The sequence below is a fragment of the Tachypleus tridentatus genome, chromosome 12, assembly GCF_004210375.1.
Source record: "Tachypleus tridentatus isolate NWPU-2018 chromosome 12, ASM421037v1, whole genome shotgun sequence".
Classification (NCBI taxonomy): Eukaryota; Metazoa; Arthropoda; class Merostomata; order Xiphosura; family Limulidae; genus Tachypleus; species Tachypleus tridentatus.
The window spans coordinates 66,750,142-67,038,499 of record NC_134836.1 but is presented as its reverse complement, the minus strand read 5'-3'; the positions used below and the strand labels follow the sequence as shown (position 1 = coordinate 67,038,499).

At 33.5% G+C, this 288,358-nt stretch overlaps 1 pseudogene across 1 annotated transcript; it reads left to right on the top strand.

Moving 5' to 3' along the window:
* Window positions 1-55,554: 55,554 nt before the first annotated feature.
* LOC143233461 (uncharacterized) lies at window positions 55,555-226,277 on the top strand (annotated as a pseudogene). The gene is made up of 10 exons (XR_013018180.1): window positions 55,555-55,768; window positions 55,885-55,930; window positions 187,469-187,699; window positions 197,470-197,679; window positions 198,672-198,788; window positions 199,250-199,616; window positions 200,901-201,642; window positions 202,307-202,417; window positions 218,664-220,550; window positions 222,767-226,277. The product of XR_013018180.1 is annotated as an uncharacterized LOC143233461 (transcript).
* Window positions 226,278-288,358: the final 62,081 nt, after the last annotated feature.

The following is a 288,358-nucleotide window of genomic DNA, read 5'->3' as shown; positions in this document are numbered from 1 at the left end:
GGCAAAAAAATCATTGACCAGCAAATTAAACTAAACCCGATTTTACTATGATTAATTCGATATATTTAATGTGTTTTTTTTTGTTTGGGAATTTTGCGCAAAGCTACTCGAGGGCTATCTGCGCTAGCCGTCCCTAATTTAACACTGTAAGACCAGAGAGAAGGTAGCTAGTCATCACCAGCGCATAGTGGGATTGACTGTCACATTGTAACGCCCCCACGGCTGAAAGAGCGAGCATGTTTGGTGCGACGGTGATTCGAACCCGCGACCCTCAGATTACGAGTCGAACGCCTTAGCCCACCTGGCCATGCTGGGCAATATTTAATGGAAGCATTAGTTTATCTTTATTGTACATTTTCAACACTTAACTATCTCAGAGTGTGTATTTTATTATAGCAAAGCCACATCGGGCTATCTGCTGAGTCCATCGAGTGAAATCGAACTCTTGATTTTAGCGTTGTAAATCCATTGGCGTACCGCTGTACCAGCGGAGGACTATCTCAGAGTATTCAAGCCAATCTGAAAATAAACGTATTGAATGTGAAACAGTATTATTTCGTTTCACGAACAACAAATTATATATTACACGTGACTAACACACAGAGAATGAACAGACTGAGATAATTTATTAGTCAACAATATTGAAAGTAGGCAAAAGTTTTTAAATTATAGATAATGCAAAATTATGTGAAAATGTATGGTTAAGGGTAAATAGACTGTATAATATGATATATACTATGATTTACTTACACATATTCTACAAACAAAAATATTCAGAAAACATGTTATGTAATATATATATAATAGAGATAGCTTTAAATACTTAATAATAAAAAACGTTTTAGGAAACTAACAGGTACCACAGCTGATATTTTGGTGTGTATTCGATGTTCCATTGATACATTTCACAATGAGACATTAATGATTGTAAAAGTAATAAAACGTTTAAAGGTTTTATAAATGCCAGGAAAATTCTCGAAATAATATTTATTGAATTGAAAAGAAAAAAAACATACGACAACCTTCAACTCTTCTTCTGAGTATGAAATTCCAAATGGTTTGAAGAAAATAACTGATAGAAAACTGACCATACCTCAAGTGTGAATATAGAATATATATTTTAAATTGAAAAAAAAACGGCAGTACGTATGGTGGTAACGTTCAGAGACAATTTTAATATTTCACTGCATATAAATGTTAAATTGTCAGAAACTATATTGAACGACTAACACCAGTTATCACAAGCATACATATCCCCATTTGGTGTGAAGTATTTCTAAAATCTTTCATACAGCTAAGAAATGAACGTGAAATTATGCTAGAAAAAACATATACTACTATTTGACGGGACCTAAGAAAAAATTGTTGCGAAGTCGACTTCTGTGTACTGATAGAAAGATTTGTTCTCATATATGGAGTTACTGTGACACTTTTCATTGATAAAAATACGTATTGGTTAATGAAATAACCAGATGTTTGAGTTTCAAGTCATAAGTACTCTAAGGATTGTTTTAGCTTTTGGTAATGTACAGAATGTTATTTTTTAATTTTGAATTTCGCTCAAAGCTACGCTAAGTCTATCTGCGCTAGCCGTCCCTAATTCAGCAGTGTAAGGCAACTATTTATCACCACCCACTTTTACCAACAAATAGTGGCCGTCATATTATAAAGTCCCCAAGGCTGAAAGGGCGAGGATGTTCGGTGCAACTGCGATTCGAACCAGCGATCCTCAGATTACGAGTCGAACTCCCTAACCCACCTGGCCATGCTGGGCCGTGGTAATGTACAGAAACACAAGATACTTAAATCATTTGTAAAAACTTATTAGCTTATTATGACTTTTATTTAAGCTTGGGTTTAGGTTAAGAAAGATTGTAAAGAAACGAGTAACTATTTTAATATCTGAAGTAATAATAATATCGTAGTAATAATATCAAATAAAGATAATCTAGCAGCTCTTTCTCATCACAAATATTTTTAGGTTTTACTTGGTGGTGAAGGGCATTAAAAACATCAAGCTTATTTTATAAACCACTACAGCAATAGAATATTTCCATTTTTGACCTTTTCGTAACAGATATGGATTTGCTTAATTAAAATCGATTTCATTCTCGACCCCAGTGGCACAGCCGTATGTCTGCGAACTTATACTACCAGAAACCGGATTTCAATGTCCGTGGTGGGCATTACTTATGATATATATATGACATTGAATGTAACATACACTGACTCTTAAGTTTTTTATCACAAAATACATAAAATTAGAAAAAAATAGAAACAACACTTGGTTTAGTTTTAATAAATTGATTTTTAACGAAAACTATAAAATAGTAAAATTTAACAAAATTAACAATAAGAAGTCAACAAGTGATATTCTGAAATATCATATTATTTATTCTTATTATTAACAGTTTTGGTGTTGTTGAGTTGTGGCATACCCAGACTGTGAATCCAAGTGTTCAACGTTCCACACAATTTTGAATGCTGCAACGTACGAGTCCTCTATATTTTTTACATATTTTGAAAAAGGGGTAAAATATTTTATTTAAATATTCGTAGTAGACCTCTGAATAGTAGCTATGTGGTTGTGAAACTTTTGATAATAGAAAACGATAATTATAGGAATTGTTATAGCACCTTGGTTAACTATTAATCATTTATGATAGTTTTACTAAGACAGTGATAACTTTAACCTCGTGTTCCATAAATTTTATGAACTGTGTTTAAACTATTAGTATGAACTCTTGGTTTGATTAATGAAATTATCTGGTGGCTTAGAGCAGTTTCTCAACGTCCATTCCGTGAGATTTTACGAAAATAAACAAACGAAGAAAAAATGACACAATTATTAATGTTTTTTTTTGTTATGCTCTCATTTTATTTTTCCACAACAGCTTAGTGAGGTAGCGAGCCTGTTTCTAGTATCGAAAACGTTAATAAATGCTGGGTTAAAGCATACATATCTTCTGGAATACCACTGAAATTTAAAGAAAAACATCTCTTTGTGTGTTAACTAGCTAAACTGTGGCTAACACATTAACTTACGTTTCGTTTGCAAACAAACACATATATTCATTTTGAATATTCCCATATTTATTAATCTTATTCTAACGCCCTTGACTATTTCTTGTGTTAAAGCTTGTTCCACCTTTTATTATTTTTATAAGCTTCGTTTGATGGAAGATACTTTTTTGGGTTAGTAAAGTCTAAATTGAAGTATTCCTTGTTGAAAAAGATTCAAAAGATAATTTTCTAGAGAGGGAATAAAAAATCATTAGAAAATGGTGCATAATACCTAAAGCAGCTGTTATATTTCTATTATAATTCATCTTCACATTTCTCATCTTAAAAGTAAAATAAACAAATCTCAGCTCAGTAGTTTTAATGTTGCAAATATAGGTTTTCAGACTATCTCTTTAGAAGTTGTTTCCATCGAACAACAATCGGACAAGAAACATGTTCGTTACTTCCCAAAATAGGAGAAAAATATAAACAAACACGTTATGGTATCGTATCACTTCCCCAGCGTCAAAATTCAGTGTAAAAATATTTATGTAATGCTGAAGTAGCAATTAGGTATTGAGAACACACGATGACATGATTCTACGTTAAATGTCAAATATCATTTATCCCACGAAGTAAAAACTATGGTTACAAACATTTCTTTTTTTCGGCATTTCGCGGAAAAGTTTTAAAAAAACACAATCTGCGCATGACAGTCTCTAATGTTGATGTGATAGATAGAAGAAAATCAGCTGTTCAACAACAAACACAGTTAATTTTTAGGTTACCCTTTTTTCATCGAGTACTGAGATCTGACTATCAATTTTATAATGCATCTGCGACAGAACAGAACACATTTTTTTCGGTAGCAGAATGGAAACCATGAGCTATCGCATTCATATTTCGTGTATACTGTAAACCAGACCATATTTATTTCAGACATTAACTTCAAGGCGAGCAGTTAATTTCAATACATGTGTTGAATTATCAAGTTTGAAAATGTGTTTATAGCTCGCGTGTTCTTATATATATACTTTGAAAGCATATATAAAAAATTCAGTATGTATTATTTTCCTCTGTAAAACAATCATGTTTCAAAATAAAAAAAATATCGTGCAAAATATGATAATTACACGAAATTCAATTTTTCTACAAAGTGTGTTTGATTCCTTTATATGAACTAATAAACATTTGGTTCAGGAATCTGCATTTCAGTAGTTTGATCAAAACGCGGTCACATAAGTAGCGCAAACTTTTGAAAATATTATTTTTATGATTACTTTCGAAACTATACATTAGAAACTAATGAACACTAAGTTTGGTAATACTTACTTGCATATGATTGCTTATTTTATTTTAAAAGTGAATCAGATGCACCTGCTATACCAATAGGCGCTGTACACAAATAAAATGAGGGTCATTACAGGTCAGAAGCTCCAAACAAGTGACATAGTAGACTCTACACTGAAGATTTTCTAAATAACTATGTAATATTAACTGCTGATAAAAGCGAGCTTTTTACCTACATAGGTAAGGACTAAAATTATATACCTAGTAATGAGCACAGATAATTAGATATGATATTCAAACCGTATTTTTCTATGAAAATGCTGGTCGGCATGGCCAGGTAGCTAAAGCTCTCGACTCTTAATCTAAGGGTCGCGGGTTTGAATCTCCGTCACATCAATTATGCTCGCTCTTTCAGCCGTGGGGCTTTATAAGGTCGCTGTCAATCCCAGTATGTGTTGGTGAAAGAGTGGCCCAAGAGTTGGCGGTGGGTGGTGATGACTAGTTGCCTTCCCTCTAGTCTTACACTGCTAAACAAGGAACGGCTAGCACAGATAGCCCTCATGCATATAATTTTGCGCGAAATTCAAAAACAAACAAACAAAATGTAAAAATGGCCTATTATGTATGCGTTAACATCCATCATCTACAGTTGGCTGGTTCAATTACCATAATGCTTTGCATAGAAACTGAAAAATGTCCAACTATGTACAAAGGCTATTTTTCTGTAAGTGTTTGCCAGAGAAAAGTGATAGGGAAGACCCTGAAGTAGGGCATATTTTACTTTTCTATAGACTGTTGTTTTTTGTCGTCCACGGCTAGCTGGCTTGATTACCGTTATTTTTGTATGGTAACTGGAAACTGTCCAATGCTGTAGAAGGCAATCTTGATTTAGAACTCTTGCTTGAGAATAAAAGAAAAGAAAATACCTTGAAATAGTACACATTTATTAAAAAATTGACTTTGAATTTAGAGACAGAAATATTTAATTATCTAACTAGACGAATAGTTATTATATTCTAGAAAACAGGGTATGACGTTAACAACCAATGAGGTAATTAGGGATTTAATAACAAAAGAAAGAAGAAAATAGAGCATTGTGTAACATTATCCTTTATACAAATTTGCTTCATTAACGCGCACCTTCAGCTTGTTACACGTAATGGTGAAAATACATTGTTTTGTCAGCTGGTACCCTGGCTAATACTGATATTTTTTACCGTAAATGGAATAATATCTACCGCTATTCAGCCAGCCCACGTTAGTCCATAATTCATATACTAATCTATACAGAGTGAGTATATCAAAATGGTAAACAAAATTAAAGGAGTTATATTAATTATTGTAACCAACGCTGTGTGTCTGCACTGTTGGAAAAGTGTTACTTGTTGAAGCTAATGTCATAAGTAAGAACAATTGTGTCTTGGTAAAAAATTATATTTGGTTCGACTAGTTTAGGAGATTTAGGTTGCTTTTAAATTTGTTGTTGTTTTTTTTTTACTTAAGCACAAAAGTACACATTACGCTATCAGAACTCTGTCCCAAGGGTATAAAGACCCAATATTTAGCGTGGCAAATCTGCAGATTTATTGATGTGACACAAGGGGGAATTTCTTAATACATAAGCCCCCTCAGTGGCTCAACGGTATGTCTGCGGACTTACAACGCTAAAAACCGGGTTTCGATACAACAACTTCTTAATACATAAACTAAGCTAGCACTATGGAATAACTTTTATAACAAGAATAATTAAAATTAGTTATAATAAACACAATAACCAACATTGATAAGGAAAGTAACCTTAAGGAAAGAATAAGATAAAGTAACTTGCTGTTTTTGTTAGTAAATACACAATAATACTCCCTAAGAAGATTAAGATAACTGCCCACTTCTAGAACAACGCCTACATTTAGAGAAAACGTACAAAACTCATGTCTATGTTGGTCACTCGATTATAAAATAAGCTAGAGAAGTTACACCTTTCAGGCATCTTCTACTCTACTAGTTGTAAACATTTTGCTATCCTTTTCTGACTGGTAAATTACATGTAACACTAATGTGGAATGATCCATAACAAGAGTAAACAAGAGTGAAAGGAACTTAGTCAATTTTTTTAAACAATCTACCATTGTTAAAACCAAACAAACGACAGGAACCATGCATACACTGAAATTTTGACAATTTCAAAAGAAATTGTAACTCTTCACTACACTGGATAACTATTAGGTAAGAAATATTGTGTTTACACTTACATACTATATACCAGAAGATTCATGGAAGCTTGCGTTAACAATAAGATAATAAAATTTAGAGAAGGAGGTAACAAAAGGATGACTAGGTCAAAGCGATATGACTTAAGTAATGACGTAATATCATAGTACACACTATAACAAGAACGTAAAAGGAAAGGAAGGTAAAACTAATGTCTGTCGTGAGCATTTATTGCTTTAAATAATTAGTTAAACATTAATGCAGAGAAATGATAGTCTTAATGAGGTTATAATAATCAATAACATCATGAATATTAAATGTTGCATCAAAGTGTTTTGGATTATTTGTACTCGGAAATAGAAAATTTGTAGCTTCAAAATTAAAAGTTCGTGTTTTGCTCAAACATAGAATTTAAATGTTTGATTGACAGTGTTTATATTCAACCCCAGTAGACTCTTTTACTTTGTAATGCATGACGAGGTGGTTAGAGCGCTTGAGGCACACTATCAGAGTCGCATGTTTGAATCCCTCTTACACCAAATGTGGGATGTTCTAATGTGACTGTCAATCCCCCTATTTGTTGGTAAAAGAGTAATTCAATAGTTCGTAGTAGATGGTGATGATTAACCACCTTCCTACTGCTTCCCTCTAGTCTTCCAAAACTGCGAAGTTTGGAACAGTATAAACCAGTGTTATAAAACATGCTTTAATCAAAGTAACCACCACTTGTTCAGCACACTTTTTCCAACGTGTAACGATTGCTGTTTGTGCACCTGCTGTAGAAATCTGAGTTTCTTTGGCTAATGAGCTCCCTGCAAGCTTCTTTTGTGGCTGCCTGGTTTTAAAAGCGTTCATTGTTTAAGAAGTTGTCAAAGTGCTTGAAAAAATGGAAATCTGTAGGGGAAAAGTCTAGGAAATAAAACGGGTGAGGCACAAACAATTCGTTCAATTTTTGGATCGTCATCCTTGACAGGTCTCATGACGCCGATTTTGTTGATCTTTAGTCAGCTCATGCGAAACCCACTTAATCAATTTTTTCGTCTTTACAATCGTACTCAGATGATTGGTAATGCTTGATTTGTTTGTGCCTTGCTTTTCTGCAAGCTCATGTACTGTTGTGCGAGTTTCTGTCTCAACTGTTTCCCTCAATGTGTTTTTATGTAAGGATGCCTTCCTTCTACGATCTTTGTGGTCTCCAAGACTTTCAATTCCATGTCAAAACCTTTGGAACCCACGCTGAACTGTACGTTCAGTAACAGATTCACGGCCGAATTTCTGGTTAATGTTCCGTGTAGTTTCAGTTGCTTTTCGTTCAAATTTGAAGTCGTAGAGGAAAATCGAACGAAAGTCTTTCTTGTCCATTTTTTTAGTGGTTGCGAAACTTACTCTGAGTAAAGCTGAGACAGCAGACAATTAAGACACCTTGTAAGCGACAAACGTTGGATTAAACCAATCAAGCAATGATACGTTACTCGGTATTCAGCTTCTAAATGTCATCGTGACAATTTCTGGACAACTCAATATTAAAAAAATGTATATCACTTGTATTGTTAAATGCATATTGCGAAATTTCCGCCTATTCTCTAAATTTGTAGAAGGTTCTCGAGTGTAAGATTCAACAATATATGTTTTACGAAAACACCAGTTTTGTTGCCAACTGAAATTTCGAGAATCTAGCCTAAGATTTATAAATCGACGTTCAGAGAGACGATTTTATATCGTTGGTTTGTTACAGTTAGTGCACTATGAACCTTGGAAGTTATAATTGTGATAAACGCTTATCAATCGGAGAACTATAATATTTGACCAGGAATGTTTATAGAGTTTGAATAATATAAACTGTTCAAATTCAGTGAATCAACTTCAAACTTTAGTATTTCTACGAGAACATTACATATATTGGTTGGTGAAATACCAGCTTGTATCAAAATGGCGTAAGACCAGTAAAGAATAGAGAGCTAGCTATCCGATAAGTGAAGTGAACTGATATCAATTCGAAACCAATTCGTTTATCGTAAATCATCGATAAAATGCTCAGTTATAGACCAGATAGAAGACTCAGTATAGTTTTTAAGTTTGTAATACTTTTGTATATAAATCATTTTTTCTGACAACCATTATTATAAATTGTAATGCTGTTTGTATATTGAAATATATTTGTGTTAAAAATAAAACTGTTTGTTTCAATCTTGTTGGCAAATATCATAAATATGATACATATCGACATTCAATTAATTTAGAAATCAAAATTAAAATGTCATGCTTTTTGAAATTTTAATAATAAATTAGAGGCTCGTTCAAGATAAATTATAATGCGTAACATAGCGCAGAGAAGCCTTGAGTAGCTTTGTCCGCAATTCAAACCCAAACTATAACAAATGATATTCATATCCAATTCTAGTTGATGCCTTTATGTCACACTGGTTCTAAACGAATGTAGTCGAAGAACCAATAGACCAGGGATCTAAAACCGGTACATAGTGGTTTTTACTATGTAAGAACCGCAAATAAGTGAAGTAGGAATCCTTATTTTCAGACACTAAAGAAACGGCAAAGAAACAATAAGCAAGTGAGGAGAGGAATTTTATATTGTTCAGGGGCTTTAAACACGAAAAGTAAAATCCCTTGCTGAACATGTGTTCTCAGTTAGGCTAATGGTTAAAAATGGACGTGGTTGTTTATTTTGTGTTGGGCTAGTTTGTGCACAGCGGCTAAAATGAAAGAATTAAACAAACTAACTCATGCTGGTTGTCTCTTGAATTAAATATTTCTATCTCATGTTCATGAAAATTATAAATTGCCGTTACAAGAAACAAAGGAAACAAATTTGTGATCAAATTTATAATATCTAATATTCAATAAGCTAATACGTTTTAGGAAAGATATTAGTTTAAAAGAAAGTATAAAGTTAAAATTTAATTAAACATTTCTTATGAGAACGACAACGAAATGTGATAAACAGATATACTCATTAGATTGAGCCCGGCATGACCTGGTGGTTAGGGCGTTCGCCTCGTAATTCAAGGGTCACGGGGTTGAATCCCTGTCACGCCAAACATGCTCGCCCTTTTAGCCGTGGGGCGTTATAATGTGACATTCAGTCCCACTATTCATTGGTAAAAGAGTAGACGGTTGGTGGTGATGACTAGCCTTCCCTCTAGTCTTAAACTACTAAAATAGAAATGGTTGGAGCAGATAGCCCTCGTGTAGCTTTGGGCGAAAATTCAAAACAAACAAACCTATCCAGTGTTAATAAATTTAACTACTCACTTGTCTTTTAAACAGACGAAGAAGAAAACATTCAGATTCAGAGTGCGAGTTTACAATTTTTTTTTCCTACCCAGGAAATTTAGCATTCAGCTTGATCGCCAAAGTTTTTTGATCGCTGCGATTGTACAGCACTTATAGCATAATGTGAAACTGTTGCTTTAGAGTAAAATAATAAAACTTATATAAACTTTTAAATAAGATCAAAGAAAGACAATTAAGGAAACCATACATGTTACAGAATGTATACATTCTAAATATAATAGGCACGTGCATCATCTATTCTTGTTGCAAAGAAAATTCACAATTTATAGCTATATCGTGTGGATGATGTAACTATCCTTTGATTATAGTGGTAAAATTTCTTACATTGACTGTTTTTAGGACTCATTCGTTACTTGAGTAAGAAGTATATTTTCGTAATGCAATACGTTAGATAACAATGATTTAAAGGAATAACTAAGAGATATATTTTTTGGGTAACATGATAGATGTTTGTTTTCTCCAGGTATGATCTGTTATTATTTTTACTAAATCCATGTATTTTCTTTGGCACAACATTAAATATTGTGGCAAATAAATATAGCTGGCAAATCAAAACCATCAAATATATTTTTATATGTTTTTCTTTAAAGTATTTTCGTAATCAGTTGTTGCTTTGAATTAAGCACAAAGCTACACAATGGGCTATCTGTGCTCTGCCCACTACGAATATTGAAACCCGGTTTTTAGCGTTGTAAGTCCGCAGACATACCGCTGAGCCACTGAGGGGCGTCGTAATCACTGATGTACTTTTTAAATAAATACTTCTGATGACAAAAAATTTACTTCATCCGTCGGACTCATTTCAATTTCAGAAAAAGCAAAAAGTTTTAAATTAATGCAATTTTTGTATTCTATATTTCTTCAAAATGCATTAAAATGTAAATTATATAAGCATCAAATCCTAAGTACGTAACTGCAGGTATAGACAAGCATTGTTAAATAAACTATAAAGAAATAAAATCCTTTTATCTAATCTTGTCAATTTGAGCAGAATAATCACATCATTATACGATGGTGCTGAACAGACTGTAACGACAATGGTATTATTGTGCTCCAGTAAAACACTGAAATATTAAGCAGAGTCTATTTACGATGATGTGTTGCACAACTAAAGATGTAATAATACTCCAGCAGAAATAATCAAAGTGGTGTACTGGTTTAGCAATGGTAAAATGTTGATTAAAATACATACGTCATAATGACTTGGTGCTCTGCTCTAGTAACAGTCAAATGTTGAGCAGAATTTAATATACCTTCAGAACTTGTACAGCCATAGTAATAATGTCACATTGTCCAAAATAAACACATCATAGCAACGTATAGATCAAGAGTAGTTAGTTTGAAAGAAAACAAACAAAAACGCTGTTACTGAATACTAGTGAATCTAGTAAAGATGGAATATTGTGCAGAAAATATGTGATGTTAACGTGTTACTTCAGAAATAGTACATTTATAAATAGAAAACTAATGCCGTGATAACGTGCTGTTCCAGTAGTTATCAAAACTGAGGAAACCTATTTGTTACATTTAGTGTACGATATTTTGGAAGCAAGTTTCCGTTTTTTAACTTAATAAGTATTACTATTTAAATTGCCATTTCAAACATTTAACTTTCATTTTTGTACAAAATAAATCATTCTCTGTCATACTTCTAAATATATACGTAATACAGATATGTTAGATACAAGAAGTAGGCAGAAGACCGTTTTTAGGTAAAATCATTACACCTAAAAATTAAGGCTGACTGAAATTTATATAAAGGTCTAGAACTAAAGTGTAGTTTGTTCAAAAAAACAACTGAAGAATATTGTAATGTAACCTGTAGTTTGTATGAGGCAATTATCTGAATTATTTAGAACAAGTGTGAGAAGCCACAAACTAAACCTAAATGTTCGTATATTAAAACTACAAATTTAAATTTAAATTCAAACAATAAACAAATTGTATGGTGAAATATATTGTGTATGTTTATGTGTAATCTAAAGAGAGGTAATCGCATTTGATACAAATGATTTGTACACAGTTACGTAGTTGACATGGTTTGCACCTACATTTCTCACTCACGGTGAATTATGTCACGGATTTCCTGACAGTTGGAAGAATATGACGCAGCGTTTTCAAGGAAATATATTCGTTTAAAGAAATGTTTAAATGACGTAAAACAAGGGATATCAACATTCTTCAGGGAAGGGAGGACATTTACATAACAGAACATTTACATAACATTTACACAACAGAACATTTACATAACATAACATTTACACAACAGAACATTTACATAACATAACAGAACATTTACATAACATTTACGCAACAGAACATTTACATAACATAACAGAACATTTACATAACATTTACACAACAGAACATTTACATAACATAACATTTACACAACAGAACATTTACATAACAGAACATTTACATAACATAACATAACGTTTACACAACAGAACATTTACATAACATAATAGAACATTTAGGATATCAAAGATTTTTAAAACCTCATCCTTTTTTCACATGTTCTTCAGAGTGAAGCTTATGGTACAAAAGAGAATACTATAACTCATAATACCATTGTGATAAAGCTAACTAGACATACTACAGGTATCGTTAACAAACACTCGCAAGTCAAACGTTTACAAGATTTCTGCCACACCTCAAAGATGGAGATGTTTGTCTGAAGAAGGTGGCTGAATAAATTAAATTACACAGTAACACTATCAAATCACGTGCCAGTGCCGTTTGTGAATATTTTATCACGATTTTCTTATCCTCAACATTAACTTCACTGTTCTCGGCAAAAGTCTGTTGCAATGGAAATTGTAGTAACGGCCCATACTGGATAATTATGACCATTAGATTAATTACGATTGAAGCTGGAGAAATTAATTACAAGATGTAACTGGAACATCTTTGTTTCTAAGCTGAATTAAACTTTGTATGTGCTATATTATACGGTATAAATAGGTTTCTATAGTCTGTATGTTGTTTAAAATAGTCTGAAATACACCTACTCATATATGTATATGTGTAGTTATTATAGTAAATAGTATGAATCTGTGTACTGTAGTACATGCACTATCTGGACTTGTACATTATGTGTGATCTGTCAGTCATCCGAAGTCTTACTATAAGCTACAATCTGTATCAATTTCCACTATAGAATATTTATGTTTAAAATGTAGAATCCGTCAGATTTTCAACATGGTTAATAAATGACCATAAAGTTTTTCTACAACAGAATATTTGACGAATTTATAGTAATGTATTATTGATCAATTAATATTCTAAAAGTACTGAAACTCTTGTTCGAAAGAAAGAGAGAGAAGATTCTGAAAAATAAATTGATCATTTCTGAAGAGTAAGAAACTTCATTCAAGCCTGAGAACCCTATGAGGGCTGGAATACGTCTTCAGGACACTAAATCACAAGGAGATTATAACACTATTACAAATCACAACCTCTGAAGTTCTGCCATTATATTACAAGTAAATATACCGTTTTAAAAGGCAAAGCCGTGACCAGGCAACTTTATATTCATGACAAGCCATTATGATTTCCACCCCTTACCCTCTTTCACCACTTTGTGCTCAAGACGGCCTCTACGATAATCCCTCTACGTAATCTAGTTACGACTCTGTTCAAAAGATTCTTAAAAAATTTTTTAACATTTTGTTTCTTTCAGTATACATAAACTACGACCAGCTATTGAATTGCCTGATGTGCTAAGTTTCTAAACTTTAACTAATGTTTTGAAATGTTATGTATGCATTCCTTTTTCTATTCTAAATCTCTGAATTATCATTTAAAATTTCCTTAAGCAACCTCAAAATAATTTATACTGTATATCTAAGCAAGATATTACTTGTATTGGCATGAATACAAGAAATATAAGACTTTTCAAAATTTTGTAAGATATAGCATAATTTGAAGAATAATCATTCCTTCATTTCACAAACCACCATGTAGTTTGTTATATTGTGAAAGTGATCTTGCAAAAGAAAAAGAGAAAAGAAAGAGAGAATCTTGAGTTCATATCACTAGTTTAATTAATTTGAACCTACAAGCTATAATAATCGAAAGGCAAAAAACAGAGTTTTATCCTGATTTTAATACACAGTTGTTTCTACCTTGAGATGAGAAAATGTAATGTAAATTACATTTAAAATTCCGTAAGCCTAAGTGTACGCTTGTAATTTTTAGTTACATAAGACACGAATATAAATAATTACTGTTCTATTACCTGATTAATATTAAAGTTTACATTAATGGATGTATTTTTTTTAATGAACTAGGGCTCTTTGTTTTTCATGGGAACACACTGATGAAATAGAAGTCTCTATAGTTATGGAACTCGAAACAAGTGGAGCAGAAATCGCTATTGGATTGAAGCTCTAAATAAGTGTAAGTAGAAACCCTGCTGAGTTTTGGTTCTAAAATGAATTATTAGCCACTATTGGCTAAGCGTCGAGGTGCTTACTGATAAAAGGCTTTAAACAAGTAACGTTGGGGCTCCTACTAAATACGTACTGGATAAGCAAAATAAGGGTCTTTACTACAGAGAGGCTCTAAACAAGAAAACTAGGAAGACTGTAGTTGGTTTAGTGTGTTGTTCAAAGCGGCCCAAAGGAATGAATTCCCAATTTAACATGTAGTCACTTCCATTTAAAAACATGCTAACATGAAAATAAGAATTGTTAGTGGCAAAACGGAGTAAAAGGTTCAAGTTTCTAGCTTAAGTATTCAATGTATATAATAAAGAGTTATGTTAAAACAAAATAAAAGTAAAAAGCGATCCTGAGTATTAGTAAATAAACGTTATGGAGCACTTTACAAATTATTAATGGTTATTTTATTGTGTAGCTTTCAGTGATGTCGAGAGATCCACTTGTTGAGAAATTTATATGCAAAAACGGCTCGTTTGGGTTGAGAAAAATATTTTCTCAACCCAAACGAGCCGTTTTTGCATATAAATTGTGTAGCTTTGTGCTTAATAATAGACAAACAAACGTTTTCTGGCCTAATAGTGCACTTTGACTCATAATCATACATAGATTCAAAATGCAGGACGCTTCTTATAGGGATTCACAGTTCGTGTCTGCTAACCACTTAACGCCACAACTTACACTATGAAAGTAGTAAAATAATATATTTTATTAAGTTGGTAAACCTTTTTACTTTACAGTGAATAAAAAATTAAACATAAACAATCTGTACAATATGATTTGTAAGCATATTTTCAAGGAATGTCATGTAATCACTCGATGTGTCAGCTTTAACTTTAAGGACTTGCAACCTAAAATTTGGGGCTTGATCCACGCAGTAGACAGAGTGCAGATAGTCCATTATGTAATTATGCGCTAAAACAATAAATGCAGGTATATGTTTATTTGAAATAATACTTTCATAATTAAAACACACTTCGGAAGTGGGCATCAAACATAAAACTCAAGTCACTTGTCAGACGCTTTATGGTGCCAAGAAACTATGGTATCTGCGCCAAACAACCGGTAAAAAATAAAATTATTAAAATTCGTAAAAATTTATCATGTTGAAACAATACAAAGTTCAATTTTTGAATTAAGAAGTTAAATAGCGACAGAAAGGCCAATGACTTTTAAAAAACTAAAAACATTTGTAAGATGGACAGTGTCACCATCGTCAATGACACTGTCCGGCGTCAGGGGTAAACCATGACAAAACATGTTTAAAATGGTGCTGTTGCACAACAGCAAAATGTGAACTATTGGAACTTGAGTCTCACACAGATCACACACTGGTGCGTCAGACCCGGATAAAAGAAAACGATGATAAAAACTGTGACTAATGCATAGTCTAGTTAGAACAGCCAAAGTCCAACAGAGGGTTTTATCTGGAAAAGTCTGTTATCACATTGCTCACTCCAAGTCGACTGCCAAATGACGCGGAGCCGAGCCTTGAATACAGGACCATAGTCCATGTATGGAACAGGCACGGCAGTGACAGCACCAGAGCAGACAGGCTTAGCTGCGGTGTCAGCGAGCTCGTTCCCGCGAATACCAACGTGACCTGGTATCTAGAAGAACTGGATAGAAGAAGATGTTAATGATAAATGGGCCAGTTGGTTTTGAATATCGGCGAGAACATTGTGTGAACTAACGTGAAGCTATTCCAGGGCCTGTAGAGAGCTAAGCAAGTCGATAAATATAGTAAAATTTGAATACTGCTTAGCTTCTATGTGATATATGGCAAGAGAAATGGCGTACAGCTCTGCAGTGAACATAGAAACTGTAGAGAGGATTCTGCGAACAACCGTTGAACCTCAAAAAAAAAAAACATGGCAGAGCCCACAGAGTCATCTGATTTCGAACGATCCATATAAATGGGAATGGAAAGATGGTTGGGAAAATGTTCGGCAAATAGAAGACGGTACTTCCAATCGGGAGTATCTGCCTTTGTCATATGATTAAAAGAAAAGTCACACTTGGGAATGGTAATACGCCATGGTGGGATGGCTGACCAGCGAATACAGCAATGTTATCCTGGATACGAAGGCCAAAAGGAATGATGGCAGTCCATCTGTTCTGAAAATGCATGGCCTACTGAGGAAGGAAAACACCATCCCAGGTTGGATTCTGTGGCAAGGATCGAAGTTGTGAAACATACTATAAAGACAGGTGTAAGTAACGAAAATGTAACACTCTCTATACGAACTCTGGAAGTCCAGAGAGCCAGAGTCCTTGATAATGAACGGGGACCAGCATCTTCAAGGTGAATGTCTTGGTAGAACCATAGACCAAAGACCTATAATCCAGTTTCGATTGAAGGAGAGCATGATAGACCTTTAGCACAAAACACTGACCCACTTTCCAAGAAGTGAAAGATAAGACACAGAGGATGTTCAGTGCTCTTGTAAATTTGACTCATAGCTGCTTAATGTGTGGTATAAAGGTCAGTTTATGGTTAAAGATAAGCTACAAGAGCTTTGTCTCAGGAACCACATGAAGTACAATTTCACTGACACGGAGTTGAGGATTGGTGTCAATACCCTGTTGGCAGCAAAAGTGCATGCAAACGGTTTTAGAGAAAGAAAATATAAAACCGTTTGTTGTGGTCCACTTCAATAAATGACTCAAGGCAGTCTGTAGCTGCTGCACAACAAACATTACGTTCGACCACTAACACGAGATGCAAAAGTTATCAACATAGAGTCCATTTGCAACAGTCGGAGGGAGTTAGTTGTCCAGTGATGGCATTAATCTTTAAACTGAAAAGTGCGAACTCAAGACACAGCCCTGAGGGACTTCAAATTCCTGTAGGAAAGAACGGGAAAGTATCGAGCCTACGTGAACTTGGAATCGCCTGCTCATTAAAAAAATTAATAAAATTGAGTAAATGGCCACACAACCCATATGAGTGGACGTCTCACAAAATGATATACCTCAATGTAGTATCGTAAGCCTCATCATGGTCAAAGAATACTAATACAAGATATTGTTGCTTGAGAAAGCTTAAAGAAAGGTAGGACAATAGCCTGGTGTCACGCATCAGGAAAACATTCTCTTGCCAGATCCAGTTAACAACAACTAAAGAAATAGCAGGAGAAGTAGGAGAGAGATGGCGCAGCTTCTCGTAGTGTGTGGGTCCGACCAATGTATTGCTAGACTGATGAAGAGCCAGCATCAGTTCCACCAGTGTAAAGATTCGATTATTGTCATAGAAGTGATCAACTTAAAAGGAAAAAAAAACGATCGTTCTGCTTGAGTCTCGATGGCTAAGATAGTGAAGGATGAAGCAGAAGTGCTAGATGCCTGGCAGAACCCTTCACCAATAATATTGGCGATGCTCTGGGTATCAGAAACTTCCTGACCATCAAAAAGCAAGATGGAATTGGAGAACAGAAGAATACTGCCCACTAACCTTTCAAATCTTGTCCGATATGACTTTGGTACTGGTGGTAGAAAAGATGCTGGTTGTGAATTTAATTCAAAATTCCTGTTGACTTTGACATCTTACCTGCTGAGCATGTGCATGGGCTCGCTGAAAAGCGATGCAGTTCGAAAGTGTGCGATATCTACAAAAGGTATCCTCAACCTGTTATTGAGTCATCTGTGCCATGTGGCCGGTAGGATTCTACCACAGACGAGGATCATGTGGAAAACGTGTCAAGGTTTTAGGTATAGACAATACAGTCAGTTACTCCTGCCACACAGTATTCTAGTGATGGCCTAAAGATGATGTCAGGATTAAGTTTCGAGAGAGTAGAGAGAAAGGGCCAGTTGGCTTGGTCCAGCTTCTACCGAAACACGCGGGTTGGGTGGCATCGAACATCGCCAGTCTCTCTCAAAATGATAGGAGAATGATCACTGCCCCGTGTGTTACTGTGAACTTTTCATGAAAAGTGAGAAAAAGTGAAGGGGAGCAGACCGAGCAATTAATAGCAGTAAAAACTAAGTGCATTAAAATAACTATAAACACCAGTGTTAAAGAGAGAAAGATTGTGATCCAAGAGCACATGCTCTACTGAGAGACCTCTTTCATCAATATCAACACCTCCCCAGAGAAGGTTATATCCTTTAAAGTTCCTCAGGATTAAAAAGGGGTAATTCAAACTGTTCGACAGGTGAAAGAGAAAATAGTGATGGTATGACCCAAGGAAACATGGATGGCTATGGTCTCCAAGGATGTGTCAAATGGCAAAGATAGGGCGGACACATGCTGGTCGACCAACAATACCTCCCCTCCATGCACTCGTCCATCACACAACTTGTTATTTCTGTGCAAAGAAAACTGCCGAAAGGTGACTGTATTGGCAGGTTTCAGAAACGTTTCCTGTAAGGAAAGACACATAGAATGGTAAGAATAAATCAGTACTTTGATATCATCATGACTAGAGCATAAACCTCAACAGTTCCACCGTATCAAATTGGCCATTGTTACTTATGTATAAAAGAATTTGGTGGAAAGCTCTTCTGTTTTAGACCACGTCTTTTTTCTTTATTCTATTTATTAGAAGGAAGTCTATTGATCTTCATGGATCCTGCCATCTGTGTTTCTGTCATTGGAAAAAGATTCCACAGACTGAGAGTGTAAGCAAATGATCATTCTGCATTGCGAAGCGGGAGAAGAAAGTAGACCCGAAGAAATGCCAGAACCCAGAGCCAAAGGAAGTGGATTCAGAGAACCACTGGAAGAAATGGTGGGGACAGAAATGGGTGTAGACGATGACTCATCTACTCTCATAATCATGGAGGGCAAAAGACTATTGAAGTGATTTGAAAATGATTCTGTTGGAAGCATGGAAAGATCAAGCTGCACTCCCACTGTTACAATGGAAGAGAGTGCAGCAGCATATGTCCGAGATTGAGTGAGGAAAATTAATTTCTGAGCCCCTGGATAAGAAATATTTATGGTCTTTAAATATTGTTCCTCTTTCTCTTACACCACCTTAGGGCAAGAACGAAAGTACGAGGAGTATGAACCACTAAAACTGACAGAGTGTGGTTCAACTTCGCATTCGTAGGTGTCGTATCTTTGCCACTACAACGACCCCACGTTAAAGATTCACGACAAGAGATCTTTGAATATCTGAATCTCTGACACTGAAAATATGAGACAGGGTTTTAAATATATGCCCTGACCTTATAATTTATATATCCTGCTTTGTAGTGGCAATGTGAAAGTCGAAGTAATTACATTTGTATGTATTATACTTCCGTCTTTATGAGTGGAGCTTTGGTGCTGGAGAAACCTGTGAGGATTTCCGACTCGTGTATGTTCTTAAGTACTTCTCAACCATAACTCCTCTGAAAGAATTTAAAGTTGCATGGGGAGTAACCTCAATGTTCCTCGAATTCATGGATTTTAGATATAAGAGTTTCATTTCTGTTTAGGTGACAGTCAGTACTGCTGGCTGACATGCTGCATTCTCTGTTGTTAGTAGCTTTAAATTAAGGATTGTTATGTCTGAATGTTTAGGTTTTTAGAAGTTAACGTTTAGCCCACTGTAACAGGCTACAAATTATAGAATATATGTGTATTTCAAGTGGAAAATTAAGAATGTTATTTAATTTGTACGGGTAAATTAGATTTAATCGTATATGTATTGGTAAAAGTAGAATATAATGAGAAACTTTAATGGAAAACCATAATTAGCAATCTGACGAGTCACTTAATGGACTGCTTGATTGATAATGAAGGATAGAAAATATTTTACCCTTGTAGTGATTGATAAGGAGGGACGTAGATTTGATCACTTGTAGAAGAGTTTTATAGAGTTGTGGACATGACAGAATTTATGTGTCTTTTATCTGTGCATAATTTCATGCACTTCTAATGGCATATCATCAGAAAGGTTTAATGAAAACGACAGAGCATAACCTCTAGTTTGGAAAATGTAGAAACCACAGCTGGGTATGAATTATCTGATCTACTAACATTGTTAAACATAATATATAGTTATACGATAAGCACAACAAATTTGAGAAGTGTTGTTCTTTGATAGTAAACAATATAATACAGGAATGAGAATTTTGCTCAATGCAGCATTCGAGTGTGTTTTATAGCAAATCCACATCGGGCTATCTGCTGTGTCCACAGAGAGAAAGTGAACCTTTTATGTGTATATATTTATATATATATATATTAGTGAAATCAAATAAATATATTTGAATTCAGTTAAATAAATAAATAAAATCATGAGGAAGGATTGCGTTAGAAACAGCAAATCCCAACCTAAATCTGGGTCCTACTTCTGCAGTCACCTCCAAAAACATTGGATACACTTTATAATCCCACATTGTAGCTTGTATCCTAGGGTCTTTTTAAAAAATAAGACAGCGTATTTTGTTTAAGTTTTTATGTTAATGTGTTTTGTTTTGGCTTTTAAAATTATGCTAATAATATATATATATATATATATATATATATATATATATATATATATATATATATATATACTCACACTTACGTATAGAACATACAGACAATACGAATGTTATATGTGATAAAACATGTGGAAAGTCGAAACATGATTTTTCAGAACTAAGTATTTTAGTTCACCTTTACTAGAAGTTAAACTAATGTTTAATATATAAGGAAGCTGTGAAGTTAAATTGAAAAACAAATTCACAAACCACGGTATTGATTTGTAACAGGATTTGACAGGAATTTCAAAACAATTCTAACATACGATACAAACAAAAATCATCTTCAAAAGGAGACTTGTTTTTCAACCATGAGTTAAGACCTATCTCAATGGATAAGGCTGCTGAAATATTGATAATAATAAAAAGTTGGTTTTCCAATTATAACATAATAATTAAAATTCAGCCATTATTATTCATTTTATTATTATCATTGTCTCACAAGCCTCGAGAAAAAAACGATTATAAATATTTTATTCAAACATAGAAACCTACTAAAAATTCCTAAAAAGACTCTTTCTTTTGTTGATTCTAAAGATGAAGGAGAGTTTTTATCATTGAGATTTTTCCTTGTTCCTGGCAAGGTTTCTTTTCAAAACCATTCAAGCACCAAAGCTTACAGGAAAAAGAACTAGGTATACTGCGCCGAAATATATGCAAAGATGCTAAACAAACTGTTGTGAAGGTTGTAGGACTGTTTCGAAGTTGATTTCTAAAAGTCAAGATTTCCATCATTTAAAATGTTTTAAGAGTTTCTTCACTACGAAAATAAGCTCTTCAAAGCCATTTAAGCATCACAGAAATGTGGAAGCCATTTTGTCAACGTTATACTAGTAGGAAATGTTCAGTTTCATACTAGTCAGAAATGTTTCGTTTTATTAGAGTGATTACTGTGTATGTTAATAACAGTGTTTTCAGACTTATTATTATTTATTATAGTTTTATAAGCCGCTAAATAAAGTTACGAATATTTTAGGGAAACCTATACAGTACTAATGAACGCAGTATTAAATATGTCATAGGAAACCTATACAATACTAATGAACGCAGTATTAAATATGTCATAAGAAACCTATACAATACTAATGAACGCAGTATTAAATATGTCATAAGAAACCTATACAATACTAATAAACGCAGTATTAAATATGTCATAGGAAACCTATACAATACTAATGAATGCAGTATTAAATATGTCATAGGAAACCTATACAATACTAATGAATGCAGTATTAAATATGTCATAAGAAACCTATACAATACTAATGAACGCAGTATTAAATATGTCATAGGAAACCTATACAATACTAATGAACGCAGTATTAAATATGTCATAAGAAACCTATACAATACTAATGAACGCAGTATTAAATATGTCATAAGAAACCTATACAATACTAATAAACGCAGTATTAAATATGTCATAGGAAACCTATACAATACTAATGAATGCAGTATTAAATGTCATAAGAAACCTATACAATACTAATGAACGCAGTATTAAATATGTCATAGGAAACCTATACAATACTAATGAACGCAGTATTAAATATGTCATAAGAAACCTATACAATACTAATGAATGCAGTATTAAATATGTCATAAGAAACCTATACAATACTAATGAACGCAGTATTAAATATGTCATAGGAAACCTATACAATACCAATGAACGCAGTATTAAATATGTCATAAGAAACCTATACAATACTAATGAATGCAGTATTAAATATGTCATACGGTAGTTTAAAAATTAATTCAAGCACTCTTATTTTCTCACCCTTCACTCTCTGCTATTGAAAAATCAGGTGTTTCACTAATGCGAATTAATTGGAAAATAATTTGTGAAATTATAGCGCATTTATTGGAAATTGCTACGTTGAGGATTAATTATCTCGAATTCGATGTTCTTTATCATCACGAGTTCTCTGTTGTGCTTTATCTCTAAGTGGTTTTCTGCGACCACCTAAGTAGGTTTTCTAACATTAAACGAGAACTATAGTAGATTTCTCTAGTCTTGTGAGTAGTGATTTATTTCAGTGATTTTTGTATTTCGTTTGTTAAACACGTGTTTACATGAATCCCCAGGCATAGAACCACCTGGCCCGGCATGGCCAGGTGTGTTAAGGCGTTCGACTCGTAATCTGAGGGTCGCGGGTTCGAATCCCCGTCGCACCAAACATGCTCGCCCTTTCAGACGTGTGTGTGTTATAATGTGAAGTCAATTCCACTATTCGTTGGTAAAAGTGTAGCCCAAGAGTGAGTTGGCGGTGGGTGGTGATGACTAGCTGCCTTCTCTCTAATCTTACACTTCTAAATTAGGGACGGCTAGCGCAGATAGCTCTGGAGTAGCTTTGTGCGAAATTCCAAAAACAAACTAAAGAAATACGATATAAAGAAGATCTCCAAAAAGTGTTATCTAATAAGTGGAAAGATCCTTACTAACAACGATCTATGAAGAGGATCTAAAGAGCTTTATGTCTTGAATGCCCTCCATAAGAGGCACTGGAAGTACCTTACTTATTTATCAACCGAGTTCTAAAGCACCGGAAAGAAAAAGGAGAAAAGGCCAACTCTAAGTGATCCAAACAAGGACATTCTTTAGGGAATGAGAATCAAGTAAAGAATTGACATAAGACACTGAAAAGTGAAAATGTTTGGTGTTTTCGTCGTGTATGCCACATGACAATAATAGAGGATTATTCCGATTTATTAACTTTGAAAAACGTATATGAGTGATTCTGTTGTGTATAGATCCTGTACAATTTCCTAGTTGTACATCGTTACGTTTTTTCTTCTAGGAATAAATAAAATACTTTATTTTGTTGTATATCCAAAGAATCTGAAATATTTGAGATATAGAACCACCAAAGACAGCACAATTGCTGCGGAACATAATCTACAACCTCAGTGAAAAAGTTATACTGTGTTCTAATATCAGTGGTTCACATTGCGACTAAGGGTAAGGTCAAAACTTAGAAAAAATATGGTAATGCCCTCTAGTGGCTTAGCAGTATGTCTGCGGACGTACAATGCTAGAAACCGAGCACCGATACCCGTGGTGTGCTTAACTACAAACAAGCAAGATGCGTGATTTTTGTATCACCCTGTATATTAATGCACATAACACATGGAAACAAAAGCAATTACAGACCAAAATATATGAAATGGGTTGAATTAATGTAAGGATAATAGAAAATAGATGATTTGATAACATTGTATGGTTGAATATAACTATTTCACAAACTCTCAGAAGAGAAGTTAAAAATGTTAACATTTAGTTTCCCTATAGTGTACACGATATAAGGTTGAAGACATCTTTTAATAAAAAAAACGATTGGCATTTACATTGATTTTATTTCGTAATATCTCTTATATTTTATTTAAAGATTTTTGTGAAAATATTTTGTAATGTTTAGATGTTACTGGCAAAGATCAGACGAATGTATTGTGACGGGTGCCGTACCCAATGTGCCACAGAATCTGCTCATCTATTAAAGTTAAATAACTGACGGGTGTATGAAGCAAAGCTTCATGACATGATGAGACACAGTCACATTGGATGATGTCATTAATATTTCATGACTCTTTATTAATTTCTCAATGATACACAGTCATAAAATATTTTGTACTTGATGAGATGTTTCAAAAGTTTTTATCTGTTTAGTTTGCAGTCATACTCTAAAAACGCAGTCCAGAAAATCAGTGAGATTACCTTTACTAGTTATACTGTATTATCTCTATAGTAGTAACATCTGTTCTGCCCAAGAATCTACAGTGTTGAAAAGACTTGTGCTATAATACCTTTTTCTGTCAGAGATGACGCAATCCCGAAGGTAAGTTGATCATTGATCTTCACTGGATAGAGAATCAACTTGATCTGTTGAATTCAGACATGCCTTTTTGACCAGTTCTACTAGAATATCATTAAATACAAACTTACTTCAATATCATTGTATTTAGTTAAATTCACTTCAATATTAAGAGAAGGAAAGTGCTAAATGCACTCTTATTGAAACAGTTGTGTGTTTATGTACGTATTCTGAATTCCTTTATAAAGATTGTTTTTGTTTCAACCATTTGTCCAACTTCATTATTTTACACACTATAGAAAAAATCAAATGATTTATCAGATTTTGAATTATTCTCCTTATTTTATGAATGATTGTATTATTATTGGCTGGTCCATATATCATAAACTTGTCAGGAAATTGGTTTTTAATGAAAGTCCCACATACTGATAGGAGGGAGAAAGAAAGAAACATTTTGATGCCACAATAAACTTATTCCACAGTTTCTAGAGTGATAACGTGTGTTAGCGGTTAACTAATTTTCTGAGTTTACGTTTGAAGGGATGCTTCCAACCAAAAGAGTTACGTTTTCTGGGTATCGTTTTTTTGGACACACTACCTAAATTGAATGTTTCCCAGTAGAAATATATATAGAGAGAGATGGTTGTATAGAAGAGATGTCAAGTCTAGTATAAGTGTCTCTTCTACAAATAAGACTTCTACCAGCATTGCAAAATGATATGACTTTATTTAGTCTGGCTGCAACTACTGATTCTGGGAGACCCATACCACTCTAGCAAATGGTACCTCTGAGGATAAATCTTGGAGAAAGAAGAGTGTGGGCAACTGAGAGTTACCAGAATACAAAGGCACTTGACAACTTTGAAATTGTATGGTAAGATCTCTACCAAATTTCTATTCTAGGTTCTTGTCAATTATAGCACAACAGGCATAGCTATGGTAAAGAAGCTGGATATGCTGGTGGAAAACAAATTCTGTCAGTCAGAGTCGTTTCTCCAGCAGATAATGCAAATGACACCCATAGGTAAAGAACGTGACATTTAGTGTGAGATACCTTTAAAGACTAAAGAACTCCCGATAACATTTGTAGCAGCTCTTAATACTTGGTGTTATGCAGGTCTGTACAATAAGTCATAATAGATCAGGTACCAACAACCCTTTGATGTGCCTGAGTGGTTTTTACCAACCCTTGAGGAAATCATTGGTATATTTCATTCCCATCCATTGAAATTATAAGAAAGTTTTCTGTGAGACGTGACAACAGATCACTTTCCCAATATTTGACTCTTTCTTTTCAGGTTGGGTAGACTTCATCGACTTTTAACCACTAAGTAATCATATCAGGAAGCATAATATAATATTTAATATGATGCATGTATTTTCAAGAAATCTTGCAAGCTGTCAGTAAACATTACAAATATTGTTTACACAAAAGGGAAGGCAGCTAGTCATCACCATCCGCCACTTACTATTTTACCAACGAATAGTGGAATTGATCGTGACCTTATAATGCTCCCACGGGCAGATTTTTATATTAGGGTTAAAATACTTTTCTTCGTCTGAAAGTTTTACGTAACCTCTTAAAACTCTTCAATAAATATCATATATTTTATTGGTAATATATTGTATTTTATTTCATCTGTTACTCTCTCTTCCCTCGCTCTAATATGAACTCGTTTGATTCATCGTTATTGTAACTATCGTAACAAAATAGAAAATACATTTATGTTACTTTTTGTTTTAGAATGATTGCAGATCGTAACAAAAAACTACAACTGTTATCCTAAATAGCTTAAATATAGCAACAGTCGACATCTTTCTACATAATTTTATTGTTTTATTACTCTGTGAATCTGTCTAACTAATTATTCCACCATAAAAGTTATAAATTATTCAGCAAATGCATTGCTCATATTACATATTCAATACCATAATTGCGAGCGTACCTTAAAGGAATTATTATTATATTTTTCACTATCTTACCAAATCTAATAAGTTTCTAATTTCCACATTCCAGCTATTTTATAAATAAAACACATACATAAAAAGCACGAAGTATACTACTTATGTTTAAATTGTGTTATTTTTACTATCAGTTGCCAATGGCATTTAAGCCTACTTTTTATAATGATAGTTATGGTATATTAAAAATTTCTATTTATTTAAGTAATGGACCTAAGAACACAGAATAATAACATGTGCAAAGCAAATTATGTTTTATAAATATTATAATTTAACTGGATTTCCAGCTAATGTAAAATCGCTTAAAATAATTCGTTTATCTACTTGATTTAAATTCTATAAGATAAACTTTGAAACTGAGATATAATTGACAATTTCTGTAATGATAATTATAAATGGTATAATAGATTAAAACTATGCCATACAATTGGTTATACGTGATATAATATGAAACGTTTGGGAGATAATTATAAGTAATTTGAGAAAGATAAAAGGTGACAAGTGGGTATAACGATTATGCTAATAATCTAGACCATGTGGAGTGAAAGTGGCTCAATAAAGCATTGAAATGTAATAGATACTGTGGTACAGTCATATAGCCTTTGGAACATTGTTCGTCATCGTCAGTACGGACAATCAGGAAAAAGGAAAGTATGCTAACCTTTTGTATGGATTTTTCGGTGCGTTAACATAATTTATGTAATGCTTTTCCATTACCTTAGATAGATAGCAATTAAAACTTTGGATCTGACAGCTGAATACTGTTGAGACAAGATGACGATAAATGCTTTTAGCATGAGAAATGGTTTGCAAGAATTTAAAATCATGTCATTTGGTTTCCCTAATGTAATACACCTGATACTTTTGAATAGCTGATGAAGCTGAAACTCATTGGGCTTCAATGGAAATAAGATATTGTGTATGTTTATAATGTGTTGGTGTTTGGCTGAACTTTAGAGTTTGTGACCGAGAATCTGAAGATGATATTCCAGTACATGCAAGAGACAGGCCTGATCTGAAACCAGGGAGTAGGTGGAGTTTCTTGGTCACATTGAGGGTACATTTAGAGTCTCAACAGGCTTAGCTGAAGTAGCTGCGTTGAAAGAAATTTTCCAGTTTACGTTTTTAGCCTAGTTTATGCCTAACTTGTATAACAACAACACTGTTGGCTCTTACTAAAGTAAAAGTGCATTTTGGATGACGCACAAAACGTGAGTAGGCATTCCAATCCTTAAAGCTTGCTTTAATGGATTTTTCAATGGATGTTCTCCCAACGAAACTGAACATTGACTTCAATGACAGTGGAGTCAGAGCACTGTTATCATAGTTGCAGGATAGAGTATGATAGGTAATCATGTTCACTTCTACACTTACAACTTCCGGATGCACATATTTTATATGAAGAAAGTGTTAGAGGCTAGTATTCATGAAACACTATTGTCACCATCTGTATAGTAGGAATTTCATCATCAGGTAGAGCAATGGATAACGATGCTGTAAGAATATGATTTTGTCATCATTCATCTCCTGAGTTATTTTACTGCACTCGAGAATCTGATGATTGGTAACAACTTGAATATTTTGAATTTCAAGCAATCATGTGATGCAAACTGTAATAAATGTGCTACATTTTGCGATTTACACCTGGTATTAAAAGATAGGATTGTCAGATAATTAAAAAAATCCTGATTGAAAGGGCATCACAATTCACAATTTATATAATGTATTGATACTATAGATCATGTGAGAGTTGAAGCCATAATAAAATTTGGTCATGAAGTAGATGACTTCAATGAAGAACAAGTGGTGAAGTTAATCTTTTGGGATGATCAATTTAAAGACCCTGACATCCCGACCTAGTGTGCATGCTCTTTACCGTCCAGCAAGGTCAAGTCCAAATAGCATTAACAGAGGAGTACATCGTTAATACATGTAACCTGTACAGTGTGTGAAACCAAGAGAATACTCGAACAGTCTCGTCTATAGAGGTTGGCAATAAATATTGTATTTCAGTCTCTGATACTGTACGAGGATATTGCTACAAACTTGTAACGGTGACTACTCCACAAAATGAGCCTAAGCTTTACCACTGATTTACATGATAGCCCAGATCGTCATGTATATGTCAGCCATGACCTGGATAGCATGTTTGCAATCACTTGAAGAAATACATAATGGTCATGAAATTAATTTCGAGGGGCAAATCTTTGTTGACAATTGAAATGATAGATGTGGCGAAGATTCGCATTTCACCAGATTGGATAATACAAACTATTCCTGAAAGAATAACGTGAGGCAAATAATTGTCATATGTAATATCGACATATAGAACAGGAATGAACAAGTTTTTTACCAAACCTACTTTTGTTTGGTTGTAGATGTGATGGATGGCTCTCCAACTAATATTAATAACAACCGAAACATATAAGTTTGTCTGATAACAACTAGATAAAGCAGTCCTACAACAGAAGTGATATAAGCAGATAATTGAAATAATGGATGTTCCATGGTGTTGACTGAACATAGTTGTGGTACATGTCAGCTGCATGAAAACAGCTTGGATCTATCTGGATTGGTTTATACATGAAACCCTGAGAAGATGGCCCTCTAATATACAAATTTTAGTAAGCATTAATGTAAGAAAATATTTGGAATACACAAACAAACTGTATTTATACATTACAGATGAGCATTTGTTGAACTAATTTAACCAAAAGTCTTGAAAATAAATCAATGAGTGAAAGAGCGTCATCTTCAGTGCCAAAAGTTTTAATCTGTTTCTCTAAATGTATTTTCGTCATTTTAAACCCTGCAATAATCTCCATTTATGATTAGCAGTTGCTTTTATTGTTGTAACGTGTTCGTTGCATAATAATTTATTTTAGTATGGTCATTTATTTCAATGCTTTAAAGGTATTTTTGATAATGTACTATTTTTGAAGTCATTGTAGAAGTTTAAATTTAAAACCGTTCATTCTTAAAGGTTTTTTTTTCAGATTTTTAGAGTTGTATATACGAAGTTTAAGAGAGATAACTTTTCTTTCAATAACGTAAGTTTATTACATTTAATTTTAACTATAATCAAAAGATTGAAGTTACAGGATTTTATCATTTTATCATGTATGTATCTTTTCAATTAAAGCTAAATGTATTTCTGTTTAATTATTTCGTTTCTTTTGTAGTAAGTATTATTTTATTTTAAATCTGTGTTAAAAGGTTTTATGAATTTGAAGTTTATGATAAAGGGCTTACGACGTCTGTGTAACATGCATATGTTCTTAGGAATGAACAGTATCTTAGTTAAATAGTTTTTTTATCTTCTTACGATTATAAACTTTATTGGTTTTAAAGCTAAATTTAATTATAGGCTTCAGAACAAGACTGAAAGAGAAAAAGAGAGGGAACATTTGATGTGTAGAAATATGTTTTTTAACTGCTTTATGTATAAAATGATTTAAAAATTGCTTAATTTATTTGCTTTGTTTTTAGCTTTACCATAAATGTGTCGTCAATAAACATGTTGTTTGTCAACTTCAAGTTGTCTCCATTTTTATTTTCTATAGTAGGTAACGGATATTCTGCCTGAGAAGATATTACAGTAACATGTAGCTCCTGAATTGAAAAGATTACCATTGTAATAACCTTCGATAACCGAACTATCGTTCTCTGAACAATACAGCCAATAAATATTTGAGAAACCAAATGTCAGAAAGTAATGTTTTTGAATAGATAATGAAACTGAGTTTACCCATGGAATCCATTTGTGCTTTCTTGGCTCAGTTCAACTAGGTGTTTTCGAGTATAGACTTACATCAAGACCGTTCTGTAAGTCTTGATAGAAGGAAAGGTATGGAGTTAAACATACCGTAGTAGAAGTGATTATCGTGTCACGTACCCAAGTAGGTATGCTGTATTTTCTTTTTGTTTGTTGAATAGTAAAGAGTGTCTTTACTTCTACCACCACCTTTTCCAGTTTTGTTATTGGGAAAAAAACGTTAAATTACAAGATTGGTAATCAGTCTCCTTATTTCCTGAGTAAATATGATGCTGTTAGAGGGCCAAACTATTTGATAATTGCTGATAATTAAATTTCTACTTGTTGAAAAGTTCAACCATATATTACTGGTTGGCTATCATACCAGACTGTAGATCTAATGTTCCATGGTTTGCATTATATTACCCAGAAAAGGAAATTTCACTCTGTACTTTAGAACTATGGTTGTATTTAAAATTGATTGTCAAATTCAATTACACGAATAGCCCAAGAATTAATGGTAGTGGCTGGTGTTGGCTGCTTTTGCTCTAGTTTATCACTATAAAACTAGGGATGATTACTGCAGTTATCCCTCAAGTAGCTATGCACTGAATTCAACAATGTTTCATTTGTTATTCCCTCATACAGTGTTTGATGATGTAATTACTAATACTTCATAGTTACTTAAATCTAAGTTATTAATACCGTCTCACAACAGATAACTTCCAGACATATCTCGCTATTAATTTCATTGAATAGAAAGCACTTCGTCAATTAAGATCAAGTTCAAACATATTTTAGGCGTTAACTTTTTCCAGTCCAGTGAATTTCAAGTTGTTTATTCATGAGCTAAATATTATACTTTTAAAACGTTATTGCTTTCTTTCTGCTGAAACCATGATGAAAATAAAAAAATAGTGAAAATATCACGATTTCAAAGTTTATTAAACATAAAATATACTATGAAAGTTATTGAAAATAAAAGACTAAATTATTAAACCTCTAATTATAACTCAGATTTTTTCAACTCAAAATAAAACTTCTAAATCCAGATAATTTATTGGACAGTTTCTCTTTAATCATTTCGTTTATACATAAATTGTCTTTGTTTAGTATACAAGAAAACTCTTTCTCAGCTGGTATCTCTAACGAAGCTAGCATTATGACCGACAACAGGCACTAAGTAGTGCAGTGCCAGCTACTATTGTCAAACAGTATAGCTACATAGCAATCTAAACCTACTTGCAGTGACTTTTATTTCTTGTTGTAACGACAAAATGTCTTTAACAACATGGCAAAATGCTAACTGGTTATCATCTTTTAGAGGAAAAACAATTGTGTATCAAATAAGATAAATCGTACAGATACCCGAGTTTTTAAGGGAAGTATGGAGTTATCAATCCATTTTCTAATTCTATATTAAAAGGTTTAGTAGCTTACTATTACATGTCGTTACACTTCATAAAAAGATATTCCCTACTGAATGGTTTTGAACATAAAATATATCATCCTTCTGCACAGTCGGAGAGGATTGGCTTAAAACTGAAGCAAAGCATTACGCTTTGTTATGGTTGCCCATCTTTTCTTTTGTTGTCAGTTCAATAATTGGTGTTCTATTCCATTCTAGTTCTGTAATGGGTTTACATTATCAACACTCTGAAGTTGATCATGAGTCCAGTTGAAAGTACACTACTGAGTTAGGATTGTAAAAACTGCTTCTGTTCGTAATAAGGTTCCACTATTTTCTCTGCTTGAATGATGTTGACACAGCAGCTGGTGTGATTGTAAAGTTAAGAGTTAAAATTATGGGTTACTTTCATAGTTTTCATTAATTACATTAACTGTCCACTAATTTTGTTAACAAGATGTTTGGAATTTAACATTGTCTAAGTTAAGGCTTGTAGTCCTTCATGATATGGTGAACAATTTAATGATACAATCACAGATGGGATATTGATAGTTAACTGTTCTTAAAGAATACTATAAGTTAAGCTCAAATAAAGAGGTGTCAAACAATTGAACTTCAAGGTGCTGTTCATCAGTGTTATATTGAAGGGAAAAACTGTATTTATGCTAACTCTATTTAAGAAAAATTGCCCTTGGTGATATAGAGCATTGTATAAATGTTCAACCATCTTAAATTAAAGAATTCTACTAACATTTTAAGCTAGCTGAGAGTCAAATCTTTCTTGTATCCAATAAAATGTCTTTAACAAAACACAGAACAGAAAAGGATGTCTAGAACTTCAAGTGCAATCTTATATACTGTCACACTTTTTTTCCTGCTAACATGTCATATATTTATTCTACTCCAATCATCAATAGTTTACCTCCATGTTCTAAAGAAACATAGCTACGGAACTCAATTTTTTGAATAGTATTCCAAGAAAGTTCATGGTTTCTTTGATGTCTTCTGACATCAAACATAGAATTCCAAGTAAGTTCATGGTCTCATTGATGTCTTTTGACATCAAACATAGAATTCCAAGTAAGTTCATGGTCTCATTGATGTCTTCTGACATCAAACACAGATCATTTACCCACAGCACTACATAGATGAATAACTTCTTCTAAAGTGGACTAAATGGTAGCTTTATATGTAAGTCCTTACTATAATTTCTTCTCAGGCACATTGTGCTACTACATTAAGAGTAAAAAGAGTGAAAGAAATAAAAACAGCATATTTTTGGCAAAATGAAAAATAAAATATTAATTAGATATTTCAGACAACTAGTTTTGGTAACATAGTTACTATCATCAAGGAAGGGCAGGCTGAAGTCTTCTGCTTGAATTAAAAGAAAAAAAAATCTTTCGATCTCTGAACGAATTCTCCGGTCCGTGAGTAACATCAATCTCTGTAAAACCCAAAGTACATAAAGCCTATGTCCAATGGTTTATGTAATTTTGGAGTGACCCACGTCCTTTCATTTTAGTCTATATAATTCTCACAAGGTTCCTTTGAACATGTGTCAGTGCATATGCAATACATAGGAACTAACAGTTCACTATCGATGCAATACTTTAAGACAGAATTTGACATCTTGGAAATTGTGCCATGTGATATGATAACAGTGAATATCAAATATTTCGGGTTACATCAGTAATGATATGCAGAAGTGAAGTCATAATATATGATTTCGTTCATTGTCTTATAGTTCATTATAGTGTTTGATAGCGTTAGTAAAAATATTGGAAAACTTCCATATGGCCTACATCAATAGTGACACCTTCAACAAAAGGCTCTACACCATGGATTGTTTGTGAAGGAGCGAAAGCGCCATGAAGTTACTAATTTCAGCAATGGAACTGTAGATACATGCATAAATATATGTGGCTCTTTAATATAACAATGAAAAGCCAACATTGCTGCTTACAATAACAAATGGTAGCTGCAAATTATAGGCTTTCACATTATGGGCCATAAAGGTGGCTTTCACATTAAGTTTGCAAACTTGCTCTAAATATGATACTTCCTGTTTGAACTTATTAAAAAGAACAGTGACAAAATTTCTCGTTGATGTAAAACATTTTTCATGTGGTAGACAATAATTACAAATGTTATTAACGTTATTTAACATATATGAAACATTGTGTGTCATGTCAAGTAGGCGTTTCCAAATGTTTCATCCATCATCTAAGATCGATGGAACGTTCAAAGTGATACAAAACAAAAGTATATAAGATGTTCCTGAAGAGACTACTTTGATAATTGTTGATAACAGCAGTGAAATAGATCAAGGACGTAAACCTGGAAAGTTTTACAGTAAAGTTTGTGATATCGAAAAGAGTGGAAGAGTTGTAGGTTTGTTTTAATATTTTCCCACAGTCTGTACAGTGCTTGAATAAGTCACGCATATGTGTAGCTATTTTTCTCTTCAGATGGTAATCATAACAGCTTTGTACCTGAAGAGAGGTGATGACAGTCTGTTCAGAGAATTAAAAGTGCAGCCAGAAATTTGAAGACATTTATGGAAGAAAGCACAGAAATAATGAGCGAGTAGTGACAGAACATTTGTCCTGGGGAGGAAGAACCTAAGAAAATAGTATTATCAAAGTTGAGATACATTTGAAAGATAATGATTAGCGAAAGGTTAGGTGTAAATACCGTTTGGGATTTCTAGTACTCGTTCTGGTCTGGTAAAATACCAATATCTTAGTGTAACTTGTAGACAAAGAACGTGTTTTGTGTGTGCGTGTTTTTCACGATATAACCATTACAAATCTTTTGACAAGTATGGGGTTCTATTTAAGGACAAATTCAGCATGGATAATAGCATGAAATAGGTAGAAAACGTATTTATTATTAATTGTAATGTTTCTTTTTCAAGATCGTTTCCAGATTTAAATATTTGACACAAGAAAGTCCACTACTTAATGCATTATATCAATATCCAACCTTTTCTGTAACAAACAAATTTATTTTAATGTAGTTCGAGGGCTATTTTCACTATCCGTCTCTAGTTTACAAGTGACATAATAAAGGAAAGATAGCAGCTAATCAACACCATCCATACACAACTCCTGGACTATTCTTTACTAACGACTAGTAAAAAGTCGGGCTTGTTTTATGACAGGATGCAAGACTGCAATGCAGCTATCTCGTTTATGACGTCAGTGATGTTTAAATTTTGAGATTTGGGAAAAGTTTGTTATGTAGACACAGAGTGAGAAACTGTCGTGTTTCCAGACTTTGTCAAGCGAATCGTTCTCACACTTTAGTGGTGAATTATTTTCGTCAGTGGCAGTAATTAAATGTGTATGTCGGATGACACTCTTATTACCATTATAAAACGATACACAAAATTCAGTTAGAAAGAGATGTTACGGAATTACGAAAGATGTATTTCGTGCTACAAACAAAATTCTGAGATTTAATTTAATCTTTAATATCAATGAACATTTTCCGAAGGTTTAAATACGTTTGTTTTTTCGTTAAAGTCATCGGCTCTGTTCTAACTTTCATTTAACAAAACTACTGGTCAGCCGGACATTCCAATAAATATTACATTTCATTCTCTGTTTTATTTAAGGCCTGGCATGGCCAAGCGCGTAAGGCGTGCGACTCGTAATCTGAGGGTCGCGTGTTCGAATCCCGGTCGCGCCAAACATGCTCGCATTTTCAGCCCTGAAGACGTCATAATGTGGCGTTCAATCCCACTATTCGTTGGTAAAAGAGTAGCCCAAGAGTTGGCGGTGGGTGGTGATGACTAACTGCCTTCCTTCTAGTCTTACATTGCTAAATTAGGGGCGGCTAGCGCAGATAGCTCTCGTGTAGCTTTGTGCGAAATTCAAAAGAAACAAATAATTCTAACGTGATTCAAATTATTCATCAGTAAAAATGTAACTTAACGTGTAACTGAACAATATTTAGGAAAGGATTCACTAAACATTTTACAAACAAAATGTTTAGTGTGATTAATAATGATATTTGGGGATTGCTTTATGACATTAAATATACATTTGCTTAACTACAGAATTCAACGTTTTAATTATCCATGCACATTTTCAAAAGAAATTCATATACTTTAAAAAGTTATATGGTTTATGAACTCATCTTTCGACAACTAGATGAAAATCCTAGATACTACATTAAAGTAAGTAAGAAGCCCACCAACAGAACCAGTCTCACGTTGGGTTACAATTACTAATCTGAGTACTGAAATCCAATGAGCTGTGCAGGCCTTTTGTAAGTAACTGAGCGTAACCCAAGACCGTATTAAACTTTACATATTCGCTTATTCGTATAACGGAATAGTTGAATAAATAGCAAGCTATTATTTTTGTTCAGAATCAGATCCTAGGAGATAACAGATATTGTCAGTCGTCAGTCATAAATACTGCAGATCCAGTGAAGTCGATATATCTTTACAGATTTTTGTTTACGCTCATTCAAAAGTTCTTAGAAATGACAAAGTTTTTACAAAAACACCTTCTCTCCTCCCACTTATGATGAGAAAAAACACAAAATACGATTCAGAAAGTCTAAATTTTGTGTATGAATGGCTACATGTTACTCAGCTTAGACATAAGTCATTATGCACAAAAACAAAGTAGAACAATCATGAATTACAACACAGATTTACGATAGGGTAGGAAAAAAAATCAAGTGGTTTATTAGCCTCAACTGTTTGCCACATTAACTGTGTGTATAGGAAGTTAATAACTTTTTCGATTTGTACTGTATGCTCCTCAGTGGTACATCTGTACGTCAGTGGACTAGTAAAGCTACAAATCGGGTTTTGATACCCGTGGTGGGCAGAGCACTAAACGGCCCTCATTCAGCTTTTTTCTGAACTACAAACAAATAAACAAACCGAACTGTATAACAGCAGAATTACAAGATATGTATGTGTAACTAAGGTAACAAATAAGAAATACATTATCCAACTGGACAAGTGTATTTTGCAAAATAATACGAATAAGTTAATTTACATCAGTATCAATTAGACTATGGTTTGAATTTTTTTATTCGCTTAAAATTATTCCAAAAATAAGTTGTGAACATTTATTTGTCTCTTTTACAACTGTTTAGAACTGTTTTGCATTTATAAAACTTAATAATGCTTTAATCCATTCGAATTCAAAAAATACCTTATATTATAGCACAATTTGTAACGAAACCAAGAAAGTACAAATTTACCTCTGATAAAATTAACTGTTGCACGAATACACATTATGGTAACTGTATAAACGAATTGCATACAACAATTAACACACTACTAATTCGTTACTTACTCATTTTGAAGGTTTATTCTTGTTTTTGAGCTTTGATCTCAACATGAACAATCAATTATTTTAATAAACTGCTATACTGTTTAAGATCTTGATTTTTGGCTTTTAAACTCAAAATCCATTATCCATAAGCCTATATACTCTAGTGGAATTATTTTCATGATGTATACGTCACATTGACGTCTATTGCACATTTTTATCAGAATATAACTTTTTAAGCCATATGGGTAACTGAAATTTCAACTAAATCTGATATTATGAAAAACTCTTCAAGTATGATGATTTGCATAAAAGTAACTAAGTGTATATATACAGTCATGTGAAAAAGTTAGGATACCCTATGAAAACCTGTGTAATTTTATAACATTTTTGGACATGTAGATACGTAATCTCAATTTCAACAATACTGAGAGATTATAGGAATATAACTAAACAATTAAAACTGAAGTAAAGACTTTTCAAGATCTGCTGTGAATGTAATTCTACAAAAATGCATATTCTAACTGAGAAAAAAGTTAGGACACCCTACCCCCTAATAGCTAGTGTTACCCCCTTTGGCTGAAATAACTGCAGTGAGACGCTTCTTGTAGCCATCTACCAGTCTCTGACATCGGTCTGAAGAAAGTTTTCCCCACCTCCTCAATGCAGAATTCTTTCAGCTGTGAGATGTTTGAAGGGTTTCTTGCATGTACAGCCCGTTTCAAGTCACCCCACAACATCTCAATGGTATCAAGATTTGGGCTTTGACTCGGCCATTCCAGCATTCACCATTTCTTAGTTTTCAGCCAGTCCTTGGTGGATTTACTGGTATGTTTTGGGTCATTGTCGTGTTGCAGGGTCCAGTTACGCTTCAGCTTTAACTTTCTTACAGATGGACGCACAAGTTCCTCAAGCACCCTTTGTTACACAGTAGAATTCATGGTGGATTATACGATTGTGAGCTGTCAAGGTCCTGCTGCAGCAAAGCAGCTGCAATCCATGACACTTCCACTTTCATACTTTACAGTTGGTACTAGGTTCTTTTCCTGGAATGCTGTATTTGGTTTACGCCAAACATGTCCTCTGTTCTGGTGCCTAAATAATTCAATTTTGAATTCATCTGTTTAAAGAACATTATTCCAGAAGTTCTGATCTTTGTCTACATTCTCTCTGGCAAACTTCAGTCTGGCCTTGATGTTTCTCTTAGAGAGCAAATGTTTCCTCCTTGCACACCTCCCATGCAAGTTAAACTTGTGCAGTCTCTTTCTGATTGTAGAGGCTTTTATATATTAACCAACAGTAGCCAGAGCCTGCTCTAGGTCCCGTTATGAAATTTTAAGGTGTTTGGAGACCTCTTTAAGCATCTTGCGGTCTACTTTCGGATTAAACTTGCTTGGACGACCAGAGCTGGGTATGTTGGCAGTTGTTTTGAAAGCCCTCCACTTGTTGACTGTTTTCCGGACTGTGGAATGGCTGATTTCAAAATCTTTTGGGATCTTTTTAAATACCTTACCAGACTAATAAGCTGCTAGAATTTTCTTTCTGAAGGCCTTAGACAACTCTTTTGCTCTCACTATGGTGCTCACTCTCACTTCAACAGTCAGGAGCACACCAAACTAAATGTCTGAGGTTTAAATGGGACAAGCCTCATTCAAAATGCTGAGTAACGATCTCCTAATCATGTGTACCTGGTGTGATACACCTGTGTGTGTGTGAGTTGAGCCATTTTAAGTGGGAATAAATGTGGGGGTGTCCTAACTTTTTCCTCAGTTATAATATGCATTTTTGTAGAATCACATTTACAGAAGACCTTGAAAAGTCTTTTCTTCAGTTTTAATTGTTTAGTTATATTTCTATAATCTCTCAGTATTGTTACAATTGAGATTAAATATCTATATATCCAAAAATGTTACAGAAATAGACAGGCTTTCATAGGGTGTCCTAACATTTTCACATGACTGTATATAAACACACAAACAGACACTTATATATAGTTTCTACAAAAGATCGGACAGTTTCAAACTAAGATTTTAGAGACTTGTTATGCTTTTTTGATAGATTGTTTAGGCAGAGTATTCATGTTGAAACTTGGTAGAATGGACGGCAACTGACTGTTGTGGAGACACAAGTGTAGAAGACGACGTTTCGAAAGTCTTCCGCTTTTCGTCTTCAGGTAAGTATGTTTGTACGTGTAGGTGTTGTCGGTCTTTTATAGTGTCCTCGTAGATTGTGGAGAACGTGTTATGACTGGTTAGATTATCACAGTTTCTAATATAAAAAGATCACCAATGATTCTACAAAAAAGACAGAGGGACTCATCAATAAAACGCTAATCAAACTAAAGAACAAGGGTTAATCAACGAAAAACTAGCCAAAGACTTAAGATCCAAGGAAAATTTCTTTCCTCAGCTCTACGGACTACCTAATGTACACAAAATTAATATACCTCTATGGCCTGACATCAGTGCTCAAAACTCGCCTTGCCATCAACTGGCTACTTTTCTAGTATCTATCTTATCTTCACTACGGGAAGCAATGAACATCACATTCAAAACCCAACAAATTTCATAGGACAATCAGAAAGCTACACATCAAATTCCAAGATATTATGGTCAGTTTTGACGTCACAGAGCTATTTGCCAATGTTCCAACCTCAGAAACCCTTCACATCATCAGACAACGACTGCTGAATGACAACTCTCTATCACAAAGAACAGATACGAAAATAGACGCCATAATGGAACTAACAAGCATTTGCCTACAATCAACCTATTTCTAATACAACGAGTAATTCTACAAACAAACAGATGGTCTAGCCATGAGATCACCATTTTCTCCAATCCTAACAGACATTTTCATGGAAGACTTTGAATAAAGAGCCATTTCGTTCACACCTATAAAATATAAAGCAAAGTTTCTACAAACGTTATATTGATGAGACATTTGTTATTTGGCCCCACGGACATGAAAACTTACCAGCCTTCTTAGAGCATTTCAATTCCGTAGATAAAAGAATCCACTTCACTATGTAAATAGAGGAACAAAACAGCCTATCGTTTCTTGACATACTCATCAGCAAACAAGCAAGACAAATAACCACAACTGTATACAGAAAACACACCCACATGGACAGATACCTAAACTTCTAGTCCTATCATCCAACCTTGATAAAACGTGGTATAATCCAATGCCTAAACAAGAGAGCAGAAAACATTTGCGATAAGACATCCATCGAAGCAGAACACCAAAAGATCGTAGAGAGTTTTAAACAGAATGGTTACACCTCCTCCTTCATCAAAAACTCCTTGAAGAGGACCATGACAGAAAGAAAAGATCAGAAAGTCACCACCACTACCACCACTTACCTACCATACCTACAGCGTTTCAGTGAAAAACTCAAACGCATAGCCAAGAAATTCAACATAGAAGTCCGGTGGAAATCTTACAATAAAAACAAACAGCGACCTACCAAAGAGAATCTCAAGAACGTCATCTATGGAATTCCGTGTTCTTACAACGATACATACATTGAAGAAACGGGAAGAAAGCTCACGACAGGAATAAAAAAACATAAAGATACGACAAGTCTCTTTGAAAACACAAAATTCAGCCATTGCAGAGCACGTCACGTCAACTGGACACAGAATAAATTGCATAAAACTAGAATAATCGACACAGATAAATTCTGGAAGACAAGAAAAATCAAATAAACGTTTTATATTAACACTATTAAATCTTCACTAAACAGAGATTCCGGATTAGAGGTGAGTAACCTGTGGTTGCCATTGGTTGAATCTACAGGAAGTCCCTCCTCCAATCAGAAACAGTGATAATCCAACAAATCATAACACGCCCTCCACAATCCACTAGGACACTATGAAAAACCTACAACACCAACACACACACTGATCTTAAAACGAAAGGCGGAAAACTTTCGAAACGTCGTCCTCTACTCTTGTGTCTTCACAACAGGCAGTTGCCTTCCATTCAACAAAGTTTCACTTTTGTTATGCTTCTATTTTTTTATTTTGTTTTTTGTTTTTTGAAAAAATAATCGTTAATGATTATTCAATACTTTCAACTAAAAAAAAATTCAAAGAGAAATTATCTTTTCTTGAAGTTCCTTTATCAAAACTCACACAAAGCTATATACCATCTGAGTTATATGGTTAAAAATTATTTAAAAGTAAAATCAAACTACCCAACTAACCTTACACAATTTAAAGCATTACGCAAATAAATAAATAAAAACCTTCAAATGGTTTTGAAGATGAGTCTATACTGTCATCATTCGTTTTACATTTTCAGTTTCTAGCCTACACTAAGCTGAAAATGGTGTTTCTTACCATAAGGTAGTTTCAAGGTAATAATCATCTTTATATTAACGGAATACTCGCTTCAGGTGTTACTTCTCCCAGTTCATTATGGTCGATATTATAACGTCACAGCGTTAATAGTAAATCGAGATGCTACTGCATAGAACGCAAAATATCTTGATTTTAATTGTGTTTTTTTCTCGTGAAACTTTATTCCTTGATAACCAATGCTTGAAGTAACGGTTAATCACAGTAACAAAACAAAAAAAGGGTTTGCTCATTACTTATTACATACAACCATTAAGTTACAAGAGAAAATTACTGTACGTATAAACAGTAACGTGTTTAGCAACTTGTTTGTTTTTATTTGTTTCCAGCTGTTCAAAATATTCTTTTGAGTTGTTGTGTTTTCCAAAAATCTTACAACGTTACACAGAAACCTATAAATAATTCCTATTCCGCGATGTGCTACTGAATAGGTTAAAACTTTAATTGTGGCGCGTTATAAAAGAAACAGTCAATTGTTATGTAGTTAAGAGTTGCCGAAAGAGGGATGGTGATTACAGGTTTTATTGACTTTTCTAAATTAGGAATAATTGTGCCTGAGCCCCCCTAGTACACCGGTCAATCTACGGATTTACAACGCTACAATCAGGGGTTCGTTTCCCCTCGGTGGGTTCAGCAGATAGCCTGATGTGGCTTTGCTATCAGAAAAACACACACAGACTGTGCCTGAACCTTGGTGTACAAGGTGAGCATCAGATGCTGTGTAAATTGAAAATATCGTATGTAATAAATTAAAACTTCCGTTACATTATTTTTGCAAAAGTCATTTATTTTATGGTTATGATTTTCTAAGAATATTATACGCTTTATTAACTTTCGATGCTTTTAAAATATATTGGCAAAATATGCAATAATTGTAAATATGAAACAGATTTTTTTGTTATTATCGAAAACTAATTTTCTTTAAATATAGATTTGTTTATTTCTAGTGAAAAAAATCTGAACATTGCAAGAAACAAAATAATTCCGGGCAAAAAGATTGACATACAGAAAATATTACGGATAAAACTTCTTCAAATACGTATAGTGTTCAATCGTATCGTTCATTAAGCTTGTGTATCAAGATTACCAAGTAATGTATTATCACTTCAAAACTTTTATAAATACTAAGGTTTATGACTGGAATTACTTAAAACGAAGAGAAAACATTAAAAAGAATTAAAGATGGTTTCCCCTCAGTTTTTATTACAAAGAAAATGCTTGTTTGGCTGTAAAGTGGTCATAGTAACCCTATAAAGTTGAATTTGCAATTAGAATGCTCTTTGGTCTCATGTATTCTCTTCAAAACAAGAAACGCAAAAGGGATATTTTTTTATTTTAAAAAGAAATATATGTAATAACGTTACAAGCTCAGAGTATGTGATGTTACACGTGTTAAGGCACTGATTGTCAGACCAAAATGACAATAAAAGTTGTGCACTTTGAAAACGGAGGAAAACATCGGATTTTTCGCCAAAACGCATGCGTGTCCAATAAATTTGTTTGAGAGATCTGCATGTTCTGCAAGTGCAACATGTGCAAAATCCCTATAAAAGTGACGGGTTCTCTGTTTCCATAACTCAGTGTTAAGCCACCGACACGCAATACAGTTACGCCAAGACTGACTGAAGCACAACAAAACAATGCCATTGCTTGCTTGGAAGCAGGCGAATCTCGATCAGATGTTGCCAGAGCTGTGGATGTCCACCCAAGCACCATCACAAGGAAATGGAATAATCACCAACAACATGAATCAACTCGTGACCGTCCACAATCTGGCAGACCTCGTGTGACCACGCCCGCACAAGATCGTTACATCCGGTTACGTCACGTTCGAGATAGGACCACCACTACGACGTCTACTGCCTCAACCATACTAGGGTTGCGTAGGATTTCCGATCAGACCGTACGCAACCGTCTATGAGATGCAGGAATCCGACCTCGACATCCAGTCAAAGGCGTCATCCTCACCCAGCAACATCGTCAAGCACGGCTGCAGTGGACTCGAGCACATCGGATATGGCCTCATTGATGATGGAGGCATGTTTGGTTCAGCGATGAATCACATTTTATGCTTCGTAGGCAGGATGGAAGGACCCGTGTTTACCGTCGCCGAGGTGAACGTTTTGCAGCAAACTGTGTGCAGGAAGTTGACAGATTTGGTGGTGGCAGCGTCATGATGTGGGCTGCCATCGCCTGCAATGCCAGAACAGACCTTTTGCACATTCGAGGGAATTTACGGCTCAACAATACGTCGACAAGATTCTTAGGCCCCATGTGCAACACATCATGGTGAACGTCAACGACGTTTTTCAACATGACAACTCCCGTCCTCACACAGCCCAACTCACCACTGTCTTCTTGAGACACCACAACATCAACGTTCTTCCCTGGCCCTCCAGATCACCAGATTTAAACCCCATCTAACATCTTTGGGACGAGTTGGACCGACGTCTGCGACGGCGACAACCTCAACCGCAGACTTTACCTCAGCTTGCAGCAGCTTTGCAGGCTGAGTAGACAGCCATTCCACAGGATGTGATTCTTCATCTCATCGCTTCCATGGGCAGGAGATTAGCCAAGCAGTTATTGATGCTCACGGGAGGCATACTCGTTATTGACGTTGAGTGATATTAAACTTCAACTAGTGAGCGTGGACTTCGCCTTTGCAGACTTTGGATGCTCAGCAGTGAATGTGCAAAGTTTCACACATGTCATACAGAACTACCCGGAATAAACTTGTTAACAATTTGCCTCATATTTTGCTTTTTACGTTTCTTTTTTTGAAGAGTTTATGTTTGATGTGATCCAGTCTCCATATCATTGAAATAGAGTTAAAGTTTGTGGATATACCTTTTTAAAAGAGGAAAATGCTTGTTTATTTGTTTTTTGAATCTTGCATAAAGGTACTCGAGGGCTGTCTGTGTTAGCCGTTCCTAATTTAGCAGTTAAGACTACAGGGAAGGCAACTAGTCATCACCACCCACCGCCAACTCTTGGGCTACTTTGTTACCAACGAATAGTGGGATTTACCGTTACATTATAACGCCTCCACGACTGAAAGGGCGAGCATGTTTGGCGCGATGGGGATGCGAACCCGCGACTCCCAAATTACGAGTCGCACGCCTTAACATGCTGGGCCATGCCAGGCCAGTAAAATGCTAGAAGGATGAAACTTTTGTTCGGTAACTATTTTGGAAAAATTTCAAACTTAGAGAAAGCTAGTTTCAGAAAACTGAATTTAAGTCTCTTATTATTCTTTTACATGTGAAACACATTTTGACTGTGGAAAAAGTGTCTGAAATTAAACTTCTGTAATGTTATAATCACAACTTGACATTTTATATAAAGAGAATAAATAGTGTTAGAAGTAGAGCGATATGATGAAATTGTAATTTATAAGCACAACACAGATCATACAAATTACTGTTTATACATTAAATTAATATAAAACAAAACATTAGAGTGGAAAAATCCAATTTTAATGGTTTCGAGACATTTTACGACCAGAACATCTCTTGAAGATCCGGCACTTCAGAGAGGAAAAACAAAAGAAAGAGACACGGGTAACTTGGTCAATATTGCTATATACGTGGTAGAATTCAGCAAACATGGGTTAAAGGAAACAACAGCAAAATGTAACATTCGTCACACATACAAATCAACCAATGTGATGAGAAACTAGTTTTTATCAGTTTTCTACCATCTGTTCATGTCCATCTGTTCATGTTGCAGGTAAGAGTATGTTGTACATTCAGCTGCCAGCAACTTACCTCACATGACTAATGCTGGAAAGCAGAACTATTTCATCTTGGTCTCAGAAAATAACTGGAAGGTGAAAAATAATCTAATGAGTTGTCAAACGGTCAAATAGAGATGCTAAGTTGTGAGAAAACGATAAAAATACCACATCAGATGCTTCTGGGACTATTTAGACTTTTAATGAAACAAATACAGTGCATTAAATACAACTACAAGGGAGTAAGTGTTTTTAGAAGATACAGGCACTCATTAAAGTTTGGTAGTTTTGCCGTATTTGAGATATTATCAAATAAGACATTGCTCAGGCCAGTAACTATTTCTTTTATTCTGGTGAATATAAATAAAATGTATGTGAGAAAAGCAGTTCGATTGCATAACACCAGCATAATATCTTTAGCAGTAGAGAAATAGTTGTGGTTGATTTTGGTTGTAGCATAAGAATGCATCTACTATAAAAAAAGATGTGTTAAAAGTAATTCGATGGTTGTATCACTGAAAGGTAAGTAAAACAAGGGAATAATAAAACAACAGTGTGTGAAAAAATGTAAAAAGAAGAATATTTCTCCTAATACACAATTTTTTTTTTGAGAGAAAATTAATTCAACTTTAGTGAAAGTACGTTTTTAGGTTTTAAGTATGGCATGGGCTTTACTTTCAACAATACAAAACAGCGCACAGTCAGTCCACTTGTTTTAAAATAATATATTAAAACAAGTCAAACATATATACAAATATTCTTTACACAATAATTAGCACAGTTGAATTCAGATATTTAAGTAGTCGTCTCTTTTGTGAAAAGTCTTTAGAGTCTAGTTCAGTTACTTTGGAACACAATTGACAAGGTAACTTATTCTTCCCTACTTTGTTGTTACAATACAATCTACAATAATTTCATTTAAGAAAGTGCTACTTTTTGCTCTTTATGGCTAAACTCATAGGCAAACAATCGGAATCTACTTGACTATATCTCTCTCTAACTTTGTTTATCTTGCACTATATTTTGGATGTATATTTATAAACAGCATAATTGAAGCCTAGAACTTTTCACACACTCAGAGATATGGTGTAGTAATACACTAGAATAAAACAACAATCGCCAGTTTACTACAGTTGAACTACACAAAGAACCATTCTCACAGTTACGTAAATAAACCTGCGATAAACTATCGCTTCTAAAAATAATTAATTTAACACTCGCCCTATAGTTACGATATAACATTTGTGTATATCTAACACACTTGAACACAAAATTATGAAATATATGAAATAAACATTTAATGTACAGCCACCAAAGCCGCACTCGTAGGAAGATAATATCTCTTAAAATCAAATGTTTTGCATTTATGGGTTGTACTCATAAAAATATTAGAGTACACTAAAACTACAATTTGGCTTAGCATTGGGCAAATATGTAAGTAAAAAATAGTTAAAGTTCGAAAAATAAATAGCAAAATAACATCATAATAGCACATCCAAAACTTAAAACATAATTTTCAGAAAGGTTGAGGTGACTAATAAATAATTGTTTTGACAGAAACTGACATAAGTTACAGAGTATATCAATACACTTGTATGACTCAATGATGGGCAGCTGACGGATAAAAACTTGATACCACGTAGACACTGGCAATGAGTTAGCTACTTGTCAAACAAAGAAATTCACAGAACTGATATATAATTCATATTGAAATAGTTTTATACAATCATCAGAGTTCACGGTCGTCACCAGGAGTGTTGTGTAAAGAGAAAAAAAATAATCCTAAACATCTGTTTGGACTTCAGAAGGATGAAAACAGTAATACACGTTAATGCTTTCGTGCTCTTTCTGGATACTTTAGAGCAAAAGTTTCTGACTAATGATTCGTGGCCCAAAATTAGGTCATCACAAACATATAGATAATAACTTACTTATTTAGTAAGTGAGGTATTTTTGAACTAAAGCTGCTACGTACCAAGTCTTAAAAAGCCATTGATGTCTACTTATGGTTGGATGTTTTGTGTTATGAGACACGTTTTGAAAAAGATCATTAATAATTCGTCCTTTCGTCTTAGAATTTATTTTTGTAATTGTTGACGAGAAAATTCCATTACACGCATGCACACACACACACACATATAGTTGATTGGTTGGACCTGAGTGCTTTATTATCAGCATATTTATTTTTATATTTTATTCTACTAATTACATAGCTATTTCTTTCGGCTATAAATCACTCACTGGTAACTTTTAAAAACGGTGACAGATCAGACGATGTAAAATTATTTTTCCTAGTAGTGTTTTTGGTACAGATAAACTTATATCTAAGAAATATAATCTATTTTCCATAAACAGTAAGTTCGTTTATTTACGGCTAGGCAAAACCAGATAGTTAGGGTGCTCGACTCGTAATCCGAGGGTTGCGTGTTCGAATCCCCTTCACACCAAACATGCTCGCCTTTTCAGCTGTGAGGGTGTTATAAAGTGACAGTCAATCCCACTTTTCGTTGGTAAAAGAGTAGTCAAAGAGTTGGCATTGGGTGGTGATGACTAGCTGCCTTCAAAACAAGCAAACAAATTCTTATTTAAGTTGTGCGTTGTATGAATATGTCAAATCTATATAATTATATGCTTTTTCGTGTGTTTGTTATAGTAATGATGGATGCATACATTTGTATTCAGATAGTAAGGTGCACTCGCATTATTATGAGGTAAAAACTATGAAGTATAACTATTGTTATAATAGACTAACAGAAATCCGTAAGATATTTGTATTCAAATTAGTTTGCATGTCTTTGCTAGTTGACAATAATATTCAATAAATAACGATTTGAGTGATTATAATATTTTGTTGTCACTAAACTAAACCTAAGTAAACTTACTCCATGTATTGTAATAAAACAAAGTATTGGTAACTTCCAATCAATTATAAAATAAGGAAATATTTTTAGGAATGTAAATAACTTCCTATTAGATTCAACTCTTTTTTTTTTCTTTGCAAGGGTAAATGTTGTCATATTTGCTCTAACCTATGGTATTTACACTTTACCTGTAGCTGTTATCAAAAGTGAACTTCATTATTAGTTATTTAGAGTATTTGATGTGATAAAAAAGGATTACAACAATAGACTGTGGAAATAAAACCAACGAAAAAAAGGAAAATCATATGAAAAATAAAGTAAACAAAGTTAGAATTATTGTTTTCACTTCGTCGCTTAAACTTAATATACAGGTGTGCACTGAACACCTAAAAGGTGCTCACCAGTCAGGATAGAGTTAAAGCAAGATTTTATCAATGCACAACTGTTGACTTCTTACAAATCAGATTGTCCATTTACAATGGTTGAAGATACCAGTCACCACTAAAAGATAACTTTATTATCATAAGTGCAAGATGGTACACAGAAAAAACAATAGCATAAGAGAACCGTAAGCTAACTTTTCCGGAAAATAAAAGTTGCAAAACAAAGAAAAAACAACGAGCAGTTGTAATATTGTTAAACATTATTAAACACTTGCAATGTGAATTTACCATAATAAAATACCATGTATCACTGAAGTGATGAGACTGATGATTTATAAAGAATGGGATGAAATATTTGTGCCAGAAAACAACCTTACAGAAGTATACCCTTGTTATACAATATTGTCTAATAATGCTAACAGGCGTTTTTGCAATACAGTAAAACTGTAGCTGTGTGCAGGATGCTTCGATATATATTGTAAAGCTGTAAATAAGGTGAAAGCTATTCCCTGTGGTATAAATCTCGATAGTCAGAAGAGAAACGTAATTAATGACTAAAAATGCAACTGATAAACAGTTTTTGGGAGAAACAGTTAAAAGTCTGAACTAGCGCAGGTGCTGATTAATGTGTAACAGGTAATGTCATGACCAACACAACACAGCAGATGTATATGGGCAATTAACACGGAGGTAGTGATTTATTGATGTTAGGTGTAACTCACTGAAACAAAATATTCTATCTCGCTCAATATGAGTATTAGAGAGTGTCCAAGAGCGTTGCATACTATATCAACTTATAGAAACAGAGTTGGTGGATATTACAGTACAGATGTTGTAGATATTTTGTTACACAATTATTAAGACAAAAAAGGCTATGGACGTAGCTGCACCAATTCATGAAACAGAAAACAACAACGAGATGGTCATGCTATATTAGTGTACAAAATGGATCCAAACACATCCACTCAGGACACCTCATCAGAATCAGTGAATGATAAATTTACTGAGAAATGGATAACTAACTTTCTTTGAAGCAGTGAAAGAGATGCGTACGTGTTTTGGAGTAAATTTTAATAGTCCCCGTTTGTACATTAATGTATGGAACGTAGGTGTGGAATGTTAATACTTTAACATCATCATGTGTCCTGTCTAATGGTTATATTCAAACTGTGAAGGGAATTCTTATAAAGTTTGTAAGCTCTGTATAAACTGACTGGGACATGTAACTGTCTTATCTCTTTGAGACGTATGTATCACATAATCACTGTCAACTGGGTGATCCTCAAACTTGTTAATGTACTTTAGACAACTTGCATTTCCTTAAGAATTATTATAACGTAAACTAACAAATTTACAGCATGTATAATGGATGTAAAGCTTACTTTTGCTACCGGTGACATTGCAATACATCAAATGGAATAATTAGGTATGTGACAGAAATTAAGTTCTGGTTAAACTGTAAAAGCAAAATAGTTTAAAACTGGGTTTGTTGTGACATAATCTAACATTTTTGCAACCTCTAAAGTTTTATTGGACTGTGTCATAATTTGTGTTGGGACAGTTTAATATATCAAATTATTAGCTACAATGGTAACAAGTTGAAGTAATATGTCTCTTATGCCCTTCCCATTAATTGGCTAGACCAAGACATAGATGACTCCCTTCTAGTCCCTCAGTGTTTAAACACTCAGGTGTGTTATGAGAAAAAAATACATTAACATACATATGAAATAGAGATGAATTAAGTCGGCTAGAGGTTAGTTGTTAGATAATAAAGATAACTTGAAGGTCAAAGCTTAAAATAGAGATTAAGTTCAATGAAAATTGAAAAATATTTCAAAGCTGACTGAATGAAAAGCTTAAGGTGGATAACACAACAACAGCAGCTTACTACAACCTGATAATACTGATCAACAGTTTACTACAACCTGATAATACTGATCAACAGTTTACTACAACCTGATAATACTGATCAACAGTTTACTACAACCTGATAATACTGATTAACAGTTTACTACAATCTGATAATACTGATTAACAGTTTACTACAATCTGATAATACTGATTAACAGTTTACTACAACCTGATAATACTGATCAACAGTTTACTACAACCTGATAATACTGATCAACAGTTTACTACAATCTGATAATACTGATTAACAGTTTACTACAACCTGATAATACTGATTAACAGTTTACTACAACCTGATAATACTGATCAACAGTTTACTACAACCTGATAATACTGATCAACAGTTTACTACAACCTGATAATACTGATTAACAGTTTACTACAATCTGATAATACTGATTAACAGTTTACTACAACCTGATAATACTGATTAACAGTTTACTACAACCTGATAATACTGATCAACAGTTTACTACAACCTGATAATACTGATCAACAGTTTACTACAACCTGATAATACTGATTAACAGTTTACTACAACCTGATAATACTGATCAACAGTTTACTACAACCTGATAATACTGATCAACAGTTTACTACAACCTGATAATACTGATCAACAATTTCATAAAGTTAGGTCAATCTCAAACTGGAGACATGATCTAACGCAGTGTCAATGAAGTGCTCAGCTATGATGCTCAGCTAAATGTTATCATTATACAACATTTTTAAATAGTTACTAAAGGTAGAGAAATAGTGCTAACGGGTTAGAAAGTTACCAAGGTTATAACATACCATGTGCCTGATAAAAGTTACTTAATTTAGTAATTATGATGGCATTATTATTTTGAAATTATAAATTATAACATAATAATTCATAATGTTACAGTTGTATCATGTAACAATAGAGGTAGTAGTTATTTACTAAATAACTATTGGATTGTTAACTGAATATTAGAAAACGAGTGTTTACTGTGTACAAAAATGTGACAGAAATATATGCTGTATATATCCAAGAAAAAAATGAAACTAAAAAATGAAAATAACGAAAAAGAAGAGAAGAGGTAAAAGTGAACTGCCTCTTACGTACAACACTATAAATTAGTTTGCATGGAAAAACTTTGATGGTAGATTTAGGACTTTTGGCTTGTTTCTCGTTTGTTACGATACACGAAACTTTGCTCTAACAACAGATAGCGAGTACGATAACCTCAACTAATAGCAGCTGTTTATGTGTTCAATTTACTTCAGTTTAAAAACATTAGAAAATACTATAAAAAAAGTCATAAGATTGTTTCGGCTTTTAAGCTATATATAGTTAGGTTTAGAGTAGTACAGGACAGAACTGAGAACAATTCTTTTCCTGCACCATTTTACGACCCTGGTAATTGATTGTCTCAAGTTTCTGTGAGTGGGCTAGTAGTTTCTTTATACCTCCAATGGTTCTACAAACTCAGAAAGTGTTTGTTGGAGAGTTATGTTGTCAACAGGTCAGAAAACCGAAATTTTATGATGTTTCAGCTCATCAGAAGTTATGGGTTGACAATATATTGTGATACGTGAAGGAGCGCATTCTGCCATATGTGGTGGAATAGATCGTTGTCCTAAGGTCTTATCAGAGTTTTACTATTTGCAGACGAATATGATCCTTTTGAGATACTAGTGAGCTATTTCTTTGTTACTTGTGTAGTGGAGAGGCAATTATTTGCACTTTAGTTTCTTTTTACCTTTAGTTCAGAAAAGCAATTTCAAGTTTTAGAAAGCTATTCCGTTTCATCACAGATTGTACATTACGTTAATCCATGTTTAAAATTGGCCTCTAAGTTTCTATATGAAGAAATTTGTACATCTATCACTTCTCTTCCTCAAACGACTGAATGTAAAGTTTATTAGAAGAATTTGATTTTTGCACAATATCTTACTTATCTGTTTTTCTCTCCCTTACACTGCAAGCAAGTAAAAGTGGAAAATTTAGGTGCTTGTAAAATAAAAAAAAAAAACCACTAAGATCCTAAGGATGATAAGAGTGAGTAGCAAAATTTACCCTCATGGAGCTCTAATCACAACTTGGAAGTTAATAGTGATGGTTTATCATTGCTACCATTAACTACTCGTATTTAATCAGAAGCTTCTACAGTTAACATCATCTGAAAGAACCAGCCCTTGATGGCATTGATATCAACAACCCGGTTACCATATACTGATGAACTCACATCAGAGACCAAGAAGATCAATGAGGCCAACCTGGAATTTACCACCCACCAAATTAGGCACAAGTGGAGCCGACTACTGCTGAACTATTAGATAAAGATTATGTGAAAATACGCTATGCTTATCTTCTGGTTGGATGTGATGGCAAGAACAAGTAAAGCCAGAAGGTATTGATGGTAGTATTGAAACTCTGGCTACCATGTTGAATATATGTATGCAAAAATTTACAATTGAGTTAAACAAAATATTTTCAGAAACACAAATAAAACATAAAAGTAACTACACCCTTGTTAAATGTGTAGCTGTGATTATGAGAACTACTGATAAATTCTTTGGTGCTCCCTGGGCGCCATTAGCTTCAAAATTCGCCAGAAATAATTTTGAAACAGTAAATTCCACAAATTACAGGTTTTCATGGCAGTCATGGCTTAAAACGTCATAATATCAGACGAGTATGATAATTGCCAGGAAAAGTAAGTGACATAGCAACCATGCAGTATAAAAGTACCTTCATCTTAAACAGTTTCTTTTCAGCCCCCTTTAAAGGTTTATGAACAGTGATACAATGTGGGAAGTTATCTGAGTCACTTGTATTATTAAATTAAGAGTAACAAATATTTATATTTTATATACCATACTGTGTGGTAACATACACAATACATAATTTTTCTCATGATTCATGACATGCTTGCGTATTGCTGACGTCAAAACAGCACAAATTGTAACGTTAGATCGTCTCTTACCTGTCACCATTTTCGTGTCTACTGACTATCTGACTAACTCACAGACAACCCACTACTGTGCTGTAATGTGAGAGGTTAAAACAGATTACCCTTCCAGGTGGTCTTCAGCACGCTTTCCGGAAAAATAACCTCTTTTAACACTCCTACGAAAAGTGGGACCTAATAGGCCCCAGAGCAACTTGAAAGGTTATTAATATTAGGCTAATAATTTTGTATTTAAATGAAATTGCCATTTAAATCCATTAATGAATGGATTAACGAGATTCCCACTGTCCCTATCTACTATCTAGCGAAACCACAGCCAGGAGAACGGGCTTGGAGAAATCAGGACTAGAAACGTCTTGTCGTAGGAGTGTTAAGCATTTAGCCAGGAAACAGAATCATTTTAATTGTTACCAGCAATACATGTACTTTATCCCTACATTCTTTAATGACATCTACTGTCGTTCCATGATAAAAAGTGTTCATTGTTATCAAGTTGTGTCCTCAATTTTCTTCAGTTCTGTACTTTTCACAGAATACTTGATGTTACGTTTTGTTGTAGGTTGCGAACTACAATAAGTGCTTAGTGGTTTAATTATCTATTGATTAGACACTAAAATTACCGAATACCCGCTTTTGAAACTGCTTCCCTTTTCATCAGTCATGGTCACGTGATGGCCATAATTACTATTGCTAGCACCACAATTTCCATTTTAATAAGATCAATTTTACATCATACAGTTTTCACAAACTTGCCACAGTACCTTCACAGTGTCTAGATGCCAGTTTCTAAGATCAAGTTTCAACAAACGAAAATCACAGAAATACGTTGACTTGGTATTAGGGGTCTTAGTTGTGACAAACATGAACAGGGTTTTATTTTTCATGACTTGCAGAAATGCTTTTGTAAACTTAGAGGTGTTACTAAATATGTGCTCGTCACGTATTGCAGTAAGTTCATCTTGCATAATTACTGTTAATGTATTTCCCCGATAGTAACTAGAGTTCACCTTTGCTTTACTAAGTATTTTGTAAAGTTTAAATTTCTCATTATGTTTGAAACTTTTATCAATCATAAAACTACATTATGCTTGGGGAATCTTATCTGCTACTGACCCGCAACAAATCGTTTCTTATATCATTCATGTAATTAGCGTGCCCCCTGGCTGGTTAAACTGTCAGTCTGAGGGCTTATAACGGCGAAAATGAGGTTTTCATACTCACGGTGGGGATAACGCCGATAGTCCATTCTGCAGCTCCGAACGCAATAGCAAACAAAGGAATTTATCCATTATTAAAACTAACTTTATAGCATTAAGGTAGTTTTTTATTCAGTTTTTCTGCGGCATTCTCTCTCTCTCTTAGTAGTGCACACTCGTTGCGCATGTTTCTTTGCAAGAACGTCATTTTTGCGAACAATTTTGAGTACTGCTAGTGAGGATACGCGAAACTTTTTTGAAACAGTTACCTTTCGAATAAAAGTATGGACCTTAGAACTTTGAAGTTTAACCGTAATAACACCAGTCCTGCGATACTGTTTTCTTATGTTCATATGGACGTGGTAATTTTCTCTTGTCGATGTTTATCCCTATATTAGAGGAAGTAGCTTTTGATATTCCGTTTTACAAATATTTGTCCTTAGAAAAGGTTGTGGAATCCTCAACATATACGTTTTTTATTTTCTGTGACGATGTTGTACTCTCAACTGATTTGAAATTCTTCAGGAACTAAATATTCATAATTTAATTAGGCATGTTTGGCTGAGCGTGCTCTAGTAACGTGCATACCAGAGTGCAGATTTGAGGGTCAATAGTTAGCGTTCAGCTGCTAAGAAAAATACATTTTATATTTTATGGCTGTAGTTGCATTAAAAGTGTCAAATCCTAGTCAGATAAGAGCTGGTAGCGAGAGTTGTTCATTAGCAGCCTTCTTTTTTATTCCCTCTAGCCTTTTAGTTAAAGATTAAGAATGACCAATAGAGATAGCTTCTCAGTTTTGTGTGTTCCTCGTGACGAAACATTCACGCGCCCAGCAACATACCCGTCCTTTATCATAAGCGAAACGTTTTCATAAGGAGCAATTAAGCACGTATAAAGACTGTAATACAACGTTTTATAGTCATATATCTTGTTTGATTATTGTTGTTAGACGTCTGTCTGTATTACTGATATATGATTCTGTGTCACATATGGACGATGTAATAGCATTTTCCACGTGAACAAAAGCGAGTAGTCGATTGTCTTTGATATTGAAAAAAATGATGAGAAAATTAGAATAAGAAAGTTAACACATTCATAACGATATAACTGTTTAGAGAATTCTCATAACACAAGGTGGCGTTGAAGTAGCAGAAGGCAACTAAAAACTGTTTTGACAGCGTCGTTCTTAGAAGCGAAGAGACGATTCAGTGCGGTTATAGTGAGTGCTTACACAAGTTGTGTGGAGAGAACGCTATCGTTGGATCCTATCTTTATAAAGAAAGACAGTATCTCGTTGCAATCAAGTAAATCATGCCAGTTTTTCTCTAGAGTGGTTAATTGTGAATCTTGTCGAAGTAGAACATGGCCGATCCAAAGACAATAATTGAAGGATCTATCAAGTACCGAGATGGGAAAAAGGTAATTTGGGAAAACTATATTTTGCGCCGATAATTTGTTAGCATTCAACTTTTCATTCATTTTGATGGGACGCTAAAATACCAAGGTCCAATAAAAGTTTTTGTGTTTTGTTGCAGTGGAAACCCCGTTGGTGTGTTGTCAGTAAGTTATCCCCTGTCGCGGGTAAGTAGTTTGTTTGTCCTGTATTTAATTTTACCAATTATTGTTTAGGTACTTATCAAACTAGATTCGTTTTATTTTTCTACAATAAAACTTGGTGTACGCCAAAGATTTTGTTTGTCTCAGAAATATACATTGTTTATGTAGAAAAATAATATATTTAATTGTTTAGTTATTTCGGTAAGTCACTATCTTGCAGTTTTCTGTACAATAAGGAAGTTATTTATCAATTTGACTTTTTTTTTTTTTTGCTTTTGCATTTTCTTTGCATTATCGTATCACAAGTTATTCAGATTTGTTTTCAGAAACCTGAGACATGAGAAATGTATAATAAATCGTTCTTAAGGAAACAACCATTGTTGTTTTTTGTGTGTAGTGCGTACAAAATCGTGTATATTCCAAGAATTAATGTGCCAAGATTCCTATAATACTATCACGAGTGAAGTGTGTTTACGTGACTGAATTAGTGGAAGAAGAAAGAGGAAAATACGTTAATTAATTTTCAATTTATTACATAATTAGTTCAAATATCTATATATTTAAATGGTATTTCAAGTTTAATAAGTAACTCCTATCAACGGTCAATTGAACCACACACTTTCGGATGTGAAACATAAGTACAACGTCAAATTGGGGTTCTGTTTCGTTTTTAGCAAGTTTACAATTGATTGAGAGTTCGACTACTACAGCTAGCAATTGATGAATGAACACTTACGTAAGCAGCTTTCTTGCAAGGTATTGGTTAGTCAACGTGCATAATAACATGCGATTTGTTTAAAACCAAATTATGGATGAAACATTTAGACAAAGTAAGTATCTTTAGGACAATTTCTTTCAAGCAATGTATGAATAAAACTTATAAAAATTTATATTCGTTTTACCAGTTTATATTTTATTTAAATTTATATATTATAAAGAGAAAAGATATTATAATGTCCATATTTAACTTGTTTGTGGATCCATTTTACCGAGTATATTCAACAAAATATCGTTGAGAGATGAAAGACCTGAAGAACTGTCAAGTGGTAATAAGATATGAACAATCAATGTTATAACAAATAAGAGGAGAAATATTTCAATCGAAAAGAGATAAGATACCATGAAAAGTGGTTCAATTTTATCCCAAAATGCTAAATACACAGATTAAAATGTTATTTGAGTTTTTAAAATTTCGGAAATGTTTGTGAAGCTTGTAAGTCAGTATTCACAAGAACTAAAGCACCTCACATAGTTGTTTTAAATTCTGATTTTTTGTTTTTTAATTTCGCGCAAACTTATAGGAGAGCTATTTACGCTAACCGTCCCTAATGTTGCAGTGTAAGACTAGAGAGAAGGCAGCTAGTCATTACCACCCACCGCCAACTCTTAGGCTACTCTTTTACCAACGAAAGTGGGAATGATCCTTACATTACAGCTCCCCCACGGCTAAAAGGGGCGCACATCTTTGTTGCGATGGGGATTCGAACTCGCGCCCCTCAGATCACGAGGCGAGTGTCCTAACCACCTGGCCACACCGAGCCTTATCATTTTCTTCTATTAATTTAAGTTTCATTGTGTCACCATGCAACTTCTTTTAACATATTTTATAAATAAATATAAACAAGGAAATCTATTCACAAGTTTCGAGTATCTAAATATGTTAGAGACATTGTTTATTTTTCCCTCAGTATAGAAAGGCCTTCACAGATTTAGAACTTGTGCTGTTTCAGCCAATTTCTCTGGACAGCAAAAGTTTCTTGACGCAGATTACGAGTCGAGTGCCTTACCACTTGGCTATGCCGGTCCTTCTGAATTTTTAAGCGTTATGTTAATATGCCCTCTTCAATGACCCCTACATCTAACATGAAATCAACATCTTCTAGGCTTTGAGAGAAACGGTAAGCTTTATATAATTTAACTCTACATGCCATTTGTATACTAATTTATGAACAATGGACTTCAAAACTTAATTAACATTGTGAACATTTGCCAGCTATAAACTGTTACTTTGTTACTAGTATCTTAGCAGGAGATGAAGGTACGTTCTACATCACAGCTGACTTCGATATATTGAAATCCTTTTTAAAAGTGTAATTTAAGATCCATTTGTTAAAACTCAAGTGACGTAATAAAGAGACACACATGTAACTTCCGCTTTGGACTATTCATTCCGGAAGTGCATAATAAAGAGTGCAGCACAGTTTGTGATAGCGCTTAAGTTTATACTATTTTAACTTAACGGTAGTTTAGTTTGAAGGAAGAGAGGGTACAAGAATCGAGGCTTTTTCCAACTGAGGTGTTGACGAACATCCTTCGCCACGTGCGTGTATCTGATTTTTAATTACAATGAAAGAACTAAGAGAGAGTGAGTTTCATTTCGTTAGATCGCAGATTTAGCTTTGGTTGGACGTTGATGAAAGGAAAGCATAAAAGAAGGCCGGTGAAAGCCCATAATTCATAATATTTAGATGTATTCGTTGTTGTCTGGCGACGTGATTGTATGATTTCTTTTCTTATATCTTCTGCGGTGGAAGAGATCTTAAGCACATGACCAAGCATCCAATCCAATGTATACTCTTCACCCTGGTTTATTAGTCAATAAGTTTTTAAGAGATAAATTAATTAGGAATGGTGTGGCAAATCTGATCGGGTAGTTTGAATGGACTTAAAGAAATAGATAGAGTAACAGCGAGTTAAACGACCACAGCAGCAGGAGTTTTTTAAACTGACTTTGGCCCCAAGTATGGTAAAACTTTTCCTCTCGAAAATAATGAAGTGACACGCGTTAACTTTGACATTGATTTACAATGTGATAATAACAAATTTTCCATTAAATAATCATCATATATATATATATACAAATACATAGAGTTTTGTTCGTTCTGGCTGACCACTTATTCACTTTAATTATCTTGAGTACTAAGAAAACTTTGATGCAGCTTGTTTAATTCACTGTCAGAAAAACAAACAAACAAACATTGTTATGAGACTCGTGATGACGAAAATTCCAGTTAAAGTAACAATGTATCTCAGGACTGGGTATTAACACGTTTACTGGGTAACCTGAAGATGACCAAAGAAGGTCGAAACGTTGTTCTCTGCTTTATCAGTAAAAGTCTTAATACCTATACCAGTCGGCATGAGATACATTTTCATGAAACTGTTTTCATAAAATCCTGTAAAATAACTTTGCTTAAAATCACATTTTCATATTGTTTCTGTGCATGATTTAATGTAATTAAACCATCTGTGCTCCATTCTATTTGTTTGTTACAAGGCTAAGTAGATTTCGAGCGAATATCTTAAGCACCCTCGGAGATTGTTGCTTTCCAGATCCCAGCCATAGCGACAATATACATTTCGTGAAATAATTTTCTAGTATGCGAATTCAGTTAATTTTTAGTAGTGGTTGTATTACCGCGCTTTGAAAAAATATATCTGGTGCCGAATGTGATAATTAATAATCTGTTTAAAAGTCCAAATAATGGAGGTATGGATAGAGATATGATGTGATAAAGCTTGAGATAAATCATTCTTTTGTTGCGATACCAATATTTAAGTTGATAAATATATACATACATCAGCATTACTTTATTGTGCCTTGTATTAGTAAACTTTGCATTGTAATATTATTAAGCCTTTTTGGATACTTCTTTAATAATACTTATTCTTACAGAAGGGGAAATCACTTTGAACACATCACCGGATATAAATAGATACACCAAGTACAATAGTAATAACACTAATGTGTTTTATTAATTTATTCTACTGGTCTGCTTAAATTACACTATGTAACACAAATTTTGTTCCTGGATAGTATGCATTATTTCTTAATTGCTTATATTGTAAAAGTACAGAAAATGACCATTATTCCCTTCAAACTTTACTTTTGTGACCTGGATAATGAAATTTAGAAATTAACCTATTTTCTATGTAAAAACGAGCAAATTTGCATATTTTTATTTACATAAGGTCTGAATCAATATTTATATGTATTTATGCTAAAATTATACAAAAATGTTTAGAAGTAAGTAGTTTATCGAGATTTGCGACTGTAATGTAAATCACTTTCACGTATCAACCCCCAAATATAGTCTCCCATCATGTTTTCGTTATATGCTCCCAGGTCACAAATGCAAAGTTTGAAGATAAAAATAGGTCTTTTTCATGTACTTTAGGCATACGCAATTGGGAAATAACACTTTTTGTCCAGGAACAAGAAAAAGTAAAATTTTGTTGCATAGTGTTATATGTGAACAATTTCTTGAAAGCAACGATCGCTTCATCCATTAACCATCTGCTGGACACAAACAAAGAACATAATTCAACATTTTTCTTTAATGAAATAAACGGTTGCAGTGTTTAATTAATATTTAGGAAAATAACATAAAAACCCTTTTCTTTCTTTCTATTTTTAATGTAGAGATCAAGCCTGTAATTCATTCGTTACGTCGCATGTGGTCTTAACTCCCACTTGCGTCGACTAACCTTTATTCTGTACAGAACAATAGTTTTGTCACTGATGATAGATGTATAAGACTAAATTATCTTGTCATTCCGGTTTAAGGCTCACAAACATATTTATACACAACATGACTACATTTAATATAATAGTTAACCAACGATGCGTCGCGTGCATTCTGCGTGGATCATGTTTATATATGTTTGATTTTATATATGTGTAAATCTCCTATGTGTATATATTTCAATCTGTTCTGTTTTTCTTCTTCACTGCCTCTCTATTTACATTAGAGTAAACTATTTAACAGTCTTAGAAAATATTAATGGTTCTAGCAAACCCGTTTCATGAATTAATATTAGATACACCTAATGTTTTAACGTCACCTCTCCACGCATAATATGAAAGCATACAATACATGAAGAATTATAGTTTATTTTGAAGTATGTCAAAAATATATAGTGAGGCATATTCATTCACTATTGAAATAATCATGAGAAAACGTAACAAGAAGTGCATACTTTCAGACACAAATTGATATTTTCTCAGACAACAGCCTCAAAATTGAAGGCATTTGCAATACTTGAGATTTCAGATTCATGTTGACATCTAAAACTATAACGTTTTGATGTCACATTGTATCAGTTATCAAATCACGTATTGTTTGTCTTATTCATGAAGTGTGGAAAGAAATACAGTAATCTGAACAATAATATTTTTCAGCGCTTTGCAAAAGAGAAAAAGACAAACAGGAAGATATTTTAGATTAATAATATGATGATAACTCTAAAAATAATGAATAAGCTAACCCTGGTTTAATGGAGGCGTGGGTCTCTTGTCTTCGGAAGAAAAACGTAGACGGATTAGGCCCAAAAGAAAATTCCGTTTTTGACCCTTTGACCATTTACGATAAATCGAAACTGTCTGACAGCGTGGGAAAAAAAAGAGAGAGTAAATTACATTAAGTAGAAGACAGGCGGAAAACTAGGGGATCTGTTTGTTGAGCATAGGCGAGAATCAGAGTAAAATGTACTGCAATTGTTTGTAATTTCGTCGTCATAACGACATAATCTCAATCGATATTTGTCTTGAAGATAATGAAAAGGTGTTAACGGACAGTTATTTTAAAGATAACACAAATTCTGTCACAGGCTTATGCATCCTGTGTCTATGTTATGCTTATTTTCGAAAAATAGCTAATACACAAAACTATGTGTCAGTACTAACAGTAAATAAAACACATAGTATTACAATTGTTAAAAATATATACAAATACAGACTGTCTTTGACACTACAAGATCTAAAATAGAAGATGGAAGGTTTATAACACTAAAACTCGAATGTCGATACCAGTTATGGGCACAGCACAGATAGTATATTGTGTAGCTTTGTGTTTAATATCAACAAATTCGAAATAAATGCATTAATATTCAGGAAAATCTGTTACTGTGAAAACTTAAACGGTTCTTCATTTATCTCTGCTTTATGTACGCGGGTGATTTATACACATGGATACAGATTTATATTGGAGTTTTACAATAATGAGAATATACTCGTTAGTTTTAAAATAATTTAAAGTCTTTTGTTTGCTTTTAAGCAAATTACCGAATGTTGTTCCACATGATAGATATAAAATGTGTATTCTCTAACGACTGATTGAAGTAACACTAATAGAGGTCAACAAGGATATCTATATATATATTATTAAGAATAATTAAATTCTAGGACTTAAAAGTTTCAATACACTAAATCTCCTGTACGTAATAATAGTACATTGGAAAATGAAATGAATATGAATCACCTTTGGGTGTTAATTGTAACAGACTTACCGTCATACGATTATTTTGATACCTACGCCTGTTTCAGTATACTTTTCTTTTTTGCCTGTGACGTATATCTAGGCTGAGTACTGCTCAAGCCCCGCCTGTTTTCTAAATTTGTGAAAAATCTTTGAGAGTAAGAATCAACAATATTTGTTTAACGGAACATTGTTGAAACTTTATGAAACTCGTGCAATTCGTATGCAAGCAGCTGGGCGAGAGACAGGAGAATATTGTTGTTCTTCGCTATGGTCAGTGTTCTGTAGATCTCGAAATATATAATTGTAATTAACGCCTATTAATCGGGAAACAACAGAACTGGACCAGGAAGGTTTATAGATTCCGAACATTACGAACCTTTTAAGTTCAGAGAATTACTTTGGACATTATCATTTCTAAGAGGACATTAAATATATTCCCCGGGAAAAGTTAGCTCGTAAGGCCAAGCAAAAACAGAACTATTTATTATTCCCATCAAGTGAAGTATATCTGTGTATCAACATAAAAGTAATTTGCGCCTCGTGCACCTGGATAGTAGGTAAAATATTAAGTTCCAAACTAGATATAAGACCCGGTATTGTCTGTAAGTTTGTAAAACTCTTGTGTATGAGCCATTATTTGTAATAGCTGTTATTATAAAATGTATTATTATTTGTATATTAAGTGACTATTTGGGTTAAGAAAGCAAATTGTGTATATCAATGTTGTTGACAAATATCATAAATTTGATACGTTTTAACATTTAATTAACTTCTAAATTAAAATTAAAATTCCGGTTATTTGAAAAAGTAGCCGGTAACGTACGTAACTCTAGTACCATGCAGAAAAAAAAGACTTGCAACAAATCGTACCCAAATCATTATGAATAAAGTATGGAAAGTTGTAACACCCGAGTGTTGTAACATATGAGAGTTGTAACACCCGAGTGTTGTAACATATGAGAGTTGTAACACCCGGGTGTTGGAACATATGAGAGTTGTAACATCCGAGTGTTGCAACATATGAGAGTTGTAACACCCGAGTGTTGTAACATATGAGAGTTGTAACATCCGAGTGTTGCAATATATGAGAGTTGTAACACCCGAGTGTTGTAACATATGAGAGCTGTAACACCCGAGTGTTGTAACCTATGAAAGTTGTAACACCGAAGTGTTGTAACATATGAGAGCTGTATCACCCGAGTGTTGTAACATATGAGAGCTGTAACACCCGAGTGTTGTAACATATGAGAGCTGTAACACCCGAGTGTTGTAACATATGAGAGTTGTAACATCCGAGTGTTGCAACATATGAGAGTTGTAACACCCGAGTGTTGTAACATATGAGAGCTGTAACACCCGAGTGTTGTAACCTATGAAAGTTGTAACACCGAAGTGTTGTAACAAATGAGAGCCCACAAACGCGGATATCAGTGACAAAAGCGTCATTGTGCTCCAGGCAACAGTACGCAACATAATGAAGAAGGATCTGTATGAAAATACGGTATACAAAATGTCTATACAAGTACTTCTCCGACATGTTCATTGAAATACTGCTAACCTCACGCAGTTGGAGAATGAAACGAGTATTCATGCAATTCCATACGAAGACGTAACTGTTAAGTCGAAGGATGTAGCATCTATGAATTTCTTTATGATTGAATTGTTGACACGAGCACTGGGAAACCGTATTTATTGTATGCTAGAAAGATCATGGAAGGCAAATATGGAGGTATATAGAGCTTTGTTCATGACATTGTTCTGATCGTTAAATATGGCGTAAATGAATGTGGTGATATGGACCGTAACAAAGTGGTGGCTCAACAAACTCTTTTTAATATAACATACGCAGGCAAGTGTTTTTAAATAACCAGATTATATACGCATCAGTACAACGTTCTTTACGATAGTTGGTAAGTACAAGATCTAAATATACCATTACTCTATTCGTTGGTAAAAGAGTAGCCCAAGAGTTGGTGGTGGGTGGTGATGACTAGCTGCCTTCCCTCTAGTTTTACACTGCTAAATTAGGGATGGCTAGCACAGATAGCCCTCGAGTAGCTTTGTGCGAAATTCAAACAAACAATATAATTATTATGTTATCTTTATTATCACTAACTTCTGTACTTACATATATCAGTACTAAAGTATAACTGCAGTAATTACTGCAGCTTATTTATTATATCATTCTAATGGCATGTTTGTAAAGCAATAGAACAAAGCCTTATTAATACCTTGTTCTGGCTAGAAGTTGTCTTCGAATTGTCTTTTAAGCATTAAGATCTTTTTTTTTCAGTGATTGTTCGGAATACTTATTGTTGTTTCCTTTGTTGTCTCTTATTGTTGTTGCTGGAACAGCGGTATCTCTACATATTTACAACGCTAAAAGTAGAAGTTCGATTCATCTCTGTAGACACAGCAGATAGCCCGAAGTGGCTCTGCTATAGGGAAAAGAAAATCGCTAAAAGACTTTCTACGCTTCTTATCAAATCGTGTTACGATTTCAGAGGTTGAGGCTATTAGAAAATTTATTTGTTATTTTGAATTTCGCGCAAAGCTACTCGAGGGCTATCTGCGCTAGCCGTCCCTAATTCAGCAGTGTAAGACTAGAGGGAAGGCAGCTAGCTAGTCATCACCATCCACCGCCAACTCTTGAGCTACTCTTTTACCAACGAATAATGTAATTGGCTGTCACATTATTTAGCTCCCACGACTGAAAGGGCTATCATGTTAAGTGCGACCGGGATTTGAACCCGCGACCCTCGAATTACGAGTCGAACACCTTAACCCACCTGGCCATGCCGAGCCTGCTGTTAGAAAAATAAATTGTTCTATCCTAAGCCCAACCAATACTTCTAGTAGTGCTTGTCTAGATCATTTTATTGTGGTATTATTATTTGACTAAAAGTCATACAAACGATTTGTTCTTAGGTTTTGTTTTTATCTTTTTTTACCACATTTCCCTTATAGCCTGAAAATATGTTATGTAGTTAGAAAAAAATCATTTATGATATCAATTTATTTGCTCTTCAATAAATGCTTGTACTTTTAAAAGACATGGATACGTTTCTGGAATATTTTTAGTTTCTTCGGGTGTTTTACAAGTAATAATAGAAGAAAAACGTTATGTTGCTACTCTTGATAACGTTGCCATTAGAAGTGAGTCGAGGCATTCGGAACATAAAAATATGATAACATAGAAGAGAGTTTATTGTGAAACACACAGATTATAGCAGTTGATGAATAGCTAGCAAACTTGTCATGATACCGGAAGCTCTCTTACCCTTCTAATACACACACATTATGCATATATATACCTATAACCCTCAGTTCAAGGGATTAAAACTTATGATAGACGAAACAGGAGCTTTAAAGACCATGATTGATGTATCCATCGGAAGAGATATTTGTGTTTGATACTACTAATAGGCAGAAATGTTTATAACTAAAATATATTTGGCATATTTGACTCTCTTCTGTAAATTTATTCTGATTGTTCTTCACATTACATGTAAACCTTGATTTTGTTTTTTTACTTCATTCTGGCTTATATCTGTTATGCTAAGGTTTCATGATCGTAAGTATAAGTAATTATCAAGACATAAGTGTATAAATTAGGCTCGGATAATGCTTGAAATAACAAAGGGTTCGCGAACATGTAGTTTAGTTTAAGTTAATCAAAATGGTAGATTTATATGTGTTCGAATTCATAATTAGTTAATATGATTGTGATATATTTATATTTTAATTATACTTTCGCAAAATTTGGACGTAACTTTATATATATGTATTCAAATTCATATTATTATTTCCTGCTGTTACAGCATTCTGTGTCTGGTTCTAATTAAAACAGACATGTCCATCTTTCACTTTCTAGAAAATCCCAGGGTTTGTCTCTTTGTGTTGGATGTCACTCTCAGGAATTTTGTCATTTACTGGTCTGTTGGTTCTTATGACCACTAAGTTGACCCTGTGAAGTTAACGACCCGACATGTGGGAGAAAAGCTTCAGAAACTCTGCGTGTCCCTATTTATAAAATCCGCTGTTGCTTTTAGGGTCAAGACAGTAACTCTGATGAATTATTCAATAAAGAAAGCCTTATCTATATAGAGATCCTTTTGTGTATGGATATGATTTGTGAGATTGTTTATTTCAATCTAGGGTCATGGAGCGGTGAAATTATGAGCTTTGTAAAAGTACCTCTTGATCTCAAGCATAAATTGATACATGATAACGTAACATTAATAAAAGAGGAAACGTAAAACTAAAATAACACATAGTTTGATTCAAGATTACATCAAAAAAGTGCGCACTCATTCATCGTCTATACGAAAACATACATATATTGATTGTGTTTTTAATTTATTTATTGTATTTTATTCTCCATAAATAAAATATTTTTCTTGTTAATTAAAAACACCTGACGGTTAATCTCACTATTCTATGGTAAAAGGGTAGCCCAAGAACTGGCGGTGGGTGGCGATGATTAAATACTTTCCCTCTGGTCTTAACGCTGCTTAATTAAGGACGACTGGTGTAAATAGCCCTCGTGTAGCTTTGCGCGGAATTCAAAGTACCCTGCTGGGACAGCGGTAAGTCTAAGGATTTGCAACGCTAAAATGAGGGGTTCGATTCCACTCGGTGGATACAGCAGATTGCCAGATGTGTCCTTGCTATAAGAAACACACACACCACACCAAGTGGCCAGCTGCGTACAAAGCTATAGTTTGCTTTCCCTGTTCGTCAGATGTAGTTATTAAGGGCTATATAGTTTATTTGGAATAACGTTATAGTACATTTTTAACCAAACCATATAACATAAAGTATGTGCACAGTAAGTATCTACAATCTTAACGGGTTTTCAAATACCCACAACGATGAAGAAACAAAGACCTTATGAAATGTAATAAGATTTTGACTTGTTTTCATGTGGCTTTGGTAATAATCACACGCTTTGTTTCTCCTGTGGAAGGTAGAAGAGATAGAGCCTCAGTTTTCATATGATTATTGTATTTTTTTTAACGCAAAGCTATAAAATGAACTTTCTTTTTGATCTAAGCGTTTAAGTCTGTAGACTTACCGTGCCCCAGAAAGTGTTGCTCTTTAACGTTTTTTCTGACTATAAGAATACATCAGGTGGTTTTATATCTTAACTGTGATTATGACTACTGACACAAAGCAAGTAGGCTATCTGCGTACTGTGACTGTGAAAACACTCCAAAGTGGATATATATGAACATTTGTTGAGGCAAAAGAGAATACACATATATGAATAAACAAACAATTAACTTATTTAAACTGTTAAATAATTTTTGTTTTAAACACTAGTCGATAAGGTAGACAATTATTTATTAAAATTACAATTCACATGTTGGGCTCCTTTGATTATGTTGGACTAGTTTTTTTTTGGTGGTTTATTAAATTAATTATATTAACTTCTGAGTAAAACAGAAAATCACAGATATATTCAATGAGTGTTGTTATAAAAAATTAATAATACTACGTAACAAAATGTTTACTTTTTCTTGTTCCTGGGCAGAAAATGTTATTTCCCAATTGCTTATGCATAAAGCAAATGAAAAAGGCCTATTTTTATCTTCAAACTTTACATTTGTGATTTGGGAGCGTATAACGAAAGCATGATGGGAGATTATAGTTCGGGGTTGATAGGTAAAAGTGATTTATATTACAGTTGGAAATCTCGGAAAACTAGTCACTTCTAAACATTTTTGTATAGCTTCAGTATAAATACATGTAAATCTTGATTCATATGTTGTTTTATTCAGACCTTATGTAAATAAAAATGTGCAAATTTGCCTTTTTTACATAGAAAATAAGTTAATTTCTAAATTTCATTATTCAGGTCACAAAAGCAAAGTTTGAAGAGAATAATGACCATTTTCTGTACTTTTACAACATAATCAATTAAGAAATAACACATACTATCCAGGAACAAAATTTGTGTTACATAATGTAATCAAAAGATTTCATACTTTCTTTGCTCTACGATCATATGCTGGAAATATATAACTGATTCTGATCTTTTAACGCCTTCTTAAACTTTTACTGATAAAACCGATTCAAAGCCACGCCAGCAACATATTAGCAACACTCTAGGCGTATATATAACCTGATCCAAACCAGCTGCAGTGAATGTGAAGTGTAAAACACTTTAAAATACGACACTTAAAGGTGGCGGCAAAGGGTGATGGAAGAGTACGTGAAAATAAGAGCCATATTCTCTTTTACAAAGCGACATTGAGCTTGTATATCGTGCACCGACAGATGCTTCGAGGTTTTAGTTCCTCAATGACTTCCTGGCCTCAGCAGAGAAGGTCAACAAGGACATTAATCACCACCACCTTTAAAATACGAAGAAAATCTGAAGAAAATAATGTAAATTTATTCCCCTTTGTTCTCAGTTTTATTATATATATTTGACCTTTGTATGTATGTATATAATACACTACAGGATAATTATTTCGATAACAAGGCTGTACTTTATATTATTAACACTTTCCTTTCTTGGTCTCAACAACACATCAACACAACCGTCCCCTAATCTATTTATATTATTAACACTTTCCTTTCAACAACACATCAACACAACCGTCCCCTAATCTATTTATATTATTAACACTTTCCTTTCAACAACACATCAACACAACCGTCACCTAATCTATTTATATTATTAACACTTTCCTTTCAACAACACATCAACACAACCGTCCCCTAATCTATTTATATTATTAACACTTTCCTTTCAACAACACATCAACACAACCGTCCCCTAATCTATTTATATTATTAACACTTTCCTTTCATCAACACAACCGTCCCCTAATCTATTTATATTATTAACACTTTCCTTTCAACAACACATCAACACAAACAACACATCAACACAACCGTCCCCTAATCTATTTATATTATTAACACTTTCCTTTCAACAACACATCAACACAACCGTCCCCTAATCTCTACATTCTTACAAGTTTATTACATGATAATTTCACATTGGACTGTTCTAAGTAAATGGTTTTATTTTATATATTCACGTTTTATTCACTAGTCAGTGATGAACTCTCCCAGTGATGACAGAAGAATCGATACGAGAATAAATAAGTCTGACTAAAAATCAGATTTTTTTGTATACTACGCTAATAAAAGTGTTATCTTGCACATCAGTATATAAAAATAGCTGTAGAGAATAATATAATTTAAGAAGTTTATAGAATAAAACTGTTTGACCAAGTTAATTGACAGAAGGTCGAAGATGTTTCGTTAAGAAGAAAATATCACAATATAACATTTTCAAATCTAAAAATAACTAAAATAAATGTTGTAAAATAACAAAATATATTTTGTGGCTTATAACGATAAAATAGTATTAGTGTAAATATCGTAACTTTCATGTGATATATCGTATCTCTACGATAATGTTGTTGTTTTATTTCCAGTTGATAATAATGTTTTTGTTATTACTTTTAAGTAATTAAACTCAGTCATTATTCAGCCAGAATATTTAATCATACTTGAACCACATGTCAATTATTTCGTTTAGACATGGATATCGAGTTAAGCATACAAAATCACACATTTAAAAGTTTACTATTAAGGAACATTTTTATGCCTTTTAATGTTCGATTTGCATTATGTTCTGAACTGTTTAAGCCAGAAACATAGTAGCTGGATTTTATTTCTTATTTCCATTCTTAAATCTACACCATGTAAGTTAGCCACCTATTACGACAAACCTTGGTTACGTGTTATTTTACGAGTCCATTCATTTCATAAAAATTAATTTCAATGCACACATTTTGTTATCAGCGGCTGCTTTTGTGTCATAATGATTCTACTCATTATGAAAAGAAATCGATAACTTATTTTATCTATGCTCATAATTAAACTTGAATCAAAAACTCGCGTGGACTACGAACGTTGAGTAGCAATATAGCTCCTCTGATGGGAAGTCACAAACCTAAATTTAGTAATGTTTTCTTCTGACCAATAACATATATCTGGGTGAGCTCAGCACGTATATTCAATTAAGTGTTTCTTCTTCCTTCGTTCACATAGAAGTATTATTACTTTACTAAGAAGTTGACAGGCCTTTGAGAGTTAAAAAAAAGAGCTGGAAGGAGGGTTTGTAAGTTGGGTGATATGCCAACTACGTCAATTGTTGTCCCATTTTCCCTCGGGCATTGTGTTACCCCCGGGTATTGAGAAACTGTCTTATAGCTATATGTATTATTACAATAGTGAGTACGTAGTTGTTAACCATGCGTACACCTAACGGTTGGGAAACAGAAATGTTCGAGTTTTCTGATGGGATTTGATAAAAATGACTGAATACGTCACAAATATCAGTGCACGTGTTTTTGGACCTACTCTCTTTAAGACCATGAAATATATCAACATTGCTAACCATGTTATAAATATATTTAATTTTATCTTTCTTTCTTTGAACATGGTGCAAAGTTGTTTGAAACCTACGATGGCCGTCCTTAATTTTGAAGTGATGGAATGGAAGGAAAGGCAGATCGTCAAGATCACTTACCGCCTACTCTTGGGCAACAAACAAATAGTGGAATTGGCAGCCGCATAACTCCCTCACAGCTTTAAGGCTGCAAATTGTGAGTCGATAGCTCTTATGAGCATGAGACCATCCCAGGACATTTAATTTCTTAAACTTACCACTTAACTCCAGATAAAGGCTCTGAGAAAACACAATCTGGTATCAACAAATAACGTTCTGAATGTATATCACTTTTATTTTAACTCTTAAAACTTTGTGTGAGAGCAACAGTAGGCTGTTGTATTGTGCAAACAGAAAAGTTACAAAACAATATGATCCTCACTTATTTCAGCGACAAATAAAATGCGTCGTCTAAGAATAATAAAATCGCTTTCTACCAACAGGTGAGAAGCGGACGTATTACATTAATTGACTAATTACAGTATCATACAAACTAATTACCTTATCATATTGACTGTTTATTGTTTTCTTCTTAGTCTTCGTATTCAGAGAGTTTTGTTAAAAACTATCATACCTATCACATTCCTCGAGAATTGTGGGAAAAACTTATATAATAAAAGAAAACACATTTAGGACAAAAATTTCCCAGCAGACAAAATGATAAAGTAACAACGATTTATTTAATACATTGTTGCTTACAGTGGAATAAACATGCTTCAAATGGACCCATATTGAAAGCCAAATAAGCTTTCTATTTTTCCACAGTCCTTTCATATCTTATTGTTTTATTTTTCTCTGTGTTTTTCGAGGTTTTAAATATCAGCAATGAAAAGCAGCGCGTATACCATTGTAGAAAGTCCCTATTAACCCTCGGTAATAGAAGCCTGCAAGATAGCCTTAGAACTCTATATCTGAGACCTTAACCCATCTATAGACATTCCCAGCAACCAATTAGCAACCCTCATAGAATTCACCACCATGAAGACAAACTTCATGTTCAACAACCACAACTCTATACAAACAAATGGCCTAAGCATGGGCAACCCAGTATCACCAGTTTTAGCCAATATTTTTATGACACAAGTTGAAACACAAGCAATTAACACAGCATTATATCCACCACTATACTGGTACAGATATGTAGATGTCACGGTTGCGGGATTCAAATCTACAGAACACATACTTAATTTTTTCAATCACATTAACTCTATACATCCCAACATTAACTTCACATGTGAACTGGAAGAAAGTAATCAAATATCTTTTCTTAACCTCAAAATTACAAGAACCAACACACAATTCAAAACAGAAGTCCACCGAAAAATCACCCATACTGGACTATACATTCCTTGGGACTCAGCACATGAAACAAAACAAAAACTCAACATACTAAGAAACCAAATAAACACAGCCATAAAACTATGCTCACCAGATAAAATTAACGATGAATTAGACAAAATAAAACAATACTTCATCAACATCAATAAGTTTTCTCCACAAACCGTAGAAAACATTATACGCACACACCTAGACAGAAAGCGAAATCAACCAACAAAAGTAAATATATCTCATGAATCAAAAAATCACGAAACCATATACTGCTGCATACCATATATTCCTGACATCAGCAGACAAATAACCAACATTTGGCAAAAACTAGTAACAAAATATGGCATTCCAGTTAATACCAAATTTATTCAAAAACCAGGCACAAAACCGAGGTCTATGCGATGTAAAACCTACACTGACAAACACCACACCAACATTATTTATAAAGTACAATGTAATAACTGCCACGACTTCTATATTGGAGAAACAAATAGAAAAATGGAAACCAGATTCAAGGAACATAAAAAGTCATCTTCACACGTTTTCGAACACTGCAAGTCAAATAAACACAACATAACCATAGAAAACACTCAAATACTAAATAAAGAAACAAACATAAACAAACGTAAAATTAAAGAAGCCTTACTTATACACCAACTCAAACCCAAAATAAACCAATATAAAGGAACACCTTTATACCTATATTAATATAATAAAATAAATAAAATTATATATTCAAACATCTAACATCACCCTCTACATTCCGACACTCAGTTACACAACCCCTTCCAAACATGTGGTTAGCTTCCGGTCAGTTACCTCTTTCTTTGTGAACCTGACGATGACCGAAGAAAGTCGAAACGTTCTTCGCTCTTCTATGTAAAATATTTTCTCAACCCAAACGAGCCGTTTTTGCATATATAGTTTATTTGTTTATTATACCACTTATATGTTAAATGTTCCTCAGTTATTTAATTTAAAACGGCTTCTTCGCGTCTCTATAAATTTTGTCTTCTTTACTTTTGTGTAAAATTCATGACTGCCCATAAATAGTATTCAAATAGAGATAAATTAGAATTTTTTCTTTTGAAGCCTAACTACACTCAGTCGGAGAGCTTTGCAAACTGAGACAGAATAGGAATTTCCTCCCGTCCCTCGACGAGTATTTGCCCGAAGGGGGCGCTGATTATTGAGCGTGGGAACATTATTTGGACATGGTGTTGTGTTTGGTTTGGATAACGAAAATCTCGTTTGTTTGCGCGATACCGGAAAACAGGTCAGATGAGGATTGGTGACACATATGGGTTCAGCATTTTCCTTTATTTGTGAATATAAATAAATTGTTCGTGTTAATGAGGATACAGTTTAAATAATTTATGTGGTTAATAATTTGAATTAATAATCATATAACTCTTAGTTATTTCTCTTTAGATGAACTCTTTGTGTCCCTGAAATTTTTATATTAAAAATTCATAGCGACCCGAAATAATATTCGTGTAGATAGAAACGAAGTTTTTCCGACAGAAGCTAAGCTGTGACAATCGACATCTACATCTGATTATATATGCCTGTGTGTGTGTGTGTGTCTTTTGTTTTTAGGAACGGATAAAATCAGCATTTTACATTCCAAAACACCATCTGTTATCGAGAAATTACTGACTTTTTAAAATTTTCATTTAAAAATTCAGCTTTTAGACAATACAAATTCTTGTTCAATATCTTTAATAATATTTTTTCATGAATCAACCGTCAACCGTTAGTGGATAGTGGTGGTGTGTTTTTCGTATATTTGATTCTGTCAGCCCGTGATCTTTGTTCTGTTATCAACATAATAGCAACCTGCGAAGGGTGAGAGCAACACACAGATTTACTGACAATTTTCAGACGTGTATGTACATTCCCCTTAGCACTGTATTAATGCACTTTCTAGTCTTGTTAACTCGAAATTTCATCATTCAAAGCTTGTAGTGTATGTATCCTTCACGTGTTAAACAGAAACTTTCTGCTCGTTTTCTATGATTATGTTGCTTTAAGGCTGCAAGAAAGAAAAAAAGATTTTGTTCGCCGATGATAATGATGGTAAACGATTGAGTGTGCTCTTTGTTTTCAGTTGAGGTATTTTCTTTAGAACAAAAAAATTCTATAGTCACTCGTTATAAAGATCACGACGTTAATTTAGAAAATCAGAAATATGTGTTTAATTTATGAGTTTCATAGTGCGTATTAAATGTGCTTTAAGAATGTTCATTTTTGTCTCATATATTACTGTTTTTTTTAAGTTAAACAAAAATCTTTATGTTTCACAGATTTGATTTTCCATGTGAAATTACTGCAAAAATGTCATTGTTTTTATCGACGAAAGCATCTGCACTAGAGCATAGATAAATGTTGATAATTTACACTGTGGTTAATAATAAACCACACTACAGTATAGATAAATGTTGATAATTTACACTGTGGTTAATAATAAACCACACTACAGTATAGATAAGTGTTGATAGTTTACACTGTGGCTAACAATAAACCACACTACAGGATAGATAAGTGTTGATAGTTTACACTGTGGCTAACAATAAACCACACTACAGTATAGATAAGTGTTGATAGTTTACACTGTGGCTAACAATAAACCACACTACAGTATAGATAAATGTTGATAGTTTACACTGTGGCTAACAATAAACCACACTACAGTATAGATAAGTGTTGATAGATTACACTGTGGTTAACAATAAACCACACTACAGTATAGATAAGTGTTGATAGTTTACACTGTGATTAACAATAAACCACACTACAGTATAGATAAATGTTGATAGTTTACACTCTGGTAACAATAAACCACACTACAGTATAGATAAGTGTTGATAGTTTACACTGTGGCTAACAATAAACCACACTACAGTATAGATAAATGTTGATAGTTTACACTGTGGCTAACAATAAACCACACTACAGTATAGATAAGTGTTGATAGATTACACTGTGGTTAACAATAAACCACACTACAGTATAGATAAGTGTTGATAGTTTACACTGTGGCTAACAATAAACCACACTACAGTATAGATAAATGTTGATAGTTTACACTGTGGCTAACAATAAACCACACTACAGTATAGATAAATGTTGATAGTTTACACTGTGGCTAACAATAAACCACACTACAGTATAGATAAGTGTTGATAGTTTACACTGTGGTTAACAATAAACCACACTACAGTATAGATAAGTGTTGATAGTTTACACTGTGGTTAACAATAAACCACACTACAGTATAGATAAATGTTGATAGTTTACACTCTGGTAACAATAAACCACACTACAGTATAGATAAGTGTTGATAGTTTACACTGTGATTAACAATAAACCACACTACAGTATAGATAAGTGTTGATAGTTTACACTGTGGCTAACAATAAACCACACTACAGGATAGATAAGTGTTGATAGTTTACACTGTGGCTAACAATAAACCACACTACAGTATAGATAAGTGTTGATAGTTTACACTGTGGCTAACAATAAACCACACTACAGTATAGATAAGTGTTGATAGTTTACACTGTGGCTAACAATAAACCACACTACAGGATAGATAAGTGTTGATAGTTTACACTGTGGCTAACAATAAACCACACTACAGTATAGATAAGTGTTGATAGTTTACACTGTGGTTAACAATAAACCACACTACAGTATAGATAAATGTTGATAGTTTACACTGTGGTTAACAATAAACCACACTACAGTATAGATAAGTGTTGATAGTTTACACTGTGGTTAACAATAAACCACACTACAGTATAGATAAATGTTGATAGTTTACACTGTGATTAACAATAAACCACACTACAGTATAGATAAGTGTTGATAGTTTACACTGTGATTAACAATAAACCGCACTACAGTATAGATAAGTGTTGATAGTTTACACTGTGGCTAACAATAAACCACACTACAGTATAGATAAGTGTTGATAGTTTACACTGTGGCTAACAATAAACCACACTACAGTATAGATAAGTGTTGATAGTTTACACTCTGGTTAACAATAAACCAATAATAAAGTGTCACTTAGCTATAAAACCCATAAAAGTACAATCAATGATACTATGCCCATCGGTAGTAGTGTTTTTTATTCAGATTTTACAAACTTGTAAAAATTAAAGTTTTGATTGCTTAAAGATATTCATATGCGAAGAAGTTTGGTAGGATTCCATGTTTCAATAGAAGCTATACGCAAGATTATTTTGAGGGTATATATATCTGATTAAATTAGTATTGTAAAATATCTCCATTAACGTAAATCTTATAGCAAGTCATTCTACTTTTGACAACAATAATTTCCATAACTATTTTTATTTCTCCGTGACTGAATATACGTCATTGCAAATAAATCAAGCGACGTTGTTGTTGTTTTTGAATTAAGCACAAAGCTACACAATGGGCTATCTGTGCTCTGCTCACCACGGGTATCGAAACCCAATTTTTAGCATTGTAAGTCTGCAAACATACCGCTGAGCTACTTGAGGGCATCAAGCGACGTATGACCAGATGAAATGCATCGAAGGACTAAATAATAATATACATACGATTTCATGAGTTTGAGTTCCATATGACTGTTCACGTCTTATAATGCGACTTTGGTTAGCTTTCGAGCTATTCGTAAACATCCGTACAAGTGCCGTATTCACAACAGTTATTTTCCCCCGCTGTGACAGCGGTAAGTCTTTGGATTTACAACGCTAAAGTCAGCGGTTCGATTCCTCTCGGTGGACACAGCAGATAGCCTGAGCCCGATGTGGCTTTGCAATAAAAAAAAACACACAACAGTTATTACAAAAATACTAATTGTACTATTTATATCCATTTAAACATTGTAAAACATGAATCATGTCATAGTTTTCAACAGTGTCCACATATTTCAACACGTTGTCACGAGCTCGCTGGTCTGTTGTTTCAGATTGGGGACGTGAATGGGTATCGGAGTAATAAACAATTGTGCAAAATATCCAATGTTTAGTGAAATATTCAAATTTTGTTAACAGATTAATCACAAGTCTGAAGAAACAACTTAAAGATCAGTGTAGGAAATTCCATTATATAAAGAATTTCAACTGTAACGTGTGCTGCAGATTGGGCAAACCGTCATTTTACAATGAGTGTTTAAAGCGGATATCGTAAATAATAATTCACTTTTGTGCAAATCACTTCAGTTGTAGAATATAATACAAAATTTTATGCACGGTTCTCAAGATTTATGACTTTACTTTCATAGAATTATGTATTATTAAAAAAAATCCAGTGCAGCTTACTATAATTTTACTGTTCATAAATCATACGACCATACTTTAACTGTGTTTTCGTTGCACACAGCTAATCAAATTACATAAAGAAGAAAAAAGACCGTAAATCTTCTCTGAAGGCAGTTTAATTGCACAGTGACATACAGTATAACAATCACCAAATCATGTACATTGTTGTGCTGGCCATGCTAATTATCCTATCAAAGCCTACTTTCTTGGGTGTTGATTTATAACTGTACCCTTAGTGACTGAACAGACTTAGTCGGACTGCAAGTCGCATATTTAACGAATACAGGCTGAAAAACTTATAGTTTTAGTTTTAAATAATCTATAGGAATTCCTTTAAAGAAAATAATGTTATCATTTATAATTATAACATATTTCAATGCTCGTTATTTTAAAGTCTATACCAATTATATTAGTGTGACAGGTTTTGGTTTTGGTATATTTGAATGAGGAGATAGATTGATCTAAACCTCTCACTGGAATAAGTTAATTGGTGTTTTAAAAGCAGAAATACCTGGCTAAAGCCTTTTCTTCCAGGATATCTGTAATGTAACTAAGTTGATGGTTACGAAATAGAACGAAGAAGCTCGTAGCTGTATATGAACATTCAGTACGACGGCCGGCATGATCAGGTGGGTTAAGTAAGGCGTTCGACTCGTAATCTGAGAGTCGCGGGCTCGAATCCCCGTCGCATTAAACATGTTCGACCTTTTAACCGTGGGGGCGTTATAAAGCGACGGTCAATCCCACTATTTATTAGTAAAAGAGTAGCCCAAGAGTTGGCGGTGGGTGGTAATGACTGCCTTCCCTCTAGTCTTACACTGCTAAATTAGGGACGGCTAGCGCAGATAGCCCTCGAGTAGCTTTGTGCGAAATTCAGAAAAAACTATTAACTACGATATTAAAATGAACTTTCTTTCTCAAGGTGTGTCTGGATTTTTTATTGTTATTCTATTGGTAACTATTTTATCTCCATATTAATGTTATTTAATAACTACTATTTTATGCTGTAATATATATATATATATATATTTCTTATTGGGTTTAATTTCTTTCATCTTATATAAAAATTCTACTCCTCCATTTCTTTTATCATTAAATACTAATTGTTCTGGATTCCACTGCTTGAACAATCACACATTTTTGTAAGCTGTTCTTATTTCAAAACTAACTTTTCTATTTAGTTTTCATCTCTCATACAACACACACGCAATTTTATTCGACAGTTTGGATCATATTCTTAGAATCATGTGACGGTATATTGTGCACATAACTGATCAAGATGATTACAGTGTTAGTGCCAGTGCTTTCTGATGGTGAAAAGTTCATTTTATGAAAACTCTTGGGCTAAAGCTAATTTGATATACTGTTATTATTTGCATTGACTGCAATGCATTGTTTCTTTTCGCTTTATGGCCCGGCATGGCCAAGCGTGTTAAGGCGTGCGACTCGTAATCTTAGAGTTGCGGGTTCGAATCCCCGTCGCACCAAACATGCTCGCCCTTTCAGCCGTGGGAGCGTTATAATGTGACGGTCAATCCCACTATTCGTTGGTAAAAGAGTAGCCCAAGAGTTGGCGGTGGGTGGTGATGACTAGCTGCCTTCCCTCTAGTCTTACACTGCAAAATTAGGGACGACTAGCACAGATAGCCCTCGAGTAGCTTTGTGCGAAATTCAAAAAACAAACAAACAAACTTATAATGAAAAATCTTCTAAGATTTGGCCAGTTTATGAGATTTAGGTTACTTCTAAATTCGTTTAATAAGCTAACAGTGCAAATTGATCTTCGTCATAAAAATGAATATAATATAAAAATGGAAAATAGTAAGGTAAATATATTATATATTTAACACAAATGCGTAAATACCATCAATAGTTTGCTTTTTTTTTTTCTAATATTATTAAGGATTACATTTGCAAAGTGGAATACGATCAGCCTATGGTGGCTATCGACAGATCGTACGATCAATCTGTTATGACTATCAACATATCATATTGTAACTAGCATCGTAATGTATAATAAAGCTAATAATGTACACAAGAATTTCCTACTTATGATTTTTGAACAGTACATCCATTATCCAATGTCTTCTACTCGTCTTTTCTCTTGAGACAACTTACACTGTCACACAGTGGCAGACTGGCCCCCTTTAGCGACACTGGCAAAGGCTTATCAGAGGCACTCCATTTATGGCCTAATAAGTCATAGAAGTAAAAATTGTATTGTTGTATTGTATATTATATATTATCAGACTACGAGTGAGGAATCCATACGTTACAAAGAAGCAATAAAACTCTTGCCAGAAGACAGCTCCTAACTCTTAATTTAAAATAATAAAATCTTATGATGTTGGCATGATCAGCGGTATACGAAACTGATGTGCGAAAGTACAACTTCTTACAGAGGTGAGGATTAAAAGAAAATGAAAATGCGTGCATACTTTATATATATATTAGTATGTTCCCATTCTGTACGTGTATAGCACATATAATATGATAATACATGCAATATTTGTGTGAATTAATAACATCTGAAAATTTGGATTCAATGCACCAACAACCGTTTGAGTTTATCAGGTTATTTTAAGATCAGCTTTTTGATCTTATTGCTTGATATATCAGCTAAAGTGTTAGATTTAGCGCCTGTGAACATAAGCACTTCGAGATGATCAGTTGTCAACATAATCTCCGTCTAGTTTTTATCATCAGCTTCGAAAATATTGAATGATTGAAAGTGATACAACTTAATGTAAATTGTATGTAGAGTGTAGTACTCCAACAACTGAAATGCACATATTAAACACCATTACCATCTCTGGATAGTTTAACACGAAGTAATGTCCTTGTATTCTTTTCTGTGGTCAGTTTCAGATGCATCAGCGATGTCACCTTTATCAACCAATAACTCTTTTTAAGCAATGTGTAACCTTGCTGTGCAACCTTCTGCAGATCTTGTTTTTACATATTTAGTTACAACCCTGCATGGCCAAGCGTGTTAAGGCGTGCGACTCGTAATCTGAGGGTTGCGGGTTCGCATCCCCGTTGCGCCAAACATGTTCGCCCTTTCAGCCGTGGGGGCGTTATAATGTTACGGTAAATCCCACTATTCGTTGGTAAAAAAGAGTAGCCCAAGAGTTGGCGGTGGGTGGTGATGACTAGTTGCCTTCCCTCTAGTCTTACATTATTAAATTAGGGATGGCTAGCACAGATAGCCCTGGAGTAGCTTTGCGCGAAATTAAAAAACATACAAACATATTTAGTTTTTCATTTCCTTTTTTTGGACAGACAGTTGACACATTGACTTCATCTATTTTCTCAAAATTTAACGAATCTGACCAATCAATGTTGAACAAAATGTTGTTTACACTTTTGACAAGTACGTCTGCATTGCCTACAGTGCTTTACATGCCGTCTCTCAGTGCTCTAACTTGAGCTTATATTTGCCTCCAAAACTGGACTAAATAAAGTCCACTTGTTTGATATGATGACAAATGGACATGAATGTGTGAGCAGTCAAAACTGTTTGGTATCTCAGAAGGACCTCCAGCATTCTTCTAACCTCTGTTTTTGTGGCGCTGTCATGTAACATTAAATTGTGTAATATAACTAGACACTCGATCAGATCTTGGAACACAGCCAATGACGGACTTGATTTTTATAACCAGCTTGTTTCACTTTTCATTTAATTATCTTCAATTTTTCTGTTCATAACTTGCTTTCAGTTTCTTTTTTCCAAATGTTTATTTACTTGTAGAAACATCTGAAGAAATGTGCGACTTTCTGCATCAAACTGAATAACAGTATTGTTGGAACCTTTGCTGATCTTATCACACATAGATAGTAGCACCTGAACGTTTGTATACGTGGCAGAAGATAGCTTGCCTTAATGAAAGCTAATGTTCTGTCTATGGCAAGCCGCTGCTCCAACTGCGTTTTTTGAAATACGCTTGTCGATATCTATGTTGTAACCTGCAAATACGTTTTTAGTAGGTCGGAAAGTGCTCGTCCGCTATCAATGTAAACGTGGAGTGAGTTGGTTGACTGATGGTTTATGGCCCAAAGGAACAAGTCAATTTGCGCTGAACAAGTTGTAAAAATTAGTAAAATATTATATAAGATAAATTAAATTCAAAACAGACACGGTAACCTTTCCTTTACTTTCTTACCGAGCACATATCAGACTTCTACAACACACTGGTCACTTGTAGTGATGTCTTATGTGGAATCAATGTGGGCTGACAACATACAAATATTTCTAATTTCGTCTTATATGAAGTTGTGGTCCATTATCTTCATTATAACAATATCATGTTGACTATTGTTTCACTGGTTGAAATAGCTGAAGAAACTCTTGCAGGAGCGCCAGAACCTTTGTGTTCCTTGGAGTTAATAATTGCTTTGTTAATATTCTTTGAGAGATGTTTGTGCATGTGGATCAGAGGTTTTATCAGTTCCGAAAAATACCGTAATTTATTTCATTTTTTTACAACAAATGTACAGCTTCACCTCTAAATGGAGGACTAAACTTTCCAATAACCGTTATAACAGGAATACTTCTGTCAACAATTTAAAGATTATCTTGAACGACAAGTTTTCCATTATTAGGCCAGCATGCGATGTATAGAGAACAAGGTGTTTCCATCTTTGATATTCGTCACTTGGACTTCACGATATCACATGTAATTAACATGGCGCTAGTCACTTTATCCATGCACAGATGGAGACCTTGTATTACTTCTTGAAAAGTATTGGCAAACAGTACAGAAACGATTCTGTTGCTCATTTTAAAATGAGAAACATTCTCTTTCAATTTTTTTTTTATGATCAACTGCTCTTCAGTAGTACGCAGCCTGGTCGAATGGAATATTTTCAATTGTTTTAGCCAGTAAAAGAAATTGATGTGCTTTCGGTGACTTGTCGGTTTAGGAAATATGTTCACTCCATCAGAGGTTCTACTTTCGTGAGAGTCGTCGTCTACTCTTGCTTCTGTATGATATTTTTCACTGGTGTGTAGAGTCTCCTTGTCTGTTTCTCTTAGATCATCATAATTTTTGGGTGAGTGGACAGGTCAAGGGTTTCTTCATGGCCAGTTTGTTGTGAAATATCTTAATTATATTGAAATGTTTAATGTGGGAAGTTATTTTGTAGTTTTCTCTATCAAATAAATGAATAGATATGATAGTGTCCTTTAATCTGGTAAATATCAAGTTTATGACATTATCATGTGGATATAATTTATAAATGACTCTTTTAGCAGTAATTCAGCTTGTTGTACTTAGAACATTTCGCTTAATATCGCTAATCATGAAACTTTGCCGATGTTAAACAGAATTAACCATTTCCATGTTGGTAAAATATACTCTGACAGTGTCATTATCAACCAGGTAATATACTAACCAGCTAGGCTGGTTATCAACTCTTTGTAGCAATTGGTATGGGGTTAGTGGTATTTTTAGAGCAATTGAAGTTATTTCAAGTGCTGAAAATATACGTCACTGTACACAATACATTTACATATATGAAGTATTAATAACGAAAAATACATTCTACAAACATAATACTTAGTTTTGTTATTGTTAATTTCCTCCTGAAAAGGTTTGAAAATTTCAAATTTTATGATTGCTGAACTACAGACCCTATAACAAGCATGAAGATGTTTATATAGTCTCTTAAGCATTTTACTTGCCAACTTACGAGAAAAATTATTATTTATATGCAAATATGCAAACTGTTGATAATTTAATAATCTTGCAAATCAAATTTAAAACTATGGTTATGCTGTTCAGTTCTTTTATAACCAAACTAAACTTTAATATAGTCATTTACTCGCAGACCAACCTCCCGAATATTGTTCTGTATTATCCAATTGAACACTATGAATGGCAAATACTGGTTATGGTGCTCAACTCGCAATCTGAGGGTCGCAGGTTCAAATCCCCTTTACACCACACATGCTCGTCCTTTTAGCTGTGGGGCGTTATTACGTGACGGTCAATCCCATTATTCGTTAATAAAAGAGTAACCCAAGAGTTGGCGATGGGTGGTGATGAGTTGCTGCCTTGCCTCTAGTCTTACATTATTAAAGTAGGGACGACTAACGCAGATAACCCTCGTGTAGCTTTGCGCGAACTTCGAAAATAAAAAAACAACAACACAATTTTTTGTGATTCTCTCAATAAAAGTATTCTGTGATTTTTTGACAGAAGTTCCTTAAAAGAGTGTGTCACTTAGGTAATGACAAAGTTATTATCTTTATTTGGGGGATTTGAAAGATGAACCTATAAACTGCGTGGGAGGACCTGATCTCTGGAAATTATTCTTATCTCTGGTGGCTTCATCTGAAATTTTTATCAAGCTTTCTTAATCTTATCTATCTGTAATTATTGTAACACAATCGCCTTGTATGAAAGCTCGCATTCCAAATGTAATTACGTGAGAAACAAGATGTCTAAATACTCTTCTCGGTCTTATAAATATGTATATACCAATTGCTTATGTAAAATAACGTTCATTATACATACAGTAATACTAGATAATGCAAATCTAGAAAATAAAGTCATATTTGACTTTTAATGATTGTAGTATTTTTGGTGAAACAAGTAATAAATAAATACATCTACTCTTTAAACAAAATTCAGTTTTTTGACGTCATACTTTTTTATGTGGTAAAATTGAAAACAATACCTTATTACAATACTATACATTAATTAATTTCCGAATTATGTATGACTTTTATGTGCAATGGGAAAAATCAATAATAAATATATAATATAATTTGTTTTCCTGAACTGTACGCTTAAATAGAAGCTTCAGAAGCGTATGTTACAGAAATAGGGGTAGGCTGGTATAACCTTTAATAAACAAAGACTGTAGTATATGGTGCTTGTTTAGGCTGGAGGATAAACTTGAGTGTGCGACCTTTCACATGCTATTTTCAAAATGGCCATATAAATTTGACCAGAACGTTTACATTACATTTCAGAGAAAAGTTACTTCAATGCATCTAAGAAAAGATTTGGTTTTGCTTTTCTTTAATTTTGCGCAAAGATACACTAGAGCTATTTGCACTAGCCATTCCTAATTTAGCAGTGTAAGACTAGAGAGAAGGCAGCTAGTCATCACCATCCACCGCCAACTCTAGGGCTACTCTTTTACTAACGAATAGTGTATTGAGGGTCACATTATAACGCACCCACGGCTTAAAGGGCGAGCATGTTTGGTGTGACGGGGATTCGAACCGGTGACCCTCACATTTCAAGTCGAGTGCCTTAACCACCTGGTCTTGCCGGACCCTTAAGTAAAGATATATTTTTTCTGGTTATGTAAGGATAAAATGCAGTAGTTATTCTAGCTCCGCTAATTTTGTTGATTCTGAAAATGTGTATTTTATACACATTTAAAATGTATTTTTTCAAGTTTGTCTGTTGGTAATTGCTACAAATTGTTAAGGTTGTCGAAAATAATTTAGCAACACCTTTCAAAGCTTAAATGTATGATCTTTCCCTTGAGGTTCACAATAAAAAAATAATGTGTTTTCCTCATTATTTTCTCTCGAAATAAATTACAAACACTGCTGATGTAACAAGCACTTGCTCGAAATAAAGTTCAATTAGCGCCTGCTGATTCAACTTAGTCCTGAATTACGATAGAGGTGGTACTCCAGAAACTTTCGCTATCCAGAGAAATTGGCTGAAACAGCACAAGTTCTAAACCTGTGAAGGCCGTTCTATACTGAGGGAAAAAAATAAACAATGTCTCTAACATATTTAGATACTCAAACTTGTGAATAGATTTCCTTGTTTATATTTATTTATAAAATATGTCAAAAGAAGTTGCATGGTGACACAATGAAACTTAAATTAATACAAGAAAATGATAAGGCTCGGTGTGGCCAGGTGATTAAGGCGCTCACTTCGTAATCTGAGGTTCGTGGGGTCGAATCCCCGCCACAGCAAACATGCTCACCTTTTTTAGTCGTGGGGGCGTTATATTTGAGGGTCAATCCCACTATTTGTCGGTAAAAAAAGTAGCCCAAAAGTTGGCGGTGGGTGATGATGGCTAGCTGCCTTCCTTCTAGTCTTACATTGCTGAATTAGGGACAGCTAGCGCAGATAACCCTCGTGTAGCTTTGCGCGAAGTTGAGAAACAAACAAGAAATAATTAAATAGTATTTTGTTTCAAGAATTATATTTATGCGCACGAAGAATATAATAATAAGAAAAGTGTGAAGATTCTTTAAAGTAAGATCCAGTGTTGATGAAACGTTGTGCCTCTGCTGTAATCACCAACGGGAATCTGATACCTGATTGTAAATCCGAAGACTTACCGGTGTTCTAGCGAGGATAAAATTTTATGTCAGAAATAGTTTATAAAATATATTTAAATAATTCGAACACTAATGGACAGAACTTGATGATAAGACTTTTGGATACACAAAGGGTATGCAAATACATAGATATATTTCAACAGCTCCAAATACTTTTTTCAAAACACGTGAAAGGGTGTATATAATGTATCACAACATTATAATCTTGTGACATAAAAGCAAAAAGAGTTTAAATAAAACCAAAAAAACAAAAATTTTGGAAACAAAAGGCCACGTGGTAACTAAAAGATGTAAAAGGTCAAAACTAAATAAAACGTATAGCAACAGTTTTTTTCTCAATTGAACACCACTGGGACAGCGGTAAGTCTATGGATTTACAACACTAAAATAAGATAGTTTGATGTGACTTAACTATAAGAAAAAAACATTCAAACACAAAACACATTTGTTCTCAGTTATTGAGAAGCTTCAATAAAAAATAAACACTTTGTTCAGAGATTGCAAATAATTATTTTACTAGCAAGACGTAATGTTACTGATAACTGCGTTTGAAATATTAAATAAGTGGCTATGTTATTATAGATAGCAACCTTTGCAAAAACAAGAGAAAAACGATTTTATGAATATTTTAAATGATGTTTGTCAGAGATGTCTATTGGGAATGATATGTCTTAAGGTAAGTTATCTTCAGTACGATTGTTTACTAAGATTTATTAACGTATTTATTGACAATAACTTATTAAAATAATAGCTAAACCTTTGAAACTCCAATTCTAAGAAAAATTACCGTCAGTTACCAACAAATGGTTGAGATTGAACGTTTCTTTACAAAAAAAATCAAAACAGTTTTTGTGGTTCTAGCTTTTTTTCGTCTTTGAGTCAAAATCATGTTATAGACTTTATTCTTTGACGTTCATGCTATGAATTACAAATGCATAATTTACTTTCCTTCGAAAAGACTGTTTTCAAGAAGATCGTGATTGTCTAGTTGTTGTTAACGGCTGAATGTGTGCTTTAACACATGAAGAATAAAACGTTCTATCTGTGACGTCAGTTGACCAATAATTGTTGAACCTCAAATGGGCGTGGCAGAAGGAAATGTTCTTGGTGAAAAGTAAAAAATGCAATCATGTCGATAAAGGAATTCAGTCGAAAATATTTTAAAAGTGTAGATTCTAGAAAACTATGCAGCGCAGTGCTTCTTTACAACATTATACAAAGTTATATCTAATCAAAACTAAATATTACAGTTAATTATCATAAAGGTACGTTAGGAAAACACGCAGGTTCAAGAATTCTTGATAGAAATGAATAAAAACCTAATAACCCGAGCGGTTTCGAAAGGTGGACGTCTCATTTTCAGGAACATGTTGTAATCGTTCAGTTTGACGCTGAAGAAGAAAGGTCCACCTTTGGAAAGCGCTCAGGTTATTGTATTTTATTCATTTGTATCTGTAGGTACATATTTCATCGAAAATTATCTAATTATAATACGAATAATTTCATTCAAATAAATTATTACATTTGATAAAAGTGTGTAAGACACAGTAGTTTTAAACTACTCAGAATACATATAAAACTTTTACATTTGCTATTGTTTAAACCTGTTGCTAAAATAGTAAGATGTTAAGCATTGGCGATTTTTTTACAATGCTTTAACTTTTATTAAAGGGTTCTTGTGTCTGTCTAGATTTATATAAATACTCCTGGTAACATATTGTGTCTGTTTAAATTTATATAAATACCCCTGGTAAAATATTGTGTCTGTCTAAATTTATATAAATACTCCTGGTAAAATATTGTGTCTGTCTAGATTTATATACGTACTCGTGTAAAATATTGTGATTGTCTAAATTTATATAAATACTCCTGGTAAAATATTGTGTCTGTTTAAATTTATATAAATACTCCTGGTAAAATATTGTGTCTGTCTAAATTTATATAAATACTCCTGGTAAAATATTGTGTCTGTCTAGATTTATATAAATACTCCTGGTAAAATATTGTGTCTGTCTAAATTTATATAAATACCCTTGGTAAAATATTGTGTCTGTCTACATTTATATAAATACTCCTGGTAAAATATTGTGTCTGTCTTGATTTACATAAATACTCTTGGTAAAATATTGTGTCTGTCTACATTTATATAAATACTCCTGGTAACATATTGTGTCTGTTTAAATTTATATAAATACTCCTGGTAAAATATGAGCTTAAACTCGAAATCGGATGTCATTGCAGTTTATAAGAAAAAGTCGCCATAGGGAATTTTTTAGTCCCCAGTATATTCACCATGAAGTTGTAGTTTATCTACGAAATCCGATATGATCAACGATCATGAAAGAAGAATGCCTCCAGGTATACTGAAGCTGTGTAACTTTTAGACTTAACACAATGTTCCACTTTATCTATGAAATCCAATATCATCAGGAGAACGTTGGTATGGATTCGTTTGATATATAAAATTATGTGTGTAATAAACTCAACCAATTATTATTTCACTCTATCTTTAAAGTTGGATTAATTGTTTGTTTGTTTTTAATTTCGCACAAAGCTACACGAGGGATATCTGGCGCTAACTGTTCCTAATTTAGCAGTGTAAGACTAGAGGGAAGGCAACTTGTCATCACCACCCACCGCCAACTCTTGGGCGGCTACTCTTTTACCGAAAAATAGTGGGATTGACCGTAACGTTATTAAGTTCCCGCGCCTGAAAAAGTTAACATGTTTGGTGTGACGAGGATTCGAATCCACAACCCTCGGATTACGATTCGAGCACCTTACCCATCTGGCCATGTTGGTCCATTCGGGTTAATAATCAAGAATATTGGCGTTATAATTACGTATTTTTCTGCTCGAATCAATAACGTTTTCAAAAAACTTAAATTATTTTGTCATTTATCACAGAGTTCTTTATTTGAATTGCTATGTAACTCATCTCGCCATTTATCGTAAGATCCTTTAATAGAATTATATCTTTATGGTGTACTCCTATCCAGATATTATGAGCGAATGTTAGTTAATTAAAACATCTTTTTACATGTACTGTTACATAGTTAAATCCTCAAGATCATTTCTTTTATCAAATCTGTGAAATAAATACTATGTATTTACAAATACTGTTGCATAAGTTAAAGTTTGAAGGTCATTTTTACGAGACTAGGGAAATTAATACTTTGCCTATTGTTTCTCATTACCGAGAAGCATAGTATTACGTATTACGTGGAGATCACGGTAAGATGTTATATTAGGAGAAATAAACATTCAACGATGTAATTGTCTTTCTAAGCCTACAAAATATATATTAATATTTAAGAAACGTGTAAAAGTTGAAAATCACTAGCAAAGCTAGATAGACAACAAGCTAAAGAGTGACATTTTCAACACATATATTTTATTGTTTTCTTTGTTGGATGAGGTAATAAACAGTACAGTGATACATTACAGCTGAACAGTGGATAATATTGTACGAAGTAGTAAAATAAAAGTTGCTGGGTAATAACTACTTATGACATTAAGGTTACACATTGCTTCTCATAAGCTAAAATTGTAAAGAAGCCAACATAATGTATAAATAGCTAATCCAATACACACAAAATACTTACACTTTTAGGAATCATACACAAAAACATAGTTAATATTACGTTTTATGTTCTACCAAAACTACCTGTCTTAGTTTAGTTTATCGACACAAAAACTAATAAACATTTCACACAATATTTTATTATAAATGGTTAATACAATAATAAATTAGTTCTAATTTGAAATTACCCGTCTTTATTTGATATAACACACGTTGAAACTCAGAAATAAAAATGGCATGTGTGACGACCTCAGAAGATACAATTAAAACATACAATCAAGAGAAATAGTGCGTCATAAATGGAAAATAGCGGTAGAAGAAATTAACTTCACATTCCAAAAGTAAATTATACAAAGAGTAAGTAAAGTTAATTATTTAATATTGTGGTAAAGTATTCTGTAAGTAATGTATAAAAAACATGTTTTAATGCAAAAGAAACAATAATATTTGCAAAATTTAAATCGAGAAAGGGAACATACTAAATCTAAAAATGACATAAAAACCACATGTGATGTCCTCAATACATACGAAGTTTTACTTCTAAAATAGCAAAAAGTTATTGTAAGGAAGCTTTCTATTTTATATGTCATCATCCTATTTCCTGTGGGTCTTTCGTTTTTTTTCTACTTCTTCTCGACATGACTTTTGTATCTCACGATTTTACTTCTTAAAATCATCTGTAAATATTAAAATCAGGGTCTTGAACTTGTTAGATAAGAGACTTGGTTATCTAACAGTCTGTCAAGCTATGAAGAACAAAGTGTAAAGTTTAATGTCTCTTCATACATCACTCAGGCAACGTGTACTAAGCCATACTTTATCATCATATCACCAAGTCAAACTTTATTTCATACCACCAGGGTATCCAGTTCAATCTAATAAGTGTCATTCTGTTGTTGGTCGTCTCTTTGTCCATAATTAAGAAGTTGTGTTACATTCTCATTATAAGCTCAATTTAGCCCAGCTCCAACATATGTTTCCTCCTGTTGGCTGCAGTTTCTTGATTCACGGTAAAGAGAGTTATAAATTGCTGTAGTGAAACTAAAAAAAACAAGTATATAAACAAGAGATGACAGAAGTACTGATAAGAATTTTATTGTTTTTTGTTTGTTTTTGAATTTCGCGCAAAGCTACTCGAGGGCTATCTGCGCTAGCCATCCTTAATTTAGCAGTGTAAAACTAGAGGAAAGGCAGCTAATCATCATCACCCACCGCCAACTCTTGGACTACTTTTCTACCAACGAATAGTGGGATTGACCTTCACATTATAATGCACCCACGGCTGAAAGGGCGAGCATGTTTGGTGTGACCGGGATGCGAACCAGCGACTCTCAGATTACGAGTAGCACGCCTTAACCCACCTGGCCATGCCGGGCCAAGAATTTTATCTTCTCTCTCGACTGGACTAATAACAAACCTTTGGTAAATTATGTTCACACCATCAGGTAATATTTGTTTTACTACTATAATCTAAATTATTACCTGACAGGTAGTTAAATCCATGCAATCCTTAAAGGTTCTTAAACAATGGTGAAATATATCAGGTAGCAAAATTAAATTCACAAGCTGAAAAATTATATAAAACACAATTTACTTGTTAGGATAAGAGCAAAATCTATCGAATAGAATAATTTTCGGAACTGCCGAACCTTCTACTTCTCTATATCCTTATAATGACTAAATATAAGACAAACATCAAAATGTTAAAGGCACGAACGTGTGCCACTTAGGAAATATTGGGATTTCATTTACTTACCCCTTGCAATAAAATTGTATCTCTGAAAGAGCTTTTAGCAAGTCCGTTACAGATGTACTGGTTCCCACAACTAAATCTGTAACTATCACAGACACCTCGGCAACTGTCCCACCCAAAATGCTAGGAACAATATCTCACCGGAACGTTTGTATGCACTGATCACGAATTCGAAAATCGTTTTCTTACTGGGTATTATTGCAGAGAAATCTGTCTGAAATCGAAAAATTTAATTAAATATACGGGAAAAATCTTCACCTTTCTTAGCGGAAAAATTGATATTTTATTATCTTTGAATTCGACCTCTGTCAAATTACATTTTTACGGATTTAATTTTGGTAAAACTCCATCCAAATTTTTGACAATGCTTGAAAAAATATATTTTAAATAAATATATACATATATAAAACATTAATTTTAGGAAAACAAACATTTCCAGGTAAGAGTATTACATTTAGTATTCACATAACTTCTTTATTTTTAAAACTATATTTCATTTATCTTGTCACATCTAAGAACGGTTTTAAAGCAATGTGTTTTACTACATAAGATATGTCATGATAAATAGATAGATAAAAGCTGTACAGTATTGAGGTGAGAATGATACGTGGGGAGTACATGAGCCTTTAAACCTTGAAGACAAATAGAACACCTTAGTTAATACAATAAGGAAGGAATTTAGTTTTCGATTGAACTCCTATGATTGTACTAAAGCGAGTGACGAAAGTACGCCCGCCGTTCCTATCGATCACAGCGAAGGCTACATCTCAAGCTTCCATCAGCAGTCTTGACAGAAGACTCCGAACTGACTGATTCGTCCGTCTCGACGACAGCCTTCTGATTAAGCACTGCCTGCTAGCGACAACCGTAATGCCGCATCTACAGCGTCATTGTGTTATGCTTCTTTAGACTAAAAGTCGTTACTTAGACCTTCTCACACCTATTAATCTCTCCAATGATTATGTATCATCATTACACTGAGGGCTGACTAAAGAAAGCAAAGGTTTTCGCGGTAATACTGATAATAATAATTTGATCACCTATTTGTAGCGTAAAGAAATGATTATAATTTGAAAACGCAAAGAATTGCAAAAAACAAAAACAACACACCAATTATTTTAATTCTTATATTTGATCAGAAGAAATAATTTTCTTTTCTATAGTATATACGATCACGTATAAGTCCTAGGATCCTACTTGCCCAACATGTGTATTGTTTGTTTTTGAATTTCGCGCAAAGCTACACGAGAGCTATCTGCGCTAGCCGTCCCTAATTTAGCAGTGTAAGACTAGAGGGAAGGCAGCTAGTCATCACCACCCACCGTCAACTCTTGGGTTATTCTTTTACCAACGTATAGTGGGATTGACCCAAACCTAATAACGCCCCCACGGCTGAAAGGGCGAACATGTTTGATGTGACGGGGATTCGAACCCGCGACCTTCAGATTACAAGTCGAACGCCTTAACCCACCTGGCCATGCCGGGCCACATGTGTATTCACAAATATATAACTAATACGCCATAACTTGTTTGGTTAATGTTAATATTGTTCCTTTTCTGTTTCATATTGACGTAGTATTTAAACAGAATTAGCAAGTGTTAAGAGATGATTTCCCTTACTCTGGAGAATTTTATGGATATCTGCTATAGTATAATGAGTGAAAGCTTTTAATGTGTTATATATGTATATATCATTTTTCACACAAGTTCCTACCCTTCAGGCGGTAATAATTACTGCTGAAATTATATTACATCAACATAGTACTTAACCAGGGTTAACATTTAGTGCGGTATATTTATTTATCTATGTAAAGATATATACAATACTTATGTTAACATTAACATAAAAAACAACATCAAACTAGTTCAGGGTCATAATAAAACTAAATGTTCTACAATATAATTCACCATTTCTCTTCTTTAATTTGTAGTTTTGTTTTCTGCTCTATTTTTGCTATACTGGTTTGAATATCATATAGCGTTTCAGTATAAGGGATTTGCTGTTTCAATATAATAGATGAGAAAACATTACCTTTTTATGAAAACAGATTATTGTAATAGGTTTCATTAATTTTTACTTTCTACTTTATTTTTTAAAACTCAGGAAGATGGTAAACTTTTGGGGAAGGGGCACACATAAAAGTTTTGAGGATTTCAAAGCTACATTTGTTACAACTAAAGCATAAAAATTTGCTATTACTGTCTTACAACTTACATTTTAGTAAAATACTTCAATGGTCCAAATATTTATTAGAAGAGGAAATGGGTGCTTTTTCCTTGTTGAAGGGTGCTGAGAGGAAAAAAGGTTGTGAAAAAAAATGGTCCAGTGTATTTTGATGTGTATATGAAAATAAACTTAAGTAATATGTTTTAAAATGATTTAACATTTCTCACTGTTTTCATCTGTACTACTTTTGGTTGGAATCTTCTCCCATAACGTGTCTACCTCATATTTTGTAAAAAGCTTATTTCTTTCTCTAAAAAAAACAGAATCAATATTTAGCTAAATATATTATTATTTACTTACTGATGTAGTACTAAGTTACTACTGTTTCTAAGAAATATAATAATTTGTATAATGAAGGTAAAGGCGTTTCGTTTTATTTATTCATGATCATTAAAATTTCATTTAATATGTAGATATCAACTTGACACCAGTCTCTCAAAGTAGTGGGATTTTCTCAAAGGATATTAAATAGCAACTGTTGATCAATGTAAGAAGCACATATAGCGAATGTGTAAAAAAAACGCCACTGTCACGCTATCAAGTCAATTGTACACATTAAGACTTCGAAAGGTTTTACTGTGCCTTTTAACATACGTGGTCTTAGTTTCTAATTGACTATAATATAAATCACAAGTAAATTAAGTCCATGCAGTACGTTTACTAAAGCAAAGTGTATTAGTAAATAAATAACGAAATTTCTTAATCTGCGAATTTTTAAAACTATTTACGCCGTGTAATTTATAAGTTATAAGAACACACACACATGTACTCCTTGCACTGCTTTTAAAACACTGGTATTGATAGTATCCCGCTCATTTTGTACGTTTTATTTCAAGAATTTCCTATTGTTAAAAATATGAACAAATTAAGTTCTAAGTTGAATCTCAACTTCGAAGTTCTTTGTACGTTTTTATTTGTTTATCATTTTCTCGCTTTTGATCTCGCATATTACAAATTCAAGAACGTGCAATTAAAATAATTACGTATTCAAATGTACGAATGAAGAGTATAACCACCTAACTTTTCAAAAATAATATTAGTTATCTTCTCTACTTTTACAGTTTACAAAGTTTCAATATATTACCACATTGTTACAGTTCATGTTGCCACATATCATAATACTGTATTTGAAGGCCGTGTATCTTGACAACACCCGCACAATGAAGTTTTTATAGCAAAGGACTTCATCGTAAAGTTGTTATGGTCAAAATAAATTCATCCTTCCTAAATGCTGTTCATGATCCATCTAGTGTATGCGAGTGAGATTTTCACGATACCAGTCTCAACAATTTGATTATACACAAACCCTTAGGTAACTTGACGACGTGTCTACCTATAGAATAGCATTAATATACGTTTAATTCTCAAGCTGCTTGATGTATGCGCCAGATGAAATTTTAGGTTATGGAATCAGCTTCTGTACACGTCTGTAACTTTCTGTATAGAATTAGAGACACTTCTTTATTATGCTGTGCACTGTTTTCTTGAGATGGTGAACGGCTTTTACCACTGATTTTTGTGTTTGTTGATTTTTATCTGTTACAAAACGTCTTACTTTGCTTGCAACTACTAGGGTGTGACTTATTCCACATCTTTTATAAGGAGGTCGGGTATACCCCAAACTGATTCATATTCAATTTTTTTTCTCCAGTGTACTATTAAGTGTAAGAAATATTCAATCTTAGAAGTCCTAAGTTCTCAATTTTAACATTTATTCTTTATAATCTGAATGTATGAATACTTGTGTTAGAACGAGCTGATACTAGCTTTATCAAAAGCGACGATTTTTAGATGATGTCACACTACCTAAGAAAGACCTTGTTATGTCAAAATGTGGCTCTGATAGATTTCATCCCAGTGCTTCTTTGTATCAGCTGTAGATATCACGTGACTTGTTGATGTTTCATATTCAAACTCTTCAATATAAGTTACTCAACCTTCTTGTGGATGATTAAAACACTGATTTTGATATGTCGTCTTTCTTACTTAATTCTCTACTTAGGCAGTGAAGCTGCTTTTACAGATCACACAAACGTAACGTGTTAAGATGTAACGGTATATGTTTTTTACAGTAACTAACTTGTACAACAGAACAAACATTAATCATTTAAATTATTTAAAAGATAAGTGACTTATCTAGTTAGTCAGTACTTTCTTACAATACTTTACTAGTATTTTGTAAAAAATAAGCCACGCAACATATAACAAAGTAGCACAATTATGTAAAGAACCAAAGCCTCTCTCCAGTATGCGAAGAACCAATAATTTCATGCATTGCATGTGTTTAAAAAATATTAGAAATTTGCTTTCTTATTAACTGTGGGTAACAAAGATACGATTTATTTTGGTTTTTTCACAAATTCTTCCTTCCATGACGTATGTTCATGCCCCAGCTAATACAGCGGTAACTCTACGGATTTACAACGCTAAAATATCATCCGTATTACAAATAATTTTTTTTTTTAATTTCGCGCAAAGCTACACGAGGGCTATCTGCGCTAGCCGTCCCTAATTTAGTAGTGTAAGACTAGAGGGAAGGCAGCTAGTCATCATCACCCACCGCCAACTTGTGGGCTACTCTTTCACTAATGAATAGTGGGATTGACCTTACGTTATAACACCCCAAGGCTGAAAAGGCAAGCATGTTTGGTGCGACCCGGATTTGAATCTGCGACTCTCGGATTAGGAGTCGAGTGCTTTAACCACCTGGCTATGCCGGACCGTTATAAAGAAAAGCTTTCAAACTTTTATAGCAGACTCTTACCGCTGTCGTGGCCTGCCAACATAGAAAACTCCAGCTAAAGAGTTTTATTTGGATAAAATATTTCGTGTTTTCGGAAAAATTCTTTTCTTATACCCGCGGATAAACATGTCGTACTCTATGAATTAAAATACGTTTATGATGTTCACGCACATAATAATCAAATCGCCTTTCATCTTTCTTCAGTAAACAATTTTATGATTAGTATTAAAGTTATTGATTTTGTCTCTATTACTTTAATTCCCACAAATGTGAGGTTAGTTGGTGTATGTATAAGTCAAGAATCTTTACACCCATTGGCTGGCGCAGTCGATAATCATACAAGACGAGTATGTTTATTGAAGAAAATTCGAACTCGGTACCTTTAGATTGTGAGTTGAGCAGCCCAACCATAAATTTGAATATTATTACTAACAGCATCAAATACAGCTTTCATACTTTGTGGTTCTTATAGTCTTAATTATCTTTATCAGAAATATCGTTAATAATAGCACAAACTACTCCTTACTTTGTCTATTCTGTATCAAACATGCTTGCCCTTTTAGCCGTTGGGGCGTTATAATGTGACACTTAATCCCACTATTCGTTGGTAAAAGAGTAGCCCATGAGTTGGCGGTGGGTGTTGATGACTAGATGCCTTCTCTCTAGCCTTACACTGCTAAACCAGTGTAGCTTTGCGCGAAATTCAAAACAAACCAAACTATTCTGTATCGTTTTCTTATTAGTTATCTATATCAAAATAAATCACTGAATTTATTTACCTATCACCAAGCCAACAGGTTATTCCATGTTCTATATTTTTGATGCAAAAATTAAAGTTTCAAAAGCATGCAACATGCTGTCTAAAACGAGAATGTTAATATTTGATATGGTGCACTAATGCTGTATGCAGTTTCTGTGTAAGAGGTTATTTCCTTTTCCTTTTATCAGTCTAAGGATTTTGAAGAATTTTATGTGTCAAATACACATGTATAAACGTATTTTGATCTTCTGATCTGAATTGTTAGTTTCAAGCTAATCGATATATCACATACTGCTGTATAAAAGACTTTATTCAAAAATTCTATCTGCTTAATCTTTATATAATTAACCACAAAATTGATTGTTTGATTGTTTTGAATTTCGCGCAAAGCTACTCGAGGGCTATCTGCGCTAGCCGTTCCTAATTTAGCAGTGTAAGACTAGAGGGAAGGCAGCTAGTCATCACCATCCACCGCCAACTCTTGGGCTACTCTTTTATCAATGAATAATGGAATTGACCGTCACATTATAACGCCCCATGGCTAAAAAGGCGGCATGTTTGGTGCGACAGGGATGCAAACTCGCGACCCTCAAATTACGAATCGAACGCCTTAACGCACCTGGCCATGCCAATCCCCACCAAATTACTGTGACATTTATAAACTCTGCTTGAATTTATATCATGGTCCACGCTACGTCAAAAATAATCTTACACTAATTATTAAGCTATCAGTTTTCAATAGCTTGCGTAAAATGTGGAATCTCTTCTTAATAAAAACATTCTCAGTTTTTTTAAAATACTCTTTATTGTACATTCCTCAAAGCTTCTTAAATTTACTGTTGCAATGGTTTAAAACAATGTTTCGCATTTTTAATCTTATCTGGCACTTAAACTAATCGGTCAAGTCATAGAGTCCCAGATTCAATTGATAAGGCTTAATTTATAAACGCTGACCAAAGGGAAAGCAACCACAATAAACGTAAATAAAAAACAATCATTATTGAATGAAAAAGAAGTAATAAACTTCATAATTTTGAGAGTAATATTTAGAAATCTGACTCTTTCCATTACGTACAATGTAGCTATCTTTTGCGAATTTACCAAAACATTTACTGAGCCATAGGAAGCATCTGCATGTGTGCTAACAAACGCTTTTCTGTGCTGAATAAGCTCCCAAGTACTTTCTGAGAAAAACATATACAAACCATCAGAACAAACAATCACGAGTTTACTGCTTTGTAACATGCGTCCCCTGTTGTGTCATATTAGCAACTTTCTTATAAAGCACGCGAAACAGTCCTTATGTAGGAAACAAAATACATCCACGTAAATTAGATATCGTACTAAACACAGTGTGTATTTTTGTTATTATTGTTCAACTTCTACATAAAGGAATGTTTTTAAAATAAAATGATGATCCTAAAATATTTCTTTTCTCTAGCTTATTGCAATGGGAAGGTTTTGACTTGCAAAGTGAAACAAAAGCATAAACAACGTCAAACGTTCCCTTGAAGGCCAATCCAATATTGTACAAATAGATAATACGATAATTACTTTATTGGTTGACTGAAACACGAGTCCTAGGGAAAAAGACCTGTGGTGATTTGCTCATATTCCTTCACAAAATGGCTTGGCATGGCCTAGTGTGTTAAGACGTTCGACTCGTGATCCGTGGGGTGTTATAATGTGACGGTCAATTTCACTATTCGTTGATAAAAGAGTAGCCCAAAAGTTGACGGTGGGTGGTGATGACTAGCTACCTTCCCTCTAGTCTTACACTGCTAAATTAGGAACGGCGAGCACAGATAACCCTCGAGTAGCTTTGTGCGAAATTCAAAACAAACAAACCTTCACAAAAATAATTTTATTCAATATGTTTATTCATATTTGGTTCCACAGCTGTACTATCCAGGACGTACAATTCTTGTGTTTTTGGCGGCATTTCACCTTAATAAACTTATTTTTTAACTACATTTTCAATTGAAATGTTTCTTGCTTTTCTTTTATGAACTATTAACACAACTAATTTAAATTAAATATTTCAAAAATGTTTTATCAGTGATCCTGAGAGAGTTAATTAATTAACAAGAAATATATATAATTTTTATTATTGTCTATAACTATCAACAACCTCATTACTTTCACTTCTAATCATCAACATTACTACCATAATAATGACATATCGTAACTCACTGAGTTAGTTAGTGGTAGATTTTGTAGAGAATGACGTGTGCTTGAACATTTTGACAAATTAGTTAAACATTACAAATAATTAATCACGTGTGAAAGGAAAAACATATTTAGAGCAGTAGCACAAAACAATATATAATATTGTCATTAGTTTGTGACCTAAGTTTCCGAAAGTAATTCCTTGGAATGTGATCCAAAATAACTGAAATAAATATTGATATAATAACATTTATTTTAAAGCTGGTATTTTATAGCAGTTAGCTACCACGTCAGGGTTGCTATTTCTCTTATAATCGCCAATGTGATGTCCGTCTTTCGAATTTGAATTTGTATATAAGAATCAGAGTTTAGAATTCTTTCCGTTTGTTTCTATAGAAAAGCTATCTTAACTAATTTAGAAGCTGTCTTTGAATACTTCTTTTTATCTCACGTCTGTTTTAGAATACACCGAAACTCAGTTGTAAAATTGTGAGGAGAGAATTATAAGTTCAGACAAAGAATTCAGTACCCCAGAGAACTCGATAATTTAGTCGTGTTTCTTTACAAATACCTCTAGGAACAGGTGTGCATTGTTAACGCCTCTCTCTCGTTTTTTAAGTGAAACGTTCAAGATTTATTTACATTGTTGGTTAAGGCAGACAAAGAAGAAGGTACGTTTTTCGGCACATAACTTCACGCTTAGCTTTATCCTTTTGATATTGAAAATCCAACTTTCGTTAGTAATCTTCACTACTCTGAATACTATCATCTATAACAACGTTCACAAAGAATCCGAGAATCTTGCTACTTGAGTGACTATCTTCCATTCTAAACAACAAATATTTACTGGTTGTACTTGAAGAAACCAATAAAAAGAGGATTTCGTTGCACTAATTACAACTTTAAGCCTACAGTTGAGTACATAAATAAACGTTGATCCTCAAATGTTCGCAGTGCATCTAAACATTGGAGTAGTTCAATGGTTGTGTAATTACACTAAGTGAAACCTAAAATGTTCAGAACATCCGTAATTGTTCGTTGTATTCTAACTTATTTTTCTGCAAATAGCTTTGAATTTCTAGTTTTTCTAACCAAAATGAAACTCCCATTGTGTAAGTTATAACGTATTTAGAATAGCGAATATTACGATTACAGCGTGTGCAAATAAAGACAGGAAAGTGATGAATATTAGTAGATCTGATGAATAGTATGTGAGATATTTTTGCAAAAGTCAATCACTAGATCAAATGTATATTTATTTTCCTGCCTTATATGACTGAGCTAATTTATTCAGTAGCTTAGCAAACAAAGTAATAAATAATAACTTAAAATTTAAATAAATCTGAAACAATGCTTAAACAGAATAAAGTACACTGAATTTGCTAATATTAAGCACGGTAAACTAGGAGTTAGATACATAATTTAAATAAATTAATGATAGAATTACTGCTTTTTGAAATTTTGAAATAAACTATGTTAATGGCCTAAAGCTGATTGTGTTTAAAATGATCGATATTTCAGGTCCGCGTTGTCTATGGTATTACTTTCCCTCTTCGTGGATCGTACTCATTTTAATGCTATTATTACGCATTACTGCCCTACATCGCTATTATTACAGGCTTCTGCGGAGGGAGACAAGATGTAAGCCACAAATCTTGACAAACGTTTTGTATCCCTCCACTATACGTGAATGTCAATTTCAAAAGTATTGTTTGAGCAGAACAAAAATTTATCGAGGTTCTTGACAGATATTTGGTCAAATTATATTGCTAGCTTGTAATTTTTTCTTTATGAGCTTTCAACAACTTTAAATCCATATTTATCATCTTTCTTAACGTTACTAGGATACGTGAATCACAAACGCTTTCATTTAGTTGTAACCGTAGAATTAGCTTTACAGTTGTTTATTCGTAACCGTAGAGTTAACTTTACAGATGAAAACCTTGCTCTGGAATGGTTATAAGGAAGTGGTTTTGAAGCCTGTTTCTGTTGGACATTCTGCCGAGTGAGGTTTTCTGCTCTCACGGAAAATATCCAAACCACTCTGTTTTTAACACGTTGTATTGCTTAGCCCTACATCGTATAACAAGTTTGCCATACGAATGTTTTCCTCGGAAAAAGCTATGACATATACAATCCTACTGACATATGATTCGAGGCTTATTTTTAACCAAGTGTACATATCTAAATAGAACTACTACTCGCATCTGCATTCAATCCTATGAAATGTGATTACCTCTTTAAATAAGGCTTATTTCTGTGTAATGCAGGTTTATTTCTGTAATCCGCTCTAATTGTTTGTAAAAATGTTTGCATTATTCTTCACTCGAATTTCTAGAATTAACTACATGGAACTGTCATATCTGATAGACAATATGAGCAGAGCATTCATTTTGGTTTACAACACAAATCCAAACAAAACCGACTTGTAATGCAACTTTGTCTCAAAACGAGCACGTGTTTTTCATAGAAGATAATTTCTTTTGTTCACAAAATGTCAGGAAATAAAGAGAACATGAGCCTACTTGTACTGAAGGAACTTTTATGACAGCCTACTTGTACTGAAGGAACTTTTATGACAGCCTACTTGTACTGAAGGAACTTTAATGAGAGCTTACTTGTACTGAAGGAACTTCAATGACAGCTAACTTGTACTGAAGGAACTTTAATGACAGCCTACTTGTACTGAAGGAACTTTAATGACAGCCTACTTGTACTGAAGGAACTTTTATGACACCCTACTCGTACTGAAGGAACTTTAATGACAGCTTACTTGTACTGAAGGAACTTTTATGACATCAAAACATATTCGTTGCGACCGCTACTTAAACCGAAATGCCTTAGTGAGTTCTGAAGAGAAATCTTGCAAAGTAATTGGTTCTTGAAACGAAATATCATGCTGTTCCATCGTACATACAAACCGAATCGTCGGTGAAACTGATATTTGTTAGTAAACAAACAAATGCTAACAATGAATAGTGAAATAAAGGCCATTTGATATCATAAGCATTGTCAGAAGGACATCTACCTGAGAATAAGTAAAGATTCACCACCATTGTAGACAGTTCTAAGTCTATCTATATAATATGATAATATTCGTTTTGCCTGGAGAAGTATCATTTCAAAATTTATAGCTTTATGTTTTTTCCAAAGATATTATGCTTGTAATAAAGTAAAAATATGAAACAATATGTTACAGTTACTAAGTAAGCACTGTTTAGAAGCTTATTTCCATGAAATGTCTTCCTTTTTAGCGGTAATTATGCTCTGCATGTCGAAAATCAGTTGTTCAGATCGTCGCATATATTTGGCTATGAATATAATGAACCAACACTGAAACTCTTACATTCCAAGATATGTCTGTAAAATTCTCTAATGTAAAACTAAAAAGCTATTGTGCTTTTCGAAACATGGAAGCTTCTGGAAAAAAAATGCTCATTTATTATGGTAGTTGAAACGTGAAAATAAATTGAGCGAAATGGTATATTTTCATAAGCATTTCGTAATTAAGTCATTGTACAGTGTTATAAATGTCTGAAAGCGTACATAAAGCTCTGGAGAAAATAAATTACTAAAGTTAAAAATAAGAGTCCGAAATTTGTCATAGAAAGCGCAAACAATATTTTATAAAAGTAACACCACAGTATGGAGTTTGAAATAATAACATGCATATATAAATATATTCTAAAATTCAATGAAACTAAACAATTGTCTACAAAAACAGCATCATAATGTGCGTGTTTTGCTATGTATTACAAATAAGGTATATATTGTAATATTTTACTTAAAAACTTTGGTCAGTGTCGGTACAGGATTGTGACATTCTTAAACCTTTAACTATGTCAAGTTAAAAGGCTCCATACGAAAAAAAATTTAAATGGAATCAGTTTTTCTTTTGTAGAAGCGACTAAGAGACCCCACATATAGTGAACAACCATAAGCTGCAGATAAGTTAGCTTATGCTTTATTCGTTTTTGTTTTGTTTTTTGAATCTTGCGCAAAGCTACACGAGGGCTTTCTGCCCTAGTCGTCCCTAATTTAGCAGTGTAAGACTAAAGTGAAGGCAGCTAGAAATCATCACCAACCGCCAACTCTTAGTCTACTCTTTTACCAACGAATAGTGGGATTGATTGTTACATTATAACGCCCCCACGGCTGAAAGGGCGAGCATGTGTAGTGTCCCTGGGATTCGAACCCGCGACCCTCAGATTACGATTCGAGCGCTCTAACCACCTGGCCATGCTGTGCATGAGAATATGACATTCCATCTCTTTAGACTTCGTAGCACACTGATGGCATTGAACAGTATGCCATCTGTCAGCCCGAACTTGTTATTTTTATGTGTTGTATCTCTGTGGGGTGTCATAAGTTCAGTATAACAAACTCTACGTTGTACCTCTTATGTTGTGTGGGGACAAACTGTATCATGTCTTTGCCTGTATTTATCTTCGTGTATGTGTGCACATACCCCCACATATACATGTATATTGTATATGGAAACTCAAGTTACCCCAATATGTATTACGTTAATGAATGGCTTGGTTTGAAAAACAAATTTTTGAATTCTTATAAAGTGTTTTTGAAAACAACTATAATAATTATTTAAAATATACAGAATATATTATTGATTTTTTGTCAGCAGCTATAGCTATGGTTTTGGTATTTTAGCAGTGTTCAATATAATTATATAGACATTCCTTTTACTTAGAAATCTTATAAGGATATTTAAAACTTTTTGAATTGTTTAGGCAGGATTAACAAAAACATTGATAGTTTATCATAAGTCTATTGATTAGTGTGATTCCTCAGTTTTTTAGTTATCACACTAAACATATTAGGTTTGATATTCGTGCAAAACTTGTTTAAAGATTCTATTATCTTACGTCAGAAATGAATATAAGAAAATGTGGTTTTCATCTTTTATAACATCTCTTTTATGTCTCCATCAGTTAAGTATTATTGACAAATACCCATTGTTTCAGAAAAAAAAATCATTATATCAGTTCAGTCAAAGACAGCATACAACAAATAAATACCAAAATGTTTACTCGCTAGAGGTCAAAACGTTTAACTTTATGTAGATTAATTCTAATTCTAAGACTAATTTCATTCTCTTCTCCGGTGTAAATTGATATATTATATTATATTATTGCGAATTGCGAGACTGTTCATAACTACCGTGTTTCTCCGAAAATAAGACAGGGCTTATATTAATTTTCACTCCAAAATATGACACTAGGGCTTATTTTCGGGGGATGTCTTATTTTGATATATTAAAAAAATGAAGTTACAAAGTAAAACTATTAAACTAACCATTTAAAATAAACTAGTATTAAACTATTAAACTAACTGATTAATACTTAAACAAACTAATTAACTAACTATTAAACTAATTAATAAATTATTTTTTTATTTCTTTCCTCTTCCTGCCACTCTTAACTAGGGCGTATTTTAAGGGTAGGGCTTATATTAAAACTATCCCCAAAAATCACACTAGGTCTTATTTTATGGGTAGGTCTTATTATCGGAGAAACACGATAACATATTTTATGTTTCGAAATTGTTTTATATGGTTAAAATATAAAATATAACTTTTTCCTTAACACTACAATTAATTCTATTACAGAGAGAAAAGTTCTGCTCATTTCTCTTAAAAATTCTTTTAAAAAGTGCAGGTTGCCATTGTGATAAAATACCAACCTTAGTTTTAACAAAACCTCATTTTAGTTTATTGTCTAATACCTAGTCAGTCTATTTCTATATATTATTAACTCAGTCTTGACAAGATGTAACTATTGAAACATTGTTTCTATATATTTATTTATATATTACTCAGTGAAAAAAAGCCATGTTTTTTTTTTCTGAAACAATGGGTATTTGTCAATAATACTTAACTGATGGAGACATAAAAGAGATGTTATAAAAGATGAAAACCACATTTTCTTATATTCATTTCTGACGTAAGATAATAGAATCTTTAAACAAGTTTTGCACGAATATCAAACCTAATATGTTTAGTGTGATAACTAAAAAACTGAGGAATCACACTAATCAATAGACTTATGATAAACTATCAATGTTTTTGTTAATCCTGCCTGTTAATCAAACCTAATATTCCAAAAATAGTTCAAAATATAAATATACTCTTCAAAAAAAGAAACGCAAAAGGCAAAATTTGAGACATATTGTTAACAAGTTTATTCCGGGTAGTTCTGTATGACATGTGTGAAACTTTGCACATTTACTGCTGAACATTTAAAGTCTGCAAAAGCGAAGTCCACGCTCACTAGTTGATGTTTAACGTCAATAACGAGTATGCCCCCCGTGAGCATCAATAACTGCTTGGCATCTTCTGCGCATGGAAGCGATGAGATGACGAATCACATCCTGTGGAATGGCTGTCCACTCAACCTGCAAAGCTGCTGCTAGCTGAGGTAGAGTCTGCGGTTGAGGTTGTCGCTGTCGCAGACGTCGATCCAACTCGTCCCAAAGATGTTCGATGGGGTTTAAATCTGGTGATCTGGAGGGCCAGGGAAGAACGTTGATGTTGTGGTGTCTCAAGAAGACAGTGGTGAGTCGGGCTGTGTGAGGACGGGCGTTGTCATGTTGTAAAACATCGTTGACGTTCACCATGATGGGTTGCACATGGGGCCTAAGAATCTCGTCGACGGTTGCGTACGGTCTGATCGGAAATCCTACGCAGCCCTGGTATGGTTGAGGCAGTAGACGTCGCAGTGGTGGTCCTATCCCGAAGGTAACGTAACCAGATGTAGCGATCTTGTGCGGGCGTGGTCACACGAGGTCTGCCAGATCGTGGACGGTCACAAGTTGATCCATGTTGTTGGTGACAATTCCATAGCCTTGTGATGGTGCTTGGGTGGACATTCACAGCTCTGGCAACATCTGATCGAGATTCGCCTGCTTCCAAGCGACCAATGGCGTTGTTGCGTTGTGCTTCAGTCAGTCTTGGCGTAACTGTATTGCGTGTCGGTGGCTTAACACTGAGCTATGGAAACCGAGAACCCGTCACTTTTATAGGGATTTTGCACATGTTGCACTTGCAGAACATGTAGATCTCTCAAACAAATTTATTGGACACGAATGCGTTTTGGCGAAAAAAACGATGTTTTCCTCCGTTTTCAAAGTGCACAACTTTTATTGTCATTTTGGTCTGATAATCAGTGCCTTAACACGTGTAAAATCACATACTCTGAGCTTGTAATGTTATTACATATATTTCTCTTTAAAATAACAAAAATATCCCTTTTGCGTTTCTTTTTTTGAAGAGTATATTTATATTTTGAACTATTTTTGGAATAAAAACTATATTATTATTTTTGAAATTCTTTTTTTTTTGTTTAAATCCTTGATGTTTATTTCGAGTCTTACCCGGGACAGAAGTAAGTCTTCGGATTTACAACGCTAAAATCAGGGGTTCTATTCGTCTCGGTGGATACAGCAGACAGCCCATTGAGACTTGCTATAAGAAAACATATACAGATTTTTTCAATATGATCTAATGACTTCAGAAGTTGAATTTTAGAAACAGATGACTTTTACTTGTTTATATGCTAGTAATGGGTAATGTGTACAGATGTGTGTTGGTTCCAGAACTATTTAATATTGTTTTATATTTCGACTTTTTCGAGGTTAGTATATGTGAGGTGGGTTTGTGTTTTGTCTAATATCGTTATAACAGATATATAAATTATATGAAAGCCAAAGAGGCAGTGAATTTTCATTATCAAGGTCAGGACGTTTAAATTTTTCCTTTATATACCTGCAGAAAAATGAACATTTCACTATGTCAAGCGTCAATGATAGAATATTATCAAACTTATTTTACAATGAAGTCATTATGAAACATGTGTGATAAAAGTTCTTAGTAACCTGACTTGAGTTAGAATTGCTCTAAATGTGTTTTAGGTTAACTAAGTTTAAACTCTGCCTCACAAAATCATCTCAAAATGTCTTTCAAAGTGTCTTTTGTCTGATAAAGCGTGGTCTCGTAACAGCATTATGTATGGCGCCATTCGAGTCTGATCAGTTCCTTAACGAGGTCACTTACGTTTAAACCCGGACTCATTAGCAAACGACATACAAGTCTCTGCAGAATAATTTATCTTGAAATCTGGAAGCACCCAGTTGTGTCGAGGTCGGCCTCACAGTGCTGACATTATTTTTGCTTTATTATCTTTAATTTGTTTGTCCGTTATCTGTTAATGTACCGTGAATACAATACCACCTATTTTTTCTAATAAAGTTCACGAAATATTAAGTACAATAACGAAAACTTTATCATGAATGCATATATTAACTATTTAGTTTATTTAGCGTCGTACATCAAACAAACAAGTTCTATTTAGTAAAATATCTGGAGTTTTCAGTAAAGCAATAATGTTTGAGGGTTAGAACATGTTACAATTTCTCTTATCATTTCCACATTTTAAAATTAATTCCTAAAATAACATTTTAATACTTATTAAAAGGGATCAATAGGTAAACTGGTATTTAATAATTACCCCGTGCTTACTAGACATATTGGAAAGGCAATTAGCACTTATAATAATGCATAATCAAATGATAGCTTTTGGACACATCGAGTGGGTGTGTGTGTTTGTTTTTGGATTTCGCGCAAAGCTACACGAGGGGTATCTGCGCTAGTCGTCCCTAATTGAATAGAGGGGATGTAGCTAGTCATCACCACCCTCCGCCACTCTTGGGCAACGAATAGTGGGATTGACCGAAACTTACAACGCCCCCATAGCTGAAAGGGCGAGCATGTTTGGTATGATGGGTATTCGAATCCGCAACTCTCAGATTACGAGCCTAAAGCCTTAACCACCTGGTCATGCTGGGCTTAACCACCTGGTCATGCTGGGCCTAGGGCACATCGAATAAGTTTTCTTTCTTATTAACGCAACAAAAATGTTCATGAAATTTCAAAATCGCAAAATTTGATTAAACGAACTTGTAAATCTGTGAAAGTTGCATTACTTTACGAAATGACTTAAGTTGTTTTTTAATTGCTTATTATGACGTAAGAAATCTAAAGTAATGAGGAAATTGGTTTCTGTAAAATGAGAAAATATAAAGAAAAGGGAAAAACAGTTGTAAGAAAAAAGAAGTTATTTGGTCAACGTTTCAGTTAGTACTGACCCTCGCAGTGGTTGAGTTACATTCCACTTTTTCTGAAACTTCAAACACCAATTTATTTATAAAATAAATATGTGTCTTTTGATAGAAGAATACTTAGGTTCAAATAATCATCATTTTAAAAGGATTGACAAAAACAAAATGGCTTTGTAAAAGATATTATTAGGAAAAGGTAATTTGAATTTTAATGTTAAAGAATGACATTAAAACAAAACTCAGACCCACTGAACCATTAAAAATACAAACGTGTATAACGAATAACGTGTAGTGGTTACTTTACTTAACCAGGAAATAGTTCTCTTCTTTGGCATTATTATTCCTTTCTTTTTATATTTTTAATACAAGCATATGCCCCGGTAATAGGCAGGTTTGTAATCTGGTGTTGATGTTATTGGTTTTGTCCAAAATCCTTTCATTTAAACCTATCCCACTGGTACAGCGGTAAGTCTACGGATTTATAACGCTACAATCAGCGGTTTAATTCCCCTCGGTGAACTCACTAAATAAACCAATGCGGCTTTGCTATAAGAAAACGCACACTTGCATTTCATTCACTTTACTATCAGATATATGAAAATGTTCACCATGCTCAAACATAAATTAAAATGTTCAGGAAATAATTATAATAGAAAAGTAAAACGTACTGAACTTATCAGTAAACAATTTTAAGATTTTTTTGTGACTTCGACATCATGCAAATAAAATATGTATAGCAAATAGGGTTTAACAGCTAGTCCAACAGTTCTGCTGAAAACAGCTCGGAGAAAACAAAAGTTTTAATGATTTCCTTTGTCGGCTTTCTATATGTATGTGTCTGTATATATCTCTCTTGCAGTTTCCACCACCAGAATGTTACGACTATACTGTTAATATTTTGAAATCTCTAAATATGCAATGGAGTTATTTCCCGTATAGAAAAAACAACAAACACTTTTACATTATCAGAGCTGATTTTTGTTTACCATATGTGCATGTCAATCTGTTGTCTTATATTTATTAATTTTTAATCTATTTGTTGACCACGAACAATGTCCTGTCGTCTCTCGTTATAAATATCCCACAGATTGCGATGTCGTAAGTTACAAAGGTTGTTTAAAGTCAGACAAATACAAATCCGTAAAAAAAATATGATTCCTTTAAACACTATGTGAATGAAAGGTATTTACATCAATACAAATTATAATTTATCACAACAGGTGGCGTCACTCAGTTAAATTTTAGTCAGCCAAAACAGACACAAACCATGAATAGTAAAATGAACTAGCCATCAACATAACAAATGGAAAAAAAAAAGGCTTGAAAGCTAAAAACAATTAAATAGAATTATGAGATGAAACACTTATTTTCAGAATAATTAGGGAAAGTTCTCTTAAGTTCGTAGTACCACGGTTGTCAATTGGTAGCTACTATAATATTGGGGTATTTAGTTAAATTCTTCATTATTTATACATTATGAACTTAACGTATTTATACGTTTGTAATAATTTGATTAAGTATATGTTTCCCGAATATATTATTGTTTCAATTCTAATATGTTAGATACTTAGTTCATTTTAGACCATATTATGTTTGAGTATAATATATATATATATGTCTGCAAGCTAACATCGTAAAATCAGTATCAGTGTCTATTACTTCGGTCTTGTTAAGGAAGCCTGAAGAAATATGACTTTCTGTGATATAAATATTTCAGTGTTATACAGTAAGGTTGTCGAGATCGCACACCAATCATTGTTACGGTTGTTAACATAACTACTAATTACTTTACATCTTATGTTTCGATTTCTAATCTGCTATCACACGCAGTCTTCCTTATGACTCCCTAAACAACGGCAGTAGATTAGTAACTTAAACATGGATATAAATTATTCGGTAATTATTATGAAAAATCTCTACTTGTTAGAGCGGTTTAAACATGTTTAACGTGCTCTCGCTTACAACAACCCCCCGCCAGTGCAGCGGTAAGTCTACGGACTTACAAAGATAAAATCAGGGGTCCGATTCCCCTCGGTGGGCTCAGCAGATAGCTCGATGTAGCTTTGCTATAAGAAAAAACACCCGCTTACAACATGATCTGGCATGAGCAAGTGGTAAGGTGGCTCGATTCGCAAACTTAGGGGCGCGGGTTCGAATCCCCGTCATACCAAATATGCTCGCATTTTCAGCTGCGGGGGCTTTGTAAGTGTCGATCAGTTCCACTGTTCATTGGTAAAAGAGTTGCCCAAGAGTTAGCGGTGAATGGTGATGAGCTGCATTCCCTCTAGTCTTACACTGCTTAAGTAAGGACGGCTAACGCAGATAGCCCTCGTGTCGTTTTGCGCGAAATTTGAAACAAACAAAAGACTTTCAAAAACAGGCTCTGATTTCTGAGAAACGCAATGTGATGGTCTGACCTTGTACTAGGCCATTACCAGATGCTAGTAGGTTGTTAAACGTAAAAACGACAGTTGAACGAGACGCTTGTATCCTGCTTGTAACTGTCCGAATACTTCTATGTCGTTAGGCAGAAAACAGAAGGACGGGGAGTAAATTTGGGTCTTTGAAAAGTTAAGAAAATAATGTCACGTGATTATAGTTGTTATCTCATGGTAGGAGTGATAGTGTAGGCACGTGTGTGTAAAAAGTGTGAAGTGTAGCTGAATATTCATGACAAAACATAGCACCTATAAATAACGCAATATGTGAAGGTAAGGGCCCGGCATGGCCAAGCGTGTTAAGACGTTCGACTCGTAATCCAAGGGTCGCGGGTTCGAATTCCGGAAGCACCAAACATGCTCGCCCTCCCAGCCGTGGGGGCGTTATAATGTAACGCTTAATCTCACTATTCGTTGGTAAAAGAGTTGCCCAAGAGTCGGCGGTGGGTGGTCATGACTGTCTGCCTTCCCTCTAGTCTTACACTGCTAAATTAGAGACGGCTAGCGCAGATAGTTCTCGAATAGCTTTGTGAGAAATTAAAAAAACAAAACAAAATTGAAGGTAAGATGAAAGACAAGTACTGGATTATCTGAAAATGTTTAAAGTTCTAGAGTTTATTCCAATTATTTTTCAACACGTTGATTTGTTCACAAAACGTCATATTTATTTTTACATAAGTCAATCATTTTCACTGAAATTGGGTTACAATTTGTTATGCTTAAAATGTTGACAACCACTGACTATAGATTTCTCTAGATCAATCGCGACGTGAGATTCTTATCGTACCAATCATTCTATGAACACAAAATAACGAATATAATAATAAAAATGTTCATTGTGGTTAACTAAATAATCTGATTTAAGTAAGATTTGTTTTCTTCCCGATGTGTAAAAAATTCTTACGTGACACAAAAAACAAATATTATTTTTGAAATCTGTGTAGGTGAATTATAGAAAAATTCCGTTATTGAAACCAAAACAGCTTTTACGAAGTTTAAATTCGTAGGCCTGTAATCAGTTATTGTTTATTATCAGTATATTAGTCGGGATTATGTAACATTTCATATACTGAATCTAAGTAATCAGTCTTTTAATGCTTCATACTTGTTTGTTTGTTTTGTTTTTAAATTTCGCGCAAGGCTACTCAAAGACTATCTGCGCCAACCGTCCCTAATTTAGCAGCGTAAGACTAGAGTGAAGGCAGCTAGTTATCACCATCCACCGCCAACTCTTGGGTTATTCTTTTACCAACGAATAGTAGGATTGACCGTCACATATAACGCCCCCACAGATGAAAGGGCGAGCATGTTTGGTGCGACTGGGATTCGAACTCGCGATCCTCGGATTGCGAATCGAACACTTTAACCCACCTGGCCATGCCAGGTCTAATGCTTCATACACTTAATAAAAGTCATTATTGAAAATGTTACATTATTAACTTAATTTATCATAAGTATAATAAAATTAATAAGATATTTTAAAACACGTTCAATATAATATTCATTTTTTATGATTCTTGATTTTTAGCTTATAAATTATGTCCTTGTTGTGAAATGTTGCTTGTTTAAAGCAGTCTTCGTTGTCAAAGTGGACTGCATGCACCATTCTTTACACGTTTATAGTATTTGAATGGTTAGTCACCTTGAATGACTAGTCGTCATTAGTTACACCTGTCCTACGATTAAGTGTGATTCATAAATGCAGTTTAATTTACACTGTTTTAATATTAATTAATTTTTATGTACGAAATCAAGACTTGCATAATGCTTATAAAATGAATATTGTATTATTTCTTAAACATTCAAAGACAACCGTGTAATCACTGAGCATTACACAAGTTATTTTATATTATTTCGCTGTTTCAATTTGTATATGAGTGAACCGCTGTTACACTGATCACAACAACTTGGTAGCAGGTATATGTGAAACAGAAACAAAGTTCGTGAAACATTATATTTTGCTTCATTTTGCGTAAGTTTAACGAATAATGTGTTTAAAAGTTACAGAATGTTGTGAGCGAACTTAACCCTAGGAATACCAATAGGGTGCATGAACCAAATTGACATTCTAAATACATTTTTTATAAAAATACGTATGCACCAACTTTTTTGTTGACAGGGTTGTTAATAACACATAAGCCACAAACACAAATGTAATTAACTCCAGTAATTACAGCTGTGGTCCACAACGGTTCTCTAGATAATAAAATGAACAATTTTACCGAATCTCAAATTTTGGCTAGTTTTTTTACACTAGGAGTTGTAACAGGCAAAAAATGTGAAATTAATCATGTATTAATATAAAATGTTAACTCCATCGATAGTGTACAGTATAAAAATAATTTAGTAATTTGAAAATTAAATACAGACTTACATAATAGAGTTTAAAAAGAAAAGAAAGAGGAAGTTATCCTATTTTTTGTTATCAAATTTCGATACTCAATACTGCAACGCCATCTTTAGTTTTGTTCCTCTTATTGCTTTTCTGAAAGTTTGCTAGTCCTTCCTTTACAAAATCTTGATAAATAACGATACAAGAATTGAGGACTGATTTATACAAACAAGAAGTTGGGGTGGAATATGACTGGTCATTTTCTTGTCACAACCAAAATCACTTGTTTTTCACAATGGAGTGATACATTTGTTTTACAACAGTATTCACCAATCATAATAAGTTTTACTTGTTAAAATATGATCATTTCTTTTGGTTATTACAATCTTCGTTTCTTATTTCCATTAGCCCTATAACAAATTTTATTCGTATTGTAGCTTGTTTCTACTAATGCAGAAAACGTTAAACTGTAGCAGCGAAAAAAACCAGTAAAACTGATAACGCATTCCTCTGATGTTTTGTGAAGGAAAAATACACACATTGTCGTTTTTTTATATTTTCCGTAGTAGTAGCTAACTCCACATTTTACGCTTTAAAACATTGTTCACTGTTCAATCTCCTCACCTCCAATGCTCTTGTTCCCGGTGGACAGAGTACAGATAACGGATCGTGTAATTTTGTGCTTAGTAATCAAAACACATAAACAAATTGCAACTGATTTGCAACTTCGTATTTAATTTTGTGACTCTGAGTGCAGATTGAAGATAATTTTATTTTTATTTGTTTTAATTTAGCGCAAAGCTACACGAGAGCTATCTGTGCTCTTCATCACTAATTCTAGTGTAAGACTAGAGGGAAGGCAGCTAGCTAGTCATCATTATCCATCATCAGTTCTTGGGATACTCTTTTACCAATGAATGGTGGGATTGCCCGTCACAATATAATACCCCCACAGATGAAAGGGCGAGAATCTGTGGCGTGACAGGGATTCCACCCCATGACATTCATTCAGCGCCTTCACCATCTGTCCATGTCAGGCCAATTGAAGCTAAAGGTTGTGGTTTAAATTTACTGCAAGGGTGGAAGGTGAACATTACTTAACCTGCATGTTTTTACGTAACTCATGTTGATTTGTTTATAATATAACCTTTAGTTCAGGTATGTTGCAAATACGAAACAATGAACTTGATTTTATAAGCAAAAGGAAACATCAAAACAACAACAGGTTATCTCATACTTGCATCCGACTTATTCAGCTTTATAAATAAGGAGCCCTTCCTCCAGGATCTCATAACATCATAACTTCCATTTTACTTTAAATACGTACCTAGCAACGTTAAGAAACTTTCCTGATAAAATAATATTAAATTATTTTGACTGAAAAAACAGAATGTGTTCAAACTTAGCTTGCAGTTTTATATACATTTTCATTTATATAGATAAATAATGTGTTCACAATATTTCAAAGGTTTTATTGTTTCAGAATTATAAATTATTTTGAACATTTTTTTTAATATCTTTAGATGCTAGTATTGTTTCGTACTATGCTCACGATTATTTTTTTAGCAAAATAAAGATATATGAATAATTTTCGTATATCAAAATTTTTATCTTATTTTTATATTATGGTGTTATGAAGACCTTTCCGTTATTAACGTACTAAGTAAAAATTTTATATGATTTACAATGTTGAAGAAGCAGAATATATTTAAACCTATTTTTAAAATATTTTCTTAGATGCATTTTGAAGGTAGTTTAACTATAATTTAAAATCATATTTAGTTAATATATTTATGCTATTACAAATTGTAAAGAACGTATATGTTTTTTGAAAACATAATTTCTTGTATAGTTAAGGCGTAAAAAAAAAACTATCCTTCATTTCTCGAATAAAATTCGTTTATTGTTTGAGAATTTTAGGGAATTAATGTCTAGATACGATGTCAGTGTGTGGTGTGATTTGATTGGTGAATAATACATTTTAAATATACATTGCTACTAACCCTACTTTCTCAACACTTTATAATACTTTATTGGTTTTATTATTTAATTGTGTCAGATCTGCATACCGTTATCTATAATCCAAAACTTTGAAACAATTACTGTATGACTACGTGACGTAGCTTTCCATATTTTAATAACGATAAAATCTCATCCGTGCTTCTCTACTTTATATCAAGCGTTTGTAGTAATTGAACTTCGGCTTTTACTCAACTGATTGGCACAAGAGATGATGCATTTTTGAGTTGTTAGAACACGTGCAAGGGCTTACGTTCTAATTGGATGATTTGGGAAAGCTGAATCAAGTGGATTGGGCAGCTCATTATTTGGCATCTGAAATCTTCTTCTAAGCCAGGGTTTCCTCGATTGATGCTCCAGACTGCAGGAGAACATAGTCTGCAAACGGTATATTTTTAATGTAATTCTTATATGAGCGTCAGCACCTGCGCTAAGTAAATCTGATGGAGAGAGAACGTGTCATGAAAATTCGAAAAAAAATGTTCTTTTTAATCACCACAATAAGGGGGTGGAGTGATCCAGTGAGTAAGGTCTGGAATCTGACTTTCATTTATCATATTAAATTATCCAGAGAGAGAATGATTTCATACAATCAAAATTTTTTGAAATATTCAACTTTAATTAAAAGATTGGATGATGGTAAGTATATTAACAGAAATATTTATTGTTTAGTATACTGACTTTTTTCTGCAGTTTTTTTTTGTTTTGTTTTTATCCAACGACACAATGTCCCTTATAGTACTGTGAAACTGGTCTGGAAGTTAGATATAAAGCTTTCCAGCAACAACCACATGTTGCAGCATTATTTAGCAAGTAATATTCACAGTTTTAATGTGTGTTTGTTTTTCACTGAAGTGTTTTTTCGCACTTTCCTAAGAATAATTTAAAATGTTGTGTAAAGTCAGGACCCCAGATGTGCTACGTTACGATAGTTTATAAAGTGTAATAAAATCAGTAATCATAAATAGAAGACTCATCAACTTTGCAATGACAACATTTTCTCCCACAGTTAAACAAAACACTTAAAGGTTATTGACAAGTAAATAGTAATTCAAGCTTTCTCATATCGGTCGTAGGTTTGAGTTAATGAAGTAACTACTCGTAAATGTTTAAAACCAGGTTAAATGACGACTTTCTCTGTCTCTCACTTTATCATCCAAACAGCAGCATCTAACTGTTAGAATTCTGCTCCCAAACCTGAAACAGATACAACAGATCATGAAAGATGTTGTTATGCTGTGGCATTCCGTTTTGTTTTGTGTTTTTCACTTCCATCGTGATACTTTTTATGGAAAAGTGAATCTTAGTTTACAGCTGGGCTAATGGGGATTTAACAAAGGAGTTTGAGTGAAGAACATTCACTAAAGTTTTAGTTTTTTTTTAATTTTGCGCAAAGCTACACGAGGGCTATCTGCGCTAACCGTCCCTAATGTAGCAGTGTAAGACTAGAGGGAAGGCAGCTAGTCATCATCACCCACCGCCAACTCTTGGGCTACACTTTTAACAACGAATAGTGAGATTGATTGTAACATTATAACGTCCCCACGGCTGAAAGAGCTAGCATGTTTTGGTGTGACAGGGATTCGAACCCGCGACCCTCATAAGACGAGTCGAACGCCTTAACCCACCTGACCATGTTGGACCTAAAGTTTCAGTAGTGATTAAATTAGAGTGGATCAATGAGTTTGTATATAAACCATGTGTTTTGATGTGTACTATTCTAGTAAACTATTGGTAACATTCATTGTACAATTCATGTTTCATTTGAAATTACCTAGGCTTAAAATTATTCATTAAACCAATAATGATTAGTTGGTGGAGGGGCTAAAAATCGAACAAGTTTGTAAGAGTAAAGCCGACTTCCACTCAAAACTCTGATTAACTTAACATGTTTACAATTTTTGCTCCATTTTTGGAGCCTTTCACATGCTTGACATCATTTGTGAATTTAATTGTTTCTGAAATGATTACTAAGCTCAAGTCAACTTATGGCTTTTAAAAATATAAATTAGGTCTAGAATGTTATATACTTTCAAAATATTCTCATGTTTTAAGCATAAACTTAAATATCTATTTTATCATAACACTCATAGCTCTTAATTTAAATATTTATTTTATCATAACACTCATAGCTCTCAATTTAAATATTTATTTTATCATAACACTCATAGCTCTTAATTTAAATATCTATTTTATCATAACACTCATAGCTCTCAATTTAAATATTTATTTTATCATAACACTCATAGCTCTTAATTTAAATATTTATTTTATCAAAACACTCATAGCTCTCAATTTAAATATTTATTTTATCATAACACTCATAGCTCTTAATTTAAATATCTATTTTATCATAACACTCATAGCTCTTAATTTAAATATTTATTTTATCAAAACACTCATAGCTCTCAATTTAAATATTTATTTTATCATAACACTCATAGCTCTTAATTTAAATATCTATTTTATCATAACACTCATAGCTCTCAATTTAAATATTTATTTTATCATAATAACACTCATAGCTCTCAATTTAAATATTTATTTTATCAAAACACTCATAGCTCTTAATTTAAATATTTATTTTATCAAAACACTCATAGCTCTCAATTTAAATATTTATTTTATCAAAACACTCATAGCTCTTAATTTAAATATTTATTTTATCATAACACTCATAGCTCTTAATTTAAATATCTATTTTATCATAACACTCATAGCTCTCAATTTAAATATTTATTTTATCATAACACTCATAGCTCTCAATTTAAATATTTATTGTAATATAATACTCATAGCTCTCAGTTTAAATATTTCAATTAACTTAGCATAACTGATGGTTGTCTTGAAGAGAAGACAATACATACAACCTCAGTGTAGTAACAAAGGACCCCTTGGGTGAATCCTCTTTTCAGCTTGTACGAATTGTTCTTACTTCTTCGTGAATAAAGAAATAACTATTTTAATTATTCCACGTTTTACATACGTAATTTTACTATATTTTAATTTATATTTATCGTATATTTAATTATTTAGACTCCCTAGTCTCTACAGTTATGTAAGATATTCAACTTATATATTTGTTTAGACTCTCGATCTTATAATATTGCTTGTATTATCTGGTTTATATAGTTGTGTTGTAGACTATGTGTTTGCTTTGTTTTTAACTTAGATATTGCTATTTGTGTTAGTTTGTCTGATGCCGGATGACAGGAACAAAATAAATAGAGTTTTTATGAAACTTTAAAAAAGTTTGTTTGTTTATAATTAAACATAAAGCTACATAATGGACTATCTGTGCTCTGCCGACCAAGAATACCGAAACCCAGTTTCTAGCGTTGTAAGTTCGCAAACATACCGCTCTGTCACTTAGGGGGAGGGCTTTACAAATGTATTTGAGTAATATGGAAACGTAACGTTAGGCTAACCTAGATGGTGAGTGATTATTAAGTTAGTTAATGTGTCAGTCAGGTTGTCTGCCAGTGTGTGGCAGCTACTTAGTTAGAGTTTGTGACTCTTCTGTTCGAGTTTCAGCGAGTGTTAGAGGTAGCTTTATTGTGAACTTTGACCTATCGGCGAACATTAGGTAAGAAACCTTGATAATTAAATAAATGAAGTTGAATACAAACTTTATTGGGTGACATTTTCTCTAAAACACGAAATAACTAATGTTAAAAAACAGCTGTCTCCCCAGGATTGACAAAATAACTATGTATATTTATAACGCCAAATTGTGAGAAACGTATTAAAATATAAGTTGGACTTACAGCATCGCAGTGAAACACGGTAAGTACATGATATGCATAAACAGTAAAACGATTCTAATGTATCTTCGACATACAACACGTAATAATAGTAATAAAACACTATATTCACACAACTATGATGCAGTTAGTGGTATTAATGATATTTGTAAAAGTATAAAAAGTATAAGACGAATAATTTTAAATTTTATTCAAATACAACTTTTAGCAAATAAAATAATGAAAGTCACAAATGAGTCATAAGTAAAATGTAGCAAACATAAATCGCTTCCAATACGCAACCAACGTGTATGAGTCAGTAGCACATATCCCTGGTTGGAAAGAGTTAGGTTTGCAGACTTACAACGTTAGTGAAATCCGGGGTTCCATTCCCCGAATTGGACACAGTAAATAGTCTAATATGGCTTTGCCTTAAAACGAACAAATAACACTATGAAACACAAATTTTGTTCCTGGATAGTATGTGTTATTTTTAATTGCTTATGTTATAAAAGTACAGAAAATGGCCATTATTCCCTTCAAACTATGCTTTTGTGACCTGGATAATGATATTTAAAAATTAACCTATTTTCTATGTAAAAACGGGCAAATTTGCACATTTTAATTTACATAAGGTCTAAATAAAACAACGTATGAATCAAGATTTACATGTATTTATACTAAAGTTATACAAAAATGTTTAGAAGTGAGTAGTTTTTCGAGATTTCCGACAGTAATATAAATCACTTTTACGTATCAACCCCGAACTATAATCTCCCATCATGCTTTCGTTATACGCTCCCAGGTCACAAAAGCAAAGTTTGAAGATAAAAATAGGTCTTTGCCATTTACTTTATGCATAAGCAATTGGGAAATAACACTTTCTGCCCAGGAACAAGAAAAAGTAAACTTTTGTTACATAGTGTAATAGGACACTTCCTTTCCATATCAAGAATTTAAACATTATCAACGATTATCCCCTTTTACATCTCCAAACATATGTAAAAAAAAACAACACACACAAAAAACAATACCAGTGTGTCACGACCTCAATTAAGACTGAAAAGAATACACAGGTCTTCCCGGATAGAAAAATAGTATTGTATTAAATTCAAAGTTCCCATAGAAAACAAAATAAAAAGTTTGACAGTAAACAAAATAAATTAATAGAGACAGATCTTTTTATTCTTTGTCTTCAGAAACGATATAATATGATACAGGTATTAAGTTTTTATTTGTTTATGCAACGTGATTAACAATGGACTGAAACTTAACCCATAATAAACTACTGCACGTAGTTCAATGAAACAGTTTGTTTTCGGTTAACGTTTAACAAACTATTGCTTCTTTGGTTTCTTTCAAATATTCTACTTGTAAAAGAAAACGTTACATGCACAGTTCATTGACAGAAGCCAGCTAGTTTCACTTATTTAGTCTATTCCGTTTCACACTAATAATAATCTGCTCATTTTAAAACCAAAAATTAGATGTTAAACTGATTTTTTTTTTATTTGTGGAAGTTGAGGCTCACAGTTTCGGTTTATAAAGTGAACTCGGGTTTGGGTTTGTGTAATTGTTTCGATTGTTGGGTTTATTCTACATCTAAGCTCTTGTTCGTGGAGAAGTATTTACAATTTTGAATTAAAGAACTTTATCAGGTTACTCGGATAACGATATTTATATAACTTTATGGACCTTATTATTTTTCTTAATTTTATAGATCGTTAACTTTGTAATTTTTTTAAGGATTCGGATTTATATAACTGCCTATACTTTAGAACTTACACGGTTGTTAAATTGCTAGAGACCAATATGAAATGAATATATTTGATTTACTGTTTTATCACGGCTTTTTTAGATAAGGTCTCAAATTAATTCATATTTCATATTCATTCTATAAAAATGATGCAAGTAATATAAAAATTAACATAAGAAAAATTGGGGAGATTTTAATATCCTATTCGATAAGGAAGAATACGTTGAACAACCATAATAAGTATAAGATAATATTACACAGATTAAGTTTGCTCTTTTCTCCGTTGTTTTCTTGTTTTAATTTATTCACTACACTGGATGATAAAAAAAAAATGCTACTGGAGAAAACTATAATGATTCAGGGTAATTTGATGGTGCTGATTCCCAACTTGTAGTCAGATTTGTCTGTCGCTTCTAGAGATTCAGTTATTTTTATGCTATGAAATTAAATTTCCTTTAACATTCTAATGGGTAAAAGTCATATGTTTTTAATATTTTGAAACAGAATATGTTGTAATGATGTAAAATTTCAAACATATTGTCATATATGCTATTTCTTCTTGATATAAATGTAGCGAATGACACCTATTTTATTTCATTACCACTTTCATCTGTTCCACCCGTGCTCAGTTTACTAAAACATCTTAGAAGTCTCTCGACTTGAGCATAAAAAAGGCAAAGTTAAACGCTTCACTGACAGTTGCTTCTCATTTACTCAGTTGGTCACTTCGTCTCGCTCTACGCACAGTCGAAACAAAATCTGATCTTCTTTCTCGTATAATACCCGCAATATAATATAATTCCGCCAAAGTCTGTTTTTTTTTTTCAAATATTTTAAACTCTAGTTTTGTAAATATAAATTATTTTATTTTTTTGAAATATCATTTGAAATGCTGGCTGTCTCAAATGCAATGGATACAAGGAATAACTCTGTTCCGGCCTGGAATGGCCAGGTGGGTTAAAGCGTTTGACTCGTAATCTGAGGGTCGCGGGTTCGAATCCCCGTCGCACCAAACATGCTCGCCCTTTCAGCCGTGGGGGCGTTATAATGTGACGGTCAATCCCACTATTCGTTGGTAAAAGAGAAGCCCAAGTGATGGTGGGTGGTGATGATTAGCTGCCTTCTCTCTAGTCTTACAATGCTAAATTAGGGACGGATAGCGCAGATAACCCTTGAGTTACTTTGCGTGAAATTGAAAAGAAACAAATAAAGTCTGTTCCTCTTCATCTAGTAATTATATTCCTGTGATACCTGAACATAAACTACTTTATCTGATCACATAACAACAGCTAAATAATGACATTCGTGATACGTCCTTAGCAAAGCAACATGGAAAAGTTCTATGATAGCTGGAAAACTAGATGTGATCAGTAATTTTCAACATGATGTTTAGAACAATAGTGGTCACATTAGTCACATACTTTTATTTTCTATTAGCACAGAGAATTTTGGTTGTTACCCGGTTTTACTAATATGAAAATATTATGTGCCTATAGTTTTTCCATTAGAGACCATATTTATTACTAACGTGTTAGATTTTGGTATAAGATATTATAATAATTAAATAAATCTTAATATAATATGTATATTATATAAAATAACCAATAGAGGCATATGAAAAATATGTTGACCACTATGATTGATTGATAGTTTAGTAACAAACACAGCAATCTGTTGATATAGTCCGACAAGATGGCATGTTCTCAACACTATGTTATCAGATCTGTAGGTCGTGAAGTTTTATACGGTACTCGGTAAAATGTATGCTTGTGTATATGCGTATGTGTACAAAACTGTATAAATTCGACGTGTATACACGTTAATGTTACATAAAGAAATTTTCTCAAATATTAGCAAACAAAATAAATATAAAATATAACAATTTACAATAGGATTAATGAAATTAAACAGATCAGGTTCGAATCAACCTTCAGTATATTTTAGACAATATTTCTATATGTTAGGACGAGGAAATAAAAAAAAACAAAAAAACATAATGATACAAATACAAATTTCATGTCACAAGTGATAAACCATCTACAACTGGATTGAATTTGGTTCAGCTTTTCCTACGAAGTAAATCTGTGCTAGCCAGCCGCCTTTATTTTAGAGCTGACATTTCAGAGGGAAAGCAGCTAGTTTACAGCATCCATCATCAATTTTTTGGCTACCTTAATCATATGGAAGGTTTGCCCTTAACTTGTTATAGCCTAATTATGGTCCTAAAATTGTTTGTTTGTTTTGGAATTTCGCACAAAGCTACTCAAGGGCTATCTGTGCTAGCCGTTTCTAATTTAGCAGTGTAAGACTAGAGGGAAGGCAGCTAGTCATCACCACCCACCGCCAACTCTTGGGCTACTCTTTTACCAACGAATAGTGGGATTGACCGCACATTATACGCTCTCACGGCTGAGAGGGCGAGCATGTTTTGCGCGACGCGGGCGCCAACCCGCGACCCTCGGATTACGAGTCGCACGCTGCCTTAACCCACCTGGTCATGCCGGGCCTGCACGAGGGTGAGTCGTTGTACCTTAAACTGTTGGCTTTTTTCTTTCTGGAAACTTGTTTCCTACTGTTTTTAAAAGTATTAGATATATACGACTGTTTCAGTTTAGGTTTAATGCGAGAGTTATGATTTAGATAGATTATATAGTGCGGGTGCTGAATTTAGTTGTTTTTGAAAGTGATAGTTTATCCTTAGTTTATTTACGTAACTGTGTACATAAAGAGCGTATTGTAGCAGTTTCTAAAATGAGATTATCACAGATTAAATTGTAATAACAGAATATTAAAGAATTAATAAGTTCTGTTGTAAAGCAACTGAGCCAGCTTGTGTGCACTTTGACAAAAAAAAAAGACAATTATTTAAAGCTCTGTATACAATAGTTGTAAACACCAATGCCACAAACATTTGAATAAATGTTTGACTTGTTTTAATAAATTATTTTAAAACAAGTGTGAACTGTATGCTGTTTGTTTATTGTTGAAATTTACAACCAACAAGCCACAGACATCTACTTAAAGAATACGGCCCGAAAGAAATAATGACAAAAAATAAGTTACACTCTTATGAAGCCTTTACGTATGCTTTAATTATAGATGTCATAGATAGGTTTTATGGACCAACGCTGTAGTTGCCTTTGCAGCGGGAAAATAAAATTCTTTTTGGCCATTTTACCAGTTTGAAGGAATCACGGTACAGAGTGGCACGTATTTGTTTGGATAAGTGAGGTGTTTGTATTCAAATCAATATTTTCATGGATAGATTATCAATTTGATTTTTTACGGAAACAAGGTTTTGTAATGGAAGAAAAACCCGTCGTAATTTAAGCATAACTTTTTATTAATAGATGGATGACCATCCATGCATAAACAGATTACACAGGCCTGCGAACTTAAACGTCATAAAATTTGTTTCGGTTTCAATAACGGATTTTTCATAATTCAGGTATGCATATTTCGAAAATTATACTTATTTTATTAGAATATTAATTTTATTTCATCACGTAATGAGTTTTTACAAATCATAAAAAAGAAAACTTATTCAGATCAAGTTATTATTTATTTTATCACAATGAACATTTTCTGTTATTATATTTGTTATAATGTGGTAGACAATAGATAAGAATCTCACATCACGATTGGTCTAGAGAAATCTATAACTAGTGATTGTCAACATTTTAGGCCTAACAAAATGTGACTTGATTTCAATAAAAATGATTCACTTTATGTAAAGATAGATGTTTGTTTTCTGAAAAATTTGTATGTGGGAGAAAAAAAGGAATATCACTTTTGGATTCAGAGAACAATAAAACCATCACAGGCCTGTGTTATGAAACACATGGTGACTGACTGTATATTTGAGTTTTGCACTCACGATAAGTCTACTAACTTTCAGGAAATCCCGAGTTTTTCTTAAATGCTTCTGCCTGACCTTTATTCTATTATTTTCTTACAACGTTTCTCTGAAAAGCATTCCTGTCAGATTTCAGCTTTGTTCCGACCACCATAGTGCCTGAGTGGGATTTCCTGAATATATATATACATCTATACGTACACACATCGAGATATTTTTCTTGCGTGTTCTCTTTCGCTTTCCATTTCTCTACTCACCTATGAAAACCCCGTAGACAAAATAGATGAATGATTGGAACTCTTTTAAATGTTTTTTTTATTATTATCTAAGGACATATGTTAAGTTTATAGAAAATATAAAAAAAACCGTTAATGATTATTTCGTGTGGACAAGCGTGTCCGTATAGTGTCAGTTACTACTGTACAGCTAAATAATATTGCACAAGATAAGCATAAAATAAGTTAGACTTCTGAAAATTTTGATTACACGAATGGTTTAGTCTAAAGAAAATTGTACCTTGGAATAGTAATATTTCGAAAGTGTACGTCAGTTTGTACTAAAACTAAAGGCCACATTTTTTACAAGTGAGCTGCATCCTGACATTCAAAATCATCAGTGTAGAAATAAGGCTTATTAACGTATTAGTAATTGAAACAGGAATATCCATGTATGTTTGAGACTTGATTTGGGCAGACTAAAAATCTGCTTTCACAGATGCACATCAGCGAAGCTCTAAAGTCTCAATGAGCCACATCATTCACTTTCAACTAATTCACATGTCGTGATCAATGATCATCTTCTCAAATCAATTTTCCTTAATAGAAAATAGTTAATAATAGATCCATTCAATCCTTATCAGTGAACCATGGAACTAATCAAGTGATTCTTGTTTTGTGAACAATAAGAACTTGTATTATAGCTTTTTCAGCATGAAAGATTATATTTTTCTATTTTATCTCAAGTAAGTGTATTTGGTCAGTAAATAAGTTTGATTAAGACTATTTTGTTTTGATAAGTTTAAAAGGTTTATTTTGTATGGCACGTTTTTTCTGGTTGACTAATGCAAACATTTTATTTTCCATTTCAAGTCGTATATCACAAATGTATACGGCTGCTTTAACATTATTTTTTTCACTAAAAATAGGAAGTATGAGAATATGTTCAGCTCCACAATCCCCCTTATACCTGAATATGTCCAATAATAATATAATTAAAATTATATAAGTTAAAACTTGTTTTTAATAACGAAGGAAGAGAAAAACAATAGTAACAAAAATTAATCCCGAAGATAATAAAATATATTTAGATATTTTATCAACCTTCCCCCTTGTAAAATTAACAGTATAAGTTGAAAATCTTTATGAGAAACCTAGATGGAAGAAATAGAACGAAACATGAGTTGCCAGACCAAATCAGAGACACACAGAAAAGGAAGTTCTGAGACCAAACACATACAATACGTGACCAAACATGACCAAAAGCATATGGACATTTGACCATCACACCCATATGTGCTTGTTGAACATCTCATTCCAAAACCATGGCCATTAATATGGAGTTAGTCCCCCTTTGCTGCTATAATAGTCTCCACTCTTCTGGGAAGGCTTTTCACTAGATTTTGGAACATGACTGCGGAGATTCGCTCCGATTCAGCCACAAGAGCATTAGTGAGGTCGGGCACTGATGTTGGGCGAGAAAGCTTGGCTCGCAGTTGGCGTTCCAATTCATCCAAACGATGTTCGATGAGGCTGAGATCAGGGCTCTTGCAGGCCCGACTGGTTCTTCCACACCAACCTCGGCAAACCATGTCTTTCTGGACCTTACATTGTGCAAGGGAGCATTGTTATGTTGAAACAAAAAGGGCTTTCCCAGACTGTTGCCCCAAAGATGGAAGCACATACTTCTCTAGAATGACACTGCATGTTGTAACATTAAGATTTCCCTTTATTGGAACTAAAGAGCCTAGCCAAAACCATGTAAAACAGCTCAGGACCATTATTCCTCCTCCAGAGAACGCATTTGCACTGCTGCAGAGTCCAGGTGATCTTAAGCTTGTGTGCGTCTGCTCAGCCATGGGAACCCACTTTATGAAGCTCCTGATGAACAATTGTTGTGCTGACGTTGCTTCCAGAGGCAGTTTGGAACTCGGTAGTGAGTGTTACAACTGTGGACAGATGAATTTTACGCGCTACGCGCTTCAATACACGTTAGTCGCGTTCTGTGAGATTGTGTGACCTACCGCTTCGTGGCTGAGCTGTTGTTGCTCCTAGACGTTTTCACTTCATAATAACAGCACTTACAGCTGACCGGGGCAACTATAGTGTGGCAGAAATCTGAGAAATTGACTTGTCAAAAAGGTGGCATCCTTTGACAGTGCCACGTTGAAAGTCATTGAGCTCTTCAATACGACCCATTCCACTGTCAATGTTTGTCTATGGAGATTGCATGGTTGTAGGCTTGATTTTATGTACCTGTTAACAATAAGTGTGGCTGAAATAGCCGAACCCACTAATTAGAAGGGGTGTCCACATACTTTTGTATTAAGATTAAAGAAATGGACAAAGCTCTTCTAAGGAGGTGATGATAAAAAGGTCTACTCTATTTAAATCTCTTATATAACGTTTCTCATGAAACGTTAAGGTGAGCATAGTACGCAAGTATTTTAGATCTTTTGTTTATGAAGTTATTTCTGGCGTTTATACTCTAATAACAAGAATGTACATTTTATAAGTAGTCTACGAAGTAGATGTATGAGTTGATATTCTAATAAAACATATGTAAACGTAATGTTTAATTTATGATTTAAGTATAGGAGTTGATACTCTAACAAAAATTATGTAAACGTAATGTTTAATCTACGTCGTAATTAGAGGAATTGATACTCTAATGAAAGGCATGTAAATACGATTAGTAATTTACAAATACCCTAATAAAAAAACGTATAAAGATAATATATAATCTAATAAATTATAACAGGAGCTGTTATTTTAATGAAGTGTAATGTAGGTAAACATAATTTTTAATCTACGAAGTAGTTATATCAGTTAATACTGTAATAAAAGTTTTGTAAGACTGGTCAGCACAGTGGTCATCTTACCTAGAAATGACTAATTTATCTTAAATAATTTTATTTATAAGGTTCCTAGTATTTTCATAACTTGACGTTAAACGACTCAATTTTCAAGTTTTTTTATTCGTAACATTTTCCAGCACAGTAATCACTTGATCTGGAAATGGCTGATTTATTTTGAAGTTTCATTGTTTATTTGTAACATTTTTTCTGCACAATAATCCCTTTTCTATCTCTGAAACTTCTTAGCACAATGATCACTTGGCGTGGCAACGACTGACTTATTTTGAAGTATTTTTTTGGTCGGGCTTGTCAGCAATTGGTATCTTGCGCATGGTTTATTTCACTAATGTATTTTATTTTAGTGTTGTCTTTTTGCGCTGACTGAATTTTACACAGAAACCTCAATGATATACAGTTTGATACCTTATAAGGAAAAAAAAAGATATATTTGAAAATTGGTTTTATTCATTTCATTTGAAAATAAAAAGAGAAAAGGAAAACATTTCTGAATAGCAACTGAATTCCATTAATCTATACAATGTTTTAGTATTTAATAACATAGTGAAGATATTTTAGCCATAGTACATTCACTATGTTATTTAAGTCAAATTAAATGTCGTACTAGTCATGCATTTCTTTATATTTTAAGAATTATCCCCCTCAGTGGCACAGCAGTATATCAGCGGACTTACAATGCTCTAAATCGGGTTTCGATACCCGTTTTGGGCACAACACAGACACCAAGTTGTGTAGCTTTGTGCTTAACTTCAAACAATACAGTATAAATTCAGAATTATACATTAATTTTAACGTTAGCGTGTTTTGTGATGTGTTACGCGACTATACATATGATACTTAAATAATCTATCACAGTTCTTTGTTTCTATTGGTAACTTTTAAAAAGAAAAATTATTAAGAAAGCAAACAACAAAGAATGTACTTTTGTAAAATTGTTCTGAAATCACGAAAAATAGGACAAACTAGAACAACTTAAAGTCAAACCCATGAAAAACAACTGAGCAATAAACCATTAACCCTCTTTTGTACCACATTAGAAAAAGCTTATCACGAACTTATATCATTCACTTTTTCTTACTATATGTTTTTTTTTGCCCGGCATGGCTAGGTGGTTAATGCACTCGACTCATAATTTGAAGATCGCGGGTTCAAATCCCCGTCACACCAAACATGCTCGCCCTTTCAGCCGTGGGGGTGTTATAATGTGACGGTCAATCCCACTATTCGTTGGTAAAAGAGTAACCCAAGAGTTGGCGGTGGGTGATGATGACTAGCTGCCTTCCCTCCAATCTTACACTGCTAAATTAGGGACGGCTAGCGCAGATAGCCCTCGTGTTGCTTTGCACGAAGTTAAAAGAAACAAACTGAATCAGACTGACAACTCTTCCGAAGACTACTTTTCAGAATCTGAAAAGAGAACAGCCTATATCCTAAGCCTGAAACCACATATTACGACTTCTACATCTGTAGTCGTACATTGTCATGTGAACATAAAATTTTCATCTGATGTTTTTAACACGAAAAACAGCACACTAATTGCACAACTCAAAAAACTAATTTAACGTTTTAACGAACTTACTCAAAACCTTTCCACACTCACTCCCCAGCTTGTCTCCATTAGTCACACACATACAATGGCCAGGTGGCTAAGGCACTCGACACGTAATCAGAGAGACGCAAATTCGAATCGTCGTCACGCTGAAAAATATTCGCTTTTTCATTTGTAAGGGCGTTATAATATGACGATCAATCCCACTATTCAATGGATGGTAAAAGAGTAGCCCAAGAATTAGTAATAGGTGATGATGACAAGCTGTCTTCTCGATAATCTGTCTCTGCCAAATTAGGAGCGGCTAGCGTAGACATTTTTATCTAGCGTTGCATGAAATTCAAAACAAACAAATCGAACATCAATCACTAATTTTCTTCTACATTATGGAATTAATTATATTTTCTACCATATCTCTACCTTGACTTCAAAGTCCAAATATTTCATTTCTCATAGTATTCTCCCGGCCATATCTTTCACCACCAACCACCTCACTTTGCTTATAATAAATTTTTTTTCTACCTTTCTTACATAAACTTCACATTCTCTCTGAAATCGACCGCTAACAACGTTTCAAACACACTAGTACCTCTGCTGGTCAATCTTTCTATCTAACAACTTTTCCACCTTTACACAACAGTTCTCCAGTTCTCCTATGAGTTTTGGTAACGAACTCAACTAGACCACGTCTTCCCACCAACATCTGATTCAACAACATTAATTATACTTATGCTTGTGCTGTTCGTTCTTCACTTTACCTTCCACCTCTATATTTATAGAACTACATGAAACCAGTGTAACTGTAAGTAAAATATTCTGTATACTATTTTCTTTGTCAGCCAACTGTGTCCTAGCTTATTGTTCATTGAAACACACTTTAGTTCGTCATAAAATTTCCAACCTACAATTTATGCCGTTACATTGTTAAACTTTCTTTATAAAGAACTAAACATCCTTACTCTGTCTTCTCTATTCCGGTCCAGCATGGCTAGGTGGTTAAGGCTCTCAACGTGTGATGTGAGAGTCGAGAGTTCGAATCCCCCTCACACCATACATATTCGCCCTTTCAGTCGTGAGGGCGTTGTGACGGTCAATTCCACTATTTGTTGGTTAAAGAGTAGACCAAGAGTTGGCGGTGGGTAGTGATGACTAGTTGCCTTCCCTCTAGTCTTACACTCTAAATTAGGGACGACTAGCGCAAATGGCCCTCGAGTAATTTGTGCAAAATTCAAAACAAACCAAATTTTCCTCTTCCTCTATCGTGCCACTCCCACCACAATATTTGACAATAATCAACCTAATCCACATTGTAAATACTTTAAATACAGTTGAAAACTTCTTCTGGGAAAATCAGATTATTGAGAAATGGTTTAGACAGTATTAATTTGTTAAGTCGTTGCTCTGTAACATACAAACTCACACCTCATCTCTTACACTAAAGGCATCCATCACATTAGTAGTTATTGACAAGATGTTTTGGAATAAATGACACCGGTTCCTTGAAAATATCTCTTCAGATCTCACGAATTCTATTAAGAAATTTTGTTAATAATCTAGGAAAAAGACTCCCACTGTTGTCGTTTCTACAATTCCCACTTCACAGGGTTAAAATGATAATTGACGTAACCCTCCTGAAACTGAATTATAAAATGAAGCCTCTTACCTGTAACACTAATTCAGAAAGTGGGACTGTTTCTTATAACATATCTTTAATATTTCCCTTTTTGATAAATTATTTGTTTAGTTTTGAATTTCGCGCAAAGCTACGCAGGGCTATCTGCGTTAGCTGTTCCTCATTAAGCACTGAAAGAGTAAAGGAAAGGTGTCTTGCCATCACTCCCCACCGCTAACTCCTCTATGGCTGAGCACGTGTGACAGAGATGCAAACCCCGCGATCCTCGTATTGTGAGTCGAGCACAATAACCACCTCGTCGTGCCGCGCCTCTTTTCGATGAAGAATTACCAGATTACCTTAACGTTTTTATAAATTTTGAGGTTTGTTTTTGTTTCATAGTTTTGCGCAAAAGTACACAAAAGCTACGAGTAGATAGTTTCAAAGTATTTGAACTAAAATATTGGTTACCACTAAATATTAAGCTGGCCCGGCATGGCCAGGTGGGTTAAGGCGTTCGACTTGTAATCTGATGGTCGCGGGTTCGAATTTCAGTTGTGGGGGCGTTATAATGTGACAGTTAATCCCACTATTTATTAGTAAATAGTAGTCCAAGAGTTGGCGGTGGGTAGTGATGACTAGTTTCCTTCCCTCTAGTCTTACACTGCTAAATTGGGGACGGCTAGCGCAGATAGCTCTCGTGTAGCTTTGCGCGAAATTCTAAAAAACAAACAAATCTTAAGCTGCTTAGGAAATACTACCATTTTAACGCCACTATTTTAGCGAACTATGAATTTAGGTAAGTTATTGTTGTATGTTACTCAGAACTAGAATATTCTGATAATTTAACACTTTATTTTGTTTTGGCTCACACTAAATATGTCGTTAATGTACGTAAATATTAATATATATATGTAACAAATTGTTTAAAAATATTTCAACCCTATTAAGTTTATGTTCTTGAATTATTTATTGTCGCCAATTTTGTTGTCAAATTCTTCACGTCACTGCAGGAAAACTGATTACATTATATCTTTTCAGCTTAACATGGAAATTCTATTGTGACTTAAGGTTCAGGCTATTCATCTATCACATGTTTGTAAGTTGACAATAGGTACATTTCTCTTGGTGATGTCTATTTAATCAGAACGAGTGAAACGTTTTCACACGCAATGTTATTTTTATCTCCAAGCGCTACCTTTAAACCAATGAAATTTTTTTCTCTAATACGTAAGCAGAAATTCCCCATAAGTTTAGTTTTAGAACTTTATTTTACATGATTCATTTTGTCACTTAAATTTATTGAACTCTTATAAATATAATACTTTACTGCCATAGCCAGCTTAAAATATCAAAAATGCGTTTTAAAACGTGGTGTTTGAAACTCGTAAATGTCTTCACTGTCAACGTTTTTTTCTAAAAAAATAATTCAACATCTTAAAATAAGCGAATGGCACAGAACACAAATATAATCGTAACGTGAATGTTGTGTACTATTCTCACAAGTTCTAATTACGTTCAATATCTACTTAAAGTTTTATTATTTTTGGCATAGTATCTCATTATTAACGTGTTTTTGCCTACCTATAGCTTTTAACAAGATTAATTTGTTCTTTTATCAAGTGTATAAAGTCCATTTTTAGATAAAGAACAATACATAATTTATTCGTGAGTAGAAGTGTCGAAATCATAAATTTAAGTATTCTATGTGATTAGATATGTATCTTCCACAAAAGAAAATTAAAATCGCAAATCTTCACAGATTTTCTGTGCTTTTATATAGATTGCTGATATAAGGTATTTTACAACGAAAATAAGCGTAAAACCTAAATTAAAAGAATAATATATTTACTCTATCTAGCTTAATATTTATAAGCATGAAACGTTTAAAGAATGCTTATTTAAATAAGCTATTATAAACTATAAAGAATGAGATAAATATGTTTTAACTTCCATTACCATTCTCAATAAAAATTTTCATCTGAAAGCTAGTTTTAATTTAAATGCTTTATTTTAAAACCTCTCCTGACTATTTGAGAAAATAAGTAATTTCCTAATTTTTTTAAGTAGAAAATTATAGCTTGAAATCATTTGTCACTTTACTAAAATTAACATGTACAATAACTATAAAACTATAATTTTAGTATTTCTGGCGTTTTTTAAATCGAGGTTTGTAAATTAAAGAAAACGCAGGTCTATCTATTTTTAGTCTGTAATATTTCATTGTTACATCACAGATATTTTCAAAGCTGTTTTATGCAAGAAATAGAACATGAAGTTTGTTTGTGACACCTTAAGCCTTAAGATGACTTTGAAATTAACAATACAGAAATGCGATTTTTATATACGTAAGTCAAATCTTGGAATAATCTAACACGAAGCTTGCTTGTTTCGGATAACGCTGGAAAGCTACATGAAGGTGTTTCTATTTTTGAACTGAAAAACTAGAGGACAAACATCTAGCTAAACAGCACCTACCATCAATTATTGAACTACTGTAAACAAATAGCGCAAGTTAACCGTCGCTGTAGTAGCACACCTACAGCCTGTGGCGCCTTTAATACTGAGTCCACTCCAGGCTCGTGAAAACAAGCTGGTGTTACGAATATTGCTGAATACTTCAGACACTAGTCAAATGTAAAAGTAATTATCAAACAGTATTCATGTGAGAATGACCACGACATCCTATTCAGCTATATTCTCTGTGTTAATGGATGTCCTAACTGAAAGTACGTTCAATTGCTAAATAAGAAGCGATTCGTTTTTGTTAATTTTTTTCAACATATGCACAGTTCAAGTGAAAAGAAACTTCATTAAGAAATGAACAATATCAGCTCCCCTGACGTCATATGCAAGATTGGTTTGTTATACTGTACTTGATTTTAACTGGATAGCAATATTTAAACTTTAAGCTTTTGAAATTAAGAATCTTGTCGTTGAAAGAAAGAGAATTACTTATACAATAACCATATCGAAAAACTAAAGATACGTAAAGAACAGGATCTTGTTTAATAAATCTCTTTAGAAGTTGTACAGTGTGTAGTAAAATCAAGGTAGTTTAGCAATGTTGAAAAGTCCCAGTAATGTAGACGTAGCTACAAAACAAGTGGAATAGGTTTTACTGAAAACGTTTTAAATAAATAACAACTCATAAAGAAAGCTGAATAATGCTGATTATATTATTAGTCCTAAGAATAAAATAATGACACAATTTTTTATCTCTTTTTAAAAACGAACGGAATTAAAGTTTCAAATTGAAGCATACTTCCAATGTTCAGATCTATGATAACACTACATTGCAAATATACAGAGAATTTCCAACTGTTTTTAAGCAGTAAATCTTATATTTGAGTGCTTACTATGCAAATACTGAAGAAAATTTGTAAATAAAATTATCATTTAAGAGAGCATTTGAATATTATGACAGTATTTACAAATAAATACTTAGTACATTATGAGTAGTATAAATACTGTTTAATGTGAAGAATCTATAAAACTTGAACTAAAGTAATGAATAATCTAAATGGACTAAATATATATTTGGTATTATGTAGTATGTTCAGAATATATTGTCCTGTTTTGATTGTTTCAATACTATAAATGTAAACATTACTTCAGTTTGAAATCAAGACTATTATGTCTGGACGTAACATCACTTCAGTTTGAAATCAAGACTATTATGTCTGGACGTAACAATTTTTCAGTTTGAAATCAAGACTATTATGTCTGGACGTAACATAAACCGTGTTATGTTTTTGATATTACAAATTATATTAAAATGATTTGTTTGGTGACATTGACTGCAACGACACCGTAAGGATCCAAAATCGTAAAACTCCATTGTATTACGTAAAATAATAGTTTATTTACTCTTTGCCATTGCCAGGTGTATTAAACTGTCTGAGAATCTTTCTACTACAAATTTTGCTGTAAATTCTGATTTCAAAACACAGGCTTAATAAATGTTTTGGATCTCATAAAAAAATAATTTATGTAACAAGGCAGTTACGATTGTACGCAATAAAAACAAGAAACTTGTTGTATTCCCACATTTGATGGCCCGGCATGACCAGGTGGTTAATGCACTCGACTCGTAATCTAAGGGCCTCGGATTAGAATCCCCGTCACACCAAACGTGCTCGTCCTTTTAGCTGTAGGACGTTACCATGTGACGGTGAATCCCACTATTCGTTGGTAAAAATGAAGCCCAAGAGGTGGCGGTGGGTAGTGATGACTCGCTGCCTTCCCTCCAGTCCGACACTGCAAAATTAGGGACGGCTAGCGCAGATAGCCCTTTGCGTGAAATTCAAACCAAACCCACTCTTGACAAGAAACTGTTGGAATATAGAATGTGCAGTATCTCTTATGAAGTACTCTGTAATTTTTAAATGTTTAACCTTGAATTTGTTTGACAGATAATTTCCACATCTGTTTGTCTTTGTTAATCTCATGCTTTCAACGACTGTTTGTATTTTTTATACTAGATATTACTGTATGCGCTACAAGATAATACGATACGCGTTGATGAGTATGACAACAGAACATGTCTGATAAAGTAATTAAGTATTTCAGTGTATCACGCACTCTGACTAATGAAGATCGATCACCCTCTGCTTTTCATGGTTTCACAAAAATCTGTTGTTGTTTTTTTTAATTTTGCGCCAAAGAGCTATCTGCACTTTCACAAAAATAATCGTATAACTTATTTAATTGTAAGAAATACAAGTTGGAAAACAATGTTGCTATAAAAATGGCCTGATACACATGAGAACTGCAAAACAAAATTCGTCTCGCACTGAACGATGTGGTCTTATGTGAAATAGTTTTTTTTTTTATCGATTTTGCCTGTTTGATTCCGATAAGTCACAGACTTTGATTTACGCCGCCTGGTGGAATTGGATGTTACTAGAAAGTTTGCTGTCTCACTGAATAGATATGGGGTAAACTTGTGTAGCAGCCGTTAAAAATGAGAAAAAGGTGGCGCTCGTTTTAGGGACTTGGAAGCAGGACTGGGAAAAAGAATTTGCGTTGGGATACAAGAGGATTACAATAAGAATAGTTTGGTATATGGAGGGCTATAAGTGGGGACATTAAGATGGGTAGGGAAAACGGACATGAAGTGGGAAAGGAAATTCGAACAGGAGAAGAAATGTTCCTCCGGATAAAAGAAATTCTTTTTGGTTTTCATTCTGCGCCTGAGTTGCTTCAATATTTTAATATAAATATAGAAATTAGAAGATATTAATGTTACTAAGTTAAAATGCTTTGGCAACGATGTGTTGTACAAGTAGATATATGTAAATATGTTTGTTTCATAGCAAAGCCACATCGAGCTGTCTGCTGTCTCCACCGAACGGTTTGGTTTGTTTTGAATTTCGCGCAAAGCTACTCAAGGGCTATCTGCGCTAACCGTCCCTAATTTAGCAGTGTAAGACTAGAGGAAAAGCAGTTAGTCATCACCACCCACCGCCAACTCTTGGGCTACTTTTCTACCAACGAATAATGGAATAGACAGTCACATTATAACGCTCCCACGGCTGAAAGGGCTAGCATATTTGGTACGACGGGGATTCGAACCTATGATCCTCGGATTACGATTCGAGCGCCCTAACCACATGGCCATGCCGGACTCCACCGAAGCGGGTCGAACCCTCTGATTTTAGGGTTGTAATCCAATAGACTTATCGATGTCCCAGTGGGGAACAGGTAAATTAACTTTATAAACAAATGTGTTGTGGAAAACTAATTGAAAAATAAATATTGTTCTATTGTTCTACTACAATAATGCAACATTTATCAATCATAAAAGGTTAATTTGAAATCAAAACATTTACACAATTTCTGCAGACAAAGCAAAAACATGGTTATAAACATTTTAAGCACAGTTAGATGAAGTGCATTACGCTATCCCAAGAAGATAAAACAAAGTGATTAATTTTATAACACTAACATTTCGATATGAATATGTTGCTTCATATAAAAATATGCGTAATGCAGGTTTATTAAGTTTTTGCTTTATATATTTAAGTTTAATATAATTTTACGTGGCATAGGAAACTTCAACCTGAGTGGCAAGTGATTAAACATCTAAGTGAAGGACACGTTCAATTTATATATAACCGTCACACGTTTTCACTTACTGACTAGAATTGAGAGAGACATCCAAACAAGACCTGTCTTATTTTTTAACCACTGACCAAAGCCTGAATAAGGTAACCAACCAGAAACATCTGTCATCAGAAATTGTATTTCCTCCGTGATTCGTAGTTATTTTTGCAACCTGTCTACAACTGATGGTGTGGAACGTGTTCAACGTCATCACGTCTCAAACTCCGGCGCTTCGGCCCGCACTCCAGCATGTTAATTACAAGGCCACGCTCAAACCATTTTAATATCGAAATATTGCACGTGAACACGAATTCTGACACACATTATATTTATATTTTATAGTTTAAATTGTTTAAACTCTTTTACATACGTTGTGGAAAATGGTTTCAATATGTCAGTACTCATTAAACTATGGATAAGAGACGTGATTTCAATAGTAACTCTTCACTTTCGTAAAATGGAAAAAATTATATCCCTACCTAAGAATGAAAGTGAATATATAAATGAACTATCTGCATATAAAGGGTACTTATGCACACCTTTCTAAAATATATATGCCAACCAGTGGCACAGCGGTATGTCTGCGGACTTGCCAGCAAGTTTCGCTACTTGTGATAGGCAAAGCAAAGATAACCCTTAATGTAGTTTGTGCTTAACTACAAAGAAACAACCAAACAATTTAACATACATACACGAGGTGTGATCAAAAAGTTCTAAAACTTCACTTCTATTTCGGAGAATACCGTACACACATCAGTATTATAATTTATCCACTTCAAAGTAATCTACCCTTGTTGATACGCACTTGTTCCAATGTTTCTGCCATTTTCAGAAGTAATGTTAGAAGTCTTCATCTGTTATGCGACTAACTTCTGCTTTAAAATTATTATGGATGGTTGGAATGTCATCAAATCTTCCCTTTCGACTTAATTTTGATTTTTAGGAAGAGAAAAAAAAACACACACACACATTGACCAGATGGAGAGAATACGGGGTATGTGGTATCACAGAATACGGGGTATGTGGTATCACATGAATGTTTTTTCTGTCAACAATTCTTGAACAGACACAGGAGTGTGTGAAGACACGTTGTCATGGTGATGAAACTAGTGACCATTCTCCCACAGCTCACGGTGGTTTCTTATAACTCTCAAGCGAATTAAGACCTCTTCATAAAAGGCCTAGTTAACTGTCTGACCATGAGGTACGATTTCATGATGAACAATACCTCGAACATAAAAAAGAAACGCGATGAACATTGTCTTCACATTTGATGGAGGCTATCGTGCCCTTTTCGGGCGTGGTGATGATAAACTTTCACTGAGATGACTGAACTTTCATCAATGGACGATGTCGACGGTTGCCCAGAACATTGGTCATCTTTGACCGATTTTCGGCCATCTTGGAAACGTTTTATCCACTGATAAACAACAGCCTTACTAAGCAGTGATCACCAAAGGCAGTTCTTAACATTTCCAGAATTTCTGTTTCTCTTTTACCCTTTTTCACACAAAACTTGATTCAAACATGTTACTCTTCTTTTCTGTCTATTTTATTACGACGGGGGTAAGAGAAACGTCTGTTTTTGATCACGATTTTTGTAACATGGCTATAAGGTCTGGAGAAATGGCTTATTCTTGTAGTAGATCATTATTTGTACTTTGTACACATCTCAGTGAAGCTCACTGCCTCTGTACTGGCACCTGTAACAGAAGAAGCCTTAGAACTTTTTGATCAAATTTTGTATATATAACTTAAAAAACAAGACAAAACAAAAATACATTAAACAAAAACGCTGCACTAAGTAAAAAGATCCCAGGCTACAAGCTATAATGCACGGTTATAAAATGAACCATAGGTTTTGGAGGTGACTGCGGAAGTAGGACCCACATTGTGGTGGGGATACACTATCTATGAGTCATAACCTCCATTCACCAGTCTCATATAAGAAATAAACGAGTTGCAATAGATATAGAAATAGAAATTAGGAGAGCGAGATGTGGGTGCTGAAGCCCTCAACGTTTCACATCTATATTACACTTCACCTTCTGCAAACAGTTGTGGGAAGATGACTGCTTTCCAAAGTAAAAAAGAAAAAGAAATAATAAGAAGAATAAGGTAATACCATTTAGGGCTAAGTAGGTTGAAAACTTATGTTTTAAAGTTATTATGCCATCCCAAATATGGGAGAAAAAGCACTAACTGATAGCACAGTAGACGAATTATGCTAGTAGGAAACACCCTATTCAGTTATCTAAATAAAGTAGTATGTGGTAAAATCATCATCTGTTTATTAAGTCTACTGTGGCTATCATGCTCTACACAAGATTTTATGTACGGTAAGGTGTACATACGTATAAAGTAGTGCCAAGTTGTTAAATGACCTTATTTATAGTTATAGAAATTTTAGTAAAATTTTTCCAATTTTTATTTCCTTATATTTATTTAATAGGTTCTTATATTTATTGTAGAATAGTTTAATAATTTTATTTAATGTTTCTTTTCTAAATCCATTAACTATTAATTTTTGTGTCAGTATTTCAACATTAATGATATAGTATTGTAATTTATTACAAATTTTACAATGTCTGAATAACTGCAAAGTTATGATGCTTATAACAGAAGGATATAGTACCATAAATTGGAAAAACAAAATATTTACTTTTATAGAATATAATTACATTGATATTCTTATCAATTATTTTAATTTCTAATTGTAAATAATATATTTCTGTATCAGATATTGAAGTGTTTTCAGTTTCTAATTCTGATTATTCATTACAGGATTATTTATACTCATTAAATAATTTATATATCTGCAAGTTAGGTAAAATATCTGGAATTATGTAGTTTTCAACAAATATATTCTCATAATAGTAAAGATATAAATTTGCTCAATAAGTGGAGTAGTTAGCTGCCATTGGAACTTCTATTGTATCATCTTATTACTTGTTTGAAAACATATTTATTGAAAAATATATAATTATTGTAAATACAGAAGCTTAGTATATCTTTTGTGTTTTTAGAGCTACATTTTCTTTCTTCCAGTTCTATAAAAGAATAACAGAACTGTTCTGTTAATGAATTTAAAGTCAAGATTAAGTCTTTTTTATGGAATTATGGTGTACAATGTGGTAAAATCAAATGTTTTATTTTACTTTTTGTTCACAATTGGTTAGATATTTTAAAATAGGTTGATTATTTCTTATTATCCAAAAAGTATATTTTTGATTATTAACATTTACATTTTCAAATTTATCAAATAAAATATTGAATAATCAATTTATTTAATAATATAGTCTGTTGTTTGTTAATTGTTCTTATTGAATTAGAAATAAATCTAAATTTGATTGGAAAAGGTAAATTTACATAATATAATGTAAATTTACATTATAAGCTTTAATGAAATTATTATTTACGATATTTTCAGACTGGTTAACTAGTTTGAATGTTTGTGTACTATTAATTTATTTTATCGTTATTAATGCATACAACTTTTTACAAATGATACCAATGTTAGAGTTAGCCTTATTAATGAGAACTATAACACATTTTTCTTGCAATTTTGAATCTTTGAAACTGATGAAACGATAAACCTGTATGTTATTTTTAATCTATATGGGATAATTTTATTTTTATTTTTGAAGTACATATAATTTTCATTCCAGAAACCATCTAGGTGGATAAGATATAATATAGTTAAGGTTAAAAGATATTATACAGTATGGTTTTCAATATATTTTAGAATGTTAGTCTTATTGTATTTTGTGACCATTCTGTACTTAGATTTTTTTTAGTATTTCACGTAATATGTTATTTTTTATAATTCGCACGTTACCAATAGCAATATCTTTATGAAAAGTATCAATAAATAAACTATTTTCAAACTCACAAGGTACTTTTTTAAATTCGTCTGCATTTAGATTTGTTAAATTCTTTTATAATTATACAGTAATGGACCAATTAAAATTTCGTATTTATAACTGAGAGTAGGCTTTACGTTTTTACATGGAAAAATATTATTTTAATAGATTGATGAATAATTTTAGAAATCTGCAAATCATTGAACATTTTATGTCAAAAATGATTACCAAATATGAAGGTTTGAATTGTAGTTTCTCTTTTTTAAAACTTGATAAATCATTAACTTTTAATCAATATTTTACATCTACAAGTAAGTGTTTTGCATGATTGTTTAAAACATCAAAATTTTTGTTACATTAATTAATGCTATTATTTTATGAAGATTAAGTTGATGAATGTTTTAAAAATAACTTACACACATTAATACTAGAATAAAAACTATTATAGAAATAACTACAAAATTCTGAAAAAATCAGCCCATTTTAATTTATTATTTGCTTTACCTCTAGTTTCCTACTTTTATGAAAACATTATCTGTAATGAACAAAATAGCAATACAGTAATCATTACTCAAATTTAAAGCAGTAGAATTATTAAAAGTTTGGTTTAATCCATAAATATATAATGCTCTGAGTTTCAAAATACAGAAGTTCTCTCGTCGAAGTTTATTGGTATCTTCATTAACAATTTCTAATATAATTATCTTGAGAGAGGTAAAGGGTGAATCACGAATTGTTTTAATTCTATAGAATTCATTAAATTATTTTTAACTTGAGATCTATGTAAGATTAAGATATATACAATGGGTATGAATTTTGAGCCACAAATTCTGTATTGTACTTAGTACATGTTAGTAGATAAATTATATTTTTTATTTTACAAAATGAATTTGTGTAAGTAACACAGTGAAAAATATTTAGAGCAGGACATGTGAGACATCGTTTGCTATTACATTTAACAACGTTTGTAGCAATATAATTACTATGATAAGCTCACTAAGCTAAATTATAGTTTACATTAGTTAAGGCTATTACACTTAACTTCATAAAGATTGAACAATGTAATGGAAAAGGCGACAGAGTCAGCGTCAAATTACATACATTGAGTATATTTCAGTGAAAATTAATACATTTTGATAAAGTCAAGTAAAGAAAATCATCTTTAGAACATGATAGTCACAGTAGACTTAATAAGTGGGTGGTGGTTGGAAGCTATATTAGTTTATTTAAATGGGACGCTTTATACTAGTATAATCCGTCTTTTGTGCTATCAACTAATGTCTGTCTACCATATTGGGGGCTGGAATGTTAACTTTAAGAGGTAAGTTTTATCTTACTTACCCCCAAATGGTATTACCTTATATTTCTCTTTTTATTTCTTTTTTCTTCTTTACTTTGGAAAGTATTCACCATCCCACAACTGTTTGCAGGAGGTGAAGTGTTATATAGATGCAGGACGTTGTGGGCTTGAACACAACCAAATCTCGCTCTTCTAATTTCTACTACTGCCACTCGTTTATTTCTAATGTGAGACTGGTGAATGGAGATTATGACTCATAGACAGTGTATCCCCACCACAATGTGAGTCCTACTTCCGCAGTCACCTCCAAAACCCATGGTTCATTTTATAATCTTACATTATAGCTTGTACACTGGGATCTTTTTAATTAGTGCAGTGTTTTTTGTTGAATTTAATTTTGTTTTTGCTTGTTTTTAAACATACTATATACAGGTAAACATACTATATACAGTTTACTAGTTGTTACTTGTATAATATAATGGGAGCATTATTTAATATTTATGTTACGATTATCAGTATTCTTAAACAAATATTCACGTTCTCAACATATGTCAATGTATTTTTTTGCTAATCTTAAGTTAGTTTCTCCTAAAATGTGTTAGAAATGTAAATTATAATTAACTACGATATTTCTATTGATTTGCGATTTTGTTACTTTAGATATTGGATTTAATTAGAAGCACGATTTCTATGCAAAGTGATGTGTAATTCATTATTAACGAGTATATATGTGTATATATTTATAAGTAGACTTCATAAATAAATGATCTCGCAGAATCTCGTAAGAAAGTTTATTTTCACTTTTTGGTATTCGGTACTTAAAACAGCTCAACCAGAAATCTTTAAGATTAGCGCTGTATTTAGCAGCAGACGAACGAAGCAACTGATTACGATCCTGTATTGCTTTGCTGGGAGACAGATAGCTAAAATCGAAGCAAAAGACAAGAAGAATATAATGACTATATGTTAGATTTATATCAGTAGTACTTGGACAATACTAGAATACAGTGGAATATTAATATTATTCAAAATTACGAATTTTAAAAAAGAAAATTTTCTTGACGTTTTTGTCATTTGAGACCATTTCTCTGATCCTGTGCTCTTGCTAGGGAGCTCACAGCGCTCTCTCAGGCCCCCTCCCACCCTGTTGTCTAATATTGTCCGTTTTTCAATTTACTTTTATCTCTGAAATGCAGGAGGGGCTCTCGAACAGCTTTCACTGAAGCTCACAAAACCTGAATGTGGTCTTGTCTAAGGTTGAGGCATAGCTGGTTTTAACGTAAAGATACTGACGAAATGGAAGGTAATGAATCAGGAAGCACCTGCTGGCTAGCAGATCTATTTTAACCAAATAGGGGATTTACAGTAACAGATATAATGAACCACAACTGAAAATGTGGAGGGTATTCAGCGGCATATCACAGCTCAAATCTTCATAGCTGTGTGAGTTAGTCTGATGAAACAGGGAGAGAGCTAACACTTGTAAATAACATGAGGTATACATTATTTGCACCTTACGCAGAAACAACACACATTTATACATTACAGAAATGCACGATGACAAAACATTAAGCAAGGGGAGTTTTGCGATATAAATTGATCTACAAACAAAGTGTAACAGAAGTTCCTCAACGTGACGTTATTTTTCTGTATGGAACTATCTAATGTTTCATATACGATATAACTTAATGTTTCTTGCTCAACTAAAGCTTTAGAATAATCTCAATGTATTCATAGCAGATCTTACAAAATATTGCCATTTTTAGTTATATCAATCAGGGCTAAAGTTTCATGACTTATTTTTATTTTCTTATGTGAATGTTAGTCAATCGACATGAAAAAAAAACACACTTCAATTCACTAACACCCCAAAAAAAAAAAAAAAAAAGAGAAGACAACTGTTCTAAACTGGTGACTACCGGAAAGGTTTAGCATTCCTAAAATATATATGGCACCAAAGGTCACGACCTGACTTAAAAAGTAAAACCTTCATCAAGAAATACACGAGCTTCATTAAAGTTTGTATCAAGGCTTTAAAAAAGTAAATCTGGTCCTCAAAACGTTACACTGACTTTAATTTCGGGAGTGAAAAGTATATTAGATTTTGGTATAAGAAATCATAAATTGTTTTGGCGTTTTAATATATTAAAAAAACAACATTATTAATAACGTAAATCATTCCCGATATACATGCACATAACATAAAAAATTTCCATTGCACCAACACATAATTTACCCAAAACACCACTTCCGTATTAAAACATATCTTTTTTTGTAGAATTTGATTATATCTATATATTAAAATAAAGTTATCATCATTGTTCCTTTTCTTCTTTAAAAAGGGCAAAACGTTCTTATCATCAATACATAAAATAACAATAATGATATTGATGTGGAAATATTTAGATTAATTATTAAAGGTACAAGTAAAACATATTTAAATAAAAGTAGGAAGTAGGAATGAGAATATCAAAAAGTAAGGAAACAAAACAGGAAGTGGCGGAATAACATTGGAACACTAGATGATTTTTAACATGGTGCAACCAAACTCAGAGTGGGTGTAACTATCATTTCACCCATTACTACTCTGTGTTTACTTTGAACTTGAACTGAGATTTATTAGTAGCTAAACTTTTGTAAGTATTCAACAAATTTAAAAATTTTAAATCAGTGGTTTGATACTAGTCTTCTGGCTCATCTACGACCAGTCAGGTAGCTCCCATACATAAGCAAAGAATGACTATCGGAACTTCCTGTCATACTTCCGACATGAAATGATCCACATATGATGTCATGCATTTCGTTAGGGACACGCAACTTCATTACACAAACATATCTGTACATGGCTGCTAAAACAAGATTTACGAGAAAAAAATTTAGCTTGAACAAGTAAGAATGATTGAAACGATGGACACACCAACTTTGAAGTTGTGCCTTGTAAATGTTATCCCGTCCATTTCTACTTTGTTTTCTTACCTGATGCACCTTTTCTACGCCCTAATTTTTTTTATTCAAAATTATTTTACACATCTCGTGGCTTTTCTGGATGTTAAGTCTCGAGAGTAACTGAATTCTTGGCTTATCCTTTTCATAGTTTTTCTTTGTGTTAACTCGAGATTAACTGGGTCTAGGCCTATCCTTCCTCTTCTTTTCTTAATAGAAATTTATTGGTATTTATTGGCTTTTGCTAATGCAGTTAGAGAGGGTGACAATCTTTTATTTGGCTGGATTAATGGGTAAGACTGGTTCTCTAATCAGTAATGTTCTATTCGCTGGAACAAAGACTTTTCAAGGTTATGAACTTAAGATTTTATCCTTTTTACTTGTTTTATTTCCTTGAAAGATACATTTCAAAAATTGCAATGTTTAAAGTATAACTTTAGATTTTAATATGTTACACTTTGCTGATAAACAATCCACAGGGTAGATTATACAGCTTACCGTTCCCGTTTTAAGTGCAACACGCTCGAGCACAACCTTGTCAGAGTTCAGCAGTGATATTGTTCGTACTCGTGCAGGAAACATGTTAGGCACGGATTGCTATGTTAAAATTCCTTTGTCCAACACAGAATCCTCAAGTCAAATGTATAGCCCTAATCTCTTCACAAAAGTTAAATCAAAATTAGAACCTATATCAAGAGAATCTACATTGTCCATGTTTTTTTTTATCTAGCTAATACAACTAGCTGCAGGCAGATTACATGTGCGTGCGTATAAGTAATCGTATACACGCACGTGATATATAAGCAGGTTTATCACTTGGCAACTCAGACAGCGTTCACGTAATCATAGAATATGACTACTAGTGCACTGTTAGCCGGTTAATAATGTTGCATAATATTATTGTTATTACCTGTTATTATAAAGATCCTAAGTAAAACATCTTTTAGCCACAGTAACATAATTCAATCACATGTATTAATATTTGCCTTTTCAACAATGTTAGTCAATTATTTAATCACGTTGAGAAATTCATGGTTTCGTAATTTATTGTGTTGTCTACCAATTTTGTGATTGGCTAGTCTGTTTTGAATTTTGCACAAAGCTACACTAGGAGTATCTGCGCTAGCCGTTCCTAATTTAGCAGCGTAAGACTAGATGAAAGGCAACTAGTCATCACCACCCATCCGCCAACTCTTGGGCTACTCTTTTACCAACGAATAGTGGAATTAACCGTCACTTTATAACGCCCCTACGGCTGGAAGGGCAAGCATGTTTGGTGCGACCGGGATTCGAACCCGCGACCCTCGGATTACGAGTCGAACGCCTTAACACACTTGGCCATGCCTGGTCCCGATTTTGTTGACTGCTTTGCTGGCTTGTTACAGGTGGTTTGTTTACCGCTAAAGAGTGAGTGTAAAGTGCTTATGGTTTTGTTTACATGCTATTTGCAGTGTATTTAGGATTTTAATTAGTATCGTATATATTGAATATCATGGCCCATTTTTACTATAAGTACTACTATACTTTTGATTAAAGTCTGTACAAATACACTTGTGTGTTTTCTTATTGCAAAGCCACATCTGGCTGTCTCCTCAGGCGGCCGAGAGGAAATTGAACCGCTTATTTTAGCGTTGTAAATCCGTAGACATACCGCTGTACTAGCGGGGAGGGGCACAAATACACTTCACTGGCATTACTAGTTTATAGTTACAATTACCTGAAGTGTAAAGTTTTGTTGCGTAATTTAGTTAAAGATAACTGTCACTGCGAAACAAAAGTAGCTAGAGTATTTTGTATGGCTGTCATACGAAACAAAAGTGGCTAGAGTATTTTGTATGGCTGTCTTACGAAACAAAAGTAGCTAGAGTATTTTGTATGGCTGTCTTACGAAACAAAAGTAGCTAGAGTATTTTGTATGGCTGTCTTACGAAACAAAAGTAGCTAGAGTATTTTGTATGGCTGTCTTACAAAACAAAAGTAGCTAGAGTATTTTGTATGGCTGTCTTACACGCAAGCAGTTGGATGCACAGAAATTAGTAGATCGTTTTGACATTAGAACTTTTTCTGAAAAATAACATTTATTTAATAAATAAAACTAATATTTATGCATATTAAATATTAATTTACTGACGCCCAGTATTGTACGAAGTTATGTATTTTTGTAAAGCGCTAAGCTACCCAATAGGCTATCTTTACTCTACGATTCCCACCTATCGGAACATGATTTATAACGCTATAAGCTCAGACTTATCGCTGAGACACGGGAGGTCTGGTGTATAAAGAAGTATATTTTAATACACTTCTGTGTATTAGCATACCGTACTGGCGCTCTATTAAGGGGTTCAAAGTGCTTCTCGTGATTCACAGAAGTTCCGGTTTACTCATAAACTAGTTCAGTTACTTCTACAGCGACCCTAGATGGCGTTTGTACTCGAAAAAAGTCCCGTTAACACACCCACCCTAAGTAGTTGAGCATGTGTGTTACTTTTGCTCCACAATATCTGATTATAGATTTGCGTTAAGCAATCCAACAAATCTAATATCAGACCCTCATCATGTCTGGGTGATCTTCCGGGGGGCGTTTTATTCCCTTTAGTTGAGGCTATCATATAGAAAATGTTACAACCCGGCCATCTCATGTCCGTCAACAATGTTTGTTCCTGCTAGCCCTAAAACAGTGGGAAAAGTTTGCGGATTAACAAACATAAAAATTCACAAACATACAAACATGTATTAATATAGAATACATTTTCTTTAAGATTAATGAAAAACATAAATTTTGAAAATAAGGTATTATAAATCTCTTCAAAAACAAATCTGCAGTAAAAGGACAATATCAAATCAGACTTCACAATAGAGCCTTATTATACAAATATTTTAACTGTTTTATTGCTATTTTTAAAAATGTGAAGTTTAAAATAATATTAGCGTCTACACATTACGTAAGTTGGATATATTTATTTTTTTTTTACTAAATTGTAGTTGATGCTGGAGGTTGATGAGTTTTCTAAAACTCTACCTAATTGTTTGTTTCGAATTTCGCCCAACAAAGCTACTCGAGAGCTATCTGCGCTAGCCGGCCCTAATTTAGCAGTGTAAGACTAGAGGGAAGGCAGCTAGTCATCACCACCCACCGCTAACTCTTGGGCTACTCTTTTACCAACGAATATTGAGATTGACCGTCACATTATAACGCCCCCACGGCTGAAAGGGCGAGCATGTTTGGTGCGACCGGGCTTCGAACCCGCGACCCTCGGATTACGAGTCGAACGCCTTACCTCGCTTGGCCATGCCGGCCCAAACTCCACCTTACACAAAGAAACATGCACTAAATCTAAGTTTCAGTTTGTGTTTTGTTACATTCGGATTTTATGACACACGACTGGCTGACTATACGACTGTAATATAAGTTACACCCTTTCTGTCTTTCATTGGTAAAGCAATAACAACAAAACAACTCTCAACAGGTTCTTTGCAGTAACTATAATCGTTAACGAATGAAAGATGGAAAACATGCTATAATGTTTAATTCTGTATCAATTAATTCACGTTATGTGTTTATATATTTTTTTTATCCAAGTATTTCTCCTAAAATTCTAGGACTAAATTTTGCAGACGGACCCAGACAAGTCTGGTAATTTCTTTATCTAGATAACATAGCACACGTACATTATGAGGCTAAAACGCCCGTGGAAGACGCTCTAGGCATAATGGAGAAATAAATTAAGCTTGTATGGTCGCAAATCTAAATATGGCATCAGAATTTGAATTCCTAGCCCTTCTAGATATTCTGAGGTTGAAGTTTGAAACTATGTTTATTCACCCACTCGTACACCAGTAAACTGGCAAGTGGCTTAACGAGGTTTGTTGGGGTATTTATAGAAGTAATGGGGATAATGGAGGAGCTTAATTGGTATTATATGGATCATGAGGAGTCTTTGAGCCACGCAGGAGCACTGTTATTTTACGCTTGCTAGACCAAGACATTTATGTACGTACTATACTGTTAATTATCGAAAAAAATCATTTTAATATCGAACGCTTTTGGTGACTCTAAGAATTTTTTAGATTTATTTGTTGCTTTAAAATATTAATGTAATTGGACTAACTAACTTAACACTAACTTAACAAAGATGGTCATGTTTATAACAATTTATAGAGCAAATGATGAAGATAAGATAGACTGACAATTGTATTTCAAGCGTCCTGAATGGTAATATTATTGTGTTTAATATTTTACATTTACTGTTTTATGCTATTTCTTTCCATTTAAGCTTGCATGAAAAACATTATAATGAAAAGGATGGGTGAAATCAGATTAATGTGAAAACTGCACTAGCAAAAGAATCAGATTATCTCCCAAAACGTTAAACTGTTCAAATTATGTAAATTATCATGTCTCGCTTGGTCTTTATTGAAGTATTTCCAACACAAACGACAGACAGTTTAGTAGTGTTGAACTGTAGTAAACAGACCTTTGAAACATTACACGTGGTGTGCATCATTTAAGGTAAAGAACCATTTTTACAAAGACTGAAAGATCAAAAATAATGTGATATGTAGTTACTGGAAACATATGGTATAATAATTAGCAACGCTAACCATAAGAAGCTCTAATGACGCCTTTTCTTTTATGGCAGAATTTTGCATAAGGTTCTCATTTGTCCTTAACTTTTCGTGTATGTATCACAACACGAAGATCAAAAACTGCCTAGCGCAGAGCATACTGCGTATTCGCCCATTGGTATACAATAGGGTAGAATATTTTTGTTTGTCACTTACCGTTCTCATGCATGTAACACAACACGAAATTAAGGAACTGTCTAGTGTAGAGCATGTTAACTCCTTGGTACTGAATAAAACATGAGATGCTCGCGTTGTCACCCAACTGCTCCTGCATGTAACACAAAACAAAGTCCATGAACTAATCAGTGCAGAATTCTCTGGTGCAGAATGAAATAGAAGGTTGGAGTTACACACTTTTCGTAAATCAATGGATGGAACTAGTTTCAAAATAGAATTATATTATATTAACTTATACAGTTACTTTATCACAATCATTTAACACGTTCATCCTTGTCTTTGTTATTTGGCTATTCAGCTATTGAAACGTAAAAGTAATTTTTCTCTTACTTGTATTTTGCATACGCACATAGATCAATTCAATATTTTAAGTTCAGATATATCTTTGGGTCATTCGGTTGGTATATTCCCGTAAGCAAAAACACCATAGCTTAAAATCAGTACTATCGAAGACAAAAACAACAACAACAAAAGACAGTAATAAAGGTTCAAAAACGAATCTCTTACAAATATTATATATATACATATAATAGAATAAAAATATAAGAGAAAAAAACTGTGACAATAAAATGAATATTGAGCCCCGGGAACAAATCATAAGGTTGGATTATTATCTAATATGTTATGGGTTTTTTTGTGGTAGTGACAAAAGAAAGACAGAAGTATTTATATAAACTTAAAAACAGTGAATTAAACAAAGTAATGATATACAATCTTAGTAGGAGAAATAACTTGAATTATTTGTTTGGACATTCCATATGTGATGCAGGAGGATTCATGTAGTTGTATTACTTTCTCTATATAAGACCTGTGACTGTGAGGATATTTTTGTAACAGTTAAAGAATGAAATAGTAGCCTGTAACAGTAGAGGATGGGAGTTATACTAATGATTTAGGTTGGACATGATAAAGAATGAAATAGTAGCCTGTAACAGTAGAGGATGGGAGTTATACTAATGATTTAGGATGGACATGATATAGTAATAACTGAACATCATGGTGTTTGCACCCAAAACATCATACTGGGGCTGGATTGTTAACTTCAAGGAGTTTATGCTGTCCTTGTATTGATATCTTGCATGTTAAGTATTTCTATCTTGTTTGCTTGTTTGCAGTTAAGCAATAAGCTGCATAATGGGCTATCTGTACTTTGTACACCACAGGTATCGAAACCTGGTTTATAGTGTTGTAAGTCCTCGGACAAAGCGCTGTGTAACTTGGGACATTTTTATTTATTATTGATTTGATTTGATTTTTGTGAGAAAACACCTTCCCACATCTGCCTGCAGACACTGAAAGATGGTATAAAGATATGGTAAGTTGTGAGCTAAAGAACCCACATCTCTTCTCTCACCTTTTCTATTTTTTTACCCCTTCTAAGAAATGATTATTATAGACGACACATACGGTTCTAGTGTCATGAAACTAGCTTATATATTGTATTACCACTGACGAGTACAAATACAAAGTATTCAACAATTTAAAACAATCAACTAAATATTACTCGCAGAACAGTCAACATGATGCTCACAGTGTAATAGTCCGTGGAAATTGGACGTTCAAAGCTAATAATTTTGAAGGTAAAAGAGAAGAATGTGAATGCAAACTGAGTTATCATATCTATAAGTATATGCTTTGTTGTTTATAGGTACAATATAGTATTGCATTGATTTGGTTGACTATTGTGAATTCACGTACAAGAGGTAAAATAAAACACATCAAAACTATTTGCTTTAAGTAATTTCTATCCGTTCACTGATATTGTTATCCTAGTAGTCGCTTTACATAAGAAAATAAATATATATATATGTATAACATAAAAATTGCTGGTTCATTATTTTTAATCTGATAAGAATACACACAAACATATTATATATGTGTGTGTATTTTCTCACAGCGAAGCCACATCGGGTCGGGCTATTTGCTGAGCCCACCGAAGGGAATCGAACCTCTGATTTTAGCGTTGTAAATCTGTAGTCTTACCGCTGTACCGGGGGGAGCAGTGTGTGTGTATTTGTCTTATAGCAAAACCACGTCGGACTATCTACTGTTCTTACCGAGGGACATATATATATATATAAATTTGGTTTTCATTTTTAAGCCAGATACACTTATTACAGAAGAGCTCAGATAAGATAATAAAACTATCGTGCTCTTATCCCTCCTAAGGAAATAACCTCTTTACTTTTAACACGTATTTATCCCTATTAGTCTTTGATAAATTAATTTAAATTCTTCTGTAATTTCGAAAGAGAAAAGTATCGGATTGAGTTATCTAGTAACTGTAAACACACACAAATTTTGACCATGAATTAAAAGTGAAATTTATTCTTGTACAATTATATTATATTACACAAGTAGTGACATAATATGTAAAAATATTTCGGGTATAATCGGTGGTTCAAACTTATATTTTAGTGATGTTGTAACTTACAAATATAAAATACAAATTATTTTATCCCATAATTTCTAACTTAGTGACCACTAGCTGTTCTGACTCTCAGGTGTATTCTGAGTGAATTTTTTTTTTTTTACCATTGTTCGTGGAGCGATTAGGAAACTTTGTGATTTGAAATGCTAACTTTAAATCAACAGCAAATACACAAAATTAGAATAATGAAAGAATTCTTCATACAGTTTTCGAATGCTTTTTTTTTGGTATTTTCATGCTTGGCTAGTTCTAAACCTCAAGAAACAAATTAAAGGACGTACGTTGGCTCGTGCTTTGCGTCAGTGAATACGAACTTTGTAAAAATCAGAAATCTACTGTAATAGAAACCAATTGACTGTTTTCGTTGTAGCTTTGTTTGATCGTTTCTGTTGCAGTGCACGTAAAACTTCGGATTTTATATGGTTTTTGCTGTATATACATATATATCCTTTCAGTTTCTATTTAATCCGTTCTCCATGGATTCTTTTCTCCTTTAATATATCTCCTCCCTTCTTCCTTTTCTTACTTTTAGATTTAAATGCTACCGAAAATTCGCGTGATAAAAGCGCGAATGTATGTATACCAAGTTATATCTGAGAAGGAGTGAAGACCGGTACAAGGATCTTTGTTTTCAAAGTGACAACCAACCAGTAATGTGAGCTGAATAGCTAGTGGTGTGATTTGCATATACAAGTGGGTTTGTAATTCTGTATCGTGACAGTAAGATAGAAACCCCATCATTACCAGTTCTATCAGTGGTATACTAATAGTATTTCAGAATCTCGGGACTGGACTGGGTTTATCAAAAGCACAAAGCAACGAGGTAATGATTTATATTTATAAGAAGTCTAACCTCACATGAAGAGAAGAGATACTCAGTAAGAACATACAGATCCACTTTGTGATGACTTTACTCATTAGTAGATCGAACCTACACGCATATACAAGTTACTACAAGTATGATAAATTGTAGAGTAAAATATTATTTGTATCAGTTGTTACAGAATAATAATTTAGTATCTAATATTCTTTCCTTTCAGAAATCATGTCTGACTTAGTTAAACAAATGTTACCATTGCAGTAAAATGCCCAAAATGAAGATTCTTAATTCATAATTGAAGTAAGCAAGTGTTATTAGTTCTATGCTATATTTAATGTGGACTGTGGTTAGTTAAGAACTGTTGCAAATAGATAAACATGCATATATGTATAAGCCCCCTAGTGAAACAGCGGTATGTTTGCGGATTTTCAAAGTTGAAAACCAGGTTTCGATAGCTATAGTCGACAGAGCACAGGCAACCCTTTGTGTAGCTTTGTGCTTAGTTACAAACAAACAAAATGTATGTATACATATATGCACACGTTATTACAAACATACACATAGGTAATACAAAGATGACTAACAGTTTTAGATGTGAGACATTGGGGCACTCTCATATGTTCTTTATTTTTAAGTTATTGTGTGTTCTAATTTCCTTGCTCATATGTAGTTTCAACTTCTAGATTAAAGTTGATGAAAATATATATATACACACTTCTGTGTGGTCCTTTTTCATATACCTCTTATTTGTGTTATTAATTGTTGAAATGAAGCGAAAATAAGTTTGGTTGTTTGTTTTTGAATTTCGCGCAAAGCTACTCAAGAGCTATCTGCGCTAGCCGTCCCTAATTTAGCAGTGTAAGACTAGAGGGAAGGCAGCTAGTCATCACCACCCACCGCCAACTCTTGGGCTACTCTTTTTACCAACGAATAGTGGGACTGACCGTAACTTTATAACGCCCCCATCGCTGAAAAGGCGAACATGTTTGGTGCGACGGGGATAAACAAATCATAAACAGTTTTCTGTGAAAGTAATATTTTAAATTAATTTGTGAACGTTCGTGAAATATTGAAATTTTAACAAAAAATTTTGCTTTTTATAATTCTTTTTCGATGATTAGCTAAGCTTCCACTAATTAAAGAAACTTTTCCCACCATTCTTTAATGGGGATTTTAACTAAAATCACTTCCTGATATTCCCCTTAGTAAAATCCCTCTGCATTTGAAGTAAAATAAGTTAAATAAAAGAACGCTTTTCAATCGTAATTTGTATCTATTTAATTGGATAATCCTGTTAATTTATTATCTTCATTTACTTATTCATTATATGCAGAACAAAGGATGTTAGCACTTCTTTCTTACAGTAATCTTATACACAGTTATTTCAGTTAAAGTTCCCCCAGTGACACAACGGCACATATGCAGACTTACAACTCTAAAAGCCTGATTTCGATACCCGTGGTAGTCCACTGTGTAACTTTGTGCTGAACTTCAAACAGGAATCTTTCAGTTAGAATACCAAAAACAACTTTCATCCCAAAACATTCAAGTTCAGTTTATTTTAGAGATTGTAGCTAAGAAATTAATTATTTTTGGTGTAAAATAATTTTGTTCGCTTCGTTTTGTTTTGGATCGGTGGTTAAGCAGGATAAATTTTACCTCTTCCACATAATATCAATTGTAGTTTATACTTTAGTTTTAAGTGAAACGCCTATTTTTATCTACTTTTTGGAATTTTAATAAATCAGAAAAAAGAAAATAGGGTTCGCTGAATTACGCTGTCTTACCTTTAAAACATTAAAATTAATAAAACAGTTTTGTTTTTAAATATATATATATATATACCTACAGTTTTCTGAGGCCATACTCCGAAAAGTGATCCATATTATTGCAGTGTTAGGAATAGCTGGTGAGTTCTAAATGCTAAAAGTTCGAACAGGGAAAACACCAGGTACGATCTCACTTAATGATTGTTAAAACATAAAGAATTATACGTAACAAGAATGAGCCGTTTACTGCTAAACAACACTAGTTCTGTCTTGTGCTCTGAATCACACATGATGTGTGAGAACGCACCCTGTAATCAGATAAAATGTTACATTTTCATTTCCACATGGTCTACGTGCATCTTGTGTATAAAAATTGTAACTAAAGTTACTTAAGCTTTTATTCCAATATTGCCATAACTTAAATAAAATTTACAAAACGAACAAAAAAATCCAACAACAAATAGACATATACCCACTGTGGTAGTTTATCACTTCGGAGTTAAACCTGAGGTATCTCACACATCAAGATAATGAACTAAAGAACTAGATCCATAATGCTCTTTAGAAAGTCACTTTTTAACAGATCGAACTACTACATCATTATGGTGGAGAAAGAGGATATCATACATTTCGAAAAATACTCGTCACGTTATTGTTTTCCACGTAACAAAACTATCTAATGGTGTGTAAATGATAGAACAAGTCATCGAATACTGATACTTACATTTTTAATAACCTGAAATTCAGTGAGACTGAAAATGATAAATAGAGTTCATAATATTACATATATTAGTCTGACCATCCGTTGAAGAAAAGTAGAATTTTCATGGGAATGTTTGTGGGTTTGTTTTGAATTTCTCGCAAAGCTACATTTAGTAGTGTAAGACTAGAGGGAAAGCAAATAGTCATCACCACCCACCGCCAACTCTTGGACTACTTTTTTACCAACGAATAGTGGGATTGACCGAAACATTATAATGCCCCTGAAAGGGCGAGCATGTTTGGTGGGACGGGGATTCGAACCCGCGACCCTCAGATTACGATTCGAACGCCTTAACCCACCTGGTCATACCGGGCCCATGGGAATGTTAAACTGTCTTTCTACTGATATGAAGACATATTATTATGTGGTAGGTGTTATCGACACATTGAGGTTGTTATTTTCTTGAAATAATTATTAGAATTAATGAAAAGTAAAAGAGAAAGTTAACATTTAAATTTGTCTATATGTAAAACATTCATAGCAGTAAAAGAAAACTGCAGAGGATTATACACGCACCATAATGATGCAATGCAGCTATAGTCAAAATACGTGTTTTACATCGTTGCCTTTGCACATAAAAAATGACGAACCAATTTGTAACAGAAATATGTGCTACGCCTCATTGCCTTCCCATATTCATCATTCTAGAGTAAGGAACGCAATTGGTGAATGGAAGTTGGATTTTAGGAAAGAAAGAAAACTTCCATTACGTAGTCTTTAATCATGTAGATTTATCAATAAACCAACATATTCATGTCCAGAGTAAAGAGAAGTTAAAGTTCGTCAAAGATTACGTAGTCTTTAATCATGTAGATTTATCAATACACCATCATATACATGTCCAGAGTAAAGAGAAGTTAAAGTTCTTCAAGGATTACGTAGTCTTTAATCATGTAGATTTATCAATACACCAACATATTCATGTCCAGAGTAAAGAGAAGTTAAAGTTCGTCAAGGATTACGTAGTCTTTAATCATGTAGATTTATCAATAAATCAACATATACATGTCCAGAGTAAAGAGAAGTTGAAGTTCGTCAAGGAAGGGAACTAGACATTTCGAACATTTCAAATTTAAGTGAGATGACGTAAAGACCTTGGTTTTAAAACGGAAGGTGCGTGTAATTATCAATTGTTGACCAGGTCAGTTCTGAATAACCCAATAGCCAAATTAAGCACGTGCTAAGGGTACCAGTAAAGCAATGACACCCCGAAAGAAAACCTTTTTTGAAAGAATTTCATACTTGATATTTCAAATAAAGCATGAAAGTAGTCATCATGAGAAAAAATCAAAATTCTGTTAGACTTCCCTGTACTCCACCCTTTTTTCCCATTTTTGTTTTATTTTTTAACACTTATCCTCACCTACACTAGGTCTCTCTTGATTAATACAAAATTTATATAGTCGTTTTATTTTAAATTACATCTATATGGGGCACCATAATCGTTTTAGTACATAAGGCCTATAAATGTCTTAATTCGGCCCTCGTCCAGGAGGGGGGTTTACTTATAGCAAAGCCACATCGGGCTATCTGCTGAGTCCATCGAGGGGAATCGAACCCTTGATTTTAGTGTTGTAAAGCTATAGACTTACTGCTGTACCAATGGGGGAGTTGTTGTACTCACTGGCATCAGTAGTTTGATTTTTAACTAATACTTCATACCTCCAGTTATTGCTGATCATAAGTTAAAATTTGTGTGGATTTTAATAATGCTGATAGTAATGTTTAACTTGTTAGAATTAAAACTGAAAGAATAAAAATGGTAAAAGGTACAACAACTTATTTTAACTGATCACATAAAAACCTTTGAAAATATATTTTCATATTTGAGAAGGGTTAATTGTCCACTCAACAGGAAACGATGTAACACATTTTGTTGCTCGGCTATAAAAAAGAATTGAGTTTCAATAAGAGGTGAGATTTATGAGAATTTCCTGTAGGGTAAGTTCTGTGTTTCTAAAGTTGTACATTATTTTAATAAAAGTAATATGTGTATTAAATTTAGTTATTTTTTACATATAAAATAGACTAATAAAATATCTCTTACCCGAGCACACGTAATAACACATAAATTACTGTTAGGATTTTAAATAACAAATATTAAGGTTGAACAGAGTTCAAAATGTTATGATTTTTTGTTCAAATCTCATATGTCAGAACAAAAACAATACCGTTGGACGAGGAGTTTATAAGAATGGTACACAAATGATTACATCATCAGCCTCGCGCAGGTTACACATTGTCGACTTTGTGACAAGTGCATTTAATCTTATAACACACGGTTTTATGTTGAAGGTTAAAGGTTTGTTTGCTTGTTTTGAATTTCGCGCAAAGCTATTCGAGGGTTATCTGCGCTATCCGTCCCTAATTTAGCAGTGTAAGACTAGAGGGAAGGCAGCTAGTCATCACCACCCACCGCCAACTCTTGGGCTACTCTTTTACCAACGAATAGTGGGATTGACCGTCACATTATAACGCCCCCACGGCTGAAAGGGCGACCGGGATTCGAACCCGCGACCCTCGGATTACGAGTCGAACGCCTTAACACAGTTGGCCATGTCTGGCCCCAGAAAGGGCCCAGAATGTTTTAAAACCCTGTTAACATTAGCGACACAGATACAACTGTGGTCTTTACATGGTTAAAACATTTATGTTAAGTTTCAATCGGCATATTTGAAAACCTTACGAATAACTTTCAAGATATTCTTTGTTTAGGGTAATAGTTTAATATCTGGAAAGGTATTTACAGCAGAATACTGAACAGTGCATATATACGTGTGTGTGAGAATGAATATATTACATTAACACTGATCAAATTTTGCTGTTCTTACTGATTCACGATAATAAAGAACGAATATTCTAGTTTGAATAAAGCTGTAATTAATTAACATAATAGTTGTTCTCTTTGTGAAGGACTGTGACAGGTAATGAAGTCGTTGTTCTCTTTGTGAAGAACTGTGACAAGTAATGAAGTACTTCATATTCAGCTCAACAACTATATAACCGTGAAATTAGATGCTTGTGTTGAGGTTCTATAGTTTATCGAACTGAAACTGAAATACACTGTAATTACGAAACGATTTTCATCAAGTCAGAAGTAAATGGATGCTGTAATCACTTACGAATAAATGTCCAAGTATCGTATATTATCTTGTGAACCATGTAACAAGAACAAATCTTTCGTCCTGGTTCAACTGGGAAGTTACAATTGAATGAACTGCGAACAGATTGTCTTAATAGCATAGAGGGAATAAACTTTTTTCTTTCAATAATATATTATTTATAGTAGTGGTTTTTTGAAATTTCGCACAAAGCTACTCGAGGGCTATCTGTGCTAGCCGTCCCTAATTTAGCAGTGTAAGACTAGAGGGAAGGCAGCTAGTCATCACCACCCACCGCCAACTCTTGGGCTACTCTTTTACCAACGAATAGTGGGATTGACCGTACATTATAACGCCCCTACGTCTGAAAGAGCTAGCATGTTGGGTGCGACAGGAATTCGAACCCGCGACCCTCGGATTACGAGTCGAGTGCCTTATCCACCTGGACATGCTGGGCCTCAAACTTAGGGACCGTGGCGGATAACCTTAACAGATGGGAAATAAATATAATATATATATATACGAAATTAACTGTTTACTTGATTATCTATTTCATTGTTTTAGTCCCAAATCTTCTCTTTATTTCTTTATATAATTTGGTCTTTGTAATAAAAAATGCAGTTATTTTTAAATATCAACACAGTTAAGAAACAGTTAAAGTTGATACTCAACAGTTAAGACGATATAACGATAGCAAACTATGGATTCTGTGAAATAACAGAGGCTTTTCACTGATAGCACCCACGAGGCATAACTTACGGCTATTGTCATATTTCACCACTTGTTTTAAAAAAAACTTTCATTTACTTGGAACTAAAACATGTTATGTTTGTGCTGTTAGTGTCTATAGGTGTTTTTAGGCGAAGTTCAGAACTAGTTTCTGCAATAAATATTACATGTTTAACATTTTTATTGCAAATCCGTTTATTATACTCATAAAGGTTAAAAGGGGTAATTCCCTTTACTCATTCAAGTTCATCACCTCTTAATGTACAACATGATACATTAGAGAAACATGTTACACATGTTTTACTGTGTTTGATATAGAAAGAGGTAAATTCTAACCATTACTTCCTTAAACAGCAACGGATTCGTTAATTTCAGCTTGTAATGTAACTAATGATAATCCGGTGGTTGTTACTGCATGCTCAAACCTCTGTACACTCGAGCTTGGAAAATTGCTTCTGCAAGATTCACAAACACACATAATTGTGTTGTAGATGTAACTCTCAACACATAATTTCCATGAAGAAATAGCAGACAGTTTTACTGATAAAACTCCCCAAGGAAGCTGTGTATGACAATGGATAAATAACGTTATTAACGGTGATAGCGTTGTGCGTATTTTTTTTTTGCTGGCTTTGTAAAAGCAATAGCAGTAACCATTGTGTAGTAAAGTATACAAAGTTCGGGGTTTCTTTCAAGAAATGACAAGAACAAATGATATATTTAGTTCCTTATCGCCTGACTAATTTATTGAACATAAAAGTGCATGTAGTGTGTTATGTATTGGATATTTTAAACAATTTTCGGGGGTCGATTAGGGAGTACTAAAAATTAGCAATGATATATAAAATAAAACAGAACCGTTAGCGACGCACCTTATAATTATATATTTAGCAGACAACGTGACCGATGTTCAGGACTTCATTCGAATTAAAGTAAGGATATACAACTTCACGTTACAACTTATCTCTTCACAAACTACAAGTCTATCACTCACATAAGTAAAACATGATTCTTAAAAATAAAGCACTTGTTATAATATATAAAAAAATATTATCTTTATCTATGTTCATGTTAAACTGTTATCGTAACTACATGAAGAGTTTGTTATTTTAAAGTTAGAAGTATGGCATGGATGGATTGTTTTGGAAAGAACGAAGTGAAAACGCCTAACAGTCTCTGGCCAGCAAACTTTAATATTATATACTCTTCAAAACAAGAAATGCAAAAGGGATATTTTTTATTTATTACTTTATTTATTAAGAGAAATATATGTAATAACGTTACAAGCTCAGAGTATGTGATGTTACATGTGTTAAGGCACTGATTGTCAGACCAAAATGACAATAAAAGTTGTGCTCTTTGAAAACGGAGGAAAACATCGGATTTTTCGCCAAAACGCATTCGTGTCCAATACATTTGTTTGAGAGATCTGCATGTTCTGCAAGTGCAACATGTGCAAAATCCCTATAAAAGTGACGGGTTCTCGGTTTCCATAGCTCAGTGTTAAGCCACCGACACGCAATACAGTTACGGCAAGACTGACTGAAGCACAACGCAACAACGCCATTGGTCGTTTGGAAGCAGGCGAATCTCGATCAGATGTTGCCAGAGCTGTGAATGTCCACCCAAGCTCCATCACAAGGCTATGGAATCGTCACCAACAACATGGATCAACTCGTGACCGCCCATGATCTGGCAGACCTCGTGTGACCACGCCCGCACAAGATCGCTACATCCGGTTACGTCACCTTCGGGATAGGACCACCACTGAGACGTCAACTGCCTCAACCATACCAGGGCTGCGTAGGATTTCCGATCAGACCGTACGCAAGCAACTGTCTACGAAATGCAGGAATCCGACCTCGACATACAGTCAGAGACGTCATCCTCACCCAGCAACATCGTCAAGCACGGCTGCAGTGGACTCGGGCACATCGGGTATGGCCTCATCGGCCATGGAGGCATGTTTGGTTCAGCGATGAATCACGTTTTATGCTTCCTAGGCAGGATGGAAGGACCCGTGTTTACCGTCGCCGAGGTGAACGTTTTGCAGCAAACTGTGTGCAGGATGTTGACAGATATGGTGGTGGCAGCGTCATGATGTGGACTGCCATCGCCTACAATGCCAGAACAGACCTTTTGCCCATTCGAAGGAATCTTACGGCTCAACGATACGTCGACGAGATTCTTAGGCCCCGTGTGCAACCCATCATGGTAAACGTCAACGACGTTTTTCAACATGACAACGTCCGTCCTCACACAGCCCGACTCACCACTGTCTTCTTGAGACCGACGTCTGCGACGACCACAACCTCAACCGCAGACTCTACTTCAGCTTGCAGCAGCTTTGCAGGCTAAGTGGACAGCCATTCCACAGGATGTGATTCGTCATCTCATCGCTTTCATGGGCAGGAGATGCCAAGCAGTTATTGATGCTCACGGGGGGCATACTTGTTATTGACGTTTAGTGACGTTAAACTTCACTTAGTGAGCGTGGACTTCGCCTTTGCAGACTTTGGATGTTCAGCAGTGAATGTGCAAAGTTTCACACATGTCATACAGAACTACCCGGAATAAACTTGTTAACAATTTGTCTCATATTTTACCTTTTGCGTTTCTTTTTTTGAAAAGTATATAGCAAATGTTTGTGACTTCAAACTCTTTCACTATTAAATATTATGTGCTCACTTCGTTTTAAGCTGTTAAGAATGATGCATGATGTTTATGTACTTAAAATACGCGTGATCATCACATTGATTTACATAAGAAACTTAATAAACCACATTTAAGCAAACAGTAATGTTCTAATGGGAACTAAAAGTTTCTTTTTTATATTAATGTGAAACATGTTACAATGACCTTCGATGTAAACATTTTAAATCATATTTTATTTTATGAAATTGGGTTTTATTTTGACACTTACAGGAATATTGAATTTTTGGTAAGAGCGTTAGAAATGCACCCCAGTGGCTCAGTGGTATGTCTGCGGACTTACAACGCTAAAAACCGGGTTTCGCTATTTGTGGTAGGCAGAGCACATACAACCCATTGTGTAGTTTTGTGCTTAATTCAATAACAACAACAACAGCATTAAAAATATATAGCCACACCTTTTGTCATTTTTTATTTCGAAATGACGTGCTGCAACATTTAACCAAATAAACATAAATAACGGACGCTTTGGTCCTTTAATGTATAGTTATCGAGATAAATATTTCTTTCTTTTTGAAATTTAAATTAGAATAATTTCACCCACTCTTATTGGTGGGCATTCCATCGTTGTTTACTATTTCAATCAAACAGGTTATTTCCATACTCGATTCAGTGGTAAGTCTACAGGTTTACAAAGCAAAAATAAGGGTGCTCGATTCCTCTCGGTGGACTCAGGAGATAGTCAGTTGTGGCTTTGCTATAAGAAATGCCCACACATTCAAACAGGTCAAATGTATTGAATAAAAACAATATTTTATTATCATTTCAAAAGAATATTTAGAGATGAAAATAAAAGTGCTAAAACTTCTTTAATGCAGATAAATAAATTATTCCATCAAGATAAAAAATGATGTTTTGTCAGAAGTAAATTGATAAACATTAGTATATTTTTCATTGTGATATTGAACTCGTTTGTAAATTTGTCACTCTATAAGCTTAATGTGTTGCCTACAAAATTAACTTGTTTGTAGGCATTTAGTAACACCAGACACTTGCAATATGGCAAAATATTCTTGTGGTACTTACGTCTCTTTGTGCATACATTTATTACACATGTTAATGCGGTTATGGTTTTTAAGAAATGGCGCAACTGAAACGGAATATTAAATATTTATAAACAAGGTGCGTTCCGGCATCAAGCGAAACGCACTATTTTACCTAATCAACAATAAGAGGAAACATTCTCATTTAACGACACACAAAAACAAGTTTAAAATATCTTGTGTACATGTTCTTAAGTTTCTCTGCAAAGGCATATAAAGTACTCCATGTAACAAAATTTTTACTTTTTCTTGTTCCTGGGCAGAAAGTGTTATTTGCCAATTGCTTATGCCTAAAGTAAATAGAAAAGACCTATTTCTCCTCTTTAAATTTTGCTTTTTTGACCTCGATAATGAAATTTTCAAATGTACCCATTTTCCAAAACGTTCCAGGTAGATTCAGTGCTGTGTAACTGATAGAGAATTTTCTCGAACTTACAAGAATTTTCTAGAATGTTGAAGAACTTACGATAATTTTCAAGAACCTTTTAGAATTTTCTAGAACTTTCCATGGTAATATATATAGAGGGGCTCACCACTCAGCACTTCAGTTTAGTTCTAGCTGCCTAAGTGAACACAGACCTGTCTGATTTTATCAGAGATGGCATCAAAAATCTGCAAGTATTCTCCAGACGCATTCTGCTATGTATGTGGCCAATTTATCAAGACAAGAGCGAAAAAGTACTCTGTGACAGCATCTGCTAAAATGTGTGAAACCTACAATGCATATTTCAGTATGCCTGTCGGGGATCAAGCCAAACCCTTTGCACCTCGATTTATCTGCAAGCACTGCAGAAAAACTCTATTCGGTAAGACGAACAATTTTTACTTGCTTGAATAGTAAGATTTTATATCATACAAATTTTAGACCTTCTAAAATTGAAATATATTTTAATTTCTTAAATTTCCAATAGTATAGAAAAATGTCACTTACAAAATATTTTGCATGAACCTCTTACACATTAGTTGTGGATTAAATAAGTTTATTCTTCATAATAACAATTTTATTTTGTTCTTTTGCAGGATGATACAGAGAGGAAAAGAGAGCCATGAAGTTTGCTATTCCAAGAATTTGGTGTGAGCCCACTGATTACTCAAGCAATTGCTACTTCTGCATGGTAGACCCTTCCAAACGTCGGGCTAGCAAGAATGCATCTGCTCTCATGTATTCGGACCTTCCATCATCCATCGACCCAGTGTCACGCTGTCCTGAGCTCCCTGTACCCACTCTGCCACAGAGAAAGCAGCCATCTTCAGAAGAGAGCAGCAAATAAGAAAAGGAGTAAGACGTTGAAGATCCAGATTAAAATTTCAGAGGTGCAGTTGGTGAGAGAAACCCATACTACCTCAATCACAGAGATCGCAATGACTTGCTCAGAAATCTTGGTCATTTCTCAAGCTTCTTCACTCGTCAAGATGGGCTCTGCTTTTGCCACAATGTATCCGGTCTGTGCGAGGCAATTAAAATTGCCTGTAACCCGAATGAGTAGCACCTCTTCATTGATAGCTCATCCAGAACCCTCAAAACTGTGCTGCTCCATAACGGGAATAAGTATCTGTCTCTTCCTCTGGCTCATTCGGTGCACCTCAAAAAGGAATACAACAGCGTCACGTTCTTGCAAGAAGCCTTGAAGTATGATGAGTATGGCTGGGAGGCTATTGAAGACTTCAAATGGCGACATTCCTGATGGGTCTTCAAGGAGGCTTTACCAAGTTTCTCTGTTATCTTTGCCTTTGGGACAGCAGGGACACCGCAGCACACTACAACAGAAAGCGCTGGCCACAACTGACCGGGTTATCTGTGGGGAGGCACAGTGTCAAGTGTGAGCCAGTAGTGGACCTCCAGAAGGCGTTGTTCCCACCATTGCACATATAATTGGGTTTTATGAAACAATTTGTCACAGCTATTGATAAGGAGTCTGCAGTCTTCAAGTACTTTCGAGACTTCTTCCGTAAGCTGTCTGAGGTAAAAGTAAAAAATGGTGTCTTCGTTGGACCACAAATAAAGAAGATTCCCCAAGAATCTCAGTAGGAAGGAGAAAAAGCTTGGGCAGCTTTGTCGCAGTGGTTCGGGGTTTTTGGGCAATCACAAGGCTGAAAATTATGTGGACCTGGTTGAGGCTTTGTTGAAGAACTACGGCAAAATGGGCTGCAGGATTTCCTTTAAAGTCCATGTTCTTGACGCTTATCTTGATAAATTCAAGGAGAACATGGTAGCATACTCAGAGGAGCAAGGAGAGTGCTTCCATCAAGATATACTAAACTTTGGACGTCACTACCAAGGAGCATATAACGAAAACATGATGGGAAACTATCTTTAGGGGTTGATACGTGAAAGTGATTTACATTTCAGTCAGAAATCCCGAAAAAGTACTCACTTCTAAACATTTTTGTATAACTTTAGTATAAATACATGTAAATCTTGATTCATATGTTGTTTTATTCAAACCTTATGTAAATGAAAATGTGCAAATTTGCCCGTTTTTACATAGAAAATAGGTTAATTTCTAAATGTCATTATCCAAGTCACAAAAGCAAAGTTCAAAGGGAATAATAGATATTTTCTGTACTTTTACAATATAAGCTTGTTTGTTTGTTTGTTTTTTGGAATTTCGCACAAAACTACTCGAGGGCAATCTGTGTTAGCCGTCCCTCATTTAGCAGTGTAAGACTAGAGGGAAGGCAGCTAGTCATCACCACCCACCGCCAACTCTTGGGCTACTCTTTTACCAACGAATAGTGGGATTGACCGTAACATATTAACGCCCCCACGGCTGAAAGGACGATCATGTTTGGCGCGACCGGGATGCGAACCCGTGACCCTCATATTACGAGTCGCACGCCTTAACAACGTAAGCAATTAAGAAATAACACATACTATCCAGGAACAAAATTTGTGTTATATTCTGCTGCGTATATACTCATTTTTAAATAAAATAATTCGTGTTTATCAAGCTAAAAATTACAAAAAATAGATTTAGCTTTCCTCTCGAAACTTAGCACAATATATCACGATTTTCCAATTAAATGTTTTTTTTTTGTCTATAGTTTAATTCTTGAGTTTCTACATCTCCAGGTTTAGACTATCACCCCTTAAGAAAATCTAAATAATAATGTTGTGCTGTAGTGCATCGATTAACATTTTTGATCTTGGTGACTTGCTTTTAGGTTCTATGGGTAAAAAAAAACCCCTTGAGTAATTGTTTGAAACCTCCAAGTTATATGCCCATACCATGAATACATTTTCTGATTTATTATACATTCAAGGAAGAAGCGAATGACAAGGACACGGAAAATATGTTTGAATAACCACAGGGTAATTTATTATTCAGTACTTAGAGAGAGAACTTTTATCTGCTGCGGTCTTTGGACATTTTATGAAAATGTTTTAGTCTCCTTCTTATGCCATTAACTGTGTTGTGTCGGAGAACTCCACCTATCGGAGAACTTAAACCATCTATATATACATATATATCCGAGAACTATATATATATGTATCCCAGACATCCTTTTCTGGATGTGAATATAGTTAATGAATATAGTTAAATTTTACGAACTTCATTTTATGCGATTTTATTACCATTTGTTGCAGACAATATACATGCATGGTTATTTCTCCTAATTATTTGTAATGGTTATACATGGTAATGGTAATTCGTACTTTCATAGGTTAATACATGGTTTGGTTTTGTAGAGCTTTCTAATTTAGTCACAATATTTCTACCAGGAAAATGATTTAGTACATATTTGTAATGCGACCTTTTACATAATCACAGGTCACACACGAATCACAAGCATAGCAACATTTCATAAGAAAGAATGAGATTTGTGCTTTAAAATTCATCTTTTATTTTCAACTTGTCTTTGGTGCGTCTTGATAGTGAGTGTAAGAAGTTTGTACAAAATACACGTTCTGCTTTCAAACATTTGTGATGTTAAGCAGGAGAAAGTTGTTGTTACAACAAATGCTTAATTAATTACTACATGTGTTTCATTGTTTCACTAAGTTATAAAACCCGCGACTTTCGCACTCAACATAAACAATCTTTGTGTACATTAAATTAGTATCCAAAACAAAAATGAACTGAGACAAAAACATCACACGTCCAAAGAGCTGTAGAAAGCTTTGTCGTTGACTTTAAAGTAAACTATGAACAAAAGTACAACACATATGGATGGATAGGAACAGTGAGAATGTTTTTAGTTATTTAAGAATGTTTATACTTCCGCCATTTTACTATAACAGTTACAGATACAAAATATATAATAAAATATATAACTCTATACCTAGAAGAAATGTATTGAAAATAATTTTCGTTACTAAAAATGATTATTATATCCAAACAGTATTACAATAAATTTGAGAAATATTCCCTTACCGTAAGGGTACCAAGTATTTAGAAAGATTTTAGCCAGTTTGAATATATGTATAACATGGTCAAACGTAGAATGAATAAAGATTTAAATGATAACCAACTGGCGATTTGGAAAGACTTAAATCATCCAAAATAAACTGTTTCAGTAAGATATTTTTTTTAATTAATTTTCATTGCAAAAAATGGGTGTGTGTAAAGCGAGATAAAACCAGTTGTTAAAATTTTTGAAACAGAGGTGCTAGTATCTCTTGGAAACCTTGTTATGTTGAATCACGGTGCTAGTATCTCTTGGAAACCTTGTTATGTTGAATCACGGTGCTAGTATCTCTTGGAAACCTTGTTATGTTGAATCACGGTGCTAGTATCTCTTGGAAACATTGTTATGTTGAATCACGGTGCTAGTATCTCTTGGAAACCTTGTTATGTTGAATCACGGTGCTAGTGTCTCTTGGAAACCTTGTTATATTGAATCACGGTGCTAGTGTCTCTTGAAAACCTTGTTATGTTGAATCACGGTGCTAGTGTCTCTTGGACACCTTGTTATGTTGAATCACGGTGCTAGTGTCTCTTGAAAACCTTGTTATATTGAATCACGGTGCTAGTGTCTCTTGGACACCTTGTTATGTTGAATCACGGTGCTAGTGTCTCTTGAAAACCTTGTTATATTGAATCACGGTGCTAGTGTCTCTTGAAAACCTTGTTATGTTGAATCACGGTGCTAGTGTCTCTTGAAAACCTTGTTATGTTGAATCACGGTGCTAGTGTCTCTTGAAAACCTTGTTATGTTGAATCACGGTGCTAGTATCTCTTGAAAACCTTGTTATGTTGAATCACGGTGCTAGTGTCTCTTGGAAACCTTGTTATATTGAATCACGGTGCTAGTGTCTCTTGAAAACCTTGTTATGTTGAATCACGGTGCTAGTATCTCTTGGAAACCTTGTTATGTTGAATCACGGTGCTAGTGTCTCTTGGACACCTTGTTATATTGAATCACGGTGCTAGTGTCTCTTGAAAACCTTGTTATGTTGAATCACGGTGCTAGTATCTCTTGGAAACCTTGTTATATTGAATCACGGTGCTAGTGTCTCTTGAAAACCTTATTATATTGAATCACGGTGCTAGTGTCTCTTGAAAACCTTGTTATGTTGAATCACGGTGCTAGTATCTCTTGGAAACCTTGTTATGTTGAATCACGGTGCTAGTATCTCTTGGAAACCTTGTTATGTTGAATCACGGTGCTAGTATCTCTTGGAAACCTTGTTATGTTGAATCACGGTGCTAGTGTCTCTTGAAAACCTTGTTATGTTGAATCACGATGCTGGTGTCTCTTGAAAACCTTGTTATATTGAATCACGGTGCTAGTGTCTCTTGAAAACCTTGTTATGTTGAATCACGGTGCTAGTGTCTCTTGAAAACCTTATTATGTTGAATCACGGTGTTAGTGTCTCTTGGACACCTTGTTATATTGAATCACGGTGCTAGTGTCTCTTGGACACCTTGTTATGTTGAATCACGGTGCTAGTATCTCTTGGAAACCTTGTTATGTTGAATCACGGTGCTAGTGTCTCTTGAAAACCTTGTTATGTTGAATCACGGTGCTAGTATCTCTTGGAAACCTTGTTATGTTGAATCACGGTGCTATTGTCTCTTGAAAACCTTGTTATGTTGAATCACGGTGCTAGTGTCTCTTGAAAACCTTGTTATGTTGAATCACGGTGCTAGTATCTCTTGAAAACCTTGTTATGTTGAATCACGGTGCTAGTGTCTCTTGGAAACCTTGTTATATTGAATCACGGTGCTAGTGTCTCTTGAAAACCTTGTTATGTTGAATCACGGTGCTAGTATCTCTTGGAAACCTTGTTATGTTGAATCACGGTGCTAGTGTCTCTTGGACACCTTGTTATATTGAATCACGGTGCTAGTGTCTCTTGAAAACCTTGTTATGTTGAATCACGGTGCTAGTATCTCTTGGAAACCTTGTTATATTGAATCACGGTGCTAGTGTCTCTTGAAAACCTTGTTATATTGAATCACGGTGCTAGTGTCTCTTGGACACCTTGTTATGTTGAATCACGGTGCTAGTGTCTCTTGGAAACCTTGTTATGTTGAATCACGGTGCTAGTGTCTCTTGAAAACCTTGTTATGTTGAATCACGGTGCTAGTGTCTCTTGGAAACCTTGTTATATTGAATCACGGTGCTAGTGTCTCTTGGAAACCTTGTTATGTTGAATCACGGTGCTAGTGTCTCTTGGAAACCTTGTTATGTTGAATCACGGTGCTAGTGTCTCTTGAAAACCTTGTTATGTTGAATCACGGTGCTAGTGTCTCTTGAAAACCTTATTATGTTGAATCACGGTGCTAGTGTCTCTTGGAAACCTTGTTATGTTGCCTTTTTAACAGGAGAATAAATATTTGAGCAGAATGAATTTATTTCAATTTTAAAATCAATCTACAATGTGAAACAAGGCTCGGCATGGCCTGGTAGTTAAGGCACTCGACTTGTAATCCGAGGTTTCGGGGCTCGAATTCCCGTCCCGCCAAACATGCTCGCCCTTTCAGCCGTGGAGGCTTTATAATGTGACGGTCAATCCCACTATTCGTTGGTAAAATAGTAGCCCAAGAGTTAGCGTTGGGTGGTGATGACTAGCTGCCTTCCCTCTAGTCTTACGCTGTTAAATTCAAAAAACAAACAATGTGAAACATATCACAGGTAATGAATGAAACAATTTCAGTTTCGATGTCGAGTAAATAAATTGCAGGTACAGAAGGATATAGATAGATATCAAAAACACACTAACAACCTGTATATACCCAGAAGGATATACATAGATATCAAAAACACACTAACAGCCTGTATATACCCAGAAGGATATACATAGATGTCAAAAACACACTAACAGCCTGTATATACCCAGGAGGATATAGATAAATATCAAAAACACACTAACAATTTGTATATACCCAGAAGGATATACATAGATATCAAAAACACACTAACAGCCTGTATATACCCAGAAGGATATACATAGATATCAAAAACACACTAACAGCCTGTATATACCCAGAAGGATATACATAGATATCAAAAACACACTAACAGCCTGTATATACCCAGAAGGATATACATAGATATCAAAAACACACTAACAGCCTGTATATGCCCAGAAGGATATACATAGATATCAAAAACACACTAATAGCCTGTATATACCCAGAAGGATATACATAGATATCAAAAACCCACTAACAGCCTGTATATACCCAGAAGGATATACATAGATATCAAAAACACACTAACAGCCTGTATATACCTAGAAGGATATACATAGATATCAAGAACACACTAACAGCCTGTATATACCCAGAAGGATATACATAGATATCAAAAACACACTAACAGCCTGTATATACCCAGAAGGATATGCATAGGTATCAAAAACACACTAACAGCCTGTATATTCCCAGAAGGATATGCATAGGTATCAAAAACACACTAACAGCCTGTATATACCCAGAAGGATATGCATAGGTATCAAAAACACACTAACAGCGTGTATATATTATTTAAACAACATAGCTCTCCATGTTTAAATAAAACATTTTTAGTAATTTGAAATGTGACAATTTTTATTATATGTGAACAATTGCAGTTACTATCAAAAAGTCATCACTACATCACGAAGAAAGGTTACTATAGAAACAGACATTTTAAATTATCACAATTGTGTTTATACCAGTGTTAATCTAATAAAATTGTATTTTCTTCTTGAAAGGTTTTACTCAAAACAATGGTGTGGTAATTACATTTTCAACCTTATCGCTATTTACGTTTATTTTATTACTAAGGGTCAACCAACAGCTTATTGATATTGCATGTTATTTGTTACACTGGAACTACTTTTTTCATCGTAATGCGGCACGATGAAGAATGACGATGTTAATCTTAAGCCACAAATATAGACAAACTCTGTTAAGCTTGCACTGTAGGCGCTGGCTTTCAAGACAACGTGCAAGCAGAAAACATACTGAAGTTAGTTGGAACTGCATTATGGGACTTGACAAAAGTGTAGTCAAATGGTGTTGGTTTATTTCCTGTCCTTCAACCATCTTGCTTAAGAAATTGGCCGTTTATTTTGAAACATGATTGTAATCCTGTGAATTGTTAGACTATGAGTTTTCACCATGGTTAAATAATTATTTATTATCTTGTTATCAGTTTCTGGAGGAATGATCAGCTTCTCTTCAATGGTTGTATGGGTAGGAAGGTTCTCTCTCGTTACCGTAGCCTCACTTAAGAGTGTTGATGCGAATGTATTTAAAGTGTTATTTTGTAGACCGGTGCCACCGTACTAAACGTTTTGTTGCTTGAATTTTTACCTTTCTTTGGTGAACACATAAATTTCACTTTTTGGAAGTAAGTGTATTTTGGCTAAGCAATGTTTAACGATCTCGCTGTACAACCACCCTTCCGCACAACAACTCGTAACATAAGCTCCAGCTGTAAGGAGACAAACACATCGCTCACGGCTCTTATTAGCGACGCAACGCTAATACATGAATATAAAGCGCTATTACCTCTCTGCAGAAAATGGTGAAGCATGCAAAGCACGTTCTGCAACATGTTACCTTTACGTAAGGTAGCTACGTATATTAATTTGTAACAACTTGCTTTGATGCTAGATATATATTTGATGTACAAAGCGTCGTTTCATAAAGTAATTTCAACCAGCCAGCTTCAGAGAGGTATAGTTGAATTATAAGTAGAGTAGCTGGAAACTTTTATTCATTAAAAGCAGTTTATGAATTTATAAATTAGTGGTTAACGAACAAATTATTTGGGTTTATTTTCCCTTAGTGGGTTGTGCAAACAAAATTGTTTTCTACTTTGCATATTTTATATTTATATCATAGAAAAAGTAGTTGAATGTACCCTGATGTTGTCTATAATGTTTAGCGTACACAAATTCAGCTAATTTTCACTTCCTTTTTACATTGTAATATCTCCAAAAGTTAATATTTCAATCAATAATCGTGAAGGAACTATTAAAGTAAAACAAATAAAAAATATAAAATTTCTAAAGACAAAAGTACATTCAACGGGTATGTTATACACTTAGTACGTTATATATTTATTTACATAAGTTACACACATAATGTGTACATCATAAAATGTAGTTACAGAACAGTTGATTAAAATTATTACGTTCCATTTAAGACAAAAATAGTGTAATTTAAATCTTTCAGAACTCGTCCTCTCTCTCTACAGCTTTTTTACAAAACTTATACGTCTTCTTGAAGGATCCTCGTAGTGAAAATGATGAGTGAACAAACAAACGCAACATTAAACGGACTATAACAAAAACAGACACACGATTTTCGTCTCTAATCAAAATATCTAAAAAACATTAACCTTTGACATAAAGGAAATTAAATTTTCTAATCTCAAAACTAGAACTATCACAGCTTTTAGTGAGTCGTCGGAAAAATGTACTACTTTCTTATCAGCAAGTGACCAACCGGGCGAAAGCCATACTTAGAGGCATACAAAGAGTTTTGTAGTCGCGAAAGCCTAACCTTGCATCATCCACGCTTAACACTATATCACTGACACTGATGGGGCGTGCTTTTATGGTAAGCTATATCACTTAGCATTCCACTCTGTAAAGAGAGAGTCCAGTCCCAGACGAGTCTCGTATTTTCTTTTAAATTGATAACTGCAGCTACATAACTGGTCTTTCTCAACTTTACCTAAGCTTGGCCTACGAACACTTACAGTGCCCCAGACCTATTATATTATTGGAATTATTCCTCTGTGAGTGCCTATCTGAAGCTTCCGTCTTGACTCTCAATCTTTTTTTCTGCATTACATGAGCAATTGTGTATTATCTACAGAATAAAGAAACGTCAACAGAATAGAACTTGGAATATTGTAAACGTATTGTACAAACAACAAAGCTGTAAAACAAAATTTGTTTGACAAACACCTTCTTCTCTTTTCGTAAAGAAATTCACCCATTCAACAAATATACTATAATTTTGTTCAGTGAAAAGTAAAATTATTTAGCGAAAACCAGAGTGATTCTCCTGTTTATGTAATCAATCAATTAACACACCTCAGAATCAGAGTGATTCTCCTGTTTATGTAATCAATCAATTAACACACCTCAGAATCAGAGTGATTCTCCTGTTTATGTAATCAATCAATTAACACACCTCAGAATCAGAGTGATTCTCCTGTTTATGTAATGAATCAATTAACACACCTCAGAATCAGAGTGATTCTCCTGTTTATGTAATCAATCAATTAACACACCTCAGAATCAGAGTGATTCTTCTGTTTATGTATTCAATCAATTAACACACCTCAGAATCAGAATGATTTTCCTTTTCATGTAATCAATCAATTAACACGCTTCAGAATCAGAGTGATTCTCCTGTTTATGTAATGAATCAATTAACACACCTCAGAATCAGAGTGATTCTCCTTTTTATGTAATCAATCAATTAACACACCTCAGAATCAGAGTGATTCTCCTGTTTATGTAATGAATCAATTAACACACCTCAGAATCAGAGTGATTCTCCTGTTTATGTATTCATTCAATTAATACACCTCAGAATCAGAATGATTTTCCTTTTTATGTAATCAATCAATTAACACACCTCAGAATCAGAGTGATTCTCCTGTTTATGTAATCAATCAATTAACACACCTCAGAATCAGAGTGATTCTCCTGTTTATGTGGTTAGTCAGTTAACACACCTCGGTTTTTAAAATATCTTCCACAGAAGGTCTCAATGTGAAAATGGTAACAATAACAAATTACAATTAAACATTAAACATATACAGGGAATTTTTACTGTCATAATTAATTGCATTTAATACTAAAACCTGTTTGAGAAACGAGAATAGGTTGAAAATAGAACGAAAGCATTTTACGTTATTATCCTGTTATTTTAAACAGTAAAGCATTCGCAGCTATTCCTTCTATGTGCTAGTTTACATTTAAATGGGAGAAAACTTTGCGCTGAAGGTATATTTAAGAACAGATTTGTGAATCTTATATTTCAAACCAGATTTTGAAGTCACATTTAATGGAAAAACAAACAAACTTACTAACGCCATGGAAAAATTACTTGTTTATCCTTGTAATTATTTTCATATCCAATATTCTGTGTGATTAATGTTGTAAAAAGATATTTTAATTATAACATGACCATGCAAGTAAAGCGACTAATGTATTTAATACGTTATTAGTATACTTACTATAATAACACACCACTTAATCATGAAAAACGAGTACAAAAATTAGTTGTAAAAGCGTAAATAATAGTAAATATTTCGCAGAATTTTATTTATCTCGTGTTTCAATGCCTACTGATTTTTATTATCAAATACTTATAATAAAAAAATTCAAAATGGTAAATCTAAAGTATTCTAATTAGGATTACAGATTTGTTTACGTATAAACACACAAATTGAGTTAAGGTTGAAATTTCTATAATATCAAAACATGTTGCTATTCTTAGGAGGGAGGAGGTAATTCTTAAATTCCTTTTATTTATATATGTATTTTTACCATTCGTATGACAAGCTTAACTTTCGAGTAATTTTACTTCAAAATGTGACCATTTCTTCTTAGGACTAATTCTGTACCTTATTATAACACATTTTAATCAAATAATAATCCTGCCAGTGGTGTGAATTACCTTAATACTATTCAAGAAAAATATGGAATATAAAACAGATTTAGTAATTGTTATCTCAGAACGGCTGGTATGGGTATTAACTCTTTTATTGATAAGGAGAGGACAACGTTTCGACCTTCCGAGGTCGTCTTCAGGTTAAGAAAGAGAGAATTTGAATGTGACCGTTTATGGACACATGTCTTAGGGACAGTATAAACGGTACCGGATTGTAGGGGGCGTTGTAGGTAGATGTTGGTTATTAATTAGTGTAGGTATAAAGGTGTTCCTTTATATTAGTTTAATTTTGGTTTTATTTGTTGTATAAGTAGGGCTTTGTTGATTTTACGTTTGTTTCTGTATTTAGTATTTGGGTGTTTTCTGTAGTTGTGAGGTGTTTAATTAATTTGCTATGTTCAAAAACGTGTGAAGGTTTATTTTGTGTGATTTTGAATCTGGTTTACATTTTCCTGCTTGTTACTATAATATAGAAGTTATGACAGTCATTGCATTGTATTTTATAAATAATGTTGGTGTTGTGTTTGTCAGTGTAGTTTTTACATAGTATGGACTTTAGTTTTGTACCTGGTTTCTGAATAAATTTGGTGTTTACTGGAATGATATGTTTTGTTATATGGTATGCAGTAATGTAATGTTTTGCAGTTTGATATTTCTTGGGATTTATTATTGTTTGTTTGTTGTTGGTTCAGGTGTGCCGGTATAATTTTTTCACGGTTGTTTGAGGAAATTTGTTGATGTGGGTTTCCCGTCATGATTGTTTTGTGTGGAATTTCGCACAAAGCTACTCGAGGGCTATCTGTGCTAGCCGTCCCTAATTTAGCAGTGTAAGACTAGAGGGAAGGCAGCTATTCATCACCACCCACCGCCAACTCTTGGGCTACTCTTTTACCAACGAAATGTGGGATTGACCGTCACATTATAACGCCCCCATGGATGGGGGGGCGAGCATGTTTGGCGCGACTCGGGCGCGAACCCGCGACCCTCAGATTACTAAGCGCACGCCTTAACGCGCTTGGCCATGCCAGGCCTTTCCGCCATGAAGAAAGATCATTAGTTTTGTAAGTATAATTGTTTCTAATTGTGTGCTATAGTGTTATATATTTTGTTGCAGCCTTCGTGTTTTTGAAACTATTGGCGTTATCTTTTCCGTTTCTGATGACGTTGTGTTAATTGTTTGTGTGTGTAAGTAGTTTGCACGTACGTCACTAACATATCTGAAGAAGTATGTATACACAAGTTACAGTTCATTGTTCATTGATGGTGTACTTATCAATTAATCACGTTAACAGTGAACAGAAACGATTTTCTTTGTAACTTGATGTAATATGAGATATGAGTACGTTGATATATTATTAAAATCATTATTCCAAAAACTAGAAACATATTTTGCAGTATGTAGTTTTCAGATGACTACTAATATACGAAAATAGATTATAATGATTTTAAAGTTTCAATACAAAAGAAGGAAACTTGTTTCTCCATCAGTATTCGTCCATGTTTGAAATTTGGTTTCAATGGTCTTAAAATTAAGCTTTTGGCCACAAGTAGTTAAAAACCTGCATTATATGAAACACTTTACGCAGTCGCATTTGAAAGAAATTGGATTTTATTTCCAGAAAGTTACTGTGTCGGCTTCTTCTTCAACATGATACAAACCGAACTCATCACCTGCGACAACCTAGTACCGCTGACGTCATGCTGTCGTTCGGTCAACAACCAAGAAACTTTCCCGTTGTTTAGAAACCTTTTTATAATGCAGATGCTTGTGAAAATGATTTCCTTGAATGTAGTTATTTGTGGAGAATATCTCAACGATTTGTCTGTCTGTTATTGATAAGTTTGTGTCTCGTTGCAATCGTTTCTTGTACCTTGAATTTTTTAGCCACCACGACTTTAAGCAATTATTGAGTGTCCTAACCTCTCACACAGCTCGCCCTTTCAGTCGTGGGGTCATTATAAGTGACGGTCAATTCTACTTTTCTTTGGTAAAAGTGTAGCCCAAGAGTTGGCGGTGGGCGGTGATGACTAGCTGCATTCCCTCTGGTCTTACACTACTAAATTAGGGACGGCTAGCGCAGACAGCCCACGTGTAGCTTTACGCGAAATTCAAAAACAAACAAACAAACTGAAGTAAAAATTAGTCAACTTTTGACACATTCATACACAATAATATTCTTATGGTTCAGGTTTTCCTAAAATGTATGTAAACGTACTTTTTAGTCTTTTAAAATCGTTTCTCATTGTAAGGTTTTTAAATAATGATTTTAAAGTAAATTCAAGCTTCATTTTACAAACATTTCTTTGTTTATAAGCTAATGTTTTGTGTCGAACTAGAATAGGTTGCACTTAGTTTCATCATACTAAGTTATTGAATATTAGATTAAAAATAGCTGAGCTTTATACAGACTGCTGATTGTTCAGACATTTTTATTATTCAAAATTATATATTATTATTTATACACTTATATTTTTATATCTTTTAAATAATAAAACTTAAAAAAGTCATTCCCACACTATCAGTTAGAGATTATTTTGCATTGTTAGCTTAATATATAGATTTGGGAATAACCTGAGTTTCCTACGGTTGGTGAACCATTTGAGTTATTATTATGTTTACGGTCAAAAATATTGTTAACAGCGATTATGTCTAACTGACGAAATATTTCATTATAATCTTTGTAAGGAAGAACAAAACAATTCCTTCGATTAGCTATACTTATTACCGTGTTGATTCTTGTTTTTGATATACGTAGATAGTTTGCTCTGATCGAGAGCTAATATTAATAACATATAAGCATGAAGTTTGCTTCCTTCCAGATTTCTTCGTAGTATAACACAACCGCTGCTATACTAATACATTAATTAATCTTCGCTAATACATTGTCGTACCCAGGAATTGTTTCTGTGCCTGAAGTGGACGCATAACGGAGACACATTACAACGAAAACTTTTTTCTAACTGATTAAAGCATCTTATTGTCCCTTTTTGTTCATTTTACAATAGCAGTTACTCCTTAACGCATGTCTTTTTTAATTGAAATAAAGCTGCATTATTTTCCTAGAAAACCAATATAAGAGGTTCTTGTGAAATCGTTTTTATCAATAACTTAACTCTATTTTTTATTTTATACAATTTCAATTAAATTTTGATTATAATGTTTGAAATATCTAAAGTTTATTTATAAGATTTTCTTTTCAATGTTGGTACTAAGTTTATGATTCAGTGCCTTTTAGTCATTATATCTTTTGTTTCTTGGGGAATTGATTTATGACATCTATTATTTTTTGTCAGTCTATTATTCAAAATTTTGTTCATTAATTTCTGTTATTAGATAAATAATTTTTAACTTTGATCTATAGTTAGTTTATTTTTGACAAACGTACCTTATTATATTTATTTATCTGTCCCTATATATGATGAAATACTGAACTGTGAGATTTCTTCCTGATAGTCTTGAGTGTATTGTATTTATTCTAATGACTAGTCTAGTATGTTTTATATTTTCCATTTTTTGTATGTTATCTGCTCAGGAATGATGCCATTTTAACGACAGTGAGCTATTTTTAGTCTCCTTAAAACCACAAAATTACATTTGGTGGCTAGGATGAAACTAAGTAAATATAAAGAAATTTAAAACGAGGGTAAAAGATAAAACACCTCCAAGATAATAAACAAGAAGTAAAACTACATCTCATGTAAGAGCTTCTGATGTCTCTTGTGATGTTAGAAGCCCAGTAAACAACATACGCACATGAACTAAACCAAATGTGTAAATGAAATACACCAATGCGAAACACAAAGATTGACAAAGCAAGTCCTATTTCACTTTGTCGTTAATTTTCTAAGAATTCGTTTCACGAAACGTGACGTGTTTTTCGAGGTCAAAATACGAATAATGTGTTGTAAAAATAAAGACGAAGTGGGATACTAAATGTATGGAGGAACTTTGTTAGCTCACTCTTTGTTCTTGAGAACGATTAGCTCTCATTCCACGAGCAGGGAAGATTCTATTGTGACCAGCTTTACGGATAAGTACTTCCGAAGCTGGTGTTCCTTCCAATAAAATAGGGTCGTTTAGAGATTATGGAAACACGCGAAACATAGCTACCGCTTCCTTGCTGATATTTAGATGGAGATTAACTTTGGTAACATGGTACTCAGACATTTGTTCCTTATATTAAAAATAAATAAGCGTTAAGAGTGAGTATATCTAACTAACGAAATATTGCGTTATAATATTTGTAAGTAAGAACAGTACCTTCAAATAGCTTTACTTATTACCTAAACAGTACGAGTTGTTGAAAGCATACGTCTTTCCCATATGACATATTCATAGAGCGGGAGTATTGTTTGTTTTGAATTTCGCGCAAAGCTACTTGAGGGCTATCTGTACTAGCTGTCCCTAATTTAGCAGTGTAAGACTAGAGGGAAGGCAGCTAGTCATCACCACCCACCGCCACCTCTTGGGCTACTCTTTTACCAACGAATAGTGGGATTGACTGTACCATTATAACGCCCCCAAGGCTGAAAAGGCGAGCATGTTTGGTGCGACCGGGATTCAAACCCGCGACCCTCGGATTACGAGTCGAACGCCTTAACGCGTTTGGGCATGCCGGAGTATTAAACGGGAGTATATAGAAGTGACAGACATACCATTATAAATGTATGTATATTTTTTTACACATGACTGTAGTCCACCGCTGAGACAGCAGTAAGTCTTCGGATTTACAATGCTAAAATATGGGTTCAATTTCCTTCCGTGGACACAAAAAAAGCCCAGTATTTTTGCTATAAGAAAACACACACACACACACTTATATAAGTGTAAAAACTTGCACAGTAGAGAACTTAGGACAGCAATGGGCTCCGAAACCCCATCCCGATGTAATCAAGACGAACGCTTTTATCTGCAAACTAAATATGAAAGAAAACCCTCCAATACATACATCACTAAGACGAAACTGAATCATTAGAAAGAAACACAGAAGAACATAGGACTAGTAAGCACTCAGAGAAAAAGATTCACAAGCTTTCAGCCACATTTTAAAACTCACCGCTATCTTACGAAGAAATATAAAGAAACAAAATGCATTGCATACTACAATACCCTTCAAAACTTTAGTATTCGACCACTAGCTGCTAAGTTCTCCAGCGCAGTTCCAATAGATTTTATAGTATTAGTATGATTAGAGTCGTAAATCTAAGGTATCAGCTAGTTTTACAAGAGAATCAGGAATAACACTCACATGGCTGTTTTTAAAGAAGCCTGGTATCATAGAACATCGTGTTTTGAAGAGCAAGGAAAGAGACAGAGCATGATCACTGGATAAAATATGGTTTCCAGTGCTAATCTGTCGAGTTTCAGCGACGTTTCCAAAACCGTGTGAATGATCTCCCATGTTCCTCTTAAGTAAAGATTGGTTTCAAATTCGCGCAAAGCTACACAAGGGCTATCTGCGCTAGCCGTCCCTAATTTAGTAGTGTAAGTCCAGAGGGAAGCCAGTTAGTCATCACCACCCACCGCCAACTCTTGGGCTACTATTTAACCAACAAATAGTGGGATTGACCGTAACATTATAACGCCTCCACGGCTGAAAGAGGCGAGCATGTTTGGTGTGACGGGGTTTCGAACTCGCGACCCTCGAAATACGAGTCGAATGACTTAACCACCTGCCTATGCCGGGCCTTTAAGTAAGGAAACATAAAGCAATATCATTGACGTATTAACATTAATTAACCTTACAAACGTGCCATGTGAAACATTTAAGTAGTATTACGAAAAATATGAAGCTGGAGCGTGGACGAATATGGGAGGTATTTTTTAATACACACTGAAAGAAAATTATGTCAAGAAGAAAGTATTATTAATAAAACATTTATATAATAAAGAAGTTCGTTATAAAACGCTTCATAAATATTTCAACCTGAAACCTAATCTAAACTAAGCCTAACACTTCTGTTCTAGTTAAAATATTATGTGGTTGTGGTCAGCTTATTGTTTGTATTGTTTTTATATTCATATATTTTGTAGGGTTTGTCGCGAACTGTTTTCCACGTACGTTTCTCAATTCGAGTAAGTTTACTGCAGAGCTCAGCAAGTCGACTTTTCTCAACGGACAAATCAATACTTCTTGAAACATGCAACTTTTGATCGACTACCATTTATTCATCTAAGACTTGGCCAGTTTCCAGCTTCCTAACAGATAACACCTTTGTCTGGGTCCTTATTGATGGAAAAACAAGAAATAAGATTTTTTCGTAAAAAAAAAATTAAATACTCTTCCTTTGGAACTTAAAAGGCATAAAGTGTAAAATATTTTAATAAGTATACATTTCTAGACAATTTTAAGGTCGTGGATATTAATACATTGTTAATTTATTGAAACTTTGCTTTCAAATTCTTGAATCATTACGTTATATCTTCAGAAAGTCTTTAACCTCTACCCTCTATATCTTGTTCTTCACCTCTAAAAGTTGTTGTAAATTCAAAAGAACTTCAAAAATATAAATAAAACCAAGTTATAAAAGTAATTGCTTCTATAAAATAAAATTTATCAACCACGAAAACTAACCACGAAAAGACTTTATCTTTGTTATAACTGATTCAAAGAAGCAAATGAAATGATACATTGATAATAATATACAGTGGCTTGAGTACGTTATAATAAAACGATTTGGATATGTATATAAACAAGAGAGATAATAACAATGGCTAATATGAAGTCGTGGGTGAATGGCGTAGATTATAACTTCCTTTTTCAATGCATGAAATTCGTAGATAGAGTGATGCATAAAATATTATAACTTTGCGTTAGAAAATCTGACAGGTTTTTCCGACGCAAAATATTCGTAACATCAGGTTATAAAGATGTATTCAGATTAAAAATATAGAATTTCCAGAACGGGCACATCTTGTGTATTTAACAGTATTAGAAAAAGAAAATTCATATGAATCAATTTGGGAAACCAGAACTATCTAGAAAGAGACCTACAACAAGTCGTACTCCAGCTATCGTAAACAGAGTATAGAGTCCATAAACACAAAGTCAATGGCAAAAGTAATCCATACTCTGTAAGGCCCAAGCAATATTACAACACATAATCATGAAGGATCTATATCTAGAAAAAATGATCCAAATAACGTTTACACAAGTTATTTCTTTTACGTATCACTCAAGTCATACATCAAGCAGTTGTAGAAACATATGGTTATTCTTGCTCTTCCATATGAAGACATATCGATCAAGTAAACATATGCAACATCCACGGATTCCTGTTAGACTGGACAGTTAAAATGAGCACTTTGAAGTATCAGACCTCATTAAATTTATAGTTCATTGAAATAAATCAGAAGAGTGATGTGTTATTGATATAAAAATCAATATTTAATGGAGTTAATAAAAAACCTGAAGTAAAATTATTATATTATTCTATAATATATATAAGGATGTATTAAATAAATATAAAGACATTTTACTAAAGTTTCTAATAATTATTTTTAGTTCTAAATAATCCAATTTAAACAGCTTGGCACTATTTTACGTGGATGAACACCTTATCGCATATAAAGACTTGTTTTAGAGTATGAAAATTGGTAGTTAGAGTAGACTTAATGGGTGGTGGTTGAGAGTTATACTAGTTAGTTTAGCCAACTGGTTGGCACCATTCATGCTAGTATAATTCGTCTACTGGGCTATCAATTAGTGCCTTACCACCATAATGGGGGCTGGAATGTCAACTTCAAGAGGTAAGTTTATTTAAGTTACATACTCCCAATTATTTTTAATTAATTAGCACTTTGTTTTTCTTATTATTATTTTATCTTCCTACAACTATCTGCAGGTGGTGAAGGGTGATATAGATTTGGGACATTGTGGGCTTGAGCATCCACATCGTGCTCTCGTAATTTCAATTCCCTTAACTGTTCTTTATGTGAGAATGGCGAACAGAGATAAAGACTGAGAGACGGTCTATCCCCACAGCAGTGTGGGTCCTACTTTCTCAGTTACTTCCAAATCTTAAGGTGATTTCATATCCCACATTATAGTCTATAACCTGTGAATCCTTTCAATTGATGCAGCGTTTCAGATTTTTGTTTTAGCTTGTTTTTGCACATATATACATGTATATATATAAAGAGAGAGAAAGAGAAAGTAAGAAAAGTTTCACGACATATGTACTTGGATTGTTGCAAAGGTTCTGTAATTGTTTAACACTAATATATATTTCTTTATGCTGTGAGAGCCAATAGCTGAGTGAGTGCTAGTGAAGCACATTGTGGTGCTACTAATTGATTACAAGGGTCTTGAAGTATTGTTAACACAATGTGGATCTGCTTCTGGGTAGATTGTACATATGAACTGGGTAATATTATGTCCACTACTTTCATGATACGATTGTTATCTGATGGTTCTGGTCAGTCACAATCGCCAAGTGCTTGTGCCAAGACTGAATTAAATGTTCTAGTTGCAGCGGAATATCATCAGTTTATAGACGATTAGAAGCAGACTTCACTCTTGCATATAAGAGGTCCAATGACGTGCGATTCGCTCACAAAAATTCGCAAATCAGTTGGTCTGCAATGGTGCAAAATACAACGAGTGGAACAACGACATATGGATAAATATTCTTTTTACAGGTATGTGCACTTCAAGCTATATCTCTATACCAGGGGCGTAGATCCTGGGGGAATGGAGGGTATACATACCCCCTTCATTTTAGGTGGGGGTATGGTGCATACAATCATCCACCTCTACAGTTTGGTTTGTTGAATTGTTTTTATTGCATAACAGGCCTACAAATTGTGTGTTTGGTCTTGTGATTCTCGTGTTCTTACCAATCGAATTACATAATTAGGCCTAAATATAGGCTTTTTCAGTAGCCGAAATGTACATCTTTAATATGGGCGTGCTTCTAAGTTTTTCGATCTTAGTTATAGTTCGTAACTTCGCAAGTATCAGCCAGTAGGCCTAAGTATACATCCAAGTATCGTGACAACAAGATTATTCTGTGATTGCATGTTTACAGCTTTCAGGTTCACGTAATCAGATATTACCAATTTGCTAATTGAACAGTTCACATAAGTGATTGCAAAATCATCTCCCCCATCGGGTGTAAAAAATCTACACCTCTGCTCTCTACCCATTTAGAAAGAATCGGGAACCAGATCCAACTTCACTTTCGTGCAGGAACGTGACACGTATATATGGTGGAAGTCTGGGACCATTAACCTCATACACCTTAACCTCTGACTCTATTTGTGTCATATGCACGTGCAGTTTTTCTAGGTCTATGTTAATCGATGATGACACCATCCTCGTTGCAATGTGCTCGTCAACTCATTTCTTGAAAAAGAGAAAAATGGATCAATGGAGTGACTTGCACACTCCACTGTCTTCTATTTCACTGAGCATATAAGGAATGGTCTCGAGAAATACCCAAAACGTTCCTTCAAGTGTTTCCAAACACTAAAAGTCCTGGAAAAAGCTCTTTCAGATGAAGGATCTAGGACCATGTCAACACTCTGATTTTAAGCAAAGAACACCAATACGAGGCTACCTTTGCTAATCGTGGTGGCAATGCCACATGGTATAATGAAATGTAGTGAACTTCAAAAATATAAGACCATTTTTCTCATATATTTGTTTTTTAGCAAAAGTTGAATCGGCAGTCATTTATATCTTTAATCATATTACGGATAATCAGATGCTTGATTTGCATCAAGATAAACTAAAAGTCTATCTCACTTTATAATAGCGATCTTGTGTTATTATAGCCAAACTATTACCAATACAAGTTATCCTTCTTTATGTCCAACAGTGGCACAATGGTATGTTTGCGGACTCGCACCACAAGAAACCTTTTTTAGATATCCCTGGTGGGCAGATTGCGTAGCTTTGTGCTTAATTCCAATCAGTCAGCTAATTATTTGTTATATATATAACAGACAGATTTGGTTTTGAATTTAGCACAAAGCTACACGAGGGGTATATGTGCTAGTCGTTCCTCACTTACCAGTCAAAAAGAAAGACCAGAGGGAAGTCAGCTGGTCATCACGACACACCGTCAACTCTCGCACTACTTTTCACTAACGAATAACGAGATTGACTATGACATTATAACACACCAACTGTTGAAAGCGCGAGCATGTTTGGGAGGCAAAGATTCGAGCTCGGTGCCCTCAGATTATGAGTTAAGTGCCCTAACAACTTGGCTGTGCTTGGTCTATAACAGGTTGACACAGCAATCAAAGTTACGCTGCACATACAGAATGCAAAAGTTAGACAGCTGAAATTTGTATAGAGAAATATATATTGATACCTACGCAAGTTTTAAAATTATGAAGTTTATCACGTTGGATGATTTAATGAAAAACAATGATCAAGAACTTTATGTTTTCCTTGTCAGTTTGTCACGCTGTCAAATCTTGCATATTTCTTTTATTTCTGTTCACAATGTTTTTATCGGTTTAAAACATGGTGCGCCTTAATAACTACAGAATTTATTGCACAAAATTTAAGAATAATAGAGTTTCTGAGCAAAATCAATTAAAACGTGCAACTAAAGCAGTGAAACCAGATCAACTGAGTATTTTTATTTCACTTAAGTAAAGGCCCGGCATGGCCAGGTGGGTTAAGGCGTTCGACTTGTAATCCGAGGGTGGTGGGTTCGAATTCCGGTCGCACCAAACATTCTCGCCCTTTCAGCCGTGGAGGCGTTATAATGTGACGGTCAGTCCCACTGTTCGTCTGTAAAAGAGTAGCCCAAGAGTTGGCGATGGGTGGTGATGACTAGCTGCCTTCCCTCTAGTCTTACACTGCTAAATTAGTAACGGATAGTGCAGATAGCCCTCGAGTAGCTTTGAGCGAAATTCAAAAACAAACAAACAAGTAAATAAAGAAAATCTAAAATAAACTAAAATTGTCTTCGGAAGAATTTTTATAGCCCTTAAAAACAATGGCATATCGAGTATCAACAATATTATACGATATAATTAGCTTGATATAATTAATTACAATTAGTAACATGGATTTATAGGCAACAGCTCCGTGACTATCCTTGTTTTTACTTTACAGATTATGATGAACCAAATCACATGCTTAATGATGTACGTTTGTTTGCAGTTTGTTCATTAATATTTATTAATAGGAGTACAAGTGTTAAAGTCAGTCGTTTAACAAGCGTATTAAAACTGTTTGGATTACACTATGCAACAAAATTTTTACTGTTACTTGTTCCTGGGCAGGAAGTGTTATTTCCCAATTGCTTATGCCTAAAGTAAATGGAAAAGAACTATTTTTCTCTTCAAACTTTGCTTTTGTGACCTGGAAGCGTTGGAAGCGAAAACATGATGGGAGACTATATTTGGGGGCTGATACATAAAAGTGATTTACATTACAGTCGCAAATCTCGAGAAACTACTCACTTCTAAACATTTTTGTTCATTTTTGTATAGCTTTAGTATAGATACACGTAAATCTTGATTCATATGTTGCTTTTTTCAGACCTGATGTAAATGAAAATGTGCAAATTTGCCCGTTTTTATATAGAAAATAGGTTAATTTCTAAAATTCATTATTCAGATCACAAAAGCAAAGTTTGAAGGAAATAATGACCATTTTCTCTACTTTTACAACATAAGCAATTAAGAAATAACACATTCTATCCAGGAACAAAATTTGTGTTTCATAGTGTTTATTTAAGGAAGGCGCAACTCGTCTTTTATTTCAATTTTTATTTTGTTTTGATAATACATAGTAAAGTACAATCAATTTAAACAACAGCAAAATGTTTTGCTGATGTTCAGTAATAGCACATTCGGACACATCGTGATCAGTAACGTGATACGTGGCACACTAAAAGATGCCAGATCAATTTATTTTATGTAGGTGATAGTCGTGGACCACTGTACTCGATAATGAGAGAACGATATCTTGTAAAGACTTTACAAGACTTTATTTATCATCATATAGATTACTGCTGGTGGTTTGTACAGTCTTGAAACACGAAATCGACCATGTTACTTAATTAGTTAAAGGAATTAATAGTCAATATTTTTACAGTACTAAAATGATAATTATACCAAATCGATATCAAATACTAAAACAAAATACAAAATACGTTATAGGTGTTAGAACTTCTGGTTTAAAACAAGTAAATAAATGGTGTAAGAATAGCGTAAAAGAGTAAATTAATATAACGACATCGAAACAGAGAAAAAAACTGGTAAACGATTAGTTAATCCAAAGATTAGTCTTGGAATTAATTTGTGGGGAACGAGATCCGTTGAGCCAGTAAATCACTCTGGCTACTGGTAACAAGTAGAAGACCAATGATGACCCAGCGTAAAGCTTGATTTGAACTTGTAGTCTCTTGCGTTTGAGATATCTTGTGTTACGTTATAGTGGTAGTACAAGTGTGTCTTACGAAACTGACTGATTTTGCATTCGAAAGGCTAAAGAACAGATTTAAAGTGCAAAATGACCGCTTTCCACCTCTAAAAGAATAATGTTATCATAGTTTCTTTTCCTTATATCTTTTAAATATATATAGGTATAAGTATGCACTGACACTAGGATTATGTGATAGAGCCTAATGAAATGCTCACAATATAATTTTTCTTGCCTAGATTGCATTCATCTGCAGTTGTATCGAGATAGCAAGGAAAGATGCCAAAATGGCCCAACTAAGGCATCGTTATCGCTTGAGGGATTTTTGGGAATGGAGTCAGGTTTTACTCTGGACAAAGAAAGTAACACTATGGCTGTTATCTGTACAGAAGTTGTTGTTGTTATAGCTTACGATTCTCGAGAACTTCTCATACAGTGGCAGGTTAAAATTAGAGCTCATCTGGCTGAAGGTAAGTTTAATATACTCATACGACAGCAAGTTAACATTGGAACTAATGTGGTTGATTGAACGTAAGTTTTAGTTTCCATTAAGAACAACGAGATTTGCTGTGTTTGATAGGGTATATGTTATTGTACAAGCTTTTGCATATAATATCACCATGAAGAATATATTAGTACTTTTAAATACTTTTCACTTCTTTTCTGATATTATATAATGTATTATATTATAATTTGTTAATTTAATAATCCTAAATCATGATGCAACAGCTGCTAGTAAATACATAGATATTTGATCTACAACATTGTATATCTTACACCTTTGTTTTCGTGTACTTTTTACAATATCCATAATAGAACAATAAATATTTTAGGATGGAAGTGGTAATATAAAGCTTTTAGTTACTACACTTTAACAAGTTTATAAAAAATAAAATTACAGACGAAAAAAAGAAAAACTAACATTTTTATCGCGGCTCATTGTTGTAAAAGTAAAGCTGTAAAACCAAATTTCTCTCCAAGAGGTTTTGCTATAATTTTGAATATGTTGATCACTTGATGTAATAAAAAACAACTAAAACACAGTTATTCAAGTAGTCTTGTAAGGTACTTAATGTTGATCACTTGATGTAATAAAAACCAACTGAAACACAGTTATTCAAGTTGTCTTGTAAGGTACTTAATGTTGATCACTTGATGTAATAAAAACCTACTAAAACAGTTATTCAAGTAGTCTTGTAAGGTACTTAATGTTGATCACTTGATGTAATAAAAACCAACTAAAACACAGTTATTCAAGTTGTCTTGTAAGGTACTTAATGTTGATCACTTGATGTAATAAAAACCTACTAAAACACAGTTATTCAAGTTGTCTTGTAAGGTACTTAATGTTGATCACTTGATGTAATAAAAACCAACTAAAACACAGTTATTCAAGTTGTCTTGTAAGGTACTTAATGTTGATCACTTGATGTAATAAAAACCAACTAAAACACAGTTATTCAAGTTGTCTTGTAAGGTACTTAATGTTGATCACTTGATGTAATAAAAACCTACTAAAACACAGTTATTCAAGTAGTCTTGTAAGGTACTTAATGTTGATCACTTGATGTAATAAAAACCAACTGAAACACAGTTATTCAAGTTGTCTTGTAAGGTACTTAATGTTGATCACTTGATGTAATAAAAACCTACTAAAACAGTTATTCAAGTAGTCTTGTAAGGTACTTAATGTTGATCACTTGATGTAATAAAAACCAACTAAAACACAGTTATTCAAGTTGTCTTGTAAGGTACTTAATGTTGATCACTTGATGTAATAAAAACCTACTAAAACACAGTTATTCAAGTTGTCTTGTAAGGTACTTAATGTTGATCACTTGATGTAATAAAAACCAACTAAAACACAGTTATTCAAGTTGTCTTGTAAGGTACTTAATGTTGATCACTTGATGTAATAAAAACCTACTAAAACACAGTTATTCAAGTAGTCTTGTAAGGTACTTAATGTTGATCACTTGATGTAATAAAACCAACTAAAACACAGTTATTCAAGTTGTCTTGTAACGTACTTAATGTTGATCACTTGATGTAATAAAAACCAACTGAAACACAGTTATTCAAGTTGTCTTGTAACGTACTTAATGTTGATCACTTGATGTAATAAAAACCTACTAAAACACAGTTATTCAAGTAGTCTTGTAAGGTACTTAATGTTGATCCCTTGCTGTAATAAAAACCAACTAAAACACAGTTATTCAAGTTGTCTTGTAAGGTACTTAAGGTTGATCACTTGATGTAATAAAAACCAACTAAAACACAGTTATTCAAGTAGTCTTGTAAGGTACTTAATGTTGATCACTTGATGTAATAAAAACCTACTAAAACACAGTTATTCAAGTAGTCTTGTAAGGTACTTAATGTTGATCACTTGATGTAATAAAAACCAACTGAAACACAGTTATTCAAGTTGTCTTGTAAGGTACTTAATGTTGATCACTTGATGTAATAAAAACCTACTAAAACAGTTATTCAAGTAGTCTTGTAAGGTACTTAATGTTGATCACTTGATGTAATAAAAACCAACTAAAACACAGTTATTCAAGTTGTCTTGTAAGGTACTTAATGTTGATCACTTGATGTAATAAAAACCTACTAAAACACAGTTATTCAAGTTGTCTTGTAAGGTACTTAATGTTGATCACTTGATGTAATAAAAACCAACTAAAACACAGTTATTCAAGTTGTCTTGTAAGGTACTTAATGTTGATCACTTGATGTAATAAAAACCTACTAAAACACAGTTATTCAAGTAGTCTTGTAAGGTACTTAATGTTGATCACTTGATGTAATAAAAACCAACTAAAACACAGTTATTCAAGTTGTCTTGTAACGTACTTAATGTTGATCACTTGATGTAATAAAAACCAACTGAAACACAGTTATTCAAGTTGTCTTGTAACGTACTTAATGTTGATCACTTGATGTAATAAAAACCTACTAAAACACAGTTATTCAAGTAGTCTTGTAAGGTACTTAATGTTGATCCCTTGCTGTAATAAAAACCAACTAAAACACAGTTATTCAAGTTGTCTTGTAAGGTACTTAAGGTTGATCACTTGATGTAATAAAAACCAACTAAAACACAGTTATTCAAGTTGTCTTGTAAGGTACTTAAGGTTGATCACTTGATGTAATAAAAACCAACTAAAACACAGTTATTCAAGTAGTCTTGTAAGGTACTTAATGTTGATCACTTGATGTAATAAAAACCTACTAAAACACAGTTATTCAAGTAGTCTTGTAAGGTACTTAATGTTGATCACTTGATGTAATAAAAACCAACTGAAACACAGTTATTCAAGTTGTCTTGTAAGGTACTTAATGTTGATCACTTGATGTAATAAAAACCTACTAAAACAGTTATTCAAGTAGTCTTGTAAGGTACTTAATGTTGATCACTTGATGTAATAAAAACCAACTAAAACACAGTTATTCAAGTTGTCTTGTAAGGTACTTAATGTTGATCACTTGATGTAATAAAAACCTACTAAAACACAGTTATTCAAGTTGTCTTGTAAGGTACTTAATGTTGATCACTTGATGTAATAAAAACCAACTAAAACACAGTTATTCAAGTTGTCTTGTAAGGTACTTAATGTTGATCACTTGATGTAATAAAAACCTACTAAAACACAGTTATTCAAGTAGTCTTGTAAGGTACTTAATGTTGATCACTTGATGTAATAAAACCAACTAAAACACAGTTATTCAAGTTGTCTTGTAACGTACTTAATGTTGATCACTTGATGTAATAAAAACCAACTGAAACACAGTTATTCAAGTTGTCTTGTAACGTACTTAATGTTGATCACTTGATGTAATAAAAACCTACTAAAACACAGTTATTCAAGTAGTCTTGTAAGGTACTTAATGTTGATCCCTTGCTGTAATAAAAACCAACTAAAACACAGTTATTCAAGTTGTCTTGTAAGGTACTTAAGGTTGATCACTTGATGTAATAAAAACCAACTAAAACACAGTTATTCAAGTAGTCTTGTAAGGTACTTAATGTTGATCACTTGATGTAATAAAAACCTACTAAAACACAGTTATTCAAGTAGTCTTGTAAGGTACTTAATGTTGATCACTTGATGTAATAAAAACCAACTAAAACACAGTTATTCAAGTTGTCTTGTAAGGTACTTAATGTTGATCACTTGATGTAATAAAAACCTACTAAAACACAGTTATTCAAGTTGTCTTGTAAGGTACTTAATGTTGATCACTTGATGTAATAAAAACCAACTGAAACACAGTTATTCAAGTTGTCTTGTAAGGTACTTAATGTTGATCACTTGATGTAATAAAAACCTACTAAAACACAGTTATTCAAGTAGTCTTGTAAGGTACTTAATGTTGATCACTTGATGTAATAAAAACCAACTAAAACACAGTTATTCAAGTTGTCTTGTAAGGTACTTAATGTTGATCACTTGATGTAATAAAAACCAACTAAAACACAGTTATTCAAGTTGTCTTGTAAGGTACTTAATGTTGATCACTTGATGTAATAAAAACCTACTAAAACACAGTTATTCAAGTTGTCTTGTAAGGTACTAAATGTTGATCACTTGATGTAATAAAAACCAACTAAAACACAGTTATTCAAGTTGTCTTGTAAGGTACTTAATGTTGATCACTTGATGTAATAAAAACCAACTGAAACACAGTTATTCAAGTTGTCTTGTAAGGTACTTAATGTTGATCACTTGATGTAATAAAAACCTACTAAAACACAGTTATTCAAGTAGTCTTGTAAGGTACTTAATGTTGATCACTTGATGTAATAAAAACCTACTAAAACACAGTTATTCAAGTAGTCTTGTAAGGTACTTAATTACAACATTTATTAATGCTGCATCGTTTAGGTCTAAATAATATATTTATTAATAGACCTATAGGGTTTTGAATATTGACACAATATTGATGCAAAGGGGCAAACGATTCATGACATTTAGGACATTACAATATGTTTGTACATTGGGAATTGTTTCGAAGTAATATGATCTTCTTAATGAAGAAAATTCAACTTCTTTTGCCTATTACTGAAAAGTTCGTATAGTTTTTTATTTATTTTGAGTTATAGACATAGTTCAGCGAATATAAAATGTACAACCCTACTATTGGGTCGATTTTAATTTTCATTATTGCATTGTTTGAGAAAAACAGATTGTGAGTGTATATATATATTATTTTGAGCATTTAATGAAGTGAAACACTTTGCATGTAGTTCTTGAGACTGCTCTGAGCCCTTTAGCGACTCAGCGGTAAGTCTGAAGGCTAAAACTGAAAATCGCGTTTCGAAATCTGTGGTGGACGCAGCAGAAATAGGTTATTATATGGGTTTATACTTAATAAAATAGGCTATTGTGTAGGTTTATACTTTATAAAATAGGCTATTGTATAGGTTTATACTTTATAAAATAGGCTATTGTATAGGTTTATACTTAATAAAATAGGTTATTGTATAGGTTTATACTTTATAAAATAGGCTATTGTATAGGTTTATGCTTAATAAAATAGGTTATTGTATAGGTTTATACTTTATAAAATAGGCTATTGTATAGGTTTATACTTTATAAAATAGGCTATTGTATAGGTTTATACTTAATAAAATAGGTTATTATATAGGTTTATACTTTATAAAATAGGCTATTGTATAGGTTTATACTTTATAAAATAGGCTATTGTATAGGTTTATACTTTATAAAATAGGCTATTGTATAGGTTTATACTTTATAAAATAGGCTATTGTATAGGTTTATACTTTATAAAATAGGCTATTGTATAGGTTTATGCTTAATAAAATAGGTTATTGTATAGGTTTATACTTTATAAAATAGGCTATTCTATAGGTTTATACTTTATAAAATAGGCTATTGTATAGGTTTATACTTACTAAAATAGGTTATTGTATAGGTTTATACTTTATAAAATAGGCTATTGTATAGGTTTATACTTACTAAAATAGGTTATTGTATAGGTTTATACTTTATAAAATAGGCTATTGTATAGGTTTATACTTTATGAAATAGGCTATTGTATCGGTTTATACTTTATAAAATAGGCTATTGTATAGGTTTATACTTTATAAAATCAAGCAAAATCTTTCTCCAATTTTCTTTTTTTCAATGTAGAAATAGAGTAACTCATTTTTATTTAACGTTTTCCTTGTTCTTCTGTTTACAGACATTTACGTTTTACCAACTATAATACGTTGAATGTGACATACGTTTGTCACTGTAAGAATCTTACTTCTACGAAAGTCACTGTTTTCTTGACATTTTATTACCACAATCTTTTCAGAAAATTCAAGTGTGATGTGCTATATTTTCACACTTTTTTGTCAGATTATGTGCTTCAACCAACAGTAGTATATTAGGAAAAAAACTACATTTTCACTGAAGTTGATGAAGGACATCAGACAGTGCAGTACTTTGGATTTTGGCGTAGGCTTTCAACATAGTAATTATAAGACCCGGATCTAGTGGGCTCATTTAGAGTTGAGGAGTTGTTTATATGGTATTATTAAATCACGGTTACAGTGGCACAATAAGGATTCATTAACGCTGTAGGTGTTCTTCTTAATTAAACGTTGCGCAAGATTGACTGTATGCCTAATGCTCATAAAAAAACCGACAATGAAAACGTGTATGGCTTAAATAGAAGTTTGACTTTATTCACGGTTGTATTAGGCTTAACAAGGCTCCATATTCAGAATATTCAATACCACGATACGGAACTTATAAGCATAATGACGTTCACTGTCAAAGCAAATGAAAATAGTAATATGCAAATGGAGACGAAGTGTTGTTGGTTTTGATTTGTTATCTTAAGTCATTTTATTTTTCTTAAACAACTATGCACTTCGTCCATCTGTGTTGTATACATGCAAATTATTATTTGATGGGTACTGAAATACCGTATTAAAACACTAGTTTCTGTGATGTGGTCCAACCAGTCTGAAGAACATTGACATTGATCATTTTACTAGTCAATGTAATGCGGTTGGTTTATGCTATTGATATAGTTGCTTGATGTAAAGCCGTGTTAGCCAATTCAACTTATTTAAATTCTCATAAATCATATCAATTAATTTTACTTAAATTCGATACAAAACTGTATCAGTAGTGATACAAAACAGGAATGTTTAGCTATTCTCCTGGAGCATGCCAAACCGTTAACGTTTGCGCACAAATTAATTAAATATAAAGCAACAACACTTTAAAAGATTTAATAAAAGAACAGTTGACAACTGCTCTGAACTAAATGTTAATGTTGATTTTGTTTAACCGTAGCAGTACTTTTTGTTGTTAAAAATCAATCTGAAAGAAATACCGGTTCCATTTGATTTCGTTTTAACTACATGGGAAATAAGAGATGTTGCAATAGTCTAATTAAAATAACGATGAACAGTTTGTACGCTGATCTGAATAATTGGACTGAGGCCTAAGTACGTAGTTTTTAGGCTACTCAATCAAGTTGTGTTTCTGATATTGGAATCTTGTTGGATTCACTGTAGAAAGTATTAAGACCCAGAAAAGACAAGATTTTACCAAACAACGTTCATGAACACAGTTTATCTCGAATTTTTACCAAACAACGTTAATGAACATAGTTTATCTCAAAATTTTACCAAACAACGCTCATGAACACAATTTATCTCGAATCTTTACCAAACAACGTTCATGAACACAGTTTATCTCAAATTTTTACCAAACAACGTTCATGAGCACAGTTTATCTCAGATAATTTTACCAAACAACACCGAATGCTTACAGTGCCCTTTTTCCGAAATCAGTTACGAGACGATAAATTTTCTAGAAAATGTTTCAATAAACAGTAACAGAATTAAAGTAAATGTAGAACGAAACATTACTTAAGTTCTTCTCAACAGAATGTAAAAGAATGCGAACTATATGGCTCATATTCATGAAACTAAACTGCAAACATAAAAATAATTTTATTCTTTTATGTTTCCTGTTATAACAAAATTACATAAAGAGTTGTTTGTGCAGTGCTTATTGCTGAAACTGAACCTGTAAATTTAGTGTTATCAGCATTAAGCCCATCGCTGAGCTACTGGAGGACATTTTCTTATTTTTGTCGAAACTAGAGCTGGATTACGCATATTACTAAAAATTATACATTGTGGGATACCCGACTGTAGATCTTGTGGTTCATGGTTTGCTCGTGTTCCGCATTTAAGGGTCGTGAGTGCGTTATAGAAATGACTGTCAAATCTCGGAATTTGATTAGTGAAGTTCAAGGATTTGCATTAGCCGTTGACTAGTTGTTTTGCTTTAAGTTTATTAGTTGAAAATTTGGGGGCTTAAGTTGCTAACAATTGGCTAGCTTTGTATAAAAAATCCGGATATAAATTTATCTATTCGTATATTTAAATCTCAGCATTATTTGCCTTTTAGCAGTAACTAGTAAACTAGCATTTGATAACAGAAAGACAACAGCACAAATGGAACAGGTTAGTTCCAAGGATAAAACAGAGATTTTATTTTATAATAAACTCATTAATTGAAACCACACAATAATGTAATCTCGTACATTTGCTAAGAGAAAAAAAAAAGCGTTGAAAGGTCTGGATAAAGAAGGAAAAAAAACTCTCACAACCTATAATTTATTTAATCACTTTGTACTTGTATCTTATCTACCTACAACGCTCTGATGTTTTAAAGAAGGCCGAACATCTAACATTATCGATAATGGCATTCAAAATGGAAGCTTATTTAATGCATTTTGATTTTAAGTAGTAAACTGGAAACCTATTAAGGATTGGAATTATTTGCCGTCCATCAACTTTATTTATTCTATATGTAAAGCCACATTTGTAAGCATATATAAAAATAAATATTATAATGTATTGTTATAACTGTCATAACATTGCTTTAAATTAAAACTTGTGTGATTTAAATTTCAAGTCATTAAATATATGAGCTGCTATCTTAGATATCTTGAAATTGGATTTCAAATTCATGTCTATTTTGCAGAGGCGTCGCTAGTCTGTTTTTTTTTTTTCTTAATGTAGCGCAAAGCTACACGAGGGATATTCGCTCTAGCCGTCCCTAATTTAGTAGTGTAAGACGAGAGAGAAGGCAGCTAGTCATCACTGCCCACCGCCAACTTTTGGGCTACTCTTTTACCAACGAATAGTGGGATTGACTGTAACTTTATAACGCCCCCACGACTGAAAAGGCAAGCATATTTGGTGCGACGGGAATTCGAACCCGCGACCCTCGGATTACGAGTCAAACCACTTAACCCACCTGGCCGCGTCGCTTGTTACTAAAAAGATTTTGAACTCGGGGTCCATAGGCAATGGAATTTTTGGCGGTTAAGTGTGATATGGATCATGTTTCTTATTCTGATTGTTCAGGACACTGAGGATTCGGGGCAGTCTTTCAAATAAAACTGGGGCAATGTTTGCCGGTGCCTAGTAATGCTTCTGATATTTTGGAACATGCATATCAAACAGAGTCCATCTTAATCACGATGTTGAATATAAATCGCCAGAGGCAAAGATTAATTCTGGTAAAAAAATCGATAAATGATTTGTTTGTTTATCTCAAAATGTTCACAAGAAACTTCATAAAGGGCTACCTACGGTAGTTGATCGTAATTTTGAGTTGATACGCCAGAGCACTTATCGTTAACTATTGAGTTAATCTTGTCTGGTTAAATAATATGAATGACAATCTAAAGTGTGGAACGTGTTCACAAAGCAAAGGGAACCAAGCCACGAGACGAGTCTTCAGATTCGCAATGTGGACACGCTAACTACTGAGCCATTCAAAACTCGTTAGTGAATGGTGAAAGACCTTTGAGTATTTTTTGTCATGAGCTCAAAACGAATTAGATCGATATGAAATGTGTGTTAGCGCCATTATTTCTGTGGGCAGTTTCTACGTTACTATATAATTAGTTACAATTTCTTGGAGGTAACAACTCCATCTCAATATCATTGTGAAACACCAATAGCACCTCATTTTTTATAAAAATTTTAGCTAGACTATACTTCAGAAGTAAACATCACTCAAATAACATTATAGAACTGAAAATAAATAAGAAAACAAAATTTAGTTCTATCAAAATTATTATTCAAGACACACGAATTCACTTTGAATATTACATGGAAGTTAAGATGAATTAAAGTATGCGTACAATATGGCTTTTCCTTGAAATTCTGTTTTTATCTTTGTTTTAGAACAACAGTACCTTGTACAAATATCTCACGTTCCTCCAAAAAGTAAGTTACTGTGCGGACCTGCACGCCTTCACCTACAGAACTATAATTTCTGTTTGGCAGCTGGTATACCTCCCAGACTATTAGGCTCATGGCCTTTAAAAGAACTTCGCAAATTTGGTGTTGTGGAAAACAAATTTTGCTTTGAAGGTGGTTCATTCTGTGGTAGAGGTAAGATATCTATCTATTGGACATTTCATAATAGCTAAAAAGTTAAATAGGTTTAAAAGCTATTTTCAATGTCATTTCTCAACTTATTCAATTACATACTATGCAGGTTAGTATAAATATATTAATATGGTCTACCACAGTGTCTTAAAAACTAGATATACTTATTACATAATTTATGATATCTCATCAGCAGAACATTTTGTATTTTGAACTGAAGTAAATGCTATTATTTTCATAAATAAAAATGAAGAACTGCTCATCCCTCATTTAGCAACAGAACTTCATATAATCTCAATCAGTAGAGATAGAAGTTTAGTATATACAAGGCGTTCAGTTTGAAAAGAAACAAAATTTTCATTTGTATAACAAGAAGCAATTTGAATCAAACACTTTTACCCACCCACATACAAGTGTATTTTATTGTGGGATAAATTATACACTGTGATTGTGCATAAGGTTTTATAGGAATATTTGTAAAAAAAAAGTTATTCTAAGAAATAAATTATGTTTGTTCAGCTTATGTGATTTTAAAAAGTGATGTTTGTGTTGAGTTGCATATTTTTACATGCTACAATATAAGTTACGTGGTCATTCATTTGTTATATAATGTAAACTATTTTAAGTTATTTTTCGTCAATTGTTGCAACAAGTGATTAAATCCTTTAAGAAATTTACTTAGTTGTAATTTGCCTGTTTGATTGTTTTCACTAATCGTTGGAACATGAGATGTAAAAACTTATAGTAATAATTTGTACTGTTGTGATTAAAATAAAATAATCACCCCCCTCCAAAACCGTACTTTTAAGTCAGTGTTTGATATTCTAAGAGTTTTAATGTTTTCTAAAATATTATATAAAGTTTACACCATTAACTTCAATAATCTCTCTAAAAATCCAAGTCCTGTATGATATTTCAAAGTCGTCACTTAATTATTGCTATAATTACATATAAACAATAAATTACAACATTATTTGGAACTTAAATGTGAACAGGAGAAGGTGTACATGTTCTTCTAACTAACCAAGCTGAAGACCTGAGAAAAAGTTTTGATCTGGCTACTAGAGGGAAGCTTGCTGAGAAGCGAAAAGGATCAGCACAAAAGAATTCCGGTAGGAAACTTTCAGAGTTTCATTTCATTTTTTGTTTTGTTATTGTAAGTGAGAAGTGCTTGTGAGTTCTGTGTTAGGTTTTATTAGAAAAATACTGAGGGCAACAAATATATTTTAATCACTGTTTATTGTTTTGCTATTGTAAGTGAGAAGTGCTTGTGAGTTCTGTGTTAGGTTTTATTAGAAAAATACTGAGGGCAACAAATATATTTTTATCACTGTCAAAACAGAACAACATCTTCTATAAACTTTCTGTATACAAAACTCTTATTGTGCTTATGTTTTTTCACTTATTCTCAAAAGCTATTTAGAAATGTTTGTTTTTATGTTAACACTTTAGCTTAATTTGTCAATTCTTTAACCATCTTTATCATGTTGGTGTGTTATTAACTTTAAATGTTTAAAATGTACTAAAGATATTATAAAAATAAGTTTTCTCTATACCTTTTGCTATTTTTCAGTTTTCGAATCTTCAACTCGAATTTCGTTGCAATCGAAAACCAACATTAAAGCCTTTGTAAAATCGAGTCACGAGTTAAGTCGAGCGTTACTCGTCTCTGGGTCAGAAAACAGTATCTGTGATGCAGCATCGGAAATTTCTGGACTCAATAACTGTGAGAACTGTTCAACGAGCGGCACTTCCAAGTTCCATCATCGACCATCCTCTGTTTCTCATATTACTGCCACATCTGTTAATAATGGCGAAACCATGGAGAAAGTTTCCACGAACCTTAGTGATATTCAAGAGGTTTCACAAAAGCGTCCTCTTCGAACTACAAGTGACAATCCTGTACCCAATTTATTACTGTCAAATAATCAAACACTACGGTAAATATCTAATGATTATTTAAACAAAATACTTGAAAAAAGGAAAAAATGAATTGGAGAAACTCTCCCACAAAAACATATGAGGTCAAAGAAACGAATATGAAAAATAATATCGAAGATCATTAACTACGTGCATGATGAATAGAGCTCACTCAGTGGCTAACTTTGGATCGAAGTATTATATTAGAATATATGCACAGTAATGATTTCGACAACTTCAACTGTACAAGAACACACAGTGAAAACTTCTAGTGGGTTTTTAATTTTATGGGAAGTCTTGCACTCAAAAGATGTGAACATTTGTTCATAAAACGAGTTTTGTTATTATCGTACGACTAGTTTTCTGACATCTTGTATTAGTGCAAGGGACAAAACGAATATATTGCTTAAATTAATTGGCAGTTGGTGATTGACTGACGTAAAGTTACTCATTTTATGTAATTAATCGACATATTTTAACTTGTTGAGGTTTTCTTCATCAAATTCTGGTTAAAGAACCAAAGTTAGAATGTTTGATCTATTTTTTTTCTCGACTCTTTCTTCTGATTATAACAGATTTCGAGACATCTCAACTTTAATTAGCAATCTTTATATTAATCTTTTTTTCATTATTTCGCTATGAGGATCTGAGAAATGAAATTGTGTCAGTAATGATACTTGGCCTCTTAATATCTGAAAGTTATTAGATTATGTTAGATTATATTAGATTATGTGACTTGCTGGTTAAGAAACATGTTTTTTGGAATTTTATTACCAGATACGTTTACAAAAATATCACATTTCATTTAAAATGCAAAGAAAACTAAATTTGTGAAAATAGAACGAAAAGCTCACTCAGCGAGTGATGTATTGGCTCGTGGGTTAGCTATTGTATACAGGAAAATAATAATACTATGAAATATCCATAGACGTGAAAAAGTAGTTAAGTTGCTCCACGTACTTATGCATTATTACATGTATCATCAACTAACTTCCCGGTTGTTACAAATATAACTGGTTACATCCAGCAGATCAATTTTTGATGACATGTTTGTTGCCGTATTTAATAGTTGCTATTCATAAAAATAAATTACTTTTGCTTGATAAATATGAGATGGAAAAAGCCACGAGACTGAATATCAAGTTATAACAAAATCATTATTTCGTAGATATAATTTCTTTTATATTTACTTTTAAAATTTTGAAATAATAAATTTTGGTTGGTATTAAAAAATTTGGTTATCTTTTATGTGTTGCTCACAGTTTTAAAATCTAATAAAAGGATACATATAATATTTTTTGCAGGAAAGTAAACCATTGTCCTAAATGTGGTCGTCACTATTTTACGAATACTGGAATAGCTGTAAACGGCCGTCAGATGTCCTCTCCGTACATTCACCGGGACAGTAAATATTTCGAAACTCAGTGGACACTGGAACTTCAACCAGTCTCTCCATCTACAGATACAGCATTTCGTAAAAGAAATTGCTCTAATCACCAAAGCAATAAACGTTTTGTAGACAGAGGATCTCTTAGCTCTCAGAGCAGCCAAAGCAGTTGCAGTACCAGTAGTGGGAGCTCCGAATATTCTGTTCCACGGAACTGCTTAGAATCATTATATGATCGACCTCGAAGTTTCCATATTAATGATGAACGTGCAAGGTCGAAGAACTCTAGTATAGTGCCCACTATAGGAAACTGCCCAATTTTGGAAGAAATCCAAAGTAAAGAGACAGATAAATCTGATAATTCTCCAAATATTTCCTGTCGTATAATGCCATGGAATAGTAATACATTACCTTGCAACATATCCTGTTCCTGTTTATCTACTCAGCTACATAATCAGGAGTCAGCTAAAATAACCTTCAGTAGAAGAAGTGGTACTTATTCAAGATCACCTAAAACACCTCTTGAATTAGTGTCAACATTTGACACTAGTTTTGTCCAATCATCTTTAACAGACGACTTATGTTCGTGTTCATTAAATTGTAATCCTTGTTCACATTACGCCGTTCCAAGGACAGCCCTGGCTAATATGTACTTAAATGTAAGTATGCCTATAAATATGTATGCTGTTACTCTCGAGTAGTGTATTCAGAAACAACAGTTTTTTTTATGTCAGATTTTTTTTACATTAATGTAAAATTCAGTCACACTGATAAGCAAAAGCACGCATTTGATTCGTGCCTCTGATCTGTAATCAAAATTAATACACTTAAACATTTGGGTTACTTATCCAAGAATTATCACTTTTGGAGCTATTATCTAATTAAATAGTAAAGTTGTTTATATACATTTATCAGTGTTTTGCGTTCATCTAATTTATATTTATTATCTCTCTTTCAGGCCCGGCATGGCCAAGTGGGTTAAGGCGTTCGACTCGTAATCCGAGGGTTTCGGGTTCGCATCCCCGTCGCGCCGAACATGCTCGCCCCTTTTAGCCGTGGGGGCGCTATAATGTGACGGTCAATTCCACTATTCGTTGGTAAAAGAGTAGCCCAAGCGTTGGCGGTGGGAGGTGATGACTAACTGCCTTCCCTCTAGTCTTACACTGCTAAATTAGGGAATGGCTAGTGCAGATAGCCCTCGTGTAGCTTTGTGCGAAATTCAAAAATAAACAAATTATGTCTCTTTATTTCATAGCATATTTCAAATACTGCTTTATATTTGCAAAAAATACAGTTTTTGTTTCTTTCAATCTGTGCATGCAGGAGTTAAAGAAATCTAAAGCAGATGTTGCTACTGAAGAAGAAAAAACAACAACTACAACACAATACAAGGAAGATGTGTCAGAGCAATACGATATTCCTCGAAAAATCAAGGTAGTTACGCTTTTTCTTGTTATTGTATACTGATATCCAGTATTCTCACCTAGAAAAGTTACTTTGTGTCTAAAGTATATCTGTCTTACCAACTTTTGTTGTTATTGTTTTCTATGTGCAAGTCTATATAATGAAATATCCGCACTCGGTCTACTGCGGAAAATAAGATCCCAGTTGTTATCGTTATGTGTCAGTAAACACCAAAGAAAATCAACTTAAGAGAATAACTTGAAAAGAAAGTTTGAATTCGTGACCAAAGCGTTGGATGAAAGATATGGTATTTACAATCCAACTTGTAACTTATGCGACATATGGGCTAAGCATTCAAGTCAGAAATCACATGAAACAGAAAAGTCTTTTCTCAACTGTAATTGCTGTCTAGGTGTGAAAAAGAGTGGCAACAAATTAACAGCATTTCTGAAATGAATGTTGGAATTAATTAACCATTTATAATGCACTCACAGCTTATAGTACCTTGTTTCATTTAGTCCAGCATACTGATCGCCGTTCGTTACCTCAAATAATGCATTTTGACAATTAAAAAAAAACCTATAAAAATATTAAACATAGCTTTTGAATACTTGAGACTTTTATGTAAGAAATATTAATTTCATTTGTTGTAAAATAAGTTAATAAGTAGAAAATATACATCTTTGTGTCTCATAGTGAAGGTAGAATACATTTTTGGCTTGTTTTTTCGTATGAAAATAGTGTAAGCTATATAAAATACATTGCACTATAGCTCTTTATAATTATTATTGCAAAACTATATCCGTAAAAAAACGGAATTTACAAATATACATAAAGTAAGACTGAAATATTGAACAACAGTTGAGGTCTGAAAATGAACACTTTATTTTGACGAAAGAAGGAAAGATTATGTCCAGAGTAAACCTTTAATATGTTAATATGTAGCTGTATTCTATTAAAGTTAACTGTGCTATATGTACGTATTATACTCTGTTAAATATTTGTACCGAAGTAATAAGTAGTATGTGTTACAGAAGTTTTGTTTCTCAGATAATACAAATAATATTATCATATTAACAAACAAACTGCACACATCTTAAACTTATTTATGGACATTGTGTTGGTCCTTACTACATTGAAACACTGTAATAATTTGCAATTTGTTTGTTTCTTGCGTCAAAAGTTCACTATGAAATAAGTATCAAACAACACGGTAGACAAAATCAAATACAATAAGAAGACGCAAACAACTGTATTATTTTCTGTTCTCATTGTTTCATTATGATTCCTCGAATATGTTTACTTACTAGCCCCCGCCATAACTAAACAAATGACAAATGTTTTGCTTTGTATCGAATACTTTATAACAGTTTTCCCAAAGTTCATTCATCAGGAAGATATTCATATAATTTCAGAATTTTCAGAACTTGCCAGTCTTGGGTTAGAAATACAAAAGTTCCCCGCTAGTACAGCGGTACGTCTAAGGATTTACAACGCTAAAATCAGGGGTTCGATTCCCCTCGGTGGACTCAGCAGATAGCCCGATATGTAAGAAAAACATACATAAACAGAGAAATACAAAAAACTACAAATATTATTTTTATGTGATATGACTGTGTACACTTTTTTGCATTGCAAAGTTTAAGTATAAAACATATCAAAACTATAAAATTAATTGTTTGATTATCAGAAGCAACAAATCCACACAACCATAAACACCACCATACACGTGCAGCACCGAACGTTGGAGTGGGTACTTGCTAAGCGAGCACCTGACGACGATATATGCTAATTTCAACATTAACAGCGTGAAGCAAGGAATTAAGTCTGCATTTATATGGTTAGTTGAGACAGTTATCTGATATTTTTAATTATGAATAAATATTTATTTTTTAAAGAATGCCATATCAGAAGTGAAAGAGAAACAACATAGATTAACAAAAACAATTATGTTCTTCTCTTTATATGGTAAATTTCTTTACCATCTTCTCTTTATATGGTAAATTCCTTTACCATCTTCTCTTTATATGGTAAATCCCTTTACCAGAGTTAATTTTGAAGAGCTCAGTTCAGAACGAGTGTCATCCAGTGTCGCTGCTGCTTTTGTTTCTTTCTCACACACTGTTGTTCTTAAAGGTAACACATTTTCTAATATCATATAACCTAGTAGACAGTGTGTGTACCATTAGAAATATCCTTATCTGCTTGACTTGATCCCTTTAAATGGTCTACTTACAAAAACTGCAGTGTAAAGTCTGAGTTTGATGTGACGAAGTGAAATTCATCCAGAAACATGTGCTTTAGCTGAAACAATTGGCGATATTTCATGAACAACAAAACAACAGAGTTAATCTCCACATTGCATCATTTCATTTATGTGCTGTCCCTAAATCGCCTAATAATTAAGACTGAATTACACTAACCAAAATGTGATGTGTTGATTTAAAAGATGTTTATTGTTGAGAAAAAAAAAACACTAAGAAAGGACTATATATTTTCTATCCATCACAATTGTAGAAGCCTATTTTTATTGGCGCGAACACTCAAATTTACTGTTACAACACTGGAGGGGGCGTTTATTAGAAGATAACCTGAATATAAAATCAGTTTTACAGTACCTGAGTAAAGTGTTACGACGCCAGTAATACTAAGTTGTTATATTTTGTTGTTTTATGATATATCACACAATGTTTAAGATAAAGCAACTTTTGGATTATTTTTTCTTATTATTTGCTTAAGTGTTTTTATTGATTTAATATTATTATCATAATACGCGCAACTTATTAAACCAATGAATATTACTATAAGGTCAGTACAGTTACCAAATGTTCAGCTTGGAAAGAGTCAATTCGAATATGTTTGTTTTGTCACGTGTTTAAGTGTTATAACTAATTCGCGTGCCTCACGATCTAATTTTAAGTGCAAAAAGTGATATAAACATATTGATTCATTCACAATGTTTACAAGTGTTACGAATTATTCAGAGAATTGGTTACTTTCAAATATTCATCCGAAAACACACTGTCCTCTGGAAAGCGTATTCAAGAAGTAATTAGTTGTCAAATTAAGGAGAATTTATCAGATGAGTTCGTTTCCTGATGTAAAGCTACACCCCTGCTTTATATATATACTGTTCAATTATTTTGCATGAAACAATATGACGATAATTTAAATTTATATATGATAAGGCAAATACCACTGTTATAAACTAATCTCAATCATTTATTTCAATTCATTGTTATGCAAATCATACATCTGATGATAACTGATGTGATCTGAAGTGCACATAATTGGCCAATCAATCTGTGCTGCATATAATGTTCGTTCTCAGTTAAACAAAGATGAAATTACTCCAAGTAGCTCATGATTCAAAACAATGAATCACACGGGACGTTTCACTCATGTGGTGAATCAACAGACGAAGGGAAGCAGACAATCGCTGTAAGCTCTTGCGTTAACAAAGGCGGATACACAGATTCCTTGACGCCTGTGTAAGGGAACCACCATCCATAACACAAGCAGTCAAGATAGTCCGTTGGCAAGGTAAGGTACTGCTCATCCTCTCTATGGAGGTTTTTCATTACCAGGATGCTTTTACACCTTATTACGAAATGGACAAAAATCAACTTGTTTGCCAGTTTGAAACTGTAGGTTTTGGTTATTATCGAACAATTCGGGAAATCTGCCATTCAGTAATCAGATAAAAGTGGAATTAACAATAACATTGAACACGTGTTTTTATTATCTCCATCATGTGAGCACGTTTGCCACTAGAATGTACAAGATACTTTCTACAACATGATGTTTATTAGATAACTGTAAAAAATATCAATCAAGAGTGCATTGTTCCTGTTTGTTTATGAGTATTACATGTACATGAAAGCATAGTAAATGAGTACAACAGAAAAAAATAATAGCTTATGAACCATTAGCTGCTTTTTACACAGCCATATTTGGTACCAAAACAAACTAAAATGTTACTTGTTTAGAAAGTAATAGAAATCAGCAAACTTTAGTACTGGAAATATAAGGGAACTGAAATTATGGAAGAACAACACCAAATTTAATAACTCAGAGGTGTGTGTACATTCTGACTACAAAAGTATCAGTTTAAAAGCACATACATATTTTTATCTAAGTTATCTATGCTGTTACTTATTACTATGTTACACTTTTAGGCAGTGAAAAACAAACAATAATTACCAACAAGTCGAAAATTCAACCTATCCTTTTGAGTATGGAGATATTGGTGACAAGACGGATGTAAATGGAAACATTAAACAGACAGTAAGGGGATCTGGGGATCTGTAAAAAAAGCAGTTATGATCTCTGTAAACTTTCCATTATAGTCATATTTTGTTACAGAAACAATAAAAAGAGTATGCTCAGTTGCATCTACCTTTTAAGCATTGCTTTGTAAAAGTACATGGACACCTATTACTATTTAACTACTAAGCCTACAAAAGCTAAAATGTTAAGAGTTCTGTTTGGTCCAGTGTAGTTCTTTTAATGAATTCCTTTACTTGTGTCATTCATCTTCACTTTTCTCATCATCAGAGTAAAATATATCATCTGCAAGACTTGTGGAAGTTACATCTACACCCTCATCATAACCCTCAGTTTCATATACAGTTTCCTGACTATGTAAATTTTCAACAAGGTTTTGAGTAATGAGCTTACCATCACACCAGCCATAGCCCAACTTTCTTGTGGAATATAATACAACAGACATATATGTGTTTCTGGGCCAGAAATTTCAGTAAATGAAATGTAAGCACTTTTACATATGAGTGTTTGGTGATCAACCCTCAACTCATCCATTCGAAACACTTGATTTACATGAGAGGAGCATAGGTGAATATCATCACTGTTTGATAGGAATATCCACAGCCTGTTTTGAATTTAGTTTTTGTCACTGCATATTTTAGTTTTGTGATGTTGAAATATGACTCCATCCAAGCAACACGCAAACTTCTTGAGCTCACTTTGTATGATTTCTTATACTTTAGCAAGTAACCCAATTCTTCAGGCATTAAAATAGATTTCTCACTGTTATTCTTAATTATATTATAGGGTTTTCATTTTCTCTCCTGAAAAATGTACTTGCAGTATTATAGCCTGAAAAGGTGTGTAATCTAAGAAGGACACAACAAAGCTGTTTGCTGTGTTTCTGAATGAGAGTATATATGCTGATAAGTCTTTGATTATTGCAAATTTCAGTATCAAAGTAGAAATTCCAATGGACATTTCTGCCATATTACAGTAGAAGAAACAAAAAACACATCTGTACCTGGAGTCTTACTATGATGTCATGTGCTGAAGATGACTCAGCAGCATGTAAGCAGTGTAACATTAGTCCTGTGTCTGCTTCTTCCTGTGATGATGACAATTCTTCAACTTGGTGACTTTCTGTTGTAATTCCATTATGGCTAGGAATAGATACACAATTTTCCTCACAAACAAACAGTATTTTGTGGTTAGAGGCATAATATTATTTCTGTCAATCTGTGATGAGGAGCTTAATGAGATATGTCTTGTTATTATTGTCTGAAAGAAATAATTCCAGATCCCTCAACAGTTTTGTTGACTACCATCTAAACCAAATATGTCTGGAAAGAACCTCTTTTGAATCATTCAGTAGATTTTATAAAATATTCTTTATACAAGTCTAACATTGTTAAGTCGTTTTGCATCTGGCAATACAGAGAGCATTTTTCATGCCAGTTATCCAAGTGTGAGTGACTGTATAAGGGCATTACCATCAAGTTTGTAGACATTCTCTCTCATCACAGCACTTATGCATCCGGAATAGCTGATGGATCCTCTAGTTAGTGAAGAGACTGCTGTGCCAGGTTTGAAAAGTATGCAATCAACAGCCACTAATGGCCAGAGTAGTTATCTAAATGAGCATGACAGAATTTTGTTCAAATGTAAGCTTTGAAGGTGACCTTTCTGAGGTCATCATCATTTGTACAGAAATTTCTTTGTGCTGTCAACTGTATTTCTTTCCATTGAAACCTTAGTTTGGTGGACTGTTGAACATAAGTGAATGCCTGGAGAGATTTTTGTTTTCAGAAGTGTAGAAGAATAAATTTGTTTATAAATTGTAGAAAATCATGTCTTTCTGTAAATTATACAGTGAGAAGATTTTAAATAATGGAATCTGGGGCTTTCACTCCTAATGAAAGATAAACTAAGGGTTGGTTTTGGTTTTTTACCTTATATGGATTGGTAAAATTAGCAAGTGACTGCATAACTTTCTGTTTTTACTCTCACTCTGTTTCATATTTGTGACCAGACTCTATGAATTTACTCATAACTGCTAGTTCCAATGCCAATGTAACATGACTTGCTGTTATATTTCTTGTTACACACAATATATAGTATGTTGGATAATTCTTACTGAAGCCATTAGATTCACTGTGTTTGTTCTATAGAACTCTACAAGATATTTTTAGTTGTTTCTTCCAAAGTTGCATTGTCGAGATTTTCAGCCAATTCCAATATATCGATATGTATTTGATCAATTAACAGTCTTACATCTTCCACTCCTTCAAGTGTTTGAAACAGAAGTCTTTCCTTTGCTTCTAAGAATATCTTGTAGACCATGATTAGCCTGTTGTAATGTTTGCTAGATAATACTTTCTCTATTGACCTGTTGACACAAATCGCTGCTTCAATAACTATGTTTACAAAAATGTACCAGTACAGGCAAATAGAAACACATTATGTGAAACACACTGAAGTGATCAATTACATCTTGATAGTGCGTAGTGTGCTACCAAGGAAATGCATGGAGTTTTTGTTCCGAAAAACACTCAAATATGGTTCTGTACACTCACTTCTATGTTAGACTTGGTACATGCATAATTGCTTTAGTCACCAATAAACTTGGCTCTACTTTTCCCCTCTCACAACAAATCTTGAGGTGCATAGTCAAGAAATCATGTGTTAGTTAATTGCATAATTAATGGATAAATGATATAATTAAATGATAATTTAAAGTACAGTTATGTTAAATTAGATACCATCAACACACATGTTATAAAACCGTGCTTTATATAAGGATATTACTAACAGGATTTCAGTACTTTGATAAATCTATCAGCGATGATGTATTAATCATCTGATATCACATGCACATGTCACATATAGTATTTCACATATGCATCACAATAGCTGTGTACTCATATTGTCATGTGTATCTAGAGTGCACTTAAAAACTTACTCTGATAAATGATGATTATATCACATAGAGGCAAGTATATACTCCAGTTCTCTCACCTGTACTTGCCCTGAAATACAGTGCATTGCAACATGTAAATCACTTCTTCAACTCTTTAAAACTACAATTTAAAAGTGGCAAACAAGTTGAGTTTATGTACTGTTACATCATTAATTATAGAAAATAACAGTCTTGAAAAATCTACAGAGAGTCCATGGACTGAGAGTTATCTAATCTTTGAGGCTACCATAATAATATGGGGTCATTTTTAAGAATATTTCAGATTATAGTGGTCGTACTAATCGCCTTATCATGTAAAAATGGGTAGAAATAGTCTTTTTGTGATCTATTCCACAGGTGGTTAGGAAGCTCAACTCGCGATCTGCAGATTCCGGGTTCGAATATCCATCCCAGCAAATATGATAGCCCTTTTAGCTGTAGGGGTGTCGCATGTGACATTCAATCCCACTATTCGTTAGTAAAAGAGTATCCCAAAAGTTGACAGTAAGTAGTGATAATTAGCTGCTAAATTAGATATAGCTAGCACAGATAGCCCTCTTGTAGGTTTGAGCAAGGTTCAACCCAAACCCAAATCATTACACCCACAGCAAGGTAGAAGACACATTTCTGATAACAGTGCAAAGAAACACCACTAGTGATGAACAACATGAGCTGGTAGATATACCGACCTCTACATTCTTTATTAATATCATACACAAAATTCGAAGGTCCTTTGTGCTGCTGTATGTTGGTGCACTGATCCTGTTTTTAGCCTGACGGATAATAACCACTGTCCATACTCTTCTAAACTGATCGATACATTAATGGAAAAAGAAATAAGGAACATTCTTGGAAAGCATGCACCACTTTCCGTTAAGTGATTCCAGACACTAAAGATAACTTAATAACAGCTCTTTAAAATGATTATTTGAAGATACTGTTTGATTCACCCCCAGGTTGTTATTCATTAAAAACTCCATATTTAACTGAAATTGTATGAAATGTAAAGATGTAAGCCACATTTTCCATTATGTGTTTGTTTAGCATAACCATAACCCGAAAGAGTTGGCTCTGATTATTAAATTACAGTGGTTTTGGTTTTTACTAATGCAACAAACTTTAATTGCTGTTTAACTGTTTTATGCAAAGTTCAGAAATCAACAAAATAATGTTAACAGTAAGATAAGTAATATCGACTTGCTTTTATTAACAATAAAGCAGCTATTTGTCTAAAAAACCCAATATGTTATGTGTGTGTGTATATATATATATATACACATTCAAAACCAGCATACAGTTCTAAATGTTTTGTTAAAATGCATATTAGTTTATATTACATTAAAACAACAACAACATAAGCTTGAAACTTTCTCATTAATGACCTAATTTTTATCCGCATAGCCTCACTGCTTTGTAGTTAAACATAAAGTTACACAATGCATTATTCGTGCTGTGCCCACCACAGGTGTCTGAACTCGGTTTATAGTGTTATAAAACCGTAGATGTATAGCTATGCTAATTGTGGTGAGGGTATAGGTTAGTCTCACTTATTATACGCTAATCAAAACTATTTAGGACTAATCAGAGTTTTCATGTATTATAGATACGGTAAGGTACAATTGTACTTATTAATAATATTAATTATATCCTTTGGTTTCACGTTTATGCAGAACAAGTGCCAGATGACCGGCTATATGATGTGATTTGCAAATATAGTATTGGAATCCATGTTCACAAAAGTTCGTTTGCTACTACAACCTGTTTAGCCTAATAAATGATCAGAAAAAAAAATGTTACTAAGATATAATCACCTCAGCCATTAATGCAACGTTTCCATTAACATGGTACGCCTCAGATGAATGAGAAAATGTGTTGCTGAACTACAATGGACTAATAATTTGTCTGAATCTAGTTTCAGCTCATGAACTCTGACTGAAAATGAGTCTTTTGTATCTTATAGACATCTACCCAGCGTATTTCATACATATTAAACTGGATTAAACTGTGGCAATCACACCCAATATCATCTTTCTCCATGAGCTTTCTTACCAGTTCATTACAAAAACATTCTAACCAACAATATTTATTGAACTGCATCTCCGTATCATATGACATTCATCGTAAAAACATAAGGGTTAGTGTATTCACTGGTGTTGATTTATGCCAAGACCAATGTGTCACCAACACTATATCAATGTCTTTTTCCCATGAAATTGGGATTGCATGCGATCCTATCTACTCTTTAAATATATACAAGTCATTTACAAGACTGGTTATAGTATGAAATGTGGTTCATCTGTGAGCAAAACACTCATTTCGACACTATTGTTGATGGTTTATTTAGTAGTAATGGGTTAAATCGTCAGAAAATTGCTCACCAAGGGCACTTCACACGAGGACTAACCTCATAAGGCCTGTTTCTGGCTGTTTGAAAATTGACATATCTTGTATTTGCTACTTTGGTATGCTTAATAAATTTAAAAGTTAAGGTCCGCTAACCACATCAAGCCCATATTATGTAACGGTTGTTTCGTGATCTTGTCGACAGTAACCTACCCTGTACAGGTGGTCTGAAAGCGATTCAAGCGCCTGATAACCACTCTTGGTGATACCTGAAGACTTTCTGCAAAAACCTTTAATGTTTTATTGGATTTTTAGTGAGTTATTGCAGAAATTTCACGTGTCATGGCATGTCTGTTAATATATATCCATTTATTTACTTTTATATACCATTAAAATTCTAATATCAGAATACTTGACACTTGAGATTTTTTGGCATAAAAACGAATTCAATGGTATCATTGAAAGTACTCAATAATAGTTGTTGTACCTTGTTTTAAATACAATGCAAAAACGTTGATTATTTCAAAATGATTTTGAGTAGCGTAATAACTACTCACTTCTTAATACAAAATACATTTTATATACACTGGTCTTGGGTTTATTAAAGTGCTTTATCACTACAACATGGGCCCCGCATGGCCTGGTGGGTTAAGGCGTTCGACACGTAATCTGAGGGTCGCGGGTTCGAATCCCGGTCGCACCGAACATGCTCGACCTTTCTGCCGTGGGGGCGTTATAATGTTATGGTAAATCCCACTATTCGTTGGTAAAAGAGTAGCCCAAGAGTTGGCGGTGGGTGGTGATGAGTAGCTGCTTTCGCTCTAGTCTAACACTGTAAAATTAGAGACAGCTAACACAGATAGCCCTCGAGTAGCTTTGCCCGAAATTCAAATAACAAACAAACAATATAGAATGTTTATAAAATTATATATCATAAAGGGAATTTAGTAGATGTGAAGTGGATCAAAATAGATTAGACATGCACTTACTCCAACTTTTAGGAAAGTGTACGTTTTTTATGTGATTTTATTAATCTACTGCCGTCCTCCTATTTTTTTTTTTTTGTCAAGGGTTACTTAAGTGCTAATGTCTTAGCCGCAAAGAAAATGTATAAATTTAACCGGAAGGTTGTATGTTTTTTTCTTATAACAAAGCAACATCGGACTGTCTGCTGAGTCTACTGAAAGGAATCAAACCCTTCTTTTTAGCATTGTAAATCCGTAAACTCACCGCTGTACCAGCAGAGAAGCTATTTACCTAGTTACATTTTAAAAAGTAACTCGGTAGTGAGTTGGGGAAGGGCATTAAATAAATCGTTCTTATGTTTTTACTTATAATGACTAGAGATGCACTGTTTCATCGTTCTTATGTTTTTACTTATAATGACTAGAGATGTACTGTTTCATCGTTCTTATGATTTACTTATAATGACTAGAGATGTACTGTTTCATCGTTCTTATGATTTACTTATAATGATTAGAGATGCACTGTTTCATCGTTCTTATGTTTTTACTTATAATGACTAGAGATGCACTGTTTCATCGTTCTTATGTTTTTACTTATAATGACTAGAGATGTACTGTATCATCGTTCTTATGTTTTTACTTATAATGACTAGAGATGCACTGTTTCATCGTTCTTATGTTTTTACTTATAATGACTAGAGATGCACTGTTTCATCGTTCTAATGTTTTTACTTATAATGACTAGAGATGTACTGTTTCATCGTTCTTATGTTTTTACTTATAATGACTAGAGATGTACTGTTTCATCGTTCTTATGTTTTTACTTATAATGACTAGAGATGCACTGTTTCATCGTTCTTATGTTTTACTTATAATGACTAGAGATGCACTGTTTCATCGTTCTTATGTTTTACTTATAATGACTAGAGATGTACTGTTTCATCGTTCTTATGTTTTTACTTATAATGATTAGAGATGCACTGTTTCATCGTTCTTATGTTTTTACTTATAATGACTAGAGATGCACTGTTTCATCGTTCTTATGTTTTTACTTATAATGACTAGAGATGTACTGTATCATCGTTCTTATGTTTTTACTTATAATGACTAGAGATGCACTGTTTCATCGTTCTTATGTTTTTACTTATAATGACTAGAGATGTACTGTTTCATCGTTCTTATGTTTTTACTTATAATGATTAGAGATGCACTGTTTCATCGTTCTTATGTTTTTACTTATAATGACTAGAGATGCACTGTTTCATCGTTCTTATGTTTTTACTTATAATGACTAGAGATGCACTGTATCATCGTTCTTATGTTTTTACTTATAATGACTAGAGATGTACTGTATCATCGTTCTTATGTTTTTACTTATAATGACTAGAGATGTACTGTATCATCGTTCTTATGTTTTTACTTATAATGACTAGAGATGCACTGTTTCATCGTTCTTATGTTTTTACTTATAATGACTAGAGATGCACTGTTTCATCGTTCTTATGTTTTTACTTATAATGACTAGAGATGCACTGTTTCATCGTTCTTATGTTTTTACTTATAATGACTAGAGATGTACTGTATCATCGTTCTTATGTTTTTACTTATAATGACTAGAGATGCACTGTTTCATCGTTCTTATGTTTTTACTTATAATGACTAGAGATGCACTGTTTCATCGTTCTTATGTTTTTACTTATAATGACTAGAGATGCACTGTATCATCGTTCTTATGTTTTTACTTATAATGACTAGAGATGCACTGTTTCATCGTTCTTATGTTTTTACTTATAATGACTAGAGATGTACTGTATCATCGTTCTTATGTTTTTACTTATAATGACTAGAGATGCACTGTTTCATCGTTCTTATGTTTTTACTTATAATGACTAGAGATGTACTGTATCATCGTTCTTATGTTTTTACTTATAATGACTAGAGATGCACTGTTTCATCGTTCTTATGTTTTTACTTATAATGACTAGAGATGCACTGTTTCATCGTTCTTATGTTTTTACTTATAATGACTAGAGATGCACTGTTTCATCGTTCTTATGTTTTTACTTATAATGACTAGAGATGTACTGTATCATCGTTCTTATGTTTTTACTTATAATGACTAGAGATGCACTGTTTCATCGTTCTTATGTTTTTACTTATAATGATTAGAGATGCACTGTTTCGTCGTTCTTATGTTTTTACTTATAGTGATTAGAGATGCACTGTTTCATCGTTCTTATGTTTTTACTTATAATGATTAGAGATATACTGTATCATCGTTCTTATGTTTTTACTTTTAACGATTAGAGGTGCACTGTTTCGTCGTTCTTAACAATATTTTCGGCCGTAAACCCAAAAATGTCTCAAGAGGTTTAGTCAACTTACAAGGTCTGATCTAGTTGCTTTAGCAGTGAGGTTATAATTTTATAATCTAAATTTTGTGTCCTAATCTTTTAAGGTAACGAGTGATATAACAGTTGAGTTTATGATATCATATTTTTGTCTTTGAACATTTTATTTCATTGTGTGCCGATGCTATTATCTACAGCTAATGCAAATGTCATCCCTACACTCTATTTTACATTCTTTTTGAACAGCTGATGTCTATCGTCTACCTCTCCATTTATTTCCTTTTGTTAAAAGTTTGTCTTTACATGTAAATTATTGTCTTTTGCGAAATGCCTGTCAGTAGACAAGAATAAACATTTTTATTTAAATAATAAATGCTACTGTTGGATTTTAGCTTTAAATAAACAGTTTCTTTCTCGGCAAGACTATGTTTGTTTTTGTTGAGCGAAACTATATAATGGCAATTTGAACGATGTTCATCCTACTATTATAAGCCCGCCATCTTACTACAGATCCATCTGGAGGTAGTATGTCCAGGAGTATCTATAATTCTCATTGAAAAAAGTATGCAATATACAAACACAATACGTAATATCACTTCTAAGAAAGATACCCATCTCCAAAATCTTCTGTCGGTAATAAACAAAAATCATTTCACTGAACTGATTTGAAATCAATATATAAACCATTTAATTCCCAACAACAGACGAAAAGTGATGAACAATTGTTCATTGCAATTTGTAATTTACTTCGAAGAAATGTGTGGTTGAACTCTTAGAATCTGAGAGCTGAATATGTTTATCACATGCCGTTCATTTTTACACCCATATAAATGTAAAAGTACCAATGTACAATTAGCCAATAGGAATATTGGATTACTACATGTGTTGCACGCGGAAATATATGGACTGACTGAGACATATTGTATTTTTAGTTAAACAAATGAGACCTCTAACTGTGAGGAATGATATGAATCAAAGGGTCGTAAAAACCCAGCTCTGGACAATGAACACTGCTAAGTCTAATATCTTATGACCCAGCAAAGCTTGGGTTTTCTGTCATTTTTGTATTTTTTACTTTATGTATTTGCTTAGCATCATCAAACGTGTTTAAACGTTGATGTGTTTTGTTCAAACCACGTAAGTTCTTGATAAAGTAAAACAAACAAACCTTATATTAACTAGCCGATTACACGTGACGCTAGTGCACTAGATCTGTGTGTGACGTATACGTGATGTCATATTTCCGCCATGAGAATGGAGAAAAATAAAGTTGTGCGTGACAGAAAATGAAACAAGAAAATCGTGACCCCTATTGCAAATTGACATACACATCGAATAAATATTTCGTGAAGCTCGGGATTGCACATCGCGTAATAAAAATGTTTTTCCAGTATCATACATGTAAGCGAGAGTTCCATTACTTTATGAGATTATCTTGTATTTTAAATAAGAATATCCATCATTATTTTGTTGTTAATATTTATTATATAACTGTAATGCTTAATTTTAGGTTGATTACAATACCCATTGATAGCACATGTACTCGGCACATCGTTCTATGTTTCATATTACTTTTAAGTAATAAACTTTAGATTAAGGTGTAAAAAATTAACAAGAACAAATAATACTTCAAAGTAAATGTAACCAGGTAACATTGAAAACATCTGAACCGTTACACTTAGCTGTAGCTCAAAATTTATTTATATTAACGCTTTCTGCTCAGCACGCGAAACGTTAATGAATCGTGTGCAAAATATATAAAAAGTATATCCTCAATCCACCCAGATATTTGTTAGAATACCATATAGTCTGACAAAAATATATTACCATCACTGTTTATAGGGAAAATATTGATGAATTTCTATTACGGCTCTAATACTTTAATATAGAAGCACATAAATGAAATATAGTTACTTATACTTTCTGACACTAACTTTTTGAATCAATAATAAAAACAAAATGAAGTCTACTTTCAATAAACAGTTATCAGTACAAAGACAATACAACGATTCTGGTCTAACGTTCTTCAAAATCGATAAAACTAATTATGTTTATTTGTATCTTGGTTGATTTAGGTTGAATGCATTTTCTAATCGATACTTACTAGCAACGACTTAGAGGAGCTATTATTTAATAATATTTCAGTAACATTCATATATTACGCATATTTAGGTGTTTTACAATTAGTAAGGTTTAAAACAACAGTTTTCTACTTCCTTCAAACATTTTTACACCCCAGTTCTTACCATTTTTGCAACGTAGTGCACCCTAAGAAAGTGATCTCAAGATGCATTTCAAGCAAACATTCGTTATTTACGAGACTGCTTCTATAATGTTTTGTCAAGTTCCAAGATGAACTAAACTCGATTTTTCTTTTCTGTGTTTGGTTAACTAAAAGTCTGATTATGAATGAAACGAAATATATTATAGAAGTTATAAATACACTAAAATTACCTATAATAAATTCTCACTGCAAATAATAACCATTCTCAATGGTACAGTGGTATATCTGCAGAGTCACAGAGAGAGAAACCGACTTTCGATACCCGTGATGAATTGAGCACAGATAGCACATTGTGTACTTTTGTGCTCAACTTCAATCAAACAAGGAAAATAATTTTAAAAAGTGAGCTAACTTAATGTAAGATAAAATATACTAAGAAGTGGTGGAAATGGACATATTATTATAAATTTAGATATTTAGATTTATATCGCACTCCAACCACAGAATATTAAAATATATATAAAATTCAGTGATGTCGAGAAACCCACTTGTTGAGAAATTTATATGCAAAAACGGCTCGTTTGGGTTGAGAAAATATTTTACATAGAAGAGCGAACAACGTTTCGTTAATATATGACGTCTTAAAAATTCGGCATTACATGATATAAATTCAAAACAAACAAACAGGATTGATGAAACGTATTAAATGTTGCTTAAACACATCTACAAAAAAGAACTGAAACGTAACACCAATTGAAGTATGCATAGTGGTATTTATAATTTGTATTTACGTAGTTTGGTAAATTTTTTTTTTTCACATTAGACAACATTTACGGACGCAAGTTATGTGAACGTGGGTGTCTACTTGTGGTTTAAACGTATTAAAATCCTTAAAAAAATCGTCATATAAAGCATATATAATATCAAGCAAAAAATATAAACAAGAAATTAATTTGACAATAATTGATTACATAACGTTTAGACGTAAGAACATATTTTGTCACTTTACTTAAAATTCAAAAACAGCTAAAATTAGATAGAAAATGCATCATTTAGCAAACGTTTGGTTATTTTAACGTGCATATTTATTTTGTATTATGTTTGTACTTATTTTGTGTTACTTTTGTGATATGTATCATACATTTTATCATGCGTCTGATCTCTGCAGGAACATGCACGTGCTAACCAGAACAACGTCGCATTGCTCCCCACTTGTGTTGGTTCTTGTGACCATCCACAGCGCCCATTTGTTCTTGAAGCTTCTGGCATTGTGAGAGTTCCTTTGTCTTCTGACCAGGAGCGTCGTCCAAGCAATAATTTGTTAACGACAGGTAATAAAAGTTTGGATCCACACTTGAAAAAGAGTCTTAACGAAGAAGAGGTTAACCTTTACAATTCTAACTGTTCAGCGGTTGTGGAAGGCACACATTTGAATGAAGAATATTTGTACGAAACAGGAAATAATTTACAAAAACCTGGTGAAAAAGTAGTCGTGAAAAAGAATATACTATGTACGTGTCAGAGAGCTGAGTCTAAACCTTCCTTATTTGGTGTTGATAAACAGCGAGTACCTCGACGTAACACTAACCGTGTAGTTACACAACAGCATCAAAATGTACTTCAATCGCAAGTATTGTTTCCAGATTCCGAAAATAAGGAGCATCTCAACGCTGAAAAAGACAGTTCTCAATACAAATGTGAAGACTGTGTTATTGATTTACCTAATTACGCTAATCTTGGATTTATTGAATCTCTTTCTCTTTATGAGAATTCAGCTTCTTTGTTGAAGAAATTACCAGTAGAGTCAGCTGATGAACTTTCTTTAACAAGTGTTGATAAACATTCAGAGAAACCTCAGCTAACACCACAAAAAGTACCTGTTTCAATCAAAAATAAACTACCAAAAGATTTCTTCCAGAGAGACAAAAGTGGTAATAATAACAGTCAAGTTATGCCGTCTATTCATTCTTTAGAAAAGAATCCAGAAGGTTCTTATGAAGTCATGTCTTTTACTGGCAAGAATTGTTCAGAAAGGAACGTCAGTGATAATTACTTACCAATGGAACCCGTTGATCCTTGTAAATCGACAGAAAGCTTCCATTTATTACCGGGAAACTCACACACGTACCCTCGAGTTTTATTTAACAATAACGATAGGCTAAATACAAATTCTTTACAAGAAAAAACAATATTGCCTTTTTGGCGTTCTATTAAACAGGTGGTACATTCTGAAGAAAGTATTGTTAATGAAAGCTGTTTGGGCTTAGAAAAAAAGAATAAAGAAACTAGTCCATTTCACATAAGAAGACAATTAAGTTTACAAGAGCATTTTTCAGAGATTTCAATACTGAACTCTCTTGGAAGTCAGAAAGAAAAGTCCTGGTCCGTAGAAGGTCAAACTCTGCAGAAGCACAACAGCCGACGTCCAAAAATGGCCCAGAATATTCTAAAATCATTGCTTCCTCACCAACTGGAAGTTCAAGGACTACACCTGTTAGAAAATGTTCCCCCATTTCAAAGCTAACACTAACGACCAAAGAAAAGTCATACAGCACAGATGATATCTCACCAACATCATCTACACCTTCTTCTCCAAATTGTAAGTCACTTCAAATCCTTCACAGGGGTCCTACACATCGTTCAGCAGATTGTCTAAAACCTTCTGAAGAACACAGACTGTCTGAAGATGATCTCGACGAAGGAACTGATAAAATTATAATTAATCAAGAAAATAATTCTTCTAGTGTCATGCAAATGTCAACAAGAGTTCCATGTAAACCCCAAAACAGTTGTATACCCAGTCCCTCTGATTCCGGTGTTTCGGTAAGTTTACCACCCTATAAAGACAATAACACAACAACTGGTAAGACATCTTATGATGCTACCAATGTTTTCCCTGAACATTTGTCTAGTAATATGCGCGAGAACGAAATTCATGAGATCGTCCACGCCATGAAAAGACCATGGTTTTTAATGAAGAAAGATCTCACTTATCACAGCAACATCCATGGGTCCTGTAAATGTACTGACAAGTACACACCTCAGAAGTTTCAAGGTAATTATTGTACGTTTGGTTTTGAAGGTTTTTATAAAGAAAAAGTAAATACATAAACAAAACTACTCAGTTTAATAGTAAATTGTCGTGAAATAATTTACTACTAAGAAGCACAGTTAAATATTTACGATATAATGGAAACTGTTTACCTCTTGAGTCATTACACTTTGTGGGTGCATCTAATAATGATTCATAGCTGATGTTTTTATGAAAATAATAAATAGTATGTATCTCAGAACAGCTGGTATTGGTATTAACACTTATTAATAAAGCACAGAACAATGTTTCGACCTTCTTAGGTCATCTTCAGGTGAATGAAGAGAGAGTTTGCAATTGACCGTTGCCGAGCACGTGTCATATGTACAAGAATGTTAACGGGTATGGGATTGTTTGGGGTGTTACACCAGAGCTATCTGCGCTAGCCGTCCCTAATTTTGCAGTGTAAGACTAGAGGGAATGCTGTTAGTCATCACCACCCACCGCCAACTCTTGGGCTACTCTTTTACCAATAAAAATTGGGCTTGACCGTCACATTATAACGCTCCCACGGCTGAAAGGGTGAGCATGTTTGATGCGACGGGTATTTAAACCCACAACCCTCGGATTACGGGTCGAGTGCCTTAACCACCTGGCCATGCCAGGCATGTTGTATAAGTAGGCTTTTTTTATTTTGCGTTTGTTTATATTTGTTTTCTTACTTAATATCTGTGTGTTTTCTATGATTATGTTGTATTTATTTGATTTGTAGCGTTCAAAAACGTGTGTAAGTGTTTTTTTTTTGTACTTTGAATCTAGTTTTTGCTTGTTTCTCCAATATAGAAGTCCTGGCAGTTGTTGCATTGTATTTTATAAATAACGTTTGTCAGTGTAGGTTTTTACGTAGCATGGACTTTAGTTTTGTTCCTGATTTTAGAATTAATTTGATGTTTACTAGAGTGTAGTGTTTTGTTATAAGTTTTTCCAAATGTTGGTTATTTTTTACTGATGTCGGGAATATATGGTATACAGTAGTGTAAGGTTTTGTAGTTTGTTGTATCTTGGGATTTATTATTGTTTGTTTGTTGTTAGTCCAGGTGTGTGAATACAATTTTTTCAATGGTTTTGGAGAAATTTGTTGATATTGATGAAGTGTTGTTTTATTTTGTTGCTTTCATCATTAATTTTATCGGGTGAGTATAGTTTTATGGCTGTTTATTTGGTTTATTAATATGTTTTTTGTTTTGTTCCATGTGCTGAGTTCAAGGGAATGTATGGTCCAGTATGGGTGATTTTTTTGTTATTTTGAGGTTGAGAAATGATATTTTGTTAGTTATTTTGTATTCACAGGTGAACTTAATGTTGGGTGTATAGGTTAGACGTGGCTGAGAAACTAAGTGTGTGTTCTGTAGATGTGAACCCAGCAACTGCGTCGTCAACATACCTGTACCAGTATAGTGGTGGATATACGGCTGAATTTATTGCTTGTGTTTCAATCTATGTCATAAAAATGTTGGCTAAAACTGGTGACACAGGATTCCCCCATACTTAGGTCATTTATTTTTTTAGTGTCATGATAGTTTTGGTCATTGAACATAAAGTTAATTTTGGTGGTAATGAATTCTATAAAGGTTGCTAGGGATGTGTGTTAAATGGGTTGGGGTCTTGGATACAAAGGTCAAAACTGTGTTGTAGGCTTCAGTGATTGGGACTTCTGTGAAAAAGGAGATTACATCAAAACTGGTTATTAAGGCTTTATGATTCAGATGAATAAAAATATATTTAAAATTAAAAGAGTCTTTGAAAATGGAGCCGGGTTTTTCGTATATCTATGTTGATTTTGAAGAAACTTAGATAGTAGAAGATAATATATCTCATATTAATATTTAAAAAGCAGAAATGAAAATTGTTTAAGTTTCTCTGCAGAAGATGGGATTACCTTTGAAATAAAGAAAAAAAACACTTGTAACTGAAATTATTAATGAAATATTATAACATAAGAAAATAAGTGTTTGGTTAAGTGCAAAGCCACACATTAAGCTGTCCGAGCTTTGCCCATCACAAGTATTGGAAATTTAATTTTTAATATTATAAGCCCTCAATCGTAATGCTGAACCTCTGGTGGAGAAATAAAACAGTGACTGAAGAAATTATATTACAGTGATTTAGTAATAAATGTAAATTTACTCGTGAGTTTGACAATTTTTCTCAGTATATTTTTTTCTCTCTGTCTTTTCCAGACTCTAACGAATGGCAGCAAGTGTTATCCCCAAACTGTTTAGTAACTTCTGAGGTGCTAGTGACCAACAACAGTTCCTCTTCTGACACTAGTGATTACATTGATACTTCGTCTCTGTGTTCGCGCAGTAGCACAAGCAGTGGAAGCAGCAGCGAGTATATGCGTGCTGAAGATGCTTATGTTTTTGTCTCTAAAACCATTAGTTCCAAACACTGCAATCTTCAGAATCCTCACTTGAACCAAGAGTGTCTTTTTTCTAAACACAACAAACCATTTTCTTACACTTCAGACACTTCCGATGTCTATTACAATCGTTGTGACGATAACGCGAAAAATGCAACCTCCTTTTGCTTTGAAAGTTTGTATAATGTGAACTTGGAGAGTAATTATCCATGTTCTAGTTCGAGTAATATCTTTGAGTTTCCAAAAGACACAGAAATCTTAAATCACTTTCAAATGGATACCACAAATTCGGATTTCATGGCAAAATCTGACTCTTTGGATTATGCTTTGATAGATGCACCAAGTACACAGAAAAAAGACACAGAAGAAAAGTATTTTAATGAAACTGAAAACTGATTTAATTGTTTCATCACTATGGAAACTAAGTAAACAATCGTATTGGTCTAGCCAGTTAGCTGACTATAATCAATTGTTTCACCTGGGCTGTGTGTAATAACAATATATTTATTATGGACCCAAACAACAATTGACTCCATTATACATAGATAAAGAGACTGAATCAGTTAATTAAAACGCCCCCCGCTAGTGCAGCGGTAACTCTCCGGATTTACGGATTTACAACGCTAAAATCAAAGTTCGATTCCCCTCCGTGGGCTTATCAGATAACTCGATGACTGTGCTATAAGAAAACAAACAGTTAATTAAAAATAAATATCTTTAGAGGCAAGAAAAACAAAAGAGTTTTAGGTTTCCTCATATAGAAATCCAAGGAAAAAGCTTTAATGTTTCAAACTCAAACACTTGGCAGATCCACATATGGCTTATACTTAAATCTATATTTTGTTAAGAACATTTCTGTTTAAATGCATGTTGAAATGTCCCTTTGTAATAGAAACTTGAAAACAGAATTTGTGAGACTACTGTCCTTCAACTAAAGACGATTCAATTGAATTAGGTAAGTGACAAAATTGTAATTCAGACTAACCTACATATTCATTTTATGAGAATTCGTTCTTACAAAAAAGAGTGAACAGCTTAAGTGTTTAACATGTAAATAATTGGTTCATATTTGATGGCGTAATGTAAATTTTAACTATTCCAAATGAGCTGAGGTAAAATATGGCGAAAATGTACGAGAAGTAAAATAAACCGAAGACAAGAAATACATTCTATGCCGGTGGCTAGTATTTTAATTTAAAAAAATCTACATTTGTATGTTAAACCATAATAATATTTATTGGTTTCACAGATGACCTTCATTTGGCTTTTAACCACTTTTAACGTTCAATGTTCAGTTTTAAGTTGCCACGTTCTCCTCATAATCTGTATGTTTTTAGTGAGAAATGTGTTTGTAAACAACAAGGAGTCTCATCATAAAATGTAAGTACTCTGGTGGGCTCACCTACTTATATTAGTAAGTTTGTTACATATTACTATATCCAAAAAAAATCACATTGTAAGATATTATATGTTAAAGTTTGTAAAGTACATGATGGTGGATATTTTATCCTCCAATATAGTGATTACTCAAGATTTTTCTGATGTGTATGTAAGTTACCTTCGTCTTTTTTAGTATACATCTGGTTATACTTTCTCCACAATATTGTACACTTTACTTTAGTTGATATCAATAGTTTAATGCAGAAGAGGTATTTCCTCAAATATTACCTATTTACGTGATATTTCCGTTATAACAATGTGTTTGTGAGTGTCTAATTAGTGTCGCAGATTACATATCAAAAAAGGAACAATTGGGAGACATTTGAATTCTTTTGTCAAAAAAGTTTTATTAACAAACACAATGAAGCTTAAGAAGTTCTGAAGGACCTTGCTGTCGAGTTGTGTAGTATTTCAGTAGGTAAGAAAACGTGAAAAAGTTAATGATAAATTGTAGATGTGTGCTTAATGTTGATGTGAACATATTTGTTACGTATATTTATGAAGGGTTCAATGTGTATTTATAGCAGAAATGTGTTAATGTTGGAAACTATTTCTCTACAACATTTTGTTCTGAGTTTTAGGGGTTGTTTTGTAATGTAGAAGTGATAGTACTTTTTCTCCGTTTACAGTACGACTCTCAGGACAATGATCAACATTTGTGCACTTTTCTGAAAATCTCAGATGTATATTTGGTTGGCTTTAACGAGCACGAAAATAGATGTCAGTAAAATGAATATAACATGCTTGTACTCTTATTGTATAAAGTTAATTAAAGTTATAAACACTGTTAAAATGCAAATACTGTCGTATAAGTTTGAAGTATATTATAAATAGATTCAACTCACAATAATATATAGTTCGATTTGTTATGTTTTATATTTTATATCACTCAGTGTTTTATTATTATTTTTATTTGATATTTTCTTTAAGCAAAAACGAAGAAGTACCAGTTAACTATATATTTTATTAGTCTTTACATAGCAAACAGAGTAGTTAAGCCTTATTTTTTGCTAAAGTGGACTAAGTATGACTGGTCTGGATGTAGTTTCAAGGTTGTGTTTTTCATGCTGTTTTACTCTTTCCCAAATTTGACGCCATGGATCTGATTACATATCAGAATTTATAAATTCTTATAAATTTTTCACTAAATACGTTTGATTAGGATATGATAGTCCAAGTTTTAAAATCATACTTAAATGATGAAACATTAAAAATTATATTTGCATATTGATAACGATAGCTAGAAAAATACATACATATTTAATTCAATCTGTTCAGTTATCACTGCAATACACCTGCTCTCCTTTTTGGTGAGAAACCTACTTAAAATAAAAATGTATTGCAAAGAGGGTTAGTACAAGTATCAAAAACTGTAATTAAAATAAGGTGTGAGAAAAACGTTTTGACCTTTTCGGGACATCTTCGGGTTAAAAAATTGTTTCAAACAGGATTATGACGGATTTAGATTCATGTAGTTAAAAATCTTCAGATTAAATTTAAAAGTCCATAAAAATAACTACATAACACGAATTTATTTTAGAAATATAAATAAATCGAGAATAAAAATTACACTAAAAATTTCACTTTAATAATCAGTGATATGGTTTTACACGTACATTGAACAATTAGATGTAAAATTACTAGTCTATTAGTCCCTTATTATACATTTGTCATGCATTATAACTTATCCGATTTATTATGTTACATATTACGATTTTAAATAGCCGAGAATTTGCTCTTTCTTGGCCTCGATACGGGCCTGTTTAAACTCGATTTATTTTAGTTTTAACTGGTTTTCTTATTTGTTTTTATCACTCAACTCTGATTGGCTAGTGGAGGCACTAGAGTATTCCACTAATGCTTCCTCAGGCAATAAATCATGATCGACTAGAATTTCAGTAATATGCTTTTTAGTTCATTTTTTTAAATTGAAAATAAGACATGATGAAATCTTGTTGGCACTGATAAATTTACATATTGAATCAAGATTTTATTTTTAATTCAAAACGAATTTTGTCTCTGGTTAAAATCTTTAACACAAGCTTCCAGTTTATTATTGTTACATATAACTTTTCTCAGACAAGTTTCTGATTAATTGTGTTATGTATCACGATTTGAAACAGTTTGACATTTTAATTTCAATTTGAATGTTAATTGAATGTCGACGTGTATTAACTTTACGATATTTACCAATAAGATTGATACACCTAAATTTCTTTCTTAACACAAATATGTTTTAAAACAGAAACAATAATACACATTATAATAATGGTTATTAGAACTAGCTATTACAAAGAATTATTTATATGCAAAAGTTTTATAAGCTTTCAAACAATATTGTGTCTTCTACCTGTTGTGGAATTGAAAATTTTATCGACGGTTCACGATGAGTGAATTAATTCTCACTTGATATATGTACAATTCGCTTAACGGCTAAATTAGCTAACTCCCTCTTCTTCGCTGGTCTCACATCGTTTGAAGCCGAATTTTCTTTGACGAAGATGCCTAACGTCGTCACAAAAATATTAATGTATGAAATTAATTCACTGATGTCAAACAGTTTGTAAAGTTTGAAATCTATAAATGTTCCTGGTAAAGTATCTATAGTTTCCCAATTAATAAACTGTTATCACAGTTATAACTTTCGAAGTTTACAATGCACTAACCGTAGCAAACCAACAATATTATTATGAAAACTCTGTTTTGGCGCGTCGATTTATAAATTTTAGGAGAGGTTCTCGAAACTTTAGTTGGTAACAATATTTTACTTAACAATGTATTCATAAGAGGTATTATAACGTTAATTAAAGTACAGAAAACTTTTTGACCTTCTTAAATAATTTTTAGGTTATATTTTACTTACACGTATTGCTAATTCTTATACTCAAGAATCTTCTATAAATTTAAGAGAATGAATGAGAATTTCGCAACAGATATTTAACAATATAATTTACGTATATTTCTAAGTATATATTTAACTGAAAGAAACATCGATATTAAAATAAATACATAATAGTAAATCCGTTACACATTTTACATCTAATTAGGTTCAAATAACTTTAAAATATCTGATTTATGATATTTCCGCTAAACCACGATAGTTGGTATTATTGTCGTATATCAGACAAATATATCAGCAGTTTTAGTTGTGTATATTTTTATATCTCACAATCAAATACATTTTTATTCGTGCTTGTTTTACATTTATAAATTTCAGTAGTTCATTTGTCAGCTTTGAATTGCAGTCTATTTCAGTAGAATATGATATGATAAGTGATGAACACAGTGCTGAAAACTATGGTTACTTTGCTACTTAATCACCTAACATCAAATACCTTGTACTGTTATTGTTTCAAACCACCCAATAAATTGTCCAACAGTCTTTCTTAGAAGGTCATGCAACTGGAACAATGGCTTATGATTGAACAAGACATTATACGAGGCCAGGCTATTTTAGTTGTAAGAATAGATGTGGGTCCATTGAATATTTATTGTAATACAGATGAGCTGTTTCATAGTACTCAGCTGTTTGTACGCATACTGTTTTAAACAAAAAATCATGATATCACTTTGATCGAAAACATAACAATTAAGCAATGAGAACTCTTACAAAATCAGTTCACAGAAACAAAAGAAAGTGCAGCAAACGCATATGAAACAATCCACGACTGACTGAAACATTGCATAACTAGAATTAAAAAGTGAGAGATATTTGTTATTTAAATGCTCATGTTAACTTCTTATATGATAAAGTTTAAGTGATATCAAATGATAATAACTTATAACAGTTAACTTGTGACTGGAAGTAAGCCATATTTTATTGCTAAACAATTACACAAGTCTATATGTGCTTAAGTGTGAATTTTGTTTTTTTTTAATTATTTACCTACCTACCTATGGCAAAAAGAAAAACATTTAGTACGTCTCACATACTATATTTCTTCTTCTCAGTACCTTAGTTTTGTCCTGAAGCTGTGTTTTAATGTTTATTTTGAAATCTACTGTATTATATAAAAGAACAGTAATCTTGCACCTAGTTACGTGCCCAATGTAATTTGCTTTTACTTTTGTGAAACACACTTATGTAGCAAACTATACAGACAAATGGAGATAAAACCAATAATTGACATACAAAATAAAATTATTTAAAATTATTAATTAAAGTAATTATACAAGATATAAAAATTACAATTCAATATATATTACTTTGTAACACAGATTTGCAACTGTACAAAAAAGAATACAAACGCATACACTCAGTGAACAAATAAAAGAAAACGACCTATAATACAAAACATGTAACACATAACCAAAACAGAGATTACTTCAATCATTTAAGATTCAAAATGAAAACAATAGAATAATGAAAGTACAAAAGTAAGCTCTTTATCTGTACACAACACTGAAAATACAACATAGCATTAATAATAACCTAATACAAATAAAAGCATATATTGCAATATACAGAAGTTATAGGCACTTTAAAAATGAGTAATTAAAAGTCAAAAAATTAATTTTAGAAAAAAAAACACCTGAGAAAAATACCATTGAACATGAATCAATTATATTAATACACTCTAAAACAGATCAAAATTATATAAAAATACAAAATGCTCTTTAAATTTCATAATATTAATATTTTATAAAATAACATTTTAAAATTGATTCTCATTTGAAATTAGATCTTCAACAACAACAACTTACAATGTAGATAATAAACCAATTGACTATCACAAAAATAACACTCATAAGAATAAGGTTATAGAATCTATTAAACATTACCAGATCATATAATACAGTAAAACCTGTTTAATATCCTTCTAGGGTTAAAAGGTCTTAACTACAAAGGCAGCCCCGCACGGGCCATGAAGCAGCAATAGTTACTTTATCCTGTAACAAAATAAAGAGTAGTCAGTGGTTCTCTGGACCCAAAGAAGCATTAGATAGAACCAACATACTGGAAGATTTTGTCCAACATCAGCCACATTCAATATAATCCTTCATGTTTTGTGATATAACGAAAGTCTTATATAATGTGCGTTGAAAATGCTTTGTCAACCTGGATTCTGTTTGGTTTCAAGCTCAGGCAAGAGGTGAAAAATTTAAATAATGTAATAACTGATCAAGTATCACTGTCACACACACACACATGTATATATTTTCATATAAATAAATATGAATATTTAATATAATTATATATGCTTTTACAGTCAGACGGACAACCTTTGTTCGATAACTATAACAGCTTAATGACTTCTCTCGCCAGCTGCATCTTGGTAGCAACTATACATTATTGTATCGCCATCTATGAGTCATAAACTTTTACAGTGCATGAATTTCTTTTGCTCGTCAACATGTTTCACGCACTTATACATTCACACAACCCTTGCCCTTCATAGTCCATAGATAGAGTTTTTAAAGAATAAAATTAAGACCTGGTCAACCAGAAACGTTCTGTTTCTATAATGTAGGAATGTAATAATACACATGCAGTTTTTACTCTCAAGTTTTCATTCATTTCTACTTCATTATAATATCTCTTATGCCATTGGGTGATACTTCCTAGTTACTGACTTTTAAACTATGTTCATATTTATTGAGACCTTAACCATCATATTTTGTGGACACTGACACATCTGCTCTTGGAAGAATACTATACTTCATATTTTTCCAGAAATGTATTTCTCAACCAATCCATAGTACACAGTCATCAAAATGTATTAAGTATTCATTCCAGTAAGTTTGGTATGGATTAACAAAATTTGCAAGCACCAGCTTAATAGTCTGTTTCATTTCTTCTGTGAACTCAATAAACAACTCAGTAAATATTACTAGCTGTTTAAATCAGCTCCATCATACATATTCATTTCTCCAGAAGTCATCTCATCAATTGCTCAGTCGAAACACCAATGATGTATTGTGCTAACATATAAAGAAGTGGATAAGCTTTGACCAAACTGTTACTACAAACAACTACCTCATTTAATCTTCAGGAGTACCAGTTACGTTCAGAGATATTTTGTCACAAAGGAGAATAAAACACTCTGCTAATTCATAGTTTTGTAAAGTTTCTTTTTCTATTAATCAACGTTTTGATATTAATGCAGCCGCAAAAACTATTTTGGTACAATCAGTACATGAATAAGTAAGGACTTGGTGACCTCCAGTCCTTGAATTATACAAAGTCTTATATTTATTTATCATATAATTATGTCCATCCATCTACGAAATAACCACATACTGTATGGTTTATCTTTACTGTTGCCGCAAAGGTGTAAAGATCTAAAGTAACTTTTCGCTACAACCAGTGTTGAAACAAAGCGAAAAAATGATTATTCGTTGACAACCACAAAATTCCAAGTTTTCATACTATTACAATAGCAAGTTAATAAATTACGAAACACAGAAAGAAATATGCGCCTGGCCAGGACTTCAAACTAACATTAGTGAATAACACAACATGTAACTCCATGTTAATAAGTATTTCAAGAAATAAAGGAATGGGGAAAAACAGATAAATAAAATAACTAATTCCACAATAACAATGTTCCATACGTAAACCACAAAATTACTAACAATACTGAATGATAATAAATAATAATACCGTGATTATAAGTTATATAATCTTGTGCAAAATACCTGTGCGTAATTTTCAAACTCTTCTGCAACATTAATTATATCTGTAAGTGATTGCTAGGGGAAACTGATATCAGTCTCATGAAAACACATATGTACTCAAAATAAACATGATCATCATAAGGTGAGTGGTGCTTAAATGAATATAAAATATTAATAAATAGAGTAAGTGATAGAAAAAATAAGTTGGAAATAAACAAAACCAAAACCCAATGAAAACAAAATTCGTCATCTCGCAATGGCTTTTCCTCCCACACAGTCTTAAAAAAAGAAGGGTTCAAGATGAATACATCATGAAAGAACAAGCTCTCACCATTTGTTGTGAGACAATTCATTTGTGTTACAATGTTGCAGAACTAGTCAGTAATGTAAAACAAAGCCATACTCTTAAATCACTTTAACGCAACATGCAGTCATTCAGTCCTCATTTTTAAAGTTCACAAGCCATACTAGTGATGCGTAGTTCAATCATTGGTTAAATTCTATCACACAGGTAATGTAAGTAACGTTTGATAAAAATACGACTACAAAGAATGTCTGCATCCAAGAACCATCAGCATGCACACTTATTCATTTTCAATAACGACAGATTCACTATTGTTGATATCAGTACCAATTAGGAATAGCCAGTTGCATTATGACTAGAACACATTTTATGAATGAAATACTTTGACATACTGTCCATCTCAGATAAATTAAGCAAAAGTAATGGTGTAAAAATATTATATAAATTGGCCAGAAATAATCAATACTATGATGAAAAATGTAGAAAACTACAGACTTTGTAAGAAAGTGTCCATTAAAACTGTATTTTTTATAGACACTTTCCTTCATTCATATATAACGTTTTTCGTTTACCAGTGGCCTTAAGACTCTCACTTGAAATCATGTTTCCACGTGGTAATACTACACTGTTGCATGTAAATGAGTATGCAACAACCAATAGGAGTTATACACACCCTCCTAGTGCAGTTTATTACCTTTATATTAGCGGTTCAATCACCACTTTGAGATTAACCAAGAAAAGGAAATACAAGTGTGAAGGAAGGATGAAAAATGTGAGATAAGGTACGTCTCTATAGGGAAAATATGTTGAAAAATGTGAGATAAGGTACGTCTCTATAGGGAAAATATGTTGAAAAATGTGAGATAAGGTACTTCTCTATAGGGAAAATATGTTGAAAAATGTGAGATAAGGTACGTCTCTATAGGGAAAATATGTTGAAAAATGTGAGATAAGGTACTTCTCTATAGGGAAAATATGTTGAAAAATGTGAGATAAGGTACGTCTCTACAGGGAAAATATGTTGAAAAATGTGAGATAAGGTACGTCTCTACAGGATAAATATGTTGAAAAATGTGAGATAAGGTACGTCTCTATAGGAAAAATATGTTGAAAAATGTGAGATAAGGTACGTCTCTATAGGGAAGATATGTTGAAAAATGTGAGATAAGGTACGTCTCTATAGGGAAAATATGTTGAAAAATGTGAGATAAGGTACGTCTCTATAGGGTAAACCTTTTCAGTGTTGAAAAATGTGAGATAAGGTACGTCTCTATAGGGAAAACCTTTTCAGTGTTGAAAAATGTTTACTTTCAACATGATAGGCAACATATTCTCACATCTAGTCAGAATCCCACATTAAAGTAGAGGGGAAACAGTGCGAATTGTTCCGAGATATGCTTTTTCAGGGAAGAGCCTGAAAGGAACCTATTGAGTATGACACTTGATACAGTATAGAGACATCCATGGTAAACTGAGCCTCATGTGTACAAGGATATGCTCTTTGCCAATAAAGAAGGGACATGTCACTAGAACATGCATAAATTATAAAAACAGCACAGAAACTGCATCAGGTGAGTCAACTCAAGTTAAAAACCACGCAGCATCAGGAATTTGTCTTCAAGTGTACAATTGGAGGAGGGTGTCTACCATCTTCACCTGAAAGCCAGTGAAGCAGAATTTAAATGTGACATGCACTCATAAAACTTAGTGAGGGCTTATATTAACTGATCTGTGTCTGCCAATCAAACACCATACCACATGAGAAACTGATATATGTAGTAAGAGTGACTGGTTACAGCCAGGAAGAATCCTACATGGTCCACCTTCCCAAAAGCCAGGAATTGGTGTGTGGAAAGGTCTTCAGTGCTCAACTAGAAAAAAAAGAAAGTGAAAGCATGTTGGAGAGCTTGAAGGAGCACATCACTCAGACAGTGTAGTAAGTGGCCATGAAAATCCTATTTTTAAAATAAGACTATCGCTAAGTTTTAAACTAGACATGCCTGTCTTACTCATGATAGACCATGAAAATGTACAGTCTGGATCAGAGAATGAGCAGATAGAGTGTTATTATAATGGAAATTTTAGTTGTGTATTAAGCCGACACACAAGTATTTCTTACTTACAGTTTATGTACTATTTGTTATACTGTTATCCACTCATAAACACAGTCAACCCAGCAGCACTCTGGGCTAGCTATGGATATCAATGTCCTGCGATTGGATTATTTTGCCCTTTCCAGTGACACTTTCGGTCTCTGGTAGAGACTGACCCACTTGGTCTCAGGGCTATCAGCCAGGATATTATAACATTTACCTTTTGTTGTACATCCTTTTGCACACTTGAATGATAAAACTGGTTCAGCAGCTCTTGATATATATATATATGTAAGTTTGAATGAATAATCGACTAAATGAGGGCCATGTAAGTGTCTAATATTAACATTTCAGCAACATTATTAAAGAAAATTGTGGAAAACACAAAGTAAATGAGTACATTTCAGATAACCATGAGAAGTAGAAATATTCAGTTCTTCTTACCAGCACCGAACAGACGCAATTCTGTGTGAAAAAGCAACGAATGTTTATGATATCAAGCACCATAGTGAAGGAATAGGCTTAGGATAAACATTAATTAATGGGACTTTGACAGGAAATAACAAGTGGAATAATATATATGTGAAAAGACCAAAGTTAAATTATTTGGATTCATGGATTCTGAGTTAGTTGGTTCGTATATTTAAAATATACAAATATTTCAGTTCCGAATAAATTAAACTAATCAACGACAGTTATGGTTTGGGTTTGATAAAATACTGTTATGTTATATGCAGGGTCGCTTGTTCAGGAGTGAACAATTGGAATTTCTTGTTAAATTACATCTATACAAATTAATTAGCATAAGACGATGCGATTGTGGTGACTACTACAATGATTATATTCTAGAGTCTCAAACATTTATCGCACAAACTCCCTATAAGTAATTATTGCTACATTTATGTAGTGCAATAATGTATTTCACAAATGATGTATTATGTTTCAGGAATGAAGTGTTTTAAAAGCTAACCATGCTAAAGGTTTTGTCAAACTAATTGGAGGCGCAATGGTTATTAAAGAGTATACTGGAAGAAATATTAACTTAATTGTTTAAAAATAATTTTGTTTGAGGGAATATCTCGTGTTAACTTAATCGGTAATTTGTTTATTGTAGTTTCAATGTTAATGAATCATATAGAAAACTTGACTGTGACATTGCTGTCTAGACAGAAGAAGATAATAACTTTGAATTAAATTTGTTCCAAGATAGTTTCGGGAATTTTGATGTAAATGAGACTTTAAACATTTTTCATTAAATTTATCCTTATGTTACGAAACCAGTCAGCAATTAAATTTCTTATTCTAGATGAAGATTCCTCGAGTGCTTTACCTACTACCGCATAACCTGGTGATAAATGTATTTTTAACTTGTGCAAAGTCCGCCCAAACGATACACCTGATAGTCACCTCTTAAAATTGGGCGCACCTGACAGGATTAATTTTGGTTAATCAATAACAAGTTGAGAGGATTTAAGAAAGAAGCATAAATGAGTTAGTCTGAGTAATAAGCAGCGTAAGTAGAAATTATTGGTTAAATAAGGATGTATGATTAGTGCTGTTAGAGATATTAAAAAAGGAAAAGGGCTGGTATAGGTTCGAGGCTGTGGTAGATCTGTCCGAGCAAGTAGGACAGTGCAATAATACACACTGTATCACTTTTTACAGGGTAGATTGGATGAGGATAATTCTATTAATTCTGTTAAAAAAAGCTGCTAGAATATTAGGGTAGACAGATACCAAGAAAGATGATATACTAAAATTAATAATAGTAAGAAAAACAAAACATTACACTAGAGTATATCGTGCATAAAGCAGTTGGAGATTTTCAGTATTTATCCCACAAACTAACACAAGAATACAGAAAGTGAGAGATACTTGACAGGATACTAAAATATATTTACAGTTTAACTCAGCAGACAGCAGAGTAAGTTAGGGTTATCTAAATAAACAACATGAATTAGGCAATAGGCTACATAGGGTATATACATCCAAATGAATTATTATTTGATGTTACCTTCAAATCCGCTTACGAAAGGGTATTTGTCAGTAATATAACCCAGAAATAATGCGAATGAAGGAAACACCATTCTAGATGTGATGTTGTTAAAAGTAATTGAAGTAGCCATAAAAGAAGAGCTTCGTGATAAAAAGATCTACAGACCTCAGCTTTCTGCCCTAAACACAGTATGTGGTAGCAGAAGAAGTTGGCAACATAAGAAGTAGAGCAACTTCGAAGGCCCAAAATGATTTAATTGCAGTAAAGCTGACCATATGACGAAAAACTATTTGCAGAAAAGGAAGGAGCAAATAGAATGTTTTTTATTATGGACTAAAAAGCCACATGGCTAGATATTGTAGGCACCCACCAAAAACAAAGTGGTAAAACCCCAAAGGCTGGAACTTCCAAAAGAAGGTTGACGAACAACAATGGAAAACCATTGTTTACTAAAGAAACCAAAAGCATCAGGAATATAGAGTGAAAGTAGATTTAGTTCTGGCAGTATGGAGTAACAGATGAGCAGTAATAGTGTTGACGAAGTATCACCATAGTTTAAGTAGAGATAGAAGACATATTATGCTTCTTGTTTGTTGACACAGGCACTCGATCTGCTCTGATAGGTGCAAAATTAGTAAACCAATATCTAATATTATTAATTAATGTTTGAATGGAAATTTCCAAGAGCATTTGGACTTCTATAACAGAGCATCTTGTTAAGATGACAGGCAAATATAGTGTTCTATTAAACGTAAGACACTAAAAGCTTGAACACTCATTTTATATATGTAAGAAGTTCTAAAGAAATCATATCTTCAAACTTAAGTGAATATGTTGTGACAAATGGTACCATCCTGCTGCTTAAGCATAGAAATCAAATGCCTATTACTGAGGCTTAAGGATCAACAGTCAAAACATAAGTACTGATACTTCCAAGCATAGTGATACATGAAGAAGTCAGTACAATAATAGGCATAAATGTTTGAAGTGAAATTAAGTCATGTGGAATAAATCTAAGTCTAGCAAGTACTGGTTGTAGTGGTAGTGCTAGTAAAGACTTTGGAGTGAATGATAGTAAGATGACAAAAAATGAAAGAGTAACATAAACAAGTAAACAACTATATATACCACCCCTCAGGTTACTCTACACATGTCTGACGTACCTATATAGACCACCCCTCAGGTTACTCTACACATGTCTGACGTACCTATATAGATCACCCCTCAGGTTACTCTACACATGTCTGACGTACCTATATAGATCACCCCTCAGGTTACTCTACACATGTCTGACGTACCTATATAGATCACCCCTCAGGTTACCCTACACATGTCTGACGTACCTATATAGATCACCCCTCAGGTTACTCTACACATGTCTGACGTACTTATATAGACCACCCCTCAGGTTACTCTACACATGTCTGACGTACCTATATAGATCACCCCTCAGGTTACTCTACACATGTCTGACGTAATTATATAGATCACCCCTCAGGTTACTCTACACATGTCTGACGTACCTATATAGATCACCCCTCAGGTTACTCTACACATGTCTGACGTACTTATATAGATCACCCCTCAGGTTACTCTACACATGTCTGACGTACTTATATAGACCACCCCTCAGGTTACTCTACACATGTCTGACGTACCTATATAGACCACCCCTCAGGTTACTCTACACATGTCTGACGTACCTATATAGATCACCCCTCAGGTTACCCTACACATGTCTGACGTACCTATATAGATCACCCCTCAGGTTACTCTACACATGTCTGACGTACCTATATAGATCACCCCTCAGGTTACTCTACACATGTCTGACGTACCTATATAGACCACCCCTCAGGTTACTCTACACATGTCTGACGTACCTATATAAATCACCCCTCAGGTTACTCTACACATGTCTGACGTACCTATATAGATCACCCCTCAGGTTACTCTACACATGTCTGACGTACCTATATAGATCACCCCTCAGGTTACCCTACACATGTCTGACGTACTTATATAGATCACCCCTCAGGTTACCCTACACATGTCTGACGTACCTATATAGACCACCCCTCAGGTTACTCTACACATGTCTGACGTACCTATATAGATCACCCCTCAGGCTACTCTACACATGTTTGACGTACTTATATAGACCACCCCTCAGGTTACTCTACACATGTCTGACGTACCTATATAGATCACCCCTCAGGTTACTCTACACATGTCTGACGTACTTATATAGATCACCCCTCAGGTTACTCTACACATGTCTGACGTACCTATATAGATCACCCCTCAGGTTACTCTACACATGTCTGACGTACAAAACAGAGTATTCCATTGAAAGACTCTTATAGAAAGAGTATTTGTAAGATCAGTATAACAGATATACCTGAAAGAATCCAGGTTATTATAAATATTAAAGCAGATTATCTTTAGAACAATGATAAATTTTTTACTGAGCCTGGAGAGATAGAAGAAGAAAGAGTTTCTGGAACTGATTTCATTAGTAATGTGTTAGAAAAAGAGATACAATACCCATAAGTGTTGAGTATAAATTAGAATAAAGTAATACTGCCTAAGCGTATAGTAGTAAGTAAATCTAGCACTAGAGAAAATAGCTCCAGAGGGTCAGCATAACGTAAAGAGTGACACAAAATGTGTTCCAAAGAATAAAATAGATTGGGATTTAATTTTATAAAATGTATAGAGAAACACAGTATTTGCAGTAGAAGGTGATTATAATTGTTGTAAAAACAAAGTAAAACATAAGACATGTTAAATGACGGTAGGTAAGCCTATAGCAGGATGATCCTATAGTGCCAGAGAAGCACAAGATATAATTTAAAGAATTAAAGATAAAACTGAATATACATTATCTTCAAACAATTATCAGTTCAGTAGAATGTCATTTGAGTTATGTAATGTTTCTTGGACTTTCCAGAAGTTAGTGGATGACGTATTATTACGGTTACAGAATTCAGAATGTTTCAGCTTCTCACATGTAGTGTTCACTACAAGCTCCGAAGAATACTTTGACTAAGATACACATTTGACATACTTGTCAATTCTTGAGAAAGGAAGTAGAATAAATAGGTCACGTGGTAATAACAGAGGGTTTAAAACCTAATACAAATAAAGTATAAGTATGCAAAAAATATCCAGTAAAAAACAGTGAAATATACCCATACATTTTTAGGGTTTGTAGCATCTTTTAAAAGATTTATCCCACGTTTTGCAATATTAACAATACTTTTAACTGAGTCAACTAAAATATACAGCATTTCAGTAGACAAACAAAAGACAAAGTTATGAGATTCGTTGTTAAGGGGGTCGGGCATGGCCAGGCGTGCGACTCGTAATCTGAGGGTCGTGGGTTCGCATCCCCGTTGCACCAAACATGCTCACTTGTTAAGCCATGGGGGCGTTATAATGTGACGTTCAATCGTTGGTAAAAGAGTAGCCCAAGAGTTGGCGGTGAGTGGTGATGAATAGCTGCCTTCCTCTAATCTTACACTGATAAATTAGGGACGGCTAACGCAGATAACCCTTGAGTAGCTTTGCGCGAAATTCAAAAAACAAACAAACAATCGTTGTTAAGGGCACCAGTTCTGAGTTGTCCTAATCTCAGTTAGAAGTTTATTTAAAGCAATGACGCTCCAAGGTTTGCTATAGGTGTGGTATTATCACAACAAGATGAAAATGAATGTACTATAACATAACAAAAAGACTAATCTATAAAAGTAGACAATAAAAAAAAAAACATGGATGGAACACGGTATAAATACCACATAATCTAAAGATGAAATCATGAATATTTATCATATCATTCCATTTACAACCCATTTAGTAGAATAAGCAAGAGGTTATTTTGGTAAAATACGAGGAAATACATTAAAGACTATTGCAAATCTTGTATAGAACGTCAAAAGCGAAAAATCAGACCACACTAAGGAAATTTTTCTCTAGAGAAAATAATACCAAGTTTAATTATGTCCTTCCAAATGGTAACTATGGATAAGTTAGTCGCATTGCCTACACCTTATGTAAAAAATAAATGTTATAAATGATATGAAATGAATGGTTATTGTTTATTATTTAACAGAATTTACGGAAGCAAATTCAAAAAGCATTTGTGAATCTTTAGTAGATAGACATGGTGGAAACACATTTAACGATGGATGGAAGTGTAACATTTATTTGTAAGTTAATGAAATTAATTGTGATTTAAAAGGCATAAAGAAAATAGACTACTGCCTATCATCTAGCTGCTAATGAAATATTATAAAGATTTAACAACACTCTACAAGATACGGTATCGTAATACTGTGAGCAAGTTGAGAAAACATTGAATAAACACATATCCATATGGTTATTATAAGCGTATAAAACTAATGAACATGAATTCAAACAAGAAGTCTTCATATTTCTATTATACAATAATGATAGAATGCTATCAGTGCAAGAGATATTAGCACCTGGAACAGTAGATGAGGATAATAAAGCAGAGTTATTGTAAATCGCAACTGAAATAACTAATAACACATGATTAAAGCTGCTAAACATTGAGAAACAAACATGAAAAAGCACATATTAGTGAGATTAAGTTAGATGACAATAATTGTTTCATATCCTTTTAGTTAAAAAAAGTTAGCAAAAGTGTGGAATGGACCATTCAGAGTAGCTAGGCAAAAATGTTCTATACATTTTGAGATTCAATAAAATCTTTGGAAAAAATAGACAGTTAAACCTTATTAACTGCTTGCTGATTGTTGAGTCTAAATCAACACGAGCATTTAACAGACGAAGAACAGAAAATTCTTAAAACAGGTGACAACTCAGATGAAATTTAATTAGAATTATTGATGATGACTTCCTAGAAAACAGATAGTGAAGACGTTATTATTGATGATGATGAAATGGTGACGCTAGATGATACAGTTGCTACAGAGATGAGTACCGATGTAACCAGGTTCTGAGGTTAGTATCAGTACAGGGACTTTGCAGACTACTTCCGAGAGTACTCAAAACGAAATTGATGACTTATGTTTATAATCAAAGTTCACTTGGTCAGGTGGAAGGTCAGCCTTGGATAACACACACCTCCAGATTAAGATGTGTGATGTTTGACCCACATTCTGTTACACATGCCTTCAAAAGTAACACACAGTTAGGTTCATACTTTCCCAGTAAATTGGAGAGATGACATTTGAACTGAACATATTTATATATATTCTACCTGGAACTGCTGCAGTTAGTCACCTTGAAAAAGTTAGATATACATTTTAAAACAACACAGAGTGTTTAAGCTATACTGAATGTAATTTTACCATTAGCAATAAATAATTATTTAGCTTTAACCGCAAAAAGTGAAAAACTTTACATAGCTGTTTTAAATTACTAATACACACATATTTAGTAATGACATAAACGGATATGTTACTTAATAAATAGAGGTATTTATTAAAGTATTTAACCATAATTTAAGTACTGATTCGATATATCTTGTAACCGTAATATTTACAGGCATTAAGATCAGAATAGCAGAGTTATTCGAAGATTGTAACAATTCCAAATTCATTTTTATTTAAAATTCAAACCCATAACAACATGATTATTCAAAGTTTATGGTGAATTGATTATCTGTAGTATATCAAGTGTGATGTTCATTAATTCGATTACCAAACTGAAATGATCGAATAAAATGGATGTTTAAATTTAGATAAGGATTATTCAAACGTATGGGCAAGAAATAATCTTTCTTCTAGTTTCAGAAGTAAAATCAAGTATATGATTGCACAATAAAACATAAAAGTATTTGAGTTGCAAGAACCGTTGTCAGAAAAAGAATCACAGGTAACAAAAAGTAGAAATGTAGTCAGATTAAAAAAAGAAAAAGCTGAAAAACATAATGGAGGACACTCGGTAGCTACCATCTAGCGCGCGCGTGTGTGTATGTTTTCTCATAGCAAAGGCATATCGGGCTATCTCCTGAGTCCATCGACCATTTAGTAACCATGATTAACTATTAAGGGATTTAAACAGCACACAGAAATCTTGAGAACTACAGCAAAAAACAAAACAGGTTAAATATGTAGAAATTAACAAATATCGCATTAGTAAATATCTGCTTCAAAGTAATTCTAACAAGGAATGTGTTCTAAAGACACGTAATTAAAAAGGAGTTTTTGTTTAAAATGCTAAAATTAGACATTCTTAAAGTTCAGAAAGAAAAAAATCGCATAGGGACAATAGATGTTTGTTTGTTTTGAATTTCGCGCTAAGCTACTCAAGGGCTATCTGCACCAGCCGTCCCTAATTTAGCAGTGTAAGACTAGAGGGAAGGCAGCTAATCATCACCACCTACCGCCAGCTCTTGGACTACTCTTTTACCAACGAATAGTGGGATTGACCGTACCTTTATAACGCCCCCACGGCTAAAAGGGCGAGCATGTTTGATGTGACGGGGGTTCGAACTCCCAACCCTCAGATTACGAGTCGAACGCCTTAACCCACCTGGCCATGCCGGGCCGAGACAATAGAAAATTTTAGTACTCTGAGACTACTAAATTAGTCAAACTAAATAATCTCAAGTGACAAAATTTGAATTTAGAAACATTATGTAGACAAATGATAACATTGGAAGAGACCATTAGCGAATCGATTATGGTAACGAATTATAAATGAAATATGTAAATAGTATAACATTTTTATGTAAAATCAATAGCTTTATTGTAATCTTACAAACAAGAGCAATCAATAAGTACAACTACATTTTGATCGTCTAGAGTTGTGTGCAAAACGCTGGCGCTAATTAAAGTCATAATTGAATGTTAACGAACAAAAGTGCGACCGCTTAACACTGACAACGTGAACGGTGGAAATATTCTATAAAACATAGAAAACAGCTTTAACTCCGCTAAAGATCAGTTGGGGACAAAAGAAATGTAGATCTGAAGTAACCATTAGGTATTGTATTGTTAATAGGATGTTAATTAACGTGAAATGGTGTATGTGTTAGAACAGGCGACCAACTGAACGTAGGTTGTTATGCTACCAACAAAGGCCTAAAAATATTATGCAGTGTAGCGACTGCTAATGAGTTATAACTGCGCAAGCAAAGACAATTAACAGTTCTGTTTTGGAAATGTAACTTGTTTACTCGTAAAATAAACTTGTATATCTTTCTTTATGATGTTTATTTGTTAACATAATAATAATGCGTATTTCTCACTAATACCATTATTATTCTATTCAATTGTAGTTTGCAAACGTATATTAAAGATAATTTAATCATGAGAGCCCCTGTAGCGTAACTCTACGTCTGAGGACATACGCCGTTAGAGACCAGGTTTCAATATCAGTGGTAGACAGAGCTTTGCGCGTAATCCCAAAGAATCAAGCTTAAGATGACAAAGTGTTCAAATTCTTTTATATACAGCCAAAGGTATTGTTAATTATAATGTGTAAGAAGCAGTTAGTTATATTGAGATTATTCACTGTATATTATTATTACTAATAGGTAGTATTTGGCGAATTATGGCTTGATGAGTTAAAGTGTTGTTGTTTTTCCTTTCTGTTAATATTGTGCAATGTATTTTTATTCTGTAATTCTGTTTTCTTCACTACGTTTGAACAGTTGTAAGACACTTAAAAAATAGAAAAATTCTGAACAGATTGATTTTGATTATAAAGAATTGATAAAATTTTCAAGGGCTAACAAAAAAGTGTAATTACTTTGGCATACTGAATTTTGTGCTTACGTTTATATTTGTATGCTTCTTATGGGAAGAATATTTTTTATTTATTGAAAATATAGATTGAAATAAGAAATAACTCATAAAATGGCATCTAAAACTGTTGTGATGTCTGTATAAAGTTTCTGCCTGTCGATGGAGAATACGTAAGATACAAGTTAAGTTGTTAGGTTTACTTCATTATCAATGTAGTGGTTCGTCAGATACTTCAAACAGACGTATGTCGAATGCCAAAAAGTTGTCATCCTGCTGTATCCACTGTCAAGATAGCAGTAAACGGTCGAAATATTTTAGTTTATTCAACAACGGAAAATATATTTCGATGCTCCCTAGTGGCACAGCGGTATGTCTGCTGACTTACGGTACTAGAAACCGGATTTCCATACCCGTTGTAAGCAGAACACAAATCGCCCATTGTCTAACTTTGTGCGTAATTCGAAACAACAACAACGTACTTTGTTAGACATATTTATAGTTACAGAGACATTTATAAAGGAACATGAAATTTAAAATATATATTTGGAAGATTATGGAAAAAATAATAGATCTACAAATAATAATTATAGAAATATTATCATTTAACGTTGAACTTAATAATTTTAAAGCTTTATTAGTTCTTGTTTACAGGCCTCTAAATTACAGTTTTTACCTTTATACTGTAAATTGGTAAACATAGCTAAATTAAATAAAAGAAACTTTAAGCATATAGTATATTTTGATGATATAAACATCAAGATAATCAAAAGAATGAAAACTGCAATATAATCAATGAATATAGAATTTAGAAAAATATAAATGTTAAAACGAGTTTAGAATGTAGAGGTGGAAAACTAATTAAATCTTTTTTAGATGACGTGTATGTAAATTTAAAAAGTTGTTACCCAATCATAGTCGTTAATTAAAAACAAGAAGTTTAAAAACAATAAAATAAACTATGAAAAATTAACATAAATAATGTTTTAGTGATTAATACAATAATGTCATAAAAATATATATACAGATATAATTTTGAAGAATTCTTAAGTCTCAAATATCTTGAAATAATGTATAGAAAATTGGTTTGTGTGTTAAATGACATATTTAAAGAAAAATACGTTTGAGACTAAAGTAAAAAAAAATAACAAAATATAAATCTTGAATAGATTCTGATATTTCTAAATTAATAAGATAAAAGGATAAATTATGATATAAGTATAAATACCAGAAGAAGTAAGCAATTGATGCTGTTTACAAAGCAAAAAGAAAATTAATATTATGTTTTATACAAAATACTGAAAACAAATACTATTTTACAAAATATTCTGATATTCAGGGTAAAATGAAAGAAACTTGGAAATATATTAATGTATGATGAATCTCTTCACGAGCTGAATTTTATCAGTACAAAGATATGTAGTACAAATTTAAAAAAGTACTTTTAATAGTGAATTTATAAATAAGTACTCTAAAAAGTAATCATTATACTAAAAATATTAATAACAGATGTGTCAAAAATATAAAAATGTATCTCGATAGTGTATCTCATAGATTAATATAATATATTTTCTCGAATAACAGATGAAGAAGTTATTCATACAGTAAATCTAATGGATACTAACAAAGGACCAGGAATTGAAACTTTGCAAATTAGGTACCTAAAACCATGTAAAAGTAATGGTTATAATACGTCTATTAAATCTAATATATGAAGAAGGGAAAATACCTGATGGGCGTCAAATTCTAAAGATGAAACCTAGTTATAACTCAGGAAAAAGTAAATTCAATAATTATAGACAAATTTCCATTTCACCTCTTACTGAAAAAATAATTGAAAGATATACATATTTATAAAATGTTGGGTTTCATTTTAAAAATGATATAATAAAAATATCAATATAGATTTATTAAAAACAACGTTACTTCAAGTGATGTAAGTTTACAATTAGATAAAAGTAGGAAGATACTTGTGTTATTTCTTGATTTAAATAGAGCGTTTGATACATTAAATTATGATATATTGTTGGATAAACATTACATGATGGGTATCAGGGAGAAGTAACATATCTAATTCATGAATTACTTGAGTGATATACTAAAAAATAGAAGAAACAATGATTAATGTAATCACTGTAGAATGTGGTTTTCCATTTTTGTTTTGTTTTAAATGCACTACTGTTTAGTTTTTATGTTATTGATATTATGAACATAGCTTCAAAAATATGTCAGTATGCAGATGATACATCTTTAACCGTAACTCATGCTGATGTTGAAGCTAGAAAAGAAAGTTTAAAAGTTTATTTCAATAAGTTAAGATATTAGCTAAATACAAATTAAATCTATAAGCGTACTAATAAAACACAAACTCGCAACATACAAATATTATTAACTTTTTTTTTTTTTTTTTTTTAGAAAACGCTAATCTAAAGTTTAATAATAAATATGAACACTTAATTGGAGGTTCCCCGTTAGTACAGCGGTATGTCTACGGATTTACAATGTTAAAATCAACGGTTCAATTTCCCTGGGTGGACCTACCAGATAGCACCATCTGGCTCTGCTATAAAAAAAAAACCAAAACACACACACTCATGTGCAAAAATATATATAGAAATTGTTAATATTAAGACATATTTATGGCTAATTATAGATGATGTCTCACTTGGACTAAACATATAATATGATTTACAAAAAATTAAAATCGAAGAAACACATAATTCTACATGACGTTCTTTGTCTTCTTTATTACAATAGTCAATCAAGGAAAATATAGGCTATTTGATTCCAGGAACGAATATTTATTGTTATATACACGTACAGTTGTAGCGCGTTTTAAAAAAAAATTTTAGTCGAACGAAAAATGTTTACGTGCCTCAGTTAAAGAAAAAACAATACTTATCTAATATTGCACAAAATGGTTTTTAATTTTTAGATCCAATTATATGAAAACCGATAACAGTGTAACATTTATATATACAATTTTCCTGTTTTTTGTTCCTTAGTATACAACACCTGAGAGAACATATAGTAATAAATATAAATACACGTTTATGTTTTGTATAAATAATAGCAGGGGAATATATAATTAGAATAAAATCACTATAAATAAACGAGAAATCAAATTAAAATTCGATGGTAACTGATAGCAAAATCGGATTAATGAAGAACTAAAAAAATATTAACTAAAATGATGAACTTCTACACACACTTGAAAATTATGAATACTTCAAAACGATAGATTTAAAAAAACAGTATGAAAACAGAGTTTATGTAGATGTATGAGGTTTAAAACGTTTTATTGTATTACTTGAGGTAATTCAGACACAAGTTATGACACAAATAGGACAACAAAGACTAAAATAAATCGTAAAATATGTCCCCAGTTTAGTAGATATGAACGTTCTAACCAAATAAATTTCTCATATACCTTACTGAGCATTATTTATATCAAATATTACTCTTCCACTTGAATCAGTTAGCTTCTAACACTAATCATGTTCTACAGATATGCTTCAGTATATGTATGTAGACACTCATATACAGATTTTTTTAAGGCCAGGTGGGTTAAAGTGTTCGACTCGTTATCTGAGGATCGCGGGTTTGAATCCCCGTCGCTCCAAACATGCTCGCACTTTCAACCGTGGAGACGTATAATGTGAAGGTCAATCCCACTATTCGTTGGTAAAAGAGTAGCCCAAGAATTGACGGTGGGTTGTAATGAATAGCTGCCTTCCTTCTAGTCTTACACTGCTAAATTAGGGACGGCTAGCTCAGATAGCCCTCGTGTAGCTCTGCGCTAAATTAAAAAAAAACAGAACAGAATTATTTGTAAAAAAAAAATGTTCAAATTCAGCTTTAAGGTTTTCAAAAAAATAAGATTTAAAGAGATATATTTTTTAATTACGTAAACGCTAAAAATAACGACGACTAAAAACCGTACGGGTTATAGTAAAATGATGCATTTTAAAATTGTTGATAAGAAATACAGTTTCTAAATCTTATTTATGGTGTGAAAGATTTGTTTAGCTCTTCATGTTACCATACAGAGCCACTCAGAATGACTAGACTTTGTGAATATCACCAGAATTGTCCGTAAAGCAGTTTGGTGACAGTTTTCTTCGTAGATGATTTAAGGTTTCGTGTTTCTACGGACGATCGACAAGTTCGTGCCTCGGGAAAGGAGATATGAGTAATACACTGAATGTAACATGTGGCAGTTGAGTTATGGTGTGACGAATCATCAGCATCTTATTGCATTTCTCATGGGTAAACTTTCTAATCAAGAATATGTTGTTAACGTGGTATTGAACCCATATTTTGACCTTTAATACGTACAATGGAACCACACTTTGTCCCGATGAAGAAAAATGCCTAATATACTTTGCCAGTATTAGAAGTGATTATCGTCATGAAGGAAACACAGACGTTATGTGTCTACCAATAAAAGTACTGATCAGAATGCTATAAAAAAATATTTTGTACATCGTAGAATCCGTGTGTATTAATCAACCATGGAACGTCAGATAGCTTGTTCTCCTTTTAAATAAGGAAAAAAAAATTCCATATAATCAGGAAACCCCATACTTATATGAACTAAATGGAGATTGGTTATTATATGACGTTTTATGACATCCACGTTGCCCAGATTGTTTTAGCAATATTCTGTAATTATCAGTGAATAAATGATGAATCTGGAATATACTCTAATTCCAATTTTTTATTCATCGGTTGATGAAAAGATCTGAATATATTTACAACAAATAATAAGATTAGGAAGGAAATATGTGAGAGAAATGAATGTGAAAATAAATGAAAGTTTAGAAACCATAAGGAAATTTATTTTTTTTATCAGTAAAGAGTTTTGTTTCCTTTTCAGACACTTTTAGTTTTCCATTCGTTTCTCATTCTTTGCAAGAATTCTGTATGTGGGTGCAGGGAGTAAGTTTTAAAAGGAAGTTGATACACATATCACTGTTCCTTGTGCAAAAGGGAAGTTAATACACATATCACTGTTCCTTGTTTAAAAGGGAAGTTGATACACATATCACTGTTCCTTGTTTAAAAGGGAAGTTGATACACATATCACTGTTCCTTGTTTAAAAGGGAAGTTGATACACATATCACTGTTCCTTGTTTAAAAGGGAAGTTGATACACATATCACTGTTCCCTGTTTAAAAGGAAGTTGATACACATATCACTGTTCCTTGTTTAAAAGGAAGTTGATACACATATCACTGTTCCTTGTTTAAAGGGAAGTTGATACACATATCACTGTTCCTTGTTTAAAAGGGAAGTTGATACACATATCACTGTTCCTTGTTTAAAAAGGAAGTTGATACACATATCACTGTTCCTTGTTTAAAAGGGAAGTTGATACACATATCACTGTTCCTTGTTTAAAAGGGAAGTTGATACACATATCACTGTTCCTTGTTTAAAAGGGAAGTTGATACACATATCACTGTTCCTTGTTTAAAAGGAAGTTGATACACATATCACTGTTCCTTGTTTAAAAGGGAAGTTGATACACATATCACTGTTCCTTGTTTAAAAGGGAAGTTGATACACACATCACTGTTTCTTTAACGAACTCCCATTCCTTATGCCAGTAACCTGGTTTTCGATACCCGTGGTGAACGGAGCGCATATGGTCAACCGTGTAGCTTTGTACTTAATTACAAACAAACAAATTCCCTGACATGTGATAGATATACAAATAAATTAAACTGAATATTATTTCCTGTCTATTCTGAACTTAATAATACATCAGAAGTCAATAAGTCGATCTACTAATCTGTTAACAATGATGTTGACGCAATTCATGCTTCTTCAGAATGTATTATTGTTTTAATTTTTAAAAAAATCGAATATAATTAGGTAACTATGTGACTTATTTGCTAAATTTATTATGAAATGAGGTATAGAAACAAAGATTGACAGGCTAACGTTTAGGCTAGTAACAACTTTTACGTTAACGAAGTCCGAGGTTCATCATAAAGGAATAAAACAAAGCGAAACAGTTTTCTAAATATCTTTATTCAATCCTGCTGTGTTTATAAAGTTAGGTATGAACTCAAGTTAGAGTAATACAAGAAGAAGAAATCAAAGTAAGTTATATAGAATGTGGTCATAAGGAAGATCAGCAGTGAAGTAGCAATCATTAGTTAAGATGATGCAATATGTTTACATGTCATTCATAAGTCACTTTATTAAAAAAAATATGAACATGAGTAAAGTAACTGATAATTATGGCTTAGGGTCAGATATCTAAACGTTTTTTTGGAGAACAAGCAAAACCAGCTATTTTTCTTCTGTTAAAGGTTATCATTTAGGACATTTTTGTGTTCACAGAGTTCGATCTCTGTGGCGTACAAAAGCCTAGTTACCCCATTGTTCAGCTTTGCATACAATAAACAAGCCAAGCCGAGTTGTTTGTTTGTTGGGTTTTTTTTGGCTTGTTACAACATACATACATTCTTTTATCGCCTCTCGGTTTTACAATATTCTAATTCGAAAAACTGAGAAGCTGGATTTTTGTAAAATGAAACATCCTAACTAGCTTGGCAGTGGTAAGGACACTACAGTTCTCAAGAATAAGTTGTCAATTCTAAAGGATAGATTTCTGCAGGAAGTAAGTGTTTAAAATTAGAACAGACAAACAAACAAAAACTTTAAACCTTATTTCTTATTCCATACGTTGTGCATTTAGCTTCGCTAATACACATGCGTGCTGCTCAAACTAGGAGAACTTTAACAACAGTTAATAGGGGATAAACATACATAACATGAGTGGCATGGTTGAACTGGTAAGCCCAGAAACTACTCCCTTAATAGACTTAATCTCACGCTTTACAATATTCTTACTTAAGATATTAAAATTCAAGTGCATGTTTGTACTTTAATCATAAGAATCTCTTTATTTTGAAGCAACTGTCCAACAGATCGAGTTCTGAATCCTTTAACTATGATACTGTGACTTATATTTCTCACCATTATCAACAATAACTGTCACGTCTTCTCACCTGGGTATAGATGAAACATTAATCACCTTAGAATTAGAATAAGTCATTTCGTGACTTCCATTACATTATTCTTAATATCTTGTGTAAATTCAAAGTTTTGTTGATTTTATACTCTAAGATTTTAATTTATCTCAAATGAGTGGATTTTGCATTTGAAGATCACAAGGTTTTTAACTCTAACTCTAAAGTTAAACATAAACTCTGCCTCTATTAAATTTTTCAATACATTCAGTTTTCGACGTCTAGTAACTGGTAAGCCCAGCGGCTCAGCTATAATTTTGATGGCTTATAACACTAAAACCTGAGTTTCAATACCCGCGATTGCTACAGCACAGATAACACATCGTATAATTTTGTGCTTAGCTACAAACAAAAAAGTTCCACAAACTTTAACGTACAGTTTATAAACGTTTTATGTTATGAAATTTATAATCCCTATTGGAAAAAATCTGCGCAAATACAACTATTGCATCACATTATTATTTATTTATCCTATAAATTGTCTTCCTTATATTGTGGAGGTTTATACTATTTTGAAAATGAGAAACAAATTGCTATGAAGCATCTCACTTTCAACATTACTTTTACACAGAATTTATTGTTAATCTAACTTTTTAGCATAAAAATATTAAAACCAATTCTATTTTAAAGACTAACTTTAAAATTTTCATACAAAATTTGAAATAACTACTTTTACGTAAGAAGTGTTTCTAGGAGTTCAGACATAATGAAGCGTTGTGCTCTAATGGTCTTTAATAATTTTGAATAAAACGCCTTTCGATTATTCAGTTAAAAATTTAAATTAATCTACAAAACAGTTTGTTTTAAAAGTTTTCGTAAAATGATACATTACAGCTATCTGCGGATACCCGTACTTAGTTTAGAACTGATAGAATAAAGAAAATAAAGTTGGTAAACGGCAAGAATCCTTGTCTCCGCCATGAGGCCCGACATGGCCAGGTGGGTTAAGGCATGCAACTCGTAATCTGAGGGTCGCGGGTTCGAATCCCGGTGGTACCAAACATGATCGCCCTTTCAGTCGTGTGGGCGTTATAATGTGACGCTCAATTCCACTATTCGTTGGTAAATTAGTAGCCCAAGAGTTGGCGGTGGTTGGTGATGACTAGCTGCCCTTCCCTTTAGTCTTACCCTGCTAAAATAGGGACGGCTAGTGCGAATAGCACTCGCGTAGTTTTGCGAAAAATTCAAAGACAAAAAAGAAACAAACAACAAATCTCCGTCATGTGGGCCTATGTTATAAGAGTAACACTCAAATCTCACTATTTAGTGAGACAAGAGTATCCCAGTAGAGTGAGATACTGTTGAGTGGCTGTTTTCAATCTATCTATTACTTCAAAATCAGGGATGGCTATGCTGTTTGTAACTTTGCCCGAAAATTAAAACAAAACAAACTAATCAACATCTAATTTTAGTAAATAAATTTTTTAAGTTTTTTCATGGAGAATGTTGTTGTTTTTTTCAGTTCTCAACTTTTTATTTTTTTCTGTTGTCAAAGGTAACGCTGTATCTCCACAATGAGATGTTATGATGTGCTCACTGCTATATAAAAGTTGTTATTTTTGCTAAGTTAAGTCCATGGAATCTAAATCTCAATACAAAGGTGATTGAATACATTCTGGCAATATAAAAATGCAGGGATTACATTCGGTAGGTAATGAGAAATTACATTATTTAACATATTCTGAAGAAAACTGTTGTTAATGGAAATGCTATATAATAAAATAATGCAGAACTAAACAGAAAAACACTATAGTCTATAAAGCTACACTATAAGTATGTTATCTATCTTTTATAATTAGAAAGTAAATAAATAAAAATGTTGGTGAATATGGTTTTATTAAAATAACTTCGTAATATATCTCGATACCAATTGCATCAGTACCCAAACACGTGAAATTGGTATGTTATTGTAACTCCATTTTAAAAACGGTATTGAGATGTTTACTGTTCAAATAGTCTCCCGATAGAACAGCGCTAAAACTACGGACTTACAACGCTAAAATATAAGGCTCGATTCCCTGCGGTGGACTTATAAACCATTTAAATAAATTAAGGCACTATATACACTGTTCTTCACGATTAAAAAATACAAACATATATGCAAATGGTTTTGCATGTCAATTAGGTTTTCCATGGTATACTTTATTATATATTCTTGAATAAATATAACAGAAAAGAAGGAAAAGTTTTCCACCTGGCGTCGCAAAGAGCAATTAAAGTTTAAATTGACATTTATAGATTTTATGACAAAAAACACACAGATGTTAGACAGTTTGTATTCATTATCTAAGATATTAAGGTGTAGTCGCTACCTAAGAAACTCATTTGTTTAATTTTTAAACTACGAATGAAACAAGATTTAAATTATTGTTCATCCCACATTAAAAGCCAAGCTTAGTTCAAGAGTTGGACGCGTTGCTTTTAAAGTTTACCTGACCAGTCTTTTAATATGGAATTGTATGAAGCAGTTGTGATTAATCTACAAAATTTGCAACCGGTTATTAAAACTATATTTCTGATGAACTTTATACCGTTTCAAATAGTACTGGGTATTTTTATGAATGATATAACATTTGTCATCAATGGCTCCGTTAGCAATTCCAAAAGATAATAACGATTAAACCCATGTTTCGATCCCATCGTGTAACTTTGTACTTAAATAAAAAAAAAGAGGATAGAAGCTTAGAATTTATCATCTTCTTCAAACTATCTACGTTAATATAAACTTCATTTGACACCTCACTTTCAAAACGTAGCCTTAATGAATGTAATAAAATTACTGTGAATTTATTTAAAAAATTAGTTTGAACTTCTTTTCCTGCAACTTAACAAATAAACTTTTGTCATGTTCCAGAAGCAATTTTGGGAAACGTGATTGGTGCAAAATGATTTTATTTTTTTTCTTAACGAACAATAATTGTTTGTTTTTAATTTCGCGCAAAGCTACTCGAGGGCAATCTGCGCTAGCCGTCACTAATTTAGCAGCGTAAGACTAGAGGGAAGGCAGCTAGTCACCACCACCCACCACCAACTCTTGGGCTACTCTTTTACCAACGAATACTGGGTCTGACCGTTACATTATAACGTCCCCACGGTTGAAAGGGCGAGCACGTTTGGTGTGACGGGTATTCGAACCGGCGACCCTCAGATTATGAATCGAGTGCCTTAACCACCTGGCCATGCCGGGCCGTGAATAATAATCTTAAGTTTCTAAACATTCGGGAAATGTTTATACTGCAATGTTTATTTTAAACTAGTTTATTATGGAATACGAAAATGATTTCTTATTTTTATTTTTTTGTTAGGATACAAACGAAATAATAGGACTTTATAAAATGTTTTAAAAATGGTGTTTTCGCAAAATATAGGAACCATTTGAATATTTAAGTCAGAAACAATTGTTACTGTTATTGGAAAGGGTGACACTTATCTGTTATTATGCTTTTTTAGTTTGTAGTTTCTGTAGTGTTAACACAAGTATTCTGACATGCTTGAATAAATGAACGACATTTGACTTCACATAAATAAAACTTTATATCTCAACGCGATTCAGTTGTAAACGTTTATCAATGGTGTTGCATTAGAGAAACAAGCACACAGAGATTTGCGAACATATAATTGACTTTCTGATTCTGGAATGAAGACATGTTAAATGTTACTTTTATTTAGCTTGTTGTCTACCACGTTTTATAAAACGTATTGCTTGAAATGTTAACTTATTTTTACATTACAAAAAAAGTATTGCTATAAATTATATAAATTAAATATATTCTTAGTTTCCTAAATCATATGGATAGAGATAAAACGTCAAGCTGTAGATATTAGAGAATAACATACAAACTGATATAAGGAAGATGGAAATATTATTACATACAACATCCGTTTTATTTATTAATGTTAGATTGTTTCATCCTGATGAGAACTGCTTCGGTGTATTTACTTTCTTTGAAGTTTTTTGTTCTTTGCTAGAATTTTGATGTTATTTACTTTGCCTATGGGAGAAAAGACCTGGAATTTATTGGAAAATCTCTCTGTTCTAAACAAACTTTTGCGATGATGCAATGAACATTCATATAGTACCTTAAAATTCATACTTTCTTCTATAAAAACCTTTATATTGCAAAGGAAACAAGTACTAAGAAAATATATATTAAACTTGCCAATTATATATTAGATTTTTTATGTGATATATATGCAGTAACAGAACTAGTATGAAATATATTAAAATATTGATGATTATAATATAATTTAGTGTAACAACATTAATCTGTACGTAGACACATAATAAATTCCAATTAGCCTTATAAATATATCCACATAAAATAGTTGTTTTACCATATATGTATTTCAAGCTTCCTTTCCCTGTCAGTCCACAAAGAAAAGCTTTTTAGTTGAGCCTGGCATGGCTAGGTGGTTAGGGAGTTCGACTCGTAATCTGAGGGTCGCAGATTTGAATCTCCTTCACACCAAATATAGTCACTCTTTCAGCCGTAGAGGCATTATAATGTTCGGTCAGTCCCACAACTCGTTGCTAAAATAGTACCCGTACAGTCTTACATTACTAAAGTAAGGACGGCTAGTGCAGATATCCCTCGTGTAGTTTTGCCGCGAAATTCGAAACAAATTCGAAGCTTTTTAGTTAATGTTTAATCTACGTAAAATATATTTGATACATGTATTTCTTGCGTTTTTTCATCAACCTACAAGTAAATATTTTAAGAGTAATGGCTAATCAACAAAGAACAGTGTTTTTATTGTATACGTTAAGGTTGTATTGAACACAAAAACACTTTACATCCTTTATTGTTTTGTTTATTTTTTCTTAATTTCGCGCAAAGCTACACGAGAGATATCTGCGCTAGTCGTCCCTAATTTAGCAATGTAAGACTAAAGGAAAGGCAACTTGTCATCACCACCCACCGCCAACTCTTGAGCTACTCTTTTACCAAATAATAGTAGGATTGACCGTCATAATATAACTCCCCCACGGCTGAAAGGGCAAGCGTGCTTGGTGCGACGGGAATTCGAACCTGCAACTCTCAGATTAGGAGTCGAATGCTTTAACCTATCGGGTCATGCCGAGCCTACATCCTTTATCTAGATAAAATAATATAAATAAAAATAACAAATTTCGACAAGGTAGTCAAGATAGACTGTTGACCGTTAGCAGGAAATACGCAAAGGCTTACAAATTGTACTTCAGTATTAATTTAATATGCTACTCTTTTGCTGTTAAAGTGTTTTTGAATAAATGGTTTCATAGTGAACTCAGTGAACATGGTTGTGTTTGGAAAAATGGTTCTATACATTATAAATACTTCCTGATAATTTCAGTAAAACTTAATAGTATATTTATCCTACAGTATGTTTTATGCTATTTTAATGTTTTTAACCATATTTTAAGATAAGATTTTTTAACACTGAAAATAGCAGTTAATTATATTTACTTTTTTGGAATTTTTAACACTGAATTCTATTCTCACTGATTTCATAAATTTTGAGATTTCCAAAAACACATTTCCATCCTTGGTTGTCACACATAAACACACAAGAAAAAGATGAATATTACAATAGTGTCTTGAATGACGGTGTAGTTATTTCTTGTATTCTTATTTTTGTTTGTTTTATAAGCTAAGTAAATAAAATGTTCATCCTACAACATTTATAAGTAGTGTTTTACTATGTATTTAAAATAAAAACTTTTACTTATTTTTGAATTCAGCTATAAATACACATACATTACCAATTAACCTCCTTAACTGAGCGTAATAAGCAAAAATTAATCATAAAACGTTTTTATATCTAGACGAAAAAAAGTTTACCTATTTTCACAGATTGGTTTCCGTGTACTTACATACAGGTATTGTTCGCAATCAATGTTAATTTATTCCGCTTCCAACAGTACCTGTAACGGTAAACATACGCCATTTTATGATAAAGTTTAACCTGGGTGCTATATTGAGTATTTAATTTTTTCATTATATGACAGCCGCCTGAATGTTCCACGATTTAACAAAGTATTTCCAAGTGCATACTTAGTACATGATATATGTTCAAAAATAATATATTTGAATCTGGTTAGTAGTATTAACAGTTAGTGCTTGAAGATCATCAGGAAAGGTTGTGCAATAAGCACGGCTGTGAAGACGCTATTCAACAATATTTTGCTGTTTGCCTCGCAGCTGCTTCACCATTCCGTTCAAACTCATAAGTGAGAGAGAGATAGCTAGTTCGTCAATGTCAACAAAAGCCAAGTATTCTCTACGGTACATTTTCCGAAAGAGGCAGTCACGGATGCTTAAGGGTCCAACATTTTCTCATATTTCTTCCAAAGCTGTCCGAATGTTCCATTCAATAATTTGAACGTAATGTTGAGAATTTCTTAAACATTAACAAGCAGTACTTGAACAGCTGGAGAGACTCTATTGTCATAGGATGTAAACGACGTGACTCCCACTAAATGATAAAAAGCCAGAAACTCAGTTAGTTCAAACTGTTACGATAAGGACCATTTAGGGATTTCGGATAGATGCCCATTTTGTGACGTTTGTATTCGTTCACTTCTTATCCGGAAAAGGAGTACGCATTAGAAAAAGGACATAAAAAAGGGGGCTCACTCGAGATACTCGTTCCGTCAGAGACTTCTCTATATTTTTTTGTCTGAAGTCTTGAATAAGACGGAAAGTAAGTGGAAACAAAGTACGTTAAACGACCACTTAAATTAAATCAATAAATGTGCGGTTTCTTGTTGTGGTAAATCCACAATGAACAATATAGATTCTTATCAAGTTATTTCAATGGACTGGTCCTAATCCTCTTGAAGAACGTCTCCAGTAAAATGTGCTGTCTTCTAAGTGTAGGAAACTATACAACGAAATTTATTGTGGGTCATTATAGATCAGTTTATCTAAAGCTTCCTCAAAGTCCAGTTTAAAATTGCTATTTAGGTGAACGTTTCTTTCGTCAAACATAGCTTAAAAGTACATACAATCAATGAGATTTACACTTAAAAACTCTTAATTTCAAATATAAACACCTTTGGCACTAAATAGGACTATACTTAAATTTGAAGTGAAAAACTATAATAACTTGGTTTTAAATATAAGAAAGAATGGTCCTGTTTGGTCTTCATTTGTTCATGTTTTTAAATCATTTCCTTTCACGTTAATTATACTTTTATTTATCTCTTTTTTCTTTACTTCTCTGAAAAGACATTAAATGTAGTTACGTAAGCACATATAGTACCAGTTGTACAGATAGCAAGAAGTAATTATTTACACTTTACTTAAAACACCATATTTTTGTTTGTATTTTCTATAGTTAGTACTAGGCAGATGGGCGAAAGTACTTGTAACAAAATGTAAGACGACCACTTGAGGTCAGTCTTAAACAATATGTATGGAACGAACTAACTGGTCTATAGACGTAAGAAGGGTTCGAGGAAGTTCGGCTGAACCGCCTACTTTTGTGATGTAAAAAATTACAGTTGTAACGCCGCTCCTTATGGTATTTGACGCTCTCTACATAGTCTACATTTTTTTATGAAGCACTAGCAACTTTTTGCTGTTTGAAATAGTCTCATGCAATGACTTCCAATTAGACTTCGTAATCGGAAGCCGAAGCGGTATTGCTACTGTCATATTTTATAGGCCAAATTCTTTACAGTAGATGTCTGTGACTTTCTGGCGATAAATTTCAACAATAAACAAACATCAGCACAATCATCAGGAAAGATTTGTCAAATCATGATACTTTTATGAAGAACTTCATCGATGGAAGTCAAGGTGGCTTTCTATACTTTTCCAGGACAGGCCACAAATACTGGCTGACTCTTAAAAGCTTGATTCACTGTACGAAATATCTTTATGTTACTAAAGCTCTTTGTCACGTTGTAACTAAGTTTATGTTCATGTAAAAGTTTTGGATCTACTCTTCATCGGTTAAATAATTCTTTGAGGTGTATATAAACTGAATAAGAATTGAGTGCTCTAGTTTTCATACACAAATATTATTACACTGCTTTCATCATTGAACATAGAATATGCTTGCACTTAAGGATGTTATGAATGAAATAGCTAATATAATATTGTTGTACAGAGTTGTTCACAATAGTAATATAATTTAACAATTAATAACCAGTGTGCATGTGGCATTAGGTATTACAGTACTTTACTATAATAAAACGTACATATTTACGCTAATTTAACTTTATAAAATAGACAAACATCCCAATAAAAAGTCAACATGTTATCATTTTGTTGTAGCACACTGTATGCTACAACAAAATGATGATTTGCTGACTTTTTATTAGAAGTTTGTCAATTTTATATAAACAGCCATGCAACTGTTTAGCTGTATTTCACGCAAAATTTCTTACAGATATAATCCTATATAACCTAATTTTTACAAATTTTCTTAGGCATGCTCCCAGATCTCTGTAACATTAGCACGCTCTGCATGCTTATTGTACTTCGCACAATATATGTTGGCTTTTAATTAGAATATCCCTTACAAACTGGCCCGGCATGGCTAAGCGTGTTAAGGCGTGCGACTCGTAATCTGAGGGTCGCGGGTTCGCATCCCCGTCGCGCTAAACATGCTCGCTCTTTCAGCCGTGGGGGCGTTATAATGTGACGATCAATTTCACTATTCGTTGGTAAAAGAATAGCCCAAGAGTTAGCGGTAGGTGGTGATGACTAGCTGCCTTCCCTCTAGCCTTACACTGCTAAATTAGGGACGGCTAGCACAGATAGCCCTCGAGTAGCTTTGTGCGAAATTCAAAAAAGCAAAAACAAACAAAACCTTTCAAACATTCAGTGTATAAGCCTGCTACGAATAATACACATTTCTATAGATGCAACATTTGATCGTTCAACATTGGTGAAACACAATACAGGCAAAATAAACACTGAATTTGGGAAATAATTAGCAGAACTAAACTATGGTACAATTTATGGTTTAAACAATGGTACAGACAACGATAAATTTAAGTTTCTATATTTATATACATTAAGCATATACTTCATTTTGATACACACTGTGAACCTGCTGTTATTTCATAATTGTGTATCAATGTGTAATCTATTCTTAAATAGAACTGTAAATTTTAAAGATTAATCTTGCCATAGACAGAGTAAAATATATTTCTATTAAGAAAAGTTATTTTTATGTGATTATGAGCCATACTGAAACACAGTTTTAACAATAAAGCCCCGCAAAACCTAGTACATCTAGAAACGTTGTACAGATCACATATTTTTCATTATTTCGACAACCGGTTCAGATTTGCTTAGATTTTATTTCTATGCCGATATCCTTCATAAAACAATCGCATTTATTCTCGTTTACTCTCATGCCTAAATTAATTTTCTCAACGTTAATGTATTTTACAATAACGGAATGTTACACGTTGATTTATATACCAACAATTCACAATATCTTGACTGTAAAACCTGCTCCCCACAGTCGTACTAAATGAAGTATTACCTACAGTTAAGCTCTACAGTATACAGTATCTGTTCAGATGACCAAGTTTGAGAAAACTCACCAAGGTTTTAAAATAAACCATGTTGCAAACATACCGAAACTGACGGACTTAAAAATACCGACAACACTTAGCGAAAAACCATCCTTAAATAGTAAAGTTTCAAACTTTAAAATCGGTAATGTTTCCTGTATTTTGAAAACATTTTTATCTACTACAACTGATATCACCTAAGACAAACATTTCCTGATTGTTTGTTTGTAGTTTATTACAAAATTACACAATGGACTATCTGTGCTCTGCCCACCACGGATATCGAAATAATTACTAGCATTAAAAGTTCACAGACATTCCGCTGTGCCACTAGGGGGCAAGTGTTTTTCAAATTCCTGTTGTCTTTTTTTCCGGAATAGCAGAAGTCTTAAAGTCTAAAATCACACTAAGAAAAAGGTTGTTATTCATGTAATAAACCTCGTTGTTTAAGCTGAAAGTTTATATAAACCACCGACACTTTTTCCAACAATTATGTTCATATGCATTTTAAAATTTCTAAATAACTTTTGCACAACATGCAACACCACCTACCTCATACATTCTTAAAAGACCGTGTCAGTAACCATAAATATTTTATTCACAAAAAAAAAAAAGACATCGTTGTAGCCCAACTCTTTAACCAACCCAGATATTCTGTTAATGATGTAGCTGATTAGTATTGATACTGATTTAAAAACTAACACTGATAGAGAGAGAAGTGAAGCCTGCTGTTTTACAACTCTAAATACAGATCAACCTTCTGAAAATAAGAGTCCTTGAACCAGTAATTTTCGATCGTTAGTTTCTTATCTACCAGAGTTTTATTGTGTTCTATATAATGTGAATTCACAATTTTTATCCTTAATCTTTGTAATACTTATTATTTATTATTTCCGTGTGATCTGTTTCATTATATCTGTTTCCCATTTTTATTTTAATCAGTCTTCATACCTCGATTTTATTTTACTTCATTAACACTCAGTGTAGTTCCCATTGAACATTTTTTTAAAACATTTTAAAGCAATACATCCTAACTTTCTTGTACCTAACATTGTATTTGTTGGTAGTATTGCCCGGAATGAGACATTAGAATACGTTGAAAGCTATTCAAAACACTTCCGGTTTTCATGGTAGTCTACACTTAAACTTTATCTCACACTTTGATTTACGTGGTTATTCCCCACATTATCCCTGGAGGTTTAAATTGATTTTTTTGAATCTACATGTTTCTCATGAATATAATCTGTTACATAACTTTGTGCTTAACAACATGTAAAGAACTATTAAAATATTACTGATTAACATTCTTATGTCCGGCATTTTATTTGGGTGAAGAACTTATAACAGCGGATTCATCTCAGATCTCTGTGTTGCTAAATAAAATAAAACTGAAACCTCATTCGTCTTTTTTTCTAAATTATTAACATCACGACAAATTCAAACTGAAGCATTTAAAATTTATCTAAACTAAAATAAAACTAAAACAGTTAAAAGTTTTAATCCTTTAAACAATATAACATTAGTAATATTATCCTGATAACTTATTTCTGTTTCTTCGTAATTTGTACAAGATGATGATTTATGGATTTATTATAATTCATACAGTAACAGTAGTTTGTTTTGGAATTTCGCACAAAGCTACTCGAGGGCTATCTGTGCTAGCCATCCCTAATTTAGTAGTGCAAGTCTAGAGGGAAGGCAGCTAGTCATAACCACCCACCGCCAACTCTTGGGCTACTCTTTTACCAACGAATAGTGGGATTGACCGTCACATTATAACGCTCCCACGGCTGGGAGGGCGAGCATGTTTGGCGCGACTCGGGCGCGAAACCGCGACCCTCAGATTACAAAGTGCACGCCTTAACGCGCTAGGCCATGCCTAGCCCAATAGTAGTTTATTCATCAGATTTATAATATTGAATAAGGTCAGTGAGGGCCCGGCAGGGTCTGATAGTAAAGGTTTTCGACTCGTAATCTGAAGGTCGAGGGTTCGAATCCCCGTCACATCATACATGCTCGCCCTTTTAGCCGTGTGATTGTTATAAAGTGACACTCAATTACACTTTTCTTTGGTAAAAGAGTTGGCGGTGGATGGTGATGACTAACTGCTAAATTAAGGACGACTAGCGCAGATATCCCTCGTGTATCTTTGCGTGAAATTAAAAAAAAACAAAAATGAAAAAAACACCTTTTGAAGCCATAACAATCGAAGCTTGGGCTATCCTTAACATTGTATTACGGTTTTAAGTATTTTCTGGCAAACTGAGCCACATTATGTAGACCAGTAAACATGTCATCTTTAGTTCCAAAAATAAATTGCGATTTATTTTTATTGTTTTTATTGTCTTCATATTGTCTTCATATATAAATAATAAAATTATGGATACCTGTCGAAATGATCGTTAAAAAAATTACGACTTCATAATTTCTTGAGTAAATAATCTGATGAAAATCATTGTCAGCTTCAAATATAATTAATGCATTTAAAACAAAGACTGTAAATAACTAAACCTGAATTTTATTTCTAGTAGTGGAACTATAATTACCATAATTAATAATAATATCCCAGAGTGTCATTATAATTATTCGTTAATATTGGCAAAATTATTATTAACAGACAGTTCTAATATTAATAATTTTTTTGTTTGTAGTTAAACCTAAAGGTTCACAATGTTGTAACTTCGCTAAAACTGCTAGGGAAGTGTTCTATTAATAGGATATGTTTGGTATTGCCCCCCAGTGGCATGGTAAAAACCGAGTTTCGATATCCATGGTACATACCACAGATAGCCCATTCTCTAACTTTGTGCTTAATTCTAAACAAACAATTTTAAATATTAAAATTAATTACCAGGTTGGTTTACCCAAATCTCTGTCTGTACGCTTTCACTATTGAGGAAGACTGCTTTACTTGTCGAAATCGTTGGATTTTACTTTTTTGTTATTTATTTTTAAAATGATCTACTCACCTTTCTAACCATTGGAAGTGACACAATTATATTAAGTTAATAACGGTTTTAGTAGTTACAAAATATGCAAATATATTGGTCACGACTGTAATGATACAAGTTTCAAAAACTTAAAGAACGTTGAGATACCTTTCACTAAGTTGTTTTGAGATAAATTATTTTCAGCATGTGAATATGTTGTTATGCTGCCCAAGGACAATGAATATCGCCAGTCTCGCAAGAAAGAAGAAAGTAGTTAAAGCACTTCAGATTAGCAAGTGCACCCAATTTAATCTGAGATGATTATTTGCTAATAGAATGCATATAATATCAATTTGACTCATATTGCTGTTTTTGTCTGATTTCTTTTATAGTCAAAACTTCTATTTAGTATGCTAGGGGTCACTGTTGGGTTATTTACTTAATTATTATTGAATTGCATAAAATTAGTTACTGATTAACTCTTTCTCATAACTGTTTGTGTATCCTGCATAATAAATTCATTTTGGTGCTCATAATCTCTTTATAATCCAGTTTCTAGTTCTTACAACTTATGTCCAAGTACAGGTGTATTTCCTCTCATTGTTGCATTTGCATATTTATCAATGACGATATAGTTTTAAGAGTTCTGGTACGAAAAACACTGCTGGCCAAAATCTTAAAGCCAATGAACATAGAGAAAAATATGCATTTTGAGTTGTTAGACTCAACCACTTATTTGAGTAGAGCTTCGAAAGTTGAAAATAAGAAAAGGGAAAATAAAATTAAAAAAAGTTTTAGCGTTTAATGGGGAAAATGTGAACACTGTGAAATTAGCCGAAATACTAGCTGGTCAAAAGTTTAAGACCATATTAAAAACAAGCCCTAAACAAGGTAGGAAATGCCCAACAAGAGGTCTCAGTAATGAGTTGCACGGTCATCATTGCGAATAGCTTCAAATATTTGATTTGGCATAGACGATATAAGCATTTGCAGAAGGCTGTCTGGAATGTTATTCTAAGTGGTGAAGATGGCTTCACGAAAATCATGCACTGTTTGAAATTGACGTCCATTTCAATAAACTTCCCTTGACATTCACCCCTAAACATTTTCAATGGGGTTCAGTTCAGGCGAACCTGCTGGATGGTCCAAAAGAATCACGTTATTCGCCATGAAACAGTCCTTTGTCCCGCGGGCATTGTGGATTGCAACGTTGTCCTGCTGAAAGATCCAGTCATTTCCACACAAGCAAGGGCCTTCAGTCAATGAGGATGCTCTGTCCAACATGCTACTTTAACCAGTTGCTGTTTGACGCCCCTGTATAACCTGAAGCTCCATTGTTCCATGGAAGAAGAAAGCACCCCAGATCATGATAGAACCTCCTTCACTGTGTCGTGTAGAAAATGTCTACGGTGGGATATCCTTATAGTGCCAGTAACGTTGAAAGCCTTCTGGACCATCCAGGTTAAATTTTTTTCTCATCAAAGAACAAATCTTTCTTCCCCTTTTCTACGTTCCATGTTTGGTGCTTCTCAGTAAAGTTTAACCGAGCTGTATCGTGGTATGGAAAGAGGTGTGGTCTTTGAAGACGTTTACGTTTTTTAAAGCCTTTCTCTCGTAAATGCCGTTTTATTGTTTTCGAGCTGCATTCTGCGTCCGTAAGGGCCTTAAGCTGGTTTGACGATCGGCCGGTGTTTTGCCGGACAATCCGTCGAATCCTTCTACTCAATGCCGGCAAAATTGTCTTGGGCCGACAACTTGAAATTCTCGTTTCGTATACCTCAGTGTTATTTAAGAAATTTGCAACAGCAGTTTTACAACGCCCAATCTCACCAGCGATGGCACGTTTAGAATGTTTGTTTGTTTGTTTGTTTTGAATTTCGCACAAAGCTACTCGAGGGCTATCTGTGCTAGCCGTCCCTAATTTAGCAGTGTAAGACTAGAGGGAAGGCAGCTAGTCATCACCACCCACCGCCAACTCTTGGGCTACTCTTTACCAACGAAAAGTGGGATTGACCGTCACATTATAACACCCCCACGGCTGGGAGGGCGAGCATGTTTAGCGCGACGCGGGCGCGAACCCGCGACCCTCGGATTACGAGTCGCGCACCTTACGCGCTTGGCCATGCCGGGCCTGGCACGTTTAGAAAGACCTTACTTTTGCAGCTCGACAAGTCTGCCACGTTCAAACTCTGTCAACTTTTTAGCCTTTGCCATGTTTTTATTCAATGTAACACAGGAGCTCTACTTAAATAAGTGGTTGAGTCTAACAACGCAAAATGCATATTTTTTCTTTATGTTCATTGGCCTTAAGATTTTGGCCAGCAGTGTATAACTTTTGTACAGACCCTGTAATACCCAGTGGTTATTGTCTAGGAGGTAGTGGACTCTTATATGTGGACTTGACCACATTCAGACCTTGACACTCTATCTTATTTCTTATTATTCTTTGGACTGAATGTTTTATTGTGTCAACTTCACTCTGGTGCCAGTATGGTTTATCCTTATAAGTCTTTATAGTCACAAGCTGATGCTGTGCCAGTCCACTTTCCTTGACTCTTTTATTGTCTTTTGTTTTTTTCTTTGTTTTTTTTCACGTTACGGATTTTTTTCTCTTTGGGATTTGTTGAAAAGACAAATGCAGCTTTCAATCCTTGCTGTGCCAGTCCACTTTCCTTGACTTTTATTTTCTTTGTTTTTTCCGATGTTTCTTCTCTTTCAAATGTTCCCTGTTCCCTTCCATCCTTTTCTACTTCTTCGATTTGTTCTTCCAAATTTCAGCAACAACAGCCTCATCAGTGACTATTTTATAGGATCTGGAATAGTGGAGCACATTTGTCTTAGTTTGTGAATCTGTGGATTTCACTTTTGGCCAAGCATTAAGATGTTACAAGTTCTATGAGTAAATCTAACCCTTTGTTTTCCTCTTCTCCTCTATTATCTGCTGTTCCCATGACTTGCCTTAGTCCAGGGATCTCGTACATAATTGGTATCTTTCTGAGATGGTGTCAAACCTTTTAAACAAGAATGCTATTGAAAGGGTTTCTCATCTTTCTCAGAGATTTTATTTCTGTTTTTTGTTTTCAAAGAAAACTGGGTATTGGTATCTAGTCAGATATCTTTCATGTCTCAGTCATTTCCTTGTCATTCCTTGTTTTACTGTGAATTTTTTTTGCTCTTCAGTTGACATTTTCTCTTTGATATTGGATGACAAAGGTGGACATCTTTGGTACTTATCTTCACATCCACATCTATGAAACATCCAGACTTTACCTCTAGCTTGTACATCAAGGTCTGGTTTATTAGTTCTGAGCTTTTCTTGTTGGTCTGGCATTGGCTTCATCTGTTTTTGTCGAGTAGTGAATACCTTAACTCGTCACATTCACGGTTTTAGATTGAGATTTCATCATTATATTAATGTCTGATTTCTTTTCGCTCCACCCTGACAGACCTCTTCTGATCAACTCTTCTATTTTTCAGAAGGCAGCTCGTCTAGGTTTTCTTATCAGGATGAAGAATTCTTAGCTTACACCTACTCAGTATCTAGTTTATTTGAGTGTGTCTTTCAGTTACAGTTTCAACAGTGCATAGCCTTATCTACTATATTTGCAGGTCATGGCGAGTTTGATTTACACAGCTCTATTCTCCACTTTCTTCCAGCACAAGAGATTTTCTGTTTTGAGGACATCCATGAAAATCCTTGTTCCACTGGGACATGCTCACATGAATCTTTTTACAGTGACCTCTACACAATCAATGAAACCTCTTTCGGGATATTTCGTTTTCGGTTATACCTCCTCTTCCTTTTCTATATTATGATCTTACCTGATGGCTTAACACGACCAGTAGTAGGGTGGATTTTCTTCTTCCTCGTTAGAATTTAGATCTTAATGTTTTTACAGATGATTTCATTGTGTGTTAGGAAGCTTGTCTAAATTATTTCAATTTTTGGGTTGATGAAATCAGAGTAGTTGATCCTTCATGTTTTTAATTAATTCAACAAATCTTGGATCATTTTATTCCAGTTGTGCGTGGCTGTCTGATGGTAATCCATTTGGAAAGCTCAACTACAATTACCTAGGTGTTTCTTAGATCAATGTCATTTCTACTTATTACAGTGACAAATCTCCCCTGTTTTGGTCGCCTGTTCCACATCCATTGACATTGATAATGGATGTGTTCATTTAGGACTGGTCCAACCTCATCTTTTGTGCTTACCTCCTATTCATTTCGTCCTTTTGTTCTCTCCTTTATTTAGGACATTTTTGCTTTGTCTTTCTCTAAGTGCTTTGTTGGTCAGATTTTTTGCAGTTTTCTCTGCTAAGCCTTTCAGTTTCATATCCCTCTTTCTCTCCTACTTTCCTACTCCTTTCTCCTTCAGTCTTGTGCTTCTCTTTTCATGCAGCTTGATTATTACTCTACCTCCATGTGTGAGATTTATCCAGTTTCTTGCATGACAGTTGGGATTCTCTTCATATGTAACCTTCTTCCTGTCTCATTCTGTTTGATTTTCTTCTATAAAAGCAGAAGTTGCCTATCACTTGGTCTCTGTGTTAATCTTTCTCATTTTTCTGCTTTATGTATACCTTAGTTAATTACATGGCTTTTCAGAGATTAACTATCTTGAATATTGTTGGTTAGCAACTTAATGTTGTTTTCCACGCTCTAATCTTAATTCCATTTGAACCTTTGGGCTCTCGTTCCTTAGGTTATCTGTTCCTTGAAACTTATTCCCTCCTCTCCTTTCCACTGATGGTTGCTGATGTTCTTATGTGTTTATCTTCAATTTTTTCTCACACTCATTTCAGCTGTTTCTATCACCCTCTTTAGATGGATCATGCTTTTCTCCTGAAAATATCTTTGACACAAGAAGGTGAAAGTACATTCACACCTATATCTCTTCCTTCCATTTCTATTTTCTATTTCTGTTTCAATCCTGACTGTCTCATCTTTCCTGTTCACACATTCAATCATTATATCACCTGCACTTTTTACTTTCGTGGCTCCTGATCCTATCTTTTCATTCTGTGGATTTGCAACTTATCTCTTTGTTTCTTTCTTTGTTGAATGGAGATGCAGATCAGTGTTTTCAGGTGCTATCCTTTCAAATCTTTTACCTAACTCGTTTATTGGCTGTTCAGTTTTCTCGCCCATTGGAAGATATTGTTTGCGGTTGCATGTGGGTGAACCTTCATGCCTTTGTTACAAGTCATTAACATCATCTAGCTATTTCTTCCTCACTGAGCTATAGGCTACCACCATTCACTATTTTTCACACATCATGCCATCTCTGACTGACTGAAAAAGTCTTTCTTTTTTGTCTTACCCTACTTTTATAGAGCTATGTAATCTCTTACAAGATCCTTATCAGTGGCAATTATTGCCAATCAGAGTATAGTTGAGAAATGTCTGCACAGTGTATAATTGTTTTGCTGAAATATAGTACCATTAGGTGGGGTTGTTCAACTAGACTGCTTAAGCTATTCATTAGTGTTCATATTCCTAAACAAGGAATATATACTCACTAATAAACTAGTACAAGTAAAACAGGCAGAGGATGTCTGCTCATCCTCCATACGTAATTTGAAACCCTAGTTCTAGCATGCTTTTAAAAACAGGGTTTTTGTGGTCATTAATTTGGCATGACCAGATGATTAGGATGTTCAACTTGTAATCTGAAGGTCGCGGCTTTGGATTCCCGCCCCGCCAAACATGCTCATCCTTTCAGCTGTTGGGGTTTTATAATGTGACAGTCAATCCCACTATTCTTTAGTAAAGAGTAGCCAAAGAGTTGGTAATGAATGGTGACACCTAGTTGCATTCCCTCTAGTCTTTCACTGTTAAATTAGGGATGGATAGTACAGATAGTCATCTTGTAGCTTTGTGCGAAATTCAAAAACAAATCACACCATTTTGTGGTTATCTGTTGCTCTGTTTATGGTGATGCATTCCTCCAGACTCTCCATTGGGTGCTATGGTGTTGGATTTATACAAGACCAGCCAACATAAATTTTCACTCAGTTTCAGGGTGGATGCTTTACTGGGTCTGAGGTGAATTTGGAGAGGACTCTATTCTTACTATGACCTGAAAGCCAAATTCCTGTTGCCACCTGGTTTTTAACTGAAAATAACCCACCAAATATAGTCTGATGCAAACTAGCCATCCTACACTAGCCATATAGTACTTATAAGAAGCCTGATGCATTGAACAATCAGTATAAATTAAGCATCGAGGCTATTGGCAAGATAATAAGTTCGAAGATAGAGGGCAGCACTGAATTAAAAACACAATAAGCGAAAGTAGGTTGAATCATTTGAAAGTACATTTCTATGTTGTAAAATTTGAAGTTTCCTTAGGCCTTTGCTCAACTATCAGCGTCTGCCTTGGTAACTAAAAACAATTTGTTACTCTTAACTTACTATAAATCTGATAATTATACAAGCTTCACTAAAATCCTAAACTGACAATTTTTATTTTTTGAGCACCTGATATGTGCAATATTTAAACTGCTTCATCTCTTGTGTCTTAGAAGTTTTTATGTTTTCACCAGCTTTACCATAAAATAATGAGAACACTCTTTTACTTGCAGTTGTGTTTTATCTGATAAGGGCAACTTTTTATTCTACATTATCTTAACAGTAATGGATAGGCCATTGCAGTTGGTTGTGGTGCTAGTATTCTGGCACAAGGTTTTATCTCTTTGTCTATTTTAGTTTTAATACTTCAATTTTTCTACCCAAGTCTCAGCTTCATATGCTGTCTTATTTCTGACCTATGTCTGTTTAATTTACTTGAGTCTGTATCTCTATATACTTTGTTATTCTTTATCTTAGAAACCTAAGATTGGGGAATGCTATTCTCTTATAAAAATAGTTCTTACCCTGTCATGATAACACTTATCTTGTCGAATGCATTAATCTGTCACATGACTTCTAAGTGTTTGTTTGTTTGTTTTTGAATTTCGTGCAAAGCTACGAGGGGTATCTGTGATAGCTGTCTCTAATTTAGTAGCGTAAGACTAGAGGGAAGACAGCTAGTCATCACCACCCACTGCCAACTCTTGGGCTACTCTTTTACCAACGAATAGTGGGTTGACCGTAACATTATAACGCCCCCACGGCTGAAAAGGCGAGCATGTTTGGTGCGACGGGGATTCGAACACGCGACCCTCAGATTACGAGTCAAACGCCTTAACCACCTGCCCATGCCGGGCCTGACCTTTATGTGAAACGTGTTTGAAGCTGTGTTGTATCACCAGGTTGAGTACAATACCTTTTTCGTAACCTCGACTCACAAATTTGTTAAATCTTTTGATACGTTTATGGTGAGAGCTAAAATCAAACTAAAAATAGTTGTTGCATTTACTAAAGGAAAATACAAAATATTTGAAAAATTAAACCATGAACCTCTTTAATCAGCTCTTTCCTAATTTCTATATACATTTACTATTACATGTCACGTTTACTTTGTTTTCATCTCAGACATATAACAAGTAATCACTCTTTGCTTACAAATATTCTTGTTTTTCATCTAGAGATGTGAAATGAATTAAGTTACTACTTGAATTTTTCTCCCCTTTTACTGAAATCTCACCTTAATTTTCTCTGATCTGATATCCTACCTACTGTAGCTTGGCGCTAGTTTTTATGGCGTCTGAGATAGTGTTAGTAGCTGGAGAAATTCTCATTCATCACACATGCACAAGCAATTGAACACATGTTAAAACATACATTCAGTGTATTTTTGTTTAATTGTATTCGTTTAGTGTAATTAGCACCAGTATGGAAAAGAATTTAAATTTATGTAGCCTTCTACAAGCTTAAATGTTTATCTCAAAAAATACCAACAGTAGTTGAAGCTAACGGTGCCTACTAGACATTATATTACGATGTTCCTGCTTTTCACAGTTGTTTTCATGTGAACTCCATACATAACAAGTTAGTTATGTAATTGCTAATGGTAATGACAATCAATGTCTTTAATCTTATGGCATAACTGAAGTATATCCCATTAGAACTCTTTTTTTTTTTTAACAAGGTTACATCAATATTTATGGAAACGCTGCCCCAGCTTAATTAAAAACACAACCAACGAAGGTGAAACAATAACTCTTTACGTCACGTGAATAACACTGAATTCTAATATCAACTCAAAAATCCAACATTGTGAAACACTCCGCCCTGAACCTTTATACTGTTAAATGAATTAGCACAACTTCCCATGCGTTACAGCTAACACACATGTGGTCATTAAAAAAAATTATAGGATGGTTTTACTGTTTTGAAATGTTTACATGTGTTATTATACTTCCTGTTCGCTGAATCCGAGAATGATACCAGTTTTTCTCCATCAAGTTCAGGTTTTTCACAAAACGTCATATGTACTTTTACATAAGTCAATAATTTTCATTGATGCCGAGTCACATTTTGTTATGCTTAAAATACCGACAATCACTGGCTATATATCTCTTTAGACCAATCCCGATGTGAGAATCGTAACGATTGTTCTTGAGCCCACGAGCAACACATTGCTAGTATATAAACGGTTAAAAGGCCGTGTAACGTTTCATTTCTGAACTTGACGAGAGATTTGGGTCTCACAAAGAATCTTCATAGATTTGGGGATCGAGACTTCGGGCGAAGAACTTATTTTCAGTTTTTTACTGGTACAGAGATCGTGAAAAAATTTATATCATATTTTTCGAAAGAAGGTTCACTGGTTTGTTACAAGAATATTGCTGAATTAATACCAGTGCCAGTAACTGCAGTCTATGAACGAAGTGAGATGCGATTGTTCATTGATTTCTCACGGTTATACCAAATTTCCATGTTTGTTTTTTTTGTGAATTTGACAGCAGAACACGAAATCATCACTAATAAAAGACAATAGCCACACAGAGTGAGCTTGATATCAGGAACGTAAAACATTGAACGTGAAGTTTCATTGACACTAAGAAAGTCGTATTATTTACACTTCCCACTGGTTAAAAACCTTAAATTTATACACTCCAACATTAATCAAACCTATGAACATGAAAAATAAACTAGCCAAATAACATTTCTCAACCTCAAGATCACAAGAACCGGCACACAATTCAAAACAGAAATTCACAGAAAAATCACCCATAGTGAACTATACATTTTCCGGGGCTCAGCACATGAAACAAAATAAAACAACACTTCATCAACATCAATAAATTTCCTAAAAAAAACACGGAAAAAATTATACGCACACACCTAGACCAACAACACAATCAACAACAAACAAGCGATAATAAATCACAAGATACAACAAACTACAAAACCTTACACTGCTGCATGCCACATGTTCCCGACATCAGCCAAAAAATAACCAACATGTAAGAAAAACTTATGACAAAACACAACATTCCAGTAAACATCAAATTTATTCAGAAACCAGGTACAAAACTAAAGTCTATACTATGTAAAAACTACACTGACAAACACAACACCAACATTATTTATAAAATACAACGCAACAACTGTCATAACTTCTATATTATAGTAACAAGCAGGAAAATGTAAACCAGATTCAAAAATCACACAAAATAAACCTTCACACGTATTTGAACACAGCAAATTAATTAAACACCTCATAACTACAGAAAATACTCAAATACTAAATACAGAAACAAACGTAAAATCAACAAAGCCCTACTTATACAACAAATAAAACCAAAATTAAACCAATATAAAGGGACACCTTTATACCTATACTAATTAATAACCTAACATCCACCTGCAACGCCCCTACAATCCCGTACCCGTTTACACTCTCGTCCCTAAGACATGTTTGGTAGATTAAAGTACGTCCATATGTAGATCGTTATTTGGGTATAAACAATCTTTGACATAAAACAGCAGATACCAATAAGATTTTGGCAAGAATCATGTCTATAGAAACATAATTATGGAAAATACAAATTCTAACGTGCCTGTGTGGGTCATTGTTAAGTTTAAGGACCTGCAACACTAAAATCTGGGGTTCGATTCCTTCAGGTATACAGGACACAAATAACCCACTGACTGTCTTTACACAAAAATTCAAAACCTCGTTGGTTTTCAGATATTCACACTATGTACGGAAAATGCTCACAATTTTCAACTGATAAAGTAGAAATTGGCCCGGCATGGCCAAACGTGTTAAGGGCGTGCGACTCGTAATCTGAGGGTCATGGAGTCGCATCCCCGTCGCGCCAAACATGCTCGCCCTTTCAGCCGTGGGGGCGTTTTAATGTGACGATCAATCCCATTTTTCGTTGGTAAAAGAGTAGCCCAAGAGTTGGCGGTGGGTGGTGATGACTAGCTGCCTCCCCTCTAGTCTTACACTGCTAAATTAGGGACGGATAGCACAGATAGCCCTCGAGTAGCTTTGTACGAAATTCCAAAACAAACAAACAAACTGAACTAAAAATTAGTCAACTTTTGACACATTCATGTCTGACTGAATAGTTAGATTTGGTCGTCACCCTTTAAACACACCAACGATCTCAAAGTGTGGAGCATGATTTTTAACTTTACTGTTTTTGAGGTGAAGAAACACAAACAATGAACTTGAAGATCCATATCCTGAAACAATGAATTTAAAAGTCTAGCCAGACTGTTCAAGTTACTTTTCATCTATATAGATATTAATCTATATATTCATCTATATAGTTTTTATTTAATTAAAAACATCTACCTTTCACCTACCGGATGCCAGTTAGGTAGCAGTTTAAGATGACAGACATTGTGATGGAATAAATTGTTTCAAATCACTGTTTCCAGCCAGGAAAGGGTACTTAATGATCTTTTTGTTTCAGTTTAAGTTTACTTGTAGAGATCCGGATACAGTTTATATCAAACAGGTATTGTTTCTTCACAACTTATAAGATTCATTTTTTTATTGTCACATTACAGTTTGTAGCGTAATTTGCTTATGAAGTGTAACAGTTGTTGACAATTATTTTTGTGCATAGGCATCTAAATATGTATGAGTAATAGAAAAGAAATTGACAACGTAAATAAGCGTTGATAGAGTGAAAAAAGTACAGAAACGTTCAGTATTGATGAGTACACAAAACTTTACAAAAAGTTTTACAGTAGCCATATATTTCCAAGAATGTTTGTTATTTACAACTAAGTATTGAATTATTTTTATTTGCATTAATTCGAGTTTGAATAAAATTATTTAAACTGGATAAACCTATAAACTTTTACAATGATTAACTATCATAAGTTTGTAACGTTAGCTCCATGACTATATTACTCTGTACTCTCCAAGTTAAAATGCAACATTTTGGTTTGCAAATCATCATAAAAACTTCAAACATTGGTCAGCTAGCCCTTCTGACATCAGAATCAAAATAATCAATGGAACGCTTTGCTGTTACGCAACTCGCTGGTTCTCTGATTAAACGATATTTTTGACCAAACTAAATGTCTAATAGCATTTAGAAGTCTCGAAAACCTAAGTTAGATGTTTATAAAAGTTCCTAATTATGTTATAAGAAAGATTCATTTAACGCATAAAGCACGAAAAAGTAGACCAATCAGTCTTTATGTTTTGATTTAAAGACATAAAATTCCCCTAGATGTGCAAGGAGTTATAACTTAACTAATACTAAGCATTTTTAAGAACTGCATTAACTAAAGTATGAAAGAAAGATGCGGGAAAGCTTAGAAAAGTACATATTTTTTATTTTTTTGAGAAATGTCACGTGAACATAAAAAAAAAACAGAAAGTTAAGCTGAATGCGAAAAGTCTAAGCAAATAAAGTACTTAAAATTTCATAACCATAATAAATATTCCAATAATATGATTGTTCGTTTAGAATTAAGCACAAAGCTACACAATGGAATATCTGTGCCTTGCTCACCACGAGTATCAAAACTTGGATTTTAGTGGTGTGAGTCGGCAGACTTACCGTTGTGCCACTGAAGGACACAAAAATAGGAATAACGGTAAACCTTTGACACCTTTAACAATTTAACATAAAGAAAGTGTTACCCACACTTTATAGAAACAGTTTTTATATTGTATATATATATGGTTTGTTTTCAAATCCCTATCGCTCATTCAAGCAATCTTGAGATGTAGTTTTATAAAAAGGAAGAAAATACACGAAGAGTGATCCTTCTACAGCAAGATTGTTATGTAAATAACCAAGAAATACAATATTTTGAAAAGTAGAACTTTTTGATTCTTCATAGGAGTTAAGCTCACAAAAGCTGAGGACAATAACAAGCTTTCAATCCAACCCAGTTCGAAGCAGCGTCATCATCAGCAAAGTGAAAGATATAGTATTGATAGCGAGACCTCTAACGTAAAATATATCATTGCGATGAAACCAAAAATATTCTCTAATACTTTTAACAAATCTAAAACAAGGATTAAAAAATGACAGTGGCTTAAGTGCTAACGATTAACACACTTATAAGTATATCTTATAAATAAAAACGACTAAAGAAAGTGAACTTGTTATCATATCCGTTCGATAACATAACTGTAAAATTCATAAATTAACAGCAATCAACTTTTGTGAGGGTTCAACATTGTCAGGTGGGTTAAGGCGTTCGACTCGTAATCTGAGGGTCGCGGGTTCGAATTCCCGTCGCACTAAACATGCTCGTCCTTTCAGCCGTGGGGGCGTTATAATTTGACGGTCAATCCCACTATTCGTTGGTAAAAGAGTAGCCCTAGAGTTGGCGGTGGGTGGTGATGACTAGCTTCCTTCCTTCTAGTCTTACACTGCTAAATTAGGGACAGCTAGTGCAGATAGCCCTCGTGTAGCTTTGCGCGAAATTAAAAAAAACAAACAAACAACTTTTGTGTATTTTCAGTCTAATAAAACACAGACTCGAGATGAAACGTTCATGTACATTGAAATGTCTCTTGAAAGTTTGTAAAGGACACATAATCTAATATTGGTCTTCCATGGTTCACAGAAATAAAGTTCATAGACATGACCATTCGAATAATTTCGATCATCGCTGACTGAAACAGTTTGATAAAGTAACAATATTGCGCTACACATTCAATTAACCCCTATTATTCTGTTTCAAAGTAGTATATGCAAAACACAACCAAGTTCATGTTGCATATTCTACGTTTTCAGTTTCGTAATAGAAATTTCTTTGTTTTCTACCAAACCTCACTTGTTGCTTTTCTTTAACCATTTTGACTATTTTTATCAACGTTTAAAGTGTCCTGTGATAACGTTTCTCAACGAAAAGTGCCACCAACTTCAATAATAGCTCTACTTAGGCACTGAGGGTCAAGAATGATAATCACAGAAATGATTCTCATAGCAAGCACGTGAACAGCTTGATCCGTAAAAATCATTCACGTCAGTAAACATTCATGTTTCACGTTCCTTTTTACAGAGCATTCTCTTTTTGACTAATGGATTACGGTATCCGTCCATCCATCACTTACTTTTTAATGGATATAAGTTATAAGATGAAGTAAAAATGTGTGACTTAAAATCAATAAATTACTGATACATCAGTAATAGTCTCTTCTCTAGGCATTTCGTAGCTATCGAAGATCACGCAGACATCGGATTCACTACTTCATTTTCTACTTTATAGAGAGAAGCGTCACGGTAATTCATCTTCTTCATATTTTCCGATTTTTTTTTACTTTTTTTGTTGTTGATTAACTACACGTTATTGTTAGCACACTGGCCGCTGGCTCTAACGTCGTGGATTTCCATTTTTCACAACAAAAAAGCTTTCTTTCGGTCACGAGTACTCAGAAAATGTATCAAATGTGAACACACTATGACATAAACAGAGATATATCCACATTCACAAGTACATACACCAATAGATAAAGCTACTCTATATTTATTATTTGTTGTTGTTTTCTGTCCCGTGTGAAATAAGACAACAAAGTGTATCTATATAATTATTATTCCAGTATTTACTAATTTTCTGATTTGTTTACCAAAATTATTAAATATTCGTAAAACTTTTGGAACGAGTATCGACAAGAATACTTTGTACAACAATAATATACTAACAGTTTATTAAGCTTTAGTGATTTATAATTGGTCATGACGAAAGCTACGTTAACTATTTGCATGAATTTAGGTTAAAGCTAAAAAGTAATTCAGTTATTAAACATTGATTGACTTTATCGTTTGTATGTCCTACTTACTTGATTTAGCAATTAACATATTATAGCTTGTATCATTTTGATCAGTAATTATATAAAGTTAAATAAACTTTTTTATATAAATATTTTATTTCAATCTGTTCTTTCTATACAAAGGTGAGACTGCCGTTCACGAGTATTGGCTTGGTTTGTTTTTGAATTTAGCGCAAAGCCACACGAGGGCTATCTGCGCTGGCTGTCCCTAATTTTCAGAGTAAGACTAGAGGGGAGGCAGCTAGTCATTACCACGAACCGTCAGCTCTTGTGCTACTTTCTTTCCAATGAACAGTGCGATTGATCACACATTATAACGGCCCACGGTTGAAAGGGCGAGCATGTATGGTGTGACGGGGATTCGAACCCGCGACCCTCAGATTGCGAGTCGAGTGCCTTATCCATTTGGTCATGTCGGGCCGTTTTCAAGAGTAAGTTAAACCCTATTAGAAAGGGAATTAAACATTTCATTGGTCAGATGAAGAAATGATCTTTCGCGATGACTCTACTCTGATACATGTATATACATATTCACCAAGAAAGTACAGCTAACGGAATACAAATTGAATCTTGGGTTGAAAGTTATTAGAAATTCTTGCATCACTGGAGAATGAATACTAGTTTGGTAAACATAGTATGTAAAAACAATAACAATGAGGTGGCAGCTAATCTGGTTTGAAGTTTTAATGTTTAAACAATAAACAAAGTTTTAAGTTCGCTTTTTTTTGTTTACGGTCTTTGGCTGTCATTACGACATGTAACGTGATCCGTTTTAATAACTGGGAATCATTTAATGTAAACCTTATAAAAATTTGGCTTTTTTTTTCGACGAGCTTCAATGGATATATTTTTGTCCCATAAACTATAGTATTTTGTTTTATTAAATTCAAGTATTTGGCATCTTCAAACTAAATGGTGCCCCCCTCTTCAGTAGCTTAAATTAAAATCTGGCGGAATCAGATTAGAAAGTATTCGCTGTTAATACATTACTATTCTACACTATTTAAGGCGTGTTTTACACCACTGTAAAACAGCGTGTTAGCAAATACATCGTATCGTAGGTAAAACGTGGTTAGACACGATATTCGTCAAGATGAGAAAGGAATCTGAAAATGTATACAATTATGTTCTTATGTTGTCTTTTCCTTTTTAATAATTGTGATATTTATTGTATTTCTTTCCATTACAATATAAATCAATGAGTAGTTGCCACTCCCATCAAAGTTTGAAGTACAGTTGTAATATTGTAATATTGTAATATTGTGCAAACAACGTTTATAATGATTGTGCCCCAACACTATAGATTAAAATGATTATGTCCTCCGCTAGGACAGCGGTAAGTCTATAGATTTACAGCGTTAAAATCAGACGTTCGATTCCCCTCGGTGGATACAGAAGACAGCCTGATATGGCTTTGTTATAAGAAAAAACACAAACATAAAAACATAAACTGGTTATCATTAAAAAGGTTTCTTATTATCGTCAGTAAACTTGGATTTTCAATGCTCAAAAGTAGTTTTCTATGAAACTTAATATTATATCTCGCGAAGGTATATCAACTGAAAGTTTCATTCAATGTATTGATTACTATCTCCAATATACACGAGTTTTATATTTTACATAAATACACACATATATATATATATGTTTATTTGTATATGAACTGCGAGTTCGTGTAATAACTGTAAGTACGCTCCCAATACAACTTACGTGAATGGCAAACAAAGGTGTTTCAGTTTTCTTCATTTTTTCTTTCGAGTGTAGCCAAACAAGTAAGTAATAAAATATTTGGACCTGGGCAATGCCTGCATTTTTGCGTTAGTTAATGAGAGATTCAGTTAACAAAACTAAACGCTGGTTTTTCATAAACAATAGATAAAGAAAATAGTGACATCTTAGCCATTAACCTCGTGATGCAGTTCCAGTTGGTAAGCAACACCACAGTTAAAAATACCATGTTTTCAATGCAATTTGTGGAAAGTAATTGGAATTAAGCAGTGACCTATAGGTACAGCTTGCCATAAAGCGAAACATTTCACAGTTATTATGACTGGCGGATGCGCTATCTAAAATATCTTTTAACCCATGAATAATATACTATTCGCCCGCCATGGGCATGCGTGTTAAGGCGTTCGACTCGTCATCCGAGGGTCGCGGGTTCGAATCCGGCTCGCACCAAACATGCTCGTGGGGGATTTACAATGTGACGGTTAATTCGACTACTCGTTGGTAAAAGAGTAGCTCAAAACATAAACAAACAATGATATGCTATTACTAATACGTTTTGTCACGTGTGATCAATCAGATTGTTTGTTTGTTTGACAATTAGGTTTCTCCTTTAATTTATGATATTGAAAAATACTGTGCACAAGAATCTGTTACGGTTTCGATTATAATGTACAGTAACCTTTGACATTAACTTCTAAGAAATATTTTTCTTTAATTGGTTAAAGTATTTCGTTCACACATAGAACATTTGTATTTATTAATATCACAAGAAATGTTAGAACATTTTTCAATCCAACTAAGTATTATATATTTAATTAACCTATGTCTCCGGATTTACAACGCTAAAATTAGGGGTTCGATTCCCCTCGGTGGGCTGAGCAGACAGCCCTATGTGGCTTTGCTATAAGAAAAACACACACAAAAACACACGTTTAATTAACCAAAATTTTCCGTTGAACCAAAGAGTGGTTTTCTTTATCAAGTTATGATCATCATCATTCCAGCGAGATAACGATTGGTGAATATTACCTAAATGCGCTTCATATATCAGTCACGTTTGGACAACAAATAGTGTGGGTTTGTTCCACTAATAAGTACTCCTATCTCTCAGAACTTCATTTTACCTGTAACTAGGTTTTAACCTAAACCAAAATTTTAGTGCCATGCGTTAAGACTTGAATTTAAGGAAATAAATATCTCTAAACACTCAGAAAAAACAACAACAATAGCTTTTACAATGACAATATTGGATCATATGTCTCAAGAATTTGACTTTTTCTGACGTCAGTGCTGAGTACATGAGTGTATGTAAGTTGCTATTGAATTACTGTGTCTATAGCGGACATTGCCTTTAAAAAATTATGCATATCTGATTACTAATTTTACATTATTTCTTTAGGTTACACGATCTTAATACGTATTCGTAGAATATTCCAAATAAGTGGAATTGTTTTTACTATTTACACATAATGATGGAACACACCACGTCATTCGCTGCATCTTTGTTGTTATGATGCAGGGAGATTTTTCTGCTCTTACATGTGTAGGTGACTCTCTACTGGAAGTCGTTGTTGTTGTTTTGAATTAAGCACAAAGCTACACAATGGACTATCTGTGCTCTGCCCACCACGGGTATCGAAACCCGATTTTTAGCGTTGTAAGTCCACAGACATACCGCTGAGCCACTGGAAGTCTGTACTAAATTATTAAAGCCACACACACATGCTAAGAAGTATTATTTCACGAAAACTATAATTTGTTTTAAAAAGAAAATAATTAATTTCAAAGGTTTCATTAACATTTGATAACGAAAAGTCATCGTTAATACAAAATTCAAGCCCGGCATGACTAGGTGGGCTAAGGCGTTCGACTCGTAATCCGAGGGTCGTGGGTTCGAATCCCTGTCGCACGAAACATGTTCGCCCTTTCAGCCGTGAGGGCGTTATAATGTGACGGTCAATCCCACTATTCGTTTGTAAAAGAGTAGCCTAAGAGTTAGCGGTGGGTGGTGATGCCTTCCCTCTAGTCTTACACTACTAAATTAGGGACGACAAGCGCAGATAGCCCTCGAGTAGCTTTGCGCGAAATTCAAAAACAAACAAATACAAAATGCGAAAACTAGTTGCTAGAAAAATAACATTACTTGGTTGTATAGGTCTGTCTCTACAAGTTGATGTTTAAATAAATTTTGGAAAATCACCCATTCTTGTAGTTGGCTCAAAGACAAAGAACATGACATTAAAATTGCAATAAATACGATTTCAGGACTATTTAAATGAGATGTAGATATAATAATAAATAATCATATAAAAATTAATGTTAAAGCGAAAAAAACAACATTATTTTGAATCTTTTATCAATTAAATTTCAACACTAAACTTTACAAATCGTTACATTATTTCTTACAAACTTAAAAACGAGCTGAATCAGTAAAGTTATCGACAATTCATACTCTTAAAACCACCATCATAAAGTAGAAAATTACTTCATGTTTGTGATTTTAAAATCACAAGAAACAGCTAAATATTATATTGCTGTCACCTGTAAAAACCAGATCTAAAACTTCGTGTCATGTAACTAAGTTGTGCAGCAATGGCAGTTTGGTATAAATCAACGAGCATAACTAACATAGCGAATAGTCCTCAACACAAATAAATTATATAAATTACTAAAATAAATACATCTATATAAATTTTACTCTCAACAATTTACTTTCCTTTTTGAAATTACTTAATAACCACTGTAATCAACTTGTGACAGGGGTTTCGATATCAATGATTGGCAGAACGCGGATATCCCTTTGTGTAGCTTTGTGCTTAACTATAAATAAGCAGATTTTACCGATTTGTCTTCATATGGAATAGTGTGATCCATCTCGTGATACACGGGTGAACTGAAGCTAGTTGTAACTAGTTTTAAGTGATTGCAAATTGAAGTATCTAAGTATAACGTACATTATATATAAACGCTTGTAAGTAATTATTTGATATTAAATCAAGTCAGTTAGTTGTGCGAGTTCGAATCCCGTCATTGAACATACTCACCCTTTCAGCCGTTGAGGTGTTATTATGTCATGGTTAATCCTACTATTTTGTAGTAGGATTACTCACCCAAGAAATGGCGGTGAGTAGTGTTGACTAGTTGCCTTCCCTCTGGTCCATCGTTACTAAATTAAGGAGGATTAGCGAATATAATCCTCTTAGATATAGCTTTGCGGGAAATAAAAAACAAAAACTTTTCTGGAAAGGGGTTAAAAGAAAAAAGCGCGAGTCTTTTAATGTGTTTATCCCTAAGCCTACCCCAAGCTAATATTAAACGTTTTGAATATTTCCTTTCGTCCACGAATCTACGAACTGAAGTGAGAATCTATAAATAGTATGGAAACACTTCAGGGTATTACAAAATAAATCATGTAGTGTTTTCAGTTCAACCGAAACATTGATGTTTTTATTGTTTTTTTATTTAATTCTATGTAGAATCCAGTTTCAAGAAACAAAATGTGAGATAAACATCTATGGATAAGAAAAAAAAGTAAAATGAATGGTTTTCCATAATTTCACAGTTTTAGCCTGTTTTGGTTAGCCTAATCTAAGATTTTATGGGTCGTCTAATTTCATAATTTATAAACCAAGTAGAGAAGGCAAAATTGAATAAAGAAAAAACATAGGAAATAGAATCAGGGTAAGGAAAATGGAAAATTTAAAGGAAAAGAGAAGAAATGAGAAAAGGAAAACGAAGCCTTTATTTAACTGGTATTTTTACGTTCTGGTAAACATGTTAAAGATAGTGATTACTAAACAATGTAGATTTAAACTTAAATGTTAAGAAAAAGTCAACAACTAGTTTTCAGCATTTAATGATATTTGTTAGAAAGTTATGTTTCCATAGACTGTTAGTATTTCATGTAGACAATCATCAATAACGATATCATTATAAATTTGACATTTATAATACTTATATTTTGTTATCATTGTTTCCAGCCTATGATAACCTAAGCTCAACTATGAGTTAGGTTACTTGTTTATCATAACCAGATTCTAATTACTTAACAGTTTTCATTACGCATTTCGTCTGCTAACCTGCATCACTGTTCAGGTATTTCTAACAGGGATTGTTTTTGTTATGGCCGAGATTTGAACCTGGGTATTTGTAATTGAGGGGCTGTTATGCTATTTTGTCATCTGGGATTTTCTCGTCAATGTTGTAGGATAAAGTTGTTTTAAAGACGTGACTAATTACTTGGTCCTCTCATCTAAATATTTCGATTAAAACTGAAGAAATTAGATTTAATTTTGTAGGAGATATAATAAATATATCAAGTCTAAAGCTTCGGCATTAATATTATTTTCATGAACATTGTTATAAATGCTGAAACTAAGTGAGTTGTTTTGGTTTTAAATTTACTGAAATGTAAAATGTAAATATAAAATAACCAGTCAGTCCTAATTTTTCACAATATTTTGTTATTTCGCTATAGTTAAATCTTGTGTGTTAACTTGTAACGAAGGGGTAGAAGTTGGCTTCTTAAGACTATGTAACCATAGCTTAGGTTTAACAATTAATTAATAAATTCATCTATATTTTAAATATACATTTTAGCCCTTCATACTAAATAAACTACAAGCTATTGTTGTTGTTTTTTGAGTGAAAGGTCCGGAAAAAAGTTTATCTGAAGTACTTTAGTTTTTTTTATGCGAATTGAATAGAACCATAAAATTAAAGAGAGATAAATAAATCAGCAGTTAATACATATATATACACACACACGAAGAACAATATCTCGTTTTGTATGTATTTTGCTGCTTCCAACTGAATTATGGGTCATTGGTATTTGAAATAACACTGCACAGGGAAAGACATCAAGGCCATCAGTGGTGTTAGAAGTGTTGTCAGCGTGTTGAAGAATCTAAATAATGACTGATTCGCTGGTGTTTTAGTGATGATATTATGAAATGCCTTTTGCAATATTTTTTTGAAAGGTACGAGTTATAGAAACGCACATGATGAAAAATATAAATACAAATACAAACCTGTAAATGTCTTTTTGTGGTATATTTCACAATCAAAATAACAGAGATTATTACTTCTTTTTTTTCTACATTTTGATAGGTGATAATCATAATAAAATATTTTAGGCTTATATTTCCAATTTGCACCATATCCGGTTTGGAAATGTTCCAGTATATATGAAGTGTTAAGTATTGTTTGTTTTGAATTTCGCACAAAGCTAGTTGAGGGCTATCTGTGCTAGCCGTCCCTAATTTAGCAGTGTAAGACTAGAGGAAAGGTAGCTAGTCATCATCACCCACCGCCAACTCTTGGGCTACTCTTTTACCAACGAATAGTGGGATTGACCAGCACATTATAACGCCCCCACAGCTGAAAGGGCGAGCATGTTTGGCGCGAAGGTGATGCGAACCCGCGACCCTCAGATTACGAGTGGCATGCCTTAACACGCTTGGCCATGCTGGGTAAAGAATTACATAAAATGAAATAATTTTTATGTAATAATGACTTTCTTATTTTTGTTATTGATAGAATACTTTGTAATAATTTAAACAAGTGAAGTGTTATTACACCAAATATAACTAAAATATATAAGTATCCTGTAATTATCGGTTTACCTTATGTAGATAAATATTGTTCAATGTTAAAAAAACATTTAAAATTATTGTATGCACAAATACAGTTGAGAGGTGTGTGTTTAAACAATAATTGTTCCAGTTTTTCTTTTATTTCGAATTAAAGATTATTTTTTGTGTTTCATTTTGTAGTTAATAAATATATCTGTCCTCGCTGTCAGTCAGGCTACATTGGTTCTACTACAAGAAGCCTAATGAGGTGAGTGAAAGACCATGGTAATCTGAGGATCTCTGTTTAGCCTATTATACGAGAAAATGCCCTAAGAGAATGTGGCGTTGCCGTCCAATTGAATTTGTTTAAGATCACAGCGAGGATCATGTGGTAAACACAAACCTTCTCATTAAATAGTTTTTTCATGTAAAAAACCTGAGATCATCGTAAAAGGAGATGATAATAAACTACTTCTATTAGCACGTAAAAAAAAAGTTGTCTTTTATTTATCATTTTACTAAGAGGACAAACTAATTTAAACCACATCAACATATTAAAAAAGGAAGTTTGAAAAAAAACAGCTTAAAAATTGTAGAAGGCGGGAAAAAAACAAAACAAAACAGGATTCTGAGAGTTCACTCCGGTTTGGTTCACTCTGGTTTGGCTCTCCTTAAAACAAAACCGAATTGTCGTGGTTCAGATAAAAGTCAAAGTTTTAAGTCAAAATTTGATGAATGTTTGTAAGCAAAAAAAATATAATTTAATCTAAAAGTTAAATAAGCTGTTGCTAATATTTTTAAAAAGTAAACAAGGAAGTATAGGATACTTCTTTTTTATCGCATAATAGAACTATTAATATGCAATGTTTAACTGTCCAATCAAATTACATTTATTGTTGTGTGTTAATTCGTAATTTATTGAGTTGAATATGAAATTCAGCACATTTTCTATGAATTCTATGGATTGCAATGTAACGACAAAATTTGTTTAACGTTAGGTTTGTACAGCATGGTTTATCTTGAACAATAAATACTGCATTTTGTCAATTTTGATAGCAATATATTACGTTAGTTTTTACGGTTTACTAACTTAACCTAATTAAATATTTAATTAAACTTGCATTTATTCGTACTGTATACGAAAAGGTATTAACCCTTCTTTGGTACAGCGATAAGTCTGTGGATTTACAGCGTTAAAATCAGCGGTTCCGTTACCTTCGGTGGACCCATAGATAGCCCGATGTGACTTTGCTGTAAGAAAACACACGTTCCTTCAAAATACTTCGAAACTTTTTTTTTTATGCAAATAAACGAAACCGACATCGATACAATTTTCATGTTCGTCACTTTCACTCAGTTTTTTTTATTTATCACAGTTTGAATCTGAATAAAATGTTCGGTGGAATACAAAATTTAACTTCTTCCTTAAACTATCTTATTAAAACATTATCTAAGTGATAAATGGTTTTATCTATGTTTTCAGTCATTCCTGTTCATAACTCCTGATACTTTTTACATTTTTAAAACAAATAACCATTGTATAAAATATATTATTAGCTTCTGTCATATTTTAACGAAATCAATAACCATGTTTCTCAGGACGACTGGTGCGGGTATTAACAGTTTTACTGATAAAGCAGAGGACAACGTTTCGTCCTTTGTAAGTCATCTTAAGGTTAACAAAGAGAGAGTTTGCAAATGACAGTTGCCGAGCGCATGTCATAAGGACGAGGGTGTAAACGGGTACAGAATTGGAGGGGGCGTTGCAGTTAGATGTTAGGTTATTAATACCAGCAGTCCTGAGATACACTTTTTATTTCAAGTGGTTTTGTCGTCAACATAAAATCAATAAGCAGTTGAAATTTGAACGGGCCCGGCATGGCTAAGCGTGTTAAGGCGTTCGACTCGCAATCCGAGGGTCGTGGGCCCGAATCCCGGGCGCACCAAACATGCTCGCCCTTTCAGTCATAGGGGCGTTATAACGTGACAGTCAATCCCACTATCCGTTGGTAAAAGAGTAGCCCAAGAGTTGGCGGCGGGTGGTGATGACTAGCTGCCTTCCCTCTAGTCTTACAGTGCTGAAGTAGGAACGGCTAGCGCAGATAGCACTCGATTTGCTTTGCGCGAATTAAAAAAAAACAAACAAATTTGAACAGATTATTTAGTCTACTTTTTATTACAGTAAGCATAAGAAATTGAAACTTATATTTCACTTCTTTCTTTTAGTTATAAAATTAAAAATATTTCATTAGAACTAAACTTTCGTTTCCTAGTAACCAAAGCAAACAATTATTAACCAAGACAACATCACAGTTAGTAATATAAATATATTGTTTTCTAAACATCTGAAATTCCTTGGTGTTTAACTATACTTCAAAGAGTTTACATAAATTTCAATTGTCAGCTCATTTGTTCCGAAGAGAAACAAGCTAGTTTTGTAAATAATACAAACATTTGAACGTAAAAAAAGTGGACGTCATTATCTGTACCGGATACCGTTCGAGCTGCATGTTATAATGATACTAAATAAAACATAAAGTTAATAGTAATATGAATCTCGTATTACATCATACCATTACTTTATGGCTAAATACGGGTTTATCATTCAAAACCCAAATACAGTATTTTAAACTGTTTGTCATTTGTTGCCTGTGAAGGAACCCTTCGCTCAACAACTGATTTGTTCTGTTATTATTTTTGGTGGTTCAGTTCCATAAGAAAAGTCCACAATTCTACAAATATACAAAAAACTGTATGTCAGTTTATTATGAACACCTAGTTGTTTAGAGTTAATCATAAAGCTACGTAATGAAATACCTGTGCGCTGTTCACCACGGGTATAGAAACTCGGTTTTAGCAGTGCACGTCCGCAGATATACCACTGTACCACTGGGGGACAGTTTTTCATGGGAACACACGTTTTATATTGTAAAACACTTTATTTGGCGAAGCAGAAAATCTAATAGTAATATTTTAGTAATAATACATCACACTATGATTGACAGTAATTTAAGTAACATCATTTTTGCTATTTTATTAAGAGTTTCTAATATGAAACTCTTCGCTTAAAATCAGAAGAAACAACGAGTTTCAATACGACTTCAAAATTGTCTTCTTCATCACAGAAATGAACAGATACAATTTATTTTTCTACTGTAGCTATGTATCAAATAGTTAATTATTGATTACGAAAAACCCACTCGAAAAGGTACTGGATCTTTTTCCTAGCAAGAATGAAGTGCAAGATGATAGCTACCAAGTATTATATGGTATTGCGCACATAATATCAACTAGAAGGCAACTAAAACATAAAAGTGTTTTGACTATCTATGTTATATATTGTTAAGATAACAATATATAAAAGCGTTTTGACTATCTATGTTATATATTGTTAAGATAACAATATATAAAAGTGTTTTGACTATCTATGTTATACATTGTTAAGATAACAATATATAAGCGTTTTCACTATCTATGTTATATATTGTTAAGATAACAATATATAAAAGTGTTTTGACTATCTATGTTATATATTGTTAAAATAACAATATATAAAAGCGTTTTGACTATCTATGTTATATATTGTTAAGATAATAATATATAAAAGCGTTTTGACGATCTATGTTATATATTGTTAAAATAACAATATATAAAAGCGTTTTGACTATCTATGTTATATATTGTTAAGATAACAATATATAAAAGTGTTTTGACTATCTATGTTATATATTGTTAAGATAACAATGAGATTTATACATGGAATAATATTTACCTGAGGAAAAGTAAAATATTGTCTTCTAAAAAGTTAATCTTAGTTCTTAACAGAAGGTTTAATACATTTGAGTTTATTACTACTACTACTAGTTCTGCGCAGTTAAAGGTATGAATACAATTATAATTATTTAGGATTATGAGTTTAAGGTTTAAAATATATAAATAACATCAAAATACACACTTGCGAAAAAAAAGAAAGACAAGCATTTACTCCCGATAATTCGATAATTTGTTTTTTCAAATTTTCGTTGTTACTTGTTTGACTGTCATTAAAGATACAAAATTCGAAGACTGTAAGTACACAACACATTATTGATGATGAGAAACCCACTTGAAATAAAAATGTATCTCAGAACGGCTGGTATGGATATCAACACTTTTACTGATAAGGAGAGAACAACGTTTTGACCCTTCCTGAAGATCACCTAAGAAAGTCAAAACGTTGTTCTCTCCTTATCAGTAAAAGTGTTGATATCCATACCAGCCGTTCTGAGACACA